Source organism: Lucilia sericata, unplaced genomic scaffold (assembly GCF_015586225.1).
Source record: "Lucilia sericata isolate MDLA Ls3-8-SP2 unplaced genomic scaffold, ASM1558622v1 Contig000022F_arrow, whole genome shotgun sequence".
Taxonomy (NCBI): domain Eukaryota; kingdom Metazoa; phylum Arthropoda; class Insecta; order Diptera; family Calliphoridae; genus Lucilia; species Lucilia sericata.
In genome coordinates this window covers 612,044-826,948 of record NW_023994060.1, presented here as the reverse complement: position 1 = coordinate 826,948, position 214,905 = coordinate 612,044, and the positions used below count along the sequence as shown (strand labels likewise).

General features: G+C 29.7%; 3 protein-coding genes across 6 annotated transcripts; 1 reads left to right on the top strand and 2 right to left on the bottom strand.

Annotated features, from left to right (window-relative positions):
* Positions 1-5,394: 5,394 nt before the first annotated feature.
* On the bottom strand, positions 5,395-60,337 carry LOC119608761. Of its 2 annotated transcripts, none has more exons than XM_037963323.1 (5): positions 59,904-60,337; positions 38,670-39,048; positions 34,493-34,579; positions 13,717-13,888; positions 5,395-7,900 (listed from the first exon to the last, which is right to left on the bottom strand). In XM_037963323.1, the coding sequence occupies exons 2-5, from the start codon at positions 39,030-39,032 to the stop codon at positions 6,453-6,455; spliced, it is 2,070 nt and encodes a 689-aa protein (XP_037819251.1). In that variant the 5' UTR covers positions 39,033-39,048; positions 59,904-60,337; the 3' UTR covers positions 5,395-6,452. The 2 variants fall into 2 exon arrangements, with proteins under 2 accessions (XP_037819251.1, XP_037819254.1); XM_037963326.1 differs by lacking the exon at positions 59,904-60,337 and adding an exon at positions 53,036-53,231 and having other exon boundaries at positions 5,462-7,900.
* Positions 60,338-69,691: 9,354 nt separating this feature from the next.
* LOC119608801 lies at positions 69,692-173,176 on the top strand. 3 transcript variants are annotated; one of them, XM_037963335.1, is made up of 6 exons: positions 69,714-70,120; positions 70,186-70,254; positions 81,723-81,845; positions 82,751-84,523; positions 142,888-142,917; positions 173,019-173,176. In XM_037963335.1, the coding sequence occupies exons 1-4, from the start codon at positions 69,827-69,829 to the stop codon at positions 84,164-84,166; spliced, it is 1,902 nt and encodes a 633-aa protein (XP_037819263.1). In that variant the 5' UTR covers positions 69,714-69,826; the 3' UTR covers positions 84,167-84,523; positions 142,888-142,917; positions 173,019-173,176. The 3 variants fall into 3 exon arrangements, with proteins under 3 accessions (XP_037819259.1, XP_037819263.1, XP_037819270.1); XM_037963331.1 differs by lacking the exons at positions 142,888-142,917; positions 173,019-173,176 and adding an exon at positions 88,467-89,192 and having other exon boundaries at positions 69,692-70,120; XM_037963342.1 differs by lacking the exons at positions 142,888-142,917; positions 173,019-173,176 and adding an exon at positions 92,552-92,613.
* LOC119608739 (probable serine/threonine-protein kinase DDB_G0282963) lies at positions 131,409-138,723 on the bottom strand. Its single transcript, XM_037963293.1, has 3 exons — positions 136,363-138,723; positions 134,635-134,796; positions 131,409-133,122 (listed from the first exon to the last, which is right to left on the bottom strand). The coding sequence occupies exons 1-3, from the start codon at positions 138,253-138,255 to the stop codon at positions 131,623-131,625; spliced, it is 3,555 nt and encodes a 1,184-aa protein (XP_037819221.1). The 5' UTR covers positions 138,256-138,723; the 3' UTR covers positions 131,409-131,622.
* Positions 173,177-214,905: the final 41,729 nt, after the last annotated feature.

Genomic DNA, 214,905 nt, shown 5'->3' with positions numbered 1-214,905 from the left:
ATTTATTCAATATGTTTTTAAATATGATGTTAACAAATCCACTCACACATTTTTAATACATACAAAAAAAAAATTAACAAAATGAATCAATTTTCAAACAACAACAATTTCAACATATGTGATTTAAAAAAAGCATGATTTTGAAAAAAATCAATTTGCATAATTTAAAAAATGCAACATTTTCATTATTATTTAATGGTTTTTCTTGCACAATTTTATTAAAAAAAAAAACAGAAAACAGGACCAGTATGGAAAAATATTTACTTTTTCATAATACACGCTATAGTATGAACTTTTGCACAAACACTGTTGTACCAATAGTAAACAAAAATAGACCAACATGCTGCTCTTCAAATAGATCTTAAGCCTACGTAAAAACCATATTTTAATACAATATTTTAAAATATAAATGTGATACATACACACACACATATGAATATAAAAAAAAATTAATAAATTTTCATTTATTTTCTATGGAGTTTTAATTTTTTTAAATATGACTGCTTAAAAAACTATATATGAAGACACATGTGGAGAGTTTTTAATTAAAATTTGTTTGTGGGGTTAACGTTTAGTAATGAACCCTACATGTTTAGTATTCGATTTAGGATCTCAACCACAGTTGTGCAAAATCTTCTAATTTCAGAGAGTAATCGTTAACTGATTTATCCTTCTCATCAAGTTATCGAGATATCAGATATTTTTTGACTTTTATAACTACATCAAAAAATATGGGGGTATATTGTTGTTGTCATTTCGTTTGTAACACATTGAAATATTCGTCTAAGACCCATAAAAGTAATATATTCTGGGTCCTTATTAGATTCTAAGACGATCTAGCAATGTCCGTCCGTCTGTCTTTTGAAAACACGATAGAGTCCAAATAGAAATAGCTAGCGAGCTGAAATTTTGCATAGATACTTCTAGTTGATGCAGTTTGTTTGGTATCGAAAATGGTTCACGATTGCGTCTAGCACCCATATAAGGCCCGTTCAGAAAATGACTTTATCGCATATAACTGGCTAAGAGAAGCCTCAACAGCGGTGAAATTCGGCACAAACATGTTTAATGGGAACATAAATTTCTTTGTAAAATTTTACAAGGATAGGCCCATAATTAACCCTACCCCCCATATAAAGTCCCCTTCAGAAAATGACTTAAACGCTCATACTGTCTAAAAGAAACATCTATAGCGGTGAAATTCGACAGAAACATATTTAATATGAACTTAAATCTCTTCGTAAAATTTTATAAGGATGGGTCCATAATTGACCCTACCTATATAAGGTCCTCTTGAGAAGATCACTTTATCGCGCATTACCGACTCAAAAATGTGAATACAGCGGTAAAATTTTACATAAACAAGTTTTGTGGCAGCCGAAAGCTTTCTATCAAACTTTATAAGGATGGGTCCATAACTAACCCTACCTCCCCCCCCATATAATGACTTCAGAAAATGTCTATAACGCTTAACTGATTCAAAAATGCGATTATAGCAGTGAAATACTACATAAAGAAGTTGTGTGCTAGCCAAAAACTCTTTATCAAATTTTATGGGGATCGGTCTATAATTAACCCCACCATCCATATAAGGTCCCGCTTAGAAAGTGACTGTAACACTCCTTACTGGCTCTAACGCTCAAATACGAATACAGCGATGAAATTTCACATAAACAAGTTTTGTATGAGCTCCTACTCTACACTCCTATTAAGGTCCCCATTAGAAAATGACTTTATTTCCCTGATGTTCATATTAATATCGACATATGATTCATAATAGATCTAATAAATCAGAAAATTGATTCGATAATATCAAAGTTTATTAATAAGGATGATTTGATGGTGGGTATATAAGATTCGGCATGGCCGAATATAACACTCTTACTTGTTTTAATTTTTTTTAGCTGGACTTATAGAAGAGGAATCTTGAATGGACTAAGTATAACTTGAATGTTGTTCAAAATTTATCTTAGAGTCTTTACAAATACCAACAGGATTCTATTGTTACAAAAACTATAATAAAACTAAAAGTACTTCTCCATAGCCAGTAACTACCTATAAGTTTTTATATAGTTTTAAATATTGTAATAAATATTGTATATTTAACAGTTTTTATACCTGTTTGTGTGGGTGTTTATAACATGATTCCCGGTGGTTCTTTATAAATTTTTTATTACTACATACTAGCAACTCCCAACAAGGAAGGTGCTGATGATACTACTTTTTTTTCTGTGGGAGTGTAAATATGTAGTTGGCCGTATGATGCTGTTGTGCTGATGTCAGTTATTTATGCTGCTTTTGGCATATTTTTCAATCAATGGTGGCAGTTTATAGAGTTTTTTTTTCACTGCTATAGACTCTATAATATATCCTTTTTTAGGGTTGATTTTTTTACATTTTTATTTCATACATGAAGCTTAATACTTTATAAACATGCGTGTGTATTTTTGTGCAAATCATATACATTTTTTTCGTTACTGTGTATAAAGAGCAATTTTTTCCAGCTCTGGTCTCTAAAAGAAAATTTATGCTTTTTCAGCATAAAACCTTCTTCCTTGTTATAAATACAATATTATTCTTTTTTGTCTATTTGTTTATCGGTTGCTTACTGATGTCGGTGATGGTGTTGAAACAATTTTCAATTATAAATATATAAAAATATTTTAACTTAAAAACATAAATGGACCATTCATACTTGGCAGTATTGGTCGAAACCTAAGCAATTTGTTCAAATAGTGGAACAATTTTACAATTTAACTACAACAGCAAAAATTTCGTAGCTTGATGTACGAAGGATCATTCATTTCTATAAAATCTATTCATCGTTTTTGAAAAGACTAATTACTACTGTAAAGTCTTGGGGTGTAATGATTACACAAAGTAATTCATTAAATGGTCAATAACAATTACTTATTATGTGTAATTGAGTAATAACCAATTGCAATTACATATAATGTGTACTTGACTAATAACCGATTACAATTACCTGTAATTTTAACTGAATAATTATAATTTGAAAACTACAATTACAATTACAAACACATTACAAGAAATTGTTATTATCCATGTAAGGAATTACTTTATGTAATCATTACCTCCAAGCTTGTACTGTAGTTTAATATTATTCCCATTCGAACTAAAAGCAATTTATTAGTTTCTGATAATTTTAAAACGGTAAATTCCCATTTTGAAAAGAATATGTATATTATTCTACAGAAATGTACTTTGGTTTTCAACAATACTGTATTTCCGTATAAATATATTTGTGGTTTTTAATTGTTATTTGTCAGCTGGTAAGATATTGAATTATGACCATTTAAACAAACAAAAAAAAAAAAAATACAACCGAGTGAGTGAATTGTGTATGAAGATCATCGTCATCATCAAATATATCGCAGACATGCCAGCCAACATGAACATGTATGAATTGTCAACATAAAAAGTTGTTGAAGTGGAAATTAATTATATTATATACATATAAATATGTTATTGAATTACCATAAATATGTACATATATCAATAAATCGAGACATCAATTAAATTATTTTTATAGCAGTTTTATTCCGTGTGCATTAAGATTTAAAGAATCATTTAGAATTATTGAAAATCAAAGACTGGAAGATACATAATTTTCGATTAAAGTTTGAATTAAATTTTTCTTTATCCTTTGAAAGTTTCATAGCAATAATATTTCTTTATTTTCTTTATTTGCAGGTGTCTTTATATCTATGGTGAGTACATTTTTTTCAAAAGTATATTTCATTATATTTATTTATATAAAAAATATGATAAGTAAGATTTTTAAATATAGTTAAGCCAATTTCAACTCATTGTCAAAGTTAATCACCTTGACAATTTCAAACAAAAATCGCTTAGAAAAGATTTTTGGAATAGTGACTTTAATAAGGGCTCTGTCAATTTAAAAAATTGATTGAATTTCGGAAGATGGACACATATTATATGAATCGATCCTTTTCCAATTTATTACCACAATTTACTTATTTAGTCGATTAGTTCTAAATGTTATTATCGTATATAAAGTTTTTTGAATGATTTATCGAGTATAAATTGATTTTCTGTAAAGAAGAGTTATAAATGAAATATGATCAATTGTGGACCGATCCTCATAGATTTTTGTAAAAGGATTTTTGTATTTTCTATTGGGGATAGGATCAACAATAGACCGATCCTCATAAAATTTTCTTCCTATAAAATACTTTTATGTTGAATTACCTTGCTAAACTGGTATTTTTAAGCAAGATATAAAAGTTAAAATAATTTTCTGAAAGGGATCTTATATTGCAATAAAGTCAATTATAGAGTGATCTTCATAAAACTTGCAAAACGATTTTGCTCCCATAAAACTTACTTTTATCGTATTTCATCTCCATATATTTTTTCAAAGCCAATTCTAGAGGGGGCCATATATGGAGGGTAGAGTCAATTATGGACCGATCCTCATAAAATTTTACGAGAAATTTGATGTTTTATTTTTAATGGATGTTAAAGTAATTTTTTTAAGTGAGACTTTATATGTGCGATTGGGTTAATTATTGACCGATCCTTATAAAATTTGACAAAGAGATTTAGGTTACTATAAAATTTTTAGCCAGTTATGAGGGCTAAAGTCATTTTCTGAAGGGAAACTTATATGGGAGATACGGACAATTTTGGACCGATCCTTATAATATTTTACAGAAAAATGTAGGTTCCTATAAACATTTTCCAAGCCGAATTTCATAGCTATTGATGCTTCTTTTAGCCAGTTATGGGCGTTAAAGTAATTTTCTGAAGGGGAACTTATATAGGGTCTAGGCAAAATCGTTGACCCATATTGTCCATTTCAATATCAAATAAAATGCATCAGCTAAACATTTCAGCTCTCTAGCTGCTTCCATTTAGACTCTATCGTGTTTTCAACAGACAGACGGATGGTCAAAAATAAGTCGTCTTAGAATCTAATTAGGTCCCAGAATATATATACTTTTTTTTGGGTCTTAGACCAATATTTCGTTGTGTTTTAAATGAAATGACAAAATATCTCCCATCTTAAAATTTAAAGACAAACTTATATGTAACCTTCCTAGTACTAAGTACATCTAATATTTAACCTAGGGACCTTGATTTTTGAAATAATTATATCCACTGAAACCTCATAGATGTATGATTTAGATGGTGTATATTCCGAATGCATTTTTTTCTTTCACAGAAATTTTTATTAAATATTTAACCGATCTTCATTAATTTAAAACAAGCCATTAATTTAAAAATTCTATAATTTTTATTTAAATTAACTATTTCATTATTTGAAATATCGATTAACAAAAAAAACTGATATACAAAAATACTACTTACCCATATTACATTATAAATAATTAAAAAAAAAAAAAACAATTTTAAACAAATTTTATTAAATCAGACTTAATATGCAAATAAATACACAAATGATAAATTCGTAAAAAAATACTTTAATTTAATAAACTACAATAATCGTTTAGAGTGTACTCTGTAATAAATTTATACAAAACGATAATTAAATTTTATTATTAACAATAAATGATTTGTAATGTTTTCATTTAAATAAACAAGTGCGAATATGACCAATATAAAAAATTATGAAATTTTGCAATTTTATTCAAATATAAAATTTATTCTGCAATGTGAAATTTACTTTAAATAAATAAAAAAAACTATCGTTTGGAAATTATTTTTGTAGAACTACGTTTGAATATTATTTAATTAGATTGTTTTTACAATTGTTATGTAAGAGCAAATATGAATTTGCTTAAATTAGTTAAATGTATCAAGTTATAAACTTATAAATTTTAAACTTTGGATCAATAATTTAAAATATATAGTTATTAAGGATATTCGGCTTTTCCTTATGTACATTTTAATACAGTTTTATAAATAATTAGTTTCTCTTAATCAGCATATTTTTCGAAAAAGTTGATTAACAATAACTACGTACGAAAAGCCACATAAAGCAAATTAAAAATTTTGAAATTTTCAATTTAAGCAAATTGTTTCAAATTAATTTCTAGTGTCTGACTATATGATGTTAATGTAAATCACAATTTAAGAAACTTTGAAAAAATTTCGATTATTTTAAGTTTCAGAAAGGTTTAAACATTTAAAAGAAAGTTTTTTAAATTAAAACCTTTTCATACATATAAATCTAGTAACATACTCGTAACCCCGTTATGGGTTACGATGTCAGTCAGTTTTAACGTAGTTTGAGCAGGGCTATAAAATCGTAAGCACGTAGCAATACAAGTCATCAATTTTGCTAGTTTTGATTTTTTTTGTTTGCTAAAGCATGTATTTGCAACATGCAACATTCATTTTTACTACATACATATAATCGAATTACATATTTTTCTTTTCATACATTTCATTGTTTGAATTGTCTTATTTTTTTCGATTTCCATTTCATTTTGTGGTCTCCTCGCTTAGATTTTTGTTGTTATTTCTAATTTTCTTTTTACAACAATCACAAATGCATCACTACCACTCACGACTGCTTCACCCATACCGCTGACAACATCCAAATGATTTTGCAACACGTTGTACTGGAAAAAATGTTGTTTTTCATGTATATGTGACCAGGGGGTGGTTAAGGGATGAGCGCGACCAAACCATTTAATACCCGTTAAGGGATTTTCTATAATCGTTTCAAAATTGCTGACCTCATCATCTAAGGAAGTCGAGGCGGATGTGATTGTTGTGATGGTGGTGGCCACATTGGCTACAGAATTCATGTGATACAAAAATATGGCCACTTTTGAGACTGTTGCCCTCGGGGTCATTTCTAAAGGTATGCAGGCTATAAAGAATTTTTCTACTTTGGAATCATTCTCATCCGATCCCTTGAGATTAAGACAGATTATAGAGTGTTGGCTAAGACATTGCAGTTGTATACGTTGACCATATTCGGCATAATACTGATTCACTGGTAATTGATGATCTTGGGTAAGATGAGCTAAAATGTCCCATTCATTTTTAAGGATTTTATGAAAATTATAAACATTAACCTGATGCTGTTGCTGTTGTTGGTTTCCTGAATTCAAAACAGTTGGTATTGTTTGTTTAGTTGTTGCTGTTGTTGTTGTTGTTGACAAGTTGTTATTAGTCATTGAAGCATGGTGGGGTGTGTTGTTGTCAGTAGTTGTTGTCACTCTAGTACATGTTGCATGGGGCATCACGTTCTTAGTCAAGCAACATAATTTCCCAGTTGGGCACTGATAATTTTGATATTTTTCTTCGTATTGCTGTCGTTGTAGTTGTTGCTCTGGCATGTTCTCTAGTTGCCCCTGACTTGGTATCCGTAATATATATTTATTTAGTGAAGCAGATGCAGTTGTGGCTGCTGCTGTTGTAACATTATTTACAATTGCAACTTTATCTGGCTTATAACACGTTATACAATGACATTGTTGTATTGTTGATGTTTGTCCAAGCAATTCATCGTTGCAAAAGGTTGTCGTCATTGTTGTAGTCACACCAACACCTCCTTTAATATTGCCACTACCAGCTTCACTATTATAATCTGGTGTTGACTTCCGATTGTTACAATTCCTTTTAATACTACTCGTGGCACCATCATACATTGCCTGTTTTTGCATTGATGAATGTTTATTTTCTTGCTCCTCCTTCGCTTCACCTTCATGGCCTTCTTCATTGTTATCGTGACTCATTTTTGTGCTGGATATTTTTCTTCTACGGTGTCTTAGGGATGTTAATAGAAAATCTTTGGCTTTCTTAGCTCCTTGTTGTTCATCTCTTTCCTGTTGCTGTTGCTGCTGCTGATGATGCTTTTTTACAATGGCCATTTTTGGCTGATTATGAAATTCCGTACTGCATTTCCGTCTATCTTTTGGTGAACTTTTGTTACTGCGCACTATTTTGTTATTGGAGTTGCAAATAGTTGTAGCATAGAAAAGTGGCATAAAAGAAAAATATTTTGTTAATAAATTTTCATGAGAAATACACAACATTATAGAAAATTAGTTTTCATAGAATACAACAAACAATCTTCTTCACCATACACCCAGACATACAAATTTTATTAAGACTTATTTAAAAAGAACTAGAAAATACAGTGCTTTATTTGCGTGGAAAATAAGCTGAAAAGAAACAAAGTTAAATTCTGTAACAAAATTAAATTTCTTTTTAAGAAAAATATTTAATTTAAGTAATTGCACGCACGTCTGCAATATGATTTAGTAAAGAATTTTTATCGAAAGTTATATTTAGTTTTATATAGAAACTTTCAATTTAAAAGGAAATATTTACTTTGTCAGTAGATAAGAATATTAATATTAAAGAGCTGTTCAATTAATACTTAAGTTTAATTTTCTACAGAAGTTAAACTACAAGCTGTATACAGAGGAAAACAAATATACACGCCTGGTACCAAATGGACACCAAATTATTCAATAACATCCGTTGTCAAGTATATACATACATACAACAACAAGCATTTTGAGTTTACCACGTTTGTTAACTTTTAGACAACGGATGTGCATAAAGTTATAGAAACCAAATCAATTTTCTTAATTTATTTTATATTTAATAAAAAAGAATGGCCTAGAAATCATGTCCTTCAATTGGATTCACTCTCGGTCCTCGATCTTACAAAATAAATACTTAAATATAAAGAGAACATTTCAATGAATATCAAATTGCCGATTACACGGATCTTTGTGTGTAATATACCCAGCTACAACTCGGGAATGACTTGCACTTACTCAACTACTTACTTTTCAGTGTCTACTACATACCGTCTGCATTTTTTTTAACTAATCTTATAATGACTTACAGGTTCGTAAAACAACTTTTTAGATTCTAGCAGATCTGATCTCTATTACAAAGAGCTAAATGACCTACGAGCTGATCGATCCACAACACCTTAACCTTATAAAAATTTATGTACACATAACAAGATTTCTTTTAAGAATGGAAATACATATATGGGAAATTTCGTGTCAAAAAACCCAACCAAGGTGAGTACTATTGGATAGTAGGCCATACACAAATTCTCAGCTCAATTGGTCAAAAACTGCCGGACTTAGAGAGGGTCAAAGTTGGACATTTTGGTCATACACGATTTTATTCAAATGAGTGTAACTTTTCACCTATTAGTCCTAGCAAAAACTGTCTTCATTGTTTCAAATAAAATTGAATTTTTTAAAATTTGTGTCTGTCCTATTATACAATAGTTCTAACCATAGTGCAAATTTCATCCAAATCGATTTTTTGAGTTGGGTCACTTAACACGAAATTAACCATTTACATACCCAGGAAAAACTTACATTGAAAAGTAATGAGTTAAAATGTTAATAAAATTTGCACTACTACTGATGTCATTGGAGGCAAGTACTTCTACGCTCGCTTACAAATAGGGAGTTAAAGAAGTACTTGCAATTTCTCTTACAAAACAGTTGTTGAGTAAGTTGTTTTGTTTTTAATAATAAAAAGAGCCAGCTAGATACCAGGGACTTCGGTTTGTTAGTCAAATGTTCTACTCACTGCACCACTGCTTAGCTATTTTATTGCGCGTCATATAATGGTTTTCACATACAAATCTAATTTTGTTTTCTTTTTTGTAAAATACAATTCTTAACACGCAATTAAATAAAATATGCAAACAAAATGACTAAGACGAAAATAAAGTACTTCTATATCAAATTATAAGAAAGTCATTACTAGAGTACTTCTATGTAATGCAGACGGTAAGTAGTAGTCATTGAAAAGTAAGTAGTTATGGAAGTACAACCCATTACCGAGTTTTTGCTGGGTATGTACATATATCCCCATTCACTGTAAGTTGTGGTGGAGTGTAGAAAAAATAATGCTGCTAATAAATAGAGAGACGAAACACAATGTGTTTTGTTACAAAAACATAGTTATTTTATTTGCTGTGAAATTGTTCTTACTTTTTACAAGAAATTAAGTAAATAAACAAAAGATTTATCAAAGAAAAAATAAATAAATGAAAAAATGATGAAGATAGAAAAAAATGCAAGCTAGAACTTTATTAAACAATACAACTAGTCACTCTGTGGTAAACTAACTCCAATAAGAAAGTAATTTAGAAAGTGATTTAAGAAAACAAACAACATTTCTTTAAATTTTACTTTGAAAGTGTACATTAAATTGCAATCGTTGTGATTTGCTTTAGCTTAAACCTCCTTTTGAGACCAACCTCGTACAAGCAACACAACAAACTTTATGTTTAAATTTACACAAAAAAAAAACACTCGCATAAGGACACATGCATACAAAGCTCTTATTTTCGCAAGAACTTGGCAAGACCGTGTTGGAAAAATGAGGAAGAATATAAAATAAAGCAAAAAAAAAACAAAAGAAAAACTCAATACAACCAAATGATGGCAGTGTGACATTTTCCGCAGGCCAACAAACTTAAAAAAATAATAAAAATAAAGAACTTGCTGCAAGTGACTGATGCAACAGCATAAACAAACCAATACACACAAGTTTTCTTCTTGTATATAAAACGAGAAGTTTTACGACATACATAAGTTTAAACAGCTAATATTTTTTTTTTCAATCTACAATATTTCTTTTACTTACTATTTTTTTTTCTAATTTTTCAAATGTAACGGATATTGCTTAGATTACAACAACAATAACTTAGAAAAAGCTTAAGGAACAAAACTAATGTTGAAAATAAAAAAACAACGACACAGCAAAACCTTAAAGGGAACAAATGTTTACACAATTTAAACTTTATTACTGTTGTTTTAGTTGTTTTGTTTGCCTGTTGTTGTATTTTGTTGCTCCCTTCTTTATTATTTTTTATTATTATTACTTATTTTAGAAATTGTCCTTTTGCTCTCTTTTTGTGTTGGTTGGTGTTTTTTTTAGTTTACTTATTCTATACTGTTTTGAGTACATTATTAGTAACAAGTATATAGGCAAAAAGTAAACGGAAACGAGTAAGAAAGTTTAGTTGGTTAAGACCGATTATTTGATGTGCTACAATGTTACAAAATTATTATCGGAAGTTAGCGTTTTATGAGACAATTTTGATTTCTGTACATTTTAAGAGAACTTTGGAGGTTAGACCCATGTGGCAGCTGTTATGATTTGTGGACCGATTTTGAGAAAATGGGGCCAAATTTTTTGATACCAACTTTGATAAGAGTTTTATTAAAGATCCGGAATTGGACTTTTTACGGAAACTATAAAAAATTATGATTCGATCATCAAAGAACTTCACATTGTAATGTCTTATACTCGTGGAAATTATTTGTTTATGGCCTTTAGCGTCCAATTTTGTACATATGTATATTTCATAAGTAAAATAATGGACCTTTATTAACCGGTTTAAAAGATCTAAAATAAAAGTTTGTCACAAAAAATGTCTACCTTTATTGATAGCAAAGTCGGATGGACAGATATCATTGAGTCCACTGAAGTCGAAAGAAACCCAAAGTCAGGGGTGTAACAAACATCACCACAAACTCAATATACTCTTCCCCTTATAGTGGAAGTTGTTGCTCTACTCTATAAGTGCCTCGGATGTCGAAGTTGATATTGCTGAGCGCGAAGCAAAGTTGTATTATTAAACAATAGAGCAGAGCATGACACATACATAGAAGGGATGATATCCTAAATATAGATTCCTAATACCATTTCAATTCATTCCGTTATTTTTTTTAACTTTTTGGATGTTTTTGCTTTATATTGTTTTTCTAAACTATTATGTAGATAAGTCTCTAGGTCACTTCATTTGGAACCTTACCTTATTGGGTTTCTTCTGATGTTTGTAACATACAAAAATATTCGTCCTATACCCACCTTAGAGTATACCAATCGGCTTAGAATCGTTTTCTGAGTCGCTTAAGTTATGTCCGTCAGTCCGTCTGGCTGGCTGTCCATGTAAACTTTGTGCGCAAGGTATAGGTCGACATTTTCAACATAATTGGATGAATTTTGGCACACACGCTTTTCTTGTCCCTATTGAAGCCTATTGAAAATGGTAAAAATCGGTCCATTATTACACCTAGCTCCCATACAACAGAACCGCCGAAAAGGGCTTCTGAGCTCATAATTACGTTAAATATAGCTATACATCCATAATAAGCGGCACAACTAAGTTTTATACAAGCCTTGATGATCTTGTCAAATTTCATAAAGATTGGGCCTCATTTGACCCTAGCTCCCATACAAAGTCGCCTTCAGAAAATTACTTGAATGTCCAAAATTAACTTATAAATACAAATATCGCGATATATTTATATAAATATATTCACAAAATTTTATCAGGCTTGGTCCATATTTGCCCCTAGCCCCCATATCCATAAATTGCTTAAATGTATCGGAACAAGGTAATATTGAAGATAATGCTTTATTATAAAAAATAAATCACATTTAATATTCATAACTGGTGTAGAGTATCATATGGATATGGTACTTTCTTACTTTTTTTCATTTATCACCGATTTGGCTCAATTGTAATATCAACTATTTCTTATAATGAATATTTTGCAAAAATTTCATTTCCTTTAGGATTATAAAAATACATACGAACAATGGTAAACCTTCCCTACTTTTCACTATTACACTTAAACAAATACCGGAAGTTGGAAATGAAAAACGCAACATCATTTAATCTTAACTTGGCAACATTTAAGATTATGACTACAACACAGATTGAAAAATAACACAATCTCAAAAAAATAAGTAAAATATAAAAATACTAAAGTTAAAAATAAAGTGAATGGATGTAAAACTAAATCTTAAAAGATATACACACTCACACACACACAATTTCTTAAAGAAATAGAAAAAATATTTTATGAAAGAACAAGAAAAATTACACGTATAACAGCGACAACATTGGCAAAACTTTAGTAATTTATGTTACATAATTAAGTCATAAAAAATAACAACAGAAAAAAATATGAAGTCAAACAACAACCATAGAAAAGTTAAACGAATTAAATTATATTTAAGTTTAAGTTAAGGATACTTAAGGCGAAATTAGGCAATTTAAGACAATCTTTTATAATGTAGAGTATTTTAACTAGCAGTTTAAAGAATTTTACATTTTTCCACAATTTTCTATAGAAAAGTTACAATTTTCGCAAATATTAAATTAAAGTTGGTTCTATTTCTAGATTGGAAACTTTATATTTAATCAACCGAATTAAATTTAAAGTAATTGAATTTAACAATTAATAAGTCATAAATTATTATAAAGCGAGCATAATTTCATTCTACACGAAAACTTAAAATAAATATCATCCAACCCCTTTTTAATGTCGAAAATATATTACAAGCCCCCCAAAGTATGCTAATTATTTTGATTAATTCACGTAATATATCAAACCTTAAATAAACTTAAATTTACAAAAAATTTTCTTCACCCCAAAAACAAAAAAACCAAAAAAAAAAAAGAGAAAAGTAAAAGCCGTCCTGTCATTAACTAAAGTAAACTCATTATAAAACATAAAATATTAAACTAATTTAATGAGATAAATAAATGTATTACATCATTTACCACACCACAAACTTACAGTAGAAAAGACACTCACACACACATACACAAAACCAAAACCATCTTAAAAATTTTAATCTCATAGTAACTTACAAAAACAAATACGGCTACAAAATATTCACCCTTTTGTCATTCATCCCCATACACAGACATACACACAAGTATCTCTTCCTCTGTCCATTACTTACCGCCATCACAGGGAAAACTATCAGCCAACAAAGTAAATAATTTATCCGACAGTAAACATCTACCACGTGGTCCCAACGGTACTCGACATACAGGACATTTTTCAGAACGACTGCGACAATTATTACAGAGAACATGACCATTGCAACACTGCCATCCTGGTGGTTTTATAACCTAGTTTTAGGAGATTAAATATAAAAAAATATATTATGAATAAGAAAAATGTGAATAAGTAGTTAAAATCTGATAAGTATTTTTTTTAAAATATGAGTAAAACAAATTCCTATGTACTAGTTTCTGGAGGGTATAAAAAAATTTAATTACAACATTAAATTTATTTAAGGTGGAAATTTATGCAGAAAATTTTACATTTTAAAGGGTTCAAGGAAAATAGTGCTATATTAAAGTAATATCTTAAACAAAATTTTATCCTTTAGTACAAAGTATTAACTATGCTATTCGATATATAGATGCAACATATCGATATGTCAGTCCCTATATAGAAATATGAAATATGAGTAAAACAAATTCCTATGTACTAGTTTCTGGAGGGTATAAAAAAATGTAATTACAACATTAAATTTATTTAAGGTGGAAATTTATGCAGAAAATTTTACATTTTAAAGGGTTCAAGGAAAATAGTGCTATATTAAAGTAATATCTTAAACAAAATTTTATCCCTTAGTACAAAGTATTAACTATGCTATTCGATATATAGATGCAACATATCGATATGTCAGTCCCTATATAGAAGTTTAAAAAGCTTGTAATTTTAAATATAATTTGATGAAATTTGATTTGATACCAGTCCATGATAGCATAGTCTATACGCAAATATCAAAGTCTGTCATTACACCCCCTTCTATTCGGAGAACATTCATAAATTTGAACTTAAATTAAGAGCCGATATTAAATTGGTTCAGAAACGATATAAAAATGTTTGGTGAAATATAGAATCACTACTTGGGATATTTTAAATTAATAAATTTTGAAAGATTTTTGGGTATTTTGGTAAAAAATTTCCATTAAATTAGAAATTTATATAATAATTTTTTTATTCACGTCAAATTTTCAGAGCAATATTATATATACAGTATCGAACCGGGCATGTTTGTTGTATATTGTGCTACTTAAAATAAATAATAAAATAGCGAGTATTGATCGCCTTATGATCATCAGTTTCCTACTAAAGGCTGAAAAAGATTCATGACAAACAAGTAAGACTGATATATACAAGAGTATATATCAGTCTATATACCGAACATTTTATATGTTTTTCGGTCCTTATGAAATTCTGTGTCGATTTAGCTATGTCCGTCCGTCTTTCTGTGTAAAACACGCTGACGTTAAAACTAAGCAAAGGAAATCAACCAAGTTCTCCGAAAATATTCATTATTGGCCTGAGCAGTTTTGTATTGAAAAATCAGCAAAATGGGTTCACAACTTAAAATGTTATGAGTAAAAATTTCAGAATACCTCGAAAAAAATTACGTTTTTTTCCTAATTCTCGAGTAGTTTTCTTAAAAACTACCGAAGATTATTCAATGAATTCTATGACACGTTATTTATTTTGCCCAGGGATCAATTATGTTGAAACTCAAAACAATCGGTCCAAAATTTTCAATAGCCTCCATACAATTATAGATATTCTCAAAAAATGGGTTAATCGTTAATAACTTAGTCAAAAATATTTGTATTACCACATTTATCTATATAATATGAACATAAATCATATTACCAACGTAAATCTGCATCGTTCCATAAATGGTCATAGCTCCCATACAAGGTCCACTTCCGAAAATCACTTTAATGCATATAACTAATTAAGAAATAAAGATATTGGAATAATATTCGACATAAATATGTTTCGAGAATAAATATATCAAAAATATTTTCGGATCGGTCCATAATTCGGTATAGCTTCCATATTTCATTACTGAATATAGTATAAAATTTATAATGAATGTGTTTAAAGCACATATTTGGTCACAGCTACCACATATTGTCTACTTCCGAAACCCTTTTAAAAGCACATAACTAATTAAGAAATAAAGATATTGGAATATTTAACATGAATATGTTTTGTGTATACATATATGACTATACCAATTTTATTCCGGATCGGTCCATAATTGGTCATAGCTCCCATATAAGATCAACTTCCAAAAATCACATTGGTATCTTCATTGATAAATAAAGATACCAGCCTATAATTCCTCATAAATAAGTTTTTGATATATACAAATCACACTTAATTATTTTCTGGATGGGCCCAAAATTTGTCTGGTCTCCGATATACGGTCCACTTCCGAAAATTACTTAGCCGCACATATTTCATTGACAAAAAGTGATATCGCTATAAAAATTGATATGAGTATTTTTTGTATACATACAAAATTTTTTACACGGAGCTGTCTGACCTATTTAATATTGAAATATAAATATTTGATATTGAAATATATATTGGTCAAAGCTCACATATAAGATCCATTTCCTTAAGTCACTTTACCCCAATAACATACAAGTATATATGAACAAAATTCGATATAGAATATTTTGTGTATCGATAAATCATTCTTCCATAACTGGTCCATAAACTAGTTATATGCTTGATCAAAGTTAGCTCCATAGGTGTATAAAGCAACTACTAAATAATTTCTTAATGATAGCACCCCCATCACGAAAGCAAAATTGAAATTTTCATAACTTATTAAAAACTTGAAACTATATTAGATGGATTTCTTAATATTACAAATGAAATGAGAATTATTTCAACTCATTTTAGGCCATACAAAATTTTTACAAACTCTTCTAAAAGCCCCTTATGAGCCCCTTTTCTAATCAGTTTCGAATAGTTCTTGAATAATTTCTGTGCCATTTTTAAGTGTAATTGTTGTTGTTCCGTTACAAACAAAAACAATTACATAAGAAACAAGCAACTATTATATTTTAAACACCAGAATGATCAATTTATGATTGCTATACATTTTGTTATTGTTTTTTATATAACGCTGGCTTACAACGATTTTGCTCATGATAAAAAACCTATATGGATTTCTTTATTTTGGCCGTCTAAGTTAAATTAAGAAGAAAAAATTGTATATTAAGAGTTGTAGCTATTTATACCCTACACCACTTCAGTGGAGAGGCTATATTGGATTTGTGCTGATGTTTGTAGCGCACAATAATATTGGTCCTATACCCACCTTAAAGTATACCAATCGGCTTAGAATCGTTTTCTGCGTCGATTTAGCTATGTCCGTACATTTGTCCGCAATTTTGAATATTATTCAATGAAATTTGGCACATGATCTTCTATTGTCTTAGGGACGAAGCCTATTGAAAATTGTTAATATCGGTCCATTATTTCACCTAGCCCCCATGCAACTGAACCCCCGAATAGGTCTTGTAAACATTGTAATCAAACTACAGGTCGCAATTTTGAAGATAATTCAATGAAATTTGGCAGATGATATTCTATGGTACCGGAGACGAAAATGGTTAACACCAGTCCATTATTTCACCTAGACCCCATACAACTGAACCCGACAAATAGGGATTTTAATTTTATAATTACACAGTGATACAGCAAAAAAATGCAGGGGTTCTCATATACCAATTCCATTTCGTTATAGTCCATAGAGTAGGAATATATTTTTAATTTTCCCCGATCACTTCGTTTAGTTCCTTTTTAAGAGCAAAAGATGTGAAAAAGAGCTATTTTTGAAGTTTAATATACTCGCATCTCGACAAAAAGCTGCAAAACCAAGTTCTGTACTAGCCTTGATGACTCTCATGAATTTTACAATTATTGGGTCTCATTTGACCATAGCCCCTATACAAATCCCCCTTCAAAATTTGACTTAAATGTCCACAATTTTATTCAACAATAAATGGCTTAAGTATAATTCAAGGCAAGGTGCAATTCAACTTAAGTGCTTTATTATGAAAACTAAATCACATTTTATTTTTGTAACAGGTGTAGGGTATTATATGGTCGGCCTCGCCCGACTATAATTTCTTACTTGTTTTTATATAAAAAATGTTTCTGGTGTTTCTCAAAACATTCTAACAGTGAATTCCTGTCAAAAAAATATTAAAAATTACGTTGCGGTAATCTTAATTCTTGGCGAATAGATGCCATTTTTATCACTCGAATTTTCAAGAGTTTTTCGCAAAAAGAAACTTTTCAGAAACTTTAAAACCAGCGAGTTAAAGGAGATTTGAATGTTTTACTACATTTTACAAGTTTGTCCTTAAGGAAGAAAATATTCTTTAATTCGAGTTCTTAACTTTTGAAATATTTTTGTGTGAAATAATTTTTAGAATAAAATTAAAATAACTTTGATGTACAAAAAATATTTTTTTAATAAAAAGACTTCAAATCAATCGCATTTTGATTGTTTATAATTTTTTAAATATGTATAGTTTATTATGAAGAATTTTATGTGAAATAAAAAATTATTTTTGAATATCCCAATAATAATAGTTTTTTTTTTTCAGATTTTATCCATAACAATAATATTTTTTGTTTTATTTTTTTACAATATTAATAAATTTAACAAATCTGTCTCTTTCCGTGCGTACAGGCATAAAATTGTTCGGTATTTTAGGATATAAAATATATAAATTTGTTGTTTCGTGTTAAATTTGTATAAACATAATTTAATTGAGCATTTTATAGAAATGATAAATATTGTTTCTTTTTTTAAAATCAACTTGTACATACAAAACATACATACATATGTACATACACAATTATTTATGCTTTATGCTTGTTTTGTAAATGTTTATGCTTATAAACACATACAACATTATTTAGATATTTTGTAGCATAAACCTTGATGCATCAATACTTTTTTAGAAATTTTTTGGCTAAAATTATTTTAAACAAGTAAGAATGCTATATTCGGCTGTGCCGAATCTTATATACCCACCATCAAATCATATGTCTTAAATTTCAGGTGAATTTCGGAAAGTGGACCTATACTATAACAACCGATGTTTTTTGCTACTACAATTTAATCATTTATTGGATTTTTTTCTAAACTGATTTATCATTTATAAATAGTAATATAGTTAGGGTGATGATAGCACTTATCTTATCATATTTAATCATTTTTAAATGTTTTGATTTCCTGTAAATTTACTTATGGTAAATTTTGGATTCTTCTAAATTTCTACAAAGATTTTGCATTCAATAAAACTTGTTTTATCGAATATCAATGCTTTTTAAGCCTTTAATCCAATATGGCTCGATGGTCATAAAATTTGACAAAAAGATCCCATAAAATTAGTTCATGACGAATTTTATCGTCATGATCCTCTTAATATTTGGCAGAGAGATTTTAGTTTCTATAAAACATGTTTATGTCAATTTCGTTGATATACCGGCATTTTGAAGCAAATTATGAACTTTAAATTAATTTTCTTAGAGTAACCATATATGGGGGGGTAGGGTCAATTATGAGCCGATATCCATAAATTTTGGCAGAGAGATATTTGTTCTCCGAAAACTTGTTTACGTCGAATTTCGTTGCTTTACTATAATTTTGTAGCAAATTATAAGCGTTATAGTCAATTTAAGAGGGGACCTTATATCGGGGGAAGGGTCACTTATGAACCGATCCTTATTAAATTTTGGCAGAGAGATTTTAGTTCCTCTAAAACTTGTTTATTTGTTTAAGAAAGTTGTGAGCTTTAAAGAAATTTTCCGAGGGGAACCTTATATGGGGGATAGGGTCAATTATGGCCCGATCTCCATAAAATTTGGCAGAGAGATTTTAGTTCCCCTAAAACTTGTTTATGTCGAATTTCGTTGCATTGCTATTATTTTGAAGCAAGTTATGAGCGTTATAGTCATTTTCTGAGAAGGACCTTGTATGGGGGGTAGGGTCCATTATGGACCGATTCTCATATAATTTGGTAGGGAGATTTTGATTCATATAAACTTGTTTATGAGGAATTTAATTGACATACTGCTGTTTTTAAACCATCTATGACTGTTAACACCGGTTTTTGGGTGGGCCACTTGTATGGGAGCTATGCCAAAACATGGACCGATATTGCCCATTTTCAATACCAAACAACCTATAGAAAATATTTCTGGAAAATTTCAACCCTCTAGATGTTTCCGTTTGGACTCTATCGTGTTTTCAACAGGCAGACGGGCGGACAGACGAACAGGACATGGCTAGATCGCCTTATAATGTAATGAAGATCAAGAATATATACTTTTGTGGGTCTATGACCAATATTTCGGTGTGTTTCAAACGTAATGAGAAAACAATATGCAGGAAAGTGTGTGAATATGTTTGTGTCAAGGATATTGATGTTTGTACATGTGTGTCATTAAATAAAATTAGGATTGTTTTGAAAAAGGCTTCTTTGACTTCGTATAACAAAGTCCAAATAACAACTTTAATGAATGATTTCTTAAAAAAAACAATTTTAGTTTATTTAGAGACTTTAAAAATTACTGCTGGTGAGTAAAATATTCAGTTTTAAAAGTGCAGTACTGGAAAGCACCGTTAGAATTTTTCAAAAATGTATAAATTCGAATGAATAAAATAGTAAAAAAGTTGTAAAAAATACTGCCTAAAAGGGATATTATTATTTCTCCACATTAAAACTCCTGAATTGTTTTTAGGTGCCGGTCTAATATACATATTTTGTAATATATTGCAAAAAATTCCATATTGGACTTTTGGTTTAATTTTTTTTAGCATACATATATGCATATAAATATAAAAAATTAAATTTTTTATACAATATACATATTTTCATCTTTAAGATAAATTTCTATTTAAAATTAATAATTCTTTCTCAATTATTTTTCTAAATAATAAATTTATATACCATGAGGATTAAGAAGTTTTCATAGAGTTTCTATTTTTTAAAGTAAAAATAATTGGTCTATATAATATTTTGAAAGCTTTAATAATGAATGACCAAAGATACGACAATTTTATACTGTTGGTTGTGTCCTTTTTAAAACCACAACTAACACAAAAACATAAGATTTTATGCCTTTTATTCTTACATTTTTTTATAAAAAACGATAGCAATACAAATAACATGAATAACTTTAATACTAAAATAAAGAAATATCATATTATATTTGATATGACTCTAGAAACTATATTAATTTTTTTAGAATTGACACAACACCTTTTTTCTGATTATCCTGTTTTACATCGTTCTCGGGACTGACAGAAATAAATCTTATCAAAATTTAATGACGTATTTTTTAATAGACTTCATATTTTTCTTGGTTTGAAATTCATAGTTATTTTTTGTTTGTTAAAACATAAAGTATATCGAGGGACTATATTCAATAGTCGCCATCTCTCATTTTTATGAAAATGAGATTTTGATGGAAAAATATGCAGCAAATAATCCCGCATACGTGATGTGAATTTCAAGAACAAAAAGCTATTTTTTACAACTTTATAGCATTTTGAAATTTATCTATCTTAAAAAAATTAAAATTATTATATTTGGAAAATTTTTAATTCAAATTTCATAAGGGTTTAAGATATTGTGATAGAAAAATATCGTAGAATCTTCACAAACTAGTCAAATAAACAGTTTTTTTTTTTTTTTGCTCTACTGGAACTTGTGTTATTTGAGATAGACTCTATTGAATATACTCTCTCGATATAAGTACATATTGTATGTATGTAAATGTATATTTAAAAATCTTATTTTTTTATCTTAATTAATTGGTATTGGTTTTTAAAACCACAACTTAACAAGTAAATGATATCTTAGTTACACTTAAAGAAGATAATAATTTATGTTTCTATAATGTAATTCGAATTTGTATTCCCACCAGCAGAAAAGAAGGTAATTCGATATGATAATTACCTAATATAAGACTCCTTCTTATAAAAGCAGTAAAAAACTAATTTTACAACAAACTAGTTTCTTCTCATCTGTGTAACTTATCATCTATTGTTCGTAGCAAATTTTGTTCCAAATAGTTTAGATAGCTATTTCTTCAATCTTTCGAAAAAAATACTTTAAAACAAGTATATGCCGAACCTTAAATACCCTCCACCACCAGGCTACTTTTTATTAAAACCCATTTAACTATCTAACTTTTAGATAACTTGACAAAATTTTTGTAACCGTAGTGAGGGTACTAACTTTTATGCATATATGGAACTAATTTTGATTAGGTTCATAAAATTTTATATAAATAGGCCAGTTGCAAACATTTTAATATAATGATTTAACTATACACATACATACTCATATCGAATTTTATTAGGATATAATCATTTAATAATGAATTAAGTGGCATTAATTGATTTTCAGAAGTAAAATTCCGTAAAACGATTTCTATATACAAAATACACATTTATGTCGAATTTTATCCCGATGATTTTGATTGTTAATGTGCATTTAAGTAATTTTCGAAAATGATCATTATATGGGAGTTCTGACCAATTATGGACCGATCAAGAAAAAATTTCGTATAATGATTTATATGCAAAAAAAAAATCAAGTCGAATATGACTCCAATAGATTTATTAATTAATAAAATATGTGCGTTTAAGTGATTTTCGGATGTGGACTTTATATAGGAGCTATGACCAATTACGGGCCTCTCCAGAAAAATTTCGTAGAGTGATTCATATGTATGTACACAAAACATATTTGTACCGATATTTATCAATGAAACATATTCGTTTAAGTGATGTTCGGTAGTGGAAGGTATATGGGAGCTATGACCAAATATGGTCCTATCGGAAAAAACTTTCGTAGAGTGATTCATATATAGACGAAACATATTTGTGTCGAATTTTATCAAGATACCTTTATTTGAGAATTAAATATGTGCGTTTAAGTGATTTTCGGAAGTGGGCCTTATATGGGAGCTATGACTAATTATGGACCGATCCGAAAAGAAATTAAGTAGAATGATTTGTATGTACACAAAACATATTCAGCTCGAATTTTATCACAAAAGCTTTATTTATTAATGAAATATATGCGTTTAGGTGATTTTTGGAAGTTATATATATGGGAGCTATGAACAATTGTGGTCCTATGTTGGTAGTATGATTTCTATTCATATTGTATTTGTATGTACAAAATTTTGTATTGATACCGATATATTTGAGGGAGTTATTAACAATAAACTAGTTTCCGGGAATATACACCTTTGTATGGGAGCTATGGGAAATATTGAATAAAAAAATAATGTGTGACAAAATTCATCGAAATATCTTTGGTAGTTTCTGAGAAAACTACCTAAGAATTGGGAAAAAAAAACGTTATTTTTTCGAGGTAGTCTGAAATTTTTACTCATAACTTTTTACGTTGTTAATCGATTTAACTAATTTTCAATACTAAACTGTACCGTATAATAAAGAATGTTTTGGGTGAATTTCGTGGATTTCTATTGCTTCGTTTTAACGTGAGCGTGTTTTACACAGACAGACAGACATAGCTAAATAGACTCAGAATTTCATAAGGATCACGAATATATATACTTTGTTGAGTTTCAGATGAATTATTCTTGGTGTTACACACGGAATGACAAAGTTATATATACCCTCTACCACCACTGATGGTGGTGGAGGGTAGAAAAAATTTCAAAAAAAAAATTGGACTTTTTAAAATTTTTTTTTCTTTATATTCCAATGGGTTTTTTTATATTTCTCTCAAGAGAAAGCTTTTCCTTCTAGAGTAGCTCAACACAATTTTTTAAGTTAAACTGAAATCAAGAAAAATAACATCACTTCATAGAAATTTGTACTTCATTTGTATTTTGTTTTACAGTGTAGTAAATAGGTTTTCATTTGATCATTTCAATAACTTGAATACTATAAAGTTAATAAGAAAATATAATTTCCAATATTTGTTACTCCATCTATATTAACTAAGTTCTTGCTCCCTCTCTCTAACATTTTGCTTTATATATTTTTACTAGGTAATTGTAATTAAATATTTCTATTTTGCTGTTTGTGTTGGTAAATTGTTAAACATAAATTAAAATCATATTCATACTACAATATATTAAATACATATGAATATGTGTATGCTTCAATGCAACTTTCCCTTCAACCAAATAAACAATACATCCATACATTTGCATACAACAAACAATATTTAGAATTGCATTTCCCAAATGTGGTTTTATTGTAAAACACTTATGTATACATTTGTAGAAATAGACATCCATTCACACATAAATTCCTGTAGTTCGGGCTGGCTGTCCCGTATCGCCTCAATTTATTAGATATGGACCTTTCTTAGGAGAAACTCACTTTGATTGTAATTATAAATAACAATTTACTGATATTATGTATGTTCCGGAAAAAACTTAACCGTAACTATAAAGAATAGACTAGGACAATTTTTTTAAATAACTGCTATCATTTCTGGAAATAAACTAATTAAGAATAAGAAAAAAACGTAATATTTTAATGAGTTGTTTCGGAATTTTGCTCATATCTCCCTAATTTATGGACTCATTTCGCTCCTTCTTGAAGGCATGCCTGGTAGAACTATTGAATTTTCGCATCTCATAGATATCCGGGCTTATTTGAAAACTGCTTTCAACATACATATGGACAGACAGACAGACAGACAGACATACGGACATGGCTTAATTGAATCCACTATATACATATAAGAACTCGAAATATACATATGTATATACTTAAAGGGGCCGTAAAATTTTATTGTAGAAATTACAGGACAAGTGACAAACCATTCTCCCCTTCGAATTTTCTACATGAGAAATGTAGAAACAAAGGCAGCAATCTCCATTTCATGCATTATCTTATCTATTTAAATTAACTTTATGATTTTGTTGAAAAAATTATATATTTCTTCAATTCACAATCGATGTCGTACGCTGTATGTCATAATAAATTATCAATCACGATCTCGTGTCAAGTGACCCAACTCAAAAAATCGATTTGGATGAAATTTGCACAAATCTGGCCTGGCCAGTAGGCCAGACACATAGGGATCAAAGTTGGACATTTTGGTCAAAAAGGGTTTTTTTCGAATGAGTGTAACTTTTCACCTATTGGTCCTAGAAAAATGGTCCAAAGGAGTTTAGATAGATATTTCTTTACTGTTTACAATTTTTTAAATTTTAAAAATATTTGTATTACATATTACAAAGCACAATTTGTGTTCCATTTTCTGGCTAAACGGAAGGCCCTAGGGCAAAAAGAATATACAAAGGAAATACAATTTTTTTTGTGAAAACATAAAAGTCCATTTTCTGGCTAAACGGAAGGCCCTAGGGCAAAAAGGATTAGAATCTGAGATCAGTTTTATGTCCCACCAAATATCGATTTTTGGGTGAAAACAGAAAAGTCCATTTTCTGGCTAAACGGAAGGCCATAGGCAAAAAGGACTAAAATCTGTGATCACTTTTAGATCCTTTTAATGCCGATTTTTTGGTGAAAACATAAAAGTCCATTTTCTGGCTAAACTTAAGGCCCTAGGGCAAAAAGAATTAAAATCTGTGATCACTTTTAGATCCCACCAAATTACCATTTTTTTGTGAAAACATAAAAGTCAATTTTTTGGCTAAATGGAAGGCCCAAGGCCAAAAAGGATTAAAATCTGTGATCAATTTTAGATCCCACCAAAATAAGATTTTTTTGTGAAAACATAAAAGTCCATTTTCCCTAGGGCAAAAAGGATTAAAATCTGTGATCACTTGTAGATCCCACCAAAACACGATTTTTTGGTGAAAACATATAAGTCCATTTTCTGGTTAAACGGAAGGCCCCAGGGCAAGAAGGATTAAGATCTGTGATCACTTTTATATCCCACCAAATATCGATTTTTTGGTGAAAGCATAAAAGACCATTTTCTGGCTAAACGGAAGGCCCCAGGACAAAAAGGATTAATATATGTGATCACTTTTAGATCCCACCAAAAGACCATTTCTGGCTAAACGGAAGGCCCTAGGACAAAAAGGATTAATATCTGTGATCACTTGTAGATCCCACCAAAACACGATTTTTTGGTGAAAACATAAAAGTCCATTTTGTGGCTAAACGGAAGGCCCTAGGGCAAAAAGGATTAAAATCTGTGATCAAAATATGCTAAATATGCTATAAAAATGTTAAAAATATGCAAAATATATGTATTTTAAAGCAAAATATGCAATTTATGCATTTATAACAAAATATGCAACAACAAACCGATGACATTTTGTTGCAAATTCTTTGATTCGAAAAGAAAATTACTTAAAAGTTATTTTGAGTTACTGACTACAAACATGCATTTGCATGCAAACCCTTGTCCTGCTCATCATGAATATGATAATGATTTACTAATTGTGCTCAAATCATAAAGATTGATAAAAATTGCAACACATTTGACTGTAGGCCCCATATACTGACTCCTTGTCAAACTGTTGGGTTATGAACATACTTTACTTATAGTATGTGTGTTTGTGTGTATGAATTTGTACTCCTATGAATTGTTTAAATACTTCCATAAATGCCGACTAGAACGAGTAGTAGCAAGTATTTTGTATAAATTTTGGTTTATTTTATGAAATATTTTTCATTTCTGTTTTTAACAACATTTATTGTTAACATATAATTCAAATTTTATACGACTACGAGAGTATGTATAATAAAATACCAACAAACACAAATAATACAACCGACAACAAAACAACAATAACACACCAACCAAATCCCTTAAAAACACATGCAAATACCATTGTAAAGTGGAGGGCAATACAAGTACATGCTACGTTTAGTATTCATTATTATTTTGAAAGCAATAGCTGGAAATTTTGGTTAAAACTAATAATATATTTATTAAAGCATTTAGAACTATTAATTGGAATTTTACTTTTTCTATTCTATTTTTGCCCTCCACTGTTTAAACATAAATGCATACAAAACAATGAGAACCCAGACATGACTGCAAAACAAAAGTATTATTTGTTATTTGCTTATAAACATTTATAGGAAATTTTCGTGTTAAAATAATTTCTATGTTCATTTGGTTTTTAAATACTATAAGAGAGGGGATATATCTTGTTTCAACTGGTATTATAACTAAAGTAATAATACAATTTTATGCAATGATATTTATAATTAAAATTTTACAATAAAGATTTAAGTTATTGAAATTAAAAAATTGTTTAAGAATTTTTATAAAATATTTAATATGAATATCCTTAATACATCTACGTGTGTTTATAAATATGTGTGTTTATAAAAAGTATATTTTAAATAGAATTTTTATATAAAATTTTTTATATTTATATCTCGCCTACAATCTCTTTTGAAAATTGCATTTTATAAATAATTTTTTTAAGTATTTTTATACCGTTCACCTTCGTAAGAAGGGTATACTATATAAGTTCGTCATTTCGTTTGTAATTTTCACAATAAATATAATTTTGCAACCTTATTAGTATAATTGGATCTGAATACATTTTCTAATTCCTTATAGATTGCGAAGTATATGAACTGTCGAATAGTTTCCTAATTAAAATTGGCAAAATCGGTCCATATATAATGGAGATATAAGCAAAATTACAATTATGGTGAAAGATATGTAAGATTCGGCACAGGCGTATGTAGATCTTTTACCTGCTTCTTTTTTGGTTATTATTGAAATTTCTTATACTTGTGCAGATAGCAAAAACTTTCGTATACAAATTAAAAAAAACAAGTAAGAAATTATAGTCGGGAGAGGCCAACCATATAATAATATAAGTTGAATTGTACCTTGCCTCAGATATACTTAAGCCATTTATTGTTGAATAAAATTGTGGACATTTAAGTCGAATTTCGAAAGGGGCTTTGAATAGGGGCTATGGTCAAATGAGACCATATAATTAAAAAATTCATAGGCTTTAAGGCTAGTATAGAACTTGGTTTTGCAGCTTTTTGTCGAGATACGAGTATATTAAACATAATTATGAACTTAAAAGCCCTATTCGGCGGCTTCAGTTGTATGGGGGCTAGGTGAAATAATGGACCGATGTTAACCATTTTCAATAGGCTTTGTCTCTGGGACAATAGAAAATCATGTGCCAAATTTCATTGAATTATCTTCAAAATTGCGACCTGCAGTTTGATTACAAGGTTTACAAGCCCTATTCGGGTGTTCAGTTGTATGGGGGCTAGGTGAAATAATGGACCGATATTAACCATTTTCAATAGGCTTCGTTCCTGGGATAATAGAAGATCATGTGCCAAATTTCATTAAATTATCTCCAAAATTGCTACCTACAGGTTTGATTACAAGGTTTAAATGATTCTAAGCCGATTGGTATACTTTAAGGTGGGTATAGGACCAATATTATTGTGCGTTACAAACACCAACACAAACGCAATATACCCTCCCCACTAAAGTGGTGTAGGGTATAAAAATCACGTGAATACTATCACAAAATATGCAACAACCCAATCGGGCACATCACCAATGCATGCTCAACGATGAATGCATATAAATATAAAAAATAAACAAGTAAGAAATTATAGTAGGGCGAGGCCGACCATATAATACCCTACACCTGCTACAAAAATAAAATGTGATTTAGTTTTCATAATAAAGCATTTAAGTAGAATTTTAAAAAAATTCATGAAGGTCATCAAGGATAGTAAAGAACTTAGTTTTGCAGCCTTTTGTCGAAATACGAGTATATTAAACATAATTATGAACTTAAAAGCCCTATTCGGCGGCTTCAGTTGTATGGGGGCTAGGTGAAATAATGGACCGATGTTAACCATTTTCAATAGGCTTTGTCTCTGGGACAATAGAAAATCATGTGCCAAATTTCATTGAATTATCTTCAAAATTGCGACCTGCAGTTTGATTACAAGGTTTACAAGCCCTATTCGGGTGTTCAGTTGTATGGGGGCTAGGTGAAATAATGGACCGATATTAACCATTTTCAATAGGCTTCGTTCCTGGGATAATAGAAGATCATGTGCCAAATTTCATTAAATTATCTCCAAAATTGCTACCTACAGGTTTGATTACAAGGTTTAAATGATTCTAAGCCGATTGGTATACTTTAAGGTGGGTATAGGACCAATATTATTGTGCGTTACAAACACCAACACAAACGCAATATACCCTCCCCACTAAAGTGGTGTAGGGTATAAAAATCACGTGAATACTATCACAAAATATGCAACAACCCAATCGGGCACATCACCAATGCATGCTCAACGATGAATGCATATAAATATAAAAAATAAACAAGTAAGAAATTATAGTAGGGCGAGGCCGACCATATAATACCCTACACCTGCTACAAAAATAAAATGTGATTTAGTTTTCATAATAAAGCATTTAAGTAGAATTTTAAAAAAATTCATGAAGGTCATCAAGGATAGTAAAGAACTTAGTTTTGCAGCCTTTTGTCGAAATACGAGTATATTAAACATAATTATGAACTTAAAAGCCCTATTCGTCGGGTTCAGTTGTATGGCGGCTAGGTGAAATAATGGACCGATGTTAACCATTTTCAATAGGCTTCGACTCCGGTACCATAGAAGATCATGTGTCAAATTTCATTGAATTATCTTCAAAATTGCGACCTGTAGTTTGATTAAAAGGTTTACAAGCCCTATTCAGGGGTTCAGTTGTATGGGGCTAGGTAAAATAATGGACCGATGTTAACCATAGGCTTCGTCCATGGGACAATAGAAGATCATGTTCCAAATTTCATTGAATTATCTTCAAAATTGCGACCTGTAGTTTGATTACAAGGTTTACATGGACGGACGGACGTACATAGCTAAATCGACGCAGAAAATGATTCTAAGCCGATTGGTATACTGTAGAACCAACATTTTTGGTCAAACATCAGCACAAACCCGTTATAAACTTCCCACTATAGTGTAGGGTATAATCATATCTACATAAAAACATACTTATACCCTACACCACCATAGTGGGGAGGGTATAAGTATGTTTGTGCTGATGTTTGTAACACCCAAAAATATTGGTCCTACATACACCTTAAATTATACCAACCGGTTCAGAATCTGAGTCGATTTGGCTATGTCCGTCTGTCTGCCTGTCGCAATTTTCAAGATAATTTGATGAAATTTGGCACAAGTACGAAGCCAATTGAAATTAGTTAAAATCGGTCCATATATAGAACCCATACAACCATAACCCCAGAATAGGGCTTTTGAGCTCATAAATATGTTAAATGTTCTTCTAAAAACTCCACAAAACTTAGTTTTATTTACATAAGTCTTAATGATACTGCTGATATTCGTAGTGATCCAAAGTACCCTTCAGAAAATGACTTGATGGTGAAACACCTCATTTAGAAAATCCCTTTTTTGTCAAAAAATTGTTAAAATATTTCTGAATTAAGGTAAAATTGAGATTAAATACCTTATTATTAAATAATACCCTCACCACTATTGTGGTGTAGGGTATAAAAAATAATCAAAATTTTTAACATAATAACTGGTGTAGAGTATCATATGGTCGGCCATGCCCAACTATACAATCTTACTTGCTTTCTACTACAATTTATTATTTTCTAATCAACATTTCTATTTAAATTTTATTTGCAGATGATATACTCTCTTCTGTGGTAAGTCAAGTTTTATTTAAATCATTAATTTCACTTAAATTTAAATTTGTTTGTCAATTATTTTTCCCAAAAAAAAAGAAATTTCTATTTTATTTAAATTTATTTTGAAGTTTGTCTACTATTTGTGTGCGATAAATAATAAAAATTAAAAAAAGAAATATCGCAAATATCCCATTACAAATAAATACAAACTGAATGCAATAAACGTGGAAAACGTGCAAGTGCACTTAGAATATACACTTCACACAAGTTCACAAAACTCGAATTTATGAAAATATATTTACCCCCAAAATATATGCTTTATATACATACAAACATTTAATGAAAATAAACTAATAAACAGTATTTTGCAGACATACATATACATACATACATACATACATATGTATGTATGTATGTATATAGTTGGTAAAAACAGAAGTGAAAATTCTAAACAACTACATAGAGCTCATATTTAGCAAAAGTTTCCGTTTCCATTATAGACACTATACACTTAAATACAACATGTTATGATTATATACCTGTATGTTTATATGGTTGTGAAAGCGCCTGTCTATTGGTTAAAGTATCTAACATAAAGTTAGTTAATATAGACACACTAAAACTGTTTCGGATTTTCATTTAACAACATATTTTTGGTAATTTTTTTTTCCAGTTTATATATAGAAAAACAATCTAGTTGTTTAGTTGTCGCTAGTATTATCCCTGCCAGCATCTCAACTAACTTTAAATGCATTAAAAGCCGACTTTTTCATCAACTAGTTATGGTTGATTCTTGGATTATTTTTAATGGATCCAACTGACTATTTTAACATAGCGATGTCCTACGCAGTAGTCAATTGTCCGACTCTGCATGACTTTTCAACTAGCTTAAAGTTAGTTACTAAAAAATTAGCTTAAAGGTAACTCTTTATTAACTAACTAAAAGTTAGTTGCAGAAAAGTCAAGTAATAGTTTTCTTTTGTATTCCCTACTGTATTAATTAATTACATTTTAATTAAATATATTTAAAATTTAACTACTAGTTATCTAAATTACATTTCGCTTTAATACAAGTTATGATATTAGTTCGTTAAAATTAATAGACATCAGTTTTCTGCAGGGGAACTAATAATAACACCGGTATCCATAAAATTATGAATGATTTGTCCATTACTTCCATGATTCCCATTGATCCAAATCTAAAATAAATTTTAAAATGTTATGTGTAATGTAACTGTTAATGTATTATATTTACAGTATTAATCAGCAGAATTTAGAATTTAGGGACCGAGTTTTGAAATATTTAACCTTTTATAATTAATTTTTCCAATTGACTGACTCTAATTTCACAACGTATACAAGAAAATGACAAAAATGTAAAACAAAATTCCAATTAATAAAGAAACATGAGAGAGAAAACATGTCGAAACAAAATGCTCTCCAGATAATTTTGGGGTACTCCCGCATTATATGACAGTTAGCTTGTAGCTAGTCTTTAAAAGTCGGTAGTTTACGTTAATAAATACCAAATTTTGGAACATTTCTGCATTACATTGTTGTTCGTTTATAGTCAGTCTACTAAAGTTAACAAATAAAATCATAATAATAGAGAAACAAGAGAAAACATGTTAAAATACAATTAATTCTCTCCAGATAATTTTGAGGCACTTCTGCATTACATTATAGTTAGCTTGTAGTTAGTATTTAAAAGTTGGTTCTTTACGTTGCCAAATACAAAATTTCAGGACTGCTCTGCATTACATTGTAGTTAGCTTATAGTCAGTCTGTAAAAGTAAACTAGAAGTGAATTTTTCTCGTAGTCGACTACAAAATTGCTGGCAGGGATTGAACAGTTTCTTTTTATACTCTACACCACTACAGAGAAGAATTTCTCATGAGCAATTTACTGTTTCAACACCCAATTTAACGTTTGCATTAACACTGAATAGCATTTAAATTGAAATAATTACATTAATTAATTCTTTACAGAATCAATTACACATAAATTACATGTAATTTTTATTTGATTATTTTCAATTCCAATTACATACTAGTAATGTAATTACATTTACTTGTAATGTAATTACATTTACGTGTAATGTAATATAAAAAACTCAAGTACAAACAAATAATGAACTGAAATGAATGAAATTGGCGATTACTATTACTTAGCAGAAAACATTTTTAGAACATTTATAAATGTAATTGAACTAATTTTTTTATCAATTACAATTACAGTCTAGTAAACTTCAACTACAATTACTACAAATGTAATGTTATTGTAATGCTTTGAATTACTAAGTACCAGAATCGATTTAATTACATTTTAAAAAGTATGATACGACAACTGTGCAATCATAATTAAAAACTTCAATTAATTAATTAGTTTTCTCCATGTCCGGTACACGAAAAGTTAAATGATTAAATTTTTAATTAAAATTACATTTGAAGTAATGTCAATTGAAGATTTACTAATTGAGATTGTTTTAAATTCAAATTTGAATTACTTGTAATTGCGTATTTTTTCCTATAAGGGGTAATAGTAATATGCAGTACCTTACAAGTAATTGTAATTGGTAAACTTCAATTATAATTACTATAAATGTAATGTTATTGTAATGCTTTGAATTAATAAGTACCAGAATCGATTTAATTACATTTTAAAAAGTATGATACAATAACTGAGCAATTATAATTAAAGGTACAAGGCCCGGAAGGTACACGAAAAGTTAAATGATTAAATTTTTAATTAAAATTACATTTGAAGTAATGTCGATTGAAGATTTACTAATAGCAATTACCTGCAATTGAAGTGTTTTAAAATCAAATTAGAATTACTTGTAATTGCGTATTTTTTCCTATAAGCGGTAATAGTAATATGCAGTACCTTACAAGTAATTGTAATTGGTAAACTTCAATTACAATCACAAATAATTGTAATTGGTAAACTTTAATTACAACTACAAGTAATTGTAATTGGCAAAACTGAAATTACAAGGAATTGTGTTTCGTTATTGCTCAATTACACATTTGAAATAATTGTAATTGGCAAAACATTAATTACTATTACAGGGAATTTTAAATGGTTATTGCTCAATTACACATTGGAAGTAATTGTAATTGACCATGTTATGAATTACTTAATGTATTCATTACCCCTCACTCAAGGCTGTAAATAGGGTATCTAACCATCGAGTATGCCTGACTTTCCTACTTGTTTAAATTTCTTTTTGTTTTGATTCTTTAAAAAAGAACTTTTCATGCTTGCCTGACTTAGCGTTCCGTACACTATTGTACGCATAAAGATTTTTAAGTTATTCCTTATTTTTTTTTTCTAAGATTTTGGTTTGGTACTCATTTTTGAATACTGTATAGTTTTTAGTAGACTGTTTTATGTTGACACACGTTTTTCCTATGATTTTTCTCCCAAGTTTGTTATTTTTTCTAACTAACTAACCAAGTTTTTGTTTTAAGAAAACTTAAGTAGAACAGTCAGTTTATTATTTTTTTTTTTGGGGGGGGCAACCAGTTATTAGGAATGATTTGATCAAGGTGAATAAATACATACATATATTTTTGAGGGGGTTATGTTTAGGGTTGTAATACTTTTTATGACTATTATACAAGTATGTATATATGTATTGGAAAACAGTGGTACATTGAAATTTGTAATCAATTTTACCTTTGATAATTTACCGTTCCTTATGTTGACCCTATACATAAAATGAATATAATATCTAGGAGAAGTTAAAAGTAAATTCTCCGATTCATATATATTCCGTTTCAGAGAGACCGATTACAAATATTTTTTATGCTTAGTCTTATTATATCAAACTCCGGATATCGTTTAACCGAAAAATAATCTGCCAATTAAAATATTTTTTATATAAAAACGAACCAGACTTTAAGAAAATAGATTTGATTTTGTCGAAGAAAAATGTAATTTTTTTGTCGGACGGAAACTCTGAGATTTTTTTAACATTTAACCCTTTTATAAGCAAAAACTTAATACCGATTTTCTTTCATCTATTGCATGAATTGCTACTTCAGAAGCTCATCGATATTCCTGACAAGTTCTTTAAGTATTCTTTTAACTACAAAATGTCTACTATTTCTATAACTTTTTTGTCTTTTTTATACCTTTTATACTTTATTAAATATATTTATATGTATGTAAGTACAACAACAACCTTTCGGAAAATAATAAAACAAAAACTTACCTCTAAGCAAACAGGACATTCCAATAATTGGGCAATATGTTGCAGGCAAGTTGCAAACTTTTGCAACGATTGCTGATTAATGTTGTGCTGCAAGTTTTTCAAAAAAGAGAAAGAAAAAAATAAATAAAATAGAAAACAACAAAAACAAATTTAGAACAACTTTAATTAGCTTTGGTTAGTTTAGGATATACACACTCAAATTCTCTTTACTATAATCAGCCAACAATTTTGTTTTAGAAATTACAATAGAAGCAGTAAGGTAAGCCAGAGTGCTTACCTTATGTTAGTTTAGGAAAAACCTTAGAGAAAATTAAGTGGAAAAAAGTTGTTGAATTTTCAATTTATTTCCTGTAGTTTAGATGTATATAGTATTTTATTTAATCATATGATTAGCTCTTTAATGGTTCAATGTAGACATACATATGTACATTAGAGTGTCCCGAGGAACTGCGTTTTAAAGAACCATGTTGTAATCCCTATCAATCGATGCGTACTAATGTACTGAAGACGAGAAAAATAAAAATAAATTTTGAATGGATCCTCAGTTCCCTACCAGCGATTATCTCAGTATAATATGTTAAAAAAATCTGCAATCTTTTCAAAATGTGACTCAAATATTTCGTAATTTAGAGAGGTATTCCTACAAAAATGTTATCCACGGGACACCCTAACGTCCGTCCATATGTAATTGCCCATATGTGTTATAAAACGATTTGAAATCAAAAAATATTGTCTATTAAATTTCTCATTTAAGACCTATTGTCATGATATTTATAGAAAACTAAATTCCCTGAAAAAAATCCAACTTATTAAAATATAAAGAACTACATACATATTTCAAAGTGAAATTAATAATTTCATATCTACTAATTATCACTCGTATTTAACACAAAAACTAAATTTCAAAATCATTTGATTTTATGTACAGATTTTATAATTTTAATTCATAAACAAATGACGTCATATTTATGCATTTATACCCTCAGAGACACTAAATTGTGAAATGTGTGTCATTAATATTATGATGATAAACCCCAAAGACAAAAAATAATCGTACTTTATTTAACAGAATGATATAATATGAACAAAAAATATTGAAAATATCAAATAAATACATGCATAAATTTTATATTTATTTATGAATGTATGCATGGAAGTACATATGTATGTATGATGAACTGTGTATATTATAGAATAATATATTACATACAGGTAATTTATAAATCCTTGTAGATATAGGAACGTAATATTATGTTTTGTGTATGTGTGTGTGCTAGCACATCAATGTTTGTTTGGTAAAAACAGAAATTATTCCCCCCCGAAAAAAAATTTGTGTATGTCTGTCTGCCTCTATGTAAATATGACAAAATGTCAAAACATTTAAAATGTTTATATTTGTAGTAAAATTCATAATACTTTACACATGATGTGGTTTTACTATACATATGTATTCGTACAGCATCATAACAACAACAAAAAAAATAACTATCAATTTTGTTATGCAACATACTACTCACTAATATGAGTTGCAGCAACAAAATAAATAAGATTGAGTATAATCTGTATACCCCAGCTGTAGTAAATGCTGCAATTAAAGAACTGTTTTGAAACTTTTGTACTAGTCACCTTTGAAGCTACTGGTATCCTTTAGAGTAATATATTTTTCAATTTAAATATGTACATTTCTTTCATACATTAAATTTATGTTGAATTCATACATAAATATATAGTTAAAAGTTAAATTCAGCTATAGCAAATGATAATTCTAAGGATGCCATATCACATGTACTTTCACTTCATTACGACAGACATAGAACTAGTTCAAGAACTACTGGTTATATTTAAACATTCATACTTATTAGTTATTGTCTGTATGTGTGTGTATGTATGCATATTGTTTATGAAAAAAAACTAGGTATATATTTTAATATTAAATTATCCTTAAAAGTGATGTGGGAGTTTGGAAGGATGCAATTATTTTAAAACAAGTATTTAATACCTACCTTTCGTGTATAAATACTTGTGTATGTATGTATATGTATGAGTCTGTGACATTATCATTACAATTTAATTGACCTAAATTTAAAGCCAAAATAAAACTTATAGAAGGCTAAGTGGAATTTACATTCGAAAGTAGAAAAATATTAAAAAGCTTTATTTTGAGGGTAAAAATAAACATAAACCTTTAGTAGAGAATTTGTTTAAAGTTTGAAGTCTTTAAATATATATTTTGCTATAAATTGGTAGGTCTTTTAATGATTTCTAACAATAATTACGGTGATCTCAAGATAAAGCTTTTTTATACCCACCATCAAAAAAAGATGGGGGTATATTGTTTTTGTCTTTCCGTTTGTAACACATCGAAATATTCGTCTAAGTCCCATAAAAGCTCTCTAACTATTCCCGTTTGGACTCTATCGTGTTTTCAACAGACAGACGGGCGGACATGGCTAGATCGTGTCTGGGTCCCTATTAGATTCTAACACGATCTAGCCATGTCCGCCCGTCTGTCTGTTGAAAACACGATAGACTCCAAACGGGAATAGTTAGAGAGCTGAAATTTTGCACAGAAGTTTTTAGTTAATGTAAGTGTGAAAATGGGATATATTGGTCTACGATTTAGCCTACCCCCATATAGCGTCCCCTTCAGAAAATGACTTTAACGCTCATAACTGGGCAAAAGAAGTATCTATAGCCGTAAAAATAGGCATAAACATGTTTTATAGGAACCTAAATCTCTTTGTAAAATTTTGTAAGGATCGGCCCGACTCTACCGCCATATAAGGCACCCTTCAGAAAATGACTTTAACGCTCATAACTGCCTAAAATAGCATCTACAAAGGTAAGATCCGAAGTGGAAATATTTTATAGGAACCTAAATATCTTTGTCAAATTTTATAAGGATCGGTACATAATTGACCCTACCCCCCACATAAGCTCCCCTTCAGATAATGACTTTAACTCTCAGTACTGCCATAAAAGTATGAGTACAGCGATGCCACATGACGCAAATATGTTTCATACAAGCCAAAATCTCTCTAACAAATTTTATAAGGATCGATTCACAATTGACCCTAGCACCCATATAAGGTTTCCTTCAGAAATTGAATTTAACGCTCATTACTGGTTTAAAAATACGAGTATAGCGATAAAATTCGACATAAATAAGTTTCTTACGAGACAAAATCTCTATGCCAATTTTTTTGAAATTCGACATACATAAATTTCTTACAAGACAAAATATCTCTACCAATTTTTATGACTATCGGTCCATAACACTCTTAGTACTTGTTCAATTTAAATCCGTTCTACAAAGTTACAGCTAAAGCTACGAAATAATTAATTACCCAATTCCGTAAACAGAATTATTTTCAAAATTCACTCATTATCTCAATAATTAATTATTAGATTACTTCTATGTAATGCAGACTATATGTAGTAGTCATTGAAAAGTATGTTGTTAGGTAAGTAATTACAGTTGAAAGTCATTACCTAGTTTCTGCTGGGTACTTATGAATAAGAAATTAAAATTCCGTTAACAAATTTCTTTTACGAAAATTCCAATCACAATAACTTTAATTTTGCATTAATGCAAATTTGTTTGACCATGAAAATTATACAATTTAGGAAATAATTATAAGTATTTCTTTTACTGCCTTAAATACTTTTTTTTCGCTAAACTGTTTCATTAAACCCTGTTTAAACCTTGACTCAGTTGGAATACGAACAAAAATATAGTGTCAACTTTTGTTAGTATTATTCGCTACATAATTTTAGTATTTATTTATTTACATGCAAAATAATTAGTTGATTAAAAAACAAGACACAACACTACATTACAATGACCTACATTTAGCAGCGTAATAATAATTTAAACAAAAATATATATATAAAAAAATAAATATAAACAAACAAACTATAAAAACTACAACAACAAGAAAATAAATAAACAATACCGCACATACGGTATAAGACAAAACAAAACAACAACAACAAAAATCACATTGATTACATGTTACCAACAATATTAAAAACTATATGTATTTTTTTTATAATTAGTCATTACAAACTTAATAAGCAGCAAGACATGCAATTTTTAAAAGACAGGCGGACAGACAGACAGACAGATAGCTAGACAATAAATAAAATGAATTTTAACAAATATACAACTACTTACTGCATTATTTTCCTCATCTTCGTCATCATCATCCTCATTATTGTTGCAGGCATCAGTTGTTGCATCTTCACTGTTAATATTGCTGTTGTTGCATTTATTACGCCATATAACAACAGTGACATAATTGCTACTCTCATTAAGCCAATGATTTTTTAAAAGAGCTGCAATCTCTGAGATTTTCATGCCCAAAACATCTTGGCCATTTAATTCAAGCAAACAGTCTCCGATGCGTAGCCCTGCCTGATAGGAAGTTGAATCTTTTTGTATGCTGCTCACCCAGGGATATGGATCCCAAGGAGCCCGACTCAAGTGCAAACCCAAGGCACCATTAGTGCAAGTGTAAATTTTGTATGATTTCAACATGTTGACATAAATTTAACTGAAATTTAAACGAAAACACAAAAAAATATTACATTTCAATTACAATTTCAAGGTCTCACGTTCGCTCAAACAAAATCAGCGGAAAAAATCCCTTACATTAAAAAAAAGTTTTAAATTATATTGACTTTTGCAAGAGTTTTTGGCTAAAAAAATTGTTAAAGATCAAATCATAAAATCGTGCATACATTACCATTCACATCAAACCCTGTTACATATCCCACACACACACAAATATACATATGTAGATACCTTTTAATCGCACTGACGTGTGTTTAATTACACACACTCCATGTACATGTTTATGCTGTTAAATCCTTCACCTTTAAACGAACACAATTTCTCATATAATTTCATCCATGTACATACGTTCATAAATGTGCATATATGCGATCTTTGTATGTGTGAGTTTAATAGAGGCACCATAAACTTCCAAATACAATTTCGAAAAGGTAAAACAATGTGCGAGTAAATGTTTGCAAAAATGAATCGGCAAAAAAATGAACTAACCACACGCACAATTACAAAGGAGTTGAAGAAGTGGTAGAGGAGTACTTCACAGACATCGCAACGATTTTACTTTATCTGATGAAACAAGGAGAGGGTTGCCATCATAGGCAATTTCATTTTGAGGTCAGTATTTTTATATTCAAATTCAAGGAAGTTCGTTGGTTCAGCTAGTCAGTTATTTCGAAAGGCAGATGTTTGTTGCATAAAATTTTGTACCAGTACCACTGGTGGAAATCGAAATCATGACCTCTGGTATGAAAGTCCTATCAGAGGACGATGTTGTGATGCAGGTGTTCCAGAAGTGATAGGGACACCATGTCTAATACCCAGGAGATACTCAATAACTGGATCACTGACAATCACAGAGATGTAAATTTAAGTAAGAATGATTGTAAATACCTACTACAAAGTCCAAGATTTAAACCAGCTATATCAAGATCAGAGATCAGCATGCATTGCAATATCAGATGTTGCACATTATACCAATCGATCTTCGTATAATAGCCATCTCTACCTTCAGTATAGGGAGGCCTAATGTTGGAGATCAAGAAGGCATTAAGCCTAATACCTTAGTCTTTAAAGCTGAAATATTTCCAATGATTATACCCTATAGAACACTATATAACCGCAATATTCGTGGAAATATAGGAACTTTTGTCGACAACTAGTGGGCTCTACATAAATTAAACTCTTACACTATCACTTAACTATTGATCAGACAAGAAGTCGAAGTGCCCTACCTGAACACCTGACGTGTTGGCGTTATTTCATGGTGGTACTTTTGCAACTACAGACTGAGCTAATTAAACTTACCACCTCCTCTTTGTGTTTCTTACACGCCGGTGTTTCAAATTTGTGCATGGTTCTGCCGGTTTATGTACAAATATCTGTGATCATTGCTAACCCGTTGCTTAGCTTCCGAGATGCAAAAGAGCCTTTGTTGAGTCGGCTATTGCACCTAGTGAAGTAATCGGTAGACCGAAACACGAATCCATCAAATAAGCCGAGAACTTGTTCTTACTCACATAGAACACACTGTGGTAAATCTGGTATGGGCATCGTAAACCCTTAACATAACCGGACATGAAAGAAAAATTCAATGGTATCATTTGTAAAGGAAACCTTACATCCACCACCATTTAACCCAACACAGTCATCCGACTCACTCATTAAGAAAACCTCAGATACCCCTCAGTCACTCTTCTGGGGGGTATCTGTTATCTCTGCAACAGCACCGAACTCATCCCGAATTATAAACTTTACTGTGTGTGTATCAGTCTTTTAAACAACATTCTCTTCCCGCGAATTTGGATTTCATCCACAGCCACCACGTGTACCCTAAAGGGATCCCTTCAATAACCGGGACAAGACAAAGTTCGAAACTATGTCCTATGGGTCACCGGTTCCCGTGGTACTAGATTATGTAGTTCTCTGGTTTAACCCCATGTTTAATCATTCCAAGGAAAGACTGATGATATATTTAATCATCACCAGTATTGGTAGCACCTCTTTTTCCCAAAGGATTGAAATAACAAATTTTGGAACATCGGTGTCTCGGAAGCTCACAGTAGGTCATCCAGAACTAATTCGAACTGTTTCTAAGGTAGAATGAATTCTTTAAAGACTTTCGAAGTTATAAGTTCTATTAGTGAGGATTCTGACTTTTTAGTTAATTGGTTATTATTGATCGTTTTAGAAAATTTTCGATTAATGTCAAATTGATAGGATCGATCAGGCTACGTTGAAAAACGCATCAGAATATGATGTAAGAATATTATGGCAACCCTTTGGCATTCACCCCCACAAAATCCTGAAAAGAACAGTAAAATATTCTAGTTTAAATCACATTCAAACACTTTAAGTGTTATTTTAAGGGTCGCGTGCTGTAAAATTTTTTTTATTACTATTTTCACGGCGCTGCGAATTATGGCCCTAGGTAAAATGGCCCCAAAATATAAAACGAAAAATTGCCCCAATGTTGGGGTCAAAATTCATTATGAAGTATAACCCTAACATTTTTTAAGAAAAATCACCCCAAAATTAATGAAAAATCTCCCCAAGGTTGAAATGAAAAGTGGCCCCAAATATTGGGTTAATTTTTCGTAATGAACAATTACCCCAAAAACGTAAATGAAATTTCACCCCATTTAATTTTAATTCAAATATAGGTGACGTGTCATAAAGTCCAGTGTCATATTTTCCATGGGCGTTATGACTCACTAAATTGAGTCTAGTGTCCATGGACGTTATAACAATTTCAAAAGTGTCACAATGCATAAAGTCTATGGATTTCAAAGAGTCCATTTATCAAAAGAAGGCTTAATTTAGCGAAGCCGGTATTCGAAATACCCCAGAGTTTAAAACCCCTGCGCCCGGCCGAAGGCCGGCTATACAGAAAACTTTTTAAATGGAAACCAAAATGCAACATACACCAAATTTAGGATAAATTCCTTTGGGGGTAAGAATGTCCCTTTCATAAATTCTTTACAAATTTTCAAATACAGTTCTGTTTTAAAAGTGATACAATGTCAATGGACATTATAACACTTTTAAAAATTGTCATAACGTCCATGGACACTATGAAACTTTTTGGTGTGTCATAACGTCAATGGACATTATGACATCCCACCTCAAATATAAGCTAACATATTTATAAAATTTCATATTTAATAATTTTTGTTGTATTTTTATTAAATGTTTGTTAATTTTGAACATTCTTGAAATATTTTTTGTAAAAATATGTTCAAAATTAACAAACATTTTATGAAAATACAACAAATATTATTACATAAAATATTTTTTAATAAAAAATATCGCGCGATAATGTTCTGATTTTTTATAAAATATTAATAAATAGTAATAATGAAAGATCACCCCTAATTATTATATGGTTTTTTAGGTCCCTTTTTAATATTTTAATATTCACGTATTTTACAAAATTTAAGAATGAAAATTAGCCCCAAAGGAAAAAAGTTTTGTTTTGGGGTATTTCTTCATTTCACAACATTGGGGTCATTTTTATTTTTTTTGCAAAATGCAGTATTACCCCAAATGTAAAAATGTTGAAATACCCCAAAAAATATATGAAAAAAAAACAAAAGTTTCGTGTTTTTGTTTCCTGTATCTTTGTTGGGGCCATATTTCGTTTTACGTTTTGGGGCCATTTTACCTGGGGCCATAATTCGCAGCGCCTATTTTCACTATCTCCCTATAACCCTCATTTTTGCACCTTCTTTTCTCTTAACATAACTTGTTTTTTATTCCTGGGGAATCTGTCATTGGGCATAAGGTAGCTTTTTATGTGTATCGAGTCAAATTCCATCTGCAAACTGTTGTCTATGAGTTAGTGCTCTTAGAAAACCTCCATAGTCACGCAGTTAGTCATCAAGTCTGTGTTGCTGCTTTACCTTAAGTCAGCAATATTTTGGAGTTTCTCTGCAAATTTAATGGGTATATGCGTGTGGGTATGTGTATGTATTTTTTGGCAATGTGTATTTTACAAGCGTCTTTTCTTAGTTGTTGTTGATTTGTTTTAAACAAAAACATGTCACGTCTTTGGTGTTGTGCACGCATTTTTAATGCATTAACGCCGTCAACACCAAACCAACGTCACCGCCAACCACCACCATCTTTACTGGCTCTAAAATAACGTTATTGAACTTTTGTCTAAAACACACTACACACAGATATCTAGGAAGATTTATATGTGTGTGTTGGTATTTAAAGATGTTTGTGTATTTTAAAATTCTCATCAACCCCTACATCTTTAAAAGGACTGTAATCGGGTCAAATAGAGAGTCATACTTTGTATATATTCCTGGGATTCTCTACTAAGTCTATAGTCTATGAAAAGGTTCTTGAGTATCAATTTTCTCTAATCATTTGATTAAATATAATTATATGATCCATATTTATTATTTGTAATAGGAAGCTAATCATTACTTTATTGTTTCCAAGTAATGAAGAAAGTAAGCCTATAGTCTTCTCATATAATCTAGAAAAGTTTCAATTTGACCCATTTTTTAACACTAATGGTAATATATTGCAATGTCAATTGCAAAGTACTCGATCCGGAACAAACTAAAGGGATCTATAATTGAAATTTTATAAACTAGATTATCTCATCTCAGTCCTTACTCATATATTGATAATAAATCCTCTTGTTTGTATTTTATTTGAAAGGTGTTTGACTTTGTTTGCCGACAAGGCTTAAGACTGAGTCGTTTTACAGCAGTTTTTTTTTTGCTCTTAAGGTTTTCCAAAAAAGGTGTTCAGGTGTAAAGTTTTCTAATTAGTTTACAAACTTATAAAAATAAATGTGAACGTTGTTTCTTTTTTTTTCTTCTTTATTTAGAACGAAAAAAAAAGTACGAAACTTTTTTTGTGCCATCAAGCAGACAACGAAAAAAGTTGAAAATTTATTTTCATTTCCACAAAAATGTTGTTGTTTGGTGCTTATTTTGTGATTTAAAGTCGTGGAAATTGATTTTGTTTCGAATGAATTATTTTCCATGTCATTGGAATTGATGGCATTTTGTTTTTCTTTATTCATAATAAATATGTCTCATCGATGGAATTTTAAGAATTACTTTTACTTTAGCAAATATATAAAACATACTATGTGTCATTGACAACAGTTACAGATAGATGTTTTAAACAGAATTCCAAAAAAATACCAGGATTTAAAATTTTTAATAATTTTGTAATTTTTGACTTTATTAAATTAATGTAAATTTTGTTTAGGCTTTTCCTAAGCTTTAATAACGATTTTTTATCGCATTTATTACTTGCCGGAACCAAAAGTTCAAGTTGCTCAGTCGCACACGCCTCTCATGCAATTTGTTTTTTAACAGTCATGTTTAATTACGTCAAAAGTATTTGTTTGTCATTTTGTGTGTTTCTGACAAAACCCGACATCTGTTTCTGTTAAATACTTGTTTTTTTTTTAAATCTTTGTATCTATGTAGATATTTTTAAGAAGTAGTGAATAATTTATTATAACAAATTTAAATATTTTGTAATTAGCAAAAAAATATAAATATAAATACTTATAAGAGGAGAAGGTATACCAAGAGTAAAGATTAAAGGATAATGAAGAAAAAATCAGAAATATGTTTTCACACGATTTGCAATTCTAAAGTAATCTGAAAACTAAAACTATAGACTAGACTATAGACTAGACTATAGACTAGACTACAGACTAGACTATAGACTAGACTATAGACTAGACTATAGACTAGACTATGGACTAGGCTATAGACTAGACTATAGACTAGACTATAGACTAGACTGTAGACTAGACTAAAGACTAGACTATAGACCAGACTGTAGACTAGACTATAGACTAGACTATAGACTAGACTATAGACTAGACTTTTCTTTTTTTTTCTTCTTTATTTAGAACGAAAAAAAAAGTACGAAACTTTTTTTGTGCCATCAAGCAGACAACGAAAAAAGTTGAAAATTTATTTTCATTTCCACAAAAATGTTGTTGTTTGGTGCTTATTTTGTGATTTAAAGTCGTGGAAATTGATTTTGTTTCGAATGAATTATTTTCCATGTCATTGGAATTGATGGCATTTTGTTTTTCTTTATTCATAATAAATATGTCTCATCGATGGAATTTTAAGAATTACTTTTACTTTAGCAAATATATAAAACATACTATGTGTCATTGACAACAGTTACAGATAGATGTTTTAAACAGAATTCCAAAAAAATACCAGGATTTAAAATTTTTAATAATTTTGTAATTTTTGACTTTATTAAATTAATGTAAATTTTGTTTAGGCTTTTCCTAAGCTTTAATAACGATTTTTTATCGCATTTATTACTTGCCGGAACCAAAAGTTCAAGTTGCTCAGTCGCACACGCCTCTCATGCAATTTGTTTTTTAACAGTCATGTTTAATTACGTCAAAAGTATTTGTTTGTCATTTTGTGTGTTTCTGACAAAACCCGACATCTGTTTCTGTTAAATACTTGTTTTTTTTTTAAATCTTTGTATCTATGTAGATATTTTTAAGAAGTAGTGAATAATTTATTATAACAAATTTAAATATTTTGTAATTAGCAAAAAAATATAAATATAAATACTTATAAGAGGAGAAGGTATACCAAGAGTAAAGATTAAAGGATAATGAAGAAAAAATCAGAAATATGTTTTCACACGATTTGCAATTCTAAAGTAATCTGAAAACTAAAACTATAGACTAGACTATAGACTAGACTATAGACTAGACTACAGACTAGACTATAGACTAGACTATAGACTAGACTATAGACTAGACTATGGACTAGGCTATAGACTAGACTATAGACTAGACTATAGACTAGACTGTAGACTAGACTAAAGACTAGACTATAGACCAGACTGTAGACTAGACTATAGACTAGACTATAGACTAGACTATAGACTAGACTTTTCTTTTTTTTTCTTCTTTATTTAGAACGAAAAAAAAAGTACGAAACTTTTTTTGTGCCATCAAGCAGACAACGAAAAAAGTTGAAAATTTATTTTCATTTCCACAAAAATGTTGTTGTTTGGTGCTTATTTTGTGATTTAAAGTCGTGGAAATTGATTTTGTTTCGAATGAATTATTTTCCATGTCATTGGAATTGATGGCATTTTGTTTTTCTTTATTCATAATAAATATGTCTCATCGATGGAATTTTAAGAATTACTTTTACTTTAGCAAATATATAAAACATACTATGTGTCATTGACAACAGTTACAGATAGATGTTTTAAACAGAATTCCAAAAAAATACCAGGATTTAAAATTTTTAATAATTTTGTAATTTTTGACTTTATTAAATTAATGTAAATTTTGTTTAGGCTTTTCCTAAGCTTTAATAACGATTTTTTATCGCATTTATTACTTGCCGGAACCAAAAGTTCAAGTTGCTCAGTCGCACACGCCTCTCATGCAATTTGTTTTTTAACAGTCATGTTTAATTACGTCAAAAGTATTTGTTTGTCATTTTGTGTGTTTCTGACAAAACCCGACATCTGTTTCTGTTAAATACTTGTTTTTTTTTTAAATCTTTGTATCTATGTAGATATTTTTAAGAAGTAGTGAATAATTTATTATAACAAATTTAAATATTTTGTAATTAGCAAAAAAATATAAATATAAATACTTATAAGAGGAGAAGGTATACCAAGAGTAAAGATTAAAGGATAATGAAGAAAAAATCAGAAATATGTTTTCACACGATTTGCAATTCTAAAGTAATCTGAAAACTAAAACTATAGACTAGACTATAGACTAGACTATAGACTAGACTACAGACTAGACTATAGACTAGACTATAGACTAGACTATAGACTAGACTATGGACTAGGCTATAGACTAGACTATAGACTAGACTATAGACTAGACTGTAGACTAGACTAAAGACTAGACTATAGACCAGACTGTAGACTAGACTATAGACTAGACTATAGACTAGACTATAGACTAGACTATAGACTAGACTGTAGACTAGACTATAGACTAGACTATAGACTAGACTATAGACTAGACTATAGACTAGACTATAGACTAGACTATAGACTAGACTATAGACTAGACTATAGACTAGACTATAGACTAGACTATAGACTAGACTATAGACTAGACTATAGACTAGACTATAGACTAGACTATAGACTAGACTATAGACTAGACTATAGACTAGACTATAGACTAGACTATAGACTAGACTATAGACTAGACTATAGACTAGACTATAGACTAGACTATAGACTAGACTATAGACTAGACTATAGACTAGACTAGACTAGACTATAGACTAGACTATAGACTAGACTATAGACTAGACTATAGACTAGACTATAGACTAGACTAGACTATAGACTAGACTATAGACTAGACTATAGACTAGACTATAGACTAGACTATAGACTAGACTATAGACTAGACTATAGACTAGACTATAGACTAGACTATAGACTAGACTATAGACTAGACTATAGACTAGACTATAGACTAGACTATAGACTAGACTAGACTATAGACTAGACTATAGGCTAGACTATAGACTAGACTATAGGCTGGTCTGTAGTCTAATATATGGTATAGTATACAGTCTAGTATATAGTGTAGTCTATAGTATACTCTATATTCAGGTCTTGCCTTTAGTTTAGCCTACAGACTAGTCCAGTCAAATTGTGTGAAAATCAATTACTATCGAAGCTCTTATATTGGCCCGAAGCTCCTTTATTGGCCCAACTGTTGACAATATATTTATAAATTATATTGCAATCACGCATTCCCAATTGTAGTTTCTGATTTGTTGTATTACAAACTTAGCAAACCTTCCCGAAACAGTTTATTCAATATTTTATCTCACAAGTATAACAAATCATTAATAAACTGGATAAGAATATAGTTCCTGTTTAAAGTATATTTCATTTGTGTATTTTTTGTTGTTTACAAAAAAAACTTATACTTTCTAAAAACATAACATTTTTAAATTAAAAATAAAAATTATGGGGGAAAAAACAAAGCAAAAAAAAACTGGTTTAAACTTATAAACTTTTTTGAGTCGACAATGTGAATTAATGTGTTCTGGGGGTACGTGCGTATTGCACACATATACTTTTTAAAACCCAAACATGGATAAATGTATGACGTTTTATTTTTGTTAAATTTGAGTTAATTGCTCTTCAACATAAATTCAATTCAATTGAATTAAGTTTTTTGACATTGACCATGAATATAAAAGTTTTGTTGTGATTTTTGTACATACTATTGTACAACCTAATGTTTTGTTGGTAGAACGTAATGACGTTAAATCGAGACTCTTAAGAGCTGATACTTAAGAAGTTGTTGAGACTAGATTTACTACATTTTTTTATAAACAAAATGTTGATAATTTAAGTTTTAACAAAGGTTCTTTGTGTATATATATATTTTTGTTAAATCTTGTAATTTATTTTAAGGTTTTATTAAATTGCTTAATTTTTTGTATATTTTTTTTTTTATTTTAAGGTGTTTTAGCTTAAATATAATTTTTTAATTAGTGATTTTATTTGAGTATATTTTTAAGATTTTTTTACTTATTAAAAGTCCCAAGTGATTTAGTATTTAATTTGTTAATTTTTATTTGAAGAATTAAGATTTATTGTCATCAAAAAAGTAATTATACAAACACTTTATGTTAACCCCCTTATTCACAAACAAAATTTTTATTTTATAAACAGTTTATAAATTAGATTTTGTATGGAAATTTTGTTTTATTAACCTTTTATAAAATAAAAATGTTGTTTGTGAATAAGGGGGTAAATATATAAATATATTTTTTTAAATTGTTTTATTATATTTTATAAAAAAGGTAATATGTATTTAAAAAAATTAAAAATATTCGTTTTTAATATTTTTTTAATTTTAAACCCATCATCTAAATATTGGCTATAGTAAGTATATATATTCTGGGTCCTTTTTATATTCTAAGACGATCTAGAGATGTCCGTCCGTCTATCCATTAAAATCACGAAAGAGTCCTAACAGAAAGAGCTAGAAGGATGAAATTTTCTACAAATATTTTCTATAAGTAAGGTTTGTTTGGTATTGCAAATGAACAATATATGTCCACGTTTTCGCATAGCATCCATACAAACAGTTTTAACAGTCATAACTAACCATAACCTTTCAAACGATTTTTTTTTTGAGGATCGTTTCATAATTGACTGTAGCCCCTTAAAAAGGTCCCCTTCAGAAAATTAATTTAGCGCTAATTATAAGCTTACAAATACGGATACAGTTATGAAATTCGACATAAGCTACTTTTATGGGAACGTAAATCTTCCTACCGAATTACATGGCATTGGACCCAGTCATGATTTTTAAACAGTTCTTTCGTTATCTATCTATCTATCTATCTATCTATCTATCTATCTATCTATCTATCTATCTATCTATCTATCTATCTATCTATCTATCTATCTATCTATCTATCTATCTATCTATCTATCTATCTATCTATCTATCTATCTATCTATCTATCTATCTATCTATCTATCTATCTATCTATCTATCTATCTATCTATCTATCTATCTATCTATCTATCTATCTATCTATCTATCTATCTATCTATCTATCTATCTATCTATCTATCTATCTATCTATCTATCTATCTATCTATCTATCTATCTATCTATCTATCTATCTATCTATCTATCTATCTATCTATCTATCTATCTATCTATCTATCTATCTATCTATCTATCTATCTATCTATCTATCTATCTATCTATCTATCTATCTATCTATCTTATCTATCTATCTATCTATCTATCTATCTATCTATCTATCTATCTATCTATCTATCTATCTATCTATCTATCTATCTATCTATCTATCTATCTATCTATCTATCTATCTATCTATCTATCTATCTATCTATCTATCTTCTACCTATATATATAAAAATTACGTGTGTTTGTTTGAAGTCTATAGCCGCCTAAATGGCTAAACCGATTTTCTGGAAATGTTCACAGTGTGTTCCTGTATGCCTCGAAGGAAAAATGGTACAATTAGAGTCCGCAAATTTCGCACGGACAACTTTGACATCCATAAGAATATTTTTGGACAAAATGGGCGAAATGGCTATAGTGGGCGTGGCACTTTCCATATTAAAAAAGTATTAAATCAATGTATCTCAGATTATATAACAGTTAGAGTCCTCAAATTTTGTCGGAGCCACTTTGGAGACAATATGGTTATATAGGACAAAAAGTGGGCGGACTAGCAGCAGGAGGCGTGGCACCTCCCATATTAATTATATACAAAAATTTGTTTATCTTGGAAACTATTAGAGTTAAAATCATGGGCGGACTTTCATTGGGGGATTGGCCCCTCCCATTAAATACAAAATTTCGAATGTCTGGGAAACTATTAGATTATTCTATGATTATATTAAATTCTTAATTAACGTTCGGAAAAATTGGCGAACTTGCAATAATTTGTGTGTCATCTTCTATATGTAACAAATGGTATATTTGAAAACTATTGTAGTTAGGATTTTCAAAATCGTTAAATGAGTTTTTTAATTATATTGCTTTTGGGGTAGCAAAGCACACTGGGTATAGTTGGTATATATATATATATAAATTAATGTGTATTTGTTTGTATGTACATACATATGTATGTTTGTTTGAAGACTATAGCCGTCTAAACGGCTAAACCGATTTTCTTCAAATTTTCACAGTGTGTTCCTGTATGCCTGGAAGGAAAAAAGGCTACTCTCTATTTTGAAATTCTAAGTAGGTGAGGTGCCACGCCCACTTAATTAATAACTAATAAAAGTTGTATATATCGGAAACTGGTACGACTAGAGTTCTCAAATTTTGCAAAAACAACTTTGACACATATGAAAACTGGATAAAAATGGGTGAACTAGCAATAGTGGGTGTGGCACATTCCACACCTATATTGCTAGCCAATACCAAATGACGTAAATTTCGAAAACTATAACAGTAACAGTTCTCAAATTTTGTAAGATAAACTTTAGTGTCAATATGAACATTTTGTGCAAAAATGGGCGGTTAAGAAATGGTGGGCGTGTCATCGCCCATATATAGTTAATACCATAATTCTTATATCTGGGAAACTATAAAATTTGGAGTGCTCAAATTGGAGCCACTTTGATATCAATATGAATATTTAAGACAAATGTGGGCGGACTAGAAAAAGACGGCGTGGTGCTTCCCATATGCATAAAATACAAAAATTCGTAAATCGGAGAAACTATTGGTACTAGAATGCTCAAATTTTGCACAAACAATTTATAAACAAAATATAGGAACTTGAATATACAAGTGTTGTACGTGTTGTAGGGGGCATGCTAACTCTTATATGAATTTAACACAAGAAATCTCAAATGAGAGATTTGGAATATTTGGAAAAAATGGATAAATTAATTAATAGTGGGCATCGCATCTTACATATAGATCTTAGGTACTTTTGTTTCTATAATTAAAACTTTTATTTTAATTATAGAATTCAATGTTAGTAACACATTTGTCTTTTGGTCGATGAAATAAATTTTTAAGCCACCGTTTGCCGATTAGAGAAATGGGAGTGGGTTTTCCCGTAAAATGTAAATATGAAAAAATCCTAAAGGGTTTTTTTTTATTAATATTGTTTCTAAGGTAGCGAAGGACACAGGGTATAGCTAGTTTGATATGAAAAATATTTGGACCCGTTCAAAAAAAAAAAACTGGAGTAGGTTGGGTAAAAATTTGTTAGGGATCGGAACATAAACCTCTAACTATGCCCCTGGTGGGCGAACGAAGTCCAAATTAAAAACATAAGCTCGACTTCCTGCGAAATTTAAAATTCTATTACATATCTTCTAATACATATAGTGCTAGAGCTAGACCCTTCCCACTTCTCCCTTGTCAAGAATAATAATTTATCTAATTTATTTATAAGTTAAAATACTGCAACGAAAATTTCCTTAGGAGTTTTTCTTAGCAATTAACATAATGTATAAGAACTTAATTATTGTAGTTCCGAAAAATATCAATTATATACATATTATCATTTTCAAAACAGAAACCCTATGATGCATATCTAATACATTTTAATTTTTTTTTGCCAAACATTTTGAAATCTTAATATTTTACGTATGATTTTGTAATGGACGATCGATTATTTGGGGTGAATGTTTTATAAGTATAAATAAATATTAAATGTTCATAGGGCAATAACAAGCATTATAGAGTAATAAATAGATGGTTAAACAATTAATTTCAAAATAAATTTTGTAAGCTTAAGTAATTTCAAAATAAGTAAGTAGTTAGCTATAAAATATATACATCTTTTACCTTGAAAGTAATACAATAAAGAAATACTACATATATAGTTTATTTACAATGTTATAGTAAATATGCTTTGATTTGTAGCTGCACAATAAAAGTAAGTTGTAATGATGATTTGATTGTGGTATTTTACACTTTCGTTGATTTAAAGGCGAACCATACATATCGCATTCAGCGCATACAAATCTATTTGAACAAATTAAACATCTAACGGATATTCTTTAGCAATACTCACACAAAACCAAAGCCAAAAATCATTGAACCATAAACTTGAAAATCTACTATTAATTAAATTTATTTGCCAAAAATGTAATGATGATAATGATTCATTGCGAATAATTGAAACACTTACTTACGTAAATATGTATATATTTCAATAGTTTTTGTTTTACAAGTGTTTGCTTTAAAAGCTAAGAATTTTTTTATATGAATTACTACAATTTCAATTAATTCAAATAAATGCAATAATCAACAACTCTCAATGTGCACTTATAACTGTTTTAAAAGCAAAAGATTTCTTTTAGTATTTCGCTACATACATATTTCTTTTCCTTTTTCTTATTTTAATTAATTTATCACTTCATCATCTTGTTACTTAAGCCTTAACTTTTATTATCATTCTTTTCATTAAAATAATTAAAATTACTTATTTATTGCTGTTTATAGTACTGATGAATTTTAACCATTTATGCTCCAATTATTTTTACCATCATTTTAAAAAATTATTAATACAAAATATCGCTTGTTATTGAAATATTTTTTACTTCGTTTTATTTACACAAAATCTCATTTAGTATTTAACGTGTTTTTTTCTTTCTTACACTTTTTTTCATAACCGTTTTTGTAAATCGTTCAAATGCAACTGACGACTGTGTTTTGTTAGTTTGAGAAATTAAATTTTACTTAGAGAACAGCTAAACAAAATTGCACATAAACATTTAACGGTATTTATGTAGTTGTTGATTTTGTAATTACATATTTTTTTACAACAAAAACCAAGAAACAATTTTTTACATTCGACTTTAACTAATGCTGAACAAACAAAAAATAAAAGCTTTCATTTTCAACAGGTATTTTTTATTGCATCATAAACGCATTTACTCTCTTCAAATTACAGGGAATTTTGCAAAAATGTAAAGATACAGAACAGTGGAACTAAGAAGAAAAATTTTGAAATTCGATTTAAGTATAAACGTCTAGTGCCTTGAGGAAAATAGAATATTTCTTAACCTCAGAATCACTAATCACTTTAACCTCAGAATCACTAATAAGTTATCAATTTACACCCCGTACTATAATTAGTTTCTACCCCAAAGAACTAGTCACAGAACTAGTTCTGCCAAATACATAGACAGTTAAGTTTCTTATGAAAACTTTATGTTAATGAATGCTTAAGTAATCACAAAGCTCTTAAAGGAAATGGTCTAAGCTTTCTTTTGAGTAAAAAATGCAACAAAAACGTGTATTTTGAAAAAATTGGGGAAAATTAAGTGCCAAATATTGAAAAAAAAAATCATTCGTGAGTTAAAAAATATTTTTTTTGAGAGATATCCCACTCGCATACCATCATGGGGCTATAAAGTCCTTAAGGGAAATTGCTTTCTTTTAAGCAAAAAAAGGGCCCATTTAAAAAAAAACAATTTTTTTTTTTAATTTTTGGAAACGATGGATTAGTAGCTATCTGAACTCTTTTGGACAATTTTTACTAGGAACAATAGGTGAAAAGTTAGACTCATTTGAATAAAACCGTGTATGACCAAAATTTCCAACTTTACCCCCTCTTAGTCCGGCAGTTCTAGACCGATAGAGCTGAAAATTGTGTCTGACCTACTATCCAATAGTATTGACATTGGTGCAAATTTCGTAAAAATCGATTTTTTGAGTTGGGTCACTTGACATGAAATTGCCTATATACATATTTGTATTAAAAATATTTTACAACTTTTCCAGGAATTTTAATAGAAACTTTTCTGAAAAGCTTTCGATTAAAGAGGTTGTACAAAAAGGTTTGGACAAATCTTCGAATTTTCGACATTTTTTTTATTGTTTTATAATGAATCTTTACCCTGATCAATGCATGATGCATTGATGAAATGACACAAAGCGTAATCGCAATGACAGAATGCCTTCTTTACAACGGTGGTTGTTAAAATGATAACTTAGTGTTACTTGAATTTTATACACATCCATTGTCTAAATGTCAACAAACGTTGTAATCTCACTTTTGACAACGGATTGTGTTAATTACGGTACTTTTGTACCGTATGGAAGATGCCAAGGTCTCATTGAAAGTCCGCCCATTTTTTTCTAAATGTTCACATAAATGTCAAAGTTTTTCAGGTAAAATTTTCTAGCTCTAATAGTTTCTTAGATATGTTTCTATTTAATTCATATGGGTGGTTCCAATTTGCTAGTCCGCTTTGCTAGTCTACTTTTCCCCAAAATTTTCAAATAAATGTTAAATTTCTTCGTGCATAATTTTAAGATTTTTGATCTATTAGTTAGTTTCCCAGACAAACAACAACGCCTGGATGTTAAAGTTGTTCTTGCAAAGGATTGAGGATTTTAGCTCTAATAGTTTTTCAAATATACGAATTTGTCTATTTAATTCATATGGGGCGATTCCAAGCACCCCCTTTTTCCACAAAATGTTCAGATGAATATTAAAGTTCTTCATACAAAATTTTAAGAAGCTAGCTCTATTAGTTTCCCAGATATATTGTATATTTTATTCGTATGGGAGGAGCAACGCCCCCTCCATTGGTAGTCCGCCAATTTATATAAATAATCATATTGACACTAAAGTGGTTCGAACAAAATTTGAAGACTCTATCTGTTATATTTTCTCAGCTAATATTGATGTAAGATTTTCTTTATATGGAAGGTGCCACGCCCACTATAGCCATTCCGCCCATTTTATCAAAAAATATTCTTATGGATGTCAAAGTTGTCCATACAAAATTTGAGGACTCCAACTCTTGCAGTGTCTGATACTTATTTAGAATGTGGGAGTGGCATGTCAACCACTTGAAATTTTGAAGTAAAAAGTAGCATATAGTTTCTTCTAGACATACAGGAAGACACTGTGAAAATTTCAGAAAAATCGGTTCAGCCGTTGAGCTGTCTATAAAGTTCAAACAAACAAACACACATAAATTGTTATATGTATATGTATATAGATTATAGCTTTTCCTCCCAATTTATTGAGGATCTATCCATATTTGATCCTAACTCCCATATAAAGCTTCTTTTAGAAATTTAATTTTTCATCAATAAATTCCTTAAATATCATTAAAGTTGAAAAATAAATCATTTTAAAATACACTCAATGTATAGGGTATCATACGGCCTAGTCGGACATGGCCTTTCCTACTTGTTTCTTATTAAAATTGTTTCGATAATATAAAGAAAATAAATAAAATTTTGTTTTGAAATTTTACTCTCACTACTATCCCACTGTCTTGCGTGTGAGTATGAAACTAAAGCCCAGTTTATGTTTATAAACAAATTTGGTCAAAACGCGATATTAAGCGTAAAACCAAACTTACATCCAAAGAGATTTTAATTTTTAATTATTTATCTCTCCCCAGATCAGTTCACATAGTTTGAGAGTGGTTTGTATATTAACAGACTCAATTGATATCTAGTTTTTTTCTGTAACCCATTTTGATCTCACTGTTACCTGGTTTTATACATAGATAGTTTTTTTTACAACTGGGTGCAGTACTATTTTTGCTCATATTAATTGTTTGCTTTTTTTGTTAGCTTTTGTTTACTTTTTCCCAAAAACGTTTTTGTTTAAACTTTAAATCAATGTCCGCATTCATTATGTACCAAAAAAAATATTATTTTTTGTTAAAATTTTTAGTTGATTTGGTTTTTTTTGAGTCACTTGATTAATGGTTTAGCTGGTTTAGATCTAACACCCCTTTATGTTTATTTTGAATTATTGTTATTATAATTTGTGTTTCTATATAAATTTTTTGATGATTAAGGAACAGATTTCAAAGCTATAAAAACAGGAAATTTTTTTCTTTGTTTTACATAACATTTAAAAAAATTATTTTAGAAATTGTTCTTCATAATAATTTAGGCTCATATAGTTAAAATCCAGTTAACAATATGTATATTATTGGCAAAGGTTGACAACCCTAAACAGATTTCAAAGATATTATTGTATTTGGTTTTTCTGTTTAATCAAAACTATGTTTTGCTAAAATTTGCATTTTATAGCAATTTGTTCTTTTGTTCTATATAGTATTTTTATATGTTTATTTCTCTATCCGGTTTTATGATGATTATCTAAAATCGAGAATAAATTTAAAATACATACGTAATTAACTTATAATAAAATCTACTCATTAGCTAACGGATTTTAAAAGATCTTTTTCAACAATTATTGTTATTATTTTTGATTTTTTCTTCTTCTGTATTAAAGAAAAAAAATAGAAAAGAACTCATATATTAGAAAACTCGTTTAAAATATTTCAACATCATTTATTTAGTTAAAATTAGCGTTGATAATAAAAATATACACAAATCTGGCAATAATTAAAATATTGTTTTCTATACCCCCCTAAGTGAATGAGGTGATGAGGTTGTGCGATCGTTAACAGTAGAGGGAAATTAAATAGTAAAGAAATAAAAATGAATGGATGATTTTTCTTAAATGTTATTGTATTATAAATATACATTTTACTTAAAAAGTCCTTGTTGCTCAACATTTCAAACGTTTTTTTATATTTTTATAATTGTATCGTGAGAACATGACATATACATAAGTGTATAAAAAGATAGTTTATATTGAACAATATTATATTGATAAGAGTTTCTCAATATAGTAAAAGTGCTATATTCGACTATTCCGAATCCTATATACCCTCCATCAATAGGTCAATTATGACATAAATTCATTAGAATTCGAGAGAGTAATACTGCAAGAGTGGTAAATTTTTAATCGATCCTTAATAAAATTGTTGTGTGTCCTTAGCACTGTGGACCATTTTTTGAAATGGCTGCCAAAAATAATATTTTTATGACTTTAAAACAATTACTTTGAACTTTTTGTAAAAAACAGAAAAAAATTTAATAGACCTTAACTCCCAGGGGAAAAAATAGAACAAAAAAGTCCAAAAATGTGATGTAGTTTATGATTTTTTTTGGCCCAATACTTTGAAATGTGTGTGAGAGTTTGTTTGTATTTTTGTTCAAAGTCTATAAACACCTGAACGGATGGATAAATTTTCATGAAATAATTTATAATTTTTTGTAGTCCGCAGTAGTCTAGTCTATAGTCTAGGCTATAGTGTAGACTATAGTCTCGAACAAAATCTAGTACTATTAATACTAGATACTGTTTCACAGTATCTTACTATAGTCTAGAAGGAACTCAAAGCGACATTTTGTTTTGCAATTTTAAAAACAAGTAAGAAATTATAGTTGGGCATGGCCGAACATATGATACCCTACACCAGTGATTATCTTACAAATTTTGATTATTTTTTTTAAATAAATTATTTAATTTAATTTTTACCTCAATTCTGGAATATTTTAACAATTTATCAACAAAAAAGGGGATTATATGGGGACAGGCGGTTAATATAGCCCTATTCTTATTAATTTTGGTAGAGGGATTTACGTATATGTACATCAGTTTTTAATGCAGAATATCATCGTGAAATTATTGGTTATAAGTGAATTTTAACTATAAAGTCATTTTTTGAAAGGGACAGGGTCAAATGAGGCCCAATCATTACGAAAATCAGCAGTATCATTAAGACTTATAAAAACTAAATTTTTTTCGATTTTTTAAGTGATACAAGAACATTACATATTTATGAGCTCAAAAGCCCCACTCAGGGGGTACGGTTGTATGGGGGCTATACGAAATAATGGACCGATTATAACCATTTTCAATAGGCTTCTTCCTTGGGTCAAAAGAAAAGTATGTGCCAAATTTCATCAAATTATCATAAAAACTGCGACCTGTAGAGTGCGCATAAGGTTTGAGAGATTTCAAGCCCCCCTTCGTACAAAATTTGAAGATTCTAGCTCTAATAGTTTCCCGCTATAAGAAATTTGTATTTAATTCATATGGGAGGTTCTACTCCCCCATTTTCCTAGTCCGCTAAATTACCACACAAATGTTCACATTGATATCAAAGTTTGAGGATTTTCGCTTTAATAGTTTCTTAGATATATGAATTTTTGTATTTAATTCAAAAATTCCAAATTTTCAAATTAGAGTTAGAGTTCTTTGTGCTAAATTTGAAGATTCTATTCTAACAGTTTTCCAAATAAACGAATTTTTGTATTTAATTAATATGGACACTTCCCCTTTTTCCTAGTCCGCTAAATTATTACAGAAATGTTCACATTGATGTCAAAGTCGTTCGTGCAAAATTTGATGACTTTTGCTTTAATTGTTTCTTAGATATACGATTTCTTTTATTTAATTCATGTGACAGGTTCCAAGCCCCTAATTAAAGTCCGCCCATTTTCCTCTTGAATGTTCACATGGACGTTAGAGATCTTCCTGCAAAATTTGAAAGTTCTAGCTCTAATATAAACGAATTTTTGTATTTAATTCATATGGGAGGTGCCACGCCTCCTATTGCTAGTTCGCCCATTTTTTTCATAAATACTCATGTTGACACTAAAGTAGTTCCGACACAATTTGAGAACTCTAACTGTTTTTTCTCAGATATAATAATTTAATATTTTCTTTATTTATATAATTCATATGGGAGGTGTCACGCCTCCTACTGCTAGTTCGCCCATTTTTTTCATAAAAACTCATATTGACACTAAAGTGGTTCCGACACAATTTGAGAACTTTAACTGTTTTTTCTCAGATATAATAATTTAATATTTTCTTTATTTGGGAGGTGTCACGCCCACTACAGCTATCCATACTATCCCCATATGTTTATGTGGATGTCAAAGATGTCCATACAAATCGGTCCAGCCGTTTAGCAGTCTATAATGTCCAAACAAACAAACATTATATTAACTGCATTTATTAAATTTTTTACTGGACCCAGTATTAAAGTTTAATATTTATAACCAAATATCTTACTATCGACCACACTGAGTACGGTCAAAAGATTTTTTATACACTTAACGACTTATACCCTATTCTTTACCATTAATGTCTTTGCCAATTACCCGGCATACACATTTTTATTAATTCAAAAATTAATTAAATTTATTATTTATATTATTTTATTTAGCTTATTGCAAAATTACAGTTGGCGTAATTGAATTGACATTAAAGCCAGAAACTTGTTTTCGGTTTAATTTTTTTTTATACTTTATACAACATTACTGGCTTTAAGATTTTCTTTTCCGCAAAAAAAGAAACGAACACCTAAACGTAAAGATTAAGGTATTCACTTTAAAAACAAGATAAATAAAAAACCTCATGCAAAATATCAATACATTATTAAACACTCCTTGCTAAAGCAAACAAATTTAACAAAAAATATTACGAAAAAAATTAAACATTGACTCACATTTTTCTTCACTTAAAAAACTCTTAAACTTTTTTTCAACTTATTGCAAAATTAACACTTTGATTATTGCCACAATTTTTTTTTTACTTAAAAATATTTTAAAAATTGTTGTAATTTTTTTTACAAACCACACGTTTACTAGCCCACTGTGTGAGATTTTTTATATTTACTTATTTTTTATTTTTTTTTTTTTGGTACTATAAAAAAATAGTTTACAAAATTTTATGTTTTAACACCAACAAATAAAAAAAGATCACACGAAATAATAATTTTTTTACAACTTAATTTTCGCAATATTTATGGTTTTCACAACATTTGTATTTTGATTTTGAATTTCGTTTAAAATTTTGTTTAATTTTTTGAAAACGCGTACAAAGCGCGTGCGCTTGAGTTTTACGATGCGCACCTCGCAAAGAGCTAAACAAATCTAAAATGTTGAAAATTGTGGTGTTTAGGAAATTTAATTTACTAGTCGAACACAAAAAGCTTTGGTTGTATCTTAAACGATTAAAGCTTTTTGCAAAATGTTTAAGCTTTTTTTCTTTGATATTATTTTTTAGATGATTAATTGAGGAACTGGAAAACGGTTAGTTCTTGTAGAAAAAGATACAAATGATTAATAAAAAATGTATTTGGATTGGTTGATACTTGAACTGGTCATTAAACTGTTGAGATATTTTTCAATTAGTAGTAAATTATAAATATAATTGTAAGCATTTGAATTATAATATTTTACTATATGGAATTTTGTATACCCAACATTAGTGGTAAAATTTCAGAAATGAAATAGTACGTTCTAAATACAAATAAATATCATAGAAAAGATGTGCAGAGGAAGGAGGTTATATTGATTTTTTCAGTCCATGTTATATAGTCACTACACAGGGAATAATATTCAATAACAACCGTTGTCAAAGTATATACATAAGTACGACAACACTATGTAATGTTGAGAACGCAACGTTGTCTAAATGACAACGGATTGTTTGTCAATAGTGAGCTTACCACGTTTGTTAACATTTACACAAAGGATGTGTATAAAATTTAGATTTCGACAACGAATTGTTGCAATGTTGTCAACATTATATACTGTTGTCATACGTATGTATATACTTTGACAACGGATGGTATTAAAAATTATAAACAGTTTGTTGTCAATTTGGTACCAGGCGTATATATTTCTTTTTCCCTCTGTGTATAGACCCAAAGTAAAGCATCTAGGAAGATAGAAATTTTCCAAAATATTTCATGTTGTTCAGAAGTTTCTAGTATTAAAAAAAGGAGAATATCGATCATACAAATATGCAACTATTCTTTATGCAACCTTAACGACTTAAAAATACCATTAAAGCTGTGATACCAGTATATAAATCAAAATATATCTACTAATAACAGTCTATATTTATCCGTCCGTGGTTATAACCATGTTAAAGTACCATGTTCGATTAATTTCAAATGTTAGAACTAGACCCAAATTCAAGAAGAATTTTTCTTGGGATAAGCGCTTTGTAAAATTGTATAATCCGCACATGTTGCATAACTAATAACAAAGCCAACATACCGACAGATATTTTATAGCTGTCACAACAAATTGTTTAATGTCTTGTCTAATTGTTATAATTCGATTGTCATAAATTATTAAATTGTACAATAATACATTCAATTTTAAGTCGACTAATTATTTTGTGGGTGTTTTTGTTTAATTGATTTGATCTTATAATTTATAATGACCATAAAGCCTTCCTCATAGACCACTCACTGCCTACCCCCTCCTGACTATTTCACTATTAACAGGACCTACCTAGTTAGCTTAAGGCAAATTTATATTGTGTTTTCTACAACACCATCAGAACTATTTTTGACACGTTTTATGTAAATATATAACATATGTATGTGTGTATTTAAATACATAAATGTATATAAGGTTGGCCCCGTTTGTATTGGGGGAAAATGAGGCGTCTCTCAAACGGCATCAATATTTATATCAAGGATAAAAAGGTCCTTTTTTAAGGTTTTTATGATTTTTATTCATATTTCTTCCAAAGAATAGATATGAAATTTTTGTTTCATAAGAAAGGTTCTTGAGAGACGTTTTCAATGGCATATCAAAATTTAAAAATAGGTGAAAAGTTACTCTCATTTGAAAAAAACCCCTTATGACCAAATTTTCCAACTTTGATCCCCTCTAACTCCGGCAGTTCTTGACCAATAGACCTGAAAATTGTGCCTGTCCTACTATCCAATAGTACTACCAAATCGATTTTTTGAGTTGGGTCACTGGACACGAAATTGCCCATATACAATTTCGATCGATTTGATACAATTTTAAATCTAAAATTGTAATTTTATTTCAAATATGAACAAAGAGATGAACATTAATCGGCCTTTTGTTTTTAATGAACTCTTCCCAAAACAAGGAATAAAATTAAAAAAAAAAAATGTACAATTCGTTCTTTAAAAGTACGTTTATGGCAAAACTGAATTAAAACTATTAGCTTATCTTAAGCAATTTTATAAGCGTAGAGAATTGAGTTATTGGCATTCATTAGAAATGTTAATCGTGAAATACAGCATTAACAATCATTAGAAATATAACTAATAATAACAGACATTCTAACTTTAAATGTTAAAATATTATCAATTGCTATTTTGAAATCTACCGGGTTTATACATTTGTATAAACAAATGTTTTTATTTACGTATGTATATGATATTTGTTATTTATAGTAGTAAGTAACTGGAAGTGCAAACTAAATGTATTAATTACTATACAGTGTATTTGTTTAAAAACAAAATTCTCATTTTGTTTGATTTAATTAAGTGAATAAACTTTAAATAGTTTGTTAAATAGACAAACATTCGCTCACATACCATTTCCATTCGCATAATCAATCTTTCACGTACAATTTATGTTGTCGCATTGTTTACTTTTGAAGCGTTAATATAGTACACGGTGAAAAAACGTTTTTTGGGAGTGTAATTCGTTTATAATTTGTTTAATTTAAAAGATATTCCGATGGAATGACTAAAAATTTGATTCCCGAAAATATCTGGTACCTTCAAAAAAGGTATTTGAACGAATTCGCTTTGTGCGAATTTTTAGATAAATACAAGTATATTTAACGTAATTAGAATATCCACAGCACTATTCGGGAAATAATGGACCGATTTCAGTCAAAATTAATATTTAGCGATTTGTATTTTGATTACAAAGCTTACATAGGCAGACAAGATGTCTAAGTGCTGGCGGACTCTTTATCATCCGCTGGGTAGACATGAGATGGTCTACCACGCGCCCCTGAATCCTTCTATGAAGCACTTAGGTGGCCATTTTTTGTACATGACTGTGCGGGTCCATGTACAAGCACTTTGCTGAATTACTCAAGCTATCTAATTTTTTTTCATAGTAGCCCCATTGCGGAATGACAGGCTGCATGGGATCAATCCTAATGCAAACCCCGACAAGGAAAAAGCAATCACTGGTCTAAAGTCAATAGAAGGAGAGACAACCCCAACATCAGGTGAAATCAATCTTCCGGTATACCGGAAGGTGACCACCCTTATGATGTCATGAAACATTGCATTATTTTAAATGCAATCCCCATCAACTAATGACCCATTTCAGTGCATTCCTTAACCTTTTAAAGCCCGCGCAACCACACTACTCAGATGGCTCTGTTGTTTGGCAACAGCACCTAGAGACGTATTTGGTAGCCCGCAATATCCAGCCAATAAATCAGGATCCCTCTGTATGTCAGATATTCGAACCCAATAATTGCCCCGATAAGTTGAGTGGCAGCTCTCAAGTATAAGTCGCGTAGCATGAAACAATATACATCCTGTTGAGATGGCAACAGCGTTGACAACTGCCCTGAAGTAAAAGGACTACTAAATCAGCACTAGTCTCCTGTCGGGCAGAGGAGTCTTTCCCGATCGTTCACCAACTTACATCACTTCCATTCTCAGATCATAAAGAACGATCTACGGAATGACATCTACGGAACTACCAAGTGTCAACCTGAAAATTCCCCAACCTATAGTGGCGCCCTACTACGCGAAGAGTAAGAGATACTTAACGGGTTCAGGAATTCAGCATATGTTGCTCTGTCACATCACCCAGTGACATCTGTGTATAGCATTTGGATATATCAGTCCTTAAATCAACATTTTCTCCCCGCGAATTTGTGTTTAAACCACAGCCACTACGTGGAATCCCGAAGGAACCTCAAGGTGAGTATAGGGGCTAATAAACGGGAAAAGCTGGAGAGCTGAAATTTTGCACAAATCTTCTCCATGGATAGGAACTATTTAGTATTGAAATTGAGCTATATTGGTCCATGTGTTCGCATAACGTGTATGGGCGCTCTCCGGAATACAGTTTAAACTGTCATAAATACGTTAATTAGTAAGCAATTGTGATGAAATTTTGCACAAGATTGATACTACTCCCTATATTCTGAATTATAGCGGTGATTTTCAATATAAATTAGTTTTATAGGAATTAATATATATTGATAGAATTTTATGAGTATCAGTTTATAATTTACCCTATTCCCAATATTAGGACAGAATCTAGTTTTATAAGAACCAAATCGGTTCAGAGTTTACTTTAACGCTCATTACCCCATATAAGCTTTGATGCTGAGAATATAACTCTCTAACTTGTTTTGTTTTTTCACACAATTTTCTCCAAGTGTAGATTAATTTTTCTAAACGTTTACCTCTTAGTTTTATTTGTCATCCAAGCGTTAATATTTTTCGTTTGCAAGTTTTTATTCGTACTCATATTTATTTGTGAATATTGGCTACGATTGAAAATGAAAGTCAATAACATTTTCGTTTTATTTCGGTAGCACTGAACTTTTTTTAATTTATTTTTTATGTAGAAATGTGTGTCGTTCATTGCCAAAAAAATCGGTCAATCAACTTGCTACAAACAATACCAAACAGATAATATACTGTTGGCACTAATATGGGCGTATTGAACGATTATTATATGACTTAAATTAATATTGAATTTATTTCAAATGTCGAATATTATTATAACAAGAAATAGACAACTGGGCAGTAATGCTTTTGTAATTTTCTTAATATTTATAATATGTTTAAATTATACCATATTGCTCATTAACTACGGGCATAACTCCAAAAACATCGTTTCGAGAAAAACGATTTTGAATATATTGACTTATGCTTGTCTTACAATAAACAAATTATATACAAATGTATATGTATTTAAGAAATAAATTCCACAAAATCCATATAAATATTTTCCAATTTCGTCACAAATTAGGGGATTTTTTGATTAGCTAGAACTTCCTAAAATTCAAAAACAACTTTTTACTTCCCTTTAGAAACAACTCAGTTTTCAATCTTTTCAAATTAACAATTTATTCTCTTCATTTTTCAAATTACAAATTTTGATATATTAGCTACAAATTACTCATTTACTAACCGAAATTAATTATTTTTGAAATTCAATTAAACTCGTTTGTAATGCTTATTTAGAACAAGTTTACACTTGGCTGCTGAGAAATTAAAAACACAACAAATTCAAAGTTCATTAAACTAAACGGGAAAAATTTTAAATAACAAAAATAAGTTTTTTTATATTTAATCTGAACAAAAAATGCAATTTAATTATGCAAAAATCAAAATATGTATATTAATTATGCATAAACATTAGATTAATTTAATATAAAATATATACATGCATACAAACAAAAATTGAGGGTGTTTAATAGATATTCATATTTTTATTTAAGTGATTCATTTGCTTAATGAAACGACTATGACGACGGTTCTTTTTGAAACTAGTAGTCAATAAGACAAAGCTAACAACAACACAAGTTAAAATTTGTACTAAAAAAATGTAAACACATCTGTTGATTATGAAATCGTTGAAAAAAGATACATCTACCAAAAGAGAGATACAAAATTATGTTTTTTTACACATTTTTTTTTATTATTTTTTCTGTTGTTGTCTAGAGTAAACCTCTCTAGGTAAAGCATCAGCAATAAAACAAATAAATGAATATAAAATAAAATGATTTTTACAAAAAAAATTTAAAATCTAAGTTGACCACAAGGTACCCTACTTTTTTGTACTTTGGAATATTTATTTTTTATTCTGTGAAAAATGTGATTTGTGGCAAAATTTAATCAATAGCTTAAAATTGTTACCGATCAATAATTTCATCTAACTAAACATTATTATCTATTTGTAAGGTGAAATTTTCTAAGAACTTAAAAAATAAGTTACAACAATTAAATTTTACTTAAAACTTACCATCACTGTTGAATGACCCTAAACTTTTCTTTGACATGCTTATAAGTCTCTTAATTGCAGTCTTAAGGGACGTCTAAATTACCGTAAAATCTGTGTTGTCTTTCTAAATTCATACTCTTTACCTTCGTGAGACAGTACGAAAACCTTTTGTAATATTTTTTTCGTAAATTTAAGCGAAATTAAACATAATAATATAATAACATTATTATTAAATAAAGCAAACAAAAAAATTTATAAAATTTAAGAAAAAGTAAGGTTATGTTGATAGGAAAATGTTTATTACATCAAATCAGAAAAAATACACCTAGCCCACTACCAGACCTGTTGTGCGCTCATTTTCATGGAAGAAAGATGTTTGTATAAAATAAATATTGTGGTCAATGTTCAATGTTCAGAAACTCAGTTTCCTGGACTTAATTCCTTATAATTTTCCAATCAGTGTTCGTGAGGAATGTTATATCCGGAATAGTATCACTCCCAAGATATTTGGATATAACGAATGTCTGACAGTGGGAAAGAAAGTGCTCCAGAGTTTCACTGTCTTCTCCACATGATCTACATTCGTCTGAATCTGCACAAAAACCTTAAGCTCCATTCCTTTTATTGTGGTCACTGAATGTATTATCTTTCAATGTTCAGAAACTCAGTTTCCTGGACTTAATTCCTTATAATTTTCCAATCAGTGTTCGTGAGGAATGTTATATCCGGAATAGTATCACTCCTAAGATATTTGGATATATCGAATGTCTGACAGTGGGAAAGAAAGCGCTCCAGAGTTTCACTGTCTTCTCCACATGATCTACATTTGTCTGATCTGCACAAAAACCTTGAGCTCCCTTCCTTTTAAAGCTAATATATTCGCCCTTTCGTTTACGACTGCTCCCTAGTGGCCTGACACCAATATGACGTAAGCCTCTGGGAAAGTATTCACTTAAAGCTTTCTTACAATCCAATACGATCTTATATTTAACTTTTTCTAATATTGCCCCAATAGCCCTCTGGCTGTCGGAAAATATGTTAAGTCCTGTGGGCGCCATATTTACCCATTCCGTTATTGCTCGTACTTCTGCTTGGAAGCTTGTGTTGTGATTAGTTAAACGGTGGTAAATTTCTGTTGCTGGGTTTTCAATGTAGAACCCCAGGCCCGCTTTGTTTCCCAATTTAGAGCCATCAGTGTAGCAACAGATTCCTACGGGGATTTGATCTAATGTTCCGCTTGACCAAGACAGTCTATCTGGGATCAGCGTTTAAAAGTTTCCGACATATTCTGTGTCTGGTATGCGATTAGGCACGTCCGATGATTGTGTATAACCTTCCAATGTGTCTAGTATACATTGATGACATGTTCTATAACCGCTTTTGGCCAGTTTGCCTAAAGTAAAAAGCCGTTCGACTGTAAGTGCCACCTCACATCTTAAATATGTTTCAATAGGAATATCTAGCAACGTTTCCAGAGCCTTGGTTGACGTAGTACTCATGGCACCACTTATACCCAAGTAGTCTGATATTGCACTTTTTGTCCAAAGAAGTCAACCAGGTTATTGAAGCATAAGCTAAAATTGGTGTAATTACACTTTTATAAAGCCAATGTAGTAGGACTAAAACCCCATTTCATGCCTATAGTTCTCCTACATATTGCCCAGCACCGATGTTCCTTGTTGATCCTATCTTTTATGTGGTGTCTCCTTTTTAATTTCCAGTTTACAGGATTACAGTACTTAACTCTGTCTGTCACAGGTATCTTCTTGCCCAGGAAACAGAGTTCTGTATATTTAGAAATTTTTGTATCTCTTGTGAAAAGACAGATTTCTGTCTTCGACGGGTTAACATTGAGGCCTCTCGGTTGAGCCCACCTCAAGGCCGTAATCAGAGCCATCCTCAGCTCTTCTACACAAGTAATTTGTATCCCTTCCCCTTAGACGAAATACGACGCCATCTGCATAGCAGACAGATCTAAGTTCTTTCTCGTTTAGGGTCCTTAGGAGGCCCTAAACGAGAGTAAAGGAGACATAATGTCACCCTGTGGCGTGTGTGGTAAATCTCGCAGCTTCTGTTCCTCGGTATGTAGTTGATCCAGTTACGGAGCACCCGGTCAACATAAAACTGGTCTAAGGATTGGATAAGAGTATCAGTGTGCACGTTATTGAAGGCGCCTTCGATGTCGATGCATACTGCCAGTGTATACAGTTTGCTATCGAAAGATTCACCTATGTAGTGGACAACTTCATTTAAAGCGGTTTCCACCGATCGTCCCATTACATAAGCATGCTGCTTATATTTAAGGTCATTGTATGGTATGCTGCTTTTAACCATGCTATCGACTTTCTATTCCGAGGTTTAAAGTAGTAGTAAAGTCGATAGGACTTAGGTATCACGTAGCTAGGTTTTCCTGGTTTGGGTATAAATATTACCCTAGCATCCTGCTATTTAATTGGGGTATATGTGAATTTCAAGCATGCAGTGAAAATCTGTGACAGATGTACGGAAATCTGTCCCGCCTCCATCTGCAAAAGTAGCGGGAACATGCCATCCGGCCCTATAGCTGCCATTCCTGATTCCATATTAGCTCTTTCTGAGCCTTCCCTTCCTCCAATATCGGTTCATCTATGATACTCGATATACCAGGTGGGAAATGAGAGTCCATTAGGAGTTTCATTGTCTCCTTCAGCCCGTGTAATCGATCTTAAATTCCGGTTGGACATAAGTTTTGGAAAGGATTTTTTTTATTTTCGATCCGTCATTTACGGAAACTCCTTTGTTTGGCTTTTTGAATTTTTTATATTCACCAAGTTTACTACGATACTCATAACATTATACTGCGATCTTTTTACCCCATCTCCAGTTAAATAGTTTGCGAAGAGTCTCCCCAAGGTTCCGGATCTATACTGTTACCCAGGATTTCTCCTAGGCAGATCTCCTTTCTCGCAAAGGGCAGCTGTCTACTTTTTCGTCTATATCCTCGTTATTTCGAAGTATCATTCCTTCATGGAACATAGTGACAAATTTATTTTTGCAAAATATTTACCACATTGAAGGCGTACAAATGTCATGAACGTTGGTATGGATTTGCCCATATATAATTTTTAGACGCTATATATTTATTTAGGTTTGTTGTTTAATAAAACTGCCTTAACTTTATAATTATTTTTATCTAAAAAATTAGCTCAATTAGTAAACTGGTTTAATTTAAATTATACAAATACAAAAAGATCTCATCTTTTATGTATAATAAAAAAATTAAATAAAAATCTCATACATTTCAATTACACAACATGGCATGCCCTTTTTATAGAGCGTAGGGCACATAGAGTAATAATAAATTAAATATTTTTTTTACAAATATGATGCTAAAGAAGCAGAAAATAAAAAAAAAAATCTGTTAATAATACTACATTTTGAAAAGTTAAAGAGTTAAGAAAACCACATAAGAGAAGCTAAATAAATAAATATAAATAAAGAAACCTAGATAATAAATGAAAACAAAACAAATTTTAGTATAATTTTAAAACGCGTCAATATAACACACGTCTTGACACGAATCAGCTCGTCTCTGATATTTAACGTGTATACATACATATATAAAAATAAAATAAAACAATTAATAGAAAATAATTGCAATAATAATAATATAATAATGATAATAGAACAAAATGATGTAGAATTAATAGCAATTAAAACTAAATCTCCACAAGATTTAGATAATGAAATAAATTTTAACTCTAATATAAATAAACAAACAGATAATGAATTGAATGGGGTTTTAAAAGATAAAAAAAGTGAAATTTTCAATGAACCTCTAGAAGAGGAGGATGAGCAGTATGATGATGATCATTATGAGTCTTCTGTGCGTTTTATAAAAATCGTTAAATCTCCCAATGGAGCCTGTGGTTTTCACTTGACCCGCACTAAATGGGATCCTTATCCTTGGGTAGAAATTATTTTCCTTTAGTAAATTTTGTTTACATTTTTAATATTAATTTTTTTTGGGTTTAGGTTAGTGCTGTGGATAATTTTACACCTGCCGCTAAAAGTGATTTAAAAGCCGGCGATTGTGTTTTAGAGGTCAGTATACGAAACTAAATGTGTTTTGGGGTCTATTGGCTTTTGTGTGCAAAAATTTTTTTCTGCTTTTATAAAGTGCAATTTATTGTATTTGTTTTATCGTTATTGTTTGCTGTTTGCAAATGCAAATTCACATTCTGTTTGCATCTCCACATACATATTTTGTCACATTTTTCCTTTTTTTGTTCGTTGTTGGCTTTTTGTCAATATTTCGTCATTCTATTTGTATCACGTTGAAGTACAAATTTTGGAAACAATAAATTCATTTATACATATATATTTTTCAAGTCTTTATTTTTATTTTACGAGAGTTTTTATAGGCAGAATTTCATTTGCGCGTTTGCAATTTATAAATTAACAAAGAATATAATATCTTATATAAACAGTACTATTTCCATATTGTTAAACTATGTACAACATATAGCTTATTTACTATATGACTGACATGATCCCAAAAAAGTCGTTTCGGGAAAAATGTTTAATGACATTTTATTATTTTTTAGGTGGTCTTCGGTAGGTTAGTGTTTTAGTCTGGTAGACCTGAGATGGTGGGTTCAATTCCCACCTCAGGCACTGGTAAAGGAGTGCACAACAGGCCCGATAAAGGCCTAGATGTATTTCGGATTTGATGTACATATATACATCCTCCTTTCTTCCAAGCTTGTAACGGCCCAGAAGTTTCCAGGTGCAGTTACAAGGGGAAAATCGTTTGTTTTAGTTTTTGCTCAAATTTATTATTAACGTTTCTCACAGCACAAGAGTTCAAAATGTGACAAAAAATTTACTTCTTTTTGGGATATATTCTAAAAAAAAAAAAATAATTTTGTTACTTTAAATATATCTATACTTAGTCGAATATTAGTTTTTGTCCTTTTAAAATAACGCAAATTTGTTCTCAGCTATGGTCAAAAAAGTTTGATTTATTCAACGGCTGTTTCAAAACTCCAATTTCAGTTTTTGTGAAAATTTGTTAAACAAATTTAAACATTTTTAGGAGAACTCATGAGGATTTATGAACAATAGATAAATGAATAAAAATGTAAACAAAAATAGATCAATACTTCTAACAGTTTAGCTGTACCTTGCGATTTAAACTCGGCGAATTTCGAGAAAATCTCACTTTTTTATAATAATTTAGAGAATACGTATTCTTTACTCATGTACATTTAAAACTTACTTATGTCAAATTTCATCTCTACACTCGTAATTTTAAGCCAGTAATGACCGTTAAATAATTATCTGGAGGGGACGTTATATGGGGATAGGGACACTTATGGACCGATCCACATAAAATTAGCTAAAGAGGATTTTGCTTATAAGAGACATACTTATGTCAAATTTCATTGCTAAACTCGTATTTTTAAGCCAGTAAAGTAATTTTTTGAAGGCGAACTTATATCGAGGATATGGTCATTTATTGTCCGATCCATATACAATTTGGTAAAGAGATTTTGACTCGCATGAAACTTATGTGTGTCGAATTTCATCGCTATATTCTTATTTTTAAGACAGTAATGAGCGTTATAGTGATTTTCCGAAGGGGACCTTATAAAGGGGGGTAGGGTCAATTATGGACCGATCCACATAAAATTTGGTAGAGATATTTTGGCTCGTCAGGGACTTACTTATGTCATCGCTATACTCGTATTTTTAAGCCATTTATGAGTGTTAAAGTATTTTTTGAAGGGGACCTTATATGAGCGGTAGGGTCAATTATGGACCGATCCACATACAATTTGGTAGAGAGGTTTTGGCTCGTCAGGGACTTACTTATGTAAAATTTCATTGCTATATTCGTATTTTTAAGCCAGTAATGAGCGTTAAAGTAATTTTTTGAAGGGGACCTTGTATGAGGGTACGGTCAATTATTGACCGATCCATATAAAATTTGGTAGAGAGATTTTGACTAGCATGACATTTTATTATTATTTTGAAGCTAGTAATGAGCGTTATAGTGATTTTCCGAAGGGGACCTTTTATGGGGGGTAGGGTCAATTATGGACCGATCCTCATAAAATTTGGTAGGGAGATTTCGGCGCATATGAAACTTATTTATGTCGAATTTCGTCGCAATACTCGTACTTTTATAACAAATATGTCTGTTAAAGCTGTTTTCGACGGTCCACTTGTATGGGGGTTATCCGAAAACTTGGACCGATATTGCCCATTTTAAACCTTATCTATAGAGAATATTTGTGGAAAATTTCAACCCTCTAGTTTATTCCGTTCGGACTCTATCGTGCTTTCAGGCAGACAGACGGACGTACATGGTTAGATCGTCTTAGAATTTAATAAGGACCCAGAATATACATATATACTTTTGTGGGTCGTAGACGAATATTTCGATGTGTTACAAAAAATTGTTTTTTAAACCAATCATATACATATGTATGTCATACATTTTTACGGTCGATTTTCTATATAATATGTCTAAAAATACAAACTTAAAAAAGGGTTAAGTATATTTTTTTATACATAATATAAAATATTTTGTTTAATTTATGTTATGGTGTATGGGTGTTTTAAGACAATTCAGAATAAGAGTTTTCTTCCCTTTCCCCTGTTACAACCCCTTTTTCACCTGTTTGGTGTAGTGCTTCGGTCTGTGCGATGATTAGATATGTCTGATCTTCACAAAACTGTACCTTTTAGTTTTAGGCATTTTCAATTACAATTACATTAGAAGTAATGGTAATTGAAGCCTTACCTGAAATTGTAATTGAACTTTGGTCAATTACAATAATTTTTAATGTATAATTGAGCAATAACCAAGTACTATTACTTACAATAGAAGTTTTGGCAATTACAATTACTTGTAATTGAAGAATTAACTATGTAATTAATTACTTTAGATAAGCATTACCCTCAAGCGCATTTTAATACATACCTAACTGTATTTCAAATAAAAAATCAATTAAATTTCAAATAATATATTGTAACATCACCAGAGACTTCATTGTGCACATTTCTCCTCAAAAAAATATGTACTATTTATTTATTATTTATGTTTATTATAAATTCGCTAATGTGGAAAATTATGAATATTTAAACAAATAAATATTCATTAAGTATAAACGCAGAACCAGCATCGACTGTAGCAGCAGCTGCAAAAATTTATGTGAATACATATGTATGTTAACATATTAGTATTACAATTATTTAATTGTAATAATTATAATTATAATAAATGTATGCATTTTGAAAATTGTAAATATTTGATATACAACTATCATCGTATAGTTCTAACCATCGAAGCGTTATGGTGTTAAAATTAATAAGCATATATGGATATAAATTTATTAAATTATGAGAGTGTAGTAGAATAATTGTCGGAGTGTAAGTTAGAAAAGTAACACGTTTGCACTCAATTTAACTGCTACATACAAATGTATTTAACTATGTAAAGGGTGCTCCAACTACTGGTACCTTTTAAATCAAAAGTTATTTTGACACACGTAAATTTTGATATATCTCAGCGGACTAGAACGACTTTATACTTGAACAGCGTTGGAAAATATTATTTACATATTTCCAAAGTGAACTCTGTGCTTTCTAAACTGTACATTTGATACAAACCAATTCATCAGAATGGCTTTAAGAACAACTCAAAGGGTCCTCACACCGTGTACTGAGTAGCGCCGAAAATATGTCGTGTTATCCGACGTCTTTATTTGATTTACTTTTTGAAATGCTACCAGTATTTGTATTACCCTGTATAAAGAAACCTACAATGTGCAACAAATCAATCAATTACATATACATATTAATATATGTATGTATGTATGTATTTTATAAATAAAATATTTTCGTAAATTACTATTATTTATTATTCTGCCCAAATTGTCTGTAGTTTTAAGGCAACACTCTATCACTCTAGTATTAACTTTTGTGTCCACATTGTGATTACTTTTCGCCTAGAAAACCGTCGAAATCAATGGTCTCACACTGCCATTTATTTTATTAAATAACTTTTAAAGAAAATTTGTCCAAGAACTGCAGGATGTGTACATAAATATTACTACTTTTTCGTTACACTCGCACTTACATATTTACATACATACATACATATGTATGTATATACATAAAATTAACATATTTATTAATTAATTTGATATGAATGTGCGTAAAAGTGATAATTATTTTTAATTAATAATTATACATGACTGTCATATTTTAGTGAGATGCAAAAATAATGAATATTAAATGAGGTCACGTTACAAAAAAAATGTTACATTTATTACATTTCTTTTTTCTCTTCTTTTATATCATTATCATACGAAAGTAATTTTCTACTTAAATTTATTTATTACTTTTTTGTATTTCTTTTTAAATAAAACAAAGTATATAAAATGTAAAACCTATATATTGAACTTTTTATTAGGGCTTAATATATGTTAATGGGTTTAACTTTATAAATCAAGCGAAACCCTATCAAGCAAGTGCAGAGGACTTCTAAGTTACGGGTCCCTCTCACAGAAAGAAAGAAAAATACATGTGCATTCCATTGGCTAACATATTTATGATTTTAGTTTGCACCGTTTTCCAAGTTTGGAGATGATTTTACAAAGTAAAACCCAATTTCTTTTTAAATCTATTAGCAATTGAGGCCGTTATTAGTCCCCATACAAACCCTTCTTCAGAAAATGACTTTAATTATAATGACTCATAATTCTCTTATTATTAATATCACGATGAAATTTAGCATAAATAAATTTTATATAAACTCGTTCCACAAAATTTTATGAGAATCGGCCCATATATAACCTTATCCTCCATATAAAACATTTTCAGAAAATCAGTTTTTAATCAATTTTGTATTCAGAATTTTCAATTAATAATAGAAAAAAATAAAATTAAAAATTAGTTTATAATCTATTTATCACTTAAGTAGTTACATAGACAAACTAAGTATAATCTATAAAGTTCTGTAAAATGAAAATTGGCCTCTTCGAAGGCATTCTTTCAAAAATCGTTATAAAACTTTGTTTTTTGCAAAAAAATTATATTTTTTAGAAAAGAAAGCGTAAATTTTAAGAGTTTTGACATTTTCAAAAAAACCCCAACAAATTACTTTTATATCACATTTATTTTAAAGACTCCTAATAAATATTGAGAAAATCACGAGTTTAGCATAAAATTTTCAAATGTTAATTTTTTTTAAATTTAATATTAAAAGTGCTAAAATAATATATTAGCTATTAAACTGTTTGAATGCAAAAGCAATTTGTTTATTTTATTGCTATTTATTTTGTTCTATTGGTACGTCATTTCAGAATAGATTATAATAATGTAATTAGCACAATATTAAGTTAATTAACAACATAATATAAATAACTGCATCAGAACATTGTTGAGAATTTAAATTTTAAATATTTATGTCATACCCAGCAAAAACTTACATTGAAAAGTAATATCCATATTTACGAGTGGGTAATTTCGTGTCAAGTGACACAATTTAAAACATAGATTTGGATGAAATTTGCACAAAGGTTGGTACTATTGGATGGTAGGACAGACGCAATATTTAAAAATATATATATATATATATATTTTTTTTTTTTTTTTGGAAAGAGTGAAGAAATAGCTATCTAAACTCCTTTGCACAATTTTTGCTAGGACAAATAGGTGAAAAGTTTAACTCATTTGAAAAAAACCCTGTAGGACCAAAATTACCCACTTTGATTGAAACCCTTTAACTCCGGCAGTTTTTAAAAGTTTGTGTCCGACCTAATATAAAATAGTACAAACCTTGGTGCAAATTTCATCTAAATCGAATTTGCCCATAAATGATTATATGTCAATGGTGACTAAAAAAAGTAATGCAGATGACATAAGAAAGCCATTGAAAAGTCAGCTGTTGAGTAAGTTCGAGTTTTTGCTCGGTAGCTAACGTAATAGAAAACTAGCTACAAATTTATAGCAAATAATTGCGACAAACTATTTTCGACACTTGCGAAAAAAGAGCAGTCTAAATCATCAGTCTAAATCAGTCAAAAAAGTGACTAGTATATGAGTAAAAAACAAATAATTTATTTCATTCTTATGCATCAATAACTAATTACAGATTGGCTAGAAGTGGGAAGCTATGGGCATGGTCATGTAAGAGTTGAATAGAGAGAATTGATTTGACTAAACATTATAATAGAACGAAAGCCAGATTTTCTTGAAATTTTCACAGTGTATTCCTGTATGTCTAGGAGAGGTTAGGCTACTTTTTACTTTGAAATTTCATATGGGCGAGGAGCCACGCCCATATTAATAAAATATTTAATCAGTATATCTGAGATAGTTCTCAAATTTTGTCGAAGCCACTTTAGTGTCAATATGATTATTTAGGGCAAAAAGTGGGCGGACTAGCGGCAGAGGTCGTATCACCTCCACCTTAATTTATCTTGGAAACTATTACAGTTAAAATCTTAAAATTTACACGATGAACTTAAACATCCATGTAAACATTTTGGGTAATAAATTGGCGGACTACCAATGAGGTAGTCCGCCTCCCATATGAATTAAATACAAAATTCGTTTATCTGGGGAACTAAAAAAACTAGATTCTCTAATATTCATCTGAACATTTTGGAGAAAAAGGGTGGACTTTAATCTGGGGGGGCTTAGAGCACCCACGTCTGAGAAACTATAAGTGCTGGAATCTTCAAATTTTACGTGAAGAATTTTGACATTCGGGAAAATTTGCAAAAAATGTATATCTGGAAAACTATAATAGGTTAGAATCTTAAAAATCATTAAGTGGGTTCTTTTATTTACTATGTACATTGTTTTTAGGGTAGCAAGGCACACTGTGTATAGCTAGTTTAATAAATATTAAAAGTCCATTATTCATTATTTTCCCCCAAAAAAAGTTGCAAATAGAATGTATAAAAATAAAAACTAAACAATTTTTAACATTCTTTACAAATTTATGAAGGAAATGTCAAAAAACCAAATGCACATTTGTAAAAGCGTTTATTATATTTGTTTCGTATCTAGTAAATTCTTTGCTACTAATGACTTCCACCGCATTTTTTCTAAACAAATATGTACGTTGCATTGTAAGGTAAACAAGGTCAAGTTCAAAATGAAATATAAATGTTAAACTTTAATAACTAAATACTGGTATACCTATGGATAGAAGTGTATACAGATTACATCAGTGTGTAGATACGGATATACTTACATACAGACTCACAAATGTATGTACATACCCTTCAAACATTTAGAAGACAAAACTATTGCGCATCACCCCCGACGCCACGTCAGAAACACTTCTGGACGATTGTCAGACGAGGACGCACATTTTACAAAAACAAAATACATTGATTTCGAATTTTCGTCTTCTAGAAATATACTTTTAAGTTACTTCCGGATTATAGTTAGAAGAGTGCATCCATTTTGCTTAAACAAAAAACCATGACTGTTGAATTTATTTCATCTGGAAGTATACGTTTTAGTGACTTCTGAATGAGAGTTGGGTGAGAACACACATTTTACAATAACAAAATACATTGTTTCCTAATTTGTATCTTCTTGATTTGTATGTTTATGTCACTTCTGGAAGACAGTTTGAAGAGTGTTCACATTAATGTTGTATTTTATTCATCTGGAAATGTGGATTGTAGTCACTTCTGTACGATTGTCAGACGAGAGCACACATTTTACAAAAACAAAATACATTGATTTCTAGTTTTCCGTCTGGAAGTATACTTTTAGGTTACTTCCGGATGATAGTAAGAAGAGTACAAAAACAAAAAAATATAAATACTCCATTTTTTAGCGTGAACGCGAAAAAATAAAAATAAATAATGCAGAAATTTTGCTAAGTTCAGTGATGTTTTGTGTTTTGTCCAGTCATGTTCAGTTTTAATTATTCATTGTAAAACTTAAATGAGTTATTGAATAATATTGATAATATTTATAGAAAAATAGTGTAATTAATATATTGTGAATCTTAAGTAATAAAAAAAACCTATTTGACAGTGTTATGTTAAAACATTTAAGAAGGTTTTGTTAATTGGTGAAGTTTATTAAATATATTCCAAAAAGTAATTATCTTCAAGGATTATATAAATAAAATTAAAAAGTAAGTTGTCATATTTTACATTAAAATACTATTTTAGGAATAAGTTAACAACTCTAAACGGCTTCCATTTTCATTATTTTTAAACGAAGTCTAATATGTTTAATTAAAAATGATTTTATATTAAATTTCGTCTCTCTATTAATTGGTTTAGGAGTTATAAGCATTTAAAGACTTTTTCAAGTTGTACGTTTCGGCTTTCATTTGATGAATATTGCATTTTTAACCTATTTAGATTTATTTGAGTTAAAACTTAACTTCCAATATTTTTTAAACTATTTGCGCGTTTAGGTCCTGTTTCTAGATTACGTATGATCACTATGAGCTAAAATTTTATTTGTATTTCATTATCGTAACAAAAAAAATGCATTAAAATTTTACTTAAGTATTTAAACGCTAGCTGGAATCATTATATTCAAATTAATACTACTGTTTTATACATAAATTATTTTTCGACTTCACTTGACACGAAATTGCCCATATAAGATATTTAATATTACAATCAAATATTTTTAAAATCACCTTTTTTAAATACAATTTTATTAATTTTCATATAGCTTTGGATTTAATTATTCTAATTATAGGCCTTTACTAATATTTTTAAGTTTTTGAAAGTGTATAACTCCTTAATTAGAAGAGAGCAAACAAAAAATAGTATTGCAGTATTAGTGTCAAAAGCAATATCCCGTTTAGGGTCGTTAAGGTGTTTCTATCGTTAATGACTGTAAATAGTTTTAAAAATAATCCATGACTTAGTAATTTCAGATCTTTATAGACGGTTTAATTCCAAGTTATTTAAAAAATGTTCATGAAAGGTAATGTTTTTACTGATTCAAAACAATAAATAAATAAATAAATAAATTTTTAATTATTTTATTTTTTTTTTAGAAAGCAGTAGCTAATATTGTACCCCCTATTAAAATACTTCTAACCGAATTAAAATATAAAAAAGGGATCTGGTAAGTCTGGTATGTCTTATTTCGGTTCCATTAAAAATGTCGATTATTTGCAGAAAATGTAAAAAATGGATCTGAACGTTTAAATTTCGGTGGGAAATGATCAATAGATCATAAGAGAATCCCATTTTTATTGCTTCCTAAAGTATAACAGGTAATTTCAATAAATACAAAAGTATGTACATATATTCAATATTAATTATAACATTATTTTTGTTTATTTCGTTGAAGGATTAATGCGTTCCAAAATATAACTCTTACAATTTGATGGATTGATCATAAAATTTATGAAGAACTACAAAAATATTTTAGAGTCCAACGTTTTACAATTTTTGGAAGTATACCAGTCAACAGTTGGAATATTAATACAGATTTCCTGAAAATTATCTTATTATAAGGTAATCATTCCAAATTTTTGATACATATGTACATTAGTACTCACTCTGTATGGAAAGCAAAAACGTGTTTTTGTTACCCCTCTCAAAATTTACCTTGCTTTGTTTTATGATAATTCCCAAAATATTTTAAGTCTAGCGATGACCGTTCGTGAGCTGGACCAAATTAAAAAAAAGGTATTTTGGAATTATTTTTTTTTAATTTTTGTTTGTTTTTTTTTAATTTTGTTTCGGTCTAATGTACATATATTACTTTTTGCGATTAGTTGTTAAATCTGTTATTTTTTCTACTATTTTTATTTCAATTATTTCAATAAAAACTATAAAATTTCATTTTATTTAGATTTATTTTTATAGATTTTATTTTGGTGAGTATACAAATAGAAGAAGAGAAAACTCATCTTCTAGAAGACGAGAATACTCATCTTCTAGAAGAAGAGAATACTCATCTTCTAGATGATGAGAAAACTCATCTTCTAGAAGATAAGATATGAACACTTCTAGATGATACTAAGTAGTCACTTCAAAAAGTGACTTCCTGGTTACATCTAGAAGAGTCTTTGGCAATACCTTACTTCCAAGAGTCATCTAGAAGTTTCTTCTGCGGGTCTTCCAGAAGAATATTCCACGTTACTCTTAGACGTTCCCCAGCTCGGCATCAGTTCTTCCCGACTGGTGACAAGAATTCTTATACTTCCGCAACATCGCTGGCGAGCTTTTAGCACGTTTGGAAGTTTCATACGGGTAACTTCCGCAATAGAAAATGTTTGTAGGGTATTTACTAAATATCAAATAAAAAATACACAAATTTAAACACACAGTACAAATATCCAGTTTACAAAAAACACATTAAAACAGAAAATGTGTTATAGAAATGTTTCAAAGTATATACAACAACAAAAATGTTTATAAACTTTAATGTAGAGATACTAACTTGAACTGGTTTTTGTTTAATGTTAACAGCTTAACAAGCGTACAGTAGGTTGAGAAACACTTTAACATTAAACAATGTTGCTACAATACTGTATGTTGCGTAGACATGTACTGTAAATACAACTAGTGTATGTTAGCTGTCAGTAGTGGTCGGTAAAACAGTGTATATAGGATAATAGTGTTTAACATTTCTTTTTAAGCTGTTAAATATGCAGTATACAAGAATTGGTTTTGTGAAAAATATGACTTGACGAAATATTTGTATTTTGTTGCATTATTTTTATACTAAACACTATTGGTTTGGGTATATTGGGTTTGTGCTGATGTTTGCAACGCACAAAAATATTGGTCATATAACCATTTTAAATTGTAGAAATCGGCTTTGTACTGTTGTCATATAACCATTTTAAATCGTAGAAATCGGCTTTGTACTGTTGTCATATAACCATTTTAAATTGTAGAAATCGGCTTTGTACTGTTTTCTGAGTTGATTCAACATTTATGCTGATCGATCCTTATTTGCTTACAGGCCCCATGTAAAGTGTCTTACAGAAAATTAGTTTTTCATCAACAAATTGTTTAAATGTGTATATCGGAATCAAATTCTCAACATATGCTTTACTATGAAAAAGTCATAACTTGTGTAGAGTAACATCTGGCCGGCCATGATCGTTTATAATTTCTTACTTGTTTTCTGTACATATGTATGTACATTTCCCTAGAATATATATTTGGATTGATGGTGTTTAACATTTTTAGTGGTTTATAATTTATTGACAACTTTTCAATATGTTTGAACCTTCTTTTTTGAAGTTTTCCACAAAAAAACTTACATTCAGCGAAATATGTATTTTTTTGTAGAGCACGTCATTTTAGAATACTTTTTCTCATTTTTTGATAGAAAAAATGCATTAACTACTAACAACATTATTTGTGTTTTTTTTTTTCGTTCGTTGCATTTTAAAAAGTTCACTTTACTCTTCTATTTTTTAATACCACTTTTGGCAGGACATGTTTTTGATACTTTTACTTACCTGTTTCATTTTTTCTTGTGATTTTCATTTTTATACATATTTTTTGTATTTGTATTTGTGCATCTTTCCTTGACAGGTTAATGGTTGTGATGTATTGGGTTTGCGTATCACGGAAATTGCAAAATTGGTAAAATCCTCACAACATCAAGTCACGTTATTACTCTGGAGTACCAACTGTAATACTAAATGTGATGAAGAGGTAAGAGAAAAAAAACAAGGATTTTATACTTACTACATTTGTATATAATAAAGTTCTATTTGTTCTATGTAAATATATTAGTATGTCAAAGCCGATTAGTAGAAGTAGCCTACATTCGAATAATGTAAAGAGTTTGATCAATTAAAAGCTCTAATACCTATGACCGAAAACTGTAGTAGAAACTATAGTCAAAACTATTAACGAGACTGTAGTAAATGCTATAAATATAGTAAAAAAAAACTAGAGACGACACTGTATTAAAAACAATAGATGAGACCATATGTACACGAGGCTATAGTCAAAAATATAGACCATGTACAAGCTAAAAAATGTAACAAGCTCAAAATTACGGAATTTTTGAAACCCATTTTGTAAAGATTACAGATTTTTTTCAACATTTTGTTCTAGATCAAAACCTTCAATCGCTGGTAGGGAACTAAGGCTCCTTTCAAATTTCTTTTGAAAGAGAAGAGACCCTTTCAGTAAAATAATACACAACGATTGGGAGGTATTCCTAAGATTCTTAAAAAGCAATTCCTCGGTACACTCTAATAGACAAGAAAAAAGTCAATACTATAGACAATTGTCAAAATTCAAGAGAGATTATAGTTAAGAATATAGACGAAACTATAGTAAAACCTATAGACAGGACTATAATAAAACTTCTTAAATCTTTCAGTATTTTAATTCCCTTTATATAGGTCTTATGTTTAGGAAAACTCAACTTAAAATACTTTCCCACAAATCGTAGTGTACCAAATAAAGGAAATTTACAAAAAACTGACTTCTTTCCTCGTTTTATGTACATAAATATTTGTTTTTAAAATCTATGTACATGACAAAAAGTCATAAACTGTTATGATTTTTTTCTCTTTTCTTTTTTCTCCCCAAAACAATTTCTTTAGAGTTTATGTGCTGCACCCATGCCACGTTCATTGCAAAGGCTCTCGCTCGTAGTACAAACTGTATTAAGTTTAATCGAATGTCCCGTTTGTCTGGACACGATAACACCACCCGCAATGCAATGTCAAAATGGTCATTTGCTGTGTGTCAATTGTCGTATACGTGCTGAAAAGTGTCCAGTGTGCCGGGATCGTTATTATCCAAGACCAGCTTTAATTGCTGAACAAATACAGTCGGCCATTACAAGTGCTTTCAATTTATGTCGCAATGAAGATAAAGTGCGTCAGAAAATCTTCGGACGGCACAATAGACAACGACAACTGGTGAAGACAACATTGGAAGGTCTGAGGCAAAAACAACAACCAGAGCAACAACAAGTACATAAATCCTTAACGACAGACTTACAACATCTAGAGCAGAAATCGTTTGATGTAAAAACTTGTAGTACAACAACAATCAATAGAAAATGTGATAGAAAAGTAACAGACAAGTTTTTCAAATGTGGCAGTGGCAACAAAAGTACAACATGTAATAAATTTTTAACAAAACTTTTAAACTCGAAAGCATATTCAATGGAAAATCTAACAAATGGCCATAATAATACTACAACAACTAACAACATTTTCAACACTTGCCATACAACGATATTGTCTGCAATATCTCAACCTCAATTGTTTGCAATACAACCGGCACACGAACCTGTGGGTGCACACACTGGATTACAAAAACAATTTGTAACAAGACATCAGCAACAAAAGACATCATCATCACCATTATCATCTTTAGTAACAAACACAAATCAATTTAACGATTTACCCAGAACTGTTGCAACTAAACATCACAACTTGTTGACGCACAAACCCCATATAAAAAGTATTGAAAATAATTTGAACATAAATTCAAAACTCTGTTGCCAGCGAGAAAAGCCCAATAATAAAATAGAACATTTATCAATATCATCCGATATATATTTAACGAGAACCAAAGAAAATATAACATGTCTTTTGGAATCACCCAAGATATTTATGAATGCCAATAATAAAAGACCCTGTCCAACAACAGTATGTGAAACATCATATGCCACAATACCAAGAGCCATAAAAATCAGGGAGAAGCATTTCATACAACGACCCATGTGTCAAAATGATGTACAGGCAGTCAAAGTTACAGAATCTTCAGTGTTGCAAACAAATTTACCAAAATCACACAGTTCATCAATGACATCTTTAAATTTAAGTTTAACAATGTCTTCATCAGCTACTATTCCTTCTACTACGTCTTATTGTTGCTGTTATAACTGTTGTAGTTGTTCGGCTTCATCGTCTTGTTCAGTAATAGCTCAAAACTGTCAGTCTTCATTGTCGACACCAACATCATCTTCACCACCACCAGCAGCACTATCTACAGCAACACACTAAAGCAATTTCTTATACACATCATCTTTATACGTTTAATCATCATCTTCATTATCAATGTAAGTGGTTGTTGTAGCTTCAACACTAACAGCACAGACATTATTTCTACCAGAAAATCTTACTAATTTTCTTCAACACCTGTTGCTTAATGTTGCTGCTTGGTTGGCTGAGTGTTACTTTATCTTTCCATCAGCACCGGCAGCAACACTAGTAGTTAGTAGCATCTTTATTGCTCAAATTCAAATCTTGGACTTTATTGTATCAACGAAATGTCATATAAAAATCATTGTATGATTAATAGGGATACTTAACGCTTTTATCATTTACGAAGACAGAAAGGAAGATATACTTTATTATTTGGTAAGTTGTCTGTCTTTTCTTTTTGAGTACTTTTTTGTTATTTGATAACATTTCATTAATTTTACATAATTTAAATCTTGTTACATGTTTCAATGTTTATATGTCAAGTCATAAATACACTACCCCCATATTTTAAAGTATTTAAATCAATTTTCTTAAATGAATTTTTTAATTCGGAAGAGAATCCTCAGAATCTAGACCAATAATGCGTCGATTGTTAGAACTTGATAAAATTATTATTGTTATCAAACTTATTTTATCTAAAATTAGAGATTTTTGAAAATCTTTCTTCGGAACTAACAGGGACATATATGGAGTGAACTTTGTACTTTTGACTGGTTTCTGATCTAATGTATTGAGCTACTCAATGGAATAAATTATGCAATAGTCAATAAACTACTCTATGGATTAGTCTTGGGACAAGTATTTGAACTAATCTATGGATAACATAAAATCTTTCCAATGTTTAGTAATATGGTCAAATTCGACAAAAGTCTTCTTTAATTATTAAGCGAAGTGCCTCATATTTATACAATACACCACTATAGTGGATAGGGTATTATACGTTTGTGCTGATGTTTGTAGCACACAAAAATACACCTTAAAGTATACCAATCGATTCAGAATCACTTTTTGAGTCGATTAAGAAATTTGATGAAATTTGGACCAAGCATGTTTTTTGGTACAGGGACGAAGCCTATTAAAAATGGTTGAAATCGGTCCATTATTTCACCTAGCCCCCATACAACCGTACCTCCCGATTTGGGCTTTTTATACCATAATTACGTCAAATATACTATTATTTCTCTAAAAATTGGCACAAATAAGTTTTATATAAGTGTAAATGACACTGCAGATTTTCGTAATGATCGGCCCTTATTTGACCCTAGCCCCCATACAAACCCCTCTTCAAAAAATGTCTTAAACGTCTAAAATTGACTTGTAACCATTTGTATCGCAATGAAACTTAACATAACTAACTATTATTTAAAAATATATCCTTTTCCCAAATTTAATGAGGATCGGCCCATGTTTGACCTATACTCCTATATAAAGCCTCATTTAGAAAATTTCTTTTTTATCAATAAATGGCTTAAATACTTTGGAATTAAGGTAAAATTCAACATAAAAGTTTTTTATGAAAAATAAAAATTTTAAAAATATACTCATAGTGTAGGGTATTATATGGTCGGCCATGCCCGACTATACTTTCCTACTTGTTTTTAAACATTCTTAAATGCACTAAAGTAGATCCGGCAAAATTTTACGAGTCTATATATTTTCTTAGATATATTGATTTCATATTTTCTTTAAATGGGAGGTACCATGCCCTCTATATTAAGCCCATCCATTTTGTCCCCAAATATTCTTATAGATGTCATAATTGACCATATAGAAATTCAGGACCCTCGTTGTTGCAGTTTCTGAGATATGCTACTTTTGATACTTATTTTGTGTGTGGGCGTGGCATCCCGCCTACTTTAAATTTCGAAATAAAAAGATATTAGCCCTTAAATAGGGTCGCATTCCGAAATTGACTTTATTTTAAGGGATATGATTTGATTTTATAGATATATACTCGTTGAATTTTCTATATCTGTTAGATATGATTATTTTATTGACCCATGGGACTAGTTCCGCATTAATTATTTTCCCTCTACGGTATATAATAATATTGATGACGAAATTGTTTTTCAATTCGTTTATATTTAAATCAGGTACTTACTTTGTTCTCTTTATTATATTAAAATACAAGTATCAAAGAGTCCTTGTAATAGTTGTTTCTTAGATAATTTTAAAATTATAACTTTAATTAACAGAAAATTCCTTTTTGCTCAACTAAAATGATGTAAAGCCTTTTAATGGAAGTCTACAATTCTCCGTAACAGGGAGCAATGAAAATTATATAAAAGAAGTAAATAATTTGAAATTAATTTGTAAATGTATTAGACTCAAAGGACATTCATTCATTTATTTCCACACTTATGTTATATTAATTAATAAATGAAATTTTGTTAAATAAGAACATTTCATATATTTATGAATGGAACTTAAAGTTTCTTTGTAGTTTTTTTTTATTTATAAAATTCTGAAAATAATTCTTATTGAGTTGTAATACAATTTGTGTACTAAAAAGTCGGAACAAAACTTTAAAGATATCAATATTGATAGGAGATCAACTCTATGCTGTATTTTGGGTTTTATGAAATTAATAACACTAGTTTATGACAAATTTTCTCACGAGTCCAGAAATGATATTGGAAAAAATAAAGTACGTAATTTCTTTTTTAGTAATTCATTAAAAAAATTCTAAAAAAGGGGCAAATTGAAAAGAAATAATTTAATATTTTTGAGAATGTAAAAAATAGGAAGTTCGTAAAGACTTTAGAAACCGATTCGACTATTTTTAATGTATTTTAAGCTATTGAAACCGAATCTGATATCAATTTTTCGATTTCATCATAAATACGGGTGTTCATTATATATTTTCGATTTTACTAAAACTTCAGATGATATTTCCTATTATCTTGAATTTTATATTTTGAAAAAAAAATTATATAAAATTCATAACAGTAAACAAAAATGCCAGTTTTTAAAAAATTTTAACAAAAAATAGTTTTCTCCAAAATACTTAAAATTCAAATCACAGGTACTGATAATATGTGAGAGATATCGTCCCAATTTCTTTACTATATTATTTCCACATGGAGATTTTCATTAAATTTTAAAATTTGCTTTAAAAAATTGCTAAGAGTTTGAAAGTGAAGTTTTGAAACTGCCGTCTGAAGGGTATCTCATACGGTTTACGCTATATAATGAGAAAAAGACTCAGTTTTTTTAAATATTTCTCCTTTAAGTCTTTTGTGACACTAAATGATTGGAGGAATTTGTAATAAATTTTACAATTTTTATATCTTATTCGAACGATAACTGCATACATATTCCAATTATTTGCTGCTTAAATCCAAAAGCACAAATTTAGTGGTAATATCGCGCTAAATTTTATCTTGAAATAAAAACCAAAAGTTCAGGTATTTTTTATTTGGTCCATCTGAACGGCAACCATCGAAAATGTTATAATGCAACATTTGCGAGATCATGCTGAACTTTTGAATAAATGTATATGAGGTGTGCGACATATATATCGCAAGAGATATCTTTTTATCATGTGGTGACAACAAAACCTTTGAATCAAATAATATTCTATATATTTGATTCCAATAAAAAAGTTTTAATCTATTTATATCGCAGCATTTTGTTTCCTTTCAACACTCAACGTACACTCCTTCTTTTTTATAAATTTTGCCAACTTTATAAAATCTTTCAAACAAATAAATAGTACATTGTCACTGTAAATATAAAAAAAGAGCTGCTTTGTCTGATCAGAGTGATTATTATAATGAATAATACTGAAAATGATAAGAATTTGAATCATTTTTCAGTGAACAAGAAATACCAATGATAACGAGAGATACTTCAAGACAGAGTATATTGAATACGCCAAACAGACACTAAACAAGTTAGTGACACAGAACAGAATATGAAAAAAAAGAAATAAGAACCTCCTTATGTTTGTATTAAGATTTCTATAAATAGTTAGGGATGTCTTTTACTTATAAATTTTTTTTTCTCATAATCATTGTTTTTCTGTTCATTCTTTTTTTGCTTTTTATATCTGCAGCAAAACTACTTAATGACGCTTAACTTGCATAAATTTTATTATAATATTCTTTTAATATTTTTACCATTATAATCATACCCTTTGTTAACACCCCTTACGCCTTCCAACATCTAGTTTCATTTGGCTGCCATAATATTTTAATGAAATTTCAAACGCTTATATTTCATCTTTTTCAATTTTTTTCATAATTCATCTCCTTTTTTGTGCGAAATACTTCGATATTTTTAGTTTCTTATTCTTCTATTTCCTTAACATTATCAGTGAGTGTGTAAGATGTTGCTGCTGTTTCCTTGTACAGTTGCAATACAAGTGGCCGCCACACAGCCAGTCAGCGTTTGCTTTTGTAAATGGCATCAAATATTGAAAGTGTTGATTACATGTTGGAAACTCGATTAAGTGGTAGTAATAACTGTAATGGATGCTGTCACGGAAACGGAAATGCAAATGTCACATAATAACGATGACTATAAACGGAATTTCTTCCACCCCACTCTTCAACACCTCTTCAACTAATTTCATGTTTTAAATATGTATAAAGCTCGCAACAACATCGCCACCATAATCATCGCCATCTTTATTCCATCCAGGTCAATTGTGCAATCTTAAGAGATGACAGCAATGCAAACATCAGTTCTCAAATAATGCCAACATCTACAAAGAAGAGGAGGAGCAGAAGACACGAACGAATTTAACAAAAAATTTAAATAAAGGAATAAAAATTGTTCTCAAAGACTTTATCAGTCATGATGAAAATTAATTTGATGACAATAACAACTACGACTGCAAAAAAGTTCGTACAACTTGCCTGTGCAATATTAGGAAATCTTTTGAAAATTAAAAAAAAAATCCATTAATGTTGTACTATCTAGTGGCAGCTTCTACCGCAACCTCATTAAAGTTTAAAAGCTGCAAATTGGATTTGATTATTTAAATTTGGAAAATAATAATATTATCTTAAATAAATCTTAAATTTATGGAATTTTCTTTATTATGTGTTTCAATAAATATTTCTTAAAATTTGTGGTCTATAATATAGGAATATAGTTTTAATGAGTACAATTTTACACATTTGTTACTCGTAATTTGGGTCTTTAATTAATTTAATTACTGATTTGGTATTGACCAAAGGGACAGATACCGAATGCAGTTGGTATGTTAGGAGCGACCTCTTCATAAAATAGTGATTGGTTAATTTTACCTCACTCGCCTTGAACTTACTCCCCTCATTTTATAAAATTAAACCTTCGTTGAATTAAAAATTTTGAACGTCTATCGTTTTGTTTTCTAAAATGAGGGGGTTAGTTTAAAAAGTTGAGTTACAGAAAAAAATTAAATTTGGAATACTAATTATGTAGACTATATAATGTATTACAACTCCCAATCAGTTTATAAGTGTGAATTATAAGAGATATAAGAACAAATTACCCTCCGAGTAAGAAAGCATAACCAGGCGAAGTCAAAGACTTTGGGTAACCAATGCGGCAGTCGAAACGAGAATTTAGCCGAACGAATGCCCAAATATTTATCTTCCGGGTAATACAATAATGTATTACATCTCTCAATTAGTTTATGCGAATAATAAGAGATATAAGAACAAATTTCCTTCCGAGTAAGAAAGCATTACCAGACGAAGCCAAAGACTTTGGGTAACCAATAAGGTAGCCGAAACGAGAATTAAGCCGAACAAATGCCCAAATATTCCCTAGTTATCCGATTGAGAGTTAAAAAATTAATATTATCGGATTTAATACATTGCTGTATGTTCCCAGAACTAGTTCTTAGTCGAACGAGAGCATGACATGTACTAGATCAATATTTTTCGATCGTTGGAGAACATTCTCGCTGGTTAATGTTCCATTTTCTATAGAACTTGTTTATGTCGAATATCGGTGCTATACTGGCATTTTGAAGGTAGTTATGTGCATTATAGTAATTTTCTGAAGGGGACTTTATATGGCAAGGGTAGGGTCAATTATTGACCGATCCTCATAAAATCTAACTGACAGATTTTAGTTTCGAAAAAACTTGTTTATTTCGAATTTTGTTGCTTTACTGGCAGTTTGAAGCAAATTATGTGCGTTATAGTCATTTTTTTGTAGGGGGCCTTATATGGGGGCAAAGTGGAATCGTAAACCGATATTACATATTTTCAATACCAAAAAGACTGCATTTATTAATCATATTTGAGCAAAATTTCAGTTCACTAGCTCGTTTCGTTTGGACTCTATAGTGTTTTCAACAGACAGACGGACGGATGGACCTGAGTAGAGTCCGAACGGAATGAGCTAGAGAGTTGAAATTTTCCAGAAATATTCTCTTTAGGTAAGGTTTGTTTGGTATTGAAAATGGACCATATCGGTCCACGTTTTAAAAGTGTAACTTAAGCAATGAAATTCAACATAAATAATTATGTTTTATATGAGCCAAAAACTTCCTGCCAATTTTTATGAGGATCGGTCCATAATTGGCCCTACCCCCATATAAGGTCCCCTTCAGAAACGCTCATTACTTGCTTAAAAATACGACTATAGCGATGAAATTTGACATAAGTAAGTATTTTACTATCAAAAATCTTTCTACCACATTTTATGTGAATCGGTCCATAATTGCCCTACCCCCCATATAAGATCCCCATCAGAAAATGACTTTAACGCTCATTTCTGGCTTAAAAATACGAGTATAGCGATGAAATTTGTCATAAGCAAATCTCTTATGAACCAAAATCTCTCTACCAAATTTTATGTGGATCGGTAATTGACCCTACCCCTATGAAAAACAGTCAATTAATTTGATGAGTGATCATGATGTTAGGGGAGCATTCCTTTTATGGCATACGGTTTGATGGTGGGTATATGAGTTTCGGCACAGCCCAATATAACACTCTAACTTGTTTTTTTTTTTTTTAATTTGGCCATGACATCTGTTATATAAATGTTTTATTTTATAATTTCTTTTAGCTTGAAAATTATTTACCTTTAAAATATAGAACGAAAAATATCCCTCCTTCAAAATAAAGAAAACGAATGCACTTCAATATAACTGGTCTAACTAGTAGACAACAATATTCTTTCATTACTTATTTAACAATCTACAATTATAGTTGCAATATTTACTACCATTGCTTTTACTTATACTGCTAAACATTACGTTTGCAAACAAGTCAAGTTAGCAACAGTTTCAATGGATCACAGAAAGTAAAGATAAAATAAAAATGTCAATTTTAATTTCAAATGTTTCTCGATATTTTTTTACTTCTATTTTGCACAACCGCGTTAATTGAATTTGAATTCAATAACTTTTTTACACTCTTTAGGTTACAACACAACACCTCCTACGTACCATCTACTCTTCTCAGTTTTTTCACTCTAGTAAACACAAAACTATATCCTTGCAGTTTAAGCTGAGAGTATCAAACTAGTGATTTTAACTAGGCGAATGTCAATAAAGACCATATAGATTGAAATCATCTTTTAATTGGTTGCTTTATATTTATACTGTATATAGAAAATGACAATACTGCCGACAACTAGGTGACAACAAGGAGACGATTGAATACCCACTTGATTACCTGTGTTATATATAGTAGCCAGTGGTTTTCGCTTCATTACAAAGACTACGCGATAAATTAAATTAAAGATAAAATTTGAGTCAACTACTTAGTTGGACATTTGGAAAAAATATCGCCTAATATGTATACATGTACTCCTGGTAAAACTGCTGGGATATACTTTGTAGTAGAGGTGGTGTATTTGTTTGCTCGAATAAAACAGCCTTAGTATATACATATACTAAGGCTGTATATGTAGTTCATATACAAACCTTAGTATATGTAGTTCATATACAAGATTGATTTGTCATTGTAACCAACTTTTTTCAATAATAATATTGACTTTTAAGTTGTAACTCGCAGATGCAGTAACAATCATTTCATTCATTTGCATTAATTTGCTTTGTGATTTTTTTCATTAGTTTTGAATTTAGCATTTTTTATTAGAAAATATTGTAGAGTTTTCTTACTTGTTTTTTACTGTTCACACAATTTGCACATTGTTTAATAAAATTACTTTTTATTATGCAAAAAGTTCTTTATTTCTTTCAGTCAGTGATTCATTCTTTTAGCCATTCTATTCATTTCATTCGAGTAGGAAATACAGCTTATTCAATGATTCAGTTACTACGGTGGACGGTTTTTGTTCTCTCCTATGATTATTACGCAAATGCATTTCTAATTCATCTTCATTTTGGTTGTGGTTCTCGAACGAAGTATTTCTTTTAATGAAATTTACTTTTAATTTAATTTTAATTGATCTATTGACATTGTATTGATTGCATTTATTGTATAGTAGTTGTAGGTTTGAGGATGTTGCCTTCTGCGGAAGATGATTTTGATAATGATTGGTGTTGGTTGCGGCAATGTTGGCGATGATACTTGTAAGTAATTGTGTTTAAGGGGTTTCGCGAAGGTTAATGTTAATTGATTGCAAGATAATAAATTAATGTAAATTAATTAATATTTAATGATGTAGGAAATAAATGGTAATTATTCATCTTATTTGAAAAAGAATTAAAAGAAAAAGGTTGGAGTGGAAAATTTTTAAAATATATTTAGAAATTAATTAAGAATAATATTAATAAATTGCACTATTGTTCGCATTCTCAGTGATAGTAATGCAAAATTACTTAAATATGTAAGATAAACTCCCATACACTCAAAAAACGTATTTAGAGCTGTTTCAGAATTACAGTTTTCCTTAAACCAACTACAAAATTCTTGATACTCTTGGATACAAGTGATACTACTTATTTGAAGAATGTTCGATTTGTTTTAAGCTCAAATGCATACCTTATTTGAAATTAAGATAAAATTGATTTAAAAATGTAAAAGTTTGAATTAATCCCAAATAGGGATTGATTGGAGCCCAATTCGCTCTTGACTTCAGAATTTGGAACATTTCAGCGAACAAGTTAATAATGTACAAAAATATAGTTGAATTACTAATATAATATCATTTGTAAAAAACTCGACTACTTATTGCAAAAATATTTTCAACTAAATGAGAATTATATGTTGGGATGCGAAATAATATATTTTAGAATTAAGTAAGAAATGAGATTGAATTAAGTATTATATAAGATTGAATGAAGTAAGAAATGGGAAAAAAACAAGTAAGAAAGTATAGTCGGGCATGGCCGACCATATAATACCCTACACCATGAGTATATTTTAAAAAATTTTATTTTTCATAGAGAAACTTTTATGTTGAATTTTACCTTAATTCCAAAGTATTTAAGCAATTTATTTATAAAAAACAAATTTTCTAAATGATGCTTTATATAGGAGTATAGATCAAACATGGGACGATCCTCATTAAATTTGGGAAAAGGATATATTTTTAAATAATAGTTAGTTATGTTGAGTTTCATTGCGATACAAATGGTTACAAGTCAATGTTAGGCGTTTAAGACATTTTTTGAAGGGGGGTTTGTATGGGGGCTAGGGTCAAATAAGGGCCGATCATTACGAAAAACTGCAGTGTCATTTACACTTATATAAAATTTATTTATGCCAATTTTTAGAGAGATAATAGTTTATTTGACATAATTATGGCATAAAAAGCCCAAATCGGGAGGTACGGTTTTATGGGAGCTAGGTGAAATAATGGACCGATTTCAATCATTTTCAATAGGCTTCGTCCTTGTGCCAAAAAACATGCTTCGTCCAAATTTCTTCAAATTATCTTGAAAATTGCGGCCTGTAGCTTGCGCACAAGGTTTACATGGACAGCCAGCCAGCCGGACGGACATGTCTTAATCGGCTCAAAAATTGATTCTGAATCGATTGGTATACGTTAAGGTGTAGAACCAATATTTTTGTGTGTTACAAACATCAGCACAAACGTATAATACCCTCCCCACTATAGTGGTGTAGGGTATAAAGATACCGAAAATAGACATTTTTGAAAATAAATAATAGATAAAAAGTCACCACACCTTTGAAACCGATCGGAAATTTAAGCTTCCCTTTGAGCCAAACATAAAGAAAATAAAAATTGCCCAAATTGGAAAAAAGAAATAAACAAGTAGGAAAGTATAGTCGGGTGATACCCATATGATACCATATGATACCCTACACCATTAAAAATGTTATGTTAAAAATGTGGATTATTTTTAATAATAAATCATTTAAGTTGTTTGCCTTAATTCCGAAATATTTTAACAATTTTTTGAAAAAGGTGATTTTCTAAAAGAGGGGTTATATGGGGGCAAGTGCAGATATGGGCCTATCATTATAAATTTTGGTACATGGCTTTGTTTTTACATTAGAGTTGTATGCTGGATTTCATCGTGTTACTAGTGTTTATAAGTGAATTATTGATCTTCAAGTCATTTTCTGAAGGGGACTTTGTATGGGGGCTAGGGTCAAATAAAGTCCGATAATTACGAAAATCGGTAGTATTATTAAGACGTATAAGTTTTGCCGATTTTTGTAGAGATACAATATTTAACATAATTATGAATTCAAAAGACCTTTTCGGGGGTAGGGTTGTATGGGGGATAGGTGAAATAATGAACCATTTTCAATAGGCCTTGTCGTTGGGCCTGAAAACAAGTATGGTCCAAATTTCATAAAAATATCTTGAAAATTGCGACCTGTATCTTGCGCACAAGGTTTACATGGACAGCCAAACGGACGGACATGGCTTAATCGACTCAGAAATGGATTCTGAGTCGATCGGTATACTTTAATTGGTGGCGTCACAAACATCATCACAAACGTACAAACATTTTTTTTTAGATTGCGAAAATAGTTATCTAAACTCTGTGGAATCATTTTTTCTACAAACAAATGGCAAAAATGTCAAACTTTGACCCCTTGAACTGGGAAGGTTCTTGACCGATCTTGTTGAAATTGAAATATTGTGTAAGCTACTATCCAATAGGATTAACATTGGTGCAAATTTCAGTACGATCGGAAGGACATCGTTTTCGAAATATGTTATAGTACAAATTTTTTTTACTAAGTACAATTGAAAAAATCCGAATTTTGAGTTTTATAGTTTTAGTAACGTTCTTTTCATTCTAAAGTAATCAATACACATGAGTAGTATTGTTAACATTATTTCTGATTTAAATTAAATGTTTATACCAATAATCCAAAAAGATGAGGGCTACTGATTTTGTCATTTCGTTTGTAACACATCTAAGTATTGAATGTATATGGGCAGTATTGGTCCACGATTTTACCTAGACCACATACAAGTTAAACCCTGGATGCAGTTAAAACTGTCTAAAACTTCGTTATAAAATGTTTCATAATTTTGCAACCAGAAATTCTTCCTCACGGTTTGGTGAATATCGGGCCATCAGTAAACTATTACATCGTTAAACTATTGCATACTATCAAGGGTACATTGAATTCGGTATAGCCGAATAAAAACCCTTTTACTAAATATAATAATATTAATTACATTTATATAATAAATAAATACGTGCTGCATCATCATACATCAATGATAAACTTGATGAAGTATTATGAAACAAACTACATAGAACATAACGTTGTTGAAAATGTTTTCTCTTCTACACTTTTACGAAATATAATTTATATAAAATTAAAATTTTAATTTCAAATATAAATACAAAATTTATTTCTATATAAAATAATTTGCCATTTATATAAATGCTATCAAGTTGGTACTTTTGCAACACAATATTAAGCATAAATTATACAAAAAAAAAATTAAATGAGTATGACAAACGCTTGTGTATTTAGAACACAGTCGTACATACATATACATATAGTATTTTGTTTTAATAGTTTTTCATTTAAATATCACTTTTATATGTTTGACCATAGCAACGTGTTTTTGAGCAGCGGAGAGGTATTGAGAGGGTAATTGGGTGTTTGAGTATGTTTGTATATTAAGCTGACACTATATAAACGAAAATGATATTGTTGGGGCAAATAGTATTTTAATATTTATTGTCTTAAAAATGCTTATGGCTACAGCAAACAAACAATATTATTTCTGTTTTTTTTTCCTTTGTTCAATGCACACAAACGAGGTTAAATTAAAAAGTATTTTTGTGTTGTAGATTCTTATCATGGAAATTTTAAGACTTTTTTAACACGCAAATTTGATTTGAGCACAAATTTGATTTCATTTGGGTTTTAATTTTTTTAAATATGTACACGGACTTTTTAGATTGCACTCGTTTATATACTGGACAATTAAAATATCCAATACACTTTCATAAAAACAAATAAATACAAACGCTGGTACTCACATATACATGTACAAACTATTTGTTATAAAAACATAATAGTCCTGCAAATATAGTGTTTGAGTGTGTAGCTTACTGCTTCAGTGTGTAAAAGATTTTTAGTATTTTTAAGTGTATAAATATTAGGAAAGCCCAAAAATTAGCTTGAAATGTGTTACATAAATATGAGAGATGCCACGCAAATTATTGCAAGTTCGCCCATTTCTATCTATCGCCAATTTCTATATATCTATGAAAAATATGAATAATTTAACAGTTTACAAGATATACGAAAACCTCCCATTGAAAGTCCGCCCGTTATTATCTAAATGTTCGCTTAAATGTCAAAGTACTTCATGTAAAATTAAAATATTCTAGTAGTTTCTCAGTTATACGAATTTTTCTATTTAAGTCATGTGGGGGCTTCAAGCCGTCCAGATGAAAGTCCGCCCTTCTTTCTCCAAAATGTTCAGATGAATATTAAAGTAATTTGTGCAAAATTTGAAGAATCTAGTTTAATTAGTTTCCCAAATAAAGGAAATTTTGTATTTAATTCATATGGGAGGTGTCAAGTCCCCCACTGAAAGTCAGCCCGTTATATATGATGAATGTGAAATATTCAGACTAATGTCAACGTTCTTCAAAATTTGAAGATTCTAGCTCTAATAGTTTCTCAGATATACAAATTTTTCTATTTAATTCATATGGCGGCTCCAAGCCCCCCAAATTTCTCCAAAATGTTCAGGTGAATATTAGAGATCTTCCTGCAAATTTGAAGAATCTAGTTTTATTAGATTCCCAGATAAACGAATTTTTGTATTGAATTCCGCTCCCCTCATTTGTAGTCCGCCAATTTATTAACTAAAATGTTTACATAGATGTTAAAGTTATTCGTGCTAAATTTTAAGATTCTAACTATAATGGTTTCCAAGATAAACGAATTTTTGTGTTTAATTAATGTGGGAGGTGCCACGCCCCTAATGCTAGTCAACCCACTTTTAATCCTAAATAATCATATTGACACTAAAGTGGCTCCGACAAAATTTGAAGAGTCTAATTGTTATATAATCTCAAATATACGGATTTAATATTTTCTTAATATGGGCGTGGCTCCTCTCCCACATGAAATATCAAAATAAAAAGTAGCCTATAATCTCTTCTAGACATACAGGAATACGCTGTGAAAATTTCAATAAAACCGGTTTAGCCGTTTAGTAGTCTTTAAAGTTCAAACATACAAACAAACACACATATACACTAGGGTTATGACTTTTCGCAATTTTTGCAAATATCAAAAATACCATAGCGAGTATACAGCCAAAGGACTGAAAGATGAAAATGTGGAAAATTTGTTTTTTATTTCCACATTCGGAATCAGCACACCAAATAATACTAGAATTAGTATCTCGTGATAACCCCAAAATTACGGAATTTTTCAGACCTATTTCTAAATGATTTAAGAAATTTTGTTTGAACATATCGTACTGAGATCAAGATTTTCAGTCGCTGGTAGAGAACTGAGGCCTATTAAAAAAATATATATTTAACATTTTTCTCGTATTTAGTACATTACGCATTTATTAAGAGGCATTCCTAAAAAAGTGGCCAACGGCAAGAGATCTGATGCCGCTTACAGTTTTGAATAAACAATTTCACTATTAATTATCGTTAGCTGATAACTTTCTCTTGACTCCCTCCTAATAAGTACGTGTATTTGATAGTTTGATATTGTTTCATACAAAACAAATATAATAAATAAAGCAACTTCATTACACGCACTAGCAAACCATTGCATACAACGCGTTGCAAGATAAACAAACAACAACGTATTCTCTTGCGTTCAAACTCTTAAATAAAAATAGTAAATGTCAAATAACTACAGCAACAACAACAGCAAAGCAATTAACACCAAAAATACAACACAAATTGCATTTCAATAAATAAACATTTAAAAAAGAATAACGAAATCCTTTTTCTCGCATACTCTCCCTCCTTCTCCTTTTTCCTTCTTCAAAACGTGTTAAATTAATATAAAAAGCAATGAATATATTTTCAAGCCCTTTTGTTGTCGTTGTTTTTCGACCATAAAAGTTCAACATTAAAAACAATGAAACATTTTTGTGGGTCACCATAATAAAATGGTAAAAATTTGCAAACAAATTAAACACACACACACACACGCATGCAGCCATTTTTAAGGACAAACGGAATAAAAGACTATTTAATTTAACAAAAAAAAAGTATTTTCTTTTATATTTCATTAAAAAATCATATGACCGCAATTTAAAATAGGTGTAAGATATAATAAAAATATATCCTTGATAATTATCACTTTGAGAATCAAAGGTTATAATATATATAACATCGAATTATTGGTTTAGGGTAATCCCTCAATATGACCCATACATTAATGTTTTCTTTTTCACCTTTAAAATTGTTTTTTAACAAAAATACACTATTTTTCATTATTTCATTAATTAACATTTTATTTTAACGGTTTAATAATAAGTTTTCTGTTCCATTTGTTTTTACTCACTAAAGCGTAAGAATGATTTTGGCTTTTAAACTTATGTTCTGTTTTGTTTGAAATAAAATAAAAAACACTCATACGCTCCTTAACACCAATTAAAACAATTAAATCAAATAAATAATCGAACAAACATAAAAATGCTTTGAGCCATACAAGGTTGCTCAGCATAAATGTTAAATGCTGTTGTTTAGTTCAGTAATTAATTGTGAATTGGAGAAATAATCGTATAATAGTAGAATTAAAGTTATTTCACATTAAAATATACATTAACTGTGCATTTCATTGTTAAGTTAAATAAATAGAAATCAGAAATTTTTCTTAAATCAAGGACATCTGTTTAGATTTTCATTAAAGTTTTGATTGCTTTCACAGTTTAAAAATTCATTTGGAAAATGATTTCTCAGTTGAATGATTTTAAGCAATTAAATTTGATTTTGTTGATTTACATAGTTTCAAAATTTCTTTAGTAAAGCAACACGAGATTTATTACTGTAATAATTTTCAGAAATTAAAAAAAAAATTATAGAATATGAATGACAGAAAAATATCTGATACATGAAAAATTTTTCGAATTTACAAATTCAAAATTTAACGGAATTGTTTAAACATAAATTAATTTATGTAAATATACCATAGAAATAACAAGTAGGAAAGTATAGTCAGGCATGGCCGATTATATGATACCCTACCCCATGAGTATATTTTAAAAATTATTTATTTTTATTTAGACAATTTATTGATGAAAAACAAAATTTATAAAAGAGGCTTTATATGTGGGTGTTAGGGACAACTCAATAAATTGGGAGGAGGGATGTATTTTTATATAAAGGTTAGTTATGCTGAATTTCACCACGATACTAATGGTTATAAATCAGTTTTTGAACGTTTGAGATATTTTTAAACGGGGTTTGTATGGGGGCTAGGGTCAAACGATGGCCGATCATTACAAAAATCGACATGGTTATTTATGCCTCTATAAAACTTAGTTGTGTTTGGAGAGATAGTATTGTATTTGATGTAGTTATGAGTTAAAAACCCCAAATCGGGAGGTCAGGTTGTAGGGGGCTAGGGAAAATAATGGATCAATTTTAACTTCAATATTCTTCATACCTGGTACAATAGAAGATCAAAATTGGGTATAAACGTATAACATTGAAACTAAATGTTGTTTACATTGAGTTTGTAGTAGGCAAAGATTCTAATTATATCCTACACCACTTTAGCGGGGAGGGTATATTGGGTTTGTGCTGATGTTTGTAATGCACAATAATATTGGTCCTATACCCACCTTAATTTATTCCAATCGGCTTCGAATCATTTTCTGAGTCGATTTAGCTACATCCTCCGTCGCTCCGTTCATGTAAACCTTGTAATCAAACTACAGGTCGCATGATCTTTAATTGTCCTTGGGACGAAGCCTATTAAAAATGGTTAAGATCGGTCTATTATTTCACCTAGCACCTGAACCCCCGAATAGGGCTTGTAAACCTTGTAATCAAACTACAGGTCAACAGATCTTTAATTGTCCTTGGGACGAAGCCTATTGAAAATGGTTAAGATCGGTCTGAACCCCCGAATAGGGCTTGTAAACCTTGTAATCAAACTACAGGTTGCAATTTTGAATATATGTAACTCAAATTTGGTATATGATCTTCTATTTGTCTTGGGACGAAGCCTATTAAAAATAGTTAACATAGGTCCATTATTTCGCCTAGCCCCCATACTACTGAACCCTACGAAAAAGCCTTTTAAGTTCATAATAATGTTTAATATATTCGTATCTCAACAAATAGCAGCAAAACCAAGTTCTATACTAGCCTTGATGAACCACATTTTATAATTAAAGGCCTCATATCAGAGACTGAAAATAACTGGGCCACATATACAAAGCCCCCTTCAAAATATGACTTAAATTCCACAATTTTATTCAACAATAAATGACTAAAGTATATCTGAAGCAATTCCAATTAAATGCTTTATTATGAAAACTAAATCAAATTTCATTTTTATAACTGGTATAGGGTATTATATGGTCGGCCTCACCCGACTATAATTTCTTACTTGTTTTTTAAAATATTTTCGGAAGATATCTGGGACATTCAGTAAATTGTTATCACTGCAGGCAGACTGACACATACACAGAGAAAACAGATTCGTTGTGATAACCGAATTTGTTTCCAATCGAATTCAGTCGGTTCTCACAACTATCCCATAATTCGATTGTAACTAATGTAAAATTCGGTTCCTGTTACTGAATATATGGTGTACACAACAATTTTAAATTATTTTTCGATAATCTGGATCGAAATTATGGGTATTTGGAACTGAAATATTATTTATTAAAACCAATTTGTGGATTATGTTTACACAGAAAAAACTGAAAAACGATTTCAATTACCAAAACCTCGTTTTCAATTATTTTATTTTTTGAAGTTCAACCTATAACAAAAATTGTATATTCAATTACTACTTATAATTGATTTCGTACACAAAATTTTTATTTTTTTCTATTTTTGTTGTTGTTAAATACCTATTTGATTATACATTTTTATGAATCAAATACAAAATGAATTGAACCCTTTTAAAATTTTTGATTAATCGTTTAATTGAAAATTTTTTAAAATTAATTTTTTCTGTGTATTTGAAAATATATTTTATTTTGTTTAAAATAATTACAATAAAATATAAATATAAATGTACATTTACAAACCTACAAAACTTATTAATATAAAATAGTCACTTTTCTTCTCTAGTTTTGAGATATTGATGGTGAATGCTATGTTTATGTACCAGGGATTTTACTCTTAATTCTGTCCAACATTTCCAAAGGAATACTACCATACCACGCTTTTCCGCTGCTGTAAAATTATTAAAGATTATAGGAAAATAACACAAAATAGATGTTAAGATATAAAATAGATTAAACTTACCTATTCTATCCCATTTTTCCGTATTAATTTACATTTAATTGTTATTAGTTTTATTATTCAATTATAAAATCGTTTTATTTTATTTATTTTTATATACGTCAAATATAATTACCAATTGATCGGTTGTGAACATCGAATTTGGTTCCTTTAACCGTAATTAAATTTTAAATAATTTTATCAGTTGATAATTGGTTGCAGTAGTCAATATTTTTTACTTTCTACTGTTTTTCGGTTACAGAGACTAATATTTGATGTTCTTACATTTTAATCCTAAATAAAATTCGGTTGCATTTACTGAATTCACAAATGAATTTAATAACCAATAGAATTCAGTTCAAATTATTGATTTGGAAATTGTTACAACTACAATTCGATTAATATTATGGTTTTTTAATTCTGAATATAGAAAATCAGTTAATTATACAGTTTTTCAATAACATCTATACAATTTTAATTAATTTAACTAAATATTTATCATGGTAACCGATTTCCAATCGATCTGTTTTCTGTGTGTAGACACACATTCTGTCATCTAGTATATCGACTTCGCAATCTGTAACTATGGGATCGCAAAATTAAATTGTCAATAACTTTAAAACCATTATAATTAATCGTCTAAAGTAACTTCGAAAATATAAAATTCCCAAAAGTTCTTACACAGAGAAAACAGATTCGTTGTGGTAACCGAATTTGTTTCCAATCGAATTTAGTCGGTTCCCACAACTATCCCATAATTCTATTGGGATGACTGAAAAATTCGATTGGCAATATAGAATATATGGAAATCATAATAGTTTCAAAATGAAATTCGGTAATATAAATAGAAACTAACAGTATTACTACTTGAAATATTATTTATTATACACATATTTGTGGATTCTATATGTATACAATAAAATTTTATAAAATATAAATGTTTACAGATAAAAAAAATTATAAAACACTTCTTGCATCAGATTTTGGGATACATTACATGCCTGAACTTTATTTTTGTCGTAAAAAAGATTTTCCTTTAGTTTTTGCAAAACATTCCTTTGGATGATTTGAATTTCATTGGATATTTGGATTCCTTACTTTTATTCCTGCAAACGCATTAAAAATCTTAAAAGCAACTAAGTACAAACTTTATTTTATGTTGCACATTACCTTTTCACCTAAATCCTTTAAAATTAAGCCGCAATTCCGTTTATTTTTTAAAATATTTGTACATAATTCACAATTCTTTTATTTTCTTTAATAATTATTTTTGTGAATGTCAACAATCGGTTGGAAACATCGAATTTATTTATGTTCTTTAACCACAATCGAATTTTTAAGTATTTATAATTGATAGTTAGTTGCAATGATGGTATGTAGTTAATTTGACTCAAAATTTTCGCTTTAACAAATTTTTCGGTTACAACTACTAATATTTAGAATTCTTACGTTTGAATGCTAAATAAAATTCTGCTGTATTTACCGAATTAATAAAAACCATTTCACAAAAGATACAATTCGGTTGAAATTACCAATTTGGAAATTTTTATAGCCATAATTTAATTACAATCATGGTTTTTCGGTTCTTAACATAGAAAATCACTCATATTTATAGTTTTTTAATATGAGCGATAGAATTTTAATTAACTTTACCAAATATTTATAATGGAAACCGATTTCCTATCGATCTGTTTTCTGTGTGTATAGATAATTTTTTAATTAGAAAACAAATAACTTAACACTGAATCATTTGTGATATTTTATAGGTTTGGGAACAAAAAAAAACTTTTCCACATTACAAGCATAACTAATTATTCTTATCAATTGGCTTTAATAGTCTAAAAGTCAAATGGTGAGTCAAAATACAGAGTGTGAGAATCTAGCAATTTTTTTACAATTGATTTTGGTTTATATTGTATATATTAATTTAAATTATAATACGTTCATTTACACCAAAATATATTTGAAAATTTGTAGTTATTATTAAACATGGAAAATTTGGTCAAGTTCTTAATAAAAAACTTTATTTGCTAAAACACCAACAATAAAATATCTTCTAAAAACCACCACTTATACATAAGTTAGTTAAGCTACACTTATAAAAAAATCTATGACAAATCTCTTTTTATGATTAATTTCCCATAAATAAAAATATAAATTTTTCATAAACGTTTTTAAATTATTATAAGATTAAAAAAATTACATAATATCACTATTGGAAATGTAAAAACTCCATACTAATTTCTATAAGTGTATCGAAAACACCACAGTACACACATTCTAACACTCTTACAATAGTTACAAATTTATGCAAATTAAAGATGGTGGCTTTTGATATAATTTTTTTTTTCATTTTTGGTACAAATTTGAATATCCTTCCTAACAAACACCGCTAGAATTGAAAATGTGTTGTATTTTTATGCTTCAACCAATTTTTGAAAATTTGTTTCCTTTTTATACAAGTAGTACATTTGTACTCGTACTCATTGTGGCAAATCTGAATGGAATTGTGTACAATTGTACTATATGAATGAGTGTTTGTGTATAGCATTTTATTTGTGTAAATAAATTCATGTTCGACTAGAACCACACTTCTTTTGCCACAGTAAAATTCAATGCATTAACAATTTTCTAATCAATGGAATTTTAATTTTTATTTATAAACATGACTTCCGTTAGCCAACACACATACACTCTCTCTCTCTCACCCGCTCTCTAACACTTTATTTCTATTAGATGTGTGCGTCAGTGTGTGTGTAATTGTTACTGTATTACCTAGTATGGTGTAATTTTTGGCTTGTAAATTTGTGTTTCAAATAAGTAAGTATGTATGTATGTATGTATGTATGTGTTTCTGTAAAACCACGATTTTTTATTGAAAATATTGTGTGTTGCTACTTTTTCTTTCAAATTATTGTTGTTAGAATAACCCAGAAGTTTTACGCAGTGTCAATGTATCTTTTTATTTAACTTAAATTTATATATTTTTAAATTATCCATGTAATTTCGCGGGAACTCAATTCATCTTTTTATTATCTAATCCCCAGTACATTTGTAATCGAAAGTCCGCCAATAACCTATTGCAGTTCTAAGTAGTAGATAAAATCACTAATTCGACATAGCCACCCTGAACTACAGGACCTGTTTTAATGTATATTTAGAGATTGTAAACGTGTTGTTACTATGTTGTTAAACAAATGTTGTTGGTTTTTTCTCTGCTTTTTTATTGGTTTGTAATTTGTATTGAAATTATTTGTTTGTTTAGTGTGTGGACTATTCACGTGCAAAAGAACGAATCTATGTGTATTTTGTAAATGCGTAATTATAAAGTTCCGTGATACTTTTGAGTTTAGATCGTACAGATTTTAATTCTTTTTTTTTTGTTACCTGTTGAGATTTTATTTTATGCATTCGAAATGTTTGTATTTGTAAGAATATAAAAAATTGCTTTAATTTGTTTTGCGGTTAATAAGTAGATAATTTAAATTCAATTTGTTACAATTTGAATTATTTGGGGATTGTTGATTTTTTTACGTTATGCATAAAAATAAAGCCATTTTTCGAACAACAGCAAATAGAAATATTGTTCAACATATTAGAAATCGTCACATAAAATGCAAAAGGGCGTAACAACACTTTTCAAAATTTTACAGTAAAGACAAAAACTAAATTAAATGAAAACATTTCTTGGTATAAAAATAATTTGTTTTTGCATACATTACCACCCAACTCCAAATAACATTTGAATATAATTGTCCTAAAAATACTTTTATAATATGTTGCCTTTCAATGACCAATTCGATACAATTAGCAATTTCTAATCAAAAAATCTAATTTCACTTTTCTGCTTGTTACGCCCTTCTCCACTTAAGGTGACGAAATACCTAAGTATATAATTTTAATAAATAAATTGTTGCAATGATTTTTGAAATCATAATTAATACTTTATTTCGTTTGTCTTTGCAGATATTGTTTAATATGGGTAAGTCCATAAATACATATACACAAACGATATTTATATTAAAAGGATTAAATAATCATAAACAAGTATGTTGATTAGCATGCTCTTACATCCTTAATGAATAATTATATAATAAATCTTCCTTACCCTTGAAAAACGCAAGGATTATAAATAGGAAAATTCCACTTTTCGCGTCCTCGAACGATTTTTAACATTATATAGTCTAGTCTATAGTCTAGTCTATAGTCTAGTCTATAGTCTAGTCTATAGTCTAGTCTATAGTCTAGTCTATAGTCTAGTCTATAGTCTAGTCTATAGTCTAGTCTATAGTCTAGTCTATAGTCTAGTCTATAGTCTAGTCTATAGTCTAGTCTATAGTCTAGTCTATAGTCTAGTCTATAGTCTAGTCTATAGTCTAGTCTATAGTCTAGTCTATAGTCTAGTCTATAGTCTAGTCTATAGTCTAGTCTATAGTCTAGTCTATAGTCTAGTCTATAGTCTAGTCTATAGTCTAGTCTATAGTCTAGTCTATAGTCTAGTCTGTAGTCTAGTCTATAGTCTAGTCTATAGTCTAGTCTATAGTCTAGTCTATAGTCTAGTCTATAGTCTAGTCTATAGTCTAGTCTATAGTCTAGTCTATAGTCTAGTCTATAGTCTAGTCTATAGTCTAGTCATAGTCTAGTCTATAGTCTAGTCTATAGTATAGTCTAGTCAGTCTATAGTCTAGTCTATATAGCTTAGTCGATAGTCAGAAGTATAGGCTAGTGAAGAGTTAAAAATGTAGCTTGTAACACCTTAATATGTGCTGTAAAGCTAAGAATTCAACTTAACTTTTTTTTATACAATATTATATCAGTATTTTTATATTGGGCTTTTTTTATAATTATTCATTTCAGGGCTTTATATAATTTAACTGTAAATTTATCAATTAAACATTATAAATACGTAAAAATGTTTTTGCAACACTGTCATTTGCATTCACCGGATAAATAATTTTATCCAAAATAAAAATAAAAAATCCATCCGACATTATTACGAATTAATGACAATTTATTTATGCATTTGTAATGTTCACTTACTACTCTTTTAAAATTTAATTATTATTAAATATCAATAAAAGAACAATGATTGTTTAATTAATGTACAGGTTTATAATGGGAAAGTATCCTAGCAGATGTAATAAATATATTTTTCAAATATTTGTTAATCATTCAAAATAGTCTACGTAGACGTATACGTGTTATTATTTGCGGCATTATATTAATATAGAGTATACGCAACAGTATACAATTATGGAAATTATCACAATCATGTTATGGGAAATATAATGTGTTGTAGTTTTTTTAATAATTTTTTAAAAAATTACTTTTATTTTTAAGCTTGTTGTAAAATTATTTATTAAATTTGTTCATGTTATTTTCTTCAATTTATTTTTATATAGAAGTAGTAGAGTATGAAATTGATGAATTTTAACTTCGCTAACCGTAAATCTCGTTTGAGTGTATTCGAATGGTTTACATGAAATCTTTGCAAACCATTATGTTTATTTATTTGTATGTATATGCAGTTTAAACAAACACTTGTTTTAAGGTCACACACTCTCACTCTGTTTCAATAAACTTCAGTAAATTACATTTAAACCATATTAAATATCTGAACAAAAATAAATAAAAAAAATAACGTAAAAACAACAATCCATGAAAATTATTTGCCACTTGTTGTCCACTATATCATGAATATGAAAATATAAGTTTATAATTTCTTTTGCAAGGCTCTTGTGGCTACCAATATATAGGGAGGTCGATTTATATGTAAACGCTTCAGTTGCCAAAACTAAAAGCAGATTTAATCGTTTGGCATTGGAGTTATCACTAACTAAGTCTGTTGAAAATTATGTTTTCAAAGATCCCAATTGTTCTTATTAATGTATACGATTTTTGAAAACTTGGTAGTTTACATTAAATTCGTTTTTGCTAAATATTTTCATTTTACTTATTTTTCCATTTTATAATATAATTTGTTAATTATGTGTCTGTCCGCTTTAAAGCAATATATTTACGGCATTTAACATGTTCTTTAGTAGAAACAGTTGTCATTGTTCATTTTGATTGCATTGCGACTGACGGTATTGATTATTTGTTATTGTTCCTTTAGTGTTTAAAATATGTTGTTGTTTATTATTTTAAAATATATGTACATATGTATATGTAAATTGTTGTCTTTCTACTTATTCTCTGTAACTCAATGAAATAGGTATAAATCGCACATTTACTACAAGACTGTCATAACTTTAAATTCGCGTTTTTTTAACAGTTACATAATTTGGGCCGTTTAAGAAAATGTCTACTATTTTTGGTCTTAAAGTGATTTTTGGATGTAAAACTCAGAACTAAAATTCACATTTCTTTCATAAAAAAACGTCTTTATTGGATTATGTCAATCTTATAGTACATAAGCTATATTCTTGTTGCTGAAAAACATACTGATTAAAAATATAATTGTAAGATATTAAATGAAACCCGACATACAATTAATGTAAATTTCTTGCTCTACATTAAGAGTTGATTATAAAAAAATTAAAATTTTATATTTAAACAAAATCTATCTTGATTATTTTTGTTCCACAAAATGATTTGAGAGGTAAATTATTTTCGCTTTTTATCGAAAAAAATAAGTAGGTGTCAAAATCGTTGACATTTTTTGTTTATACAGAAAAATATTTGAAAAATTGTTTGGCATTTGGTCCATTTCAGAATTTTTATACCCTACACAACTACAGTGGGAAGTATTATGCTTTTGTGCTGATGTTTGTAACGCACACAAACATTGGTCTTACGCCTTCCTTAAGGTATGCCGATCGACTCAGTATCACTTTCTGAGTCGACTAAGACATGCCCGTCTGTCTGGCTGGCTGTCCATGTAAACCATGTGCGCAACCTACAGGCCGCTCTTTTCAAGATTTTTTGATTAAATTTGGAACATAAGAGTTTTTCAGCACAAGGACTATGCCTATTGAAAATGGTTGAAATCGGCCCATACAACCAGACCTTCCGATTTGGGGTTTTTAACTCATAACTACGTCAAAAATACCACTATCTCTCCACTGATGGGCAGTTGGCGATGAAATGCAGCATAACTAACTTTTATATAAAAATACATATTTTTGGGATATAAAAGTGATCATAGATTTCAATCCTTTTAGCCCTAGGGCTTTCCGTTTAGCCAGAAAATGGACTTTTTGTTTTCTCCAAAACATCATATTTTGGTGGGATCTAAAAGTGATCACAGATGTTAATCCTTTTTGCCCTAGGGCCTTCCTGTTTATTAAAATGGACTTGTTTTCTCCAAAAAAATTTATTTTGGAAGGATATAAAAGTGATCACAGATTTCAATCCTTTTTGCCCTAGGGCCTTCCGTTTAGCCAGAAAATGGACTTTTATGTTTTTTTGGTAAATCGGTATTTGGTGGGATATAAAAGTGATCACAGATTTTAATCCTTTTTGCTCTAGAGCCTTCCGTTTAGCCAGAAAATGGACTTTTACGTTTTCACAAAAAAATTGATATTTGGTGGGATATAATAGTGATCACAGATTTTAATCCTTTTTGTCTAGGGCCTTCCGTTTATCCAGAAAATGGACTTTTATGTTTTCACCAAAAAATTTTTATGTTTTTACCAAAAAATTGGTGGGATATAAAAGTGATCACAGATCTAAAAGTGAATACAGATTTTAATCCTGAAATCGATTTTTAGTGGGATATAAAAGTGATCACAGATTTTAATCATTTTAGCCCTAGCTCGATATTTGGTGGGATCTGAAAGTGATCACAGATTTTAATCCTTTTTGCCCTAGGGCCTTCCGTTTATCCAGAAAATGGACTTTTATGTTTTCACCACAAAATCGATATTTGGTGGGCTATAAAAGTGATCACAGATTTTAATCCTTTTTGCCCTAGAGCTTTCCGTTTAGCCAGAAAATGGACTTTTATGTTTTCACCACAACATCGATATTTGGTGGGATATAAAAGTGATCACAGATTTTAATTCATTCCGTTTAGCCAGAAATGTACTGTTATTTTTTCACCAAAAAATCGATATTCGGTGGGATCAAAAAGTGATCACAGATTTTTATCGTTTTTGACCTTTTATTTTGGAAGGATATAAAAGTGATCACAGATTTCAATCCTTTTTGCTAGAGCCTTCCGTTTAGCCAAAAAATGGACTTTTATGTTTTTTATTTTGGTAAATCAGTATTTGGTGGGATATTAAAGTGATCACAGATTTTAATCCTTTTTGCCCTAGAGCCTTCCGTTTAGCCAGAAAATAGACTTTTACTTTTTCACTAAAAAACTGGTATCTGGCGGGATATAAAAGTGATCACAGATTTTAATCCTTCTTGCCCTAGGGCCTTCCGTTTATCCAGAAAATGGACTTTTGTGTCACCAAAAAATTGATATTTGGTGGGATCTAAAAGTGATCACAGATTTTAATCCTTTTTGCCGTAGGGCCTTCCGTTTAGCCAGAAAATGGACTTTTATGTTTTCACCACAAAATCGATATTTGGTGGGATATAAAAGTGATCATAGATTTTTAAACTTTTTGCCCTAGGGCCTTCCGTTTAGCCAGAAAATGGATTTTTATGTTTTCACAAGAAAATGGTATTTTGGTGGGATCTAAAAGTGGTCACAGATTTTAATTCATTTTGCCCTAAGGCATCCCGTTTAGCCAAACAATGGACTTTTATGTTTTCACCAAAAAATTGATATTTGATGGGATATAGAAGTGATCATAGATTTTAATCCTTTTTGCCCTAGGGCCTTCCGTTAAGCTAGAAAATGGACTTTTATGTTTTCACCACAAAATCGATATTTGGTGGGATATAAAAGTGATCACAGACTTTAATCCTTTTTGCCCTAAGACCTTCCGTTTAGCCAGAAAATGGGCTTTTTTGTTTTCACCAAAAAATCGATATTTGGTGGGATCTAAAACTGATCACAGATTTTAATCCTTTTTGCCCTAGGGCCTTCCGTTTAGCCAGAAAATGGACTTTTGATTTTTCACCACAAAATCGATATTTGGTGGGATATAAAAGTGATCACAGATTTTAATCCTTTTTGCCCTAGGGCCTTCCGTTTAGCCAGAAAATGGATTTTTATGTTTTCACAAGAAAATGGTATTTTGGTGGGATCTAAAAGTGGTCACTGATTTTAATTAATTTTGCCCTAAGGCATCCCGTTTAGCCAAACAATGGACTTTTATGTTTTCACCAAAAAATTGATATTTGATGGGATATAGAAGTGATCACAGATTTTAATCCTTTTTGCCCTAGGGCCTTCCGTTAAGCTAGAAAATGGACTTTTATGTTTTCACCACAAAATCGATATTTGGTGGGATATAAAAGTGATCACAGACTTTAATCCTTTTTGCCCTAGGGCCTTCCGTTTAGCCAGCAAATGGTCTTTTATGTCATCAAAAAATTGATATTTGGTGGGATCTAAAACTGATCACAGATTTTAATCCTTTTTGCCCTAAGGCCTTCTGTTTAGCCAGAAAATGGGCTTTTTTGTTTTCACCAAAAAATCGATATTTGGTGGGATCTAAAACTGATCACAGATTTTAATCCTTTTTGCCCTAGGCCTTCCGTTTAGCCAGAAAATGGACTTTTGATTTTTCACCACAAAATCGATATTTGGTGGGATCTAAAAGTGATCACAGATTTTAATCCTTTTTGCCCTAGCGCCTTCCGTTTAGCCAGAAAATGGACTTTTATGTTTTCACTAAGAAATCGTATTTTGGTGGGATCTTAAAGTGATCACAGATTTAAATCCTTTTTGCCCTAGGGCCTTCCGTTTAGCCAGAAAATGGACTTTTGTGTCACCAAAAAATTGATATTTGGTGGGATCTAAAAGTGATCACAGATTTTAATCCTTTTTGTCGTAGGGCCTTCCGTTTAGCCAGAAAATGGACTTTTATGTTTTCACCACAAAATCGATATTTGGTGGGATATAAAAGTGATCACAGATTTTAATCCTTTTTGCCCTAGGGCTTTCCGTTTAGCCAGAAATGGACTGTTATACTTTCACCAAAAAATCGATATTTGGTGGGATCTAAAAGTGATCACAGATTTTAATCCTTTTTGCCCTAGGGCCTTCCGTTTAGCCAGAAAATGGACTTTTATGTTTTCACAACAAAATCGATATTTATTTGGTGGGATCTAAAAGTGATCACAGAATTTAACACTTTTTCCCCTGGGGTCTTCCGTTTATCCAGAAAATGGACTTTTATGTTTTTACCAAAAAAATCGATATTTGGTGGGATCTAAAAGTGATCACAGATTTAAATACTTTTTGCCCTAGGGCTTTCCGTTTAGCCAAAAATGGACTGTTATGTTTTCACCACAAAATCGATATTTGGTGGGATCTAAAAGTGATCACAGATTTTAATCCTTTTTGCCCTAGGGCCTTCCGTTTAGCCAGAAAATGCACTTTTATGTTTTCACCACAAAATCGATATTTTGTGGGATATAAAAGTGATCACAGATTTTAATCCTTTTTGCCCTAGGGCCTTCCGTTGAGCCAGAAAATGGACTTTTATGTTTTCACCAAAAAATAGATATTTGTTGGGATCTAAAAGTGATCACAGATTTGAAGCCTTTTTGCAATAGGGCCTTCCGTTTAGTCAAAAAATGGACTTTTATGTTTTCACCAAAAAATCGATATTTGGTGGGATCTAAAAGTGATCACAGATTTGAATCCTTTTTGCAATAGGGCCTTCCGTTTAGCCAGAAAATTGACTTTTATGTTTTCACCACAAAATCGATATTTGGTGAGATATAAAAGTGATCACAGATTTTAATCCTTTTTGCCCAAGGGCCTTCCGTTTATCCAGAAAATGGAGTTTTATGTTTTCACCACAAAATCGATATCTGGTGGGATCGTTTAGCCAGGATCTAAAAGCGATCACAGATTTTAATCCTTTTTGTCCTAGGGCCTTCCGTTTAGCCAGAAAATGGACTTTTATGTTTTCACCAAAAAATTGATATTTGGTGGGATCTAAAAGTGATCACAGATTTTAATCCTTTTTGCCCTAGGGCCTTTCGTTTAGCCAGAAAATGGACTTTTATGTTTTCACCACAAATTCGATATTTGGTGGGATATAAAAGTGATCACAGATTTTAATCCTTATTGCCCTAGGGCCTTCCGTCAGAAAATGGACTTTTATGTTTTCACCACAAAATCGATATTTTGTGGGATATAAAAAAGATCACAGATTTTTAAACTTTTTGCCCTAGGGCCTTCCGTTTAGCCAGAAATGTACTGTTATTTTTTCACCAAAAAATCGATATTTGGTGGGATATAAAAGTGATCACAGATTTTAATCCTTATTGCCCTAGGGGCTTCCGTTCAGCCAGAAAATGGCCTTTTATGTTTTCACCACAAAATCGATATTTGGTGAGATATAAAAGTGATCAAAAGTGATTAATACTTTTTGCCCTAGGACCTTCCGTTTAGCCAGAAATGGACTGTTATGTTTTCACCAAGAAATCGATATTTGGTGTTATCTAAAAGTGATCACAGATTTTAATCGTTTTTGCCCTAGGGCCTTCCGTTTAGCCAGAAAATGGACTTTTATGTTTTCACAACAAAATCGATATTTTGTGGGATATAAAAGTGATCACAGATTTTAATACTTTTTGACCTAGAGCCTTCCGTTTAGCCAGCCTGTGGGATATAAAAGTGATCACAGATTTTAATCATTTTTGCCCTAAGGCCTTCCGTTTAGCCAGAAAATGCACTTTTATGTTTCACCACAAAATCGATATTTGGTGGGATCTAAAAGTGATCACAGATTTTATTCCTTTTTGCCCTAGGGTCTTCCGTTTAGCCCTAGATATAGATATAGATATAAAAGTGATCACAGATTGTAATCCTTTTTGCCCTAGCGCCTTCCGTTCAGCCAGAAATGTACTGTTATTTTTTCTCCAAAAAATCGATATTTTGTGGGATCTAAAAGTGATCACAGATTTTAATCCTTTTTGACCTAGCGCCTTCCGTTTAGCCAGAAAATGAACTTTTATGTTTTCACCATAAAATCCATATTTGGTGGGATCTAAAAGTGATTACAGATTTTAATCCTTTTTGCCCTAGCGACTTCCGTTTAGCCAGAAAGTGGACTTTTATGTTTTTAACTAAAAATCGATATTTGGTGGGATCTAAAAGTGATCACAGAAAATGGACTTTTATGTTTTCACCACAAAATCGATATTTGGTGGTATATAAAAGTGATCACAGATTATAATCCTTTTTGCCCTAGGGCCTTCCGTATAGCCAGAAAATGCACTTTTATGTTTTCACCACAAAATCGATATTTGGTGGGATATAAAAGTGATCACAGATTTTAATCCTTTTTGCCCTAGGGCCTTCCGTTTAGCCAAAAAAAATGGACTTTTATGTTTTCGCCACAAAATCGATATTTTGTGGGATATAAAAGTGATCACAGATTTTAATCCTTTTTGCCCTAGGGCCTTACGTTTAGCCAGGACTTATATTTGGTGGGATATAAAATTAGCACAGATTTTAATCCTTTTTGCCCTAGCGCCTTCCGTTTATGCAGAAATGGACTTTTATGTTTTTTACCAAAAATTCGATATTTGGTGGGATCTAAAGGTGATCACAGATTTTAATCCTGTTTGCCCTAGGGCCTTCTGTTATGTTTTCACCAAAAAATCGATATTTGGTGTTATCTAAAAGTGATCACAGATTTTAATACTTTTTGCCCTAGGGCCTTCCGTTTCGCCAGAAAATGCACTTTTATGTTTGCACCACAAAATCAGTATTTTGTGGCATATAAAAGTGATCACAGATTTTAATCCTTTTTGCCCTAGGGCCTTCCGTTTAGCCAGGAAATTGACTTTTATGTTTTCGCAACAAAATCGATATCTGCTGGGATCTAAAAGTGATCACAGATTTTAATCGTTTTTGCCCTAGAGCCTTTCGTTTATCCAGAAAATGGACTTTTATGTTTTTACAAATAAATCGTGATCACAGATTTTTAAACTTTTTGCCCTAGGGCCCTCCGTTTAACTAGAAATGGACTGTTATGTTTTTACCAAAAAATCGATATTTGGTGGGATATAAAAGTGATCACAAATTTTAATCCTTTTTGCCCTAGGGCCTTCCTTTTAGCCAGAAAATGGACTTTTATGTTTTCACCACAAAATCGATATTTGGTGTTATCTATAAGTGATCACAGATTTTAATCCTTTTTGCCCTAGGGCTTTCCGTTTAGCCAGAAAATGGACTTTTATGTTTTCACCACAAAATCGATTTTTGGTGGGACATAAAAGTGATCACCGATTTTTAAACTTTTTGCCCTAGGGCCTTCCGTTTAGCCAGAAATGTACTGTTATTTTTTCACCAAAAAATCGATATTTGTTGGGATCTAAAAGTGATCACAGATTTAAATCCTTTTTGCCCTAGGGCCTTCCGTTTAGCCAGAAAATGGACTTTTATGTTTTCATCACAAAATCGATATTTGGTAGGATCTAAAATTGATCACAGATTTTAATCGTTTTTGCCCTAGCGCCTTCCGTTTATCCAGAAAATGGACTTTTATATTTTCACAAATAAATTGTGTTTTGGTGGGATCTAAAAGTGATCACAGATTTTAATCCTTTTTGCCCTGGGCCTTCCGTTTAGCCAGAAAATGGACTTTTATGTTTTCACAACATAATCGATATCTGGTGGGATATAGAAGTGATCACAGGTTTGAATCCTTTTTGCCCTAGCGCCTTTCCTTTAGCCAGATAATAGACTTTTATGTTTTTATCAAAAAATCGATATTTGGTGGGATCTAAAAGTGATCACAGATTTTAATCCTTTTTGCCCTAGGGCCTTGCGTTTAGCCAGAAAATGGACTTTTATGTTTTTTCCACAAAATCGACATTTGGTGGGATATAAAGTGATCACAGATTTTTATTCTTTTTTGCCCTAGGGCCTTCCGTTTAGCCAGAAATGGACTGTTATGTTTTCACCAAAAAATCGATATTTGGTGTTATCTAAAAGTGATCACAGATTTTAATACTTTTTTCCCTAGCGCCTTCCGTTTAGCCAGAAAATGGACTTTTATGTTTTTACCAAAAAATCGATATTTGGTGGGATATAAAGGTGATCACAGATTTTTAAATCACAGATTTTTAAACTTTTTGCCCTAGGGCCTTCCGTTTAGCCAGAAATGTACTGTTATTTTTTCACCAAAAAATCGATATTTGGTGGGATCTAAAAGTGATCACAGATTTTAATCCTTTTTGCCCTAGGGCCTTCCGTTTAGCCAGAAAATGGACTTTTATGTTTTCACCACAAAATCTATATAAAAGTGATCACAGATTTTAATACTTTTTGCCCTAGGGCCTTACGTTTAGCCAGAAATGGACTGCTATGTTTTCACCACAAAATCGATATTTAGTGGGATCTATAAGTGATCACAGATGTTAATCCTTTTTGCCCTAGTGCCTTCCGTTTAGGCAGAAAATGGACTTTTATGTTTTCACCACAAAAACGATATTTGGTGGGATATAAAAGTGAACACAGATTTTAATCCTTTTTGCACTAGGGCCTTCCGTTTAGCCAGAAAATGGACTTTTATGTTTTTACAAAAAAATTGATATTTGGTGGGATCTAAAAGTGATAACAGATTTTAATTCTTTTTACCCTAGGGCCTTCCGTTTAGCCAAATGGACTTTTATGTTTTCACCACAAAATCGATATTTAGTGGGATCTATAAGTGGTCACAGATTTTATTCCTTTTTGCCCTAGGGCCTTCCTTTTAGCCAGAAAATGGACTTTTATGTTTTCACCACAAAATCGATATTTGGTGGGATATAAAAGTGATCACAGATGTTAATCCTTTTTGTCCTAGGGCCTTCCGTTTAGCCAGAAAATGGACTTTTATGTTTTCACCACAAAATCGATATTTAGTGGGATATAAAATTGATCACAGATCTTAATCATTTTTGCCCTAGGACCTTCCGTTTAGCCAGAAAATGGACTTTTATGTTTTCACCACAAAATCGATATTTGCTGGGATCTATAAGTGATCACAGATTTAAATCCTTTTTGCCCTAGGGCCTTCCGTTTAGCCAGAAAATGGACTTTTATGTTTTCACCACAAAATCGATATTTGGTGGAATATAAAAGTGATCACAGATTTTATTCCTTTTTGCCCTAGGGCCTTCCGTTTAGCCAGATTTGGTGGGATATAAAAGTGATCACAGATTTGAATTCTTTTTGCCCTAGGTCCTTCCGACTAGCCAGAAATTGGATTTTTATGTTTTCACAAGAAAATGGTATTTTGGTGGGATCTAAAATTGATCACAGATTTTAATTTGCCCTAGGGCCTTCCGTTTAGCCAGAAATATACTGTTATTTTTTCACCACAAAATCGATATATGGTGGGATATAAAAGTGATCACAGATATTAATTCTTTTTGCCCCAGGGCCTTCCGTTTAGCCAGAAAATGGACTTTTATGTTTTCACCAAAAAATCGATATTTGGTGGGATATAAAAGTGATCACAGATTTTAATCCTTTTTGCCCTAGGGCCTTCCGGTTAGCCAGAAAATGGATTTTTATGTTTTCGCAAGAAAATGGTATTTTGGTGGGTTATAAAATTGATCACAGCTTTTAATACTTTTTGCCCTAGGGCCTTGCGTTTATCCAGAAAATGGACTTTTATGTTTTCACCACAAAATTGATATTTGGTGGGATCTATAAGTGATCACAGATTTTAATCCTTTTTCCCCTAGGGCCTTCCGTTTAGCCAGAAAATGGATTTTTATGTTTTCACCACAAAATCGATATTTGGTGGGATATAAAATTAGCACAGATTTTAATCCTTTTTGCCCTAGGGCCTTCCGTTTAGCCAGAAAATGGACTTGAATTTCGGTAGGAAACATAAGCGATCACAGATTCTAATCCTTTTTGCCTTAAGGCCTTCCGTGTAACCATAAAACGGACTTTATTTTACATTATTGTGGAATTTATATGCCCTTTATAATGCACTGAAAGCCCTTTTTGGATTATTTTTGCAACATAAGCTCAATTTTTGAGACCCATTTTGAAAAGATTGTAGAAAGATCTTTTGAACAGATTTTCAATTGCGGATAGGGAACTAAGGCCCTTTTCAAAAAAATATATTTTTAATGTATTTAGTACATTAATGCTACATTGGAAATTTCTTCGATGTCTGCATAAATTTTTTAATTCAGACATAATAGCGTTTCAAAGTTAAAGCTTCAGAAACTTAAAATTTGCCAATTTTCAAAAGAAAAATAATATTATGATTATTATGCTGCATAATAACTCTAAATTAATTTAGGAAATTAAACTTAATACTTTATTTATATGCAGCAAACACTTGAAATATTTAAATTTTCATGTTATGATTTTGCTAAACAAAATTTAAGGAAAGTTTATATACAAATGCATATGTATGTATACATTATTTAAAGAAAAATCTTAACTAATTCTGAACGCATTATTTTGTAACATATGTGTCATGCACATATACACATGTACATATACATATATTTTCAAAGAGTTTATGGTAGCATAGCAACATCAGTAAAGTTGTTTGTAGGTAAAGTTAAGTTGAAAAAAAAAATAATAACAACATGCAACATGCATGCAACCGACCATATAAAAAACTATAGAGAATAACAACGGCAACATCAACTTTAAATATAAAATGTTACAAATTTATGTAAACCGCACATGTTGAGGATTGCCACTGACACTCACACACAGTCACTCATGAACATAAATATGTATGTATATAAATTTACATAGATATAGAATCTAAGTAAAGTAAAAACAACTACTTTACTGTTTCTACTACTGAAACAAAAACAAATATCTAAGGTCAATATGCATATACAACAGCTGTGTCTAGTGGCAACAACATAAAGAAAAGCCAAAAAAATTAACGAAAACTACAAAAACAAAAATCTACTCTTAAAGATTATACTTTTTGGGTAGTCTGACTAGGAGCACCTAAAATTGTGCAACAAAGGATATAAATTTAAAAACTTGTTACCAATATAGCTCGGCAAAAGTGCTAACATCCATTTATGACTTTCAAAGTTGGGCAAAAAGTAAAGAAAAATAGAAAAGTTGCTAGAAAAAAATAGAAAATAAACAAACATATTAGTGGCAGCAATTATAAAATATTGTGGCAGTAACAGCAGCAGCCTACACTATACCATCAGGACGGACTATTTCGGTTTTTTATATAACAGTTTGTGGAACTTTTTTTCTTTATTTCGATAAAAACAATATAAATTAATGCAATAAATTAGTTTAGAAAATCAAAAAGCTCTCTGTATATGTGGACGAGGAGTATAAGTATAATATTTAATTTAAAGAGTTTGCACTATGGGTTAAGTTAAAAAGTAATGCAAAATTTACCTCAATCTTATATTTCTTAAAAATATGAAAGTAATATTTTTAATAAAATTTTAGGATTTTTTCATTTAATTTTATAATAGTATTTTATGATATCAATTAACACTTTTTGACCCATTGTACCTCAAAAGCAGCCGTCTTCGTTTGAAGAATATTGCAGCAGCAATAGAAACAACACAAAAAAATACAACTTTTAAACTTAATTTGCACATGAATTATGTATGTTTATATTAGTTTTAGTTTGTTGTGACTACGATTTCCACATAAGTACATTAGGCGGACTCATAAAAAACATACCTTAATACGGCATATGATGCTGAACAAAATAGCTTTGAACCGTTTACCAAAAACTCTCTTAATAGGGGCAAGATTGTTTGTAGCGTTTGAAATCTATAAGTTATAGAAATTAAAGTTTTGCCGAATATAACAATGTATATGTGAAATAGAGGATCATAATATGATTGTGATCCTATTGTATTTATACTTTATCTGCCTTATTCATAAATATTTATCAAAGGTTTATAGAACTAATTTTGTATGAAAATTTGATTTATAAACCTTTGATAATAGTTTATGAATAAGACCCTATGGATTTAAGCTATGATGCTTCTAAATTTCATAAAAAACATATAAAAGTTTAACATACCGTTAAAAAAATATATATGTACATACATATGTGCATATGTATAAAAGTTCCAGTTCTGACAAAGAAGTTTTCTAGCCCAATACAAATGGCAAAACTATCGACCAGCTGTACAAAGTGACAATATGAATATGGAGGATCGGGATGAAATTTGCATTGTAGCCCTATTGGATCTGACTTGGAACAAGATCTGAGTTACATAGGGGTAAAATTTTCTCATTATTGCCAAACATGTATTTCTTCTCATCTATATAACTTATTACCTATTTTTCTTAGTGAAAATTGTTCCAAATAGTTTAGACAGAATCTTCTTCCGAAAAAAAATTAAAAACTCTTTTTGCAAAATTGATTTTTTTCTATTTTCTTCCAAAATCGACCCTTTTTATATAATGGTTTGTAACACATCGATATATTGGTCATAGGCCCATAAAAGTGTATATTCTGGGTCTTTATTAAATTCTTTAGCGAACTAGCCATGTCCGTCAGTCTATCTGTCTGTATGTCTGACTGTCTGTTGAAAACACGATGGAGACCGAACGGAATGAGCTAGGGGGTTGAAATTTTCCACAAATATTCTCTATAGATAAGGTTTGTTGAGTATTGAAAATGGTTGATCCACGTTTTCGGATAGCCCCCATACAAGTGGACCCCATAAAAACGGGCATATATGTTTTACCTAATTTTATTTGGATCGGTCCATAACGTTCCCTTCAGAAAATGACTTTAACGCTCATTACTGGATTCAAACTACGAGTATAGCGATGAAATTTGACATAAGTCTCATAAGAGCCAAAATCTCTCTACCAAATTTTATGTGAATCGGTTCATAATTGACCCCACCCCCCTATATGGTCCCCTTCAGAAAATTACTCTAAAGCTCATTACTGGCTCAAAAGTACGAGTATGAAGATGAAATTTAATATAAGTAAGTTTCTTATGAGCCAAAACCTCTACTGATCCGTTCGTTTTCAAATCGGACCCTTCAGTTGTGGTTTTGTCCCATTTTGAGGAGAGTTAAGTCTTTCATCATTTGAAGGATCAGCTCTTTTCTTAATTTTATTTCCTCAATTCAGACTTCTATCATCGGTTTATCATTTAGAACGTTATGCGTTTACTATAATGCTTTATATCTGTACTCTATGCTTCTTTGGCTTTAGATGGTAATGGAATTATACGTTTGTACTGATATTTGTAACATCCTAAAATAATAATCCTACACCAACCTGTCCGTCCGTCTGTCTGTCTTTGTGAACTTGTAATCAAACTTTTTCAGATAATTCAATAAGATAATTATAATTAACTTATTGATTTTGAGAAAATTATATAAATGTAATCCAAAGTGAATTAAAATCCTGCAGCACCCTATTGCACATATTCTTGGTATATAAAAATATGTTGCAATACAAACATATCAGTACACGTACATGCATCTGTGTGTAATCATACAATGTAGTTATATTTAAGTAAATAAATACATACATGTATATAGAACATATCTAACAAAAAAACATTGTTCTAACCACTAAGCCTTTATATCACTTTACTACATATATATGAACCCCAACAACATCAACAACAAGAAAAATTGTTGGTGGCAAAATATCTATATAAAAATATTGTTGCTGGTCCAACTCATAAGTACTATGAGAATCTATATTTGTTAGGGTATTTTTTTGTTTGTACGTTTATTTTTCTGGTTAATTAAATTTTAACAAATTATTTGATAGCATTTTGGTCTATGGTCGGTTGAGCGCCCTTTACTATATAGTTCACTTACACATAGGGGTTTAATAAATACATATGTACGTATACCAATCGGTGTTAGTGTATTTTTTTTGTGAATATGTGTTTATAAATTAGTTTTTATTTAATATTTAACAACATAAAATTGGTTTGCAAAATCCTTTTCAAAATCTATAGTTTATAGTTTTAGTTTTCAGTATCATGGTCAGTAATAAACTGTTGTTGGTTTTTGAATAAAAAATAAAAATTAAAGGATTTTAACTGCTTGATTTATTGATATTTTGTAAAGCAAATTGTTTTAGTGAAATTACTATTTAGTATTAAAATTTATAATATTTACTTTTTTAATTATTTACAGCAATAGTTTTTGTGTTAATGATTATAAGAATTTATTTAATTTAGTTTTAATCATAATGTTTATAATCAAAAATTATAAATAAATGGTGCTTTCTAAATATTATTGCGTTATATTAATATATTGACTGTTAATTTTTTTAAATCTTTCAATGTTAATTAATGATTAAATCCTTCTCACAAATATTTTCTTTCTTAATTAAATAGCAAGTTTTACTTTTTATAAACAATAAATTTAATTTTCTTTTTACACTAAAATTCCATACATTCGTCAATAAATACATAAGTGAAGATGAAACCAAATACCATACATCCACTATTTTCTGTTTTCACAGCAAAAAAATGACTTTAATTACTTGCATTCTGCAATTGGAAAAATTAAATAAATCTCTGATTATAATCGATAATCGCCTAAGTCAAATTGTATGCCTTCCAATTCTACAAACCAAACACTACTATTACAAGAAATCTGCAGTACTCTACACAAATTTTACGAAAAGATATGGCTAACGTATGAACTTATGTGATTTTCGAATTATTCTGTTTTTAATTGTAAACACAGAAATATCATTGATTTCGTACATATGTATTTCAAGGATTGTTACTGCGTTTTAATCGGGAAATGAGAAATGTTTTCTTTTCGATTTTTTGTTGTTTTTGGTTTCACTTTATTTCATTTATGTTTTCATTCAATACGGCCATTTTCGCTTTTTTTGTACAAGTATTGTTGTTGTAATTGCAGAAATGTCGTTTTGGTTTAATTTAATTAAACGTAATCAATTAATATATGTATGTATGTGTGTATGCATGGCAGAGATAGTGTGTGTGTTTGAAAGGAATATACTTCCTTTCATATTCATTTATTTGTATGAATAATAATTAGGGGCACTCAAATATTTTATATAATAATTTTAAATCCTATATTTGATTGATAATACAATCTTTGCATATAACCTATGTTCCATTCCTTGTTGCCACCAACATGAAATTTAACACTTAACATAGAATTCTGCTTCCCCTACCACTTCATTCCAGACTATTGTCTTTTGTTAGAAAATCAAGGCCCAACAGGGATACTGATTTAACAACTGAATTTTTATTAACTAGGCTAATGTGTGGTTTATGAGAAGTATGAGCTATCGTTTTGAATTCAATGTTTGGTCGTCGAGATTGCTTGTAATTTAATGTAATACACAGATACATTTGCCGATACACATACATACATACATATTGAACATGCATAATAAGAGGGATAATTGTACAACATTGTTGTTGTATGATTTACAAACAAACACACATATAAGATTTAATAATCAATAGACGGATCCATAGAAATTATAATTCGAATACCTAGGTTTTTCAAAATCAAGCCCCAGCAAAAGTTTCAGTAAAGTCTAGTAATTTATGAATAGAAATACATATATATGGGCAATTTCGTGTCAAGTGACCCAACTTTTAAAATCGTTGTCTTCGGATTTGGTTCAAAAATATTTCTTTTTGAGTTCAAAAATTGTTTTATAGGTATCCCACTCGCATCCCACTAAGTAACCACAAAGCTCTTAAAGGAAATGATCTAAGCTATCATTTGTGTAAAAACATCCAAAGCTCAAAGCTCTTAAAAGGAAATGATCTAAGCTATCATTTGTGTAAAAACATCCATTTCGGCTGTGCCGAATCTTGTATACTCACCATCAAAACATTGCCGAAAAGGAATGCTTCCTTATAAATAAACTTTGATATTTAAGAATCGATGCTATTATCAAAACAATTTTCTCATTTATTACATCTATGTATAATTTTACCATCATACATATGTATATCGATAGGATCAATTATGGACTGATCCTCCTTAAAATTGGTAGAGAAATTTTTATCGAATTTGTCGCTGTACTTGTATTTTTATGGTAGTAAAAAGCGTTAAAGTCATTTTCTGAGAGGGAACTTATTTGGGGGGAGGTTTGGTCAATTAAGGACCGATCCTCGTCTAATTTTCTGGAACGATTTTAGTCTAGGCTAGTAATGAGCGTTAAAGCCATTTTTTGAAGGGGACCTTATATGGGGGTAGAATCAATTATGAACCGATCCTTATAAAACTTTACAAATTTTTCTTTTGGACAGTTATGAGCGTTAAAGCCATTTTCTGAAAGGGTCCTTATATAAAGGATAGGGCCAATTATGACCGATCCTTATAAAATTTTACAATGATATTAAATTTTCTATAAAATATGTATGTTCATGTCGAATTTCATCGCTATAGATGCTTCTTTTAGACAGTTATGAGCGTTAAGGTCTTTTTCTGAAGGGGATCTTATATTTGGATAGGGTCAGTTATGGACCAATCCTTATAAAATTTTACAATGATATTAAGGTAGAATATGTTCATGTCGAATTTCATCGCTATAGACGCTTCTTTGAGGCAGTTATGAGCGTTAAAGTCATTTTCTGAAGGGGATCTTATCTGGGTGGTAGGGTCAATTATGGACCTATCCTTATAAAATTTTACAAAGCGATTTTGGTTTTTATAAAATATGTTTATATCGAATTTCATCGCTATAGCTGCTTCTTTTAGTCAGTTATGAGCGTTAAAGTAATTTTCTGAAGGGGACCTTATATGGGGGCTAGGCGAAATCGTGGACCGATATTACCCATTTTCAATACCAAACAAACTGCATCAACTAAAAGTATTTATGCAAAATTTCAGCTCCCTAGCTACTTCCGTTTGGACTCTATCGTATTTTCAACAGACAGACGGACGGACATGGCTAGATCGTCTTAGAATCTAATAAGGACCCAGAATATATATACTTTTATGGGTCTTAGACGAATATTTCAATGTATTACAAACGGAATCACAAAAACAATATATCCCTATCTTTTTTGATGGTGGGTATAAAAATGGGGGAAAATTAAGTGCCAAATATTGAAAAAAATATCTTATTCTCAAGTTAAAAAATATTTTTTTTTGATAGTTATCCCACTCGCATCCCATTAAAGACTATAAAACCCTTAAAGGAAATTGTCTTTCTTTTGAGCAAAAAAATTTTTGGACAAAAAATAAAAAAATAATATTAAAAAATTTTTATACCCTCCACCACCATCAGTGGTGATAGAGGGTATATATAAGTTTGTCGTTCCGTGTGTAACACCAAGAAATATTCATCTAAGACCCAACAAAGTATATATATTCTGGGTCCTTATGAAATTCTGAGTCGATTTAGCTATGTCCGTCTGTCTGTCTGTCTGTTTGTCTGTGTAAAACACGCTCACGTTAAAATATTTCAAAATATTTATTATTATCCTAAGCAGTTTGGTATTGAAAATCAGCAAAATCGGTTCACAACGTAAAAAGTTATGAGTAAAAATTTCAGACTACCTCGAAAAAAATTACGTTTTTTTCCTAATTCTTTTGAAGTTTTCTCAGAAACTACCAAAAATATTGCGATGAATTTTGTCACACTTTATTTTTTTAGGGCAGTGATCAATTATGTTCAAAATCTTTACAATCGATCCAATAGTTCCCATATTCCCGGAAATTAGTTTATCGTTAATAACTCAATCAAATATAACGGTATCAACACCAAATTTTGTACATACAAATATAAACAGAAATCATACTACCAACGTAGATCTCAGTCGGTCCATAATTGGTCATAGCTCCCATATAAGGTCCACTTCCGAAAATCACCTAAACGCACATATTTCATTGATGAATAAAGCTATTGTGATAAAATTCGGGCTGGATATGTTTTGTCTACATACAAATCATTCTACCAAATTTTTTGCGGATCGGTCCATTATTGGTCATAGCTCCCATATAAGGCCCACTTTCGAAAATCATTTAAAAGCTCATATTTCATTGTCAAATAAAGCTATTTTGATAAAATTCGACACAAATATGTTTAGTCTAAATATAAATCACTCTACGAAATTTTTTCCGGATAGGCCCATAATTGGTCATAGCTCCCATATAAGGTCGACTTCCGAAAATCACTTAAACGCATATATTTCATTGAATTATAAAGCTATCGGGATAAAATTCGACACAAATCTGTTTTGTATAAATACAAATCTTTCTACAAAATTTTTTACGGATCGGTCCATTATTGGTCATAGATCCCATATAAGGCCCACTTCCGAAAATCACTTAAAAGCTCATATTTAAATGTCAAGTAAAGCTATCTTGATAAAATTCGACACAAATATGTTTTGCCTAAACATGAATCACTCTACGAAATTTTTTCTGGATAGGCCCATAATTGGTCATAGGTCCCATATAAGGTCCACTTCCGAAAATCACTTAAACGCATATATTTCATTGAATTCTAAAGCTATCGGGATAAAATTCGACTTGAATATGTTTTGTGTACGTACAAATCATTTTACAAAAGTTTTTACGGATCGGTCCATTATTAGTCATAACTCCCATATAAGGCCCACTTACGAAAATCACTTAAAAGCACATATTTCATTATCAAATAAGGCCATCTTGATAAAATTCGACACAAACATGTTTTGCCCAAATATAAATCACTCTGCGAAATTTTTCCCGAATAGGCCCATAATTGGTCATAGTTCCCATATAAGGTCCACTTCCGAAAATCACTTACACGCATATATTTCATTGAATTCTTAAGCTATAGGAATAAAATTTGACTTGAATAAGTTGTGTGTACATACAAATCATTTTACCACTTTTTCTCGGATCGGTCCATTATTGGTCAGAGCTCCCATATAAGGTCCACTTCTGAGAATCACTTAACGCACATATTTCATTGTCAAATAAAGTTATCTTGAGAAAATTCGACACTTATATTTTTTGTCTTTACATAAATCACTCTACGAAATTTTTTCCGGATAGGCCCTTAATTGCTCATAGCTCCTATATAAAGTCCACTTCCTAAAATCACTTAAACGCACCTATTGGAGTAAAATTATACTTGATCTTTTTCTGCATTATACGAAATTGTTTCCTGATCGGTGCATAATTGGTCACAACTCCCATATAAGGACCATTTCTGAAAATTACTTGAACGCACATTTTATACATAGGTATACAATTTTTTCTGGATCGGTCCATATTTGGTCACAACTCCCATATAAGGGCCATTTCTGAAAATTACTTAAACGCACATTTTATACACATGTAGGTATAAAATTTGACATAAATGTGTATTTTGTATATAAATACATATGTATATTTTTTTCCGGACCGGTCCAGAAGTTGTCTTAGCTCCCATATAATGTTAACTGTTGAAAATCACTTAATACCACTTAATTCGTTATTAAATTATTATATCCGGATAAAATTCGACATAAGTATGTTCTGTGTATAGATAAATCATTCTAAATTTTTCTGGACCTAATCAACATTAGTTCGACAAAAATTTTGGCGACTTATCTAAAAATTAGATAGTTAGATGGGTTTCAATAAAAAGTAGCTTGCTGGTGGAGGGTATTTAAGATTCGGCATAGCCGAATATAGCACTCTAACTTGTTTTTTTTTTTTTGGAAACAATGAAAAAACAGCTATCTGAACTGCTTTGGACAATTTTTGCTAGGACCAATAGGTGGAAAGTTTCACTCATTTGAATAAAACCCTGTATGACCGTAATGTCAAACTTTGACCACCTCTAACTCCGGCAGTTCTTGAACGATAGAGCTGAAACTAACCTTGATGCAAATTGCATTAAAATCGATTTTTGGAGATGGGTCACATGACATGAAATTGCCCATATATTTATGGAAATGTTCTCAAAAACTATTTTTTTGTATAAATTAGATAAATGTTAGAAAATTCTCTATAAATAATTTTTTTTATAAATAAATAAATTTTCAATTTTTTTTTATAAATAAACAAATTAATATTTTAAACACACCTAATAAACACAGTAGCAAAGAAGTCTGTATGTAAATAATGTAAGTTTACTTGTATTACAGGTAAACGTGTAATAGTATTATACATACTTTTGTTGTTGTTGTTATCCTTGTTGCTGTTATTATTATTGCACATGATTAAATTGCATGTAGGAATATGAATAAATGAAATTTACTTGTACGGTTCGTTTCGATTCAATTCAATGCAATTCAACCCGATACCGTGAAAAGTCAATTGAATTCGATTTGTTTGCTGCCTTGTTTTTGCATTTATTATTATTTTTTTTAATTTTTACTAACGCGTAATTTACTCTTATTATGTGGTACAGTGGTTTTGTTGTTGCAATTTACAATCACCGCCATATAATGACGTTGAATGATGATAAAACAAAAAGCCAAATTGTATTTTACATATGTTTTAATAAGTTTTCTGATTTTTACTACAACTACTTGTTATTTTCTGTTCAGTTTCTCGGTGTTTTTTGTTCATTTGTGCGACAGGTAATTTATGATATTTTACTTTTAACTTAATTAAAGAATACATTATTGGTTCGGTTGCAATACATTCATTGTGCATTTGTTCAGGTGGCATACAATATATATTATATTGTACATTTGTGTGTGTGGTTGGCTGCTGGTTGAATATTTGTACTTGTGCTTTAAAAACATAAATTTAATTTATTACAGTTTGCAATCACCTGAGTGTGAGTGTGTGTACATTTGAACATTATTACTTAAAAAGAAATCTGATTAAATATGTATGTGTATGTCATGATTTAATTAAGATACATCGCTAAGAGTTCACGAGTTAAGAATTGTAAAAATTGTTAACATAACATTATTAAGTTACAAAATATTACCAGAAACAAATAGTTAAATACATATAAACGTATGTATATGGGGAATGTATATTTGTATTTAATAGACGCATATTGAAGACAAAATTTCGTTCTGCACTGAAGTGAACTTTCTCTTAAGTATTTCATTTCTGTTTCATTTATTTATAAATAATAACGAAATATACGACATAAAAAACCTATTTCCATATTAAACTCTAACAATTTGTTGTCGCAATCTAAACTTTATGCACATCCGTTGACTAAAAGTTAACAAACGTGGTAAGCTCAAAATGCGTTGTAAATAGTGAGCTTACCACGTTTATTAACATTTTTTGTATATATGTATATACTTGACAACGAATGTTATTGAAAAATTTGGTGTCAATTTGGTACCAGGCGTGTATATTTTTTTCCTCTGTGTACTATATAAAAGTTTCGTTATTACCTTCCTGTAGTCTTTTGGACACTCTAGGAGGTATATTTGGGTCGATTTAGAGCAAGAAACAAGTTTCTATCTGGAGTCTTTTAAAATCTCAAAAAGTAAGGTTATTACCTCTCTCAAACTCTTAATGAACTTTTATTCTAGTTTAAAAGCGAATGTGAGTATGATAGTACTGTAAGGTACAGAAAGACGCGAATGGGAAAGATTGATACAACCCGTTGTAAAAAGTGAGCTTACCACGATTGTTAACATTTAAATAACACCCTGTTATCATTTTCACAACCACCGTCGTTGCAATAATCCATTGTTGTCATTTAGGCTATGCATCGTTGTGATTTCGTTGTTATTTTTGTAGGAAGTGACACTCCTACTATTTTAATTCCGTCCAATTTTTTATAAATTACTCATGTAAAATTTTGGAAAATATTTATTCTAGATATTAATAGAAAATTTCACGCCCACTAACCAGATCTCGCCCATTTTTATTTCTAATAAATTAATTATTTAATTCTTACAATGTTTGGATGCTGTTAGTTCAATATTAATCGATATAGTGGATAATGAGATGTGCCACGCCTACTATATGATATTGCTCATTTTAATACCAAATACACAAGTAAGAGTGTTATATTCGACTATGCCGAATCAGCTCCCCTATAAACATTAGGTTGATATTTGACATAGGCCTTAAGCCAATTATGGACACATCCCTTTCGGATTAACAAAATATGCACTTCTATTATGGACCGATCCTCACAAAATTCGGTAAATAGATTTTTGATAGTGAAAAACTTACTTATATTGAATTTCAGCGCTAGACTCGTATTTTTAAGCCAGTAATGGGCGTTAAAGTCATTTTTGAACCATATATGAGGGGTATGGTCATTTATGGACCGATCCTCATAGAATTTAGTATAGAGAATTTCGAAATAAACAAACCTTACCTATAAGAAATATTTTTCAACTCTCTAGCTCTTTCCGTTCGGACTCTATCGTGCTTTCAACAGTCAGACAGTCGGACGGACGGACAGACATGGCAAGATCGTCTTAGATATTAATAAGGAACCAGAATATATATACTTTTGTGGGTCTATGATCAATATTTCAATGTGTTACAAACGGAATGACAAAATCAATATACCCCCCACCCCCCTCCATCTTTTTCATAATTATGGAAGCTGCTATGAAAATTTCAGGAAGCTGCATATATAGTTATTTTTAAGTCATTGCTTTACTCTTTCTAGGCTGCGGTTAATAACTCTACCAATTTTAATACCCAAACATGTAGATTTTACCATTAAAAATTCTAGCAAATTTGTTTGCGAAAAGTTTTAGAAAATCGATTTACCGCGGAAGGTTTTCGTACCAAAATGTCTCATGAAACTGGTTTTCGTTATCAGAACCACATAGTGATAGGGCCTAATTTTGGTTATAACCCTACTGTGCACTTAGTTAGTATAGCCAAGACTATACACTAGACTGTGGGCTAGACTGTATATAGTTATAGGCAAATTTATAGTGAAGATAAACTATATAGTAAAATAGTCTATATACTGCACTATAGACTAGACTATCAATAGACTAATCCTCATTATTATACCAAAATAAAACAAAATAAATTTAATATTTTTTAAAGGTCAAGTTTATTAAACTACAAAATCAAAAAAAGATTATAATTAAAATTAAAAGTAGAAATAGAAATATCTACATAATAAATTTTAAAAGAAACACTATTAACAATTTTACTAAAACTCTACTTAAGTTTAGTTTAAAATTAATAAAAACTTATTCATAAAAAAATTTTATAAAAATATAAATAATTCATAATTCGTTTCGTGTTTAAAGCATTTTAATAAAAAAAAAATAATAATATAAGTATGTATATATCATTGCATATTTATTAACAACGATTAAAGCTATAATTAAAATTTAATATCAAAGTTTATATAAAAACTGGGATTTGGGAAGACTCATTACATCACTAAATGTTGGGGTTTTTTTGTTTGTATAAAAACAAAAAATTCTTAGTAAAAGTTTTTGTTTTAGGAACGTTTTTTTTTTTGTAGGTATTTAATAATTAAAAAGGAAGAACTTAAATTAGTTGCAATAAAAACAAAGCTAAATATTTTAACTACTCAAACTTGTAGAGGTTTTGAGATCATTAAAAATATTTGTTTTTTTTTTTTTCTTATAAAGTTTTCAATGTCTTTGGTGGAATCTTTTGGAAGAGATTTTGTTTTTGGTTTACTTAAATTCTAGTTAAAACAAGGTTATTTAAAATGAAATTATTTTGGTTAATGTCTTTGGTAGGTTTGTTGCATTACTTAAATTTTAAGAGTAATTTTTTAAAAACAAAAGTTAATTAAAAACCAATTATATACAATTTTTTTTTAATATGTATTTTACATAAAACTTTCCAAATAATCCATGTCAAAATTATTGGCAAATTCTTGTTCAACATTTTCATTATGTAAATTTTTATTAGACACATTAGTAACAGTTTCATTTACTGTTACCAATGTTGGCCCTGTTAATGTTGTTGTTGTTGTTGCTACTGTTGACAATGATAATGTTGTTGCTGCAACTGTTGTTGTAGGCTTAAGTTTATCCGCACTAATGATACCAATACCACTACTAGCCACAGCAGCAGCAAGTACATCAACACATGCTGTTGCTGATGATGATGATGATGGCGATGGTGTTGAGGAAGAGTTGGACTCGATAGAATTTGTATTTTGTACATTATTATCACAACTATCATTATCCTCATCCATATAATCGAATGTTTCGGATAGCAACTTTTTAACATACTCGAATGAAACAAATTCATTTGTGTCATTGCCATCGTCAATTGTAGTGCTGCAATTGTTCATTGTAGCTGGATTTGGGCTACTGCTGCTGGTGGTGTGGGTTATATTGTTGATGTTATTGTGGCATTGTGTGCTAATCGAATTTGTGGTAACGCCATTTGTTGCAGTTGATGCCATTGTATTGGTCATTACATATTTTGCATTGTTGCTGCTGCAGCTGCTGTAATTTAAAACATCACATGTTAATGTTGTTGCTGATGTACTGCCAGTAATATTGGTCACATTCGTTAGTTGCTGGCATTTGGTTGATGATGATTTTACTTGTAACAATTGTTGAAATTCATTTAATTGATTAATATTTTCAATGCTGCTGCTCTTGTTTGTCGCTGTTGTTGTATTGTTACCCAAATTATATGTGGCTAAAGCAGTGGTTACATTGGCTGTATTCTGATCTGTATGATTCTTGTCAATCTCATTGTTACAACTATTTTCGATTTGATTGTTTTTGTTACTGCTGCTGTTGTACTGCTCAATGGTAACTATACAATTTGACAACTCATTAAAGTTCATTGAATTGCGATTAGCTGTGGATGGTAATGATGATGAGGATAATGATTCAGTTGCTGTTGTAGCCACCATATGCTTGTGATTATTATGATGCTGTTGTTGTTGTTGTTGCAATTGTTTATTGTTTAGTGTATTGTAATTTAGATTTGTTAATTTTTGTTTATTTTCATAATTGTTATGTACAATTGCAATGTTAGACTTTGATGTTATTTCACTGAAACTATTACTACGTGGTTTGTTGTGGTTGACATGTTGCACTTGCATGACAATTTCTTGTGGCTGCATGTTATTGTTATTATTAGTGTTGTTTTTAGTTTTGTTAGCCTGCAACACAGAGGATTCTGAATGTCTGCGTGTTTTGGCATTTGATTTTTTGTTGCTAGTTGTTGTGGTAGCACTAGAGGATTTTCTGCGTCCCAAGTGACCATTTGCATTGCGTAGAGCATGATTTTTAACATGTTTACGCAAGCTAGATGGATCTGTGTAACGTTTAGTGCAGCCGGGCAATTGACAGGCATAGGGTTTCTGAAAATACACAAAAAAAAATAAAGTTTAAAATTAATTTTAAATTCTAGAAAATATGAGATATTACAGCAAATAATATTACAGTCAATTTTGTAAAGTTAATTAACACCTTTTAATTAGATTATTTGTCAATTTAATAAAATTTACAAATACTTAATCGTATTTATATTTATGCAATTCTTAGAATTTGATATTTCCGAAAATTGGCAAATTCATATGTATAAAGAATAAAAATTAAATAAAGCTAATAATTAAATTTATTGCATAGTTTATAATTTCTATAATTAACAGTTTACGTTTGAAGATAATTACCAGCTTTTTATTATATGCCACATTTTGGTGTATGTTTACTTTAAGAGAAAACTATTTATTGAACAGTAATTGAATTAATTTAAATAAATATTTAGTGTATAATATTTCAAAATATTTAAGCGATTTACAATTTTTTCAAAAAAATAAACATAAATGATAGCCTTTGTTATATAACAGCTATTATTCCAAAAAAAATGCTAAACATGCCACATTTTGTGGCAAGTTAAAATTTTACCCAACTTTACGTAAAATTATTGTGTTGCACTTAATAATTTGTTGAATTTACACATTAAAACTTACAAGCCACAACATATTGCGAAAAAAAATATATATTTAAATTTTTCCCTCGCCAAAAAAAAACCGTTAAAACTCATTTTAAACGTTTTATTTTTAGCTTAAAACCCCGAAAGAAATGTGTCATTATTTTTTTTTAGTTGTGTATGTGTATGTTTGCGAAAATGTTTGGTTGGTCAGCTAACAGCAAATGTAAACATTTCATTAACTTTTATAAGCCATTCAAAACATGGTCGTCCAAATTTCGCAATAATAATGCAAAACCAAATTTTGAAAAGTTTTTATGTTAGACGCACCTGTTTCGATATTTAGGCCTTATAACTGTCAAATGTAGTGCATGGACTCTCTACATGCCTTCGTGAAAAACTACAACAAAACAATGTTAGAAAAACATTTTGAACTTGGGCGTAAGGCATCAAACGCACATTACTCACATACTCAAGTCATGTGCAACCATATATGAGTACTCGAAAAAATAGAAATCCACAATTTTTGTTATTAGGATTTTGGCAATAACAAAAAATACGTAAATGTTTAAAGCCTATTTAACTCACAACAATATGTTGCATGTACATATGTATGTATGTAATCTTGTCGCATGTTATGCAACTGCATACACAAACAATAAATCACTCAAATGTAAAACATACATACATATGCCAAAATACATTCAACAAAATATGATGTGTGTCTGACTCTCTAAGTATTTTATTACAACACAACTTACATTAATATGTATTTTTGAATTTTCATTGAAATTCACAGAATTTTTAGGGCTTAAAATCGTTCTATGAAAAAGTGGCCATTAAAAAAAATGATTTTTGTTTTTCTCTGCTTCCCTTTAATTTCTGACTGCTGTTTGTTTTTTTCAACCTTAATTGTATTAGCATATATTTTGACACTTACCGTATCATAGTGGGTCCTTTGATGTTTAGCACGATCCGAACTATTGCTGAATGCTTTTAGACAGCCTTTGTATTGACAGCCATAGGGACGTTCACCAGTATGTGAACGTTGATGGATTTTTAAGTTTTCCAAACGCGAAAATGCCTTATTGCAACTAGGAAACTGTAAAATAAAAGAAGATAAATTAAGAAACAAAGTTAGTCAATAATGATGATGAAGAGAAAGAGGAAAAAGTGGGTAAAAAGATATATTAAAAACAAAAGTTTAAATAGAAGACCTGAGCAGAGCTTTTGATATGTAAATTTATGTTGGTGGTAAAAAGTTAAGTTAAATGCCATAAGATGTTAGGTGAACAAATAATTTCTGGTTTTTTAGAGTTTTTTTTTGGATTTTTTCTTTAACATTTTGTTGAAAAAAAAAACTCAAAAATGAATATTATTGCCATTTGTTGCAAGTAGTTTTACGAGAAATTAATAATTTAGTTATATTTTAAGGTTTTTTTAGTCATTTTATGAACTTGCCGCATAATTTAACCACTTTTCACCAAAAAATTAACTTGCAACATTTTGTGGCAAGTTTCAAAATTTTGCAGGAATTCACAATTTTCATCTCTTTAACAATTCTACACAAACCATTTAGCAAATTTAACATTATTTCAGCAGTAAGAACTAATTTTTTCCCTTAACCAATTATACATTTATCACAAACAAAACTTTGTCTTTATATAATTTTACTTGTCTATATTTTTCCTTATTAAACAACATATGGCAGTAACACAAGTTCAAGTGATGGAATATAATAAACTTTTTAGGAAAACATATGGAAAATGGAAAAATAAATAAAACAAAAAAAAAATTATTAAATGTCTTTATTAAACCACTTTAAATAGCATCACGTGCTACTTTTTGGACAGATTTCATTTTAAATAAATCTACACAATTGTAAAAATAAAAACAACAAAATCATCATGTACTATAGTACTTAAACCTCAACCCCTTCTTGTTAAAAATTTTGGGAAAATAAACATTAAAATTTGTTATTTTTTCATATGTGTAAAAAGTTTGTTTTAGAAAAAGTGAAAAAAAACAACATTTAAATAATTTTCATCATCATTTATTTACAACAAGTGAAAGACTAATGTAATGAAATGTTATCTATGACAGCTGTTCACGTGTAGCACAAACACAGCAATACTTGCAACGCATATGCTTAGGGAAAACATACAAATAATATAATGAAAATTATTTTATAAAAATTTTTATTTTATTTATTCTAAACAAATAAAAAAGAGGAACCCAAAGCAAAAAATAAACGCATTTGTAGATTTCATCTCAAATTACATTTTAAAATTAAAAACAAAATGGTTTAGTGTATCAGGGTTAATGTTGTCTGCATGTTGCACAGGTATGTGACCATATGGATTTTCAAAACTTTTACTTTGTATCTAAAACATATTTTTTAATTAATATAAAAGTTTCTAAAGAAATTTTTATACAAAAAAAGCACATAAAATTTCATATAAACAAAATTAATGTGGAATGCAATACATGTTGCAAGTAAAGAATTTAATTTATTTAACATGAGGTTTATTAGGTAAATTATTTTATATTTTATATTAAACTTTTAATAATTTGCCATAAATCGAAATTAATTTAAACATATAAAATTTGTTATCTTATTAAATAAATCATATATTTAAACAGTTATAAAAAATATATTATCACTCACCGGACACTTATTTGGCTTTTCGCCACTATGAACTCTCATATGTATTAACAATTTATAGCGAGCATTAAAGGGTTTATAACGTCTAGGACATTCATGCCAGAAGCAAGAAAAATCTTCACCTCTTTTAACATCAACGTGTCTCTTTTCGATATGAGCCACAAATTCCACTTGATTGGGAAAAATTTCATTACAGTCGGTCCAGCGACAAATCATGGGCTCTGGTGGTAACTGTTCGACCACAGATTGAACTGTAGCTGTAGATGAGGCATTTGATGTCTGTGAGGTGCAACGTTTTCTACGCTGCTTAGTAGCTTTGGTCTTTTCTACAATGAAAACTTCATCATTGTCCTCTTCAACACCTTCAGATTCCAAATCTTCCGGAAATGTATCAACTTCTTCTAAAAGCTCTAAATTATTTTCTTCATCCTCATCGGTATTGGTGGAATTGTCATTGCTGCAGTAGTAATTGTGATTATCATAGCCAGTTTGATTTTGTGTGGGTTGTTTGCAAAATTCACTCATGATTTCTTCATTAATTTCGTCCAACTCATTAATAGTCCATATTATTTTATGTTCTCTATTTGGTTTGTCCATATTCAACATGTTGCAGTTTTCAAAATCATCAGTAAATGAATTTAAATTTTGTGAGTACTGATTGTTGGCCGCTGATTGAGCGGGAGGACTATAAATATGAGTCCTTTGCTGGCCATAATCTCCATAATCGGTGTAAGAATAGGCACTTAAGGGTTCATATTTGGGTGTACCAAAGGTAGACATCATGGAGGGCAATTTAGTTTTTAAAGAATTTTCCTGCTTTATACTGGGCTCATAGTTAAGCTGTTGTGGAGGTGTAAAGCCTGCATAGCTGGTGTTGATTATTTTGGGTGATTCTTGTCGGGGTGGTTGTTGCAGGGAATCACACAAAGTCAAAGACATCCAAGGATCCAGGGGTGGTGAAGAACAAGGTGACTGTTCCTTAGATTGGCAATTTATTTCATCATAATTATAATATTCTATATCTAAATTGATGCATTCATTGTTGCTGCCATTTAACGTTTGACATTCTGGCATAGCTGCTGCTGACACCATTTGTTGGCTGTTAAAGGACATATCAAAATCATTCTGGTGTTGTTGCTGCTGCTGTTGTGGCGGCTGGTGTGTTGTCGAAGGTGTAAATGACATGTAGGTGGTAGGATATGGAGTATAGGGTGTTTGGGGTGTAAACGGTGTCTGAGGCATGGCAGGCAGACCATTAATATCCTCATATTGACTGGTTTCGGTTAAGCGAGCAATGTCTTCAGGCTCAAAACGAAAGACATCTTGTTGTGGCTGTTCTTGCATTTGCATCGTTTCACGTTTTACATCATCATCCGACAAATGGGTATATTCTTCCTCCTCGCCACCGGAATAGCACATGGAATGATGGCGTTTATGTAGAAAATCCTCACCATCAACTGGTGTGTTGTCAGCACAGCTCATGCCCATACCAATGCCGCCATAAATTGAACTTGGTGTTTCAACAGCTGCAAATGTTAATTGTGAAAAATCTGGAAAATGAGCATCGGCTGTGGCAAAATCATTATAATTACTGCCACTGTTGAATGATTTCAAATTGCAGAGAGAAGCGCGAAAATGTTCGCGTACTGGTGTTGCACTCAATGGTGGAGACATTAAATTACAATTTACTGGAGTTTGCATTGGTGGTGAAAGTGTTGTCGTAGTGTTGTAATTTTCAACTTGTCCATTGCAATGTACCGCAGAGGAGAATGGTGTATATGGCGGCGTTGCAGGTTGTGTCAATTCGTGATACATATTTAAGTTTGATGATTTTTGTGTGGGAATGCTTAGGTTTTGACAATTCATAGTAGTATTCATTTTTAAAGTGGAAGACATTTTAATTTAATGGTTTTATTTTTTTTGTTTTTAACTTTTTTTAAATCTTTTTAATGTTTTAATAATTTCACATAAACATTTTTTATTTTTATTATTTATTTATTTTTTTTTTTTTTGTTCTTATTTTAATAATATTAATCAATCATAACACAATTTATAGAGCCACCGAATCGCGTGTATAATGTCATTTAGCCACACTTCTTGCTATAATTTGTTCACTTTTTTTCACAAAGATTTTTTCTTTATTTATTTTCAAATAAAATTTTCTTGGCTCATTTGCCAAAAATTAATGTATGTGTGTTTTTCGCTTATTTTCAGTTAATTTTCTTGGGAAAACCCCATGTAAATATATATAGAAAAAATTTATTTTGTCTAACAACGAACGTTCTAAAGTGATGCGTCAAATTCACGTCTTTTTGATATTTTTTTATAATTCTTTGTCTTTTTACCGATCTTCTCTCTAACGAGATCTTGATCGCACCACGTTTCGTTTTAGAATAAACCATTAAACTAAAAGATGTTCATTATTTAAACACACGTCTAAGGATCAGTTTGTGTTCTTCTTCCCCTGACAACTACAAACGTTACGGCTGCTGCGGTTGCTGCTGCAGCCCCAGCAATTTCAATGTGTTTATGCTTAAACGTCGCCTATAGTTTCCTCAGTCGCCCATAGCTGTTAATAACGCTGTCGCTGCTGCTTATGAAAATGTACTTTATGGATTTTCCCTTTGTTATGCTGCTCAGATATTTGTGTATGTTTGTATGTGTGTTGCATGCTGCACATTTTATTTTTGTTGTTTTTTTATTTACATGTGTGCTTTTACTTTTTGGGTTTTTTTAATACTTTTTACTCCTTCTTATTGGTTGTTTTTTATATTTATTTTCTAATTATTTATTTTTTTATTTCAAAATTTTGTTTTTTATTAGTGCGTATATTTTATGTTATTTTATATGCATGTATTTGTTTTTGTTGTTGCAGTTGCCGTTGACTGCCATAGATCCAAATTTTTGTGAAAAGAACGGTTTGTTTTGATTTTATTTTTATTGATCTTTTCGTAGTAGAATGAATGCTTTTATGCAAATTGATGAACCCTATTGGAATTGATATTCAATTAGGTGCCCCGATCAAGTTAATATTGTCCAAAAAAGCAAGCAAATACATCTTCATCCATATTTTGTTTTGTTCTCTTTATAATAAGTAGAAATTTATAACCGATTATGGCCTATATAGGCTAGGTTATTGGAATAAATAAATGATCATGTATTTATTCCAATTTAGAACACTTTCCTTTTAGTGTTTTATATTTAGTAAATAATATTAATAAATATTATATTTAGTCATAAACCGGAAGGAGCATTTCTTCGAAATGTGTGTTTATTTATTTAAAAACATTTAAAAAACTGAAAGAGGACTACATACATATATCCTTTGTCCAAAAACAAAATATCAAATGTAATTAAACAAAAGAACTACATCCGTTATTTAGACATGCATATGTAAACACTTGCCAACAGAAAGCGGAATTTTTTCCAATTGACCCTTTTCATAGGGTTTGCAACATCAACAACAAAAACAACCTACAATATAAATTAAACAACGTGTACACTCAGTTTAGCTAAACAAATGACAGCAAGCGATCTTGGCACACATGGTACATGTGTTTCTTTTTCTTTTTTTTGCCTTTTGAAACGCACAAATAATGATTCGAAAAAAATATAGTTGACGATATCTTGTTTTTTGTTTTTGTACCCTACGGGGTATTATGCGTTTGTGCTAATGTTTGTAGCAAACAAAAATATTGATCCTACAGTATATCGATCCACCCTGTATCACTTTCTGAGCCTATTAAGCCATGTCTGTCCGTCCGTCTAGCTTACTGTCCATACAAACCGCAAGGTATTGGCCGCAATTTTCAAGATGTTTTGATGAAATTTGGATCATAAATGTTTTCATTTACAACCGAACCTTCCGAATTTGAATTTTCAGCTCATAGCTACGTCAAATAAACTAGTGGCTCCTCACAAATCGGCACAACAAATTTTTATATAAGCGTAAATGAATCTGCAGATTTTTGTAATGATCGGCCCTCGTTTGAATCTGGCCCCCATACTAGAGTCTAATGAGAAAATAACCCATAACCATTAATATCGGACTTTCCGATTTGAACTTTTTAGTTCAAAATAAAATAACTAGTAGCTTTCAAAAATAGGCACAACAAAGTTTTATATAAGCATAAATAACACTACCTAGTTTTGGGATGATTGGACCTCTTTTGACCCTAGCACCCATATAAAATCCACTTTAGAAAACGTCTATATCATCAATTCAGTAATTAAAATTTTTGTATCCATAAATCCTTCCTCCAAATGAGGATCGGTCCATAATTGTCCCTAACTCCAATATAAAGTCAATTCAGTAATTACAATTTTTGTATCCATAAATCCTTCCTCCAAATGAGGATCGGTCCATATTTGTCCCTAACTCCAATATAAATTCTAAAGCCTTCTAAAAGAAAATAATTTTCTTCAACAATAAATTTCTTAAAAATATAGGAATTTAAGTTAAATTCAATCTAAATGCTTTTTTATAAAAAATGCTTATTTTTATGGTCAATGTTGGTTAGGGTCTCATATGGTCGACCATGCCCGACTATAATTTCCTACTCGTTTGTCTTATTGTTGTTGGTATTGCCTTTGTTGTGGTGTGCGTATGAGTATCGTTAATGCTGTCGAACTTTAGCACTATTTACTTGTTTTATTATTGCTGCAGATCAGGGCTGCTTTATGCATATGCATAAAAGCAGATTAACTATAGGATTGATTCTCGATTGAATCTTGAATAATTGAAAAATATAAAATCTGAACAGATCATTCTGATCCTTCATAAATCAATCGCACAGTTCTACTATTGATTATAATACCAAAACGATCAAGGTCCAAATGGACACATTTCTAGCTAAACCGACAATGAAAGCAATTATTATCAATTGTGGACCCGAATCAGGTTCTGCATATTAAATTTTATTTGATATATTCCCAGTAAAAACTTTCATTGCAATGTAAGAAGTTAAAATGCTAAAATTTACTTACACAATAGCATTTTAAGTCATTATTTTAACACGGTGATGTCATTGGAGGCAAGTACTTACCACAAACGATTACAAGTAATTAGAAAAAGTAGTCTTTGTAAATCATATGAGAAAACGTACACAAGTCAAGTTCATTAGTCATGAATTAGAAAGTATTTATATAACACATTATTAGTAAGACCTTATAGAAGTAGTCTACTATGTAATCCAGACAATATGTAGTAGTAATTGAAAAGTATGATGTTAGGTATGTAATTACAATTGAAATCCATTGCCTAGTTTTTGCTGGGTTGTTGATGCTATCGAAAATAATGCTTTTTAATCATTAAATTTGGCAATTTCCTTTATGCTCATTGTACATATATTATTTAGCGAATAAATCCTTTTTATATTCTGACACAAAAATAATATGAAAAAAAAAAATATTAAAAGAATTGTTTTATGTGGAATATAGAAAAGAAAAATATTTTATAAATATAAAAAAATAATGACTTTACTTTTAACATATCTGCCTCGAAAACTTCTTTTGTTGTTGGTGAAACTAAAGAAATTTTGTTGAAATTGTAGTTGTTGTAGAAACAATTTATTAATATGCAAAAAGTTAATGAACGCCAAAGTACACATGTGGCGAAAAATAAAATAGGAAAATGTAATAAAATAAACAACAAACACAATGCAATAAAAAAATAACGAAAAAAAACATATTGCAACAAAATAAACGCAGTTTTAGGTAAAAGAAAAAAATATAATAAAAAAATTAAATTATAAAAAGAAAAATATTGTGTTTAAGAAGAGCACAAGAAGAACGTGTTTATGAAAAGGATGATATTTTTAGTAATATTTTGTGTTGTTTATCTGCGTTGCACTATGATGATCCTAGTGTGTTTTTTTTTTTTTGTTTTAATGCAAAATTGCATAGAAATGAAATGAAAAATAACACACATGACAATATGTTTTTAATTTGCAACAACACTTCTTATTTGCAAATAGTTTTTTTTTTTTTCTTTTAATTTTCAATCTTTTTTTATGTTGTTGAACTTCATCATCACAATCGTAGCACTCCAGAACTATTTTTATTTTTTAAAAACTGTTCATAGTTTTAATTTTTCGCATGTTTTTATGTTGTGTGGTTAGTAGCAGCAATATTTCTCTCCAAAAAGGATTTTAAATTTTGAAAAGAAAATGTAGTTGTTGTTGATTTTACCAGAAAATTTCAATGTTGAATCATTGAAGGGGTTAAAATGTTTTTCCGTTAAAAATTGCACATACATAAATACATGCAACATGTTTTAAGTGTCGATGAAATGAACAGTGGTTTTGGGGGGAATAGATTATAGAACAATGACTGTGTAACCAACTATATGATTGATGATGTATACATTTGAAGCTTTATTGTTTTTGGTGATGTTATCGTTCGAACCCATTTTCCAAGCAATTTGTTAAATACTTAATTCATATACTTTCTATATAAATTTTAATGATTTCCCAGTAAATAAGATTAAGTCAGGATTTTTTATTAATATTTTTTTTTATTTAATTTCAGAAAGCCGAGCGTTTAAAACAAAATATTAGGGTAAGTGGTTCCAAATTTTATTATACATGTATATGAAATTTTTTGAAATATATTTATAATTTTTTAGAGTTAATACTAGTCATGGATCAAATTCTGCAAATTCTTAAAGAGAGATTCGATTGTCTCTGATAGTTTCTGATTAAAAAGCACCAAAAATTCTCCTCTTATAGTTTTTTTTATAGAATCACAGCCGTGTAGATTAAATATTTTTTAACTCAAGAATAAGATTTTCCAATATTTGGCACCTCATTTTCACCTATTTTTATACCCACAATCAAAAAACATGGGGTGTATTGATTATGCCATTCCGTTTGTAACATATGGAAATATAGGTCACAGGCCCATAAGAGTATATATATTCTGGGTCCTTATTAAATTCTAAAACGATCTAGCCATGTCTGTCTGTCCGTCCGTCTGTCTGTTGAAAGCACGATAGAGGCCGAACGGAAAGAGGTAGAGGATTGCAAAAATATTCCTTACAGGTAAGGTTTATTTGGTATTAAAAATGTGCAATATCGGTCCACGTTTACGGATAGCCCCCATATAAGTGGACGCTCGAAAAACAGATTTAACTGGCATTACTGTTTTAAAAATACGACTATAGCGATATAAGCCAAAATCTCTCTACCCAATTTTATAAGGATCGGTCCATAATTGACCCTACCCCCCATATAAGGTTCCCTTCAGAAAATGACTCATTTCTAGCTAAAAAAATACACGAGTATAGCGATGAAATTTGACATAAGGAAATTTTATGCGAGCCAACACCTCTACTGACTTTTATGAGAATCGTCCCATAATTGACTTTACCCCCCATATAAGGTCCCTTTCAAAAAATGACTTTAACGCACATTACTGGCACAAAAATGCAAGTACAGCGGTGAAATTCGACATTAACAAGTTTTGTGAGATCCAAAAACTCTGTATCAAATTGTATAAGGATCAGTCCATAATTGAGCCTACCCCCATATAAGGTCCCCTTCAAAAAATGATTTTAACGCTCATTACTGGCACCAAATAGACCATTACTGGCACCAAATAGAAAATGTTTTCGATAATAAGAAAAACATAGGTTCGTAAATATCAAAGTTTTCCTTTTCGGCAATGGTTTGATGGTGATTATTTAAGATTCGGTATGGCCGATTATAACACTATTATTTTTTTTTATTATAAATTACTAAAGTTTAAAACATTTCTAAATTCGAAAACCTATCACGTCTTTGTGGTAATTTTCAACACTCACTCAATATTAACATAATTGTTAATATTGAGCCGTTTGAAACCACAGTACAACTTCATTATATACATGAAATAGAGTCGAAAAGTACAACAAGTATTTAGCATAGTAGTCAGTCAGAACCGAGAGTAGATAGGATGTTTATTTCGGATGTATGAGTCAGGTGTTGGATAATTTTAATACACGACTGCACTTCATTTTCTTCTTGTTTTTTTATCCATGTTGTGTTGTATGAAAATTTTCTGCGTAAATAAGAACGTGTGTATGAAATGGTCATATAATACGTTTATATGACTGTACGAATATGTGTTTAAGTGTTAATTTTTTTGCCTCTATATACAATTATTTTTCTCGTTTTCAGTTTTATTTCATTTCTATTTTCTGTTTTTTTTTGTTTTTTTGGCAAACACTTAAATTTGGCGTACGTCTGCTTTAAGTATCATTATTGTATGGCAACGTGTCATGACAGCAACTTAATTCAGAAAAACGTTTAACAGTAGCTAAAACAACACGAAGAACAACAACAACAACTAATTCAACAACACAAATCCACATCTTTTTTTTTATAAACATGATGCTGTTTTGGCCACGCGCCCAATTTATAGTGACGCTTTTTTGTTTTTGCGAAAATTTTGTTTTCATTTGCTGAATCTTTTTTGTCGCTGTTGTTATTGTATGACTGCCTTTGGTTTTCTTGCCACAATATTGGGGCTTCTTCTTTTGAGTGTGGCGTTGTTTGTGTGTTTAGCGACAAGTTACATCATTGTTAAAATTAGTAAACACACACAGTTTAGTGTCGTATTTTGTCTTGCTGTTTGTTTTTCTTTCTTAACAAGTTTTTTTTTTTTTGCATTTTAGCCAAGATCGCCAACAGTCAGTGTAGTGGCATCATTATTATTTTATTATTGTTCTCATCATCAACATCATTTTCCTCGCCATACACACATCAACAACAATGTCATCATCTGTAGGAATAATAACACACACAACCATCCATTGACTACAATTCTAAAATGTGAGATTATTTGAAAAATTAACAAATTAATAGCAAAAAATAAAAACAGACTTGACAATAAGAAAATGCGATTTATGTATTTGGTTCTTAATAATTTCCCTAGAATTTTAAGGTGATAAATGTTAGCCAAATGATTTCAATTGATCTTATACACGTAATTGTGAGACATTTAGTAGTCTTTTTGTTTTGTTTTACCAATTTACGCAGTATTTTTTACGTTAAGTTCAAAATTGAAATAAAAGCCTTATACGAATTTCAATGCCAAAATGAGTGGGACCTTATAATTAATGTCATTTAGTTGTGTCATAAGTTTCCTATTCAGAGTTATAATTACGATTCTGGAAGTGTTCCAAAATGGGAATAAGATTTTTAAAAATACAGTTATTAGTTTTGTTTTTGCAAATATTCAATTTTATTGAAATGAATTGTTTTGAAAACAGTTTTTTGTTCAGGTTTTGAAAATATTCATACATACATATATATATGTATAATGCTTCAGATTTTGTTTTATTGCTGAATATTCAAACCAACTTTTTCTTGATAAAAACTTAGTATAAAGCAATATAAACAAAAAACCCACTTAACGATTTTAAAGATTCTAACTACAATAGTTTTCCAGATTTACAATATGTTACATATAAGATATGCCACGCAAATTATTGCAAGTGCGCCCATTTCTATCTATCGCCAATGTTTACCAATTTCTATCTATCTATGAAAAATTTGAATAATCTAACATCCATCTGGCCGGCTTGGAGCCCTTTTCTCTCCAAAATGTTCAGATGAATATTAAAGCAATTTGTGCAAAATTTGAAGAATCTAGTTCAATTAGTATCCCAGATAAACGAAATTTTGTTTTTAATTCATATGGGAGGTGCCAAGTCCCCCACTGAAAGTCCGCCCGTTATACTTAATGCTCAGATGATTATCAAAGTTCTTCAAGTAAAATTTGAAGATTCTAGCTATAATAGTTTTTCAGATATACGAATTTGTCTATTTAATCACATGGGGGCTTCAAGACCTCCCCCATCCAGATGAAAGTCCGCTCTTTTTCCTCCAAAATGTTCAGATGAATATTCAAATTCTTCGTGCAAAATTTGAAGAATTTAGTTCTATTAGTTTCCCAGATAAACGAATTTTTGTATTTAATTAATATGGGAGGTGTTGCTCTCCTCACGGGTAATCCGACAATTTATTTCCTAAAATGTTTACATGGACTTTAAAGTTATTCGTGCAAAATTTTCTTCAAGCTGTAATAGTTTCCAAGAAAAACGAATTTTTGTATTTAATTTATGTGGGAGATGCCACGCCCACTAATGCTAAGCCGCCCATATTTAGTCCTAAATAATCATATTGATACTAAAGTGGCTCCTTCAAAATATAAGGACTCTAACTGTTATATTATCTCAAATATACGTATTTAATATTTTCTTAATATGGGCGTGACTCCTCGCCCACTTGAAATTTCAAAATAAAAAGTAGCCTATTACCTATTCCAGACATACGGCAATACGCTGTGAAAGTTTCAAGATTCAGCCGTTTAGTAGTCTATAACGTTCAAACATACAAACAAACACACATTCATTTTTATATACATATATAGATGTTTGAATCCTTATAAATAACGAAATCTGTTCGCCAATGTATGTATGTATGTATGTATGTCCGTCTGTTCATAAATATCGGATAACCATAAAAACATGTGTATACCCTAAACTACTACAGGGCGAAGGTTGTTATATGTTTTTACTGATGTTTGTAGCGCATAGAAATATTGGTTCTTCACCTACCGTAAAGTACACAAATCTTCTCAGAATCGATTTCTGAATCTATTTAACGAAGTCCATCTGTCTATTCGTATAACAACTGGGTGATGTGACAAAGCAACTTATGCTGGATTCCTGAACCCCTTGAGTATCTCTTACTCTTCGCGTAGTAGAGCGCCAGTATAAGTTGGGGAATTTTCAGGTTGACACTGGGTAGTTGCCTGTCATTCCGTAGATCGTTCTTTATGGTCTGAGAATGGAACTGGTGTAATTGGTGAACGATCGGGAAAGTCTCCTCTGCCCGACAGGAGACTAGTACTGATTTAGTAGACCTTTTACTTCAGGGAAGTTCTCGGTGCTGTTGCCATCTCAACAGGATTCATATTGTTTCATGCTACGCGACATATGGTTGAGGTCCGTTCCCTCAACTCGTCGGGGCAATTATTGGGTTCGAATTGACTTTGGAAATTTCCTTTGTCACATTGACGAATTGAAATTTCCTTTTTACATTATCTGACATACAGAAAGATCCTGATTTATTGGCTGGATGCTGTTGCCAAACAACAGAGCCATTTCAGTAGTGTGGTTGCGCAGGCTTTAAGAGGTTAAGCAATGCACTGGAATGGGTCATTAGTTGATGAAGATTGCATTTTAAATAATGCAATCTTTCATGACATCATAAGAGTGGTCACCTTCCGGTTTACCGGAAGATTGATTTCACCTGATGTTGGTGCTTGTCACCCCCTTCTATTGACTTTAGACCAGTGATTGCTTTTTCCTTGTCGGGGTTTGCATTGGGATTGATCTCATGCTGCCTGTCTTTTATTAAATTATTTTAAATTTTTTTATAGTGTTTTTGGTCTACAAAATTATATTTAGTGGATCTGAGAAAAACGAAATAGTTTTCAAAAGTGGCGTAATTTTTAGCTTGTAATGAAAAATATTTAAAAAATAGTTTGGCATTTAGTTTAGTCCATCTGAGAATTTTGCGGCCTACAAAATACCTTGTCAAAGATTTTAATTATTTTTCCCGCGATAAGATCACAAAATTGGAATGGTCAAAGTCGGACGACATGAAATTCAAATTTTCAAGTCTATTGCAAGTTGTCGTCTTCAATTTAGTTTAACTTTTGTCAGAAAGTTTAAAATGTTTGCCTTTGAATCACATAATGAAATTTTTAGATTTTAATTATATATAGTTAAAACACTATACATATATTTTAATATGTACATACTTGTTTAAATGTCATTTGTATAAAAAAATAATCAAAACCACTACAAATAATCCCACACACTACACCAACTTAGGAAGGACATAAAAAATGCAATAAAATTAATCAACAATTAAATTAAAAACCATTAAAATTTCCATTTAACAACTTGTTTAAAACACATTTATCAATATCAAATTAAAAAACACACACACTTTCAAATATTTCTCCAAACACACACACATCATGCGTGTGATGTGAGTGAATGCATTTTAAATGTGAAAATTTCCCCTTAAAAAAATCAAACAACAACTACAAAAATAATTGCATTAGCTGTGAACCAACAACAACAACAAGAATAAACACAAAAAACTAAAATTCACAACATCATTCGCACCTAATAATCATAATGTTTACATTACGAATACATGTCAAACCCACTCACTCGCCCTCTCTCACTCCTTTTTGACACATGTGCTCCTTTTCCACGCTTATTTAAAGTTTCTCAGGGCCAGTTTTACGATTACGATTATTACGGGTGCTAGTCTATATATTAGATGATGTGTTTATGTCTACTATAGACGACAACGAAAAAAATTTAAATTGAAAAATATTTCAACTCTACAAGTATCGAAAAGTATTTAGGAGTAATAATAACAACAACAATAATAATAAACATATGACGCCACATTTTTCTATTTCGATTTTATTATAGTGCATGAATGTATGTATATTTCAATAAACAATAAAATCAATAGTAGTATCCAAAAAGAAACGGCTGCGGAGTAACAAATTTATATGTCTGTTCTTTTTTAGTTAGCATTTAAAAATCACAAAAAACGACGGTAATAGGGAAAGTAAAAAATAATAATTAAAAAAATAGTTTCTAAGAAATATCTTATAGTTTATATTTAGGTTAGGTTAGGTTGATAGTACATCAAATCCGAAGAAATAAACCTAGACCACTATCGGGTCTGTTGTGCGCTCCTTTTCATGGAGTCAGCTATTACATTCGCCCTTTCATTGCCGACTACTCCCGAGGGGCTTGGTACCCATATAATGCAAACCTTACCTCTGGGAGTATTCAGTTAAAGCTTCAGTTAAAGCTGTCGGTAAATATATTTACACATTCCGCTATTGCTCGGTAGTTTATATGTAAGTAAAGGTTTTAAGACATAAAGTTTGACATAAATGATTATGGTATCTGCATTCTACAGAATTCGGTTCAAGCCATCATATTATAGAATATCTTCTGAAATCACACTGATGCTTATAAAACTAAAAAGATGGGGGTATATTGATTTTGTCATTCCGTTTGTAACACATCGAAATATTGGTCATAGACCCACAAAAGTATATATATTATGGGTCCTTATTAAATTCTGAGACGACCCCACCATGTCTGTCCGTCTTTCCGTCCGTCCGTCTGTATGTTGGTTTGTTTGGTATTGAAAATGGGCAATATCAGTTTACGTTTTCGGATAGCTCCCATACAACTGGACACCCGAAAAACAACAACTGTTTTAAAAATACAAGTATAGCAATGAAAAGTCGACATAAATAAGTTTCATACCATAATTTACCCTACCACCCATATAAGGTTCCCTTCAGATAATGACTATAACGCTTATTACTGTCTTAGCAATACGAATATAGCGTCCATATAAGGTTCCCTTCAGATAATGACTATAACGCTTACTACTGTCTTAACAATACGAATATAGCGCTGAAATTCGACACACATAAGTTATATGCTAGACAAAATCTATAAACTATCCTACCCCCCATATAAGGTCCCCTTCAGAAAATGACTTTAACGCTCATTACATGCTAGAAAATACGAGTATAGCTATGAAATTCGACACAAGTAAGTTTCTTGCGAAAATCTCTCTACAGAATTTTTTGTGGATCGATCCATAATGGACCCTACTGCCCATATAATGTCCCCTTCAGAAATGCGAGTACAGTGGTGAAATTTGACAATAACAAGTTTTGTGCCAGACAAAAACTCTTTAAGGAAGTTTCTTACGAGCTATGTGAATCGATCCATCATTGACCCTACTGCCCATATAATGTCCCCTTCAGAACATGACCAGTAATGAGTGTTAATCATCACTGGCTCAATACAGTCGTGAAATTTGATATTAACAAGTTTTGTGTGAACTAAAAATCCTCAATAAAATTTTATGAGGATAAGACCATAATTGACCCTATCCCCATATAAGGTCCCCTTCAGAAAATGATTTTAACGCTCATTACTGGCACAAAATAGCGAGTACAGCTATGAAATTCGACTTGGACAAAGTTTGTATGAACAAATATCATTCTACAAAATTTGAAAGGGATCGGTCCATAATTGAAACTACCCTCTATATAAGGGCCCCTTCAGAAAATGAATTTAACGCTCATTACGGGCATAAAAATACCAGTAGGTCAATGAAATTCGACATAAAGAAGTTTTATGGGAACTGAAATCTTCCTACCGATATTGATGAAGATGGATCGATAACCCCCATTTCAGGATTTGATGAGGATCGGTCGATAACTGATCCTTTAGAAAACCTCATAACTGAATTAAATATACCAGTACCGCGATGAAATTCGAAACAAATAATTATTGTCTAACTCTATTAACTCTACCCTCCATATAACCCTTTTATTTTAAAAATTATATTTTTAATCACTTTTAAGCCTTCCCTCGCACTATCTCTATTTAAACAAATCACATACATGATGTTTATTAGTTTTTCTTTAAAATTTTGTTTTATTTTTTTATTAAAAAAATGTTATTTTTATTTAATTTATACAAGCAAACAAATCTATGTCATTTCTGGAAGAAAAAATATCGGTCTAAAATATTTGTTTTCTATATGCATATAAGTATTTTCTTCTCACTGTTAAAAACAATAACAAAATACATAATAAAATATAATTTTTCTGATGTGGATGTCATCTCCAAATTAAAGCAAGGTGTTTTTCCGAGAATTTTCTGTAAAATAAAGTGTGAATGTGGGCATATAATGCTTGTTGTAGACAAATGAATCTATACGTATGTGTGTATGTATTTATATTTGGGTGGATTTAAAACAGTTGTGTGCTTTTAAAAAGCACAACTGTTTTGACCCAAAAGAAAATTTTAAAAAATCGAGCGAATATATTTACTTTTATAAACTTTTACTTTTGTCACATTCCAAAATCTCTTCAAGACGTTAAAAACCAATTAAGCCGTACCTCTTTTAACAATAGATTTTCCAAAATGATGACTTTATTTGCTTTTTTCTTAAATGTGCCTTTTTTCCTTAACTATTAGTCATCTCTTAACTGTAACTTTAAATTTGTTATTTGTGTTTTTTTATGAATGAGTTTTTTAAATTTAATGGCAATATTTTGTCTAATTTATGACTTTAAATAAAAACAAAATTTAAATCAAATATCATTTAAAATATTAAAATAATATTTAGGTAATAAACACACAATATTTTTCATACATATTTATTTATTTTCTTTTACCATTTTAAATTTTGGACATTAATTTTTTAAAGAAAAATCCCCAATTCAAATCCACTTTGAACGCAATAAAATGTCATGGCAAATTTTCTACACATGTTAATCTTAATTACCAAAATTTAACTAATTTAAAAGTACTTTAATTTTCATGGACCATTCGAAACAATTTCTATTGTTACTATAAAACGACAAAGACCTGGAGAGTATGTATAAGAATTCGAGTGACAGCAAGAAAAAAGGTCAAGGTACACAATTTAAATTTAAACACCCACAAATGAGATGACACTTGAAAACCATAAAATGTCAACATTTAAATTGTGTGCACTTTTCAAAACTAAAAGAAAAGAGGGAAAATAGAAAATAAAATAATCCTAAAACAACATTTGACTTTAAATCTATATAAGAAAAATTGCTTTATTTTTTGTTTAAAACTGGTACAAAAAAAATTAGAAACAGCTGTCAGAACAAATTTATATGTATTAGAGTTGCATGAAAGTAAGAATAACAAAACTAAAATAAATATGCACTTTACTACAAGTTCACTAAATAGCAACTTGCAACTTGTAATTTTTATTTATAAAAATAGATCATGACTATAGGGCCTGCCTTTCTTTTTTTGCTTTTGGTTATTAAAAAAAAAACACTTGCACAAAACTCAAGCACATTAAGTACATATTGTGTATTAAGTACTTTTTTAGATCACTTTTATTTTAGCTCAAGTGTAGTCGGTCAAGAGTATTTTGGGACAACCTACACTTGATTTGATTATGACATGTTTATGACAAAACATGTATTCTTAATTGAAATAGTGCGTTTAGTAAGACTCTTTGGTTCTTTCATATAAAGTACTTTTTATGTAAGATACTTAGGTTGGCTTATATTTACATACATATGTATGTACTTGATTTTTGCATTCCCTTTTACGAAAATTTCTCATTTAATCGTTATTTTTTTAATTCTACGTTTTATAGACATTTTTTGAAAAATTTTGCATTTTTAAAGAAAATTAAAAAAATCTCTTTTTATGTTGTCTTTTTATATCGAAAATTTTTTAAAAATTCTCTTTTTTATAAAAAATTTTCGAAAAATTCACTGTTTATAGAAAACTTTTGAAATATTCACTTTTTTATAGACAATTTAAAAAAAATCACTTTTTATGTTTAAAAATAGAGCATTTTGGTAAAACTCTCTTTTTAATTGAAAAATTTTTAATAATTTACTTTTTTATAGAAATTTTTCGAAAAATTCACTTTTTATAGAAATTTTATTTTTTTTATCGAAAACTTTCGAAAAATTATATTTTTTAAAGAAAATTAAAAAAATCTCTTTTATGTTAAAAATTTTCTTTTTGTATCAAACATTTTCGAAAAATTCTCTTTTTTATAGAAAATTTTTCGAAAAATTTACTTTTTTATAGAAAATTTTCGAAAAATTCACTTTTTTATAGAAAATAGAACATTAAGTTAAAACTCTTGAAAATTCCCTTTTTATGTTCAAAATATTATCTTTCTATATCAAACATTTTCGAAAAATTTACTTTTTATAGAAAAATTCACTTCTTTAAAGAAAATTCACTTTTTATACCCTACACCACCATCAGTGGTGATAAGTTTGTTATTCCGTATGTAACACCAAGAAATATTCATCTGAGACCCAACAAAGTATATATGTATATTCCGGGTCCTTATCAAATTCTGAGTCGATTTAGCTATGTCCGTCCGTCCGTCTGTCTGTCTGTCTGCCTAAAACACTAACACGTTGAAACTAAGCAAAAGAAATAAACCAAATCCGCCAAAAATGTTCATTGATGTCCTAAGCAGTTTGGTATTGAAAATCAGCAAAATCGTTTCTCAACGTTATAAGTTATGAGTAAAAATTTCAGACTACCTCGAAAAAAATTAAGTTTTTTTTTTCGTAATTCTTAAGTCGTTTTATGTTGAAAAACAAAACAATCGTTCCAAAATTTCTCATAGCTCCCATACAAAGGTACATATTTCCGGAAATGCATTTATCGTTAATAACATCCTCAAATATATCGGTAGCAACCGAAATTTGTGTATATAATATAGGAACTGAAATCATATTACCAATGTAAATCCAGATAGGTCCATGAGTGGTCACAGCTCCCATTTATGTAATTCCACTTCCGAAAATCACTTAAATGCACATTACTTATTAAGAAATAAAGATATTGGAATAATATTCTATATAAATATGTTTTGTGTATACATATATCACCCTGCGAAATTTTTTCCTGATGGGTCAATATTTGGTCACAGCTCCCATATAAAGTCCACTTCCGAAAATCACTTAAAAGCACAAACTAATTAAGAAATAAAGATATTGAATAAAGAATTTGAAAAATTTACTTTTTTATAGAAAGTTTTCGAAAAATTCTAGTTTTAGAGAAAACTTCTCTTTTTATATCGAACATTTTCGAAAAATTATCTTTTTTTATCGAAAATTTTCAAATAATTCTTAGAACATTTTTGAAAAAATAAAATGTAAAAATGTTTACAAATTCTCTAGACTCGATGGATTTGTTACTGAAAAAAATATGGAAAATATAAAAGGTTAGTCTGTTAAAAGCTAAAAACATTTAAAGTTTTATTTACCAACTATAGAGTGATAAATAAGAAATTTCATTTGTGCAAAATTTACACGCACTTCACACTAGTTTCTTTTAAAAATTTTCTTTTATTCTACTTTTCAAGTGAGAGAATCAACAGTTTATTAAAACAAAATCATCGACCATATATTTTTTTTCATACATGGCCCAGTCATCAAGATAAAACTACTTTGGAAAACTTGTAAATGAAAAATTATTATCTCTTTAAAAGATACAATAAACATATTTTTGAAAATTTGCCAAATTTACAGCCGCAGCCAAGAAATTGAAAAAGAAAGAAGCAAAAACTACAAATAACAAATTAAACTGCGAAGTTGTTAAATTTTTTTCTGCAGTCTCTAGCAATAAGAGTGGTGCTTAAATGGTGTGGAATTAACCTTAAAATGTTTACATGTGTAAAAGTGTTTACAGTTTAGATGTGTTTTTTGTTTTGTTCAGCATCTAACGCTAAACAAATACACAAATATCACAAAGCCCTTTATGGGCCAACTCAATAAGAACACTCTATTGCCCATTTTTAGTTCAAAAGGAAAAACTATTTGATAAGAATTTTAATAAATATTTCTATTCAAAATTTATATATGTCCACAATTATCAAAGAGTAATTGTTAGAGAGTGTAAAAAAAATTTTTTCTATCATTGCATTCTTGGAATTTATTCATTCATTTTCTTCTACTAATGAAGGCATTCTAGATTTTTTTGTTTTTTTGTAAAAATAACAAAAACACAAAAGAATTTTAATTTATCATGCATAATACTAATTTAAACACAAACATTTTCACTAACATCATTATTCAAATCTGTTTGTATCAACAACCAGAAAAAATCGAATAGAAATGTCAAAAAGTTGAGAAATGAGAAAAAAAATTTTGGAATCAAATCAAATTGACATGATGTCAAAAAATAACAACAACTTCATACACACACAAAACACCCATTAGAAAAGTGAAGAGAGACCCTCAATCTAAAATACGAGGGCAGACTAACAAGTGATTTTTATAAAAAAATGATCAAAGATTTTATATAATTCCTTTTCCTTTGGAACCATATGAGAGACGTTAAACATATTTTAAAATTTACAATGTAAATTACTTGATCTCGTATGAGAGATTTTTGACTTATGACGTCATTAGAGTAAAAGTTTATTCCAATTCAGAAATATGAGAAAACATTAGGAAACTAAATTAGAAGAAAACAAGTAGGAAAGTATAGTCGGGCATGTCCATATGATATGATACCCTACACCACTGAGTATGTTAAAAATGTAGATTGTTTTTAATAACAAAGCATTTAAGTTGTTTACCGAAATATTTTAACAATTTGTTGAAAAAAGTGAGGGGTTATATGGGGACAAGTGTAAATATGGACCTATCCTTATAAATTTTGGTATATGGCTTTACGTTTACATTAGAGTTATGTATGTTGGATTTCATCGTGATACTAGTGTTTATTAGTGAATTATTGACCTTTAAGTCGTTTTCTGAAGGGGACTTTGTATGGGGTCTAGGCCCTAGACCCCATCCTAGACTCTAGGGTCAAATAAAGTCCTATAATTACGAAAATCGGTAGTATTATTAAGACGTATATAGAACTAAGTTTTGCCGATTTTTGTAGTGATACTACAATATTTAACATTATTATAAACTCAAAAGTCCTTTTCGGGGGGTAAAGTTGTATGGGAGCTAGGTGAAATAATGGACCGATTTCAACCATTTTTAATAGGCTTCGTCGTCGGGCCGAAAAATACCTATGGTCTAAATTTCATTAAAATATCCTGTACCTTGCGCACAACGTTTATATGGACAGCTAGCCAGTCGTATAGACGGACGGACGTGGCTTAATCGACTCAGAAAGTAATTCTGAGTCGATCGGTATACTTTATTTTTGTACGTTACAAACATCAGCACAGACGTATAATACCCTCCCCACTATGGTTGTGTAGGGTATAAAAATATCAATCATACCTTTGAACAAAATATCATACTACCCTCGTTAAGATATAAATTCTAACAAGTGAATATTTAGAATTTAAAAACTACATAGACGTTAATGCTGTGTGTTCAACAACATATACATAGAGCAGCAACAGCAAACTCCAAAATAAAATCGTACAAAATAAACGCATGACATTGACTGCAAGATATTAGAGACGAAATGTCAAGTAGATCAGATTACAAATCAAACAAATACATCTAAAAATAAGAAAAGAAAAAAAAACTTAACATAAATTCTTCATTCATACTCTCATACTTAAACAGACTTACATGCATAAAAACCTCACTTTCTCTTCACTTTTAAATCCATTTTAACTAAAGTAGAAAAATAACAAATTTAACTGCTGAGTTTTGATAGTTTTGAAAAGTAGTTTTATTTATTTATTTTTTTCGTTCCAACTTTTCAAGTGTTTTTATTTTTAAAATGTTTATTTAAGGATTTCTTCTTATATTTTTTTAGTGTTTTAAGTTTTGTCGTCTTTGCTGCTGTTGCATAGTTTTAAAAAATTAATGCACTAAAAAGCAAATAAAATAAAAGAATTTAAAACATTAAGGATATTTATGAGTGGTAGAAATCTCTACCAGGATCCATAAATAAAGATTCTCAAAAGATCAATATGGATTTTTCATATAAAAATCGTTTTTTATTTCTTCAATCAACACGATAGCGATGATTTACGATCACGATTGCCAATGCAAAATTTGGGAATTCTAACTTTAATAGTTTCCCAGATTATTCTGTCTGCCTAAAACACGCTCACGTTAAAACTTAATAAAGGAAGTCCACCAAATTCACCTAGAATATTTATTATTATCCTAAGCACTTTGGTATTGAAAATCAACAAAATCGGTTTACCAGGTAAAAAATTATGAGTAGTTTTCTCAAAAACTACTGAATTATCGATGCAGTTTGACGCACTTTATTTTTTTTCACCCAGGGATCAATTATGTTTAAAATCAAAACAATCGATCCAAAATTTCCCATAGCCCCCATACAAAGGTATATATTTTCGGAAATCGGCTTACGGCTAATAACTTCGTCAAACATATTTGTATAACCACAAATTTTTTTAGATATGTATGTATATAATATAAACAGAAATCGTTTTACCAAATTAGATCTGTAACGGTCCATATTTTGTCATAGCTCCCATATAAGGTACACTTCCGAAAATCACAAAAGCACTAATTAAGAAATGAAGATATTGAAATAATATTTCACATAAATATGTTTTCTTTATACATATATCACTATGAAAAATAATTTTCGATAACCGATAATTTACGATAACCACTTAAACAGACATATTTCATTACTGAATGAAGATATATAATGCTAAAAAATTCGTCATGAATATGTTTAATGTAGATATTAACCACCCTGGGAAATATTTTGCGGATCGTTCCATAATTGGATAGAAAGCAGAAGCTGAGGCCTTTATAATGATATATATATAACGTTTAAGTAACCTGGAGAGATATGTGTGAATTTCATCAGCAAACATATTTTTTATTTAAGTTTTGCTCCGTTGTTCAAGTTTGGAGATGATTTTTGAAAGTATTTTATATAGGAACCGTACTATTTATTAATTGATTAGAAACCCATGTCTATTCATGAGAAAAACGCAATTTTGTTTTTAAAAATCCGTTAGAAATTGACGACGTTATTGATCTTTTTGTTAATACAAAATTGTTCATAAACTGATTTTCCGAAAGATGCTTTATATGGGGGATAGGGCTAAATATGGGTCCAGATTTAACTAAGTTACTGACTTATAAGTACCTAAAGGTACGAAAAACCGGTTCCACCTCGGATCCACCTTTCAGAAAAATAGTATCACTTCCCAGGTATCTAGTCTCAGATATACGGTCCACTTCTGAAAATTACTTAAATGCACATACATACATATTTCATTGACAAAAGGAGATTTCGCTATAAAAATTGACAAGAATATCTTCTTCATTCTGAAAAATGTTTGGATCAGTCCAGAATTGGTCATAAGAGATCCATAAGCACTGCCATCACGGAAGCAAAATTTAAATTTTCGTTTATTAAAAATCTAAAACTATTAAGATGGGTTTCAAAAAGCTTACAGGTGGAGGGTATTTAAGATTCGGCATATCCGAATATAGAACTCTAACTTGTTCTATTTAATTCGCATGGGAGGTGCCACTCCGCCTATTGCTAGTCCGATCAATTTGTCTTAAATTTTCATAATGATACTAAAGTGACTTCTACGCAAATTTATAACAATATTTATTTATATGGAGAGTGCCACGCCCACTATAGCCCATTTTGTCCACAAATGTTCATATGGATGTCAAAGTTATCCACATAAAATTTGAGGACCATAGCTATTGCAGTTCTGAGTTATGCAACTTTTAACACAAACATATGTATATCTCGCGTACGTGAAATTTCGAAATAAAAGATATCCCGTAGTTCCTTCCATATATAGAGGAAGACACACTTTAAAAATTTCAAGAAAATCGACCCGCTGTATATATACTTCGAACAAACCCATAAACAAATAAACAATCACTCTCATTTATCAAATTCGTCTTTAGCATTGATAGTTATATATATGAAAAAAATAATGTAAAATAGTTGGAACGAATACCCCTAATGGCATAGGTGAAATTTATATAATATTTATATGGATACATTACAATGTTTTCTTCAACATACATATCTTTAATGCTAAATATGTATAAGTGCAGTTGTTATGATTTCATACACCAAAAGTGCCTGACAAAAAAAATAATGTAATAACGATTTGTTAAATTTGTAACATTTAAAGACAAGCACTTAAAAGTACTCTAAAATTAAGTGAAATGATAACATTATAAATCAAGAAAAGAAAGTGAAAGAATAAAATGAAAATGAATAAAAATTATGTTCTTAAAGTATAATAATAAAAAAATGAATTTCCACTTTCTGGGAAATGATTTTGTGGATTAATTAAAAACTCATTAAAATAAACTTAAGGCCCCCTCGCAACCCCTGCCACTTCCCACTCTTTTGCTCATAACAATTAAAATTCAATAATTATAATCACAATTTCCCCTTATCAACAACATCCGCTGCTAGTTAAGAACATAAAAACAGTCAGCCTTGTACCCAATTTAAACATTTACATATTGGAGTAATAATAATATTTATGATTTCAATACCTGTGAGAATTCTATTGAGTAAAAATATTTTCTTATTATTCTAGCGCTATTTATTTTAGCGTATACGACTGTATTGTATTGTATTGTGTCGTGTTGTATTCCCTTTAAAACGTTCGATTGATGCTGGTTCTCACGATTTTCAATCACACGCGTTAATTAACTCCTTCGCGTTTGAATGACAACATTTCAACTCCGGAAATCTCTTGTTTATCTTCACACAAAATCCTAAATCTATCGTTGTCGTTGTAACTAAATAAGTATGTATGTGCATACTTACTATGTACATACAATGCCACACAAAAGACCAAGAAAAACATGAACAAAAGCTGAAGAAAATGACAGCAAAAGGAAAATTCAAATGCACATCAGTCACAAGAAAACTACTTCGTTCATAGTTGTAGTCGTACTTGGTTTGTTGGTTAGATGGATGCTGTTGGATGAAATTTATGTGACATAAAAACATGCCAACATTTCACTCAGCGAATAAGTCATGCGTTAACTTGAACATGAATTTTCCAGAGGATTTTTAATTTATTTTTTTTTTTTAATTTTTTTCCTAAAAGTCTTGGCTGCTCTTGTTCTGAATTTTGATTCTTCTTCATTGACTTTTTATTTATTATTGTTTTCATGATTGTAAAAGAGTTTTTGAAAGATTTTTCTTTTCAAGCGTTATTAAGTATGAAAGTGATTATTGGCCTCATAAATGCGGGGGAAAATGGATTGCTGACGATTGAAGGGTTGTATTGTGTTGCATGAGTTAAATCTGAGTATAGATGCCATGCATCATGAGCTAATCAATGTTTTGTTTGAATTAAAATCAATGGGTCTTTAAATAAACATGAAAATAGTGTTTATTATCATGGAATTTGTTGGCTGTAATATAATTAAATTAAAATGGGATTAAAATTAAGAAAGGATTACCGTAAATTCATTTAAAATATCTAAACAGGACTTGTTAACTTACTTTTCAATGACTTCTACATATTATCAGCATTACTTTTAAGTACTGTAATAACGACTTGCACACGCTTTTACCAAGTAATGCTGACGGTAGTAGTCATTGAAATGTAAGTTGTTTGGTATAATGATACTTACCAAACAACTTACATTTCAATGACTAAGTTTGTGCGGGTTATATGTATACGTATTTACATATTACACTGTAAGTATGTGATACCTCGGGACGTGTTACCTTGATAATCTTCCCTCATCTTGGTGTTCTTGCAATTCTGGGAAAAGGGGTTCTCTAGTCTGCCGGTACTATAAACTGGCCTTCCTCGTTGAAATGATTTGACATAGGGTCGAACCAGAGGACCACATAATCTGGTACCACGTTAACCGGTAGCCCATAGGGCTGAGTTTTGGACTTTGTCTTCTCCCGGTTATTGGAAAGATACCTTCGCAGTGCACGTGGTGCCTGCGCTTTAAACCCAAATTCTTGTTAAAAGACTGATTGTAAAGTCTATACTTCTCGATAAGTTCGGTGCTGTTGCCATGACAACAGACACCTCACAAAGGAGTGACTGTGGGGCTAACTGTTGGAAATGAGTTAGTGTCAAGTATATATGATACGGGATGGATGTAGAGGTAACGGGTCTCACCCACCCTTGTACCTAGAATGAATGTCTCAGATGAATGAGAAGTGTGATGGGTTAGTGCCAAGTGTATATGATACGGGATAGATATATAGAGGTATGCGGGTCTCACCCACCCATGTACCTAGAATGAATGTCTGGGATGAATGAGAAGTGTGTTGGGTTGGAGATGAATGTAAGGTTTTTATACAAGCAATTGGATTTTCCTGTTCGGTTTAAAAAGTTCGAACAAAATAAGAAGATATAGGAGCATGAAGGTAGCATTGTCACTGAAGCGATTTTTGTTTAAATCTTAATGTAAACTATTTTCAAAATGAATATATTATTATCCTGGAAATGCCCGGTGCTCAATTTTAGAATCCAGTTACGACAAATGAAGAACAAAATAAGTAATTTCAATAGATTTGTAAAATCAGATATCAAAAATGCAATATATTCTTATTTTAACATATTTTTTTAAAAAGAAGTTTACATGTTTAGTAGAGTTTCCCGAGAAACGGCCTTTTTAAGAATTTCATGTATGAATACCTCTCAATCGATGCGTATTAATGTACTGAACATGAGAAAAATAAAAAATAATTATTTTCGAATGGTAATTTCGAATCCTGACCTCAGTATAATTTGTAAAAAAATAAAATATTTTTTGGTCCACAAAATGATTTTTAATGGATTGGAGAGGCATATTTTTTTCGTTTTTTATCGAAATAGTTGTCAAAAAATATTTAAAAAATAGTTTGGTATGTGGTTTGGTTTATTTCAGAATTTTTTAGATTATTTTGAAATTTTTATGCCCCTTATCATCAGAAATACACTAACAATAATTTTAATTATTTTCCCGCGATAAGCTCAAAATTACGGAATTTTTAAGACCCATTTCGAAAAGATTGCAGACAATTTTTTTTGAACATATTGTACTGTATTGTACTGAGGACCTGAGGAAAAAAAATTGTTTTTTTAATTTTCACGTATTAAGTACATTAAAACGCATCGTTTGAGATGTATTCCTCCAAAAAAAATATTCCACTGGACACCCTAATCTTAAGTTGAAATTTTACTTACAGTGTTATCATTATAATGTTAATAAACTTTTATAAATAATTCTACATAAATGAATAATTTAAATATTTAAATATGAACCTTACAATAGAAATCAATTAATTATTTTAAAACACAACCGCATGTCCTTTAATACAAATTAACTTTATCATTCATATTTGTGTTTATTAACTATTTATGAAATAAATCTGCACTCTAGAAATTAAATTTTTAAAAGTTTATTTAAACAATTTTATATTACTATTTATAAAATGGTTTTTAAATAGGCTATAGCAACTATTCAATAACACGTTAGGATGGTTATATTGGTATTAATGGAACAATTTAACAAAAAATTTTACCAAATTATACATAAAGATTTTTTTTTCGAAATTTTTATATTGGTTCCAAATATTTCTATAAAAAAGTTTTATAAATAATATTTCATAAATAACTTTATGTTACTTATAAACGAATTTTCTCAAAAATTTCTTTTATCTAACTGTCAATATGAGAACCTCCCTAATGAACATTAAGAGGTCTATATGGAAAACATACATAAATTTGTATGTATATATCATTTATTAATTGTCTAAAGTTAATTATGTTTTTGGTGGTGATTATATTACAATTAAACAATAATTTAGAATCAATACCAAAAATAATAAATGGTCATAAATTTGTTGTATGTAGACAAACTTGAAAACAACCACAACACAGACAAACGTAAACACATATAAGTACAAACTTTTAAATATTATCCTGCAAACAAACAAACATATGAAATTGTATTTATAATTTCGTTAGTAAAATAGACACAACAACTACAATAAATACATTGACACTTGATGACACTAGCAAACAGATACACTTATAAACATTTACTAAATTTATTTATGTGAGCTTTTAATTAAATTACTTAGTAATTCTGCAATAAAATAACAAAAAAAAAACAAAACGAGAAAATAAAATGAATGTACAAAATATAATTACTCTTTTCATTATAACATTTTTGATATTTGTTTATAAACAGACAAACACACATTAGTAATTTATAAATGAAATTATATTATATTGAAATATAACAAGTAGAAACATATTTGCCAATGTTTGTTATTAAAGAGAATATGTAGAAAACATTACCCAGCTATTTAGCAACGAGTCAATGTACTCTTTTTAGATAGTATTGCATGTATTTATTTTTTCAATTATTTGTCAATTGTCTCTGACTATGATGTGGCTGCCATAACACCCAGAAACGTTTTATTGCTACTTGAGTGGCTCTAAGCTATATAAAGAATAGTCACGTTAAGCGTTTTTCTACACTATACTTTATGAACCCCCCGGGGCATGTTTCCTTGATAAAAGACCCTCATCTTGGAGTATTGCATTACCGGGGTTAAGAGGTGCTACCAGTACTTTCACTCCACGGACTTTCCTTGGAATGATTTGACATGAGGTCGAATCAGAGAACCACATAATATGGTACTATGGGTGGCCAGTTAGTGGATGTTCCTTCGGGATCCACGTCTTTGGTTTAAACCCAAATTTGCGGGAAGGTTAAGTGGCGGTTAAAATATAGATGCACGGTAAAATCTATATTTCGGGATAAGTTCGGTGCAGTTGCCGAATGACAACAGATACCCCACAGAGGAGTGACTGTGGGACTAATTGTTGGAAATGAGTTGCAGTTAAATGTATATGATACAGGATGAATGTAGGGTTCTACGGATCTCCTCCGCCAATGAGAGTGGGCGCATGAGTCTGTCGCATGTTGTATAAGTGTATCGGATGAATGAGAAGTGTGCAGGGTTAAATGATGATGGATGAAAGGTATCTTATGCAAGTGATACCATCGAATTTTCCTTCCTTGTCCGGGTATGTTCAGAGCAAACTCTGTTCATACCAGATTTACCACAGCTTATTTGATAGATTCGTACTTCGGTCTACCGGTTACGTCTTTTGGCGCTGTTGCTGACTTAACAGAGGCCATCCCATCTGGATGGTTGTAAACGGAAGTGATGTTTTTGCATCTCGGAAGTTAAGCAACGTGGCAGCAATGGCCAGAAATAGATAGCTCAAGTACTTGAGCAATGTGCAAGTATACTGGCCCGGTAATTCCATATACGTAAATTGCCACCTGTGTGTAAGAAACACAATGGTTGAAAAAAAACACCGTGAAATAGGCTAACACGGCAGGTATTCACGTAAAGCACTCGACTTCATTGTAAATTATGAATTACATAAGTAATCTATCAGCTTCAATCTATTGCAGATTCAATAATTCAGTTATAGTCTTCATACATACTGCTAGTAACCTGTTGTATCCCTAAATGAAGGACTAAAACATTGGGACAGCCACCACGAAGTGCAGGGTATTTTTTCTAAAAAAAAACACATATGTATTTGCATTCGTAATTATATAACTAAATTTGAATTTATTTGCATTAAAGCAATATGACATAAAGTTAATTGCATTAATAAGTGAACATTAAATCTCATGTATCAAACATACAATTTTCGGTAGAAATATCAAGCATGAGAATTAAAGCAAATTTATCTCAGTACTTGTAAAAAGTACAAGAGCAGAACTAAATTGATATTTGTACAAATTTTACAGATACTAATTTGTTAATATATGTAGTTTTTTTTAAATTTCAAATTATTAAACATTTTTATATTTTTGTCAAAAAAAGCTAGTAAAATCCGCACAGAGAAAATATTTATACCTTTCACCACTATATTTGTGCTGATGTTTGTGACGCCCAACAATATTGGTCCTAAAGTATACCAATCGGCTCAGAATCACTTTCTGAGTCGATTTACCTACTATGTCCGTCTGTCCTGTCTGTGTGTCCATGTAAACCTTGTGCGCACTCTACAGGTCGCAATTTTCAAGATAATTTGATGATATTTGGAAAATACTTTTCTTTTGACCCAAGTATGAAGTCTATTGTTAAAATCGCTCCATTATTTCGTATAGCCCTTATACAAACGTACCCCCGGAATAGGGCTTCTGAGCTCATAAATATGTTAAATGTTCTTGTATCACTTAAAAATTTAGTTTTACATAAGTCTGGTTATATTTTATCGTTGATTGTTAAATTGATACAAAAACTATTTTAACCGGCAGAATATCTACAAGTTAACCGATAACTAGAGGTGGAGTTAACGGGGCTTAATGATACTGTATATTTTCGTAATGATCTGGGGCTCATTTGACCCTATCCTCCATACAAATTCCCCTTCAGAAAATGACTTTATGGCCAAAATTCACTTATAAACACTAATGCCACGCTGATATTCTGCATAAATAACTGATGTAGACGTAAATCCCTCTACCAAAATTTATAAGGATAGGGCCATATTAACCCCCTGAAATGATATGAAAAGATTTTATATAAAATATTCTTAATTCTTAATTCGAAAAATATTTCCAAAAAATAGTTTCTCCGAAATCCTCAAAATTCAAATCGCAGGTACCGCTGATCTGCGAGAGATATTAATTTTACTATTTAATTTCCTTATTTATTGGTTATGATTCACATGGAGATTTTCTTGAAAAAATTTACTTTTTTATTGTAATTTTTGGAATCAGCACACCAAATAATACAGGAATTAGTGAAAATTATTTAAAACGCTTTTTCAACGTTGACCTGTATAATTAGTTTCTTGGAATAAAACCATGTAGACGTCATGTACGAAAATAATTACAATTGACCATGTCTTAGCAAAAAAAGTTTAATATAAAAATATAAAATAAAATCCGATTTATTTTATATGATTTAATGTTCAATTCATTACATTAGTGATAGTAAGAAAAAAATAAATAAGTCTTATTTCAGCTATAAAGTTTATATTAAACGAGCAAACAAAAAACTCGCTCTAAACTTACATTTTAAATTTGTAATGTCTTTTGTCATACATGTGTCAAAATAACAGTCAAAATATATACGGAACCCTAAATATGTTTCTCCTACTTCTTTTATCCCACTACATTAATAGGAATTTGTTCGCTTTATTGCTGTTGTTAGTGTGTGAGTATTCTATGTTTTTACTTCCATTCATTATTTTTCAATATAGTCAATTTTAATGTCAACTCTCATGAACTCAGACATGTGGAAACATTTTTATTGTACGTTCATTCAGACATGGCATTGTTAAACGTATCACCAAAAGGTCACCGAAAGACAGACTGAATGACGGAGAGGAGACGACCACCGACAACATTTAAACGGAGTCAACACAGAGAAATTCAATGCTTTTCAATTTTGAGCATGTAATGAAATTTTATAATTAAAAATTAAAGAATTTTTCTTTGCTCGTTTTTTAATTTTACTTTCCTTTCTCAGAAGGAGTGTAAAGGACTTTTTAAATTTATTTTAACAATATAAAATAATAATAGCATACTCATATGACTTTTGACTTTAACAAAAAATTGATTTTAGTTGGAATATGTTTTTAATTTAATAAAAAAAATATCTGCAAATAATTACTGGTGCTTATGTTTAATTTTTATGTATTTTCTAGTCTTGCAACAAACTTTAAATTTGTATTTTAAACAAATTAAATTTTTTGCCTTTTTAAAATTATACAGTGAGTGCTATTGTCCTGAAGTGCTTTAGGTGAGTATCCACTGACTTATGACAACTCACCATCGTATCTTTTGTGACTTACAACTCAGGTGCCAATTTTTGTACATGGCTGTTGTCGGTCCATGTATAAGGACTCTGTTCAAGTAATATAGCTGTTATCTATATCTCTCGTTGCGGAATAACGGAATAAAGCAAACTCGAATCATTTCATATTTCCATACCATAGATGTGATAACTCAGGCACGAAACTCGAACATAACCGGACAAAGAAGGGACTAAAATCGATAAAACAAAGATTAGGACATAATAAAGCAAACTCGCATCATTTCATATTTCCATACCATAGATGACACACTGTGATAACTCAGGTACGAAACCCGAACATAACCGGACAAAGAAGGGACTAAAATCGATAAAACAAAGATTAGGACAAACATTCCAATAGTACGGTAGTACAAACATTCCAATAGTACGGTAAGTAAAGACTTTCTAAAACAAAAGACTACATTTTTAATTCAAGTAAAAATCCCCCTAGAAAGCAAATTATTATTATTGAAGATTAGGATTTCGAAAATAACTGAGGCCTTTAAAAAACAGAGGGACATCGCTAAATCGTCTTCGCTACTTATAAAAGTCCCAAAATTATATTGTGGAAATTGCAAAAAAAATTACTTATATACATACATATGTTTATCCTTCTGACGATGCTATAAAGTATAAAATTATGCATATTCTTAACTGTTTATTTCACACTTTAACTATTGCGATCATTATTTCAATATTTCTTTAAAAAAAAAGTGAATTGAATATTAAAGTGCTTAAATGCATACATATGTCCATAACAACATAACTATAGTGTATACACTTCCTTTATTACACACACACATACAATCCTTGAATATTGCAAAGTCGAAGTATTAAACAGGGAAAGATAATATCAGCATCCTTATCATCGTCATCGTCAGCAACATCATTATCTTTATTATTGTTATTATGATTATTATTACTGTATGTGGCAGAAGTAACTGCTTTTTCTCTCTCATAATTAAATACTACATGCAACATCTGCCCGAATGTACATACCTACATATATCCTGTGTGTCAGTCTGTTCAGTTGTTATTCTGTTGCATGATGTTGCATTCATAAAGCCATTTGTTGCCTTTAAGTTTCGATATTTGTTTGTATAAATATTTAAGAATGTCCATGGATGGTTGTGTTGTTTGTAAAAAGCTTTAGGTTGGTTTAGTGGGGGCGAGAGTTGCTCTTGGGTTGTATGGAGTTTATTATTTTTATTTTTGCTGCTCATTATAAAAACTTTTATGAGGTCATTTCAGATGTGATTTATATATTTTGTAAAATTAAAAAAATAATCGCCGCTTGTTGGGGCACTTAACAAAGGATTTACTTTGTATTTTTACCATTTAATATTTGTTCTCTCAACGCTTTCACCCGCATGTACATTTTGTACGTATGTTTATAAGTATGTGTGTTAACAAGGATCTTATACTGAACCTCTACAACACTGTGCGAGCATGCATGTCTGTCTTTATGTGTGAGTTTGCTTTAAATATATATATATATATATGTTATGTATGTATGTGTTTATTAAAAAAAAGTATAGCATAACTTAAGGCTCATAGCAGCATAAAAATTAAAAAACCAAAATAATGAAAATAATATACCGTTAAATTACAAAAGTAGCAGTTGTAGTAGTTTTTTTCTGTTGTTGTAGTAGTAATTGTAATGAAATATAAAAGAAACAACAACAATAACAATTTCCACAAAACAAAATTAAAAACTTTAATAATAAAGAGCCACTCTGCTGGGCCGTTAAGGGGGTCCTGCGGACGTGTGTATAAGCATGCGTTGCATTTATTTACTTGTTTCCATTCTTATTTCATTTTGCAACAACTACATATTATAATATTCTGTTATTTAAATGTTAAAATGACTTTGCCACAATATACATTCATACTTGCATACTTGTAGTTATTTTAATACTTTTTTCAGGAAATTATGGTAATTTTTCTGTTTGTTATGTACATTTTTTATTTTATTTATATAATGACCTTAATTTTATTTATTTTACATATTTTATTTAAATAAAAATGCTGCTACTTAAATCGTTTATCCAATAATTTCCATTTAAATAGATTTCCATAAAGTTTTAAAATAAATAAAACACTTTACAATTATTATGACCTCAACATTAAAGGAAAATATATTTTACAAAATTATATTTACAACAAATTATACATTATTAATAGTAAATTTTTTAAAGTAAAGTCATCAATTATATCGTTTTAACAAGTTTACGGGATTTGTGTACTATTTTTGCCATTTTCTTCCCATTTTTGTAAAAAATACCCTTAATTGCTATAAAGTTGATAAATTGGTTTAATATATTTCACTTAGAAGAATTCCACTAAAATCAGATAAATGTAATTGTTTAATTTAACGGAGAAAAGGCAAGGATTTTCAAAATACCACTTTTTTGATACACTAGTGATATCATACTTTTTACATTTAAAATGGAGGCACACGTTTTATAGTAATTATTATCACGAGTTCCAATTAAAAATGTATCTACGAAATAGAACAGTTTTTGACTAATACCAATATTCAGAATAAGCGAACAAAGCTTAATGAACTCAGAAAGTGATTTTTAGTAGATTCGAACAAATAAAGTAGAATTTTGAACATGACCCTCTTCGATGAAATTCGGTACAAACGTTCTTCGTGCAAATACGAATTTTAAAATTCTCCAATGTCTAAATTTGCGGTTTAGATGTTATCGAAGTTCATATTTTTAGGATTTTCATCAACAAACATTAAATTTGACATGGTATATTTTCTAAACTAACCGATTTTAATCGTTTTAGTCCCTAATTGAAGACTATGTCATGCAGTTTAACAGTACTTTTGTTAAAATATTAGTATTATATATTATATTAGTTTAAAAACAAGTAAGAGTTTTATATTCAGCTGTGCCGAATTTTATGTACCCTTCACCATGATGTTATAGAAAACAGTCAGTACGAATTTTATTACAAAAAATCAAAAAATACCAATTGTAAAACGGTAAGGTACCAAAAAGTCTCTTTTTATGGGTTCTCACTTAATCCGGGCTCTTATAGAAAATTCAAAAAGTACTTTTTGTAGAAAAAAGTACCAAAAAGTCCCTTTTTATGTGTTTTCGCCTAATCCGGGCTCTACATACTTAATTTCATGTTTCTAGGTTCAATATTATAGAAAATTCAAAAAGTACCTTTTGTAAAACGAAAAAGTACCAAAAAGTCCCTTTTAATAGGTTCGTACTAGTCAAGGCCCTACATGTTAAATTTCATGTTTCTATGTTCAATATTATAGAAAATTCAAGAGGTACCTTTTGTAGAACGAAAAAGTACCCTTTTATGTGTTCTGGCCTAATCCGGACTCTACGTAGTTAATTTTATGTTTTTAGGTTCAATATTATAGAAAATTCAAAAGAAACCATTTGTAGAACGAAAAAGTAACAAAAATTTCCCTTTTATAGGTTCTTACCTAGTCAAGGCCCTACATGCTAAATTTCATGTTTCTAGGTTCAATATTATAGAAAATTCAAAAAGTACTTTTGTAGAACGAAAAAGTACCCTTTTATGTGTTCTGGCCTAATCCGGGCTCTACGTAGTTAATTTCATGTTTCTAGGTTCAAATTAAAGAAAATTCAAAAGGTACCTTTTGTAGAACGAAAAAGTAACAAAAACCCCATTTTTATAGGTTCTTACCTAGTCAAGGACCTATATGCTAAATTTCATGTTTCTAGGTTCAATATTATAGAAAATTCAAAAAGTACCTTTTGTAGAACGAAAAAGTACCAAAAAGTCTCCTTTAATGTGTTCTCGCCTTAACATACTTAATTTCATGTTTCTAGCCAATAACAACTTAACGTAACGTGATATTCATTCTTTGCTTTGTGTTTATAAATTTTGATCGTATTTTCGATAGAATTATTATTGATTCTCACTTAATTCCATGTCTCTAGGATCAATATTATATATATTATGCTTAATTTCATACCTCTAGGTTCAATATTATAGAAAATTCAAAAAGTATTATTTGAAGAACGAAAAGGTACCAAAAAAATCCAATTTTATAAGCTTTAGTATGGACTAAAACGATACGATATCAAATTTAATGCTTGTGGAAAAAAAATCAAAAAATGTGAAATTTGAACCTCGATAAAATCTAAACCATGCATTTGGAAATTTCGAAGAACTCTAAACTTCGTGTTTATACAAAGAATGGGTCCACCACCAAGTTTCGGAAAGAGTAAGGTACAAAACCTGTTCGAAAATGCCCCTACTAGGAACAATATTTGTATCTATTACAAATGGATATAAAAACAAAACTTGTTTTGTCGGATCAGCTACGATATTTTGATGCAAAAATGTATACCACACATCGATGGCTAATGGAATTGTACAAATCAGCATTACTTTTTTTATTTTATTTTTCAAAATTTATACCATAAGTCCGCAAATAGACTAGTCAAGCTAGGCAATTGACTAGTACATGGACTAATTAACAGCCTAGTCAATAAACTAGTCTAGTCGTGAGTAGTCAATAGACTATTCAATAGATTGGCCCTAGAACTAGTCAATAGATTAGTGCAAGGACTAGTCATTAAACTAGTGATCGACTAGTTAATAGACAGTCCAGTTATAGGCTAGATTATATGTTAATGAATAGATTAGTTCATAAACTTATCAATACTCGTCATTAAACTATACTATCGAATAGTCAATAGAGTAGTAATTAGACAAGTCGTTAGTCTGATCAATAGAATATAAAATATACTACTGCTATCTTATCACTTTAAGAGAATAATTATAAACAAGAAACCCATAGACTTTTAAAATTTGTGCCATAAGTACAATTTTAAATTATTATTTCAGTCCAGAAGTAAATTGAAAATAGTACCAAATGGGTTATTGGTGTACTTTTGTAACTTTTAAGATCAAATTGTACCAAAAAAAATTAAATTGTACCAATTTTACCAACCTCGTTTCGAGGTACTAAAAAAGTAGTTCGTTTTAATCGAAGAATAGTTATAACAGACTTCGTTATAAATACATGTTACAAAATAATAGTTAACAAAACTATTGGTGCAACTTTCTACATTTTTAACGTATGAAAAAAAATATCTTAAATGTGATTGCAAAAATAAACATACAATAATGTTAAATTTAAATAATTTCAACTGATGTATGTACATTAAATGAAAAACCAAACAATTTTAAATTTTTTGGAATTTGACAATTATGAGCAGACGGTTTTTTATGATTAATACATCATTGGACGCGGCTTTAAAACCCCTTTCAAACGATACTCCATATTGAATATATTGTTTCAAAACAAAACTACAATTTTAAAAAAATAATTCAAAAATACCTTTTTTAAATTTGGTCCAGCTCACGAACGGCCTTCGCTAGACTTAAAATATTTTGGGAATCATCATAAAACAAAGCAAGGTAAATTTTGAGAGAGGTAACAAAAACAAGTTTTTGCTTTCCATACAGAATGAGTCGGTCTAATGTATATAATATGAACAACTTTAATCTATAAATTATATTATACCTATATTCATAAAGGGTTACTTTAAATAGTTTTATTTTCTTAAACTTGACACTACTATTTAATGACAAATATTTATATAAATATGTATGTATTCAAATTTATGAATCGCAATGCATGAGAACAATAAAAAAATATAATTAGCAATCAAATCAGAGTAATAGAGAAATAAACAGATATATGAGTACAAACATACATATGTGCATATGTATATAAGTATACAGATTGGAATGTTTACAAATATAATACTGAAGCTTAAAACATGAAACACAAACAAATCTACATAAATTTAATGAAAGAGAAAGCTTATCTTAATAAATAAACTCTCCTTTTATTTCTCTTCCCGCACAACAGCAAGAAAAAACATTTGTTAATACGTAAACAAAACAAGGAAGAAAGAAAGAAGGAAATTTTTAACAACAAAATTAATTCAATACATATTAAAATTTCATAAATATTTTAAAGCTTTTTACAAAACTATATTTTTTTAATAATCTATATTTTGATGGATAATTTTACATATTTTTTAACAAATCATTAAAAAATGTCACTTTACCTATTATAGGGTAACTTAGTTTCCAAAACAAAAATTCCGTTAGGAATTTTTTATTATTTATTGCATTACCCTTTTTGTAAAATGTATTTTGTTGCTGTTTAATATGTTTATTTTACACACATATGGACAAACATGTTTTGTTTATTTCAATTATTCTCTTTCTCTTGCAGAAATTTCTATGCGCCTGGTATTCACTATTGATGTTAAGATTGTATGATTGAGATTTTGTGAAAATGAAAAGAAAAGGACTAGCAAAAAAACAACATTAAGTTTATGTTAAAAATTGTAAACCAACTAATATTTTTGTTTTCCTGGTAATTCAAAGAAATTTGTAATTATTTAAACAAAATATCATTACTACTTACTTACTTTATTCTACTATCTAAATGCATTTTACATACAATTAAATAAATAATAATAAATTTACAAAATGACATTGAAAATATAAAAATATTAATTATGTAAAAATTAACACTGTAATTTTATTACCAATACCTGCCGTAGGGTATAAATAAATATAATTTTTTATATTATATGTATATGTAAACACATACATATGTATGTGGTATGTACTATATAACAAAGAATGTAATAATAAAGAATGTACAATTAAAAAGCAAAATTGAAATATCATCCTCTTATTATTTTAACTGCACTCCTGGTGCATATAAAACATTTGACACTTTTAAGTCGTGTTTTACAGTTTCTAAATTTCATATTTTGTAAAATATAACTATTGAAATTTATGGCAACCTGTTATATTTTATATATAATTTAATTTTAATGAAAAATTTTTCCTTCAGGCTTAATTTTTATTTTACAAATCATGGACAAATTACCAAGAGCACATGATTTTCAGCAAGTCAACCTAGAAAATATTGTTTAAAAAAAAGACTTGCTAATATTTCTGTTTTCCTATTAATTATTCGTTATACTTACACATACATAATATATTTCCAAGAAAATTATAATTAAATTAAATCAACTTGTCAAAAATTATGTGATCCTAGTGTTTTTTCAATGTTTGTTGAAGATAAACAAAAAACAAATAACAAAAATAAACTATTATGTGCCTATTAAAATTTATGTTAACCTGGTATATTTGCAAAAAACCATTAAAAATAGGAAAAGATTAAGAAAACAATGAAATCAAATTGCTTGAACTTGCTAAAAGTTATGAACTCCTGATAATACAAAATCATTTTTCATTTAGATAAAACAAAAATGAAAAAATATGTTGTATATAACATAAAAAAGAAACAGGTATAAAGATGGAATAAAACAAATAAAGAATATTTCTGTATTTTCTGTTCACCTGGTAAATCACTATAGAATTTTTAAAATGTCAACATTAAAAAACATTTTTTAAGTTTGCTAACTAAATTTTATTTATATTCTCTTAATGCAATTTGCATCGATTTCTTTAATAAGAGAAAAAGAAATCAATAAAAGTTGTTCTCTTATTGGAAAGTGCTTTTACTTATTTATATTGGAAAGTAATAATAATGATCATGTAAAAAGGAATGTAAGGAAGTAAATAAACAGAGAACAATTATTAATATTTGTTCGCCTGGTATGTTACTTGAAATTTAAAATTCCACAAAAAGCTGAAATTAAAAAGCAAAAAATATTATTTTATTTGTGTTATTTGTTATATACATAGTTTAAAGCTTTTATTTTCAGATTTATTAAAGACATTTTTAAAAATTTTCCGTTTACTATATAATTTAAAAAAATACATTTGAAACTTGTAATAAATTTGCAATGATCCAAATATTTTAAATTTAAAGTAAAATGTTATTATATTTCCATCGTAGTCCTTCCTCTCTGTGGGAAAATAATCCACCTGCAAAGAAAATATGTATTGATGTTAAAAATACATATGGATAATTCCGTGTCAAGTCGACATCGATTTTAAAATCGATGTCTTCCGATTTAGATGAAATTTGCACCAATGTTAATACTATTGGATATTAGGCTAGATAGACATCGATCTAGTACTGCCGGATTTAGAGGGGGTCAAAGTTGGACATTTCACCTATTGATCCTAGCAAAAATGGTCCAAAGAAGTTCATATAGCTATTTCTTCATTATTTCCCAAAAAAATTCTAATTTTTTTATTTTTTTCAAAAACCACCTCAAAAGAAATCTTATACAATTTACTTTAAGGACTTTATAGACCCATAATGGGATGCCAGTGGAACATTAAAAAAATAATTTTTGAACTTAAGAAAAAGATTTTTTTCAATATTTAACACTTAATTTTCCCCTATTTTTTCAAAATGTATTTTTTTTTTTTTTTTTGCTGAAATGAAAACTTAGACCTTTTCCTTTAAGAGCTTTATAGTTACTTAGTGGATCACTTTGTAGAGGCTTGCGTTATTCACTCTTTAGAGTCAGTAATGGAAAATTTTAGGAGTTCGTATTATCCAGTGTTTAATCTATCCCGACTCCACTGTATTGATAAAAATCTTATTCTTAAGCTAAAAAAAAATTTTTGATAGATATGTATTCCACTCTCATTCCATTATGGGGCTATAAAGCCCCTAAAGGAAATTGTATAAGTTTTCTTTTGAGCAAAAAAAGGAAGTTTTTGGAAAAATTAAAAAAACTATTTATGGAAACAATGAAGAAATAGCTATCTGAACTCCTTTGGACAAATTTTGCTAGGACCATTAGGTGAAAAGTTACACTCATTTGAATAAAACCCTGTATGACCAAAATTTACAACTTTGACCCCCTCTAACTCCGGCAGTTCTTAACAAATCAATACTATCAAGATCAATAGTACTAACCTTGGTGCCAATTTCATCAAAATCGATTCTTTAGAGTTGGGTCATTTGACATAAAATTTATATTTACAATGTTTTTAAATAAAATTATTTAATTTTAATAATTTTGTTTGTAAATATATGTAATTTATTTCATATTTTTTTAATCTTTGTAAAATAAATCTTTGTAATCTCTTGCTTCCTAGCAAGGACATATAAACAATAATATCTTTAAGTGTATTTTTATTTGTTTTTTATATGAACGCACTATTTAAAGTGTTTAAAAGTGCAATTACAAAAAAGTGAAGTACTTAGACTTTCATGCACTTGTTTATTATTAAAAAATGCATACAAATAAACAATTGCAGACATACAGATGTATAATAATGCCATAAAGGTGACGTTTTTCCAGTTCAATGCAAGTGAAGAAATAATAAAACATTTATTTTGTAGCACTCGATAACATTATTTAAAATTTAATGTTTTAACGAATGTGAAATTTAGGCATTTACACATGGACCTGCCACATACACACACACATACACAGATCCATACATACATTTAATACACTATTGATTGTGTGTTTTAAATAAAAAAAATATTGAGGCACGCCTAAAGTCCTACAACACAAGTGCATTTATGATTCTGATCAAGTGTGTTGATGCTGCTGCTACATATACTTGCTGTTGCTCATATTATTGTTGTTGTTTCACTTGCAACTCAAGTGTTTTGGAATTTTTGGTTTTTTATTTATTGAATAAAAAAAAAATGTTGCTCCCGTGAAGATTTTTTTGTCAAATAAAAAAAGTCGTGACAGATTTTATTATAGGTTTGTATTTTTTTTAATATGAATTATGAGCTTTAGGTTAAAATTGATTTTAAATGCTGCTGTATGCATATAAAAAAATTTGGAAAATTTTTTGAGGTTTTTTTTTAATATAAAAATTTTAGTTTGTATTTAAAAGGAATATGTAGAAGTAGAATGGAAAAAACATAACGCAAAATGAAAAAGATACGTGACACACTTCTTGCACGTGTTGGTTTAAAGGAAAAAACTATATTGACACAAGTAAAAAAAAAAACAGCAAGAATTTATATCAAAAAAATTAAAGCAAGATGTATTAAGTTATAAATAAATACAGCCGACAGAATCAATGTTTTTTTAGGCATATAATGCTATATTATTATGAATTGAATTAAAATTGTTTGCAAACTAATTTTAAATTGAAAATACTGGCAAATGTGTCCTGGAGATAACGTTGAATATAGGTTTTTAAATGATGCTTTTTATAATGAAAAATGAGGCCGGTCTTTTTTAAAAAAAAATTTAAATATGGACGTATTTATCTACTTGAAAAAATATCGGATAGATGTCTGGTACTTTTTCTAAATTCGAAGGTTTAGGGGTTTAAATTGTGTAAGAATGGTGCTTTTTATACTCAATTTTGTCCTTTATAATTTTAATTTTTTGTACTTTTTTAACTTTAGGAACATTTTCACTCTTTTCTATAATTTGAAACAAACGGGTCCTGTGTAAATGAGAAAAATCTATAAGTTTCAAGGGTAGTCAAATACCTTGGATTTACTTGCATTTTGCTCTCCAAATTTTATTAATTCTATAATGTTTATACAAAAATATTAATTGCAATCCTTCCAACAACCTGATTCTTACCCTCTATTAGGGTGGCCCCAAAATGGAAATTGCTGATGTTCCCACAGAAAATGAAAATTTAGTTCATTCTAAGATACCATTTCTCAAAATTTTTGTCCTGACGTCAATATTTGGTGAGCTGGATCAAAGGATAAAATGGTCCTTTTTTTAAGGTTTTATGACATTTATCATATTTGCAAATAAACCATATGCAAATTTAGTATCATATGAAAGGTCTTTGGTGACGTTTTTAATGACATAACACATTTTTGTATACAACTCCAAAATTATTACAAATGTCGTATTTTTTCGGAAAATGTTTAGATTTTTAAAATTTTTACGCAGAACTATTTAATGTAATTAATTGAAATTATCTATATATATATAAAAGAGTAGCGTTACTGACTAATTCATCATAGCACAGACCAAACGGCTGAGCGTAGAATCATGAAATTTTGACAGTAGATGTGTTTTTGGTTATGTAGATCCGCTAAGGAGGGATTTTTGGATGTTTGTACATTTAGGGGTAAAAAAGGGGAAAAAACGGGTAAAACAGGTTTTCTTAATTCTACTCTTAAAATAAGCAGATGGGTGTCTGGTACTTTTTTGATATTCGTACTTTTAAGGGGTAAAAGTGTGTAACAATGGTGATTTTGGTACCTTTTTTGTCCCTTTATAACTTTTTAACTAATAAACAAAATAACATTTTTGTAAATATTTTGAATATATCCCACAAAATTAGGAGACACCTGTTTTGTACTTTTTTAAAATTCAGTCCTTTTTAGGTGTAAAAGGGAGAAAACTGTATTTTTGGTACTTTTCTTCCTATTAAATTACGGACTAACTCTGTAATATTTATTGAAACAAAATTTTTGCTAGATAAATTTAATTTTATTCAAACTCATTGAGCCATTTTTTATAAAATTTGAAAAAGTTGTTTATTTACTCACATAAAATAAGTTATTGGTATATTATTTTGGAATTCAAGTACTAAGGCCTATATAGGACCAAATTCGAGTAAATTGTTTGGTACTTTTTGAAAGCACAATTTTTCTGGAACAGATGAATGCAGATTTGAATCATTTGAGTTTTATCTGTGATATAGAGATTTAAATACGGAATATTTTGTAAACTTATTTCTCAAAAAAAGTATATTTCTAAGCGAAAAGGGGAAAATTTTACTATTTTTATTAGTACTTGTATGTTCTATAATATGAATTCAAAACACACGATTATTAACCATACACGGTCCTCATTGGATAAGATTCTTTAAGAGAGAACATTTTAGTACTTTTTATCTCATAAATGGTACTTTTTGAATTTTCTGAAATATTCAAGCTAGGAACATACATACATTTTAACATACATGGTCTTGACTAAATAATATTCTGTAAGTTGGTACTCTTTGGTACTTTTCCATTCTTCAAATGGTACCTTTTGGATTCTCTCTAATGGTTAACCGGAACACATGACACACGGTCCTTATTAAATTAAAGAATTTATTGAGAGAGATTTTTGCACTTTTTCGTTTTTCCGATGGTACTTTTTTTATTTTTACGATATTGGACATGGAAATATAAAATTTAAAATGTAGGGACCTTAGTGAATGAGAATCTACTGAAAGGGACTTTTGGTACTTTTTCATTCATCAAATTATATTTTTTGAATTGTATACAAAAACATACAATTTTTTATTAAATGAGAATCTATAAGGTATTTTATAGCACTTTTTTTCAAATAGTACTTTCGAAATTTTCTATGATGTGGAAGCTATACTAATGAAACTAAAAATACAAGCTTCTTCCTGAATGCGAAAAACTGAAACAATAAAAAATTTTTAATATTCTATAAAAGTAAAAAATTTTTTATGTATTTAATTTTGGTTAGGGTTGCGAAGCACCCAGGGTATGCTAGTTTTATTATAAACATCATATTATTTCAACAAAACGGTTTTTTTAGTTTTTCGAAATTCGATATGTTTTGTATTTTATTTAAAAATTTCAAACCCTATTTTCTCCCCGGTATTGTGCTAGCTATATTCATCTAACGTACTTAATATGTATATCAAAGCGCAATTATATTAGCTTTACATTGGTATATAACACTTTATAATTTCATTCTATTTTAAATCAAATTTTTAATTTAACTAAAATATTAACAAAATATAACCTAAAAATCTACTTGTTTGTTATGCTTTGTTGATAACGGTTTGTAAGTTGTTGTTTACATTATTTTGCAATGTTTTGGTAGCAAAGGCTTCGATAAATTCAAATAAAATTCGATCTAGATTGAATTTTGACAAACAGAAAAAACCGTTTCGTTAAATTTTATTGAGGAATATTATGTATTAATATCAGCGAATAATATTAAATCCATCTGTGTTAAAATGCATAAATTCTGAAAATGTTCCGAAAAATTTTCAAATTTCGATAACTATTGCTGTTGCACAAAAACTTTTGATATGCCATTGAAAGCGTCTCTCAAGGACCTTTCTTATGATACCAAAATTTCATATCATTCCTTTGGAAGAAATATGAAAAAAATTATAAAAACCGCAAAAAGGACATTTTTATCCTTTGATCCAGCTCAAAAAATACTGACACCAGGACAAAAATTGTGAGAAACGGTATCTTAAAATCAATTAAACTTTCATTTTAGTTGGGAACATTGACACCTTATTTTTCCTCCATACAAACGGGGCCACCCTATTGTGTATACATTAGGATATCTTGTAGAAAACTTTTTATAGCAATAGCTCTCAATCAATATTAATACACTAAACACGAGAAAAGTTAAAAATTTTATATTTTTGAAAAGGGCTTAAGTTCCCTACCAGCTATACTAACTAATATCAGGATTTTAAACTGCTAAGAGTGAACTGAGAACCATTTCAAAAACCTTATTTTTCTCTTATTCAATAGAAGGTATTCCTACATTAATAGGTATTCCTACAAAGGATGTTCATTGGGACACTCTAATGTATTTACATATATACATGTATATATTAATTACATAACTTAAGTGGACACATACATACATACGTTTTTAACTATACAACTCCAAATTGAACTTCAACTATTAAATAACTAAAAGTCACACACTTTATATATCTTTCAAGTATAATTTTCACTTGTAATTTAATCAAGGACATGTGTTTTAAATCAAAAAATACAAAGTTAAATGTTAAAACAACATATGAAACCATATGCAACATAAATATATATTAGTTGTAGTAGTACCAACACCAGTAGTTAACATATGGAAATAATAAAATACACCTTAACTTAACAACGCATTAGTTGTTACTTAAAACTTCTTACTAACAACATTTGCCTTAAGTAAAGGACTAGACTAAAAGGACTACTTAAAAATTCCCACAGTAGTTAAATGTTGCATGTACATTGTACAAGTATTAGTATTAGTATTAGAAGTAGTGCATAGTTATTGCATTTGCAATTGCTATAAGATAGGGAGTAGCACTTCAAATTAGTGTTGACAGTTTATTTTGAATAATTGCTTTTTTTCTCATATTTAAATGGATTTTTCAGCTTCTGACACAAGTTTCATATTTATACATTTTTTTACAAATATATTTGTTTTAAAAAAATTATTTTTGGGTTCTCAACTCTAGACAACCATAAAAAATTACAAGTACCAAGAAGGAAAGTAATTATGAATATTGTAAATAATGTTAGAACCGAAAAAACAGGAGTTATGATTTAATGTTTTTAAAACAAAAACATGTACTTGAAGTAAAGGATTTAAAACAAACAATTATATTGTACAACCTTAAAATGATTTATTTCACTCATAGGCAATTAATGCAAACATGTTAATGTATGTGTAAAAATTTATTAATAATAAATTTTATTTTTAGTTAAATTTAAACGTTTTTTTTAATAAAAAACGAGGGAAATAAAAAAAATAGAAATTGAAATAATCACCTCCTGCATAGATTCATTTGAAAATACACAATAATACAAACAAACAGACGGGCGGGCAAACGTACTGATTTTCCAACAATCGCCTGTTCAATATTTAAAATTGGGTATGAGCTGTTGAATGGATGGATGGGTTGCTGCAACAACAACAGCGACAAAATTAATAATAACAACATCATCATCGATGTACAGCAACATCAGTGACAACTATTTTTAATACTCTGAGAAATTTGAATAAGGAATGCACTAATTTCATATGCGAATGCTTTAGATTTCGAATATGAACTTAGGTTTGAATTGATTTAAATACTAGATGTATCCTTTTTGGAAAAAAGAGGAGTTTGTGATTATATCATTTCTATATATTTTTATACCCACCATCAAAAAAGATGGGGGGTATATTGATTTTGTCATTCCGTTTGTAACACATCGAAATATTGGTCATAGACCCACAACAGTATATATATTCTGGGTCCTCATTAAATTCTAAGACGATCTAGCCATGTCTGTCCGTCCGTCTGTCTGTCTGTCTGTTGAAAGCACGATAGCGTCCGAATAGAAAGAGCTAGAGAGTTGAAATTTCACATAAGTATTTCTTATAGGTAAGGTTTCTTTGAAAATGGGCAATATCGGTCCACGTTTTCGGATAGCCCCCATACAAGTGGCCCCTCGAAATGCAGCTTTAACAGCCATAACTTGTTTAAAAATACGAATATAGCGATGAAATTCGACATAAGTAAGTTTCTTATGATCCAAAATCACTATGCAAAATTTTATAAGGATCGGTCCATAATTGACCCTACCCCCCATATAAGGTCCCCTTCAGAAAATGACTTTAACGCTCATTACTGGCTTAAAGTATATAGATGAAATTCGTAGTATATAGATGAAATTCGACATAACTAAGTTTCATATGAGTCAAAATCTATCTAAAAAATTTTATAAGGATCGGTCCACGATTGATCCTACCCCCCATATAAGGTCCCCTTCAGAAAATGACTGCAACGCTCATTAATGGTTTAAAAATAGCGATGAAATTCGACACAAATAAATTTAATACGAACCAAATTCTGTCTACCAAATTTTATGAGGATCGACCCCTATTAACCCTACCCCCCTATATAAGGTCCCCTTCAGAAAATTACTTTAACGCTTATAACTGGTCTAAATATACGAGTATATAGATGAAATTCGACATAAGTAAGTTTCATTTGAGTCAAACGAGGTTTGATGGTGGGTATATAAGATTCGGCATAGCCGAATATAACACTCTTACTTGTTATTATTTTAATTATTAAGATCGACTATTAAACTGGAAACAGTTTTCACTTTATGCTGGAGAAAATTTAATAAATTGTTTACTATTGCTATAATTTTAATAAATTAAAATGTAATAAGTAATAAGCCTTAATCTCGAATTAATTCGATTTTAATAATAATTTATATGCCTAGAAAATGTTTTACTTTTGTTCTTTCCTCTTTCAAATTTTTACAATGTAAATCTCAATGCTTATTGTGTCTGTATTTCTTATTTATACTATAAATATTACAAGATTGTCATAAATATAGACCGTAAATAATAAATGAATATGCTAGAAAATCAAAAGAGTTGACAAATCACGTATTAAAAAGTTTCCACTACAGTAACGAATAATATACATATGTACATATTTAGGATCCTTTTACGTAACAGGGTCATTTAGGTAAATATGTACATTAGGGTGGCCCCGTTTGTATGAAGGAAAAATAAGGTGTCAATGTACCCAACTAAAATTAAAGTTCAATTGATTCTAAGATACCATTTCTCAAAATTGTTGTCCTGGCATCAATATTTGGTGAGCTGACTCAAAGGATAAAAAGGTCCTTTTTTGAGTATTTTATGTTTTTTTTTTACATTTCTTCCAAAGGAAAGATATTATCATTAGAAAGGTCCTTGAGAGACGCTTTAAATTGCATATCAGCAATTTTTGTGTAACAGCAAAAGTAATCGAAATTTTAAAACAGATAAAATCTACGGAAACGGGGTTTTCCGTAGATTTTTATTATATTTATAGACCCTTATGAACGCTACCATAACATTGCAAAATAACGTAAAAATATCGTGTGCGCCATCATAAGCACACAAAATTTTTTTGCAAATTGTCACATTATTGTTGTCTTGTGCAGGCCTTTAATAAACAACAACATACAAACCGTTATTAACTATCAAGTAGATGCTTAGGATAAATTGTGTTTATATTTTAGTTAAACTGAAAAATATGATCTATAATATCGAGGGACTATATTCAATAGTGTCTATCTGTCATTTACATGAAAATAAGATTTTGATGGCAAAATATTCAGCAAACTACCCCGCATCAGTGATATAAATTTCAAAGAAAAAAAATATTTGTTGGCAATTTTATAACATTTTTTAAATTTCTCTATCTTAAAAAAAGAAAAATTCGGAATGCAAAACTCTCTATCTTATCTAAAAATTGCTTCAAACTGTATTATTTTGGATAATTTTCTGTTGCAAAACAAGTGATTTTTTACTAATTTGAACATGCTGAACACAAATATTAAAAATCGGTTTTATAGTTTTCGAGATATCACTCATTATGATACTAATTTGAATAATTTTATTGTCGTGTTTAACCATATAACATTGATTTTTACCAAAATCTTATAATCTGTTGCTTTTTCAACAATATTACTTCATTATATTGCAAAAAAGATAATATTTATTGATATTAAATCAAATAAAAAAAAATACATTTCAATGAAATACTCTCTATCTGAAGGTTGTAAAAAATTTTTTGTAAAAAAAAAAAACTCTATTTGATATAAATTTGTGAATAATTTTGCAAATAATGCAAAATTTTAAATTCTTTTTAAAAATACCAGTATAGCAAACAAATTCAGCATGAACTAGTTTTATAAAAATTAAAATATTTATCTAAAATTTTATAAGGATAGGACAATGTTGGATCTAAGCTGTTTATCACTGATAACTTGTCTTAAAATGGTATAAATAGCAATTAAATTTTGTAAAATTTTATAAGGTTAAATTAAAAAAAAAAATAAATAAAAAAATTATAAAATAATATTTAAAAAAAGAAAATAAATATGTTTTAAAAGACTGATAAAATAAAATAATTTGATGAGTGTATTTAAAAAAATAAAAAAAAATTAACAAATTAAATATTTTTGAAAATCGATCATTGCTTGATAATTTCTTCAATTAATCATTTAATCGTTTCACATGAAACGTGACCATTTTAAATATAAAATTAATTTGAAATTTTCCTTCAATTCTTCGGAAATTATTCATACTCATATTCTATCACAAAAAATCAAAAACTAAGTTCTACATCATTTAAATTGTCATTTATTAAATAAATTCTACGAAATAATTTTTCTACACACACACACCCTATACAAAACTACCTTCTTTTTTACACAAACATATTGGTTAAATTAAAATAATTTAATATTTCAAATTTTTTTTGCAAATTGTCACATTATTGTTGTCTTGTGCAGGCCTTTAATAAACAACAACATACAAACCGTTATTAACTATCAAGTAGATGCTTAGGATAAATTGTGTTTATATTTTAGTTAAACTGAAAAATATGATCTATAATATCGAGGGACTATATTCAATAGTGTCTATCTGTCATTTACATGAAAATAAGATTTTGATGGCAAAATATCCAGCAAACTACCCCGCATCAGTGATATAAATTTCAAAGAAAAAAAAATATTTGTTGGCAATTTTATAACATTTTTTAAATTTCTCTATCTTAAAAAAAGAAAAATTCGGAATGCAAAACTCTCTATCTTATCCAAAAATTGCTTCAAACTGTATTATTTTGGATAATTTTCTGTATTTAAAATCGGTTTAAACGAGATACCACTCATTATGATACTAATTTGAATAATTTTATTGTCGTGTTTAACCATACAACCATTTAACCATTTTGACCAAACCCTTATAATCTGTTGCTTTTTCAACAATATGATTTCTATTACTTCAATATATTGCAAAAAAGATAATATTTATTGATATTAAATCAAATAAAAAATTTTTATTTCAATGAAAAACTCTCTATCTGAAGGTTGTAAAAATTTGTTTGTAGAAAAAAAGCTCTATTAGATATAAATTTGTGAATAATTTTGCAAATAATGCAAAATTTTAAATTCTTTTTATATAACGATTTAGAATATGGTCGTAAAAATATATTGTAGAAGAAAAAATTCAAAAATCTTCACGAACTAGCGAAATGAACAGTTTTTTTGCTCTCCTAAAAACTTGTATTATTTTAGAAAGAGACTATTGAATATAGTCCCTCGTGTAGAATGAAACCGTAAAGTGTTATATACCAATGTAAAAAAATGCGCGTATACTGATGTACATATTATGCACGTTAGATAAATATAGCTAGAACAATACCGGGGAGAAAATAGGATTTAAAATATTTCAATAAAATACAAAACATATCGTATTTCGAAAAACAGAAAAAACTATTTCGGTGAAATTATATCAAGTTTATAATGTTATAATTTCAAATAATTACATTAAACAATTCTATGTAAAAATTTTAAAAACTTAAAATTTTTTCAAAAAATTACGACATTTGTAATAATTATGGAATTGTATACAAAATTGTGTTATATCATTGCAATTGTCTTCCAAAGACCTTTCATATGATACCAAATTTCATTTTCGGTGGGAACATCAGCAACTTCTATCTTGGGGCCACCCTAATGTACATATGTCCGACTGTCTGTTGAAATCTAGACGCTAAATATTTATTAATTTTACCAGACATGCTTTCGAGAAGTTTGCTATTTGAAGTCAGCAAATTCGGTCCATAAATAACGGATCCTTATTAAATTCTAAGACTATCTGATCATGTCAGTCCATCTGAGGAAATAGTGTCCTTGAGCTGAAATTATGCCAAATTTTTTATTGTTAATGCAGTTTGTTTGGTATTGAAAATTAGCCATATCAGTCCACGATTTCACTTAGCTCCCATATAATGTCCCATTCAAAAAATTACTTTAAAACTTATAACTGACATAAAAAATTTCATGAGGATCAATCCATAATTGACCACGACCCCTACATAAAGTCCCCGTCAGAAATTGACCTTAACGCCCATAACTTGCTTCAAAAAGATTATATAATAACGAAATTCGACACAAACAAGTTTTATAAAAACTAAAATCTCACTGTAAAAACAGCATAGTGATGAAATTTAAAATAAACAAGTTTTATAGGCACTAATATCGGTACATAATTTATAATACCCTCTATTAAAGCTCCTCTTCAGAAATTTAATTTAATGAACATGACTTTCTTTAAAATGCCAGTATAACTACAAAATTCAATATAAACAGGTTTTGTAGGAACCAAAATCTTCCTGTCAAATTTTATGAGGATCGATCTACGATTGACCCTACCTCCCCATATAAGATCACCATCAGATAATGACTCTCTGTCAAATTTTTTAAGGATCAGTCCATAATTGATCCCATCTTTAAGACCAGAACTGGCTTAAAAATACCAGTATAGCAAACAAATTCATCATGAACTAGTTTTATAAAAATTAAAATATTTATCTACGATTTTATAAGGATAGGACCATGTTGGATCTAAGCTGTTTATCACTTGTCTTAAAATGGTATGAATAGCAATTAAATTTTGTAAAATTTTATAAGGTTAAATTAAAATAAAATAAATAAAAAAATTATAAAATAATATTTAAAAAAGAAAATAAATACGTTTTAAAAGAATGATAAAACAAAATAATTTGATGAGTGTATGCAAAAAAATAGAAAATAATGACAAATTAAATATTTTTGAAAATTGATCATTGCTTGATAATTTCTTCAATTAATCTTCTAAACGTTTCACATGATACGTGACCATTTTAAATATAAAATTAATTTGAAATTTTCCTTCAATTCTTCGGAAATTATTCATACTCATATTCTATCACAAAAAATCAAAAACTAAGTTCTACATCATTTAAATTGTCATTTATTAAAGAAATTCTACGAAATAATTTTTCTACACACACACACCCTATATATAAAACTACCTTCTTTTTTACACAAACATATTGGTTAAATTAAAATAATTTAATATTTCTGAAAAAAATAAGTTTTTCATGTTTAAAAATTTAGTCAACCATACGATACACAATTTTTTACATTTGGTTGCAGAAACCATGCATAAATATGTCAATAGGATTATCCCACTAACAGCATATTAAAATTCTAAAACACTTTTGTTCATGTTGAAGAAGTATAAAGAAAGGGCAAATGCAACATACATACATATTTCATAAATAGAAAATTTATGTTACTTAAAGAAAATAGTGAAAAGGAATAACCAACATTTGAAAAAAAACTCAATTTAACTCCATAAATAAACAGAAGACTAGTGGCAACTGCTCCAATTACAATATTTACAACTACTGCTTGTACTTTACCTTATACTTTAAATATTGTGTATTGTTGTTGGTTTTGTGGATACAGACATTTTATTAGAAAAAGAAAGTGAACATGCAAAGTCTAGTTAAGGGACGACTAGACATCACCAGCGTTTCATCTAACAGATACTACAGGTTATTTCAATTAAAGTCCATACTGTAGTCCAAAGTATAGAGCAGTCTATAGTCCAAACTATAGGGTAGTCTTTAATGCAAACTATGGATAAGTCTATAGTCCCAAATATAGGACAATATATAGTCCCAACTATAGAAAAGTCTGAAGTCGCGAGTATAGAGCAGTCTATAGTCCAAACTATAGAGCAGTCTTTAGTCGAAAGTATAGAGCAGTATATAGTCCAAACTATAGGGCAGTATATAGTGCACCATAGAGTTGTCCATAGTCTACACCTTAGAGAATTCTATAGTTCAGTTTTGACTATAAAGTAAACTATAGAGCAATCTGTAATCCAGACTACACGGCAGTTTATAGTCCAGACTACAGAGCAGTCTATAGTCCAAACTATAGGGCAGTATATAGTACACTATAGAGTAGTCTATAGTCTAGACTTTAGAGAATTCTATAGTTCAGACCATAGATTAGTCTATAGTTAAGACTTTAAAGTAAACTATAGAGCAGTCTATAATCCAGACTGTACAGCAGTTTATAGTCCAAACTATAGAGTAGTCTATAATCCAAAGTATAGAGCAGTCTATAGTCCAAAGTATAGAGCAGTCTATAATCCAAAGTATTGAGCAGTCTATAGTCCAAACTATAGAGAAGTCTATAGGTCAGACTATATAGTTGTTTATAGAGCAGTTTATAATCCAAACTATAATGCAGTCTACTTTCCAGACTATAAAGAAGTATCAAGTCCCCACTACAGAGCAGGCTATAGTCGCGACTATAAAGCAATATATAGTCAAAGTTATAGAGCAATCTATAGTCCATAGTGTAGCTTATAGCCAGCGCATTGTCGATACTAATGAGTAATATCAAATACATATTTACTAGTTTCATTAGGGTCGGCCCACTAAATTTTATTACATTAGTTATGAATTTTGTGACCCTATGCAAACATTGAGGGTCCCAACCTAGAAAGTTATTCTGAGCCGATTGTTGTACTTTAAGGTTGGTATAGAATCAATAATTTCGAGTGGTACAGACTTTATAACAAAAGCATTGTACCCTCCCCTTTACATATGTATGTAAGTGTATAAAAATCACAAATATACACGTTTAATAAACATTTCTCCTGTATGTTGTTTTAAGAATCATTTTTCATACACTTGATATTTTCAAATGTTAAAATGTTGTTGTTATATTCAATGTATGTTTTTGTTATTACATCAACCATTTCAAGCTGTTAAATTATGACATTCAACTGTCAAGTGTATGTTACTACTCCACATATACCCAACTTCATGTATTCTAACTCATGTATTTGTGTTGCATGTGCAACATAGTATTCAGTAGCATATAAATGAATAAAATGCAAATGATATCGTACACTCTAAACTGTGACAGGGATTACAGTTCATCCTTTGACATTTCAAAAACGAAAAAAGGATCCACAAACAACACAATAACAATAATGTTGTTTTGAAAGCGTGAGAATAGGAGACATTGTTATCCTTTGCACCACCACCTAAATAAACACATTTATTTATTTTCTATTTTCATTAGGTTTTTTTTTATTATTTAGTTATTTTAACATTTTTATTTACTGTTTGCTCGGTTTATTATTTAGGTTCCATGAGTATTAGAATTTTTGTTTGTTGTATTTATTGTAAAGACATTTAAAATTATAGATGGGTGTTAATTTTTTCTTTACACTTTTACACAACTTTTAAATATTTATTCATCATCATGTGTGTTTCTTTTTTAACAAAAACAATAAAAAGGAGGAGAAACTGTTAAACAAAGGAATAGTAAATTTGATCCTTACAAGAAACTACTGGAAATATGAGTATTTATTAGACTACTTGTTTATGTTATAGTTTAGGATTTTATTTTAATTTACATGTGAAAGGAAATTCATCATTTTAATACTTTTGACTTGTGAAAAATTGTAACTTTAAAGAAACTAAATAATTTGTGATGGTTGTAAATTTGTGCGTAATTTTCTGTTTCATCTAAATGTTTTAATATGCATTCCATATTATGGGACCTGTCACAGTATTCCATTCCGATTGAGAGTGAAATTTTCTCTCAGAAAAATCTACGAGCTTTAAATTTTGTTTAAGAAAATATTAAAATATTTCTACAGAAAAATTTACGTTTTTCGATTTTCCATAAGAGTTCTTTTAAATAATTGATTTTTTCTTATTCGGTTGGTATTAATTTAACATTGCCTTAAGTAATTTGTATATTTAAGTACTTTTTTCACTTAACATTATCCAAAAATTCTCTTTATTTAATTTACCCGAAAAAACACTTTAAAAAACAACCAGGTGTTTGTTTTACAAAATTTCTCCAAAAATCATTTTCCCAAAAAAAGTTCTACTTAAACAAATAACACCTAAAACAAAAAATAACAAATAAAAAATCGACATTAAAAGAAAATTTCAATAAAAAATTTTCAAATTTACATAAATTATCTAAAAGACACGGAGAGATGCTGCAAACAACAACATACAAGTGTATTTTAATGTAAACAAATTTCCTGTGTTTTTGACTTTATTTTCACTTTCCTTCTGCTCCCATCGAAAAGAACAATAAATTTTGTTCATCTGAACACATGGTTGTTTCATTAGAAGACAACTGAAGACGAACACAAAAATCAATATGTTTCATTTTAAAATTAATTAGTTTGGGAAATTTTTCTTTAAAATACGTTACAAATTTACCAATGAAAGTAAAATAAAATTTAACTTTTTCAAGCAAGTATTAAAGTAATTTCCTTTAAGTTAAATCCTTAAAGAAAATTTTTAACAATATTTAAACAACGGAAATGAAATCTTAAATTTTGTGTGACAAAAAAAAATTGAGAAAAAGTATTCAACATTCTTGAGCATGATAAAATATACTTGAGGTTACGGTGTCAGTGTTGGTTAAATATGAAACAAGTGTCGTTTTGTTGGAGTGTTTGTATATCCGTATGAGTATGTGAAAATTAAAAAAGTTGATTTTATAACAAAAAAGAAAATCACATAATAAACAAAACAAAAAGACACTCTCGTACATAGATATTAATACACAGACCCAGGACCTCATCAACAGGATTAAACAACAGCATTGTACAATATATTCACTAACACAACAACAATTGTATTTTGAAACAATTACAAAAGGAGCTTATCCTTGTATAAGCTTTATTTTGAGCAAAAAAAAAAAACATTTTGAAAAAAATATTTTAAAAACAAAAATTAAAAAAAGTAAAAAAAAATTTGCAAACAATGAAAAAATAGCCATCTGAACTCCTTTGGACAATTTTTGCTAGGACCAATAGGTGAAAAGTAACACTCATTTGAATAAAACCCAGTATGACCAAAATGTCCAACTTTGACCCCTCTAAGTCCGGCAATTCTGGACCGATAGCGCTGAAAATTTATGTCTGGCCTACTATGCAATAGTACTAACCTTGGTGCAAATTTGGTCAAAATCGATTTTTTGAGTTGGGTCACTTAATATGAAATTGCCCATATATTAAAAACATTTTTGAAAATCAAACTTTTTAGTATCGAACTTTTCCGACTAATTGACTTTTCGATTTTTTTCTTATAAGATTTACCGACTTTTTTAAAGAAATAGTCAACTTTTTTTCATATAAAAATATTGTCTAAATTTCTATTAATTTAACGTATCTGGATTAAACTTTATTCAGACAAAACTTATCATCTTATAGATTCAGATTTTTTATATCATAATGTTCTCATGAAATAGGATATTGATATATTGATTTATATTGATTTTGAAATTCCGTTTGTAACACATCGACATATTGAAATATTACATTTACTGGATTCTTAAAGGATTCTAAAGCGATCTAGCCATATTCGTTTATCTGTCCGGACGGGAGCAGCTGCGGATGCAAATTATTTGGTATAAAAATGGGCTATATAGAACCACGATTTCACCTAGTCCAATTCAAGTTGCCCACCGGAATACAGTTATAACTGGCTGAAAATGGCGATATAATTCCACATCCTATGTTCCACAGTAATACAACAACAATTCCGAGTCATGTTAATGACATCAATGACAATGTTTAGTTGCAATGACTTTAGGTGTTTGTTATTAAAATGTAAACAACAACAATAAAATTAGAAAAAACAACAAGTGAATGGCTAAGTATACAATAGAGCAGAAAAAGCCCCTCTAGTTTATTTAGTATATTTGCCAGATTATTATTACAATAGAATAAAATGTTAAATAAAAACAATGCACAAATAAAATAGAAAAAAAGTAAACAAATAAACTTTTGTTGTATGTAAACAACTAGAAAGAAATACAACAAAAATGCAACACGTGCGTTTTATAAAAAGGATATTTTTTTTTTTGTAATCTTCTATGAATGTGTGTAAGTGGTCATAAAAATATACATACTACATATGTGTTTAAAAAAGTCTATATATAACTCAATTTTATAAAGGAAAAACCAACCTACACTATACTATTATAACGTTAAAGGGATTCATGTCAAAGGATATTGCATTGTTTTTTACATGTGGAAACTATAAAATACACTGCCACTTTCAAAATAGTTGCATAATAGGAGGTCCAGATAAAAAAATTAATAAAATCAAATTAATTTCTTACAAGTACTAAGATAACTTTACAATCATTTGAAACAAATGTCTTGCATATTTAATAAAAATAATGGAAATTTATAAAAATGTACGATTTAATTCCTTTTTGATAATTTTAATATTTCTTTTAGTTGCATAGTATTTGCGAGAAAAGTGTTCACTTGAAGATCTTTGTTTTTCCTATTGTTCTGGCTGCTTAAACAAATGAAATACATAGTGTAAAGTTAAATGTTGTTTATTTTTATAATTTCCTGTTATCCTTTACAGTGTAATTTAACTATATTTTTGTCGAGTCTGTAACTGTGTGTGTTTATGAATGGGATTGCGTGTAAATAATACTAAAGTATATTTATATTCTTGTCTTGCTGTAGTTGTAAATGTTTTTGTTTAGTAAATAAAAGCTGTTAACTACTTTGGTATTATACAAACAAAAATCTTAGTATTTACTAGTAACATTTCTTTTACTACTGTCTATACTAAAAAAAACAAGTAAGAAAGTATAGTCGGGCGAGGCCGACCATATGATACCCTACACCAGTTATGAATATTAAATGTGATTTATTTTTCATAATAAAGCATTTATCTTCAATATTCCCTTGTTCCGATACATTTAAGCAATTTATGGATGAAAAACTAATTTTCTGAAAGAGGCTTTATATGGGGGCTAGGGGCAAATATGAACCAAGCCCGATAAAATTTTGTGAATATATTTATATAATATTTTATTGTGCTGAATTTCATCGTGATATTTGTGTTTATAAGTTAATTTGGGACATTCAAGTAATTTTCTGAAGGGGACTTTGTATGGGAGCTAGGGTCAAATGGGGCCCGATCTTTATGAAATTTGGCACGGTCATCAAGGCTTCTATAAAACTTAGTTGTGCCGTATTTTATCGATATATCTGTATATTTAACATAATTATGAGCTCAGAAGCCCTTTTTGGGGGGTTCTGTTCTATGGGGGCTAGGTGAAATAATGGACCGATTTTAACCATTTTCAATAGGCTTCGTCCTTGGGTCAAAACAAACGTGCGTGCCAAATTTCATCCAATTATCTTGAAAATTGCGACCTGTACCTTGCGCACAAGGTTTACATGGACAGCCAGCCAGACGGACGGACATAGCTTAATCGACTCAGAAAACGATTCTAAGCCGATTGGTATACTTTAAGCCGATTGGTATACTTCTTGTATGTTACAAACATCACCACAAATCCAATATACCCTCCCCACTAAAGTGGTGTAGGGTATAAACAGTAAACAAGAGAATTGAAAAAAAGAAATTTTAGAAAAAGTGCATAGATATACATATGCCACAAATTACGCATAAACATATTTTTTATAAAAATTATTTAACATTACATAAGACTTTAAATGTTAGGAATTTAAGCCTATTTTTGGTTGAATTAATAAACTTCCAAAAATCGGATTTCTTTAGTTCGAAATACTGATTTTATTTGACAACCTGAAGTACTCCAAACCTGTCAATCTAGGTAACAAAATCTATTTATCACAACTTAATATTTGTTTTGACATCTAAAACATATTGTTTTACAAAAACTATTTCATTTCGTCAAACATGACCCATAAACTGCAATATAATATATGTGCAATTTCATGTCAACTCAAAAAATAGTAGGATAGTAGGCCAGACACAAATTTTCAGCTCTATCGATCAAGAACAAAGGAGTTCAGATAGCTGAACAATTTTTTGCGAGGATCAGGAACAAAGGGGTTCAGATAGCTGAAAAATTTTGCTAGGATCAATAGGTAAAAAGTTACACTCATTTGAATAAAACCCTATATGACCAAAATGTCCAACTTTGACCCCCTCTAACTCCAGCAGTTCTTGACCGATAGAGCTCCAAATCGGAAGATATCGATTTAAAAGTTTAGGCACTTGACACGAAATTACCCATATATACCCATATATATCCATACCCATATATATCAAAAACCTTTACTTCTATAATGTTCGATTTCAATTAAATATATTCAGAAAAGACTCCTTATGTCGCGATACAAAGGTATTTATCTTTAGTCTCAAATCATTGTTACCCATATAAAGCTGATCGTTGAAAATTTTAACACTACCTATACAAACGATTTTATACAAACTGTTATTTTTAAAATGTGACTAAAAAATAATATCTTCTAGGAGGTGTTTTGAACTTTGGAAGATAAATTAAGGAATAATGTCAGTTAAAGAAGTGTTAATACAAAAATTTTAATATTTCAGAAATTCGAGGTATCAGAAAAATATGGAAAGCAGATATACATAGATTAACTTCCTTATTCATAAACAACATTTTACAAAAGGTTTATAAAACGAAATTTGATTTATAAACATGTTTTTCTGAATAAGTCCTTTTATTATTATCTTCATTTCTATAATAAATTTTTTATTAAAGACCGGCGTCTTTAAAGAACTTCAAAATTATTGTTTATTGATTTTCTATTTAAACAGATTTTGCAAAATATTAAAAAATAGAACTGAATTAAAAAGAATGCATAAATCAACCTTTTATCAAAACTATTAACCCTTTTTTTACGGCTTATATGTATGTGTATGTATACATATAACACCACATTTGTATACCCACCATCAAAAAAGATGGGGTATATTGATTTTGGTGTTCCCTTTGTAACACATCAAAATATTGATCGTAGATCAACAAAAGTATTATTATTCTGGGTCTAATTGAATTCTATGACGATCTAGCCATACCCGCCCTTCGGTCTGTCTGTTAAAAGCATCATAAAGTCCTGGCAAAAGGAGTGCCGTGACAAAAGGGTTAAATATTTAACTTTACATAAATATCAGCATCAGCAATGAGAACAACGATAAGAGGAATAGCAACATATTTTTATCATGTTGCTTCTTGTGTTTTTTGCATAAATATTTATACAAATTCTTAAAATTTTGCCATATTTAAAGCTTATATCGTTGTTTTTGGCGGTGAATATCAACAACACTTGTTCATTTACATTTACAGGCATACATACACTTACTAAAACTCATACAAAATCACATACTCCCAGACAAACAATAATATTTTAAAAACCATTTGACATCCTGTTGTCTTTTTCAATGAAAATTCATTATCATTAAACATGATCAACATGGCTCCTATTTATGTGGTCAACTCAAAATATAACAGCAACAATTTTATACGCACACACCCACTCTTTCATACAACATAAAATTGTTGTCGAAAACAAAAAAAAAATAATAATAACAACAATAATGAAAGCAACAACAACATCAGAAAAGTATGTGTCAGTATTTGTAAAAAAGGACATCATCTGCATGATTATACATAAATAGGCAACATCAACCAACAACAACCACACAAATAATAAACGCTTGTGAACGAACCAAATAATACATACAAACAATTTTCACAGTGGGTATTGATTGAAAAAATCTAATAATCAATAAAAGGACAATTATTATTTACTAGCTTTACCCAGTGTGCTTTGCTACCCTAAAAGCAGTATAAATAAAAAACCCACTTAACGATTTTGAAGATTCTAACTGCAATAGTTCACTAGATTTACAATATGTTACATATTAGAGATGCCAAGCAAATTACTGAAAGTTCGCCAATTTCTATCTATCTATGAAAAATTTGAATAATATAATAAGATAAACGAATTTTTGTTTTTAATTTATATGGAGGTGCCACGCCCCCTAATACTAGTCCGCCTACTTTTTGTCCTAAATAATCATATTGACACTAAAGTGGCTCCGACAAAATTTGAGGACACTAACTGTTATATTATCTCAAATATACGGATTTAATATTTTCTAAAATAGGCGTGGCACCTCGCCCACTTGAAATTTCAAAACAAAAAGTAGCCTATTACCTATTCCAGACATACAGGAATACGCTGTGAAAATTTCAAGAAAATCGGTTCAGCAGTTTTGTAGTCTATAACGTTCAAACATACAAACAAACACACATTCATTTTTATATATATACATAGATATTTTTTGAAAACTGAATACACTTCCGTTTTAAGGATTTCGCAGACTTATTTTAAAATAAACAATTTATTGACCCACTGTATTTTGTAAAAAAATGTGTACATGTGTGTGTGTGACAAGTAAATATCTATACGTTTCTGTATGTTTGGTTTATTGTTCTGTAGACTTTTTAACCTTTTGATAGGACTTCAATGCCAAACATTTTGTATTGTTGTTGCTGTTGCTGTTTGATAAATTTCCAATGGAGTTGAATAAATGAGATTGCTAGGCTCTTGTGGGTTGCTGGTTGGCCTTCCCAAGTTAACGGCTCTTTTTTCCAGTCTTTTAATTTTTTAATATTTTCTCTTGTTTAAAATGAAAATTTTTCAGTTAACAAATACAAGCCCGCACACTATGACATACTTGCAACTACGCATTCTACCCAGTAGTTTTACATTACTCATTTGAGTCACTTAACCAAAATCTTTGTAATGACAAAAAAAGTCAATCGAGACTTTAACATTTTCATCATGAGACTTTAAGTCATAAAGCAATGAAAAGAGTAAGTGAACCATGACTTGATTGTTCTTAAATAATCTGTAGTAAATACATTTTAAACCTTTTTCTCTGCAATGTACCACACACAGTAGTTATTTAACCCACCAATATTAATTCATTGCAGAATCAGCTGTATATTTGTAACCAAAGTAAAGTGTGGTTGCAAATCTATGAAGAGGTTCAAATGACTTACCCTTCTAGTTATGTGTTTACCACAAACTGCAGGGTAGTAAACCAAAAAATTGTTATTTTAAATCCTACGACAACAACAAGTATTTTTAGTTGACAACATTAGTGCGTGTAAGTGTAAATAAAGTGTGTTTTTGTCAGGACTTTACGATTGTTTAAGGAAAATTGTTTTTTAATTGTTTATGAAATTTAATAAAATCAGACAGAAGACAATGTGTATTTTGATACTTTAAGAAGAATAATAAGTTTATTTAAAGAACTACTTTTAAGCTTTAAAAGTTTTAAATTAAAACTGTTTCTTCATTTTAAAGTTCGTGAAATTTTTAAAACTTTTTTAAATGAAAAATTTAAGAAGTTGTACTTAAAAGAAGTTTTTAATGAATCCTCATAATTTAGAGATTGATTATCTGAAGATAACACTGTGAGACAAAATAAACGAAAATTGAAATACCTGAGAAGTAATACTATTTTTCTGAAAGGTGGATCCGAGTAGAACAAGAATCTGTTTTTTAAATTTGCCAAACACCTCCAAAATCTTGAGATACGGGTAAAACTCCGTTTTTCTTACCTTTAAACATCTATAAGTCAGTAACTTAGTTGAATCTGAACCGATTTGAGGTTCCTCAACGGATTTAGAATGCCGAGGATGAGGTCTTTATAATGACATATTTATATAATATTTAAGTAACCTAGAGATATATGTGTGAATATCATCGGTAAACGTGTTTTTGATTTTAGTTGTGCACTGTTTTCCAAGTTTGGAGATGTTTTTATATAGGAACCGTAATATTTATTAATGCATTAGAAAATGATGTCTGTTCATGAGTTAAACTCTATTTTTCTTTTTAAAATCCATTAGCAATTGACGACGTTATTGAGCTTTCAAACTTGTTCAAAAACTGTTTTTCTGAAAGTTGCTTCATATGGGGAATAGGTTTAAATGTTGGCCGATCTTCACAAAAGTTGGTGTAACTCTTTATGTTTACATAAACGTTTTTTTTTTTTGCTGACTTATAAATTCTAAAAGCTACGAAAAAACGGTTTTTTATCCGTATCTCAAGAATTTGAAGGTTTTTGGTGAATTTCAAAAACAGATTATTGTTCTAATCGGATCCACCTTTCAGAAAAATAGTATCACTTCCCAGGTATTTATTTTTATCGCATAGTGTAATTTTAGGGACTTTAATTTTTTGTACCAAATTCCAGTATTCTAAAGAATCGAAAACTTTTACTGTGGTTTTTAGTTATTTTGTTTCGGAAACTAAGTCTACAATCTAAAAATTAATACAAGATTTAAAAACGTTACCGCGATTTTCGAAAGAAGTCTCATTTAAGAAACTTGGGACCGCACTTTAATGAATATGGATTTATCAGTAATACATATTTCAGAATACAAAAGGAAAATATTCTACAAATAATTTAGAAAATTATGGTAGTTTTTTTGTATCAGTATGTCTTTTATATTCATCGATTGTGTTCGATACCAAAATTAAAGTGCTTTTATTTCTTAGCACGATCTAGTGACAAACTTAACAGTTTGGCGTAAACTGTAGCGGATAATGTATAATATATATGACAGGACTATTTTATTATGTTAGAGCTAGGAGCTTTGAAAACGCGTAAATTCTGGTGTTTAATATCGATCTCCGATTTTAAAATAGGATTGTTCTATGACGATCGTACATGTTTTAATATTTATTGCTCTCTAACTGACAAAGAGGTAAATCTACTCGAATAGGACTTAGAGGCAAGAATTAAGTGGTAAATAGTTCAGCTTCGTTCGAAATTGAGAAATTTATATTATATTTTCGTCAATCTAGTCCAGACTATTTTTCGAAGGACTTATCACTGTATAAGACAAAGATAATATCGAAAAAACTTAAATATTTAAACAATATGATTAAAAAAAATTTTTTTAATCCAAACACGTTTCTATTTGATTAATTTTTTAAGCCAATTTGAACTTGAAAAATGTATTAGAAATTTAATTAAAGCCACTTATGTACTTGTATTCAATACACACTCAAATTCAATACATTTATTATAAAAAAATGCACACTTGTAAATTACAATTTAACAAATGAATTGTAAAGTGAATTAATTACACTGTATTACTGTAAAGAATTACCAAGTGCAGTTTGTAGATATGGTTGAGTAGATTACCATACAATATATAGGATTTTTAATAAACACCGAAAATCGAGAATACTTTTTAAAAAGTATATGGCCATTTCCATAAGAAGGTCTACCAAGACTGAACAAATAAAAGCCCTTCTAACTTTCGTCTTTTTGAAATTAATTTAACAATATTTGATACATGTTCTTCTATTATAATAAAGACGAAGTGTGTTGAAAATATTAAAAATCGGTCCATTATTTGATTTAGGCCCCATGCAACCGGACCCCTAAATAAAGCTTTAGAGCTCATAATTTCATTAAATATAAATACAAAAATTGCAAGATCTATAATTTATATGACCATCAACCGTACTACCAATTTTTGTAATCATTGGGGCTTATTTGACCCTAGCCCCAATACAAGGTAATTTTTCAGCAAATTACTTAAAAGTCCATAACTCACTTATAAACACTAGAATTGTGTTTAAATTAGTATTTATATAAACGTAAATCCAACCATAAAATTTCATGAGGATCGTTCCATATTTAATTCTAGTTCCCATATAACACCACATTTTTATTGCTTATCTTAGCACCAATTATAGGGCTAATCAAAAGCATACATAACGCCTATAGCCATAATAAAAATTTGTTTTATTTTTATTACTTTAAATATGTTCGCGTTCGACATTATGGAAATGCCCATATACACTTCTTTATTCTTTAAGAATATAAGACAGTTATTAGGAACTGAATCCAATGTTTAAAAATTCTTAATATGGCGTTGTGAACTACTCTTATAGACCTACAAATTGAACTTGATCACTTTTTGTATTTTTGTCACACCGTGTTATACATATGCATATTAGAGTGTCCCGAGGAACAGACTTTTTAAGAATCGAATGTAGAAATAGCACTTAATCGATGCGTATAAATGTACTAAACATGAGAGTAATAAAAAATATTTTTTGAAATTACAATACGTTCAAAAAATTCTGCAATCTTTCCGAAATGGTCTCAAAAATTCCGTAATTTTGAGTTAATTTTTAGCTTATACAGAAAAAATGTTTAAAAATTGTTTGGCATTTAATTTGGTTTATTTCCTATATTTTTGGAATGTATATACCCTTTATAATGCACTAAAAGTCGTTCTGCGGATCAGAAATGCTCTAAGTAATCTTAGAAAAAAGTGTTTCACGGAACACCCTAATGTATATAGTTGTTCTTAAATACACTTATAATTCTTGTCATTTCACAATATTGAAAATGTTGTTCAACATGATGAGTATAAAATATAAATATGTAACATAATTATAACATTGTATATACGAGTAGACTTAAATATATAAGGGTATTCCGCAAATCAAACATCTATCAACTTAATCCCAGACATTTTAACATTAATCTTTTTTTTCCACTTATAAATTCTTATGTTAAGTACGTCAAAGTTTAAAATCGTATATAAAAAATATAGTTTTTCTTTAAATGACTTCGTAAAAAAATTTTCTGGATACTCTACTCTACTTGATACCAATGAGCAAGTATTGTTTACTATGTATTCAAAGTACTAACTAGATAAAATTTAATTGAAATTTAGAAAATTCTTTCCGTGATCCAAAAATTATGATGTAGAGTGGGGTTGGGGATCGAAAGCACTCATCGTATCGTAGCCTAAACCGCGTATTGTGGTGACTTTGGGTGGATACGTAATTTTCCAATGAAACATGAAGAAAAACCTTTTGAAATGCAACAGTAACAACAAACGATGGCAACAGGAAGAGCATAAGTTAATACGAATAATCACTTTGTATACCCACCCATTAACTTTGTGAGAAGAATATGTATGTAAGTTCATATAAGTTTGTCATTCTGTTTGTGTAAAATTTACAATTTAATTTCGCGATCCTATAATATTTTATGTATACGATGAGTACGATGTCCGTCTATCTGTTTGTATGTATGTTGAGATCAGTTTTCTGAAGACCATACATATCTTCGGGATCCAATAATTCTATCAGACATGCCTTCGAGATGTTTGCTATAATATACATAGGTATGTATCAAAATAAAATAGTTTTTTATGTAAGGAATGTGTGTACCAAATTTCGTAAATATAACAAAATTGCATTTTTTTCTTCGAAATTTTCTGAAGATTCGATATAGTGAAAGGTATATAAGATTCAACGTTGCCTAATATTTCAAGGTAAAATGAAGTAGAGAGAAGAGAAAAAATTTAAACGTACGTGAAAACATTAAAACTTTTGACTCGACGAAGCAAACCAAAAACATTTCGATTTTAAATCTATGAGTTTTTGTTTCCTATAAAATTTTAACAAACAAAAATGTTAGGTTTCACATCATGAATGAGAAACATGAACATGTTTTCAAAAATTTGTTTTTTTTTGTTTTTTAAAAAGCTCTGTACAGCGAGTTAAGTTTTTGGGAAATATTAAAACTGCGTTCATGCAGATTTCCCTTACTTAGATACATCTGTATCTAAGTATTAAGGTACAGATATTAATGTTTCTTTTTTGGAAATTTTACTCTTGTATTATTTAAAGTAGGTGGCTCCTTAAAAAACTTAATTAATTGCATTTTAGAAGTTTTATATTCTCATTATTACTTATACGTTTTAGTGGGTATATGTTGGTAATGGTTGCCACCATTATTATTGCCATAGCAAGTAAATTTCATTGGTAGTCTATTTGGTGAAACGGAAGTACATATTATTTTATAATTATTATTTTAAGAATTTATTAATTTTAATAAAATGCTTAAGGGATATATGGTTAACTTTCTTTCAAGATTTTATAATAAATCTATCTACAAAGATGTTTGTTTTTTTGTAATAATCATTTCAAAATTCAAATATTACATTACATTTACATATGTATGTATGTATGTCAAATTCGTTTTAACAATATTCGCCTATAACAACTGTACATATAATGAAACTATATGTAGCTATAAAAAAAGTCTAGGGATTTTTTTTACATACTCCATCTTCCTCTAAAGCAATAGCTCTTAAAAGAGGTCCATCAAAGTAAAGGTCTGAAACAACATTCTCAGGCACCCTCAAATAAATCCGAAATAATTCTATCAGAACAGTATTCTTAGGGATTTGGTTGAGTTAATAGGTGGATACTTTACTGCTATGGGGCATGTTGTACGCTCCTTTTCATGGAATGTGTTTGTTGGTTATAACTAAAACTTTATATAGTAAGCAATGAAGGTATTATCGTCCGATATTCGGAAACTCACTTTCATGGACTTAATTCCTAAAATAATATAACTTCCAAGATATTTGGATATAATTTTGAAAGAAAGTACACGAGAGTTTTACTGTTCTCACCACATGTTGTCACATGCTCTACATTCGTCTGAATCCGCACGTCGAATTTTGTATAGTTGCGTCCTGTGTGTCCACTCAAAATACGTACCATTGTAATAACCCCAGACTTGCTTATTTTTAGAAGGCTTTTCGTTAGGGTCACCCCATAGGATCTTTGGGGTTTTACCCACTGTTTCATTATTTCAAGATGTCTTATGGGATTCTCTCACCCATATTTAATATTCGGCGCTCATTGCATCCAATGGTTTTGCGTTCGTCAAGTTAACTACCTCGATCTCCATTCCTAAATTCCATCTTACGTTGCCGACTACTCCTTGTACCTATGTATATGATGCAAAAAATGCCTCTGTCAGAGTATTTCGTCAAAGCTTTTTCCAATACTGTTAATTTAGAGCAACGGATTCCTATGGGTATTTGCTCTAATGCTACGCTTGACCATGACATTCTATCTGAGATCAGTGTTTGAAAGTTCTCAACATATTCTCTATCTAGTATGCAATCGGGCACCGCCGATGTTTGTACATAGCCATCAAATGTGTCCAGAAGTCGAAAGTCCATTTCCTTTTATTTTTAAATATAGAACCTGGAAACCACTGTTTGAACAATTCCTCGATACAGAGGAAACCAACATCTTTTATATACACTATATAGAATAGAATATATCAATGTAAATGTTTAAAAGTTTATTCTCATAGAATCACAACGACAACAAAAACAACAACATCATCATCAGCCACAACAAATAAAATTTCGAGTATCTTTGGCTTTTGTTGTTATTTTAATTTTATTGATGTTGGAGTTTTTTTTTTTTTTATTCAAATACATGCAACAACATTATAGAACATTCCCAACATACAAGTGGTTGTTAGTTTGCCATTGAGGATCTGGTTATTTCATGGTTCGTTTTTGCAGTTTTTTTCTTATTATATATAGTATTTCCTATACAATGATAAGGATGATGATGCTGGGTGGCTTTGGATGACTAACGGACGAAAAAACTGACAGACAGACAGACAGACAGCTTGTTGGTTAGTTGTCTGGCTGGCAGTTTGATTGTGCTCGTGTAATTATACTGAAATACGCGTTCCTATTTATGCTTGAGTTGAATCCTTGTTTGCCAAAGAATGAAAATCATTAAAAATCAATTTTAATTAATTTGAGTTTATTTTTCGCATAGAAGAAAACGTGGAAATAATATGTATTACAAGAAAAAGTTTTTATTCTTCTTTTATCAGAAATAGTTTTAGTACATACTTGAAAATGTACTATATGTATGTAAATAGATCATTTATTTGGTTAATTTAAATTTCTTTTTAAAATTTAACTTTTATAGAAGTTTTATAATAGTGGTATCCAAAAAGGTACAAGTTTAACATTAAAGAATAGAAATATCAACATCCTTATACTTTGTTTCAGATAAACAAAACATTGCTAGAAGTTGTTAAAATTATTTTTTCGTAGCATTACTGAAACCAGCAATTAGTTGACAGAAAGTCGAAGTATCTTATTACCTTATTGTCCATTCAGATCATTAAACATTTTTCCTTATTATTCGCAATAATCAATATATTCATTAGACCTCGAAATAACTACAATTTAAAATCTTCAATACGAAAATTCCCAATTAAATCCCAATTTTTATTTTAAAAACATTTCAAATTAATAGAGAAACTAATGTCTACTAAATTATTGAGAGTGTATATGTTTCGGTTTTTATCTGACAAAAACTCTTATTAAAAACGTACAATTTTAAATCGAAAAATAAAAAAATAAAATGAACATCATCAATACACTTGTACGATTATAAACGTTTAGCATTCATTTTTATTTTGACCCCATACAGAGGTTTGAACATTTTTGTTGTGTTTTTTATTTTTTAATTTTAATAGTATTTATTTTTATTTATTTTGTATTGTTGTAGTAGGAATTATTTCACTAAATCACACAAATTGAAAGGTGCCGGTGTGTAGAAGAAATTAAGGCACAGAGTTTTTAAAGAATAATTTGTATAAGAAACCTAAGCCTATCTTTATTTGCCTATTAAAGTTGTCAATATTATTTTTATTGCAAAAAAAGTAAACACTGTGTGTTTAATCCTATGTTTCTAGGTTTAATATTAAAGCATTAAAAAAGTACCGCTTGAAGAACGAAAAAGTACCAAAAAGATGACCCTTATAATTTTTCATCTCATCAGGAATCTAGAAATCAAACAAGTAAGAATGTTATATTCGACTATGCCGAATCGTATATAGCCACCATCAAACCGTATGCCATAAATGGAATGCTCCCCTATAAACATTAGATATTTGAAATAGGGCATAAGTCTATTATGGGCACATCCCTTTCGGATTAACAAAATATTAAATTTTAAAAACAAAATATTTTTGTTCAACCATGAACATATATGGGCGGTTAATCGGGATCAATTATAAAATTCAGTAGAGAGATTTTGGCTTGTAAGAAACGTACTTCTGTATATCGAATTTCATAGCTATACTCGCAGTAATGTGGGTTAAAGTCATTTTTGGAAGGGGGCCATATATGGGGGGTAGGGTCAATTATTCTCATAAAATTCGGTAGAGAGATTTGTGCTCGTAAGAAACTTACTTATGTCTAATTTCAGCGCTTTACTTGTATTTTTATGCAAGGGGGACCTTATATGGGTAGTAGAGTCAATTGGTAGAGAGAATTTAACTCATAAAAAACTTGCTTATGTCGAATTTAATCACTATACTCCTATTATTAAGGCAGTAATGAGCGTTAAAGTAATTTTCTAAAGGGGACCTTATAAGGGGGTAGATAGATTTTTGATCGTGAGAAACTTACTTATATCGAATTTCAGCGCTAGACTCGTAGTTTTAAGCCAGTAATAGGCGTTAAAGTCATTTATTGGAGGGGACTATATATGAGGGAGAGGGTCATTTATGGACCGATCCTCATAAAATTTGGTAGATGAAATTTGGCTCATATGAAACTTATTTATGTCGAATTTCATCGGATTTTTAAAACAGTTGTGACTGTTAAACTTGTTTTTCGGGGGGCCACTTGTATAGGGCTATGCAAAAACGCAGACCAATATTGCCAATTCGGACTCTATCGTGCTTTCAACAAGTAGACAGACAAACGGACGGACAGACTTGGCTAGATCTTAGAATATTTCGATGTGTTACAAACGGAATGACAAAATCATTATACCCCCATATTTTTTCATGGTAGGTATAAAAAAGTGCCAGTTGAATGACAAAAAGGTATCAGAAAGTTATTTTTATAGATTTTCATTCTCGGATTTTTTAATTTTATGCTTTAAGGTTCAATATTTTAGAAAAGCCAAATGTTGTATTACTAAGGATACTGAATGTTTAATTTAATGTTTTTAGGTTCAATATTAAAGACAACTCAAAAAGTACTATTTGAATAACGAAAAAGTACCAATAAGAGCCATTTCAAAGATTCTCATTTACTCAGGACTTCGTATGCTTTCATGTTGCTATGTTCAATATAATCCATTTGAAGAATGAAAAAGTATTGAAAAGTTCCTTTTTATAGACTCTTATTTACACAGGACTCGGCATGCTTAATGTAATGGTTCAAGGTTAAATATTATAGAAAACTTAAAAGGTACCATTTGAAAATCTAAAAAAGAAGAACAAAAAAGTACCAAAAAATAGTCCTTGGTACCGGACTAGCAAATAACGCTACATTGGCATATTTAATCTTACCAAATGTACTAATTTTTAAAATTTTACCAAAATCAACTCAATAAGTTTGAATAAAATCAAATTTCCCGTTTTTACCTCCTTTAGGTACTTTTTTCTCCCCATTGAAAAAAATCTATTACAAAAAGTTCCAATATAGTATTGGGAGCCCATTATTACCCAGCAGTTCGGCCGGGCAGTCCCGAACTACCTTCACCATCGTTTACAAAGAGTACATTAGTGACAGAAGACGAATTGGAGCCAACCAGGAGTTTAGACGTTAGTGAAATCACTGTCTTTTTTGGATGCATTGACTCTTTGTCGAACTGCTGGATAGGTATTTATATGTATGTACAATTTTCACCCCTTAAACGTCCGAATATCTAAAATATATATACCTAGCTACTTTTTCAATAATTTACAAATTAATTAACAATTGTATTTCTATGATCTATAGTTTTTTGTACTTAAAATTCGATTTTCTAAAAATTCAACAACAAAATTTGGAATATCTAATGAAAACTTAATTTACTAGTAAAAGAATTGTTATCGAATTCACTCTTTTTAATACTGACTGAAGAAGCATAAACTTTTTTATTCACATATCAAAGAGTTGTATACATAAGTATTGTCTCCGATTATTTTTTATGTTTAAACTAAAAAAATCATCTTAAATTGTCGTTTGATTTTTAAATAAAACAAAAAAAAACTATAAAAAAACCGCCTAATAGGAAAATCTAAAACACCCGATATTTGTTGTTTTGTTTATATTAATACGTAATGTGTTTAACCGAAAAAAGAGTAAAATCGAAGAAAAGGCAAAAGTTTTCCCAAAAAGATCTAAAACACTTGAAAAGTGTCACATGTGTCAATGAAAATTAATTGATGTTTAGTGCGATCGAACACGTTGATTTGGATTTTATAAATAGAGTGGGAAAATGGAGTAAATGTAAACAAATTAGCTTGAATTTGTTGTGTTTGTTATATTCAATATTTATATTAGTGATTTCCGGTTAAAATATTAGATAAACAAAAACATATATCAAAAAAATCCTGAAGAAAAGATTTGAGGTAAAAATAAAAATTGAGAAATATTTAAAGAAAAATAATTTGGAAAAAATTCATTCATAGAGTAGAAATACAAACTTGCGGAGGCGAATATGTTTTCTGCTTCCAAAAGAAAATGCAAATTAAATGGAGTGCGGTTGCGGATTTGTAGCCACCTTAAAGCATACCAATCGGCTCAGAATCACATTCTGAATCGATTTAGCTATGTCCGTCCGTCTGTCTGTGTGTAAACATTTTGTGCACTCTACAGGTCGCAATTTTCAAGATAATTAGATGCAATTTGGCACATGCTCTTCTTTTACGCCAAGGACGAAGCCTATTGAAAATAGTTAAAATCTGTAAATTATATCGTATAGCCGCCATACAACCGTACCTCCGAATAGGGCTTTTGAGCTCATAAATATGTTAAATATTCTTGTTTCACTCCAAAAAACTTAGTTTTATATAAGTCTTAATGATACTACTGATTTTCGTAATGGTCGGGCATCATTTGACCCTATCCCCCATACTAAGTCCCTTTCAGAAAATGACTCGATGGTCAATATTCACTTATAAACACTAATATTCTGCATAAATAACTGATATAGGCGTAAATCCCTCTACCATATTTTATAAGGACAGGATCATATTAACCCCTTGCCCCCATATAAAACCTCTTTTAGAAAATCCCTTTTTTATCAACAAATTGTTAAAATATTTCTGAATTAAGGTAAAAATGAAATTAAATACTTTATTATTAGAAAAAATAATCAAAATTTGTAACATAATCACTGGTGTAGGGTATCATATGGTCGGTCATGCCCGACTATATATTTTTACTTGTTATTATTTGTTTTTGTATCTCATAGTTTATTTTGCCTTCTTCTTCCTTGGCATTCACAGAAAAATATTAACCATCGTCTCCGCAGCCGCAAGATTGTATTTCTACTCATATGTATATACATTAGGATGTCCCGTGGGCCAGTTTTTTGTTGGAATGCGTCTCAAACGATTCGTAATAATGTACTAAATAACGAGAAAAATAAAAATATTTCGAATATGCTTCCAATTTCATATCAAACATACATACTACATACATATGAGCAGTTACGTGTCAAGTGACCCAATTTAAAAAATAATGACAAAAATTAGAGAGGGTCAAAGTTGGACATTTTGGTTATACAGGGTTTTTTAATGAGTGTAAGTTAATTTTCACTTTTTTTTTTTGCTCAAAAGAAAGCTTATACAATTTCCTTTAAGTGCTCTATAGCCCTTTGGATAATTTTTGCTATGATCAATAGGTCAAAAGTTACACTCATTTGAAAAAAAAACCCTGTATGACCAAAATGTCCATGAGCTGAAAATTTGTTTTTTTCACATAACAGAATTGTTATGTATTTTAAACAACCTTTAAAACTACAAATTCTTTAAGAAAATCTCTAAAACAATAAACTACATTTTAAACAGCCTTAAAGCTTAATTTTGTACATAAATAATGAAAATCCTTTTTGTAACATGCCACAAAATGTTGCTGATAACAATGCATTTGCATGCATTTGAAATCAAATCGTCTCAATTCGAACAAAGTACAACAAATAGGTTTTCAAAATTAAAGCCACAACAATAAAGATACACAATCGTAAGAACAAGTGTAGTTTGTTGTATGTTGCATGCAACATTAGCAACCGTTATATAAATTATAGTTTTAAATTACATTCGTGATCCAACAAAATAATCTAAAGTATTGCACTCAATAGTAATATACATTTTCAAAATTGTAATGAAAAAAATAACATTAAACCTAGAGAATTGAAAATAGACCCCATATGGCGTAATGATTTTGAATTTAAAATAAAAACAACAACAAAGAAAATAAACAAATACATACTACTGAAATGAATAAAGAAAAAAAAACGTGAAGAAACAAAAAAAAAATAAATGATCAAAAATCTAAATACATTTTCAAATGCACTTGTCACAGGGCACAAATAACGCACATTAATGCACAGAGTCACTCACTCATTTGCTAGCTCGCTTATGACACGTTGCACAGTGGGGTTAATCATTAAAACTCAGTTAACAGTGCAGATCTCAGATCTTTTTTATTTCTGAAATTTTTTTGTGAAAGTGAAATTTTTAATATCATAATTTATCATAAAATATTGTTCCTACAAAACTTGTCATTTTCAGAAGGGGTCTAATACGAGGATTGGAGTCAATTATAAACCTATCCTCATTAAATTTCTACTCTCTAGCTGTCTATCGTGATTTAAACAGACGGACGGACATGGCTAGATCGTCCTTATAAGGACCCATAATATACAAACATGCTTTTGTGGGTCTACAATAGAATGACAATGTCAATGTACCAAAAATCTATGGTGGGTATAACAATTGGTAGAGGGTAAGTCTTGGTACCTTCCCTTGACGATCGCTACCACTGTACATGGCAAGTGACAAGCAACAAACAAAACTTTAAATAAGTGAATTCTTAAAATTGTAAATTGTAAAGAAAAGTCTAGAAAGGAAATTTCCACAAATAGATTTATATTTTCGAAGTACAAAAGAAAATATTTTCATTTAGCACAAAAAAAATCTGTTTTAATTTTTGGCTGTTACAGCTTTCAAGTTTCACTATGCGAATGGTTTTCACTATAGAGCATATTTTTGCATATTTTACTTATAAAAGCATATTTTGCCTTTAACAAGTTGATGGTATTCAAATTCAATACTTTTAAATTTCTGTCTAATGACAACAATTTACTGTTAAAATGTTAAGAAAAATGAGATCAAATAGAAAACAAAATATACGCCCAAAACATTAAAAAAAGACAAAAAGCAATAACAAGCTTAATATTTGTTGCGGTAACATTAAGTACGAACGAACAAACTAAATGTGCCTGTGTTTATGTAGACAAAAAGAAGGACGGACGGACGGACGTGCAGTGTAGAGCAGTGGTGGAAGAATTAAATCCCTTAGGACAAGTACCGTAAAGGGAGCACAAGTAAAATTCTAATTACAATTATGACATTTGGGAGCTAGAGAAAATGCTGTACTTTACATACATGCTTACAACCAATAAAATACACTTGTAAATAAATATAATAAAAAAAAAGACCCCCAGCACCTGATGACGGCTTACAATGCACTCTTACACTCACACAATTGAACTTGCACCAATACTCAGAAATATAGGCATACGTACAGCGCATGTGCAACCGTTTATTATTGGTTCACTTAAAATAGTTTCTAATTTTAAAACAACTAAATAAAAAAAATTTTTTTTTTTTTTTTGAAGGGTGGCAGTTGTAGCAAGTAGTTAATGCCACCGAGTTTATGGAGGCTGTTATAAACTCTGCTTTTAATATTGTTGTTGCAGCAGTTGTTGTTATTGTTGGATTTGTTTTGTTTTACAATTTGACCCCAAATTTATTTGTAAACAAATGATGCCTGTACCACTCATATGTAGCAAGTGAAATAGATGTATGCAACATTTGCAGCACATCATAAAAAACGCTTGTCGTTGCTTTTTTTAAATGTATTTTTATGACATCAGTTCAAACATGTGAAACCCCTTAGGTGGGGTAACATTCAATTCAAACTCTTCTTCTAAATATTTTTAATAGTTTTTCTTTCTTTTCTATAGAATTTTCAGTTTATACCATTTATAAAAGAGGGAATTTTTAAAGCAGTTTTAGCAAAATATACTTGAAGGATTGTATTGTTTAGATATTTTTTTATATTTTTATTTAAAACATTTTAAATGTACTTACCAAGGAAAATGCATTAAAAGCAACTGTTTCAGTCTACCCATTGAAACTAATATGTAAGTAATATCACAATTACTAGACATTCTGATTTAAACGTTTTTAAGGAATCCAGTGTTTTATGGCAACCATAGTTTCAGGAAACTAGTTTTTGTTCTAGAAATTAGAAAAAAATATATAATCCAACAATAAGCGTTTTAAATCTGTAAAAAATATCAAAAAAATTCAATTTAAAAATTTATATTAATAGGGAATTATAAGTATTATTTAAATAATTTAAAATTGTACATCCTTTCATCTTTAATTTGTTAAATCAATTCCCTATAATGTATTGTTCGTTTATTATAATTCAATTAATTGCTTACAATAACTTTTGAAATAGATATGTATGTATGAACGAACGTTTTTTGTGTGCACTTTGATATGTTTATTTCATACACTAATTATACAAATTATTATTGTAATTTAAATAATTTCATAATAACCAATAAAATATTATTTATTAATTTGTTTACACTGATACTTATGGGAATCTGATACCATTGTATAACACCCATTAATAAAATATTACATATTTATACCCTACACCACTATAGTGGGGAGGGTATTATGGGTTTGTGCTGATGTTTGTAACACCCAAAAATATTGGTCCTACACCCAACTTAAAGTATACCAATCGCCTCAGAATCACTTTCTGACTCGATTTAGCTATGTCCGTCTGTCTGTTCGACTGTGTGTCCATGTAAACCTTGTGCGCACAATACAGGTCACAATTTTTAAGATCATTTTATGAAATTTGGCACATACTCTTTTTTGACCACGGGCGAAGGTTAAAATCGGTCCATTATTTCGCATAGCCCCCATACAACCGTACCCACCGAATAGGGCTTTTGAGCTCATAAATATTTTAAATATTCTTGTATCACTCAAAAAATCGGCAAAACTTAGTTTGATATAAGTCTTAATGATACTGCTGATTTTCGTAATGAACGGGCCTCATTCGCCCCTGTCCCCCATATAAAGTCAGAAATTGACTTGATGGTCAAAATTCACTTATAAACACTAATATCACGATGATATTCTGCATAAATAACTTTAATGTAGACGTAAATCCCTCTAGCAAAATTTATAAGGATTGACCCATATTAACCCCCTGCCCCCATATTAACCCTCTGTTAGAAAATCCCTTTTTTGTCAACAAATTGTTAAAATATTGCTAAATGTAGGTAAAAATTATTTTAAATTCTTTATTATTACAAAAATTAACAAAATTTGTAACAAAATCACTGGCGTAGGGTATCATATGGTCGGCCATGTCCAACTATAAATTCTTACTTATTTTAACAATTATTATTTTTTCTTAATTACAATTAAATGTATCTCGTTCTAGTATTTAATATTATGTCGTCAATAAACAACATACAACATTGCACTATGGTTCAGACGACCACTTTTTTGGCCCAAACTCTTTACGAAAATTTAAAATAAGAAAAAATTATAAAGAAATTAATTTGTGCCGAAAATCGCAAAAATACAAAATACTAAACCAAAATTAAAAGATAATAATTTAAAAACTACCTTTTTGGAATTTGGTCCGTGAGCTGGAGGTCATTGATAGACTTCAAATATTTTGAGAATTATTATAAAACAAATAAAAACAAATCGGTCTATTAGACTGAGGTCAATATTTGGTGAGCTAGATCAAAAGATAAAAAGGTAGTTTTTAAGGTTCTTCCATTTTTTATGTTTCATGCAAAGGAATAATATTAAATTTTGATATTATATGAAAGGTCTTTGAGAGACACTTTCAATGCCTTTTCAGGCCGACACATTTTTAACTCAGTGACCAAAGTATGCTTTTCTAAAAGATTGAGCCACGCTGAAATCGAATCTGTCTTAGCGCTGTTATAAGCTCTCAAAATGGCTACAAAATGGCGTTTTTTTCAAATTTTAGGACACGATAACTCAAATTCCAGTTGTGATGAAGAAAATCTGAGTATCAGCGTTTCTAATTTGTTCATATTTTGTCTGCCTGTGTTATTTATGTCTGTTCTGTAAATCGATTCGGTTTCAAAACCGGAAAGCTTTTAAAACCGAATTTGGTGTTCTGCAAATCGAATTTTTATTTAAACTTAAAATTCAGAAAAATAATTATATTACCACAATAATTAATATTAAGTTACAATTATTATTTGAATAAAATTAAAATTTTAAAACGAGAAAAATTATGAGAATTCGTTTTCAAATGTGATATTTACTCGGATTCGGTTTGCGGAACAGACAGGATTTAGGGTTCTATAAATCGACTTTCGAATAATCGAACAATCGACTTTTTGTCGAAAAGTCGAAGTCGACTGTTTTGTTCCAAAAAAGTAGATAACTCGACTATCGTCTGTGAAAAAAGTCGAAAAGTCTGAAAGTCTAAAAGTCGAAAATAGTCGATAAGTCGAAAAAAGTCGAAGAAAGTCGAAAAGTCGTAAAAAGTCGAAAAGGCGAAAAAAGTCGGAAAAAGTCGAAAAAAGTCGGAAAAAGTCGAAAAGTCGCAAAAAGTCGAAAAGTCGACAATTTATAAAATACTTAAAGTTGAAAAGTCTAAAAGTTTTTTAATTAAATGAAAAAAGTCAAAAAATCGACTTTTCATAAAATGCAAAAAGTCGAAAAGTCGACTTTTAACTAAATGAAAAAAGTCGAAAAGTCGACTCTTCGTTTCAACTATAGAACCCTAACAGGATTATGCCTTATATTTCAAAATTTACGAGAAGCAAAGTTATTAAATATTAACTGCCTAATTTTCAACACGGGTCTGATCTATTTACTGAAATATACTCTCCGAAAATGGACCTATAACCTTTTGGAAGTAAAATATTTTATTTATTGATATTGTGTATTAAATATTCTGCCTAGACAAATTTAACACACATACCTATACATATATTACTTCTGAATGACTTCACTAGAAGTACTTTTTTTCAACATTCGAACGAGAATTATCTTAAAAATAATTTCATAAATTTGAGAGTTAAAAATCTTCTACTTTTTATAACCACATCACATGAATAATCAATAAGACTTTCAGTTAGCAAAATATTTATTTTTAATTATTAATAGTTCTTTTTGCTGACACAGCGACGAGTTTCGTGCATAAATGCAAAATAAAATATTTTTAATCTCATATGTATTACCACAATTACATATCGGAAAAGATTATAAACCAGCGAATAAATTTCCAGGCAAACACAAATGGAAATCTTAACTATAAAGAGTAGTACACATTTTTCCACGTCCATTGAGTCCATTGAATTTGAGGATTCTAGCTATAACAGTTTCCCAGATATACGAATTTTTGTATTTATGTAGTTCATATGGGTGGTCTCACGCCCCCTATTGCTAGTCCGCCCAATTTTAGCCTATTTTTTATATGGATATCATAAAATTTGAGGACTCTAGCTATTGAAGTTTCTGAGATATAAGACTTTTAATACTTACTTTGAATATGGGCGTGGCACTTCGGTTACATAATATTTCGATATAAAATACATATATATCCTTCTCACGAAGGTAAAGGGTATAAAAATCGATCATTTTTAATCGATCACGAAAACTTAGATTCGAACACATATGTATATCATGTTAAAATTATAAATTCAATTTCGAAATCTTAACTGGGTAGCCCAATAATTAACATCATGCTTTAATGCATATATAGTATATATGTATATACATACATACATATCTAGTAATATATAACCTGTAGTAATATACAATTT

What these genes read in the sequence shown, in the direction of transcription:
- LOC119608761 (XM_037963323.1), bottom strand. Translation starts at nt 39,032, where the DNA reads ATGTTGAAATCATACAAAATTTACACTTGCACTAATGGTGCCTTGGGT. An exon ending in AAGATGAGGAAAATAATGCA is followed by an intron (nt 34,580 to 38,669) that starts GTAAGTAGTTGT and finishes AAAAACTTGCAG; the next exon opens with CACAACATTAATCAGCAATC. An exon ending in AATGTCCTGTTTGCTTAGAG is followed by an intron (nt 13,889 to 34,492) that starts GTAAGTTTTTGT and finishes TCCTAAAACTAG; the next exon opens with GTTATAAAACCACCAGGATG.
- LOC119608739 (XM_037963293.1), bottom strand. Translation starts at nt 138,255, where the DNA reads ATGTCTTCCACTTTAAAAATGAATACTACTATGAATTGTCAAAACCTA. An exon ending in AAAAGCCAAATAAGTGTCCG is followed by an intron (nt 134,797 to 136,362) that starts GTGAGTGATAAT and finishes TTTATTTTACAG; the next exon opens with TTTCCTAGTTGCAATAAGGC. An exon ending in AAAGGACCCACTATGATACG is followed by an intron (nt 133,123 to 134,634) that starts GTAAGTGTCAAA and finishes GTGTATTTTCAG; the next exon opens with AAACCCTATGCCTGTCAATT.
- LOC119608801 (XM_037963335.1), top strand. Translation starts at nt 69,827, where the DNA reads ATGATAATAGAACAAAATGATGTAGAATTAATAGCAATTAAAACTAAA. An exon ending in CCGGCGATTGTGTTTTAGAG is followed by an intron (nt 70,255 to 81,722) that starts GTCAGTATACGA and finishes TTTCCTTGACAG; the next exon opens with GTTAATGGTTGTGATGTATT. An exon ending in ATACTAAATGTGATGAAGAG is followed by an intron (nt 81,846 to 82,750) that starts GTAAGAGAAAAA and finishes CAATTTCTTTAG; the next exon opens with AGTTTATGTGCTGCACCCAT.